The sequence below is a fragment of the Mus caroli genome, unplaced genomic scaffold (genome assembly GCF_978045245.1).
Source record: "Mus caroli unplaced genomic scaffold, Mus_caroli_1 scaffold_14, whole genome shotgun sequence".
NCBI classification, from domain to species: domain Eukaryota; kingdom Metazoa; phylum Chordata; class Mammalia; order Rodentia; family Muridae; genus Mus; species Mus caroli.
The window spans coordinates 86225313-86448667 of NW_028227269.1; the positions used below are offsets into that span (position 1 = coordinate 86225313).

The 223355-nt window shown below is 42.6% G+C and overlaps 6 protein-coding genes and 6 pseudogenes across 6 annotated transcripts; 8 read left to right on the forward strand and 4 right to left on the reverse strand.

Annotated features, from left to right (window-relative positions):
* Positions 1 to 4728: 4728 nt before the first annotated feature.
* LOC147001290 (mRNA export factor GLE1-like) lies at positions 4729 to 89466 on the forward strand (annotated as a pseudogene).
* On the forward strand, positions 38703 to 39137 carry LOC147001291 (eukaryotic translation initiation factor 1A-like). Its single transcript, XM_085830570.1, has one exon. It carries the CDS (start codon positions 38703 to 38705, stop codon positions 39135 to 39137), a length of 435 nt encoding a protein of 144 aa, XP_085686696.1.
* Positions 74778 to 75238, forward strand: LOC147001292 (eukaryotic translation initiation factor 1A-like). The gene has a single exon (XM_085830573.1). The coding sequence runs from the start codon at positions 74804 to 74806 to the stop codon at positions 75236 to 75238; it is 435 nt and encodes a 144-aa protein (XP_085686699.1). The 5' UTR covers positions 74778 to 74803.
* On the forward strand, positions 85493 to 85954 carry LOC147001293 (eukaryotic translation initiation factor 1A-like). The gene has a single exon (XM_085830571.1). It carries the CDS (start codon positions 85520 to 85522, stop codon positions 85952 to 85954), a length of 435 nt encoding a protein of 144 aa, XP_085686697.1. The 5' UTR covers positions 85493 to 85519.
* A 6865-nt stretch (positions 89467 to 96331) lies between the features above and the next one.
* On the forward strand, positions 96332 to 209214 carry LOC110306567 (mRNA export factor GLE1-like; annotated as a pseudogene).
* LOC147001294 (eukaryotic translation initiation factor 1A-like) lies at positions 108087 to 108734 on the forward strand. The gene has a single exon (XM_085830574.1). It carries the CDS (start codon positions 108300 to 108302, stop codon positions 108732 to 108734), a length of 435 nt encoding a protein of 144 aa, XP_085686700.1. The 5' UTR covers positions 108087 to 108299.
* Positions 170561 to 171055, forward strand: LOC147001295 (histone H3.3C-like). The gene has a single exon (XM_085830387.1). The coding sequence runs from the start codon at positions 170561 to 170563 to the stop codon at positions 171053 to 171055; it is 495 nt and encodes a 164-aa protein (XP_085686513.1).
* Positions 174976 to 175219, reverse strand: LOC147001296 (ubiquitin-like protein 5 pseudogene; annotated as a pseudogene).
* LOC147001297 (mRNA export factor GLE1 pseudogene) lies at positions 178127 to 180747 on the reverse strand (annotated as a pseudogene).
* On the reverse strand, positions 181903 to 182364 carry LOC147001298 (eukaryotic translation initiation factor 1A-like). Its single transcript, XM_085830572.1, has one exon. The coding sequence runs from the start codon at positions 182335 to 182337 to the stop codon at positions 181903 to 181905; it is 435 nt and encodes a 144-aa protein (XP_085686698.1). The 5' UTR covers positions 182338 to 182364.
* LOC110307496 (ubiquitin-like protein 5 pseudogene) lies at positions 207040 to 207261 on the forward strand (annotated as a pseudogene).
* Positions 209215 to 212098: 2884 nt separating the features above from the next.
* LOC147001299 (histone H3.3C-like) lies at positions 212099 to 212509 on the reverse strand (annotated as a pseudogene).
* Positions 212510 to 223355: the final 10846 nt, after the last annotated feature.

Here is a 223355-nt window from a genome sequence, read left to right on the forward strand (position 1 = left end):
GAATTGAAGACCCAGAAATGAACCCACACACCTACGGTCACTTGATCTTCCACAAGGGAACTAAAAACATCCAGTGGAAGAAAGACAGCATTTTCAACAAATGGTGTTGGCACAACTGGTTGTTAACATGTAGAAGAATGCGAATCGATCCATTCCTATCTCCTTGTACTAAGGTCAAGTCTAAGTGGATCAAGGAACTTCACATAAAACCAGAGACACTGAAACCTATAGAGGAGAAAGTGGGGAAAAGCCTTGAAGATATGGGCACAGGGGAAAAATTCTTGAATAGAACAGCAATGGCTTGTGCTGTAAGATCGAGAATTGACAAGTGGGACCTCATGAAACTGCAAAGCTTCTGCAAGGCTAAAGACACCATCAATAAGACAAAAAAACCACCAACAGATTGGGAAAGGATCTTTACCTATCCTAAATCAGATAAGGGACTAATATCCAATATATATAAGGAACTCAAGAAGGTGGACTCCAGAAAGTCAAATAACCCCATTAAAAAATGGGGCTCAGAACTGAACAAAGAATTCTCACCTGAAGAATACCGAATGGCAGAGAAGAACCTGAAAAAATGTTCAACATCCTTAATCATCAGGGAAATGCAAATCAAAACAACCCTGAGATTCCACCTCACACCAGTCAGAATGGCTAACATCAAAAATTCAGGTGACAGCAGATGCTGGCGAGGATGTGGAGAAAGAGGAACACTCCTCCATTGTTGGTGGGATTGCAAGCTTGTACAACCACTCTGGAAATCAGTCTGGCGGTTCCTCAGAAAATTGGACATAGTACTACCGGAGGATCCAGCAATACCTCTCATGGGCATATATCCAGAAGATGTCCCAACCGGTAAGAAGGACACATGCTCCACTATGTTCATAGCAGTCCTATTTATAATAGCCAGAAGCTGGAAAGAACCCAGATGTCCCTCAACAGAGGAATGGATACAGAAATTATGGTACATTTACACAATGGAGTACTACTTAGCTATTAAAAAGAATGAATTTATGAAATTCCTAGGCAAATGGATGGACCTGGAGGGCATCATCTTGAGTGTGGTAACACAATCACAAAGGAACTCACACAATAAGTATTCACTGATAAGTCGATATTAGCCCAAAACTTAGGATACCCAGGATATAAGATACAATTTGCTAAACGCATGAAACTCAAGAAGAATGAAGACCAAAATGTGGACACTGTGCCCCTTCTTAGAATTGGGAACAAAACACCCATGGAAGGAGTTACAGAGACAAAATTTGGAGCTGTGATGAAAGGATGGACCATCTAGAGACTGCCATATCCAGGGATCCATCCCATAATCAGCTTCTAAACGCTGACACCATTGCATACACTAGCAAGATTTTGCTGAAAGGACCCAAATATAGCTGTCCCTTGTGAGACGATGCCGGGGCCTAGCAAACACAGGAGTGGATCCTCACAGTCAGCTATTGGATGTATCACAGGGCTCCCAATGGAGGCGCTAGAGAAAGTACCCAAGGAGCTAAAGGGATCTGCAACCCTATAGTTGGAACAACATGATGAACTAACCATTACCCCAGAGCTCTTGTCTCTAGCTGCATATGTATCTAAAGATGGCCTAGTCGGCCATCACTGGAAAGAGAGGCCCATTGGACTTGCAAACTTTATATGCCCCAATATAGGGGAATGCCAGGTCCAAAAGAATGGGAATGGGTGGGTAGGGAAGTGAGGGGTGGTATGAGGGACTTTTGGGATAGCATTGGAAATGTAATTGAGGAAAATATGTAATAAAAATATTAAAAATTAAAAAAAAAAGAAAAAAAAAGAACTGGCCTTTCTAATTTTCACAAGTTACAAGGACTTGTAAAAAAGGGCACTTAGCACTTAGCTGCACCCTTTGTCTCTCCTTCTAGTTCTCAACATTTTAAGCTGTTTTCAAATTACCATCTCTAATTTAGATGTGCAACTGGTGGACTAAGTCCCACATTCTCAGGAATCTCATATGTGGACAACAATGAATAATTATCAGTAAGTGTAAGCCCATTTTTTCTGGTCCAATTAGTTTGTAGTCAGCTGTCCTCAATCATCTCTTATGACTCTGAGACATGGGCAAAAAGACCACCAACAGATTGGGAAAGGATCTTTACCTATCCTAAATCAGATAAGGGACTAATATCCAATATATATAAAGAAATCAAGAAGGTGGACTCCAGAAAATCAAATAACCCCATTAAAAAATGGGGCTCAGAACAGAACAATGCATTCTCACCTGAGGAATACCGAATGGCAGAGAAGCACCTGAAAAAATGTTCAACAACCTTAATCATCAGGGAAATGCAAATCAAAACAACCCTGAGATTCCACCTCACACCAGTCAGAATGGCTAAGATCAAAAATTCAGGTGAAAGCAGATGCTGGCGAGGATGTGGAGAAAGAGAAACACTCCTCCATTGTTGGTGGGATTGCAAGCTTGTACAACAACTCTGCAAATCAGTCTGGTGGTTCCTTAGAAAATTGGACATACTACTACTGGAAGATCCAGCAATACCTCTCCTGGGCATATATCCAGAAGATGTGCCAACCGGTAGGAAGGACACATGCTCCACTATGTTCATAGCAGCCTTATTTATAATAGCCAGAAGCTGGGAAGAACCCAGATGCCCCTCAACAGAGGAACGGATACAGAAATTATGGTACATTTACACAATGGAGTACTACTCAGCTATTAAAAAGAATGAATTTATGAAATTCCTAGGCAAATGGATGGACCTGGAGGGCATCATCCTGAGTGAGGTAACACAATCACAAAGGAACTCACACAATATGTACTCACTGATAAGTGGATATTAGCCCAAAACTTAGAATCTCCAAGATATAAGATACAATTTGCTAAACGCATGAAACTCAAGAAGAATGAAGACCAAAGTGTGGACACTGTGCCCCTTCTTAGAATTGGGAACAAAACACCCATGGAAGGAGTTACAGAGACAAAGTTTGGAGCTGTGAAGAAAGGATGGACCATCTAGAGACTGCCATATCCAGGGATCCACCCCATAATCAGCTTCCAAACGCTGACACCATTCCATACACTAGCAAGATTTGCTGAAAGGACCCAGATATAGCTGTCTCTTGTGAGACTATGCCGGGGCCTAGCAAACACAGAAGTGGATGCTCACAGTCAGCTAGTGGATGTATCACAGGGCTCCCAATGGAGGAGCTAGAGAAAGTACCCAAGGAGCTAAAGGGATCTGCAACCCTACAGGTGGAACAACATTATGAACTAACCAGTACCCCGGAGCTCTTTACTCTAGCTGCATATGTATGAAAAGATGGCCTAGTTGTCCATCACTGGAAAGAGAAGCCCATTGGGCACACAACCTTTATATGCCCCAGTATAGGGGAATGACAGGGCCAAAAAATGGGAATGGGTGGGTAGGGAAGTGGGGGGGAGAGTACAGGGGACTTTTGGGATAGCATTGGAAATGTAATTGAGGAAAATATGTAATAAAAATATTAAAAATTAAAAAAAAGAAAGAAAGTTACCTCAGCCTCTCCAGGAAGATCCAGCAATACCTCTCCGGGGCATATACCCAGAAGAAGTTCCTATTGGTAGTAATAACACATGGTCCACTATGTTTATAGCAGCCTCATTTATGATAGCCAGAAGCTGGAAAGAACCCAGATATTCCTCAACAGAAGAATGGATACAGAATATGTGGTACATTTACACAATGGATTACTACTCATCTATTAAAAACAATGGATTTACGAAATTCATTGACAAATGGTTGTATCAGGAGGATATTATCCTTAGTGAGATAACCCAGTCACAAAAGGAGTCATTAGATATGCACTCACTGATAAGTGGACATTAGCCCAGAAACATAGAACACCCAAGATACAATTTGCAAAACACAAGAAAATCAAAAAGAGGGAAGACCAATGGGTGGATACTTCATTCCTCCTTAGAATAGGGATCAAAATACCCATGAAAGGAGTTAGAGACAAGGTTTGGAGCTAAGACTAAAGGATGGACTATCCAGAGACTACCCCACCTGGGGATCCACCCCATAATCAACCCAGACACCCAGACACTATTGCATATGCCAGAAAGATTTTGCTGAAGGGACCCTGTTATAGCTGTTTCATATGAGGCTATGCAAGTGCCTGGCAAATACAGAAGTGGATGTTCACAGTCATCTATAAGTTGGAACACAGGGCCCCCGATGGAGAAGCTAGAGAAAGCACCCAAGGAGCTGAAGGGGTCTGCAACCCAATAGATGGAACAACAATATGAACTAACCAGTACCCCCAGAGCTCTTATCTCTAGCTGCATATGTAGCAGAAGATGGCCTAGGAGGCCATCACTGGGAAGAGAGGTGTTACCTCCTTCAAGCCTAGCTAAGCTGGCCTCATACCATCCACCTCTGAGGCAGAGCCACCTGCTGTGCTGCTTCTCATCACTCTCCTTTGATGTGCCACTACCTGCTACCTGCCTGAGACTGAACCACTTTTCCAAGATTTTCTGGAGTTAGCACAGAACTGTGATCTTGGAAAGTTCCTACTAAAAGACTGATCTGTCAACCTCAAAGGAACTTTGCATGACTGGGAATGGGTCTTCCCTCTTCTTTATAAAGCATCTTTGCCAACATTAAAGTTGAATCTTGATCAGAATACAGTCTTGACTCCGTTTTCCTCTTTACAAGCCTACATTCCCTCTCTACTTTCAGTTCCAAGATGCATCCCAGGCTGGAATCCAGACATGAGAGCAGCAGGTCAGCCCCAACAAGGAGGCTCCTTGGTATTGCAAACTTTATATGCCCTAGTACAGGGGAATGCCAGGGCCAAGAATTTGGAGAGGGTGGGTAGGGGAGCAGGGTGGTGGGGAGGGTATAGGGAACTTTCAGGATTGCATTTGAAATGTATATAAAGAAAATATCTAATAAAAGAAAGTCTCAATCAAAAAAAAAAAAAAAAAGGAAGGAAAGTCTTAAAGCTCACCCTCAATGACACACTTCTTCCAACAAGGCCATACCTCCTAATCCTTCCTAAACAATCTACCAACTGAAAACCAAACATTCCAATTGATGAGCCTATATGTGGGTAGGGAGTCCCTCTCATTCAAATCACCAGAGTAGCCCTGTTTTCCTAGCCCAGCATAAGTAAAGTAGGTACGAAGAACACCTGAACAGTAATCAGTCTTTGTCCCATTTCATAAAGCATGTGGTTAGACCTCACCCTATGTACACTGAACCAAATCAGCTGTAAGATTCCATCTGTGAATAAAATACTGGGTGATTATACTCAAAAGCTCAAGTTAGCAAATGTTTTTCTTTACCTACATCTCAAATGTACTCAGGCTTAAGAATAGTACAGGCATTCACTCCACTTTAGTATTCACTTGTTTATTGATAAATGCTGCTAGAGGAAGAAGCAGGTGGAAGCTAGATTGTTAGAACTTAATCAAAAGCCTAGCTTAATGGTTAAATCCATCTCCAACTCTCTAGGATGCCTATCAGGTCAAAGGTAGATTTTATGACCACTCCTATGATTTTAGTAAGAAATGCTCTCTTACAGGCTCATGTGTCAAACACCTGGGCCCCAGCTGCTGGCAATGTTTTGGGAGGTTCTAAAAAAAGTAAAGAGATGGGACATAGTTGGAAAAAGCAAGACTTTGAAGGTTGGACTAGTCCTGGCCAATCTCTCATTCTTACTTCCTGTCTACCAAGGAGGAGCAGCCTCTGCCACATGCTCCTCTGTCCATGATGCTGTTCAAGAGCTTAGGACAACAAATCACCCTGATGTGAAACTATGAGTAAAATAATTTCCTCCTCTTTTAGTTTATATCAAACAATATAACAATGAGAAAAAGAGCTATTATGATATAGCCTGTCATTGATTTAATATGAATGGTTCTATTGGCTCATATATTTGAATTAGAGGTCCTTAGATAGAAGTGCCACTTGAGAGAGACATTGGAGGTTTAGCCTTGTTGACGGAAGTATGTCTTTAGGGGTGGACTCTGGATTTCAAATGCTTAAGCTAGGCCCAGTGTCTCTCTCTTCCTGCTACCTTCCAATCTGAATGTACAACTCTCAGCTACCTCTCCAGCACCATGTCTGCCTCCATGCTGCCATGTTCCTTCCATGATGAAAATGGACTGGACCTCTGAACTGTAAGCCAGTCCCAGTTAAATATTTTCCTTTATAAAAGTTGCCGTGGACATGGCAGCATGGAACCATAAGATACAGTCATTCTTCTAAGACCTCAAGACCAAATCAGAGGTAAACACAATGACTCAACTATCAGAGTAATTCTCTCCCCCTGGTAGGTGCCTGGGTTGAGTGGCTGGTTGGTTGTTTAATCGTCTGTTTGGCTGACTAATTTCAGACAGAGTCTATGCAGCCCTAGCTGGCCTGGATCTCACTAGGTAGACAAGGTTGGCCCCAAACTCACCACGACCTTCAGGCTCCCTGAGTTGATTCATAATGTGGAAACTTAAATCCAACTATTTGCTTCTGTGCTCTCAGCTATCCAAAGATCTCAGCTCACTCATGAAGAGTCTTAACAGATCAGCCTTCCAGATATCCAAAAGACTTTTGGCCCTTCCTCCCTACCTTCTACTCACTCTATTCCAACATGCTAGTTTCCACCATACCAAAAGGTGCACACCCAGAGTAACTACTTGTAGCTTTGTGTGCTACCCTACCTCTGAGGCAACTATTGTCAACTCTATTCAAACCCCAGCATAGACTGGCTGGACTTAGACCCTTGCAGGATAGCTGGGGTGTGACGGTCAGGGTACTGTGGGAACCCAGTCCAAATGCTCCCTCAAGCCACTTGGAGGGGCTGCAAGTCCATGGCCAGAGTAGGTTCCATGGGTTATCCACATAGTGGGCATGCAGGGGCTATTCACATAGTCGGTATGCAGGGGCTATCCACATAGTGGGTATGCAGGGAGCTGCAAGGGCTAAGGGAGCTTCCTTGGCTAAGCCAGACAAGTACCCACAGGAGGTCCTTGTGTACTTGTCCGTTAGTCTACCTTCTGTAAATAAGTTTTTAATAACACAAATAAATGTATGATGCCAATGTATCCACAAAGCCAAAAAATCTTTCCAAAATAGATTACAAAGGAAAACTTATTTAAATTTTTATTTTTTAAAAGGTCAAGGCAGGGCTGGTGAGATGGCTCAGTGGTTAAGAGCACTGACTGCTCTTCCAAAGGTCCTGAGTTCAAATCCCAGCAACCACATCATAGCTCACAACCATATGTAATGAGATCTGATGCCCTCCTCTGGAGTGTCTGAAGACAGCTACAGTATGCTTAATCATAATAAATAATAATAATATAATAATAAAAGGTTAAGGCAGTCGGATGGTCTTTGCTGGGAAACCCTGAGGGCTCTCAGCAAATCCAGCAAAGACCACCTGCACAATAACCTGAAGTGGCTGCTGGGCTACCAGGATGGTTTGGAAAAATGCAGGTCTCGTCCCAAACTATCTTCATACTCTGGATGGGTGTGAGATCACATCCAAACAATACCTCACTCCACATGCAAGAGAACTTCCTTCCTTTGATAATTCACCATCCTCTGGATCTGCTTCAGGCCTGTCCCAATCCTCACTACACAATCTCCTCTAGGGAATATCCCACAATCCCCCTTAACCTCAACTCCAAATGGAACCCAGAGCACACATGAGGCCTCTTTCAAAGAACCTATTGTGCTTCAGTCCTCTCCGACAATCAAAGCAGAAATTTGCATTGAATGTTCGAATTGGCATCCAGAATAAGAGGAAGACAGGGCCTGACAAGTGGCAGGAGGAGCAAGAGAGGAAGGTGTGAGCCCTCTCAGAGATAGCATTTCAACAGCTAAAGAGGTTTGACAATCTGAAGGAGCTGAAGTTGCTTAAGGAGTTCTAGGACTTAGAGGAAGTGATGGAGAAGAGTACCAGAGAAGGCCTGGGCCATCAGGAGAAGCAGAAAGCTGAGCAATTTCACTCCACAGCCAAGACTTTCAACCTTAAGCTTGGATAGTGTGATGGATTGTATATTCTTGGACCTGGGAGTAGCACCATTTGGAGGTGTGGCCTTGTCGGAATAGGTGTGACCTGGTTGGAGTAGATGTGTCACTGTGGGTGTGAGCTTAAGACCCTCTACAGAGTTGCCTGGAAGTCACTCTTCCACTAGAAGCTTTTGGATGAAGATGTAGAACTCTCAGCTCTGCCTGGGCCTTGCCTGTCTGGATATTGCCATGCTCCCACCTTGATGATAATGGACTGAACCTCTGCACCTGTAAGCCAGCCCCAATTAAATGTTTTTATAAGACTTGCCTTGGTCGATGCCCCTCAACAGAGGAATGGATACAGAAATTATGGTACATTTACACAATGGAGTACTACTTAGCTATTAAAAAGAATGAATTTATGAAATTCCTAGGCAAATGGATGGACCTGGAGGGCATCATCTTGAGTGAGGTAACACAATCACAAAGGAACTCACACAATATGTATTCACTGATAAGTGGATATTAGCCCAAAACTTAGGATACCCAAGATATAAGATACAATTTGCTAAATGCATGAAACTCAAGAAGAATGAAGACCAAAGTGTGGACCCTATGCCCCTTCTTAGAATTGGGAACAAAACACCCATGGAAGGAGTTATACAGACAAAGTTTGGAGCTGTGATGAAAGGATGGACCATCTAGGGACTGCCATATTCAGGGATCCATCCCATAATCACCTTCAAAACGCTGACACCATTCCATACACTAGCAAGATTTTGCTGAAAGGACCCAGATATAGCTGTCTCTTGTGAGACTATGCCGGGGCCTAGCAAACACAGAAGTGGATGCTCACAGTCAGCTATTGGATGAATCACAGGGCTCCCAATGGAGAAGCTAGAGAAAGTACCCAAGGAGTTAAAGGGATATGCAACCGTATAGGGGGAACAACATGATGAAGTAACCAGTACCCCAGAGCTCTTGTCTCTAGCTGCATATGTATCAAACGATGGCCTAGTCGGCCATCACTGGTAAGAGAGGCCCATTGGACTTGCAAACTTTATATGCCCCAATACAGGGGAATGCCAGGGCCAAAAGAATGGGAATGGGTGGGTAGGGAAGTGGGGGAGGTATGGGGGACTTTTGGGATAGCATTGGAAATGTAATTGAGGAAAATACGTAATAAAAAAATATTAAAAATTAAAAAAAAGACTTGCCTTGTTCATGGCATCTCTTCATAGCAGTAAAACCCTGACTAAGAAAGAAGTTGGTACCAGGGACTGGGGTATTGCTGTGGTAGGCCTGACCATGCTTTTATTTGAAAGAATGTGGATTTTGGGACTTTGGATTTGGAAAGCAGTGGCATGCTTTAAATGGGGCTTAATGGGTCACCCTAGTAAAAATTTGGAAGACTTTGTTGCTGGGAGTAATTTGAACTGTGTTGTTCTGGCCCAAGTGATTTCAAAGGAGAAGAATTTTCAGAATGTGGCATAAAGACTGTTTTTATGGTATTTTCTGAAGAATGTGGCTACTTTAAGCCCTTGCCTGATAAATCTGTCTGAGGCTAAGGTGAAGAGACTCAGATTAATTGCACAGACAAAGGAATTTTCCAAAAAGCTCATCGGAGACTTTGTTCTCTGGTTAAATCTTATGAAGAGACGTTTGAACAAGCATAGCAAGCTTAGAAAGAAAAAATATAAATTTTATGGTTCGAGTATTAAAGGGGTACCAGGAAGTGAAATGGAGCAAAATCCTGGGTTCTAGGAGATAACAGATTAAGGGAGTAGGACCTTGGGACAAGAGCCTACCCAGCTAAATTTAGATCCAGGCATGGTGGTATACACCTTTCATCCCAGGAGACAGGTGTGGTTTTCCTTTTCCCACCTGTTTGAACCTGCTTGTTCAAGGGTGGAGTTTCCTGCTCATTCATCCTGCCACGCCCACTGCTCGACCCTGCCCCTTTGCTGCTTGGAGGCACACACGTGTTCATCCTGCTACTGGACCCCGAGTTACTTGGCGGGAAATCGGGTTCCCTCCCCCTTCCTTTATAACTGAGTGTCTGGAAATAGTAAAATTGAGCTTTGATCAGAATACTGTCTTAGCTACATTTCTTTCTCTTGCCGCCTAGCTCCTCTTCTCTTCCAGGTTTCCAAAATGCCTTTCCAGGCTAGAACCCAGGCTGTGATCTGCTGGCTGGACACAACATTTGGCGCCCAACGTGGGGCTGAGAAATGGCAAAGGATTTTTAAAAGAGACACTGCTGGTTTGGAGCTCCATAGACTAATTAAAGGATAAAGGAAACTCATACCAGAGAAGGTATATGCTAAGCTGAGACAGTGTTAAACCCGAGCGCTGGTTCACTTAGGTTCAGCAGTGAAGCTTAAGAAGAGCTAGGCACAGACGGTAGGCTGTGGCTCACAAAAGCTACATTGTTAGGTGTGAGAAAGGAAAGGGTTTATTAAAAGGAAAATAATCAGGCGGATTGCCGCAGTTATAAAAACTGCATCATGAGAGAGGAAATTGTCCCAAATAGCAGGAGTACTCTGCCCCCTTTTTGTGTCTTGTTTAATGTCTGGTGCACCAATCTGTTCTCGTGTTCAATTCATGTATGTTCGTGTCCAGTCTGTATAAATGATTGTTCTATGTTTTATGTTGGATAATAAAGATGGTATAAAAAACTTTATCTACAAAGCCAAGAGCTGCCACGTGTTTCAGCCAAGAACCAGACACGTGGCAGAAGGGCCCCTGCTGGAAAAATGTTCGTTTTAAGAAAAAGCAGCGAGTGCACAGCCTCTTAGTTTCAGAGTAAAAATTCTGATAAATGGTTCATGATTAATGTGTTTGACAATGGTAAAGTGCTTTTTTTTTTTTTTTTAGGTTTTTTCAGACAGGGTTTCTCTGTATAGCCCTGGCTGTCCTGGAACTCACTTTGTAGACCAGGCTGGCCTCGAACTCAGAAATCCACCTGCCTCTGCCTCCCAAATGCTGGGATTAAAGGCGTGCACCACCACTGCCCCGTAAAGTGTTTTTTATTCTATGATTGTAGCTACAAAAATTAATATTCTCTGATTGGTCTAAAATTAACTGTTTCATTTGTTTTTTTTTTTATTAAAAATGTGCTCTACATGTTTTCACATTCAGCTCATAAGTTGTTGGTTAAGATTAATAATTGTTACATTGCTACAGATGATTAATGTTAAATTTGATAACTCAAGTTTAGAGTCCTTCTGACACGTGGCCTAAGGCAGCCCTAGAGGCAGGGTCTCTAAAGATATTTCTAGTTTAGATAATGATTAATGTGGTTCCTATCCTAAATAGTAAAATTTAAGATAAGATTTAAAGCAATGCCTCTTTATTAAAGCGTTAAAGCTTGCTTTAATAGGTATTCATAGGTATTAATTGACATCTAAACTTCGTAATATGCTAGTAATGCTTCTAATATTGATTTTAACGGTGATAAATTGTTTTAAACTTAGGCTTTGCTTTCCCAATGTTGTAGGTATTATCCTAACCTTATACAAAAAACTTAAAAATTATGGTTAAAACTGCCATTGTTCCATTGACTGCAGCTTGCAGTTTAATTGCAAATTTAAGATTGATGCTCAGATTAAAAAGTATTTTACCTTTGAGTCAATACAGGGCTCTGGGTAGCCCCAGAGCGGCTTGTGGCCTTTCTTTGGTTTTGCAAACAATGCCTAAAAAAGTTTTTCCCTGTGTTCAAAAAAATTTCTTTTTAACAGTGTTACAGATCTATTCATATGTTTAAAATAATGCTTAAATTCAAAGATTTTTACTTCTAGTGAACTGGTAATCACTTAAAAAATTTTTCCTCTAGGTATGGCTAATATAGCTTTACATTATGTAAGAAAAATGTTTATTGTTTCTGCTTCTATACAAGAAGCCAAAAGTTTTAATCTTTCAGTATATATTGTTTCCCAAGTGGAATATATTTTATTAACTAATGCTTCTCAAGGATAGTTTACCTTAAATCCTTGCTCTCACCCAAAAGATTCAGAGACAGTATCCTTTTATTACTTAGTGTTTTAGTTTACTACAAAAGGTTTTACAAAAAGTAAAGAAAGCTTTTATAATTGTTGTTAATTGGTAATTAAAAATTAGTTGTGCCCAAGACAATTCTTTGGTCAGAAAAAACATTATTGTAGAGTCATTTTTCTCATCCTCCCAGCCGATCGTTGGCCCACGTGGGCCCAACTAGCTGCTGTGGGGCAAAGTCTTAAGACACACAGTTGCCCCTGTTCCCAGCACAAATAATCTGGTTGTGTGCTGTAGATGGTGTTTTAAAATGCTAAACAATCAAACCTTAATTTATATATTAATAGTCAATACTATATCTCTGAGCTCATAATTACTTAAAATTGTTCGTCCCTCAGATACTATTAATTCTCAAATTTACAATTGCTTATACATATTTCTAGTTAATAAATAAATAAATTATACACGTGTGACTCTTAATAACTTTTCAAGCTTTCTAGTTACAACCGTTCCTTAAAAAAATGATTAAAAGTGCAGTTAGTCACTGCCCCTTTACAGCCAAGTATATAAAATGTTTTGTCCAACAAGTTATTAGTTCAAAAGGTTAGATATTGTAAAATTTTAAACTTTAACCTCTTAAAAGACAAGAAAAAAATTGTATCCCCATATATACTATTTAGTGCATTTCCATGCACACTATTTAAAACATACCTTTATTTTCAAAATTTGAGATTAAAATGTCAAATTTAATAAATGCTTTTTAGTATCTTAAAAAGATCTACTTATTGGCTTATAGATTGATCCTAAAACAGCTACCTTATTAAAAAAGGAAAAAACAGGTTCTCTCCACAGAACACTACAGAAGCATATTAGTAATTCATGTGCCGAGCTGACAGGTAAGTTAACTCAGTGTCCTAATTAAAAAAACTAAAAGATTAAGTTCATGTTTTAGATCCATCCTTGCTTGTCATTTTTCCAGTTTAGACTAGCTTCTAGCCTTTTAACTTTATGACAATAGTAAATCAGAGACTGTATATTCAGACTTAGTAAAATTAGTCATTTAATAGAGTCATAATGATTTTTCACTTTTCTTCAGTGTAACCAGCCATTCTAACTCAATTTTAGACTGGTCTAATATTCAGTCCAATTATTAGAGATTCCTATATTCTAAATTACCTAACAAAGTTAATTCAGAACATATCCCCCAAGGTCACCAAAGGCTCATCTTGCCTTATTTGTCCTAAACTTTTTGCAAACTGATATTAAAGGTCAGTCTGCAGCGGATCGCCACTGGCATCCAGTTACTTCTAATTCTTATCGATTAATAAAATAAAAAGACCCCCTAACTAACGAATAAAAAGATCAGGTTCTAATCTGGGGAAGGGGCTCAGTTTGTGTTTTTTCAAGAGATAAAGATAGAGCACGACGGCTGCCAAAGAGATTAATTAGTCAGATGAACGCACATTCCAAATCTTCTTATAAGTATTACCTTGAGGACTAAAATTCCTCTTTTGCTTAAAATTCAGCTAAAAACTAAAGCTCCTAAAAAAGCTGTTTTCCTGCTACTCTCTGAGCCAGCTTCCCCACAAGAGGCCAGAGACTAGCCTAGCCTTACAATTTACAACTGAATAAAGTACCTAGACTTCTCCAAAAAGAAAATTTACATTACTACTTTCTCATTGTCTAGATCTCTTTCTTTTTTCAAATAGGTCAATCTACTTTCTCCAGCCAGAACTACAGGCGTGCCTACCCCTCCCCCAAGAGCACACAGGTGGCTACTGGTATCTCCCTTCCAAGGACATTCCAGCATGTGGCTTTCAGTCTGAGATAAAATTTAAATTTACCAAGAGAGCTAAAAAAGTAAAAATTTCTAATATTTACAGAGATTAGTTCTTATTTTGATAGACGGGCTTAGTCCCTTAGCTGGCCTCTGGCTTTTCACCCTTGCTGTTACTGCAAGGTGTCCTTAGTTCCTCAGGCTATTAAAAATAACAGGGATGAGGAGGAAAGACTTCCAGCTCCTATTTTAACCACAATTTGTGGTGTTAATAATGACATAATTCTTGTCTAGGCCTTGCTAAATCTGAGGTTGACAAGTCTCCTATAGAGACTGTGCAGGACTCAGACCTGCACGTACTGATTCGTCATCATACGAATACAGTATGGCTACCGCTTGGCGCAGAAGATTACTGCGGGGAAAGGTCCAGCTTGACCGTTTCTGAGTTCCCTGTATGACACACCTGATTTAAAGGAGGTTGGTATCTGATTCCAGCTAAAAACTAAAAATACCTAAGGCTCTGCCTCCCCTCCTGTACTGGCTGGTTTTGTGTGTCAACTTGACACAGCTGGAGTTATCACAGAGAAAGGAGATTCAGTTGAGGAAATGCCTCCATGAGATCCAACTGTAAGGCATTTTCTCAATTAGTGATCAAGGGGGAAAGGCCCCTTGTGGGTGGGACTGAAGAGTTCAGGTGGCCAGTAATTTTCCACCTTCATTCCCCACTCCTTTTAGTAAGTAGCTCTAATCTTAGAGCCAGTTTTCGGCCTCTTGGAGGACCCGATATTGTTGCCTTAGTACCATAACTTGCACTGCATTTATTCTTTCTCTAATAAAAGCTACTAACTTATTGAGGATGCAGGGGCCAAAAGTAAGCAAAAGCATAAGTGTAATTAAGGGTCCTGCTATGGTGGAAAGGAGAGTGGTGAGCCAAGGGGACTTATTAAACCAGCTTTCGAACCATCCTTGTTGGCTTTCTCTTTCTCTTTTACGTATATCTAGGCGTTCTCTAAGTTTGGCCATAGAATCTTTGATTACTCCTGAATGGTCAACATAAAAACAACATTCTTCTTTTAGGGCAGCACAGAGTCCTCCTTCTTTAAGGAATAATAAGTCTAATCCCCTCCTGTTTTGTAACACTACTTCGGACAGGGAAGTCAAAGATTCTTCTAATTTGGTTATAGACTGTTCTATAGTTCTAAGATCAACATCCATAGCTGTACGTAATTCTTCATAGTATTGGGGGGTCTTAATTAAGGCAGCGGTTCCTGTACCTACTCCTGCTGCTACTCCCAATCCTAAAAGTACTGCCAAAGTTAAGGTAACGGGTTCTCTTTTCCAGCGGACCCGGTGATCAAATTTGTCTAAAAAGGAGCTATCATCATGATACAGGAGTCTAGGAATAAGTTGAACTAAAATGCAGAAATCTTTGGAACTATTAAAAACAGACATAGACACACAAGGAGTGAGACCTGTATTGCAAGCCCATACTGTGTCTATGGGGGGCACTAGATACTGACCACCTTTGTTAGGCTGGATGTTCTGGGTCTGATTACAGAGGTGCCCTTTATCCTGAGGTACCTGGCCTAAACAAAGCCCACTTCCTGAAACCGCTGCCAGAGTCAACTTTCTGTTTTCTCCCCAAAGGCATTGAGAATGATCTGAAGTAGTATTATAAGTCCTGATCTGAGCAATTCCTTCATAATAAGGGGGCCTAGAGGCATAGCATAACCAACATGATTGAGTCATATTAGGATTAGTCCTATTTAAAACTAAAAAAGCTCCTTGGACTAGACTGACCAGACGGCTCTCTGTATCTAGGGGCGGTGGGGAAGCTAAGGTTGGCTTTATGAGGGGAGTATTAGTCCTTAGGGAGGGTCCCACTGTGTTGAGCTGTGGAGTTGGTGGAGCTGGTACGGCCGGGACTTTTGGGGGAGCCGGTGCGACTGGGGGGCCCTGTTCCATAAGGACTTTGTTGGGCCCTATGGGTGTTACCGCCAGGTCTCTCACCGTCAGTCTGATTGTAAAAATGAACCCAGGGTCTCTTGGTGGAACGTATACGCGCCAACCCCACCTATTTCCTTTAAGCCAACTCAAACGATTTTGTTTCCCTTTTTCGGTGAATTTTATAAGTAGGGGGTTGCAGTATTTACCTTTGCATGGTCCTGGGGGGGCTGTTTTTAAGAGTGCACCCACTCTCTGGATATTTATGGGGGTTTCTTTCTCCTTGGTTTGGCCTGTCATAACCACTACCTCGTTTTACCGTGATTAGGTCCCAGTCAGAGGAAGGCTTCCAGTAGGCTTCCCCTGTTGTTTCACATGTCCATTTACCACAAAAATAATCTGATGCCCCTCCACATTCTTGTTGAAGCCTTCCGCTCCGACCCTGACCGGGGCAAACATAAAAATGTGCAGCTCTAAGATTACCTCGGTAGAACTGCCCCGAACATCCATACGTGTTCCCTATCCCACTTGGAACACACCGCTGTTCAGGGGGTGGGTTACTAAGATCAGTATGATCGGGGAGGTCCCAATTGGGAGATCCTGCTGCTAACTTACAGATGTCAGGTGTGAGATCAGGCCACCAAGTCCAAGGGGGATGGACTGCAGTGACTGCCCATACAATGTTTCCCTCCTCATTAAGCACTTCCCAGGACTGTTGAATTGGAGCATGAGGGTTGTGGTTCCCTAGGCTCAGGGTGGCACCCGCGACGCAAGCGAAGTTTAAGAGGATTATCAGTAGCTGCCACCGTCCAGTTGTCTTCATGGTTGCCTCTTCCCTGGCTAGGAGCCTTCTTGACGTGGGAGGCGTGGATTCAGGCGGCGATTCCGTCTACCTTTACTGCCGTGGGAGTTGTTAACAGCACCAGATATGGTCCTTTCCACCGAGGCTCAAGAGTGCCAAGGACCGAATCTCCAACCTGGAACCCGTGGGGCACTGCTGTAGTCCCCGGTGCATAAGCTTCTTTGATCTGGTCCCAGATCTGTGTTCTGACAACTTCTAAGGCCTTTAAATGGGTAAACAGAGCAGAGGGTGAGGAAGAGTCAACACAGGGATCCAATATCCCGCCAGATTCGGTCAAGGGGGGCGGTCCCCCATGTAGAATTTCATAAGGGGTAATACCGAAACGTCCAGGTGTGTTTCGGACTCTAAGAAGCGCAAAGGGAAGGAGGGTCACCCAGTCTTTACCGCCGGTCTCAATAGCTAATTTAGTTAGGGTCTCTTTTAGAGTCCTGTTCATTCTTTCTACCTGCTCTGAGCTCTGGGCTCTATAAGCACAATGTAACTTCCAATCGGTCCCCAATTGTGAGGCCAATCCCTGACTTACCTGGGCAACAAAAGCGGGCCCGTTGTCTGAGCCAATTACCTTGGGGATCCCAAACCGGGGTAGGATTTCTTCAAGGATCTTCTTGGTTACCACCTGAGCAGTTTCAGACTTAGTGGGAAAAGCCTCTACCCATCCGGAAAAGGTGTCTATAAATACCAGCAGGTACTTGTTGCCATACATTCCTGGTTTAATTTCAGTGAAGTCCACTTCCCAGTAAACTCCGGGGCGATCTCCTCGTTGTCTCTTTCCTTGTTCTTTGTAAGGTCGGGCAGCATTGGTGAGAGCACAAGCCTGGCAGGAGTCAATTACCTGTTGTACTACCGAGTTGAGTTTTAAAATATAATAATCGGAACCCTTGATCAGCTGTAGGAGTTTATCAGATCCCAGATGAGTCAGTTGATGTAATTTTTGGACATAGTCTCTTCCTTCTTTTGTAGGTAAAATAATACGCCCATCTACAGTCCGCGCTAGCCCCCTAAAATTGAATTCCTGCGCCTGTTTGTGACAAACCCTGGAATCTAATAGTTTAAAATCTTCATCAGAGTAAGTATAATTAGGATTGGTTGCCGGTGAGGGCTCTGGCAGGGGCCTGCCTCTTTCTACCATGATTGTTACCTCCTGAGCTGCCTGCTTTGCTGCTACATCAGCCATTTGGTTTCCTCGGGCCACAGGATCCTGTCCTTTTAGGTGGCCCGGACAATGGATAATAGCCATTTTCTTTGGCATATGTATAGCCTCTAGGAGGGCCAGAATTTCTTCTTTGTTTTTAATGTCTTTACCTGCCGAGGTAAGTAGCCCCCTCTGTTGGTAGATGGCCCCATGGATATGGGCTGTAGCGAAAGCATAGCGGCTGTCAGTGTAAATGTTGATTGCCTTACCTTCAGCCAACCGCAGGGCTTGGGTTAGCGCCAGGAGTTCAGCCTTCTGAGCCGAAGTTCCTTCTGGAAGACCACTCGCCCAAATTACCTGTTTTCCATCTACCACTGCCACTCCTGCTCTTCTTCTTCCCTCCACCACAAAGCTGCTACCATCTGTGTACCAGGCAGGCACACCTGGCCAAGGCTGATCAGTCAGATCCCTCCTTGTTCCAGTTTCTTCAGCCAGGACATCAGCACATTGATGTACAGGAGTGGAGTCATCCGCCAAGGGGAGGAGGGTGGCAGGATTGAGGATGGCAGGTGGAGCAAAAGTTACTCGATCATTTAGCAACAAACTCTGGTAGTGGGTCATCCGGGCATTAGTCATCCACCGGTCAGGGGGCTGTCGTACAATACTCTCCAGAGCATGGGGGGCGATTATAGTCACATGCTGACCCAGAGTAAGCTTGTCAGCGTCTTTAACAAGCAGGGCTACTGCAGCAATGGCTTTCAGGCAGGAGGGCCAACCGCTGGCGACTGGGTCAAGCTTTTTAGATAGGTAGGCCACTGGCCGCTTCCAGGGCCCCAGAGTCTGAGTCAAGACCCCGCGAGCTACTCCAGCCCGCTCATCAACATATAGGGTAAAAGGCTTAGTCAAATCTGGCAAGGCCAGAGCGGGGGCTGCAAGCAGGGCTGCCTTTATGCTGTCAAAGGCTTTTTGGTGTTCCTCAGTCCAGGTGAATGGGACTTTTTCCTTAGTAAGTGGATATAGAGGGGCCGCCAGTGTTGCGAACCCTGGTATCCAGAGTCTGCAAAAGCCCGCCGTCCCCAGAAACTCACGTACTTGGCGTGGGGTGGTAGGGGTTGGGATCAGCATCACAGTCTTTTTTCTGGCCTCGGTGAGCCACCGCTTTCCTTCTCGGAGGGTGTATCCTAGGTAGGTCACCTCGGTGCGACATAGCTGAGCTTTCTTGGCCGATACCTGGTACCCCAACTCACCCAGTTCATTCAGGAGCTTCTTGGTTCCTTCAAGGCACAGTTCCTGAGTTGGGGCTGCAACCAGTAAGTCATCTACATACTGCAAGAGAGAAATCTGAGGGTTTTGCGCTCTAAAAGGCGCAAGGTCACGGTGGAGCGCTTCATCAAAAAGAGTAGGGGAGTTCTTGAATCCTTGGGGCAACCTCATCCAGGTTAGCTGGCCCGTATATCCTCCTTCTGGGTCCCTCCACTCAAAAGCGAATAGTGGCTGGCTATTAGGGTGTAATCGAAGGCGGAAAAAGGCATCTTTTAAGTCTAGGACAGTGTACCAAGTCCGCTCTGGCGGGAGGGAACTTAGTAGGTTGTAAGGATTTGGAACGGTAGGGTGAATGTCCTGCACCCTCTTGTTAACTTCTCTCAAATCTTGCACTGGTCGATAATCATTAGTCCCAGGCTTTCGTACTGGCAGGAGAGGTGTGTTCCAAGGGGATTGGCAAGGCACTAGAATTCCTTGCTCTATCAGTCTCTGAATATGTGGCCGGATGCCTTCTTTAGCTTCCTTACTCATAGGGTATTGTCTGACCGAGACAGGGGAGGCATCGGCTTTTAACTCTACCACGACCAGTGGTACTTGTTTAGCTAATCCCATCCCTGCCTGCTCAGCCCAGACTCCAGAAAAAGCGGATAGCCATTCAGGGTCTGGCAATTGTTTGGGACCCTGCTCATGGAGTCGATACTCTTCTTCTAAATTTAAAACCAAACACGCTATAGGGGTCTCTCCCCAGGTAACTTCTGGTCCTTTTGAGGTGAACTGAACTTGAGCTTTAAGTTTGGTCAACAAGTCTCGTCCCAGAAGGGGCGCAGGGCACTCAGGAATCACAAGAAAAGAGTGAGTTACTTGACTTTTTCCTATTTCTAAAACTCGCTTAGTGGTCCAGGGGTAAAATTTACTGCCAGTGGCTCCCGTCACCATAGTCTTCTTGTTTCCTAATCGTCCTAACGGTTTAGTCAAGACTGAATGCTCTGCTCCTATGTCTATTAAAAAATTAACAGGAGTCCCCTCCACAGAAAGTGTTACCCTAGGCTCAGGGAGGGGGTCCGAGCCCCGACTCCCCTAGTCTTCTTCCATAGTCAACACCTTGGGTCCTCTTGGCTTCTTTTTGGGGCAATTTCTGGCCCAATGTCCTTTCTCTTTACAGTATGCACACTGGTCTTTTTCAAGTGGAAGTTTCTGTTCTCCTGGAGGTCTTCTTGCCCTGTTGCCCAGGTACCCTGACTGTCCTTTTTCTGACCTTTTTTCACCTACTACTATGGCCAAAATTCTAGTTAAGTTTCTCTCCTGGCGGTGATCACGCCGATTCTCTCTCTCTTCGATCTCTTTCTTTTCTCTCTCTCGCTTCTCTTCCTCTGTCTCCCTCTTGTGATACACTTTTTCAGCTTCCTTCACTAGATCCTGTAAAGTATAATCTTGGAGCCCTTCTAGTCTCTGTAACCTTTTCTTGATATCAGAGGCGGACTGACCAATGAAAGCCATAGCCACGGCCGCTTTTTGACCCTCTGAAGAGGGATCAAACGGTGTATACCTCCTGTAAGCCTCCATTAGTCGTTCTAAGAAAACAGAGGGCGGCTCCACTGGACCCTGAAGGACCTCTCTTACCTTGGCCAAATTAGTAGGTCGCCGTGCGGCCCCTTTGAGCCCCGCCACTAGAGTCCGGCGGTAGACCGTGAGACGCTCCCTACCTTCCGCAGTGTTGTAGTCCCAATTAGGACGAGTCAAGGGGAAGGTTTCATTTATAAGATTGGGGAGATTAGTGGGAGTCCCATCTTGTCCCAGGACATTCTTTCTGGCTTCCAGCAGGATCCTTTCTCTCTCCTCCGTGGTGAAGAGGACCTGCAAAAGTTGCTGGCAATCATCCCAAGTGGGTTGATGGGAGAACATAAGTGATTCAAGGAGCCCAATAAGCCCAGAGGGGTTTTCTGAGAAAGGAGAGTGGTTAGTTTTCCAATTATATAAATCAGAAGAGGAAAAAGGCCAGTACTGTAAAGGAATGAGATCATTAGGTCCTGGCGCTGGCCCTCCCACATGTGCTCTAAGTGGCAAGGCGACTGTTGAATCCGGCCCCCCTTCCTCCCCAGGGCTTCGGCCTCGGCGACTCCTAGTCCCCCCCGCCGGTCCCTGAGCCCCTCTCGCTATTGGTCCCTGTGGCGGGGCGGCCGCAGGCGGCTGCTGGGGCACGGGGTAAGGAGGAGGTTGGGAGTCCATCCAGAGGAGGTCGTCAACCTCTGGATAAATCTTGGGGGGTGCTGAGGGACCGGATTTTCCGGCTGCATCGGACTGGACAATCGCGACCGTCAGTTTCGAAGGATTTGGAATCCAAGGCTTGACCCACGGAGGTGGGAACTGAACAAGATTCTGCCAAGTCACAATGTAGGGGATCTGATCAGGGTGACCTCCTTCTTCCTGAAAAACAATTTGCCTGACGGCGGCGATTAGTGACAAGTCAAAAGCACCTTCTGGTGGCCAGCCCACTCCAAATGTCGGCCACTTGGAGGTGCAGAAGGTCTGCCAAGGACCTTTTCTAACCTCCACCGACTGGTTGTGAGCTCTGACCTTCACCTCTCCCCAATGCTCCAGAGTTAGAGACAGGGGAGAGGAGGCAGATTGTCCCATTTCTAGAATAATAGCAGACACAACGAGAGTAGACACGAGACTGAGACAAAAAAGAAACCGAGTCCAGTCACGCGGGACCTGAGACTGCTCTGGTTGGGGAGAGAGAAATCCGGCCTACATAGGGCCACAAGCCTCTTCCGGTCAGAAAAGCACCTGGGTAGCGAGGGCACAGGGTCGGCTGACACTCGCCAGCTACCCACAACACCCGCCACAGGATCTTAAGACTTCTTGTGAGTGGAACACAGCTTCTGCTCCAAACCAATTGTGCGCGGGACCTGAGACTGCATTAGTTAGGGAAGCAGAAACCGGCCAGAGTAGGGCCACAGGCCTCATCCTGCCGGATCAGCACCTGGGTAGCAAGAGCGCAGGGTCGGCTGACACCCGCCAGCTACCCACGACCCCCGCCACAGGATTTTGAGACTGCTGGTGAGTGGAACACAGCTTCTGCTCCAATCTTTAAACAGTGACAACGACAACAACTAACCCCAGAGATTACCAGATGGCGAAAGGTAAATGTAATAATCTTACTAACAGAAACCAAGACCACTCACCATCATCAGAACCCAGCACTCCCACTTCGCCCAGTCCAGGGCACCCCAACACACCGGAAAAGATAGACACGGATCTAAAAGCATATCTCCTGATGATGGTAGAGGACTTCAAGAAGGACTTTAATAACACACTTAAAGAAATACAAAGGAACACTGGTAAACAGGTAGAAGACAATAAAGAGGAAGCACAAAAATTTTTTAAAGAATTGCAGGAGAACACTGCTAAAGAGTTATAAATCCTTAACGAAAAACAGGATAACCTAATCAAACAGGTAGAAGTCCTTACAGAAAAACAGGAAAACACATCCAAACAGATGATGGAAATGAACAAAACCATACTAGACCTAAAAAGGGAAGTAGACACAATAAAGAAAACCCAAAATGAGGCAACACTGGAGATAGAAACCCTAGGAAAGAAATCTGGAACCATAGATACGAGCATCAGCAACAGAATACAAGAGATGGAAGAGAGAATCTCAGGTGCAGAAGATTCCATAGAGAACATCGGCACAACAATCAAGGAAAATGTAAAATGCAAAAAGATCCTAACTCAAAACATCCAAGAAATACAGGACACAATGAGAAGGCCAAACCTACGGATAATAGGAGTGGATGAGAATGAAGATTTTCAACTCAAAGGACCAGCAAACATCTTCAACAAAATTATAGAAGAAAACTTCCCAAATCTAAAGAAAGAGATGCCCATGAACATACAAGAAGCCTATAGAACTCCAAATAGACTAGACCAGAAAAGAAATACCTCCCGACACATAATAATCAGAACAATAAATGCTCTAAATAAAGATAGAATACTAAAAGCAGTAAGAGAAAAAGGCCAAGTAACATATAAAGGCAAGCCTATCAGAATTACACCAGATTTTTCACCAGAGACTATGAAAGCCAGAAGATCCTGGACGGATGTTATACAGACACTAAAAGAACACAAATTCCAGCCCAGGCTACTATACCCAGCCAAACTCTCAATTAACATAGATGGAGAAACCAAAGTATTCCACGACAAAACCAAATTCACACATTATCTCTCCACGAATCCAGCCCTTCAAAGGATAATAACAGAAAAAAACCAATACAAGGACAGGAACCACGCCCTAGAAACAACAAGAAGGTAATCCCTCAACAAACCTAAAAGAAGACAGCCACAAGAACAGAATGCCAACTTTAACAACAAAAATAACAGGAAACAACAATTACTTTTCCTTAATATCTCTTAATATCAATGGACTCAACTCCCCGATAAAAAGACATAGACTAACAAACTGGCTACACAAACAAGACCCAACATTCTGCTGCTTACAGGAAACTCATCTCAGAGAAAAAGATAGACACTACCTCAGAATGAAAGGCTGGAAAACAATTTTCCAAGCAAATGGTATGAAGAAACAAGCTGGAGTAGCCATTCTAATATCTGATAAGATTGACTTCCAACCCAAAGTCATTAAAAAAGACAGGGAGGGACACTTCATACTCATCAAAGGTAAAATCCTCCAAGAGGAACTATCAATCCTGAATATCTATGCTCCAAATACAAAGGCAGCCACATTCATTAAAGAAACTTTAGTAAATCTCAAAGCACACATTGCACCTCATACAATAATAGTGGGAGACTTCAACACACCACTTTCACCAATGGACAGATCATGGAAACAGAAACTAAACAGGGACACAGAGAAACTAAGAGAAATTATGAATCAAATGGATCTGGCAGATATCTACAGAACATTCTATCCTAAAACAAAAGGATATACCTTCTTCTCAGCACCTCATGGTACCTTCTCCAAAATTGACCACATAATTGGTCACAAAACAGGCCTCAACAGATACAAAAATATTGAAATTGTCCCATGCATCCTATCAGATCACCATGGACTAAGGCTGATCTTCAATAACAAAATAAATAATAGAAAGCCAACCTTCACGTGGAAACTGAACAACACTCTTCTCAATGATACCTTGGTCAAGGAAGGAATAAAGAAAGAAATTAAGGACTTTTTAGAGTTCAATGAAAATGAAGCCACAACATAACCAAACTTATGGGACGCAATGAAAGCATTTCTAAGAGGAAAACTCATAGCTCTGAGTGCCTCCAAAAGGAAACTAGAGAGAGCACACATTAGCAGCTTGACAACATACCTAAAAGCACTAGAACAAAAGGAAGCAAATTCACCCAAGAGGAGTAGACGGCAGGAAATAATCAAACTCAGGGGCAAAATCAACCAAGTGGAAACAAGAAAAACTATTCAAAGAATCAACCAATCAAGGAGCTGGTTCTTTGAGAAAATCAACAAAATAGATAAACCCTTAGCCAGACTCACTAGAGGGCACAGGGAAAGCATCCTAATTAACAAAATCAGAAATGAAAAAGGAGACATAACAACAGATCCTGAAGACATCCAAAACACCATCAGATCCTTCTACCAAAGGCTATACTCAACAAAACTGGAGAACCTGGATGAAATGGAGAAGTTCCTAGACAGATACCAGGTACCAAAGTTGAATCAAGATCAGGTTAATGATCTAAACAGCCCTATATCCCCCAAAGAAATAGAAGCAGTCATTAATAGTCTCCCAACTAAAAAAAGCCCAGGACCAGATGGGTTTAGTGCAGAGTTCTATCAGACCTTCAAAGAAGATCTAATCCCAGTTCTTCACAAACTATTCCACAAAATAGAAACAGAAGGTACTCTACCGAACTCCTTCTATGAAGCCACAATTACTCTGATACCTAAACCACAAAAAGACCCAACAAAGATAGAAAACTTCAGACCAATATCCCTTATGAATATTGATGCAAAAATCCTCAATAAAGTTCTTGCTAACCGAATCCAAGAACACATCAAAACAATCATCCATCCTGACCAAGTAGGTTTCATCCCAGGGATGCAGGGATGGTTCAATATACGGAAATCCATCAACGTAATCCAGTATATAAACAAACTCAAAGACAAAAACCACATGGTCATCTCGTTAGATGCGGAAAAAGCATTTGACAAGATCCAACACCCATTCATGATAAAAGTCTTGGAAAGATCAGGAATTCAAGGCCCATACCTAAACATGATAAAAGCAATCTACAGCAAACCAGTAGCCAACATCAAAGTAAATGGTGAGAAGCTTGAAGCAATCCCTCTAAAATCAGGGACTAGACAAGGCTGTCCACTTTCTCCATACCTATTCAACATTGTACTTGAAGTCCTAGCCAGAGCAATTCGACAACAAAAGGAGATCAAAGGGATACAAATTGGAAAAGATGAAGTCAAAATATCACTCTTTGCAGATGATATGATAGTATATATAAGTGACCCTAAAAATTCCACCAGAGAACTCCTAAGCCTGATAAACAGCTTCGGTGAAGTAGCTGGATATAAAATTAACTCAAACAAATCAATGGCCTTTCTCTACACAAAGAATAAATAGGCTGAGAAAGAAATTAGGGAAACAACACCCTTCTCAATAGTCACAAATAATATTAAATATCTTGGCGTGACTCTAACTAAGGAAGTGAAAGATCTGTATAATAAGAACTTCAAGTCTCTGAAGAAAGAAATTATAGAAGATCTCAGAAGATGGAAAGATCTCCCATGCTCATGGATTGGCAGGATCAACATTGTAAAAATGGCTATCTTGCCAAAAGCAATCTACAGATTCAATGCAATCCCCATCAAAATTCCAACTCAATTCTTCAACGAATTAGAAAGTGCAATCTGCAAATTCATCTGGAATAACAAAAACCTAGGATAGCAAAAACTCTTCTCAAGGATAAAAGAACCTAGCCTAGCTTAATGGTTAAATCCATCTCCAACTCTCTTGCATGCCTATCAGGTCAAAGGTAGATTTTATGACCACTCCTATGATTTTAGTAAGAAATGCTCTCTTAGAGGCTCATGTGTCAAACACCTGGGCCCCAGCTGCTGGCAATGTTTTGGGAGGTTCTAAAAAAAGTAAAGTGATGGGACATAGTTGGAAAAAGCAAGACTTTGAAGGTTGGACTAGTCCTGGCCAATCTCTCATTCTTACTTCCTGTCTACCAAGGAGGAGCAGCCTCTGCCACATGCTCCTCTGTCCATGATGCTCTGTCCAAGAGCTTAGGACAACAAATCACCCTGATGTGAAACTATGAGTAAAATAATTTCCTCCTCTTTTAGTTTATATCAAACAATATAACAACGAGAAAAAGAGGTATTATGATATAGCCTGTCATTGATTTCATATGAATGGTTCTATTGGCTCATATATTTGAATAAGAGGTCCTTAGATAGTAGTGCCACTTGAGAGAGACATTGGAGGTTTAGCCTTGTTGACGGAAGTATGTCTTTGGAGGTGGACTCTGGATTTCAAATGCTTAAGCTAGGCCCAGTGTCTCTCTCTTCCTGCTACCTCCCAATCTGAATGTACAACTCTCAGCTACCTCTCCAGAACCATGTCTGCCTCCATGCTGCCATGTTCCTTCCATGATGAAAATGGACTGGACCTCTGAACTGTAAGCCAGTCCCAGTTAAATATTTTCCTTTATAAAAGTTGCCGTGGCCATGGCAGCATGGAACCATAAGATACAGTCATTCCTCTAAGACCTCAAGACCAAATCAGAGGTAAACACAATGATGCAACTATCAGAGTAATTCTCTCCCCTGGTATGTGCCTGGGTTGGGTGGCTGGTTGGTTGGTTAATCGTCTGTTTGGCTGACTAATTTCAGACAGAGTCTATGCAGCCCTAGCTGGCCTGGATCTCACTAGGTAGACAAGGTTGGCCCCAAACTCATCACCACCTTCAGGCTCCCTGAGTTGATTCATAATGTGGAAACTTAAATCCAACTATTTGCTTCTGTGCTCTCAGCTATCCAAAGATCTCAGCCCACTCATGAAGAGTCTTAACAGATAAGCCTTCCAGATACACAAAAGACTTTTGGCCCTTCCTCCCTACCTTCTACTCACTCTATTCCAACTTGCTAGTTTCCACCATACCAAAAGGTGCACACCCAGAGTAACTACTTGTAGCTTTGTGTGCTACCCTACCTCTGAGGTAACTATTGTCAACTCTATTCAAACCCCAGTGTAGACTGGCTGGAGTTAGACCCTTGCAGGATAGCTGGGGTGTGACGATTAGGGTCCTGTGGGAACCCAGTCCAAATGCTCCCTCAAGCCACTTGGAGGGGCTGCAAGTCCATGGCCAGAGTAGGTTCCATGGGTTATCCACATAGTGGGCATGCAGGGGCTATCCACATAGTGGGTATGCAGGGGCTATCCACATAGTGGGTATGCAGGGAGCTGCAAGGGCTAAGGGAGCTTCCTTGGCTAAGCCAGACAAGTACCCACAGGAGATTTCCTTGAGTACTTTGTCCGTTAGTCTACCTTCTGTAAATAAGTTTTTAATAACACAAATAAATGTATGATGCCAATGTATCCACAAAGCCAAAAAAAATCTTTCCAAAATAGATTACAATGGAAAAGTTATTTAAATTTTTATTTTTTAAAAGGTCAAGGCAGGGCTGGTGAGATGGCTCAGTGGTTAAGAGCACTGACTGCTCTTCCGAAGGTCCTGAGTTCAAATCCCAGCAACCACATCATAGCTCACAACCATATGTAATGAGATCTGATGCCCTGCTCTGGAGTGTCTGAAGACAGCTACAGTATGCTTAATCATAATAAATAATAATAATATAATAATAAAAGGTTAAGGCAGTCGGATGGTCTTTGCAGGGAAACCCTGAGGGCTCTCAGCAAATTCAGCAAAGACCACCTGCACAATAACCTGAAGTGGCTGCTGGGCTACCAGGATGGTTTGGAAAAATGCAGGTCTCCTCCCAAACTATCTTCATACTCTGGATGGGTGTGAGATCACATCCAAACAATACCTCACTCCACATGCAAGAGAATGTTCCTTCCTCTGATAATTCACCATCCTCTGGATCTGCTTCAGGCCTGTCCCAATCCTCACTACACAATCTCCTCTAGGGAATATCCCACAATCCCCCTTAACCTCAACTCCAAATGGAACCCAGAGCACACATGAGGCCTCTTTCAAAGAACCTATTGTGCTTCAGTCCTCTCCGACAATCAAAGCAGAAATTTGCATTGAATGTTCGAATTGGCATCCAGAATAAGAGGAAGACAGGGCCTGACAAGTGGCAGGAGGAGCAAGAGAGGAAGGTGTGAGCCCTCTCAGAGATAGCATTTCAACAGCTAAAGAGGTTTGACAATCTGAAGGAGCTGAAGTTGCTTAAGGAGTTCTAGGACTTAGAGGAAGTGATGGAGAAGAGTACCAGAGAAGGCCTGGGCCATCAGGAGAAGCAGAAAGCTGAGCAATTTCACTCCACAGCCAAGACTTTCAACCTTAAGCTTGGATAGTGTGATGGATTGTATATTCTTGGACCTGGGAGTAGCACCATTTGGAGGTGTGGCCTTGTCGGAATAGGTGTGACCTGGTTGGAGTAGATGTGTCACTGTGGGTGTGAGCTTAAGACCCTCTACAGAGTTGCCTGGAAGTCACTCTTCCACTAGAAGCTTTTGGATGAAGATGTAGAACTCTCAGCTCTGCCTGGGCCTTGCCTGTCTGGATATTGCCATGCTCCCACCTTGATGATAATGGACTGAACCTCTGCACCTGTAAGCCAGCCCCAATTAAATGTTTTTATAAGACTTGCCTTGGTCGATGCCCCTCAACAGAGGAATGGATACAGAAATTATGGTACATTTACACAATGGAGTACTACTCAGCTATTAAAAAGAATGAATTTATGAAATTCCTAGGCAAATGGATGGACCTGGAGGGCATCATCTTGAGTGAGGTAACACAATCACAAAGGAACTCACACAATATGTATTCACTGATAAGTGGATATTAGCCCAAAACTTAGGATACCCAAGATACAAGATACAATTTGCTAAATGCATGAAACTCAAGAAGAATGAAGACCAAAGTGTGGACACTGTGCCCCTTCTTAGAATTGGGAACAAAACACCCTTGGAAGGAGTTACACAGACAAATTTTGGAGCTGTGATGAAAGGATGGACCATCTAGAGACTGCCATATCCAGGGATCCATCCCATAATCAGCTTCCAAACGCTGACACCATTGCATACACTAGCAAGATTTTGCTGAAAGGACCCAGATATAGCTGTCTCTTGTGAGACTATGCCGGGGCCTAGCAAACACAGAAGTGGATGCTCACAGTCAGCTATTGGATGAATCACAGGGCTCCCAATGGAGAAGCTAGAGAAAGTACCCAAGGAGTTAAAGGGATATGCAATCGTATAGGGGGAACAACATGATGAACTAACCATTACCCCGGAGCTCTTGTCTCTAGCTGCATATGTATCAAACGATGGCCTAGTCGGCCATCACTGGAAAGAGAGGCCCATTGGACTTGCAAACTTTATATGCCCCAATATAGGGGAATGCCAGGGCCAAAAGAATGGGAATGGGTGGGTAGGGAAGTGGGAGGGTATGGGGGACTTTTGGGATAGCATTGGAAATGTAATTGAGGAAAATACGTAATAAAAAATATTAAAATTAAAAAAAAAAGACTTGCCTTGGTCATGGCATCTCTTCATAGCAGTAAAACCCTGACTAAGACAGAAGTTGGTACTAGGGACTGGGGTATTGCTGTGGTAGTTCTGACCATGCTTTTATTTGAAAGAATGTGGATTTTGGGACTTTGGATTTGGAAAGCAGTGGAATGCATTAAATGGGGCTTAATGGGTCACCCTAGTAAGAATATGGAAGACTTTGTTGCTGGGAGTAATTTGAACTGTGTTGTTCTGGCCCAAGAGATTTCAAAGGAGAAGAATTTTCAGAATGTGGCATAAAGACTGTTTTTATGGTATTTTCTGAAGAATGTGGCTACTTTAAGCCCTTGCCTGATAAGTTTGTCTGAGGCTAAGGTGAAGAGACTCAGATTAATTGCACAGACAAAGGAAATTTCCAAAAAGCTCATCAGAGACTTTGTTCTCTGGTTAAATCTTATGAAGAGAAGTTTGAACATGCATAGCAAGCTTAGAAAGAAAAATATAAATTTTATGGTTCGAGTATTAAAGGGGTACCAGGAAGTGTAATGGAGGAAAATCCTGGGTTCTAGGAGATAACAGATTAAGGGAGTAGGACCTTGGGGCAAGAGCCTACCCAGCTAAATTTAGATCCAGGCATGGTGGTACACACGTTTAATCCCAGGAGACAGGCATGCTGATCTCTGTGATCAAGGCCAATCTACAGAGCAAGATCTAGGACAGCCAAACTTAGGCAATGAAGGATTTGGAAAACAAAAAGCCATTCAGGAACATCTCTGGCCTTTCTAATTTTCTCAATTTACAAGGAGGGGTAAGAAAATAACACTCCTGGGCATATAATTAGACGTAGCTCCAACATGAAATAAGGACACATGCTTCAATATGCTCATAACAGCCTTATTTATAATAGCCAGAAGCTGGAATGAAGTCATATGTCCCTAAACGGAGGAATGGATACAGAAAATGTGGTACATTTACACAATGGAATACTACTCAGCCATTAAAAACAATGAATTTATAAAATTCATAGGCAAATAGATGAATCTGGAGTATATCATCCTGAGTGAGGTACCCCATCACAAAATAACACATATGATATGCACTCACTGATAAGTGGATATTAGTCCAGAAGCTGCGAATACCCAAGATGCAATTCACATGAAACTCAAGCACATGAAACTCAAGATGAAGGAAGACCAAAGTGTGGATACTTCTATCCATCTTAGAAGGGGGAAACAAAACACCCATGGAAGGAGTTACAGAGACAAAGTATGAAGTAGAGACTGAAGAAATGACCATCTAGGGACTGACTCACTAGGGGATCCACCCCATTTACAATCACCAATCCTAGACACTGTTGTGGATGCCAACAAGTTCTTGTTGCCAGGGACCTGATAAAGCTTGAAAGACCCCCGATGAAGGGAGACCCTCACTCAAGTCTCGGGATGACGTGAACCCCAAGTAGCTCATGGAAGACCATTTTTGCTGCAATAACACGAGGTTTATTGACAGGAACCAGCACGCTGGGGCCTACTTGTATCCAATGCAGGGGTAGAGGAGACCCAGAGAGGCTGGGAAAGTGGGTATTTAAAGGAAAAAAAACCATAACCCAAGAGGGTAGGGAGTGTGTTATTTGAAAATACCAGTGAAAAATCACAAGGTGGAACTAAAAATCACAAGGGGAAACTCCCTGATTCTCAAGATTGTTCTCAAGATTTTAATCCAATTTTTGTGGTCAACCAGGTCCTGGAACAAGGTCACTGAACAGGCTTGTGTAATTATGTGTTCTGTGGTCAGCCAGTTCTCAGAACAGGCTGCTTCAGAGCCCAACTATTTTTCTTTCTTGGCTACAACTTGGTCGAGGGGGTCAAACTTAAGTTTTCTCCCTTACAAGCTCTCTCCTGAGAGGATCTGTCAGTGCCTCACAAATACAGAGGTGGATGCTCACAGACATCCATTGGACTGAGAATAAGATCCACAATGAAGGAGCTAGAGAAAGGACCCAAGGAGCTGAAGAGGTTTGCAGACCCATAGGAGGAACTCATATGAAGTAGTCAGTATTCCCAGAGCTCCCAGGGATTAAACCACCAACCAAAGAACACACATTGGTAGGACTCCTGGCTCTAGCTGCATATGCAGCAAAGGATGGCCTAGACAGATATCAATGGGAGGACAGGCCCTATGTCCTAAGAAGGTTGTATACCCTAGTGTGGGGTAATGCCAGGGGCAGGAAGCAGGAGTGAGTGAGTTGGGGGGGGGCGGGAGAGGGGCAGAGGATAGAGGCGCACTTTTTTTTCCCTTGTATGAGAAACCCCAAAACAGGATGGGGATAACAGTTGAAATGTAAATAAAGGCAATTGGGAGGCAGAGGTAGGCAGATTTCTGAGTTCAAGGCCAGCCTGGTATACAAAGTGAGTTCCAGGACAGCTAGGGCTACACAGAAAAACCCTCTCTCGAAAAACCAAAAAACTGCCCCCCAAATAAAGAACAACAAAAAAGAAAGAAATAAAGAAAGAAAAGAAATGTAAATAAAGAAAATATCCAATAGAAGAAGAAGAAGGGGCACTTAGCTGTTCCCTTTGTCTCTTTCAGAAAATCGGTGATCAATTGCTCAGCTCATAGCTTGTATAAAGTCGAGGTGTGTCTGTAATCTGCAAGAACTCTGCCACATCCTCACTGCTTTCTTGTACTTAGCCCCAGACACTTTGGCTGAATAGCTGCTGATCCCCACCTACCCACTTTCACTTTCCTGCTTTTTTTTCCTTTAGATTGAAATTTACTACGTTCTTCCTCTCAGACATCTTGGGGATGTCACTCCATGCTTGAACTTTTGTGGGACTAGAGGGTGGGGTCATTTAAGTCAAGCTCCCAGAAGACAGTCCTTTTATGACCTTTTTTTTTTTCTCAAAACAAGTACCACCTGGGTGACTCTAATAAGTTACCAAGTCCAGCTGCAGCAGGGGGTACACATAACCTTGCCTGTCTCTGGAACACAGGTTCCTTATGTTCTCAGGAAACATTTCCCCGAAGATTTCACCTTAGCAATGCTGTTCTCCTCATAATCACCACTAATTCCTGACTCCAGCTAATCAGCACCAATTGTCCCAGTAGTCTCCATTTCTTCTTGGCTATAGAGCCAGAGCCACATGGCCAAAGCTGGTGAGTTCTGCTGCTTGCAGGAGCTGGAACAATGTCCCTTTTTTCTCTTACAACATCACCAGGTTCCTCTTTCCAACTCCTTCACTGCCTAAGCTTGATTGTCCTGGATCTTTCCCTGGAGATTGACCTTGACTCAGAGATCTGACTGCCTGTCTCCTGGGATTAAAGGTGTGTACCACTCTGCCTGGAATTAAGTTTATCTTCACCTAGAACTTGCTCTGTCTCTGGCTGACCTTGACTTCAGAGATCTGCTTGGCTTTTTCTTCTGGGATTAAAGGTGTGTACCACCACCCCTGTATTTAAGCTTTTCTTCACCTAGAACTGGCTCTGTCTCTGGCTGACCTTGACCTCAGAGATCTGCTTGGCTTTATCTCCTGGGATTAAAGCAATGCACCACCATACTGGATCTAAATTTCATTGTGTCCCATCTTGCCACAAGTATACAATTCCCTTAATTCAATTTAATATCCTTGAGCTCAGGATTCAGCCCCATTTCACTTCCTGGTGCCCCCCCCTTAATACTATATATTTTGTTCTTTTCATTTCTAAGCTAGCTATGCATATTCCAAATGTTCTTCATGAGATGTAAGCAGAGAAGAAAGTCTATGATGGGCATTTCTGAGATCTCCTTTGTCAATGCAATTAATCTGAGTTTCTAAATCTTAGCTTCATTCTTTTTCAGACTAGGATAAAGAGTAGCCATGCTGTTCACCAAAATACTACAAAAAAAAAAAAAAAAAAAAAAACAGTCTGTAGGCCACATATTGAAGTTCTTCTCCACTGAAATTTCTTGGGCCAGGACTGCACATTTCAGATCACTCTCAGTAACAGAGTCTTCCATATTCCTACTAAGATAGCCCAGTAAGGCCCAATTGAAGCATTCCACTGCTTTCCAAATCCAAAGTCCCCAAATCTACATTCTCCCAAAGAAAAGCATTTTCAGACCTGTCACAGCAATACCCCATTCCCTGGTACCAAGTTCTGTCTTATCTAGGGTTGACTGCCATGAGCAAACACCACAATCAGGGCAACTTCTATAAGGATAACATTTCATTGGGACTGGCTTCAACATTCAGAGGTTCAGTGCATTATTATTAAGGCAGGAATATAGTAGCATTTAGGCAGGGAAAGTATGTTAGGAACTGAGAGGTTTATATCTTCATCTGAAAGCTGCTAGCAGAATACTGACTTCTAGGCAGCTAGAATGAGGGTCTTAAAAAGTCCATGCCCATGGTTACACATCTACTGTAACAAGGCCAGAACTCCAAATACAACAAAACCCTGGACCAAGCATATTCAGGCCACGAAAGTTGCTGTTGGCTGCATCTTTGCAGGCAGAGAATCCAGTCTTTCCCTTTTGTGGATCTTTGTGGCCCCACCAGCCAACACCTACAACTCCCTCTAGCACATGTGGTGTTTGTTGTTCTGGGTGTCCTGTGTTGGTCAAACCTGCTTTTCCAAGAACCAATGCTAGTGAACTGATAAAAGCTCACTGAAGCTATCTGTTGGGGTTTGTTTATAATACATCCACCATTTTACAGAAATGAATTGCATCAAATTCAAGTCTTCTTGCTTGTGCAGTGAGTACTGCACAGAGTGAGCAACCCCCTCCTCAGCCATGTCAGCTCACTGCAACTTCCTTATAACTTTGAGTTTCTGGGTTTTAAATTGAGACAGAGAAAAGTTAGGTCTTCTGAAGTTTTGGTTTGTTCTTTGTATGTTTTGTAAGTTGCTGGGGAGAAGGGGCTGAAACACAGGTGACTTGCTAAGTTCTAGAGGCAGATGAACTAGGGCACTCATGAAAAGCTAGCACAAGGTACCAAACCCACATCCCACCTAATTAAAGGAAAGCATTGCTTGTAGTAAGTCATTTATAAATACTATATTTTTGGGTTTAAGAGACCAGTTAAGAGCAATAATTCCCACCACCCACATGGTGGCAGACAGGCCTGTGCTACTCTAGTACCCAGGGGGTTGAATGCCCTCTTTTAGCCTCCTTGGTCACCAAGCATGCATGTGGTTACAGATGAACATACACACAAAACACCTTTATATATATGATAAAAGTATAAAATAAGATTTTTTACATGTAGTGTATGAGTGTGTGGGTGTTTTTGTGTGTGAGTGTGTGTTTGTCAAAATACCTCAACACCCATCTTAAAGTCAGAGAACAACCTTAGAGATTCTGTTTTCTACATCTATCTGAGAATACTTGTGTAGTCAAGCATGGCAGCAAGAGCCTTTCCCCTCTGTGACAGCAAATCAGCTTTACAGATGTACTCTGTTAATTGTGTTTTAAGTAAAATTGCTGATCTCTATATAACCATAGTCCTATATGATATGCCTTTGTGGAAAATGAGCCTTGACAGTAAGAAAACATAGCCATCTTCACCCCGTCCTCCTTTTGTTCTGTTTTGTTTTCTTTTCTTTTTTTTCTCTTCTTTTCTTTTTTCTTTTTGGGTTTTTGAGACAGGGTTTCTCTGTATTGTCCTGGTTGTCCTAGAACTCACTTTGTAGACCAGGCTGGCCTTGAACTCAGAAATATGAGTGCTGAGATTGAAGACGTGCGCCATCAAACCTGGCTCCTTTTTTTTAAAAAAGATTAATTAAGTCATTTATTTTATGTATATGAGTACATATAGTTGTACTGATCATTTTGAGCCATCATGTAGTTGCTGGGATTTTAATTCAGGACCTCTGTTAGATCTCATAGGATTTGTTTATTGTTATATCTAATTACACTGTAACTGTCTTCAGATGTGCCAGAGGAGGCGTCAGATGTATTTATGGATGTTTGTGAGCATCCATGTGGTTTTTGGGATTTGAACTCAGGACCTTCGAAGGGCATTCGGTGCTAAAAACCACTGGGCCATCTCTCCAGCACCATCCCTTTCTTTCAACCCTACATCCCAGGTTTTGGTCTATGTGTTTCTGATTTCCTACATTCATTATTTTAACTTTGTCCTCAGTAGCCTGTTTTGTCTCTTATTATCATAGAAAACCAGTAGGCAGTAAGAAGTGTCCTCTTTTTTTTTTTTTTTTTTTTTTTTTTTGGTTTTTTGAAACAGGGTTTCTCTGTATAGCTCTGGCTGTCCTGGAACTCACTTTGTAGACCAGGCTGGCCTTGAACTCAGAAATCCACCTGCCTCTGCCTCCCGAGTGCTGGGATTAAAGGTGTGTACCACCACGCCTAGCTAAGAAGTGTCCTTTTGTTTGTTTGTGTGTTTGGTGTGGTGATTGAATTATGCTTGGAGCAAGGTGTGGTACTATTGGGAGGTGTGGCCTTTTTGGATTAGAGGTGTGTCATTGTAGAGGTGGGGCTTTGGGGCAATGTATATATACTCAAGCTCTGCCCAGGCTGAGACACAGTAGTCTCTCTTGCTGCCTTCACTTTGGGAGACATAGGCATAGGACATCTGACCTAGGCCAATTTGTTCTGTAGAAAGAGTTCCAGACAGCCTCGAGTACACAGAAAAACCCTATCTCAGGAAGAAAGAATCATCATCTAAAGTCTCTTAGTCGTCCGTCAAAGAAGATGGTACTCACCAGGTAGGTCACGGATTTGGGTTCTGATTATGGAAAGTTCTGGGAGGACATATATTTTCCATTTTTCTTTGAGGATTGTTTAAGCTAGGGAGCAGAGGTAACCTGGCCACAAACATAGCTAGAACCTCTTGTGGCCTTCCTTGGTGACTAGGTTGTTCAGAAGCTCGGGTCTTTCATGAGGTGCCTTGCCTACCTTCTTACCTCCCTCCTTCCTTCTCTGCAAGGAAGCAAGTCCCTCTTGCTTTGGAGTGTGTGTGGGATTTCACTAGCTGCCTTGACATCTCTTGGTGGGTTGTAACCTGGACTTTTAAACCAGACAAGTCCTTCGTCCTGAAATTGTGTTTTGCTGGAGTATTTTTAACAACAGCCACAGAAATGAAACTGGAACCAACAAATGATGTTTACTAGTGTGGTACTAGCCTTGGTCCAGAAAAATAAAGAGTGATTTATGCTAAGTGTTATAGGAAGCAAATATTCAAGTCTTCTTCAGGCACTATGATATAGGTTAATAGGACTATGAGGGGAAAGGTAGAATTTGAAATGGATGCACACAAGAAAAATACCAGGGGTGCAGTGTGTGTCTTGTGTTCACCATAGCAATTGCCAAAAGTAAAGTCTTAAAAAGCCTGGGCTTGGAGAACACAGAGCTTTCAGGTAGCTTTCATTTGTATGTTTTTAAATGTCATTTGTAAAAACTAGCAAATAGGGACTGGAGAAATAGCTCAGTTGTTCAGAGCATTGACTGTTCTTGCAGAGGACCTGGTTTGGTTCCAGACACTATCTCTAGTAACTGATCCCAAACGAAAAGTTGGTTTTCTCCAAGGGGGTCTCACTTAACCACTCTGAAGGGAAAGCCCCATACCCAGAAGTAGATGGCCACCACAAAATGAACTCAATAGTGTTTCTGGGGATGTTGTTGTTAATTTGTTTTGTACTATTCTGGCTGGTTGGTTTGTTACTAAGCCTTTGTCACTTCTTAAGGAGATGGAGATGAACATTCTGGTTGGCCTTTGCTTTTCTGTTTTCACTGGATGTACCAGGACTTCATGTGCTTGTCATATGTGCCTATGTTAACTGCTTTCATGTGTTATTTTATGTCCCAAAGTGGATCTAAGTAACACAACCTGTGGCTTTCTTCAATTTTTCATTCTTTTGTGAATTGAAAAAAAAATTTTAAGAGTAATTTATATCTATGACCATACTGTACCTGTCTTAGACACATGAACCAAAAGAGGGCATCAGTACCCATTACACATGGTTGTGAAACACTGGTTGTTGGAAAGAGAATGCATGATCTCTGAAAGAATAGTCGGTACTTTCATGCATTGGGCAATCTTTCCTGTGCTGAAATTGTTTTTATTATGCCCCAAGCATGTCCATTTAAATGCAGGGGTACAAATTTTGAGTGTTCTTGTGCTATATTAAAGGCCTGAACACCAACGAACTGGTAATCTTGGGTACTCAAAACTAGTTAAAAATGTATTAAAATGGTATCTGAGTCTAGTAAGCATTCTATCAAGTTTTAGACTGCTTTTTAAATATAGAACCACATTCCTCAGAATGATAGGTTCAATTTTTTATTAAGTTATACAATTCACCCACCTAGGAGGAACAGCAATGTGAACTAACCAGTAACCCCAGTGCTCTGTGAGAGTAAACTAAAAATTAAAGAAAACACATGGAAGGACTCATGGCTCTAGCTTCATATATAGTAGAGGATAGCCTAGTCAATCATCAATTGGAGGAGAGGCCCTTGGTCCTGTGAAGGTTCTATGCTCCAGTATAGGGGAATGCATTGGGCAGGTGTGGGTTGTTTAGGGAGCAGCAGGAGGGTAGAGAATAGCGGGTTTTTGAAGGGGAAAGTAGGAAAGGGGATAACATTTGAAATGTAAATAAAGAGAATATCTAATTTTTAAAAAGCTATACCATTCAATGTTGTATGCAGAAATTTTGATAATAAATTATTTTCCAAATAGATTTCCAACGAAAACTTATTTAAAATTTTTATTTTGTCGTTGTTAAAAGGTCAATGCATGAACTGCAAAGGTAAAGGCGTCCTGCTGCATTTTGTCACTACTGGGGAGACTACAACTTCCTGAGCACCAGGCCAGAAGCCGAAGGACTATTTTGTAACTATCAGGAGCCTGGACTCTGGGACATTTTGTGGCTTGTGGATCTTCTATACTTACATCAGTTGCTTTCAGATCTACCACTCTGAGATACTTCCTGGCACCCATCCTAAGACTGTAGTAGCTCTTGGAAGTGAATCACAGCCACTTTCAGCCACTGTCTGCCAGGAGTCCCTCACCCGACTGCCAATTCCATCATGCCAAAGAATAAAGGCAAAGGAGGCAAAAACAGGCGCAGAGGTAAAAATGAAAATGAATCTGAGAAAAGAGAGTTGGTGTTTAAAGAACATGGGCAAGAGTATGCTCAGGTGACCAAAATGCTGGGATGTGGACGGTTGGAAGCAATGTGTTTTGATGGTGTAAGGAGGCTGTGCCACATAAGAGGAAAGTTGAGAAAAAAGGTTTGGATAAATACCTCAGACATTATATTGATTGGTCTACGAGACTATCAAGATAACAAAGCTGATGTAATCTTAAAGTACAATCCAGATGAAGCAAGAAGTCTGAAGGCCTATGGAGAACTTCCAGAACATGCCAAAATCAATGAAACAGACATATTTGGTCCTGGGGATGATGATGAAATCGTGTTTGACGATATTGGAGATGATGATGAAGACATTGATGACATCTAATCTAATCTAAGCATGCTATATTCCAATGATGATATTGGAGATGATGATGAAGACATTGATGACATCTAACCTGACCTAAGCATGCTACCTTCTTAGTTCTCTGAAGATTGCTCTACACAATTGGCATCTTGACCTTCAGCTGTTAAGTAAAACTTCATTTGGCATGCGTGTGGCTTGTTAATGCAAACTGATATATTTTATGTTTTGAAGTATTATATTTCTTTGAAAACCTAAGACTTTGAGTTATCTATCTTAAGCGACAAGTTAACACTTTGTGCTTATGAGTATAATTGAACTTAAGGCACAGCAGTGTGCACTGTTAAAAGACTGGCATTCCATTTGTGACCTTTCATTTCTGGCCCTTGTTGTATACACTTGCTTGATCCTTTAAGTTGTCCACCCATAAGTTGTTGCATCCTACAGTGCCGTTTTTAAGTTAGATGGGTAGCAATTTTGGGTTTTAAAAAATAGGCATTGCAGAAATTAAATGCTTAGAGGAGATGATTTTTTTCTTGTGTTTAAAAATGTAATAGTTGACAATGTTTATAGACAATCTTACTTTTGTAAGGCATACTCAAAAATGAATGAAAATAAAAAAGAGTAGTAAATCTCTTCTGATTCTTGCATAGAGAAAAATTTAAAAGGAGGTAGTTGGTAAGTCCACATAGATTATTGTTTAGTTTGTAAAGTAGGTCGTTTGTGTTAAGCCGTTTTCAAGAAGTTAGCTTCTGTATTGAGGATTTGGAAAATGAATTACTGTGTATTGAGTAAAATTACTTTCATAATTGTACAAGCTAACTATTCCTTAAACTAAGCTTAGGCTAATGGAAAAGGAGGCACAGCTTAATGAATATAAGTTTCCTGTTTTCTGAATGGAGCAGTCCAGAAACAGAGATACATTAAAAACATGTTGTTATAATATCTCTTGTGAATAATGAAAATAAATGATTACATGATTTCTGAAAAACAAAAAGATCAATGCAATCTGATGGTCTCTGCTGGCAAACCAGGAGGGGACTCCCCAACACAAGCCTGCAAGCACTATGACCACAAGTGTCTGCTGTTCTACCAGGATGTTTTGGAAGAATGCAGGACTCTTCCCAAACCATCTTCTTACTCTGGATGGGTTGTACATCTCATCCTCCCCAATACCGCATGGTACTCACAAGAGAATGCTCCTTACTCTGATAATTCACCATCTGAAACTGTATCAGGCCTGTACCAATTCTCAATACTTATAGAGTTGACTTTCTAGAATTGAGTTCAATATAGCTCATGTATCCATGGAAATTTAACACCTTCTTTCAACCATTCCCATCTTTCCTAGCCCTTCTTTTTTGGGGTGGTGGGGTGGTTTGAGACAGGGTTTCTCTGTATAGCCCTGACTGTCCTGGAACTCACTTTGTAGACCAGGCTGGCCTTGAACTCAGAAATCTGCCTGCCTCTGGCTCCCAAGTGCTGGGATTAAAGGTGTGCACCACCATGCCCAGACTTTTTTTTAAAAATGTATTTAAAGATTTATTTATTTTATGTATATGAGTACCATAGCTGCCTTCAACACACCAGAAAAGGGCATCGGATCTTATAGGTGGTTATGAGCCACTATGTGTTTGCTGGCAAATGAACTCAGGACCTTTGGAAGAGCAGTCAGTGCTCTTAACCTCTGAGCCATCTTTCCAGCCCCCCTTCCTACTGTTCTACTTCATTCCTATCTTTTTGTCACGATTTATTTTTTTTATGTATATTTTTATGAGCTTTATGTATTCAGGTGCCTACAGAAGATGGAAGATATCACGAGCCCTAGAGCCATAGTAGCAGGCAATTCTGAGCTCTTTTAACGTGTCCAAAACTATGCATTAATTTAATTGAGTAATTAAACTAACCTGGAGTTACCATAGCTGAACAGTGAATTAAAATATTCAAAAAATTTTCTAGTACAAAAATTAAATACTTTAGTTATAAATGAGCTCTATCAATATACACAAACTATATACTTCAGACAGTCTCAAAAGTGGAGCAGAAGGCTTATCAAAAGACGTTTAATACAATTAGTTTTCAATAACCCCTTGGTCATCCATATCTAAAAAGATACTCAACCAAAACCCACCCAAATTCCACATCACATAAAAGCACATACTTACCAGAATTTTTAGCAAGTATGGTTTGGGAATTTGTTTGTTTGTTTGTTTTTTTGTTTTTTTTTTTAAAAAGTCCCCCAGGGCAAGTGATTTACAGTTTAACTGCCACTGTGAATTGATCTGGACATGGTCCATAATTGGAACCTCCTGTGATCTACAGATGCTAGAGATTTAGATCTCCTTGAAAACCATGTTTCTGGCTCTTCTCAGGCCAAGGAGACCTACTATCAGAAAGGATGTTGCTCAGGCTCTGGCTCCGACTCTGGTTCCGGCTCTGGCTCTGGCTATTTGATCGAGCAGCAAGCACTCTCACATGCAAATCCATCTCTCCAGTCCTTGTTACTATTCTAACACTGAGACACCATGACCAAGGCAACTTACAGATGAAGCATTTCATTAGGAGATTGCCTACGGTTTCAGAGGGTGAGTTCCTGATCATCTCTGTGGGAAGCAAAGCTCTAGGTAAATAGGCATGGCACTAAAAGAGTAACTGAGACTTACATCCTGATCTAAAAACCAGAGGCAGAGCGTGAGAGACTGGTCATGGATTGGGCTTTTGAAAGTAACCCCCACTTCTCCCGGAAGATCGAGCAATACCTCTCCTGGGCATATACCCAGAAGAAGTTCAAACTGGTACTAAGACCACATGCTCCACTATGTTCATAGCAGCCTTATTTATAATAGACAGAAGTTGGATAGAACCCAGATGTCCCTCAACAGAAGAATGGATACAGAAAATGTGGTACATTTACACAATGGAGTACTACTCAGCTATGAAAAACAATGGATTTATGAAACTCTTTGACAAATCGATATATCTGGAGAATATCATCCTTAGTGACATAACCCAATCACAAAAGAAGTCATTAGATATTCATTCACTGATAAGTGGATATTAGCCTAGAAACATAGAACACCCAAGATACAATTTGCAAAACACAAGAAAATAAAAAAGAGGGAAGACCAATGGGTGAATACTTCATTCCTCTTTAGAATAGGGAACAAAATACCCATGAAAGGAGTTCCAGAGACAAGGTTAGGAGCTAAGACTAAAGGATGGACTATGCAGAGACTACCCCACCTGGGGATCCACCTCATAATCAACCACCAAACCCAGACACTATTGCATATGCCAGAAAGATTTTGCTGAAGGGACCCTGTTATAGCTGTCTCATATGAGGCTATGCCAGTGCCAGGCAAATACTGAAATGGATGCTCACAGTCATCTATAAGATGGAACACAGGGCCCCCAATGGAGAAGCTAGAGAAAGCACCCAAGGAGCTGAAGGGGTCTGCAAGCCTATAGGTGGAACAACAATATGAACTAACCAGTACCCTCAGAGCTTGTATCTCTAGCTGCATATGTAGCAGAAGATGGCCTAGGTGGCCATCACTGGGATGAGAGGTTTTACCTCCTTCAAGCCTAGCTAGGCTGGCCTCAGACCATCCACCTCTGAGGCAGAGCCACCTGCTGTGCTGCTTTTCATCACTCTCCTTTGATGTGCCACTACCTGCTACCTGCCTGAGGCCAAACCAGTTCTCCAAGATTTTCTGCAGTTAGCTCTGAAGTGTGATCTTCACAAGTTCCTACTAAAAGGCTGATCTGACAACTTCAAAGGAACTTTGTGTGACTGGGAATGAACCTCCCCTCTTCTTTATAAAGCCTGTTCGCCAACATTAAAGTGGAGTCTTGATCAGAATACAGTCTTGACTCCATTTCTCTCTTTACCCGGCTAGATTCCACTCTTTCCTTTCAGTTCCAAGATGCATCACCCCGGCTCGAACGCAGACTTGAGAGCTGCAGGTCAGCCCCAAAAGAGAGGTCCCTTGGTATTGCAAACTTTATATTCCCTAGTACAGGGTAATGCCAGGTCAAGAAGTTGGAGTGGCTGGGTAGGGGAGCAGGGCGCGGGGGGAGGGGGGATGGTGTAGGGGACTTTTGGGATTGCATTTGAAATGTATATAAAGACAATATCTAATAAAAGAAAGTCTCAATCAAAAAAAAGAAAGTCTTAAAACTCACCCTCAGTGACACACTTATTCCAACAAGGTCATACCTCCTAATCCTTCCTAAACAATCTACCAACTGAAAACCAAACATTCAAGTTGATGAGCCTATAGTGGGGTAGGGAGGCCCTCTTATTCAAATCACCAGAGTAGCCCTGTTTTCCTAGCCTAGCATATGTAAAGTAAGGTCAGAAGAACACCTGAACAGTAATCAGTCTTTGTACCATTTCAAAAAGCATGTGGTTAGACCTCACCCTATGTACACTGAATCACCAAATCAGCTGTAAGATTCCTTCTGTGTATAAAATACTGGGTGATTTTACTCAAAAGCTCGTTAGCAAATGTTCTTCTTTACCTACATCCCAAATGTACTCAGACTTAAGAATAGTACAGGCATACACTCCACTTTAGTATTCACTTGTTTATTGATAAATGCTGCTAGAGGAAGAAGCAGGTGGAAGCTAGATTGTTAGAGCTTAATCAAAAGCCTAGCTTAATGATTATCATCCATCTCCAACTCTCTTGGATGCCTATCAGGTCAAAGGTAGATTTTATGACCCCTCTTATGATTTTAATAAGAAATTCTCTCTTACAGGCTCATGTGTCAATCACCTGGTCCCCAGCTGCTGGCAATGTTTTGGGAGGTTCTAAAAAAAGCAAAGAGATGGAACATAGTTGGAAAAAGCAAGCCTTTGAAGGTTGGACTGGTCCTGGACCATCTCTCATTCTCAATTCCTGTCCACCAAGAGAGGAGCAGCCTCTGCCTCATGCTCCTCTGTCCATGATGCTCTGTACAAGACCATAGGAGGACAAATGACCCTGATGTGAAACTATGATAAAATAAATTCCTCCTCATTTAGTTTATATCAAACAATATAACAATGAGCAGGCTCCCTGTCTTTTCTTTGGGTTGCAGCTGGCAGTGTGTGTGTGCTGCTGTCATGTAGTCTGCAGTGCAAGTAGTCAGTGAGATTGGGTCTGGCTGGCTGTCCCATGTTGGGAAGCAAGCATGGAAAGACTGTCAGGTGTAGATGGCCCAATCAGTTCACTATGTCTGCCAGAAAACTAATTCACAGACAGTTGTGCCCCAGGGTCCCAGGTCCATCCAAGGTAATCCTGTGGAGAGCCATGCCGCGAGCAATCACCATTATTAGAAGATGCCGGCCTCTGCTTTGCCTAACTAGTAAACAAGCCTTGTACCAGGTGCAAGAGTGAACTCACGCCTAGTCACTGCCCATCTCGGGGTATATAATGGGGTGATGGGCGAGCAACAAATCAGGAGCTGACACGCCTCATCAGGTGCTGAAACACCATGGCTGAGGGCTATATAAGCAATGCCATTTTCCGGTGTCTGGGTCTTCCCATTTGAAGAAGCAATAAAGCTTTTTGCTGTAGAAGTATCCGGTTGTCTGAGTGTGTTCTTGTGGGCGAGAACGACAGCTCGGGATAAGTGGCGCTGAGGAATCCGGGAACTTTATACCATCACACCAGCACAAGGGAGATCCCCCGTTCGCAGGGCGGAATCAGAACTGCAGGACATTAAGGCTCTGTAAGGTACGTACAGTCTTGAAATTTCTCCAGAGTTAGATGCCCTTTTGATTGTTTTCACGGAGATTGTTCCTTCGCTTTCCGTTTTGTTTTGCTTCCACCTCTGGAACTGCTGACTGGTTCTCAGTCTCAGTCAGGCCTGGACAGCGACCAGTATTGCTGACTGGTTCTCAGTTGTGGTCAGTCCTGGACAGCGACCAGTATGGGAATCTCCCACTCTGTAGTAACGGCCTTACGGTCGGTCATGAAGCAGTGTGGCCTTAAAATCGCCACTAAGACTATAGAGGGATTTGTCAGGGAGATAGACCGTGTGGCACCATGGTATGCTTGCTCACGGTCATTAACTGTCGCCTCATGGGACAAACTGAAAGGAGATCTAGTTAGGGAACAGCAGAACGGCAAACTTAAAGCAGGGACCACGCCATTGTGGAAACTGGTGAGATCGTGCTTAACAGATGAGGATTGTCAGCAAATGGTTGAAGTGGGGCGGAAAGTTTTGGACGAAATTCAAGACAGTCTATCAGAGACAGAGTGGGGAGAGGGAGTAAGAGTTGAAAGGAAACAGGATGCACTCAAGAATAAAGGCCTTTCCAGGGGGCTTGAGCCCAAGGAAATGAAATATAAGGGAAAAAATGCCCTGGGAGAGCTTAGAAAAAGGGATGGAAAGGGAGAGAAGAAGAGAGATCGAGCTGGGGAGGCACATAAGGAAAGGAGCCTCTACCCGCCATTAGATGAGTTCAAGGCACTAGCTGTCAGTAGCTCAGAATCGGATAAAGAACTTAGCTCCTCTAAGGAAACAGACTTAGAGGAAGAAGCAGCACTCTATGAGGGAGAAAGATACCAGACAGATGAAAGACGAGCTAATCAGTCACAGAATAACATAGAGAAAGCAAAAGCAGCTAGAGACAAATGTCAAATCAGTGCGTGGTCTTTGACCTCTGGACCTCTGGGTCCTAGTGCACCTCTACCTTCTGTGCAGAGGTATCATTCAGACTCATTCATTTCAAAAGAGGAACAGAGAAAAGTGCAGCAAGCATTCCCAGTCTTTGAAGGCTCCTATGGCAGACGCGTTCATGCTCCAGTGGAGTATATACAGATTAAAGAGGCCCCAAGTCTCATGGAAATGACTTGGCAGACAAAGCCACTAGAATCGTGGCTGCTGCTCTGTCCTCGCAGGCAGAGGCTGCAAGGGAGTTTCATAAACGCTTCCACGTGACGGCTGAAACATTACGCCGCCGTTTCACTTTAACCAGGAAGGAAGCTTGTGACATTGTCACCCAATGTCAAAACTGTTGTCAATTTCTGCCTACTCCTCATGTAGGGGTAAACCCCCGAGGCATCAGGCCATTACAGGTCTGGCAAATGGATGTCACTCATATTTCCTCCTTTGGAAGAAATCAATATCTACATGCTTCCATTGACACCTGCTCTGGTGTTATGTTTGCTATACCTTTAACAGGTGAGAAAGCCTCTCATGTTATACAGCACTGTTTATAAGCGTGGAGTGCTTGGGGCAAGCCCACAATTCTTAAAACTGATAATGGGCCAGCATATACCTCTACTAAATTTCAGCAATTTTGTCATCAAATGGATGTCACTCACCTGACTGGCCTTCCTTATAATCCTCAAGCACAAGGCATTGTGCAACGTGTCCATCGTACACTCAAGTCTTATTTTATAAAACAAAAGGGGGGAGTTGATGACACTCTGCCCTCAGTGCCAAGAGTAGCTGTATCTATGGCACTCTTTACACTTAATTTTTTGAATCTTGACGAGCAAGATCGCTCTGCAGCCAATTGACATAGCTCAGACCCTGATAGACCAAAAGAAATGGTGAAATGGAAGAATGTCTTATCTGGTCTGTGAAAAGGCCTGGATCCTATTTTGATAAGATCCAGGGGAGCTGTTTGTGTTTTTCCACAGAGTGAAGACAACCCATTTTGGCTGCTGGAACTACTCACCCGCAAGATAGTCATCAAGGATGGTGTGGAAGATGCTGACCTCCCGAGGACTGCTCCTGATTCTGACAATATTGAACTTGTCTCAGGTTCCTAGTATGATGGGCGAACAGAGATGGGCCATTCTCTTGACTTTCCCTAAACCAATGCCAGTTCGCCATGATGCTATAGTTTTTCCAAAATTCTTTACTACTAATAAAACATTAGATTTACCATATCTACCCTATGATCCTACCCGAGCACCATTAGGAGAAAATCGCTCTTTATTAGAACAGGGTTCTTTATGTTTTCAAATTAATGGACCAGGAAAATGTATTAACCTCACAGCTCGAGCTTTGGGGATGTTTAATGAGCACCGAGAAGGTTGGGTGAGCACAATCCAAGATACTCCAACGCAGATATAACCTTTACAAATCGAACCTTCTTGTAGGAGGCAATTTGGGGTAATGGTACATTTCTACCACCTAACTTTTCAGACAAAGAACGTCCCCCCCCCAACCAAAAATAGCCCCTCATTGTAGCTTGGAAGATGAAGGGCTGATCCTGCCTTGGTCTGATTGTCAATCCTCTATCACTAGTTGGGCAGATCAGTGTAAAACCTTTTCCTTTTCTCCCAACATGATGGCTGACCCAGAGAAGGAATTTGTTATGAAAAAGGGACTTTTCATACAGGACTTTAGAATGCATCCCTTTCACAAGTGGGTGCTTTGTGGAGTCAATGGCAGTTGTACAGAACTCAATCCTTTGATCTTTATCCAGGGAGGAACAGTTGGAAAGGCTTCTTTTACTGGCATCTCAAGATTTGCTCAGTATTGGGGAATACATGCTGCCTCCCTGGACTCTTATGGATATACTAATACCAGTGTAGAGATCACTGGGTTCAATAAAACTTTGGTAAACCAGATTAATTATCCACCTACCCCAGTCTGTGTTTACCCCCCTTTCTTGTTTATTCTTTCAAATGATTCATTTGAAGTCTGTTCCAATGATTCTTGTTGGATTTCTCAATGTTGGGGTGTAACAAAGGACACCTGTGCCATGGTGGCACGGATCTCACGTTGGATCCCTGTTCCGGTGGAAACACCCTCCACCTTATCCCTGTTTCAACAAAAAAGAGAGTTTGGCATTACTGCTGTCGTAATCATAGCAATTTCAGCCAGTGCAGCTGCTGCTACAGCTGCAGGGTATGCTATGGCTAGTACGGTTCAATCAGACACAAAATTAAATCAGCTTTCAGCAGATCTGACTGATGCCATCACTGTCCAAACTTCTGCTAGTACCAAATTAAAGGGAGGGCTGATGATTTTGAATCACCGCCTTGACCTGGTGGAGGAACAGATAGGCATCCTATACCAGATGGCCCAGTTGGGTTGTGAAAGAAAATTGGGCGCTCTGTGTATTACCAGTGTCCAATATGAAAATTTTACTCATGCAGCTAATCTGTCTAGACAGCTTTCCTTGTATCTTGCAGGAAATTTGTCCGAGGAATTCGGTGAGACTCTTGAGGCCCTGAGGGTGGCAGTTTTAAAAATCAACTCAACGCGAGTGGACCTGTCATTGACAGAGGGCCTCTCCTCCTGGATTTCATCTGCATTTTCTTATTTCAAGGAATGGGTGGGGGTAGGTTTATTTGGTGTTGACACCTGCTGTGGACTTGTGTTCATGCTCTGGTTGGTCTGCATGCTCAGAACCCAACAAACAAATGACAAGGTTGTGATAGCTCAAGCACTTGCTGCCATAGAGCAAGGGGCCTCCCCTGAAATTTGGCTATCTATGCTCAAGAATTAGTTTACATTGGCGGCTGGTCTCTTTTGTAGAATTCGCCCTAGGTCATTTAATAGTTACTGTCACATAGCACTGTGGTATCTAGTGATGGGCAACTTTCCTCATGCACAGATTAACCTAAGACATGGGGCCCTGTGGTGATTGGGTAACCCTATGACAGGAAAGGCTGTGACATTAGAGGAACGACCTAAGACAGGAGCCACAGCAGATGGACATAATTACACAGAACTAGTCCAGCCTCATTTTAATAAAATAAAAAGGGGGAGATGTGGAGAGCCGTGCCACGAGCAATTGCCATTATAAGATGTGCTGGCCTCTGCTGTGCCTAACCAGTAAACAAGCCTTGTATATGCAGGTGCGAGAGTGAACTCACACCTAGTCACTGTCCATCTCGGCGGCGCGTAGTAATGGGGTGATGGGTGAACAACAAATCAGGAGCTGACACGCCACATCAGGTGCTGAAACACCATGGCTGAGGGCTATATAAGCAATGCCATTTTCCGGGGTCTGGGTCTTCCTCTTGAAGAAGCAATAAAGCTTTTTGCTGCCGAAGAATCCAGTTGTCTGAGTGTGTTCTTGCCGGTGAGAATGATAGCTCAGGACATAATCCTACATTGGATCTGCCCAAGTCCAGCTCAGGGCTGAAGTGCTGCCCCTGACTGTAGATGTCTGTCTACCTGGGTCTTAGGGAGGGAGATTCCCTCCATCTCTCTGTAGTCCCTCTCAGACTCAATCAGCTTTCAATCCACACATTGCTGCTGCCTTCAATCATTGCTCCAGCTATTTATTCGGGGCAGTGGACTTTTATCTCATATTAGTTGGATTCTAATTGATGTGAAGGGCAGCAATTTTTTTTTTCAGTAAACTTCTGAACCTAATAAATCTATGCAAAGGCACACAATTACAATATTTATAAACCACATGCCTAGATTTGGCTGTGGAATGCTGCTGCTTGCACGAGTTGTTATAAGACTCCAACTGTTGGTCAGTGGTACTTACTGGGTATGGGACAGTGTAGAATCCAAAATAAATTGAAGTCCACCCAACCCCTTCCCCTTCTGAAGGGACATTCTAAGCTATATTAGCAGGCCAAGTTCAGAGCCAGATAAGGAAGCTGGCCGACTAAACAATGGTGAGAAAAAAAAAAAAAACATAAGGGCAGGCAGAGTGAGGGACTAGGCCAAAGGTAGTTACCCTATGCAAACCAACCAATGCCTTAAAGGGTTACTTGCTACACCAATTAGAATAAGCCAGTTACCCTTCTTGCCTAAATCTGCTCCTTACAAGGTTTAAAAGTGTGTTCTTTGTTCATTTAGGGTCTCTCCTCTTGCCTGCGAGCTGAGGGGGATCCCAAACCCGTCGGGTCAAAAACAAACAAACAAACAAACAAACAAACAAAAACCAACAAAACTCTTGCAGTTTGCAGTGAAATCGGTCTCTGTGGTGAGTGAGGGTCTTTTGGCAGACTCCAACATTTGGTTCCTTGGCTGGGAAGATCCTCCTCAAGACCCAGATGCTGTTCATCAGAGGACTGCTTGAGCAAGGTAAAGTGGGATCCCTTTCTGTATCAGTCTGTATGTCTGTCTATTTGTCTGTCTTGTCCTCCAATAGACTGCCGTCTGATTCTGTTTTGCTTTGGGTTTGTCTGATAGTTGCAAGAGTGGCAGGCCGATGTGCTGGAATGCCATAGCAAAGGGAGATGCAGAGGATGCTCTGGTCTCCTGCTGGCAGAAAGACCCTGAGAGGGTCTCTTTCCATCTGGGCAGGGGAAGTAATCGTCCCCAGCCATCTGATTTGGTTTTTATTCTGTGGCTGTCACATGGAAGATGGTGTCTGTTGTGTGTCTTGTGTGTCTTGATGTGTCTCTCTGTGTTCAGACTTGGACTGATGACTGTTTTGAGACTCATGAGACAGACACCATCTATTCCTCTGGGCCTGCCCTTTTCTTCCATCCACAGGTCCTCTACCAGTTGGTACTTATGCCCTCAGGGAAAAGCCTAAAAAATATCCTGTCAGACCCCAATGCTGACCTCTCAGATCCTCCCCTGCCGCCCTATCCCCCTATTCTCCAACCCCAGGGAGTAAGTGGCTGGGCACAGGCACCACCATCATCCTTGGATCAACAAGGTGGTGGACCTTTGGCCCTACCTGTGCACCCGGAGCCGAGGGAGTTCTGGCACATCCACCCAGCATGGCCCAGGAGGCAGGTGCTATGCTTCGGTGCCTCCTCTGGTGTCCCTGTATCCTTTCTCATACCCCTCAGGCTCACCTTTGGGCTGTGTTGCACACACAGGAGGCAGAGCAAGGTGGAGTGAGGCACTTACTGCAGGGATTTTGTGGGGCGAGTCTGACATCCTGAGCTGCTGCTGACCACCATGGGCTGTCAACACTCACCGGCCACGAGGCCCTGCTGTGCCGGACTGAAGTGCAGATCCTCTGTGGGGCATCTGCAGAGCAGTCCTCACCGAGACCACTGGAATACGGGCTTGACCCTGAGGTGTGCCATGCCCTTAGGATGGCAGCCTATGGGATGATTGTCAGCAATTGTTACAGGTTCTCTTCATCACAGAGAATTGTCTTAGAGGCTAGGCAGAATGTCCCAGATATGGATGGGAGGCCCTCTCAGCTGCCTATTGACATGGATGCTGGGTTCATGGAAGGAAGGGAGCACCTGAAAGTCTATTGCCAGGCTCTAATTGTGGGTCTCCACCAATCTGATCAAGGTAATAGGAAGTTACAGAAGTTAAAAGGATTGCAGGACAAGTTGGTAAGAGAGTTGTGCAGGATGATAGGAAAGTACAGAGGAGGAGAAATGAAGGAAAGAAGGAAGGAAAGCTCTGCTAAGACATGAGCTAAGAAGTGAAGGAAGAGAAAGACAAAGAGGATGAGGATAAGAAAGGAGATGTCAAGAGTAAGGAAGAACAAAGCTTCAGCAGACTCAGGAGAGATGGATGACAGTGGCAAATGGAGAGATTATCAGTGAGGAGAGGTGGAAGTAGAGATGTAGGGGATTAGAGAGGTGTCTGAGATGGGAGAGGCAGGCAAGAGGAAGGGTTGCTATATAGAATAGTAAGCATGATGGGAAAAGTACAAAGCACAAGTGGTGAGACACACGGACAGGCTGACAAAGACAGAGACCAGAGTCAGAACCAGAGATGTGCAGTGAGACAGAAGGATAAACCAGGGCAGAGGCCAACTTGGGGGAGGATGGGTGACAGGATGGGGACATGATAATTGAAAACATCCAAAGGAATCAAAGACAAGGAGGAGGAACAAAGGGATGGAGAGAGAGGAGAGAGAGAGAGAGAGAGAGAGAGAGAGAGAGAGAGAGAGAGAGAGAGAGAGAGAACATTGCATGAGATCTCCATTACAGTGAGGAAAACAGGAGCAAAGAGAGGTAAATAACAAAGAATAGAGCCTGCCAAGGTGGCACATGCTGATAATACTAGCACTTGGGAATGATAATCAGAAGGAACAGTAAGCCAGGGAATTAAAAAGGGATAAGAGACAAGAGAGAAACTTGCATAAAATACTGGCTACAGTAGTCAAGGGAACTAGAGAGCTTACTAAGACAGTACCAGGCAACCACAGAGAGTCTTTGGCTAAAGATTAATGTAATTACTATAAAGAAAAAATACACTGGCTGAGAGACTGCCAGAAGAAGAAGAAGAAGAAGAAGAAGAAGAAGAAGAAGAAGAAGAAGAAGAAGAAGAAGAAGAAGAGGAGGAGGAGGAGGAGGAGGAGGAGGAGGAGGAGGAGGAAGAAGAAGAAGAGGAGGAGGAGGAGGAGGAGGAAGAAGAAGAAGGCCCCCCTCATGACCAAACCCTTCCACCTGTTTGTGGCTGAGTATAAAGGGATAGCAAAAGGGGTGCTGACACAGAAGCTGAGTCCTTGGAAGAGGCCATTGGCCTACCTGTCAAAGAAGCTAGATACAGTAGCAGCAGGGTGGCCTGCCTGCTTGAGGACCAACTCTGTTGCTCAACTCTGATAGAGTCACTTTTGCCTGCCTCACCCCCACAAGTCTGAACCCAGCTACCGTGCTCCCAGACCCAGACTTAGAGCCCCCGTCCATGACTGTCAGCAAGTTCTTGCTGAGGCACATGGGTGGTATAAAGATCTGACAGACCAGCTACTAGAGGGTGCACATGTTACCTGATTCATAGATGGGAGCAGCTATCTAGAAGGGAGGAGATATGCTGGAGCAGCTGTGGCAGACGGACATCAAGTTATCTGGACACAGGTCCTGCCAGAGGACACGTCGGCTCAAAAGGTGGAACTGATTGCCCTCAGTAAGGCCTTGGAATTGGGAAAAGGAAAAGGACTCAACATCTACACAGATAGCAGGTACACCTGTGCTACAGCCCACATCCATGGCACCATATATCAGCAGAGGGGTCTACTGATGTTGGGAGGAATATAAATTAAGAACAAAGAGGAAATACTGGCTCTGCTGAGGTCCCTCCATGACCCTGCCAAGGTAAAAATCACCCACTGTCCTAGTTACCAAACGGGAGATACCGTGATAGAAAAGGGCAACACCATGGTGGACCGAGGGGCATAAGTGGTTACAGCCATGGCCCTGCTGATGCTCCTGGCAATGGAGCAAAACAAAACAAAACAAAACAAACAAACAAACAAACAAAAACAAAAAAAAAACCCAACCAACCAACCAAACAAACAAAAACCAAAAAAAAAAAAAAAAAAATCCCCAAGTTTACCTACATAGCAGAGGACTTAGCCCTCATTTCCAAAGATTCCAGTCACCAGTTCAACAAAAATAAGAGACTGTGGCATACCTCTGCGGGAAAGAAAATCCTGCCCCAAAGACAAGCAGAGGCTATGATCAAACAGATGAACCAGTGGACTCATTTAGCGGTAAGAAAGCTCATGGAGACATTTTCCAAGACTAAGTACTATGTACCAGGTTTAAAATACCTTGTGGAGCAGGTGGTGCACAAATGTGTGCCCTACTAAAAAGTCAATATCTGCTGCACTATGGTGGATCCAAGGAAGAGGTACTGGGGAGACAGACCTGGTGTCTCCTGGGAGGTAGACTTTACTGAGGTGAGACTGGGAAAATATGGGTATAAATACCTTCTAGTTTTTGTGGCTATGTTCTCCAGACGGGTAGAAGCTTTGCCTGTAAAAATGAGACTGCTCAGATGATCGTCAAGATTATTGAAGAATTTTTTCCAAGGTATGGAGTGCCAAAAGCAATAGGGTCAGATAATGGCCCTGCCTTTGTTGCCCAGGTAAGTCAGGAGTGGACAATTATTTAGAGGTTGAATGGAAATTACATTGTGTGTAAAGACATCAGAGCTCAGGACAGGCAGAAAGAATAAATAGAACCCTAAAAGAGACCTTGACAAAATTAACCATGGAGACTGGCACAGACTGGGTGGTGTTCCTCTCCCTTGTCCTATTTAGAACCAGAAATACTCTCTCTTGATTCAGTCTTACTCCTTTTGAGATCCCTTATGGGTCTCCTGTGCCTCTCACTATCTTAAATGATGTGACAGAACTCACATGTTGTAATTATGATCTGTATGCTAGGTAAATGGCTTGCAGGTGGTGCAGAAGGAAGTCTGGTCACACCTGGCTGCTGCATACAAGTCTGGCACCCCAAAGACATCTCAACAGTTCCAGCTTGGGGATCTGATCTACATGTGCTGGAATCGCACCCAGACCCTTGAGCCTCACTGGAAGGGTCCTTACCTAGTCCTGCTTACTACCCTTTCTTATCCTGTTTCTGCTCTTAACCTTCAGCCCATGCATCCTTAATCACATAAATACAGTACAAGTTTTGATGCTCAGACAATATCAGCAGCTGCAACTGAAAGATCCTGACAGAATGTAAAAGGTCACAGAAGCCCTGAAATTTTGCAAGATAGATTTCATTATTGGCAGAACTAGCTTCACTGATTTAGAAAAATAGAGGTGCACAATGCTCTGGCCACCTCTTCAATCCCTGTGTCTGCCAATGTTTTGACCATTCCTTGAACCCATGTGTGTGCCCACTGATGAAGCCCATTGCCAGGTGTTTGTGATATTGGTTGTTGGGAAAGAGTTGGAAAATCTCCCCAGCAACCATAGCCGGGCCAATCTGGAATTGCTACACCTGTATCAGATTCTTTCCTTGTACCCCTCCCATAACCATTTTTTGAGAATAGACATTGTTTAGATCTGGAAATCCCCTACTCCCCTCTTCTGCTTTCCCCCCTGAGGGCCTATAAAAACTGGGAATCCAAAGTAAATTCAAGACCACCTAGCCCCTTCCCCTCTTTCCAAACTATACTAGCAGGCCAAGTGTAGAACCAGATAAAGAAGCTGGCTGTCTAAATAATGGTGAGAGAAAAACATAAGGAGAGGCAGAGTGAGGGACTAGGCCTAAGGTAGTCACCCTATGCAAAGCAACCAATGCCTGAAAGGGTCACTTGCTACACCAATTAGAACAAGCCAACTAGCCCTGTTGCCTTAATCTGCCCCTTACAAGGTATAAAAAGGGTGTTCATTGTTTATTCAGGGTTTCTCCTCTTGCCTACATGCTGAGGGGCTCCCCAATGTGATGGATCATTTAAAAAAAAAAAAACCACCTCTTTTGGTTTGCAGCAATATCAGTCTCTGTGGTCTTTGTGAGTGATGGTCTTTTGGTGGACTCCAACAACAGCAAAAAGGTGTGAGGGTTCCTCACTGGAAAACACCCCCTTGTCCTAGAATATTATCTCCAGCTTCTTTTCCAACTCCTTCACTGCCTAAACTTGGCTGTTGTGGATCTTGCTCTGGAGACTGACCTTGATCTCAGAGATCTGCATGCCTGTCTCCTGGGATAAAAGGTGTATAGCACCATGCCTGGATTTAAGATTTTCAGCCGGGTGTGGTGGCCCACGCCTTTAATCCCAGCACTTGGGAGGCAGAGGCAGGTGGATTTCTGAGTTCGAGGTCAGCCTGGCCTACAGAGTGAGTTCCAGGACAGCCAGGGCTACACAAAGAAACCCTGTCTCAAGAAACAAACAAACAAATAAACAAACAAACAAGATTTTCTTCACCTAGAATTTGCTCTGTCCTGGGCTGGTCTTGAACTCAGAGGTCTGCTTGGCTTTATGTCCAGGGATTAAAGGTGTGCACCACTATGCCTGGATCTAAATTTAGCTGGGTAGGATCTTGCCTCAAAATGCCACTTCCTTATTTTGTTATATCCTTGAACACAGAATTCAGCTCCATTTTACTTCCTGATACCCTTTTAATACTCAAACCATGTATTTTATACTTTGATTTTCTCAGCTTGCTATGCTTGTTTAAAATGCTGTTCATGAGACCTTAAGCCGAGAAAAAAGTCTATGTTCGGCATTTCTGAGACTCCCTTTATCATTGCAATTAATATGAGTCTCTAAGCCTTCACCTCAGGCAGATTCTTTAGATGAGGGAAAAAGGTAGCCACATTTTTTTCACCCAAAGACCACAAAACAGTCTCTAGACAACATATTGAAATTCTCCACTGAAATCTCTTGGGCCAGGACTACACAATTCAGTTCACACTCAGGAACAAAGAGTTTCATATTCCTACTAAGATAGCCCGTCAAGCCCCATTTAAGCATTCCACCGCTTTTCATATCTAAAGTCCCAAAATCCACATTCTTCCAAACAAAAACATGGTCAGGACTATCACAGCAATAACACAGTCCCTGATAGCAACTTCTGTCTGAACTAGGGTTTCACTGCTGTAAGCAGAAACCATTAACAAGGCTCCTCTTATAAGGATAATATTTCACTGTGTTTGGCTTACACGTTGAGAGAGGTTCTGTAGAATCCAATATAAGTTCAAGACAACCTAGTCCCTTCCTTTCTGAAGGGAATTTTCAAACTAGTGGTCAAGATGACTAAGTCTACAGATGCCAAAACAAAATGAACTGTTCTCAGAAAAATAACCATAACAAGATTAGCAGTTCCCAGAAAAATTCTCCTACCCCACTCCATACTGAATTCTGAGAAAAACCATAAATTGCCCTGAACTTGTCTCTAGAATTCCCTGTGATGTTAATAGCTGTGACTTATAGCTGGGATTTTAATAGCTGACCCATAAGTTCAAAACATACTGACCAACCACAAGGGCAGTCAGAGTGAGGGACTAGACCAAAGGGTTACTTAGTCACTCTATACAAACCAACCAATGCCTGAAAGTGTTACTTGCTACACCAATGAGAATAAGCCAGCTAGCCCTGTTGCCTAAATCTGCCCCTTACAAGGTATAAAATGTGTGTTCTTTCTTTGTTCGGGGTCTCTCCTCTTGCCTGCATGCTGAGGGGGGGGCCCTAACATATTGGATAATTAAAAATTCTCTTGTGGTTTGCAGTGATGTTGATCTCTGTGGTCTTTGTGAATGAGGGTCTTTTGATGGACTCCAGCAGTTTAGTCTATCATCATTAAGGTAGGAAAATGACAACACCCTGGAAGGCATGGTGGAGGTGGAGCTGAGAGTTCTACATCTTCATCTGAAATCTGCTAGTAAAATACTGGCTTGCAGGCATCTAGGATGAGGGTCTTCAACCCAACACCCTCAGTGACAAACCTACTCCAAAAGGGCCACAGCTCCTAAAGATCCATTAATTTACTATTATATGTAATTACACTGTCACTGCCTTCAGACACCATAAGAGGGTTTCAGATCACATCATGCATGGTGGTGAACCACCATATGGTTGCTGGGATTTGAACTCAGGACCTTCAGAAGAACAGTCAGTGCTCTTAATTGTTGAGCTATCTCTTCATCCAGTCAACAGCTTCTAATAGTGCCACTCCCTGGTCTGAGAATATACAAACAATCACACCTCCCAACTGTAAATTATTTTCTTGCCACTTCATAACAGTAGTTTTGATACTACTATGAATCATAACATAAATATCTCATATGTAGGTTGTTTGATATGTGACCCCTTTGGGGTCACAGATTGGGAACCACTACTATAAACACAGAGTTGAGTCCAAGCCCCATGAGGCTGATTTCAAGGCTACCTTCTGAAATTGGAAGGTCCACCTGAACAAGTGATGAATTCAGAAGGAAAATATTTTCAGGCAACCATCTAAGGCTAAAGAAATTACACCCTAGGATCTTCAGGCTATTTTAATAAGAATTGAGAGAATGAAGAATGGTACACACTATAACTAACCAGTCGTTGACCACATATTCCAAATTAAGGGACAGGGGGAGATTTTAAAATTGGATTCCAACCCTCCCCACACTACTAATTGACCACTGGTTCTTGGGTCTTCTCATGTATAAGAAAAGGATTTCATGGGTGGAACTCTAGGGCTCTTCTAACCATCATAGTCCATGATTCTTCCATTGTATAGCAATGTCTGATCCCCTGTAGATTTCCACACACTGAAAATATGATGCTATTAAGCAGAACAGCACTGAGTAAGCCCCTGAACTGAATAGTCTCTGTGTTTATCCCAGATGCTTTCTCTATCCTTCCCTTTCATGTGTCCTAGAATGTAGGCTACATGCCCAGAGTTCAGCAGCTTTGTCCAAATACTTAAAAGGGTAGAGAAATGTTCATTTTTGTTCAAGCTCTTGTGATTTCTCTTCATAGTCAGCCAGCCCCCAGGGGAGTGGGCCTATGTGAAGAGATTCATGGTAACAGGAGCATGTGACAGAGAAAGTTGGTCATCTCAGGGATCAGGAAGTAGAGTAAGGCAGCCACCTTCCTTTTCCACTGGTGTTCAGTCTGGTGAATGGTACCATCCACATTTGAGTAGGTCTTTCTTAGTTCTCCCCACTTTAACTAACCTAATCTACAAAATTCCACAGACATGCCTAGATCTTTGTTTCTATGGGGAATCCCAAACTCCTTCAAGTTGGCAATAAAAGATAACCAACAGACTAATAGAGAAGTACTACAGGAGTTAGAGTGACTTCTCAAAATTGCCACACCATGTTCCTCTGTTCACACCGTGTTCCTCTGTTTATCATAAGAGCAGTGCATCTCTGGTGGGGCAGTGGATAAAGGGAGAAAAGAGGGGGGAGGAGGAGGGTCATAAAAAACTTCAGAAACCAGGCTTTCTCAGGAAATGTGGTGTTCACCTTTAATCCAAGCACTCTTGAGGTAGAGGCAGGTGGATCTCTGTTCCTTTGAAGTGTGCCTTTGTATAAAATACCTTCACCCTGGCCCCTTTCTGTTTGGTCCCTGCCTCTTGTCTACTGATAGGCAAACTACTTTCCCCTACCACTTGCTCTTTGCCACACTGCTTTGCATGGACCCAGTGCAGAGGAAGTGGGGGGGGGGCATGAACTAAACCATCTCAAACTGGGAATGAAATCTTCCCTCCTTTAAGTTGTGTGTAGCAGGTGCTTGGTCACAGTGATAAAAAAATTAACTACCAGTATGGCAAATACTTGGCATGAAAAGGGTTGGGTTTGATACTCATCACTACAGTAGAGGGCAGGAAGTTTGGAGATGCCAATCCATAGAGCACTTGTCTATTATGTATAATCCCTAAGTTGAATCACAAGTCACTGTAACAGAAAAGATCTATGTGTATGGGTTTTTTTTTTGTTTGTTTTTTTGTTTTTTTGGTTTTTTTGTTGTTTGTTTTTTGAGACAGGGTTTCTCTGTGTAGCCCTGGCTGTCCTGGAATTCACTCTGTAGACCATGCTGGCCTCTATTTCAGAAATCCACCTGCCTCTGCCTCCCAAGTGCTGGGATTGAAGGCGTGCACCACCATGCCCGGCTTCTATGTGTATATTTTATAGATCATACTTTACACATATAAATGTTGACTGTGGCTATTAACGAGAACCAACCATTTCCCGTTGTGTAGGGATAATGTTTGCAACCTACATTTTATAAATGTTCAACCTCTCCTTTAGCCCACCACCCAGCAAATAGGTAGTGGAAGAGAAAAGTTATGGGGAAAGTGGGCTTGTTCAGCAATAGTTCTTTGGGGACAAACTTAATCTTTATGGCAGGAGTTCGTTCACAGAGCAAACAGGAAATACGACTCCACAGCTGCAGACCTCTAGGCAGGTAGTCTCCAGGCACAAACCAACAGCTGTTGTTCAATCCTGAAAAAAAAACGCAGAGCTGCCCAAGAGGCCTGATTCAAGGCCAAAGAAACTTCACGGGCATTTCTTCGGTGAGTTTCATTCAGTGACTGTGTTATTACAAGTTGAGGTCAACAATGCTATATAAGGCAAACCAAAATGTACCTGTCTTTAGTGAAGAATAGAGAAGTGGAACAAACCAAACCAAGGCTCACTGCTAGTCTCCCATTGTCTGTGGGGTCATATTGATACTCCTTCCTCACAGATCCTTCACATGTTTGCTATTTCAAAACACCTGTTCACCTGTTTCTGACTTAGAAAAACTTTCTTTCACATGTTTGCTTTAGCAAGACATCCTTTTTTTTTTCCATCTGTGTGCCCCAGCAAAACATCATTTGACATAAGTAACTTCTCAAAGATAGAGAAGTTTGAACTTCACCTTTGTGCTAGTGCAGTAAAATAGTTCACGAAAGGAAAATTATGTGGGATTAATTCTTCTGATTGGTTGAGTGATTGTTGTTGGGTGTTTGTTTGTTTGATTGGTTGGTTGTTTTGAGACAGGGTGTCCCCTACTTAGGATTTTATAGATATAAAGAGACACCAGGACCAAGGTAACTTTTACTAGGACAGCATTTAATTGGGTCAGCCTTACAGGATCAGAGGTTCAGTCCATTATCATTGAGGTAGAAGCATGGTAGCATCTAAGTCCCATGGCAAGGGAGGAGCTGAGAGTTCTATATCTTGATCTAGAGGCTGCTAGGAGATGACTGACTTCCAGGTGGCTAGGAGGAAGGTCTCCATGCCCCCCCCCCACACAGTGACACAGTTCCTCCAACAAGGCAACACCTTCTAATAGTGCCACTACCTAGGCCAAGCATATTCAAGCCATGACAAAGTCTCCTGTAACCAAGGCTACTTAAACTCCTGGTCCTCCTTCCTATGTCTTTCTAGTGCTTGACTTTTATATATGTGACACTGTATCTCACTGAAATGTTCCCTTTAAAGAAGTATTCTTACAGAAAAACGAAAAAAAGGAAAAGAAAAAAACAAATGACAGCATTAAACCATAACCATCTTGCAATACTTTATAATAGAAAGGTGTAACATCAACCACTAGTGAAGGTAAGAAAGACATTTGATCTTTCAAATACACCCCCACTTTGTTTAGCCTTGTCCTACCTTTGTGCAAAAACAAGGCAAAGAGATGAATGTTATCAGCTCTCTGTATGAGAAGAAGCATCTATGTGAAACAAACAGAATTCTTTATAAAGTGTTGAATAATATTAAGATGTTAAATTACTGGCCAGCATAATGGCTCAGAGAATAAGGCCTCTCATGACCAAGCCTGACAACTGGAATTGGGTGCTGGAGATCCACATGGTGGAAGGATAGAAGGAATACCTTTGGCCTCCACATATGCTATATACATGTGTGAACACACACACACACAATAAATAAATAAATAAATAAATAAATAAATAAATGCCTACATAAATAAATAAATTAAAAAATCCTTTCTAAGTCAATGCTGTGGGAAAATTTATACATGACATGATCCAACTTCTTTGATAAAATAGTAAATGAAAATGAATGTGGGGGTGCTTGAAAGGTAACTCGGTGCTTTAGACTATTTACTGCTCTTACAGAGAACTGGAGTTTGATTCCCAGAACCCACATGGCAGCTCACAACCATCTGTAACTCCACTCCTAGAGGATCTGATGATTTCTTCTAATCTCCTCCTTCACTAGGTCCACATGTGGCACACAGACATACATGCAGGCAAAACAATCATTTCCATGAAAATAATGTTTCATTTTATTAGTATTGGTGATACATTCCAGTTTTCCTACTTTCAAGGATGTTTGAAGTTTTTCATATATCGAATATTCTACAGGTTCACGTTCAAAATGTTTAATTTTCCATTGAAGGGGGTGCACGCCATTAATCCCATCACTTGGGAGGCAGAGGCAGGCAGATCTCTGAGTTCAAGGCCATTCTGGTCTACAAATAAGGTTCCAGAACAGCCAGGGCTAGACACAGAACCCCTGCCACAAAAACCAAAAAAATAAAGCAAAAACAAAAACAAAACTTGAAGATGTTAATATTTTAGGATAGCCATAATTCTACTCATCAGAGATAATCATTACTATCCTTTTACAATACATCATATTACCTTTAAAATAACATCTATGGCAGGTATCCTGCTGGGAATATCAATTTGTAATCTGGTTTATTTGAGTAACATTTACTATCTCTTGTCATTAAATGTGCCAAAATACTATTCCTAACATATTTCTAATTCACAAAATTGATCAAATCAATCTTGTTCTTTTTCATCTATACATTTCGGTGAGTATATGCCATATTGGGGACGGGAGTGCTCCATTGGTTGTGAGTCACGTGATGTTGCTGATGTTGTGGATTATCTATGAGAAAACACTACTCAGACATTGCGTTACACCAATAGAACATCTTTAATAGCTGGTTGGTGTTCAAGATTCTAGTGTAGGCCTGAGCTTTCTTACATGAGCTTTTAAGCACAAAACAATATCCTGGGTTAACACACTTTAGTTAGTTAGTTAGCCAGAAGCCCAATGACAGATATCAAAAAGCAAGATTGGTACATTTAGAGACTTTCTCAGAAGTACAGACTTTGGTGGATTAGCTCTGGTTTCATTTTGGCAGGTGGTGCTGTCTTTGGGCAGTTATACATCCTCAATGATACTTTCATCATGGAGTCAGCTGTGCTAAGGTCTGTGGCCCTGTTACACTGGAAACAAAATATCTGGTCCTTGAGAAGTGCTGCAAGCCACCTTAGCCCCTGAGCCAATCTTTCCAGACCCTCACTCTCCTGTTGTGGCTACTAAAATGTTTGCTAAAATAGGCATCCTTGACATTCTTCATTAAACGCACCATTGATGGTTTGTTTGTTTGTTTGTTTTTATTTGAATTGATAGATGGCATACACCTGTAGTCCCCAAACTGTGGATGCTCAGGCAAGAGTACTTCTTAATCCCAGGCATTCAGGGCCAGCCTTGGCAACATAGTCAAGACCCCCTCTTAAAAAACAAGAGACTGTAACATTTAATTTCAACACTTGGGAGGTAGAGACAGGTGGATTTCTGTGAGTTCAAGGTCAGTGTGGTCTACAAAGATAGTTACAGGACAGCCAGACCTACATAGAAATATCTTGTCTTAAAAGAGAAGTCAGGGGGCTATAAATATTTTCAACTACTTAAATACTGCCAAACTCCTTTCCAAAACAAAGGTTCTATACCTATACTTCACTATTGGTAAGGAGAGTAATGAGGAAATTTTCTTTTTTCCTTGAAAGAATTTCATTTTGATGGTCTTATTATCTGCCTCTTGAGTGCTGCAATTAAAGGAGTGCAGCCACAAGCAATAAGAAATCTCTAACTGGTATAAGCAGTTACTTGTAGAAGAAACCACAGCACTCAGAACAACCTTCTCAACACTTTTAATTTGCCAAATTTATTAAAGAGTCTAAGTTATAAGAGCAACTGATAATTGTGTAGAAGCCAGACAAGCCTGTCTTTAATATCTCTAACCTCTGTGACATTGGGATAGTAATGACATTTCTCTGCCCCTGTCTCTTCATCTCTAAAACAGAAGGAAAGAAATAATATTTCTTGGATGGGATACTGTATTTCCAGCACTTGAGAGGCTAAATATGGAGTTTTGCCTCTAGATTAAGGCCAGGCTGGACTATATAGTGCATAGCACGAAAAAAAAAATCCAGAGTACAGAATGAGAGCCTGTGTCAAAACCACAAATCAACAAACAACACTCTTCATGGAGGTCATCGCCACTGAGGGAAATGGTTAAGTGATATTATCTATTCTTTTAGGTTATAGTTCTTATCTTGGTAAACATTTGCAATAACTGTCATTATTGTCTCTATTATAGCTTGACAACTGTCATTAATGTCTCTAGAGTAGCTTGCCTCCTTGCAGAACAAAATTTGTGGTTTTGTGATAGTGATTTATCTTTTCACTAGGGCATTGTTTTTCACTGAGCATTTACTCATGGATAAATTTAGATTTTTAGAGCAGCTGCAAGGAACAGAAACCCCAAGAAAATCTGATGTAGCTGTAGCACTTGAAGATAAATGAAGAACTCAGACTGAGCGACCTTAAGGTTCTCTGGACTCTGCTCTGAGAGATGTTTGAGCACCATGCTAATGTCATACCTGGTACAGTGCACATGGTCAAAAGCCTATAGCTGAGGAAGTCACAGGCCCTGGTGTGGAATCTGACCTAGTCAGCTCAGTCAACAGGGACTCCAGGGAGGTAGTGAGGACTGAAAAACAAAAGACAGTTAGGCAACACTATAACATGACTGAGTTCGAAGCAGGATTATTTTTTCCCAGTCTGCTTTTACACTATTCTGGGTACATGCGAAGAATAGGGTCAGTTCTTGGATCAAAGGCAAAGCAGTCTAATGAGGCAAAAACCAAAGTGATCAAACAAGACAATAAACAAAGACCTAGTCCTAGGATTTAATGATCAAGTCCCTAGGATCTAATCAGGAATGTCACATATTCCCCTGTTGGGTTTACCTTGAGCTTTGTTTGAGCCCAAATGTAAATATTATCTGAGCCTACTTTTTTTTTCTAGCTGGGTGGTCCAGTCAGTTGATGTTGTTCTTCTTATAGGGTTGCAATCCCCTCCACTCCTCCAGTACTTCCATCAGCTTCCCCAACAGGGTCCCTGAGCTCAGTCCAATGGCTGACTCCAGCATCCACATCTCTCTTTGTCTGTTGCTGGTTGAACTACCTATGAGCAGTCATTCCAGGTTCCTGGCACCAAGTGCCTCTTGGCACCTGCCACAGTGTGGGGTTTGGTGTCTGCAGACAGGATAGATCTCCAGGGCTGGGGGGCAATCTCCACATGGTGCTTCCTTCAGCCACTGATCCATTTTTTATTCCTGTTTGTTCTTTGGAAACGAACATTTCTGGGTTAAAATTTTTGAGATGGGTGTGCATTTGTTTGTTTGTTTATGAGCATCAATTTCTTTAGGTTAGGGAATATTTTTTGTATAATTTTCTTGAAGATGTTTGGCGGCCCTTTGGGTTGGGAATCATCATTCTCTTCTATACTTATTATTCTCAGGTACAGTCTTTCCATTGTGTCCTGGATTTCTTGGGTGTTTTGAGTTAGGATCTTTTGACTTTTTGTATTTTCCCTTATTGTTGTGTTGTTCTTTCCTATGTCTTCTACACCTGAGATTCTCTCTTCAATCTCTTGTATTCTGTTGGTGATGTTTGCATCTGTGACTTCTGCTCTCTTTCCTAGCTTTTACATCTCCAGAAAGGGGAAAGGGGTGGTCTCCTTTTATGTTTTGTTTAATGTTCCAATTTGCACTTTTCAGTCCTGGATAATTTTGTTCAATTCCTTCACCTGTTTATGTTTTCCTGTATTTCTTTGAGGAATTTATGTCTTTTCTCTCAAGGGCTTTTACTTGTTTACCTGTGTTCCCTTGTATTTCATTAAGGGAGTTATTTATGTCCTTCTTTATTTTTGTTGTTGGTATTTCGAAACAGGGTTTTTCTGTATAGCCCTGGCTGTCCTGGAACTCATCCTGTAGACCAGGCTGGCCTCAAACTCAGAGATCCACCTGCCTCTGCCTCCCAAGTGCTGGGATTAAAGATGTGTGCCACCACGTTCGACTTATTTTTGTTCTTCTTAAAGTCCTCTATCATCTTCATGACATGAGATTTGAGATCTGAGTCCTGCTTTCTAAGTGTGTTGTTGTATCCAGTGCTTCCTGTGATGAGAGAACTGAATTCTGAGGTTGCCAAGTAGTTTTCGTTGCATATATTATTGTGATTGCCTCTCACCATCTGGTTATCTCTGGTGTTACCTGACTGGTGCCTGCCCCTCCTATGATCCTGTGATCCTGGAAGAGTCAGAACCCCTAGGGAGTTGAGTTGCTACTGGAGTGTTGGATAAGTAGGGTGGGATCTAGAGAAGTTGCTCTATTCCAGGTAAAGGTGCCAAACAGAAGTAACTCTGGTCTCTGGCTGGGCAGGATCCTGGAGGTCCCAGTTAAGGCAGGCATTGTGTGTCTGTTTGGGGGGTGGGTGGTTAGGGTCTCACCTGTGATCCTGGAAGTGTCAGAATACCTGGAGAATCTAGCTGCAAATGGGGTGAGGGCTGATTGGGCTGGGATTCAGAGCAGAAGTTCTGCTCTCAGCACAGGACTTAGGATAAGGGTCTTAAATACCACTCCCACAGTGACACACTTACTCTAACAAGACCACATTTGTAGCCTGGCGTGGTGGCACAGGTCTTTAATCCCAGCACTTGGGAGGCAGAGGCAGGTGGATCTCTGAGTTTGAGGCCAGCCTGGTCTACAAAGTGAGTTCCAGGACAGCCAGGGCTATACAGAGAAACCCTGTGTCAAAAAAAAAAAAAAAAAGCCAAAAACTAAAAAAACAAACAAACAAAAAAACAAATGAAAAAAAACCAAGAACACATTTGCAAATAATGCCACTCCCTAGGCTAACCATATTCAGACCTTGACAGTTGCTGTCTGATGCTTCTTGGTAGGCAGACCATTCAGGCTTTAACTGCCTGTGGATCTTTGAGAGCCCACCAGTCAACACGAGCAACTCCCTCTAGCACAGACACACTGGGCATGTGGTATTTGTTGTTCTGGGTGCCCTCTATTGGGCAAGATTGCTTGTTCCAATAATCAATGCTAGTGAGCTGATTAGATAAAGCTCACCGAAGCTATGCTAGAGGGGTTTTCTTATCCATCTTTTTTTCTTACATGAATTGCATTGAACTCAAGTCTCCCTGCTTGAGCAGTGAGTACTACACGGAGTGAGCAACCTCTTCCTCAGCCCTGGTCAGCTCACTGCAACTTCCTCACAACTCTGAGTTTCCAGGGGGAAAGACTGAGACAGAGAGAAGTTAGGTCTTCTGGCTTTTTTTTTTTAAAAGGGTTTTTTGTTTGTTAGTTTTGTTTTTTTGTTTTTGTTTTTTTTTTGTTTTTGTTTTTTTGTTTTTGTAAATTGCTGGGGACCAGGGCTGACATACAAACAACTTAGGTAATGGCCATGAAAAACTTAGGCCCAGGCAAAGTAGTACAGGCCTTTAATCTGAGAACTTTGAATTCAATGTCAGCCTGGGACAAAGCAATTCCCAGTTCTGTATATAGGTTTACACACCTTTAATCTAGGCTACACCTTCTGCTAGAGACCTACATAGGGACATTGAAAGGAGGAAAATAAAATCCAGAACCAGATGAGTTATAGAAACTCATGAAAATCCAGCACAAGGGAACCAAACCCACACTGTACATACTTAAAGGAAAGCATTGACTACGGCAAGTCATTTAAAAATCAACTTTGTTGGATTGAAGAGACCAGTTAAGAGCACTGACTACTCTTCCAGAGAACCTTTGTTCAATTCCTAGCACCCACATGGTGGCTCACAAACTTCTGCTACTGTAGTACCCAGGGCATCCAATGCCATTTTCTGGCCGCCTCAGGCATCAGACATGCATGTGCTTACAGATGTACATGCAGACCAAAGCCAATATACATAAAATACAATTATAAAATAACTTTGGTTACTCTTAGTGTGTATGTTTGTGTGATAGTGTATGTGTTTGTGTGTGTAAACCTGACACAAAACCAGTGTGAATGTCAGAGAACCACCTGAGAGAGTCTGTTTTCTCCATCCATCTATCTATCTGAGACTGTACTTGGGTAGTCAAGCATGGCACCAAGAGTCTTTACCCACTGCGTCACCAAATCAGATTTAAGGAGCTACTTTCTTAACTTTGTTGTAGTAAAATTGCTGTTCTCTATCTAACCATAGGACTTTGTGTAACCATGATGGTACAAGCATCCCAAATGATATAGGCCTTCATAGAAAATGTGACTTGACTGTAAGAACACATATCCATCCTTTTCTTTCAATCCTACATCCCAGGTTTTGGTGTATAGCTTTTGGATTTCCCACACTATAATGGATATTTCTGGTTGTCAACTTGACTCTATCTGGAATGAACAACAATCCAGAATGGGAGGGCTCACCTGTGATCTAAATCTTCAGGCAAGAAGATACAACTTTCTGACCTGGATCTTGGCAGCCAGATCTTGAGGTGTAATGGGCTTGAAAAATTTAGGCCAAGGCAAAATAGTACAGGCCTTTAATCCGAGGACTCTGAAATCAATGCTAGCCTGGGACAAAGCAAGTCCCAGGTCCATGTATAGTGTGGTACACACCTTTAATCTAGGCCACAACTTCTTCTAGAGACCTACATAAGGACATTGTATGGAGGAAAACTAACTCTTGTTCCACTGCTTGTAAGCATCTACTTGTCAGCATATCTGTTTGAACCTCCTTCTACAGAAGTCCAGTTGAAACAACTAGCTCTGTGGAACTGAGAAACTACTGAATACTTGGGTTGACGTTTGCTGGGTTATTTGGACCACAGACCGTAAGTCATCACAATAAATTTCATCAATATAGAGTTACATCATTTCTGTGTCTAGAGAACCCTGACTAAGAGACACATTATTTTACCATTGTCCTCAGGAGTCTCTTTTGTCTTTCATTATCATAGAAAGAAGTTTATCTCAAGAGTTGTCCTCTTGTTTGTTTTGTTGGTGTGATGTGATTATTCTTGGTACAGGGAGTAGTACTATCTATCATGAAGTGTGGCCTTGTTGGAGGAGGTGTGTCACTGTGAATATGGGACTTTGAGGAAATCTATATATACAGAAGCTCTGCCCAGGGTGAGACACAGTAGTCTTCTTGCTGCCTTTGAACTGAGGTACAGAACTTTCAGCTCCTTCTCTGGCACCATGTCAGACTGGATGCTGCTATGATGATAATGAACTGAACCTCTGAAAGTGTAAGCTAGCTGCAACTAAATATTGTCCTTTATCAAAGTTGCCTTGGGGAGCCGGGAGCAAGCAGGCTCTGGGGAGTAAGTGGTGTCCTAAGTGAGCATGGCCTGGGAGCAAGCAGGGAGAGGAATGAGTGGGACCCAGAGTGAGCAAAGGCTGGAGTGAGGAGAAAAGAAGTGAAAAATAAAAGTAAAAGTTGGTTTGGTTGTGGTATCTCTTTTTTTTTCTTTTTTAATTTTTTTTTTCCTAGTTTACATTTCCAATGCTATCCCAAAAGTTCCCCATACCCACCCCCACAATCCCCTACCCACCCACTCCCCCTTTTTGGCCCCGGAGTTCCCCTGTACTGGGGCATATAAAGTTTGCAAGTCCAAAGGGCCTCTATTTCCAGTGATGGCAAACTAGGCCATCTTTTGATACATATGGAGCTAGAGACAAGAGCTCCGGGGTACTGGTTAGTTCATATTGTTGTTCCACCTATAGGGTTGCAGTTCCCTTAGCTCCTTGGGTACTTTCTCTAGCTCCTCCATTGGGGGCTTTGTGACCCATCCAATAGCTGGCTGTGAGCATCCACTCCTTTGTTTGCTAGACCCCCGGTATAGTCTCACAAGAGACAGCTATATCTGGGTCCTTACAGCAAAATCTTGCTAGTGTATGCAGTGGTGTCAGCGTTTGGAAGCTGATTATGGGATGGATCCCTGGATATGGCAATCACTAGATGGTCCATCCTTTCGTCACAGCTCCAAATTTTGTCTCTGTAACTCCTTCCATGGGTGTTTTGTTCCCATTTCTAGGAAGGGGTAAAGTGTCCACACTTTGGTCTTCATTCTTCTTGAGTCATGCGTTTAGCAAATTGTATCTTATATCTTGTGTATCCTAAGTTTCTGGGCTAATATCGACTTATCAGTGAGTACATATTGTGCGAGTTCCTTTGTGATTAGGTAACCTCACTCAGGATGATGCCCTCCAGGTCCATCCATTTGCCTAGGAATTTCATAAATTCATTCTTTTTAATAGATGAGTAGTACTCCATTGTGTAAATGTACCACATTTTCTGTATCCATTCCTCTGTTGAGGCGAATCTGTGTTCTTTCCAGCTTCTGGCTATTATAAATAAGGCTGCTATGAACATAGTGGAGCATGTGTCATTCTTACCAGTTGGCACATCTTCTGGATATATGCCCAGGAGAGGTATTGCGGGATCCTCTGGTAGTACTATGTCCAATTTTCTGAGGAACCACCAGACTGATTTCCAGAGTGGTTGTACAAGCTGGCAATCCCACCAACAATGGAGGAGTGTTCCTCTTTCTCCACATCCTTGCCAGCATCTGCTGTCACCTGAGTTTTTAATCTTAGCCATTCTGACTGGTGTGAAGTGGAATACAGGGTTGTTTTGATTTGCATTTCCCTGATGATTAAGGATTTGAACATTTTTTCAGGTTCTTCTCTGCCATTCGGTATTCCTCAGGTGAGAATTCTTTGTTCAGTTCCTAGCCCCATTTTTTAATGGGGTTATTTGATTTTCTGGAGTCCATCTTCTTGAGTTCTTTATATATATTGGATATTAGTCCCCTATCTGATTTAGGATAGGTAAAGATCCTTTCCCAATCTGTTGGTGGTCTTTTTGTCTTATTGACGGTCTCTTTTGCTTTGCAGAAGCTTTGCAATTTTATGAGGTCCCATTTATCGATTCTCGATCTTACAGCACAAGCCATTGCTGTTCTATTCAGGAATTTTCCCCCTGTACCCATATCTTTGAGGCTTTTCCTTACTTTCTCCTCTATAAGTTTCAGTGTCTCTGGTTTTATGTGAAGTTCCTTAATCCACTTAGATTTGACCTTAGTACAAGGAGATAGGAATGGATCAATTCTCATTCTTCTTCATGATAACCGCCAGTTGTGCCAGCACCATTTGTTGAAAATGCTGTCTTTTTTCCGCTGGATGGTTTTAGCTCCCTTGTCAAAGATCATGTGACCATAGGTGTGTGGGTTCATCTCTGGGTCTTCAATTCTGTTCCATTGGTCTACTTGTCTGTCACTATACCAGTACCATGCAGTTTTTATCACAAATGCTCTGTAGTAGAGCGTTAGGTCAGGCATGGTGATTCCACCAGAGGTTCTTTTATCCTTTAGAAGAGTTTTTGCTATCCTAGGTTTTTTGTTATTCCAGATGAATCTGCCGATTGCCCTTTCTAATTCGTTGAAGAATTGAGTTGGAATTTTGATGGGGATTGCATTGAATCTGTAGATTGCTTTTGTCAAGATAGCCATTTTTACTATATTGATACTATATTGGGTTTAAGAGACCAGTTAAGAGCAATAATTCCCACCACCCACATGGTTGCAGACAGGCCTGTGCTACTCTAGTACCCAGGGGGTCGAATGCCCTTTTTTAGCCTCCTTGGTCACCAAGCATGCATGTGGTTACAGATGAACATACACACAAAACACCTTTATATATATGATAAAAGTATAAAATAAGATTTTTTACATGTAGTGTATGAGTGTGTGGGTGTTTTTGTGTGTGAGTGTGTGTTTGTCAAAATACCTCAACACCCATCTTAAAGTCAGAGAACAAGCTTAAAGATTCTGTTTTCTACATCAATCTGAGAATACTCGTGTAGTCAAGCATGGCAGCAAGAGCCTTTCCCCTCTGTGACAGCAAATCAGCTTTACAGATGTATTCCGTTAATTGTGTTTTAAGTAAAATTGCTGATCTCTATATAACCATAGTCTTATATGATATGCCTTTGTGGAAAATGAGCCTTGACAGTAAGAAAACATAGCCATCTTCACCCCGTCCTCCTTTTGTTTTGTTTTGTTTTGTTTTGTTTTGTTTTCTTTTTTTTCTCTTGTTTTCTTTTTTTTTTTTTTTGGGTTTTTTGAGACAGGGTTTCTCTGTATTGTACTGGTTGTCCTAGAACTCACTTTGTAGACCAGGCTGGCTTTGAACTCATAAATATGCGTGCTACTGCCTCCTGAGTGCTGGGATTAAAGGCGTGCGCCATCACACCTGGCTCCTTTTTTAAAAAAAGATTAATTAATTCATTTATTTTATGTATATGAGTACATATAGTGGTACTGATCATTTTTAGCCATCATGTGGTTGCTGGGATTTTAATTCAGGACCTCTGTTAGATCTGATAGGATTTGTTTATTGTTATATCTAATTACACTGTAACTGTCTTCAGATGTGCCAGAAGGAGGCGTCAGATGTATTTATGGATGTTTGTGAGCATCCATGTGGTTTTTGGGATTTGAACTCAGGACCTTCGAAGGGCATTCGGTGCTAAAAACCACTGGGCCATCTCTCCAGCACCATCCCTTTCTTTCAACCCTATATCCCAGGTTTTGGTCTATGTGTTTCTGATTTCCTACATTCATTATTTTAACTTTGTCCTCAGTAGCCTGTTTTGTCTCTTATTACCATAGAAAACCAGTAGACAGTAGGAAGTGTCCTCTTTTTTTTTTTTGGTTTTTTGAAACAGGGTTTCTCTGTATAGCTCTGGCTGTCCTGGAACTCACTTTGTAGACCAGGCTGGCCTTGAACTCAGAAATCCACCTGCCTCTGCCTCCCGAGTGCTGGGATTAAAGGTGTGTACCACCACGCCTAGCTAAGAAGTGTCCTTTTGTTTGTTTGTGTGTTTGGTGTGGTGATTGAATTATGCTTGGAGCAAGGTGTGGTACTATTGGGAGGTGTGGCCTTTTTGGATTAGAGGTGTGTCATTGTAGAGGTGGGGCTTTGGGCAATGTATATATACTCAAGCTCTGCCCAGGCTGAGACACAGTAGTCTCTCTTGCTGCCTTCACTTTGGGAGACATAGGCATAGGACATCTGACCTAGGCCAATCTGTTCTGTAGAAAGAGTTCCAGGACAGCCTCGAGTACACATAAAAACCCTATCTCAGGAAGAAAGAATCATCAATCTAAAGTCTCTTAGTCATCCGTCAAAGAAGATGGTACTCACCAGGTAGGTCATGGATTTGGGTTCTGATTATGGAAAGTTCTGGGAGGACATATATTTTCCATTTTTCTTTGAGGATTGTTTAAGCTAGGGAGCAGAGGTAACCTGGCCACAACCATAGCTAGAACCTCTTGTGGCCTTCCTTGGTGACTAGGTTGTTCAGAAGCTCGGGTCTTTCATGAGGTGCCTTGCCTGCCTTCTTACCTCCCTCCTTCCTTCTCTGCAAGGAAGCAAGTCCCTCTTGCTTTGGAGTGTGTGTGGGATTTCACTAGCTGCCTTGACATCTCTTGGTGGGTTGTAACCTGGACTTTTAAACCAGACAAGTCCTTCGTCCTGAAATTGTGTTTTGCTGGAGTATTTTTAACAACAGCCACAGAAATGAAACTGGAACCAACAAATGATGTTTACTAGTGTGGTACTAGCCTTGGTCCAGAAAAATAAAGAGTGATTTATGCTAAGTGTTATAGGAAGCAAATATTCAAGTCTTCTTCAGGCACTAAGATATAGGTTAATAGGACTATGAGGGTAAAGGTAGAATTTGAAATGGATGCACACAAGAAAAATACCAGGGGTGCAGTGTGTGTCTTTTGTTCACCATAGCAATTGCCAAAAGTAAAGTCTCAAAAAGGCTGGGCTTGGAGAACACAGAGCTTTCAGTTAGCTTTCATTTTTATTTTTTTAAATGTCATATGTAAAAACTAGCAAATAGGGACTGGAGAAATAGCTCAGTTGTTCAGAGCATTGACTGTTCTTGCAGAGGACCTGGTTTGGTTCCAGACACTATCTCTAGTAACTGATCCCAAACGAAAAGTAGGTTTTCTCCAAGGGGGTCTCACTTAACCACTCTTAAGGGAAAGCCCCATACCCAGAAGTAGATGGCCACCACAAAATGAACTCAATAGTGTTTCTGGGGATGTTGTTGTTAATTTGTTTTGTAGTATTCTGGCTGGTTGGTTTGTTACTAAGCCTTTGTCACTTCTTAAGGAGATGGAGATGAACTTTCTGGTTGGCCTTTGCTTTTCTGTTTTCACTGGATGTACCAGGACTTCATGTGGTTGTCATATGTGCCTATGTTAACTGCTTTCATGTGTTATTTTGTGTCCCAAAGTGGATCTAAGTAACACAACATGTGGCTTTCTTCAATTTTTCATTCTTTTGTGAATTGAAAAAAAAATTTTAAGAGTAATTTATATCTATGACCATACTGTACCTGTCTTAGACACATGAACCAAAAGAGGGCATCAGTACCCATTACACATGGTTGTGAAACACTGGTTGTTGGAAAGAGAATGCATGATCTCTGAAAGAATAGTCAGTACTTTCAAGCATTGGGCAATCTTTCCAGTCCTGAAATTGTTTTTATTATGCCCCAAGCATGTCCATTTAAGTGCAGGGGTACAAATTTTGAGTGTTCTTGTGATATATTAAAGGCCTGAACACCAACGAACTGGTAATCTTGGGTACTCAAAACTAGTTAAAAATGTATTAAAATGGTATCTGAATCTACTAAGCATTCTATCAAGTTTTAGACTGCTTTTTAAATATAGAACCACATTCCTCAGAATGATAGGTTCAATTTTTTATTAAGCTATACAATTCATCCACCTAGGAGGAACAGCAATGTGAACTAACCAGTAACCCCAGTGCTCTGTGAGAGTAAACTAAAAATTAAAGAAAACACATGGAAGGACTCATGGCTCTAGCTGCATATATAGTAGAGGATAGCCTAGTCAATCATCAATTGGAGGAGAGGCCCTTGGTCCTGTGAAGGTTCTATGCTCCAGTATAGGGGAATGCATTGGGCAGGTGTGGGTTGTTTAGGGAGCAGCAGGAGGGTAGAGAATAGCGGGTTTTTGAAGGGGAAATTAGGAAAGGGGATAACATTTGAAATGTAAATAAAGAGAATATCTAATTTTTAAAAAGCTGTACAATTCAATGTTGTATGCAGAAATTTTGATAATAAATTATTTTCCAAATAGATTTCCAACGAAAACTTATTTAAAATTTTTATTTTGTCGTTGTTAAAAGGTCAATGCAGGAACTGCAAAGGTAAAGGAGTCCAGCTGCATTTTGTCACTACTGGGGAGACTACAACTCTCTGAGCACCAGGCCAGAAGCCGAAGTACTATTTTGTAACTATCAGAAGCCAGGACTCTGGGACATTTTGTGGCTTGTGGATCTCCTATACTTACATCAGTTGCTTTCAGATCTACCACTGTGAGATACTTCCTGGCACCCAACCTAAGAGTGTAGTAGCTCTTGGAACTGAGTCACAGCCACTGTCAGCCACTGTCTGCCAGGACTCCCTCACCCGACTGCTGTGGTTGCCTTTTCCATCATGCCAAAGAATAAAGGCAAAGGAGGCAAAAACAGGCGCAGAGGTAAAAATGAAAATGAATCTGAGAAAAGAGAGTTGGTATTTAAAGAACATGGGCAAGAGTATGCTCAGGTGACCAAAATGCTGGGATGTGGACGGTTGGAAGCAATGTGTTTTGATGGTGTAAGGAGGCTGTGCCACATAAGAGGAAAGTTGAGAAAAAAGGTTTGGATAAATACCTCAGACATTATATTGATTGGTCTACGAGACTATCAAGATAACAAAGCTGATGTAATCTTAAAGTACAATCCAGATGAAGCAAGAAGTCTGAAGGCCTATGGAGAACTTCCAGAACATGCCAAAATCAATGAAACAGACACATTTGGTCCTGGGGATGATGATGAAATCGTGTTTGATGATATTGGAGATGATGATGAAGACATTGATGACATCTAATCTAATCTAAGCATGCTATATTCCAATGATGATATTGGAGATGATGATGAAGACATTGATGACATCTAACCTGACCTAAGCATGCTACCTTCTAAGTTCGCTGAAGATTGCTCTACACAATTGGCATCTTGACCTTCAGCTGTTTAGTAAAACTTCATTTGGCATGCGTGTGGCTTGTTAATGCAAACTGATGTATTTTATGTTTTGAAGTATTATATTTCTTTGAAAACCTAAGACTTTGAGTTATCTATCTTAAGCGACAAGTTAACACTTTGTGCTTATGAGTATAATTGAACTTAAGGCACAGCAGTGTGCACTGTTAAAAGACTGCCATTCCATTTGTGATCTTTCATTTCTGGCCCTTGTTGTATACACTTGCTTGATCCTTTAAGTTGTCCACCCATAAGTTGTTGCATCCTACAGTGCCGTTTTTAAGTTAGATGGGTAGCAATTTTGGGTTTTAAAAAATAGGCATTGCAGAAATTAAATGCTTAGAGGAGATGATTTTTTTCTTGTGTTTAAAAATGTAATAGTTGACAATGTTTATAGACAATCTTACTTTTGTAAGGCATACTCAAAAAAGAATGAAAATAAAAAAGAGAAGTAAATCTCTTTTGATTCTTGCATAGAGAAAAATTTAAAAGGAGGTAGTTGGTAAGTCCACATAGATTATTGTTTAGTTTGTAAAGTAGGTCGTTTGTGTTAAGCCGTTTTCAAGAAGTTAGCTTCTGTATTGAGGATTTGGAAAATGAATTACTGTGTATTGAGTAAAATTACTTTCATAATTGTACAAGCTAAGTATTCCTTAAACTAAGCTTAGGCTAATGGAAAAGGAGGCACAACTTAATGAATATAAGTTTCCTGTTTTCTGAATGGAGCAGTCCAGAAACAGAGATACATTAAAAACATGTTGTTATAATATCTCTTGTGAATAATGAAAATAAATGATTACATGATTTCTGAAAAACAAAAAGATCAATGCAATCTGATGGTCTCTGCTGGCAAACCAGGAGGGGACTCCCCAACACAAGCCTGCAAGCACTATGACCACAAGTGTCTGCTGTTCTACCAGGATGTTTTGGAAGAATATAGGACTCTTCCCAAACCATCTTCTTACTCTGGATGGGTTGTAGATCTCATCCTCCCCAATACCACATGGTACTCACAAGAGAATGCTCCTTACTCTGATAATTCACCATCTGAAACTGTATCAGGCCTGTACCAATTCTCACTACTTATAGAGTTGACTTTCTAGAATTGAGTTCAATATAGCTCATGTATCCATGGAAATTTAACACCTTCTTTCAACCATTCCCATCTTTCCTAGCCCTTCTTTTTTGGGGTGGTGGGGTGGTTCAAGACAGGGTTTCTCTGTATAGCCCTGACTGTCCTGGCACTCACTTTGTAGACCAGGCTGGCCTTGAACTCAGAAATCTGCCTGCCTCTGGCTCCCAAGTGCTGGGATTAAAGGTGTGCACCACCATGCCCAGCCTTTTTTTTAAAAATGTATTTAAAGATTTATTTATTTTATGTATATGAGTACCATAGCTGCCTTCAACACACCAGAAAAGGGCATCGGATCTTATAGGTGGTTATGAGCCACTATGTGTTTGCTGGCAAATGAACTCAGGACCTTTGGAAGAGCAGTCAGTGCCCTTAACCTCTGAGCCATCTCTCCAGCCCCCTTTCCTACTGTTCTACTTCATTCCTATCTTTTTGTCACGATTTATTTTTTTATGTATATTTGTATGAGCTTTATGTATTCAGGTGCCTACAGAAGATGGAAGATATCACGAGCCCTAGAGCTATAGTAGCAGGCAATTCTGAGCTCTTTTAACGTGTCCAAAACTATGCATTAATTTAATTGAGTAATTAAACTAACCTGGAGTTACCATAGCTGAACAGTGAATTAAAATATTCAAAAATTTTTCTAGTACAAAAATTAAATACTTTAGTTATAAATGAGCTCTATCATATACACAAACTATATACTTCAGACAGTCTCAAAAGTGGAGCAGAAGGCTTATCAAAAGACATTTAATACAATTAGTTTTCAATAACCCCTTGGTCATCCATATCTAAAAAGATACTCAACCAAAACCCACCCAAATTTCACATCACATAAAAGCATATACTTACCAGAACTTTTAGCAAGTATGGTTTGGGAATTTGTTTGTTTGTTTGTTTGTTTGTTGTTTTTTTTAAAAGTCCTCCAGGGCAAGTGATTTACAGTTTAATTGCCACTGTGAATTGATCTGGACATGGTCCATAATTGGAACCTCCTGTGATCTACAGATGCTAGAGATTTAGATCTCCTTGAAAACCATGTTTCTGGCTCTTCTCAGGCCAAGGAGACCTACTATCAGAAAGGATGTTGCTCAGGCTCTGGCTCCGACTCTGGTTCCGGCTCTGGCTCTGGCTATTTGATCGAGCAGCAAGCACTCTCACATGCAAATCCATCTCTCCAGTCCTTGTTACTATTCTAACACTGAGACACCATGACCAAGGCAACTTACAGATGAAGCATTTCATTAGGAGATTGCCTACGGTTTCAGAGGGTGAGTTCCTGATCATCTCTGTGGGAAGCAAAGCTCTAGGTAAATAGGCATGGCACTAAAAGAGTAACTGAGACTTACATCCTGATCTAAAAACCAGAGGCAGAGCGTGAGAGACTGGTCATGGATTGGGCTTTTGAAAGTAACCCCCACTTCTCCCGGAAGATCGAGCAATACCTCTCCTGGGCATATACCCAGAAGAAGTTCAAACTGGTACTAAGACCACATGCTCCACTATGTTCATAGCAGCCATATTTATAATAGCCAGAAGTTGGATAGAACCCAGATGTCCCTCAACAGAAGAATGGATACAGAATATGTGGTACATTTACACCTTGGAGTACTACTCAGCTATGAAAAACAATGGATTTATGAAACTCTTTGACAAATCGATATATCTGGAGAATATCATCCTTAGTGACATAACCCAATCACAGAAGAAGTCATTAGATATGCACTCATTGATAAGTGGATATTAGCCCAGAAACATAGAACACCCAAGATACAATTTGCAAAACACAAGAAAATCAAAAAGAGGGAAGACCAATGGGTGAATACTTCATTCCTCTTTAGAATAGGGAACAAAATACCCATGAAAGGAGTTCCAGAGACAAGGTTAGGAGCTAAGACTAAAGGATGGACTATCCAGAGACTACCCCACCTGGGGATCCACCTCATAATCAACCACCAAACCCAGACACTATTGCATATGCCAGAAAGATTTTGCTGAAGGGACCCTGTTATAGCTGTCTCATATGAGGCTATGCCAGTGCCAGGCAAATACTGAAGTGGATGCTCACAGTCATCTATAAGATGGAACACAGGGCCCCCAATGGAGAAGATAGAGAAAGCACCCAAGGAACTGAAGGGGTCTGCAAGCCTATAGGTGGAACAACAATATGCACTAACCAGTACCCTCAGAGCTTGTATCTCTAGCTGCATATGTAGCAGAAGATGAGCTAGGTGGCCATCACTGGGATGAGAGGTTTTACCTCCTTCAAGCCTAGCTAGGCTGGCCTCAGACCATCCACCTCTGAGGCAGAGCCACCTGCTCTGCAGCTTCTCATCACTCTCCTTTGATGTGCTACTACCTGCTACCTGCCTGAGGCCAAACCAGTTCTCCAAGATTTTCTGCAGTTAGCTCTGAAGTGTGATCTTCACAAGTTCCTACTAAAAGGCTGATCTGACAACTTCAAAGGAACTTTGTGTGACTGGGAATGGACCTCCCCTCTTCTTTATAAAGCCTGTTCGCCAACATTAAAGTGGAGTCTTGATCAGAATACAGTCTTGACTCCATTTCTCTCTTTACCCAGCTAGATTCCACTCTTTCCTTTCAGTTCCAAGATGCATCACCCCAGCTCAAACACAGACTTGAGAGCTGCAGGTCAGCCCCAACAGAGAGGTCCCTTGGTATTGCAAACTTTATATTCCCTAGTACAGGGGAATGCCAGGTCAAGAAGTTGGAGTGGCTGGGTAGGGGAGCAGGGTGCGGGGGGAGGGGGGAGGGTGTAGGGGACTTTTGGGATTGCATTTGAAATGTATATAAAGACAATATCTAATAAAAGAAAGTCTCAATCAAAAAAAAGAAAGTCTTAAAACTCACCCTCAGTGACACACTTATTCCAACAAGGTCATACCTCCTAATCCTTCCTAAACAATCTACCAACTGAAAACCAAACATTCAAGAAGATGAGCCTATAGGGGGGTAGGGAGGCCCTCTCATTCAAATCACCAGAGTAGCCCTGTTTTCCTAGCCTAGCATATGTAAAGTAAGGTCAGAAGAACACCTGAACAGTAATCAGTCTTTGTGCCATTTCAAAAAGCATGTGGTTAGACCTCACCCTATGTACACTGAACCAAATCAGCTGTAAGATTCCTTCTGTGAATAAAATACTGGGTGATTTTACTCAAAAGCTGGTTAGCAAATATTCTTCTTTACCTACATCCCAAATGTACTCAGACTTAAGAATAGTACAGGCATACACTCCACTTTAGTATTCACTTGTTTATTGATAAATGCTGCTAGAGGAAGAAGCAGGTGGAAGCTAGATTGTTAGAGCTTAATCAAAAGTCTAGCTTAATGATTATCATCCATCTCCAACTCTCTTGGATGCCTATCAGGTCAAAGGTAGATTTTATGACCACTCCTATGATTTTAATAAGAAATTCTCTCTTACAGGCTCATGTGTCAATCACCTGGGCCCCAGCTGCTGGCAATGTTTTGGGAGGTTCTAAAAAAAGCAAAGAGATGGAACATAGTTGGAAAAAGCAAGACTTTGAAGGTTGGACTGGTCCTGGACAATCTCTCATTCTCAATTCCTGTCCACCAAGAGAGGAGCAGCCTCTGCCTCGTGCTCCTCTGTCCATGATGCTCTGTCCAAGACCATAGGAGGACAAATGACCCTGATGTGAAACTATGATAAAATAAATTCCTCCTCATTTAGTTTATATCAAACAATATAACAATGAGCAGGCTCCCTGTCTTTTCTTTGGGTTGCAGCTGGCAGTGTGTGTGTGCTGCTGTCATGTAGTCTGCAGTGCAAGTAGTCAGTGAGATTGGGTCTGGCTGGCTGTCCCATGTTGGGAAGCAAGCATGGAAAGACTGTCAGGTGTAGATGGCCCAATCAGTTCACTATGTCTGCCAGAAAACTAATTCACAGACAGTTGTGCCCCAGGGTCCCAGGTCCATCCAAGGTAATCCTGTGGAGAGCCATGCCAGGAGCAATCACCATTATTAGATGGTGCCGGCCTCTGCTTTGCCTAACTAGTAAACAAGCCTTGTACACAGGTGCAAGAGTGAACTCACGCCTAGTCACTGCCTATCTCGGGGCATATAATGGGGTGATGGGTGAGCAACAAATCAGGAGCTGACACGCCACATCAGGTGCTGAAACGCCATGGCTGAGGGCTATATAAGCAATGCCATTTTCCGGTGTCTGGGTCTTCCCTCTTGAAGGAGCAATAAAGCTTTTTGCTGCAGAAGAATCCGGTTGTCTGAGTGTGTTCTTGCGGGCGAGAACGACAGCTCGGGATAAGTGGCGCTGAGGAACCCGGGAACTTTATACCATCACACCAGCACAAGGGAGATCCCCTGTTCGCAGGGCGGAATCAGAGCTTCAGGACATTAAGGCTCTGTAAGGTACGTACAGTCTTGAAATTTCTCCAGATTTAGATGCCCTTTTGATTGTTTTCACGGAGATTGTTCCTTCGCTTTCCGTTTTGTTTTGCTTCCACTGGTGGAACTGCTGACTGGTTCTCAGTCGAGGTCAGGCCTGGACAGCTACCAGTATTGCTGACTGGTTCTCAGTTGCGGTCAGTCCTGGACAGCGACCAGTATGGGAATCTCCCACTCTGTAGTAAGGGCCTTACGGTCGGTCATGAAGCAGTGTGGCCTTAAAATCGCCACTGAGACTATAGAGGGCTTTGTCAGGGAGATAGACCCTGTGGCACCATGGTATGCTTGCTCAGGGTCATTAACTGTCGCCTCATGGGACAAACTGAAAGGAGATCTAGTTAGGGAACAGCAGAATGGCAAACGTAAAGCAGGGACCACGCCATTGTGGAAACTGGTGAGATCGTGCTTAACAGATGAGGATTGTCAGCAAATGGTTGAAGTGGGGCGGAAAGTTTTAGACGAAATTCAAGACAGTCTATCAGAGACAGAGTGGGGAGAGGGAGTAAGAGTTAAAAGGAAACAAGGTGCACTCAAGATTAAAGGCCTTTCCAGGGGGCTTGAGCCCAAGGAAATGAAATATAAGGGAAAAAATGCCCTGGGAGAGCTTAGAAAAAGGGATGGAAAGGGAGAGAAGGAGAGAGATCGAGCTGGGGAGGCACATAAGGAAAGGAGCCTCTACCCGCCATTAGATGAGTTCAAGGCACTAGCTGTCAGTAGCTCAGAATCGGATAAAGAACTTAGCTCCTCTAAGGAAACAGACTTAGAGGAATAAGCAGCACTCTATGAGGGAGAAAGATACCAGACAGATGAAAGACGAGCTAATCAGTCACAGAATAACATAGAGAAAGCAAAAGCAGCTAGAGACAAATGTCAAATCGCTGCGTGGTCTCTGACCCCTCGACCTCTGGGTCCTAGTGCACCTCTGCCTTATGTGCAGAGGTATCATTCAGACTCATTCATTTCAAAAGAGGAACAGAGAAAAGTGCAGCAAGCGTTCCCAGTCTTTGAAGGCTCCTATGGCGGACGCGTTCATGCCCCAGTGGAGTATATACAGATTAAAGAACTTGCCGAGTCAGTCCATAACTATGGAGTCAATGCCAACTTTACTGTAGCCCAAGTCGAAAGGCTTGTGACTCTGGCAATGACCCCTGGCAATTGGAGGACTGTAGTGAAAGCTGCATGTCAAGCTTTACAAGGTGTAGAAAAGGCCTTACAAGATGCTCAATTACAACGCATTGACGAGTCAAAGTCATTTAAATTGTGCATATTAAAAACTGCACAGTTACCAACAGCAGTCTTGTGGCAAAATGGACCCCTGTTGCGGGTCCATCCTAATGCTTCCCCTGAAAAAAATCATTGAGTGGTATCCTAATGCAGTTGCTGAACTCGCACTTCGGGGGATAATAGCAGCCATTACTCATTTCGGGAAAGAACCTCATATGCTAATTGTACCTTATACTTCTGCTCAAGTTCAAACCCTGGTAGCAACAACTAACGATTGGGCAGTCTTGGTTGCCTCCTATTCAGGACAAATTGATATTCATTATCCAAAACATCCAATTTTACAGTTCGCCTTAAGCCAAGCTATAGTGTTTCCAGTAATAACAGCCAAACACCCACTTCCGGATGGGGTGGTAGTGTATACAGATGGATCCAAATCTGGTATAGGTGCATATATAATAAATGGCCAAGTAACATCTAAACTATATAATGAGACATCACTCCAGGTTGTAGAGTGTTTGGTAGTTCTAGAGGTCCTTGAAACTTTTCCGGGACCGCTGAATATTGTATCTGATTCCTTATATGTGGTTAATGCAGTTAATACGCTTGGAGTTGCTGGCTTAGTTAGACCCTCTAGCAAGCTTGCTCACATTTTTCAGCAAATTCAGTCAGCCCTGTTACATAGAAGACATCTTGTGTATATTACTCATGTTAGGGCTCACTCTGGCCTTCCTGGCCCCAAGTCTCATGGAAATGACTTGGCAGACAAAGCCACTAGAATCGTGGCTGCTGCTCTGTCCTCGCAGGCAGAGGCTGCAAGGGAGTTTCATAAACGCTTCCACGTGATGGCTGAAACATTATGCCGCCGTTTCACTTTAACCAGGAAGGAAGCTTGTGACATTGTCACCCAATGTCAAAACTGTTGTCAATTTCTGCCTACTCCTCATGTAGGGGTAAACCCCCGAGGCATCAGGCCATTACAGGTCTGGCAAATGGATGTCACTCATATTTCCTCCTTTGGAAGAAATCAACATCTACATGCTTCCATTGACACCTGCTCTGGTGTTATGTTTGCTACACCTTTAACAGGTGAGAAAGCCTCTCATGTTATACAGCACTGTTTAGAAGCGTGGAGTGCTTGGGGCAAGCCCACAATTCTTAAAACTGATAATGGGCCAGCATATACCTCTTATAAATTTCAGCAATTTTGTCATCAAATGGATGTCACTCACCTGACTGGCCTTCCTTATAATCCTCAAGGACAAGGCATTGTGCAACGTGCCCATCGTACACTCAAGTCTTATTTTATAAAACAAAAGGGGGGAGTTGATGACACTCTGCCCTCAGTGCCAAGAGTAGCTGTATCTATGGCACTCTTTACACTTAATTTTTTGAATCTTGACGAGCAAGATCGCTCTGCAGCCAATTGACATAGCTCAGACCCTGATAGACCAAAAGAAATGGTGAAATGGAAGGATGTCTTATCTGGTCTGTGGAAAGGCCTGGATCCTATTTTGATAAGATCCAGGGGAGCTGTTTGTGTTTTTCCACAGAGTGAAGACAAAACCATTTTGACTGCTGGAACGACTCACCCGCAAGATAGTAATCAAGGATGGTGTGGAAGATGCTGACCTCCCGAGGCCTGCTCCTGATTCTGACAATATTGAACTTGTCTCAGGTTCCTAGTATGATTGGCGAACAGAGATGGGCCATTCTCTCGACTTTCCCTAAATGAATGCCAGTTCGCCATGATGCTATAGTTTTTCCAAAATTCTTTACTACTAATAAAACATTAGATTTACCATATCTACCCTATGATCCTACCCGACCACCATTAGGAGAAAATCGCTCTTTATTAGAACAGGGTTCTTTATGTTTTCAAATTAATAGACCAGGAAAATGTATTAACCTCACAGCTCGAGCTTTGGGGATGTTTAATGAGCACCGAGGAGGTTGGGTGTGCACAACCCAAGATACTCCAACGCAGATATAACCTTTACAAATCGAACCTTCTTGTAGGAGGCAATTTGGGTTAATGGTACATTTCTACCACCTAACTTTTCAGACAAAGAACGTCCCCCCCAACCAAAAATAGCCCCTCATTGTAGCTTGGAAGATGAAGGGCTGATCCTGCCTTGGTCTGATTGTCAATCCTCTATCATCGTTGGGCAGATCAGTGTAAAACCTTTTCCTTTTCTCCCAACATGATGGCTGACCCAGAGAAGGAATTTGTTATGAAAAAGGGACTTTTCATACAGGACTTTAGAATGCATCCCTTTCACAAGTGGGTGCTTTGTGGAGTCAATGGCAGTTGTACAGAACTCAATCCTTTGATCTTTATCCAGGGAGGAACAGTTGGAAAGGCTTCTTTTACTGGCATCTTAAGATTTGCTCAGTATCGGGGAATACATGCTGCCTCCCTGGACTCTTATGGATATACTAAACCAGTGTAGAGATCACTGGGTTCAATAAAACTTTGGTAAACCAGATTAATTATCCACCTACCCCAGTCTGTGTTTACCCCCCTTTCTTGTTTATTCTTTCAAATGATTCATTTGAAGTCTGTTCCAATGATTCTTGTTGGATTTCTCAATGTTGGGATGTAACAAAGGACACCCGTTACTAACCAGTAACCCCAGTGCTCTGTGAGAATAAACTAAAAATTAAAGAAAACACATTGAAGGACTCATGGCTCTAGCTGCATATATATTAGAGGATAGCCTAGTCAGTCATCAATTGGAGGAGATGCCCCCACTTGGTCCTGTGAAGGTTCTATGCTCCAGTATAGGGGAATGCATTGGGCAGTAAGCAAGAGTGGGTGGCTTAGGGAGCAGCAGGAGGATAGAGAATAGGGGGGTATTGGAGGGGAAACTAGGAAAGGGGATAACATTTGAAATGTAAATAGAGAAAATATCTAATTAAAAAAAGCTATACAATTCAATGTTGTGTGCAGAAATATTGATAAAAAAATTATTTCCCGAATAGTTATCCAAGGAAAACTTGTTTCATTTCTTTTTAATAGGTCAATGCAGGTACTGCAAAGATAAAGGAGTTCTGCTGCATTTTGTCCCTACTGGGGAGACTACACCTTCCTGAGCACCAGGCCAGAAGCTGAAGTACTATTTTGTAACTATCAGAATCCAGGACTCTGGAACATTTTGTGTCTTGTGGATCTTCTATTTAAATCAGTTGCTTTCAGATCTACCACTGTTAGATACTTCCTGGCACCCATCCTAAGACTGTAGTAGCTCTTGGAAGTGAATCACAGCCACTTTCAGCCACTGTCTGCCAGGAGTCCCTCACTCGACTGCTGTTTTTGCCTTTTCCATCATGCCAAAGAATAAAGGCAAAGGAGGCAAAAACAGGCGCAGAGGTAAAAATGAAAATGAATCTGAGAAAAGAGAGTTGGTGTTTAAAGAATATGGGCAAGAGTATGCTCAGGTCACCAAAATGCTGGGATGTGGACGGTTGGAAGCAATGTGTTTTGATGGTGTAAGGAGGCTGTGCCACATAAGAGGAAAGTTGAGAAAAAAGGTTTGGATAAATACCTCAGACATTATATTGATTGGTCTACGAGGCTATCAAGATAACAAAGCTGATGTAATCTTAAAGTACAATCCAGATGAAGCAAGAAGTCTGAGGGCCTATGGAGAACTTCCAGAACATGCCAAAATCAATGAAGCGGACACATTTGGTCCTGGGGATGATGATGAAATCGTGTTTGATGATATTAGAGATGATGATGAAGACACTGATGACATCTAACCTAATCTAAGCATGCTATATTCCAAGTTCCCTGAAGATAGTTCAACACAATTGGCATCTTGACCTTCAGCTGTTAAGTAAAACTTCATTTGGCATGAGTGTGGCTTGTTAATGCAAATTGATGGCTTTTATGTTTTGAAGTATTATATTTGTTTGAAAACCTAAGATGTTGAGTTATCTATTTTAAGTGACAAGTTAACACTTTGTGCTTATGGGTATAACTGAACTTAGGGCACAGCATTGCGCACTGTTAAGGGACTGGCATTCCATTTGTGACCTTTCATTTCTGGCCCTGGTTGTATACACTCCCTTGATCCTTTAAATTGTTTCCACCCACAAGTTGTCACATCTTACAGTGCATTTTTAAAGTTAGATGGGTAGCAATTTTGAGTTTTAAAAATTAGGCATTGCAGAAATTAAATGCTTAGAGGAGATGATCATTTTCTTGTGTTTAAAAATATAATAGTGGACAATGTTCATATATAATCTTGTAAGGCATACTCAAAAAAGAATGAAAATAAAGAGAAGTAAGTCTCTTCTGATTCTTGCATAGAGAAATTTTCAAAGCAGGTAGCTGTTAAGAGCACATGAAGTATTGTTTACTTTGTAAAGTAGGTAGGTCCTTTATGTTAAGACACTTTCAAGAAGTTAGCTTCTGTATTGAGGGCTTAGAAAATGAATTACTTAATCCTAGCACTTGGGAGGCAGAGGCAGGTGGATTTCTGAGTTCAAGGCCACCCTGGTCTACAGAGTGAGTTCCAGGACAGCCAGGGCTACACAGAGAAACCCTGTCTCGAAAAAACAAAACAAAACAAAAAAACAAACAAAGAAACAAAAAAGGAAAATGAATTACTGTGTATTGAGTAAAGTTAGTTACATAATTGTACAAGCTTACTTTTCCTTAAACTAAGCTTAGGTTAATGGAAAAGGAGCCACAGCTTAATGAAAATGAGGTTACTGTTTTCTGAATGGAGGAGTCCAGAAACAAGACACATTAACATCATGTTGTTATATAAAAATTTTTTTCCTTTTAATATGTTCATTATATCTCTGGTGTATAATGAAAATAAATGATTACATGATTTCTGAAAAAGAAAAAGATCAATGCAGTCTGATGGTCTCTGCTGGCAAACCAGGAGGGGACTCCCCAACACAAGCCTGCAAGTACTATGATCACCAGTGTCTGCTGTGCTACCAGGATATTTTAGAAGAATGCAGGACTCTTCCCAAACCATCTTCTTACTCTGGATGGGTTGTAGATCACATCCTCCCCAATACTGCATGGTACTCACAAGAGAATGCTGCTTACTCTGATAATTCACCCTCGTCTGCATCTGTATCAGGCTTGTACCAATTCTGAACATTCATAGAGTTGACTTTCTAGGATAGAGTTCAATATAGCTCATGTATCTGTATGGAAATTGACTACCTTCTTTCAACCTTTCTGATTTTTCCTAACTGTTCTTTTTTTTGGGAGAGGGGTGAGACAGGGTTTCTCTGTATAGCCATGGCTATCCTGGAACTCACTTTGTAGACCAGGCTGGCTTCGAACTCAGTAATCTGCCTGACTCTGCCTCTGGGAGTGCTGGGATTAAAGGTGTGTGCCACCACGCCTGGCCTTTTTTTTTTTTTTTTTTTAAGACTTATTTATTTTATGTATATGAGTACTATAGCTGCCTTAAGACACACCAGAAGAGGGCATTGGATCCTATTATAGGTGGTTATGAGCCACTATGTGTTTGCTGGAAATTGAACTCAGGACTCTGGAAGAGCAGCCAGTGCTCTTAACCACTGAGTCATCTTTCCAGCCCCCTTTCCTACCTGTTCTACTTCATTCCTTTCTTTTTGTCAAGATTTATTTTATTGATGTATATTTGTATGAGCTTTATGTATTCAGGTGCCTACTTGAGATGGAAGGTACCATGAGTCCTAGAGCCATAGTAGCAGGCATTTATGAGCTCTATTAACGTGTCCAAAACTATTCATTAATTTGAGTAATTAAACTAACCTTGAATTTTCATATCTGAATAGTGAATTAAAATATTCAAAAGTTTTTCTAGTACAAAAAAATTAAATGCTTTAGTTATAAATGATCTCTATCAATATACACAAACTATATACTTCAGACAGTTACAAAAGTGTGAGCAGAAGGCTTATCAAAAGACATTTAGTACAATTAGTTTTCAACAACCCCTTGGTCGTCCATATCTACAAGAAACTCAACCAAAACCCACCCAAATTCCACATCACATAAAAGCACATACTTACCAGAATTTTTAGCAAGTATGGCTTGGGAATTTGTTTTTGTTGTTGTTTTTGTTTGTTTGTTTTTAAAAAGTCCCCCAGGGCAAGTGATTTACAGTTTAACTGCCACTGTGAACTGATCTGGACATGGTCCAGAATTGGGACCTCTGGTGATCTACAGATGCTAATGATTTAGATCTACTTGAAGAATCATGTTTCTAGCACTTCTCAGGCACAGGAGACCTACTACCAGAAAGGGACTTTCTCCAGCTCTGGTTTTTAATAACACAAATAAATGTATGGTACCAATGGAGACCCTGCAGATCAACCAGCAGGTAGATATCTCCAGTCAGCACAAAGACCTCCTGAATGTGGACCTGGTTGCCTTCCAGCCTCTGGACAACCAGCTGTGTGGCCTCATTTCCAGAATCATTCACAGCACCTTTAAGAGTGGCTATTCCACAGCAGTGAACCAAGCTGAGGATGAGCTGGCCCTGCTGGAGATGCTGGACCTCATCTTGAGTTTGGAGCAGATGATCACTGGAGCCTCTGAAGTGAGGGAGCAGGAGGCCCTGGTTCAAGTGGAAGGAGTCACAGGTTCATTGGGGTACAAGGGCTCCTGCCCAGAGCTCTGTACCCAGCCCAAGTGCAGCAGAGACACAGATTGAAGACGTGCTGGTGAAGGTACAAGATAGTAAGATACAGTGGTACCAGCAACTTCAGGATGCTTCTGGCAAATGTGTGTTTCCCTTTGAAGACCTGGACAGTAACAAGGACAGTCAGACCAAAATGATAAAAGTGGACTTGCAGAAGGCAGTCACCACCCCACTGTGCCAGATCTCCAGCATCGCAAGTTCAAAGCTGAAGGAGGTCTTTGAGGAGATCCATACCTGCTCTCTGGAAAGCCTGTCCAATCGGGTGGACATTCGGTGCCTGTCACTCTTAGCCATGAAGGGCTGGACTTTGTCCAGTACAAACTGGCAGGGAAATTTGTGAAACAAGGGGAGGAATAAGTGGGCTCTCACCATGAAGCAGCATTCCCCATTGCAGTGGTGGCTTCTGGTATCTGGATGCTTCACCCCAAAGTGGGAGACCTCATTCTTGTTCATCTCCACAATAATTGTCCATATTCCATTCCTTTCTACCTACCTTTCAAGGAAGAGATAGATTTGGAGGATTCTCAACAGATGCTTGGCTACCAAGTGATGGATTCCAGAGTTGAGAAACAGGACAACTTTCTAAAACACATGTCTAGAACACCCTCATGAAGCAGTACCACATCCAGTTCTGAAACTTCTCACCCAATACTTCTCACCCAAGAGGACTACTTGCCCAGAGTTGAAGCCATCACAAGATCAGGACAGATTGGCTCTTTCAAATGTTTCAAGCTGTTCTTGGAGAAAACTCTTCAATACAGAGAGGTTCATGTCCACATAGGCTTTCTGACCACCTCCTTCTGGCACTCTCAATGTCCTTTGTAACACTGTGTGGCAGGAGGGGCAACAATATAAAGCTACTGACACAGCAGGTTTGGAAGAATCATGTCAGATGGAGAAATTCATCAGTGTGTTTTTATATATCTGTACAATTGAATGATGCTTTTAGGGCTGGAGAGATGGCTCAGCGGTTAACAGCACTAACTGTTCTTGCAGGAGTCCTGAGTTCAATTCCCAGCAACCACAGGGTGGCTCATAACCATCTGTAATGGGATACAATGCACTCTTCTTGTGTGTATCTGAAAACCGCTGTAGTGTAGTCATAGAAATAAAAATAAATAAACATATTTTAAATGAGGGGTTTATAATTCACAGCCTTATGTCAGTCCCTTGTCAGGTTTCATAGTTTTATAGGTGTTACAGACAGATACAGAACTGGCCTTTCTAATTTTCACAAGTTACAAGAACTTGTAAAAAAGTGCACTTAGCTCTTAGCTGCACCCTTTGTCTCTCCTTATATTTCTCAACAATTTAAGCTGTTTTCAAATTACCATCTCTAATTCAGATGTGCAACTGGTGGACTAAGTCCCACATTCTCAGGAATCCCATGTGTGGACAACAATAAATAATTATCAGTAAGTGTATGCCCATTTTTTCTGGTACAATTAGTTTGTAGTCAGCTGTCCTCAATCATCTCTTATACTCTGAGACATGGGCAAAAAGACCACCAACAGATTGGGAAAGGATCTCTACCTATCCTAAATCAGATAGGGGACTAATATCCAATATATATAAAGAACTCAAGAAGGTGGACTCCAGAAAATCAAATAACCCCATTAAAAAATGGGGCTCAGAACTGAACAAAGAATTCTCACCTGAGGAATACCGAATGGCAGAGAAGCACCTGAAAATATGTTCAACATCCTTTTTTTTATCATTTTAAATTTTTATTGTACTTTCCAAAATAAGTGTAAACCCTAAATTTACCAGTGACTACATATGAAAACTTGATCAAGCTATTGCTGTTTTATGGGTCTTTGTTGTCCCATGACACATACACCATACAGATAGAGAAAACCAAAGGCAATGTGTTTAAAAATTACTTAGTGTACAGGATTCAAAATTCAAGAGTTAATAAATAATGATACAGCAACAGCCTTTCCTCTTCCCACAGAATCTCTGACCCTCTGTCTTCCCCTCACCCTCCGCCAGCCGCTTCTCTCTCCCCCACTCTTCCAACTCTTTTTTTTTAATTTTTAATATTTTTATTACATATTTTCCTCAATTACATTTCCAATGCTATCCCAAAAGTCCCCCATTACCCCCCCCCCCCACTTCCCTAACCATCTATTACGATTCTTTTGGCCCTGGCATTCCCCTATATTGGGGCATATAAAGTTTGCAAGTCCAATGGGCCTCTCTTTCCATTGATGGCCGACTAGGCCATCTTTCGATACATATGCAGCTAGAGACAAGAGCTCCGGGGTACTGGTTAGTTCATCATGTTGTTCCAACTATAGGGTTGCAGATCCCTTTAGCTCCTTGGGTACTTTCTCTAGCTTCTCCATTGGGAGCCCTGTGATACATTCAATAGCTGACTGTGAGCATCCACTCCTGTGTTTGCTAGGCCCCTACATAGTCTCACAAGAGACAGCTATATTTGGGTCCTTTCAGCAAAATCTTGCTAGTGTATGCAATGGTGTCCGCGTTTAGAAGCTGATTATGGGATCGACCCATTCATGATAAAAGTCTTGGAAAGATCAGGAATTCAAGGCCCATACCTAAACATGATAAAAGCAATCTATAGCAAACCAGTAGCCAACATCAAAGTAAATGGTGAGAAGCTTGAAGCAATCTCTCTAAAATCAGGGACTAGACAAGGCTGTCCACTTTCCCCATACCTATTCAACATTGTACTTGAAGTCCTAGCCAGAGCAATTTGACAACAAAAGGAGATCAAAGGGATACAATTGGAAAAGATGAAGTCAAAATATCACTTTTTGCAGATGATATGATAGTATATATAAGTGACCCTAAAAATTTCACCAGAGAACTCCTAAACCTGATAAACAGCTTCGGTGAAGTAGCTGGATATAAAATTAACTCAAACAAATCAATGGCCTTTCTCTACACAAAGAATAAACAGGCTGAGAAAGAAATTAGGGAAACAACACCCTTCTCAATAGTCACAAATAATATAAAATATCTTGGCGTGACTCTAACTAAGGAAGTGAAAGATCTGTATAATAAAAACTTCAAGTCTCTGAAGAAAGAAATTATAGAAGATCTCAGAAGATGGAAAGATCTCCCATGCTCATGGATTGGCAGGATCAACATTGTAAAAATGGCTATCTTGCCGAAAGCAATCTACAGATTCAATGCAATCCTCATCAAAATTCCAACTCAATTCTTCAACAAATTGGAAAGTGCAATCTGCAAATTCATCTGGAATAACAAAAAACCTAGGATAGAAAAACTCTTCTCAAGGATAAAAGAACCTCTGGTGGAATCACCATGCCGGACCTAAAGCTTTACTACAGAGCAATTGTGATAAAAACTTCGTGGTACTGGTATAGTGACAGACAAATAGACCAATGGAATAGAATTGAAGACCCAGAAATGAACCCACACACCTACGGTCACTTGATCTTCGACAAGGGAGCTAAAACCATCCAGTGGAAGAAAGACAGCATTTTCAACAAATGTTCAACATCCTTAATCTTCAGGGAAATGCAAATCAAAACAACCCTGAGATTCCACCTCACACCAGCCAGAATGGCTAACATCAAAAATTCAGGTGACAGCAGATGCTGGCGAGGATGTGGAGAAAGAGGAACACTCCTCCATTTTTGGTGGGATTGCAAGCTTGTACAACCACTCTGGAAATCAGTCTGGTGGTTCCTTAGAAAATTGGACATAGTACTACTGGAAGATCCAGCAATACCTCTCCTGGGCATATATCCAGAAGATGTGCCAACCGCTAAGAAGGACACATGCTCCACTATGTTCATAGCAGCCTTATTTATAATAGCCAGAAGCTGGAAAGAACCCAGATGCCCCTCAACAGAGGAATGGATACAGAAAATGTGGTACATTTACACAATGGAGTACTACTCAGCTATTAAAAAGAATGAATTTATGAAATTCCTAGGCAAATGGATGGACCTGGAGGGCATCATCCTGAGTGAGGTAACACAATCACAAAGGAACTCACACAATATGTATTCACTGATAAGTGGATATTAGCCCAAAACTTAGAATCCCCAAGATATAAGACACAATTTGCTAAACGCATGAAACTCAAGAAGAATGAAGACCAAAGTGTGGACACTCTGCCCCTTCTTAGAATTGGGAACAAAACACCCATGGAAGTAGTTACAGAGACAAAGTTTGGAGCTGTGAAGAAAGGATGGACCATCTAGAGACTGCCATATCCAGGGATCCACCCCATAATCAGCTTCCAAACGCTGACACCATTGCATACACTAGCAAGATTTTGCTGAAAGGACCCAGATATAGCTGTCTCTTGTGAGACTATGCCGGGGCCTAGCAAACACAGAAGTGGATGCTCACAGTCAGCTAGTGGATGGATCACAGGGCTCCCAATTAAGGAGCTAGAGAAAGTACCCAAGGAGCTAAAGGGATCTGCAACCCTATAGGTGGAACAACCTTATGAACTAACCAGTACCCCAGAGCTCTTTACTCTAGCTGCATAGTTATCAAAAGATGGCCTAGTTGTCCATCACTGGAAAGAGAGGCCCATTGGGCACACAGACTTCATATGCCCCAGTACAGGGGAATGCCAGGGCCAAAAAAATGGGAATGGGTGGGTAGGGATGTGGGGGGGGGAGGGTACAGGGGACTTTTGGGATAGCATTGGAAATGTAATTGAGGAAAATATGTAATAAAAAATATTAAAAATTAAAAGAAAAGAAAGAAATTTACCTCAGCCTCTCCAGGAAGATCCAGCAATACCTCTCCGGGGCATATACCCAGAAGAAGTTCCAACTGGTACTAAGAACACATGCTCTCCTATGTTCATAGCAGCCTCATTTATGATATCCAGAAGCTGGAAAGAACCTAGATATTCCTCAACAGAAGAATGGATACAGAATATGTGGTACGTTTACACAATGGAGTACTACTCAGCTATTAAAAACAATGGATTTATGAAATTCATTGACAAATGGTTGTATCTGGAGGATATTATCCTTAGTGAGATATCCCAATCACAAAAGGAGTCATTAGATATGCACTCACTGATAAGTGGACATTAGCCCAGAAACATAGAACACCCAAGATACAATTTGTAAAACACAAGAAAATCAAAAAGAGGGAAGACCTATGGGTGGATACTTCATTCCTCCTTAGAATAGGGACCAAAATACCCATGAAAGGAGTTAGAGACAAGGTTTGGAGCTAAGACTGAAAGGATGGACTATCCAGAGACTACCCCACCCGGGGATCCACCCCATAATCAACCCCGACACCCAGACACTATTGCATATGCCAGAAAGATTTTGCTGAAGGGACCCTGTTATAGCTGTTTCATATGAGGCTATGCAAGTGCCTGGCAAATACAGAAGTGCATGTTCACAGTCATCTATAAGTTGGAACACAGGGCCCCCGATGGAGAAGGTAGAGAAAGCACCCAAGGAGCTGAAGGGGTCTGCAACCCTATAGATGGAACAACAATATGAACTAACCAGTACCCCCAGAGCTCTTATCTCTAGCTGCATATGTAGCAGAAGATGGCCTAGGAGGCCATCACTGGGAAGAGAGGTGTTACCTCCTTCAAGCCTAGCTAAGCTGGCCTCATACCATCCACCTCTGAGGCAGAGCCACCTGCTGTGCTGCTTCTCATCACTCTCCTTTGATGTGCTACTACCTGCTACCTGCCTGAGGCTGAACTACTTTTCCAAGATTTTCTGGAGTTAGCACAGAACTGTGATCTTGGAAAGTTCCTACTAAAAGACTGATCTGTCAACCTCAAAGGAACTTTGCATGACGGGGAATGGGTCTCCCCTCTTCTTTATAAAGCATCTTTGCCAACATTAAAGTTGAATCTTGATCAGAATACAGTCTTGACTCCATTTTTCTCTTTACAAGCCTTCATTCCCTCTCTTCTTTCAGTTCCAAGATGCATCCCAGGCTGGAACCCAGACATGAGAGCAGCAGGTCATCCCCAACAGAGAGGCTCCTTGGTATTGCAAACTTTATATGCCCTAGTACAGGGGAATACCAGGGCCAAGAATTTGGAGAGGGTGGGTAGGGGAGCAGGGTGGTGGGGAGGGTATAGGGAACTTTCAGGATTGCATTTGAAATGTATATAAAGAAAATATCTAATAAAAGAAAGTCTCAATCAAAAAAAAAAAAAAAAGGAAGGAAAGTCTCAAAGCTCACCCTCAATGACACACTTCTTCCAACAAGGCCATACCTCCTAATCCTTCCTAAAAAATCTACCAACTGAAAACCAAACATTCCAATTGATGAGCCTATATGTGAGTAGGGAGGCCCTCTCATTCAAATCACCAGAGTAGCCCTGTTTTCCTAGCCCAGCATATGTAAAGTAGGTCAGAAGAACACCTGAACAGTAATCAGTCTTTGTCCCATTTCAAAAAGCAGGTTGTTAGACCTTACCCTATGTACACTGAACCAAATCTGCTGTAAGATTCCATGTGTGAATAAAATACTGGGTGATTATACTCAAAAGCTCAAGTTAGCAAATGTTCTTCTTTACCTACATCCCAAATGTACTCAGACTTAAGAATAGTACAGGCATTCATTCCACTTTAGTATTCACTTGTATATTGATAAATGCTGCTAGACGAAGAAGCAGGTGGAAGCTAGATTGTTTGAGCTTAATCAAAAGCCTAGCTTAATGGTTAAATCCATCTCCAACTCTCTTGGATGCCTATCAGGTCAAAGGTAGATTTTATGACCACTCCTATGGTTTTAGTAAGAAATGCTCTCTTACAGGCTCATGTGTCAAACACCTGGGCCCCAGCTGCTGGCAATGTTTTGGGAGGTTCTAAAAAAAGTAAAGAGATGGGACATAGTTGGAAAAAGCAAGACTTTGAAGGTTGGACTAGTCCTGGCCAATCTCTCATTCTTACTTCCTGTCTACCAAGGAGGAGCATCCTCTGCCACATGCTCCTATGTTCATGATGCTCTGTCCAAGAGCTTAGGACAACAAATCACACTGATGTGAAACTATGAGTAAAATAATTTCCTCCTCTTTTAGTTTATATCAAACAATATAACAATGAGAAAAAGAGCTATTATGATATAGCCTGTCATTCATTTAATATGAACAGTTATATTGGCTCATATATTTGAATAAGAGGTCCTTAGATAGTAGTGCCACTTGAGAGAGACATTGGAGGTTTAGCCTTGTTGACGGAAGTATGTCTTTAGGGGTGGACTCTGGATTTCAAATGCTTAAGCTAGGCCCAGTGTCTCTCTCTTCCTGCTACCTCCCAATCTGAATGTACAACTCTCAGCTACCTCTCCAGCACCATGTCTGCCTCCATGCTGCCATGTTCCTTCCATGATGAAAATGGACTGGACCTCTGAACTGTAAGCCATTCTCAGTTAAATATTTTCTTTTATAAAAGTTGCCTTGGCCTTGGCAGCATGGAACCATAAGATACAGTCATTCTTCTAAGACCTCAAGACCAAATCAGAGGTAAACACAATGACTCAACTATCAGAGTAATTCTCTCCCCCTGGTAGGTGCCTGGGTTGAGTGGCTGGTTGGTTGGTTAATCGTCTGTTTGGCTGAATAATTTCAGACAGAGTCTATGCAGCCCTAGCTGGCCTGGATCTCACTAGGTAGACAAGGTTGGCCCCAAACTCACCACCACCTTCAGGCTCCCTGAGTTGATTCATAATGTGGAAACTTAAATCCAACTATTTGCTTCTGTGCTCTCAGCTATCCAAAGATCTCAGCTCACTCATGAAGAGTCTTAACAGATCAGCCTTCCAGATATCCAAAAGACTTTTGGCCCTTCCTCCCTACCTTCTACTCACTCTATTCCAACTTGCTAGTTTCCACCATACCAAAAGGTGCACACCCAGAGTAACTACTTGTAGCTTTGTGTGCTACCCTACCTCTGAGGCAACTATTGTCAACTCTATTCAAACCCCAGCAGAGACTGGCTGGAGTTAGACCCTTGCAGTATAGCTGGGGTGTGACAGTCAGGGTACTGTAGGAACCCAGTCCAAATGCTCCCTCAAGCCACTTGGAGGGGCTGCAAGTCCATGGCCAGAGTAGGTTCCATGGGTTATCCACATAGTGGGCATGCAGGGGCTATCCACATAGTGGGTATGCAGGGGCTATCCACATAGTGGGTATGCAGGGAGCTGCAAGGGCTAAGGGAGCTTCCTTGGCTAAGCCAGACAAGTACCCACAGGGGGTTTCCTTGAGTACTTTGTCCGTTAGTCTACCTTCTGTAAATAAGTTTTTAATAACACAAATAAATGTATGATGCCAATGTATCCACAAAGCCAAAACATCTTTCCAAAATAGATTACAAAGGAAAACTTATTTAAATTTTTATTTTTTAAAAGGTCAAGGCAGGGCTGGTGAGATGGCTCAGTGGTTAAGAGCACTGACTGCTCTTCTGAAGGTCCTGAGTTCAAATCCCAGCAACCACATCGTAGCTCACAACCATATGTAATGAGATCTGATGCCCTCCTCTGGAGTGTCTGAAGACAGCTACAGTATGCTTAATCATAATAAATAATAATAATATAATAATAAAAGATCAAGGCAGTCGGATGGTCTTTGCTGGGAAACCCTGAGGACTCTCAGCAAATCCAGCAAAGACCACCTGCACAATAACCTGAAGTGGCTGCTGGGCTACCAGGATGGTTTGGAAAAATGCAGGTCTCGTCCCAAACTATCTTCATACTCTGGATGGGTGTGAGATCACATCCAAACAACACCTCACTCCACATGCAAGAGAACTTCCTTCCTCTGATAATTCACCATCCTCTGGATCTGCTTCAGGCCTGTCCCAATCCTCACTACACAATCTCCTCTCCGGAATATCCCACAATCCCCCTTAACCTCAACTCCAAATGGAACCCAGAGCACACATGAGGCCTCTTTCAAAGAAGCTATTGTGCTTCAGTCCTCTCCGACAATCAAAGCAGAAGGTTGCATTGAATGTTCGAATTGGCATCCAGAATAAGAGGAACACAGGGCCTGACAAGTGGCAGGAGAAGCAAGAGAGGAAGGTGTGCGCCCTCTCAGAGATAGCATTTCAACAGCTAAAGAGGTTTGACAATCTGAAGGAGCTGAATTTGCATAAGGAGTTCTAGGATTTAGAGAAAGTGATGGAGAAGAGTACCAGAGAAGCCCTGGGCTATCAGGAGAAGCAGAAAGATGAGCAATTTCACTCCAGAGCCAAGACTCTCAACCTAAAGCTTGGATAGTGTGATGTATTGTATATTCTTGGACCTGGGAGTAGCACCATTTGGAGGTGTCGCCTTGTTGGAATACTTGTGACCTGGTTGGAGTAGATGTGTCACTGTGGGTGTGAGCTTAAGACCCTCAACCGAGTTGCCTGGAAGTCACTCTTCCACTAGAAGCTTTTGGATGAAGATGTAGAACTCTCAGCTCTGCCTGGGCCATGCCTGTCTGGATATTGCCATGCTCCCACCTTGATGATAATGGACTGAACCTCTGCACCTGTAAGCCAGTCCCAATTAAATGTTTTTATAAGACTTGCCTTGGTCGATGCCCCTCAACAGAAGAATGGATACAGAAATTATGGTACATTTACACAATGGAGTACTACTCAGCTATTAAAAAGAATGAATTTATGAAATTCCTAGGCAAATGGATGGACCTGGAGGGCATCATCTTGAGTGAGGTAACACAATCACAAAGGAACTCACACAATATGTATTCAGTGATAAGTGGATATTAGCCTAAAACTTAGGATACCCAAGATATAAGATACAATTTGCTAAATGCATGAAACTCAAGAAGAATGAAGACCAAAGTGTGGAAACTATGCCCCTTCTTAGAATTGGGAACAAAACACCCTTGGAAGGAGTTACACAGACAAAGTTTGGAGCTGTGATGAAAGGATGGACCATCTAGAGACTGCCATATCCAGGGATCCATCCCATAATCAGCTTCAAAACACTGACACCATTGCATACACTAGCAAGATTTTGCTGAAAGGACCCAGATATAGCTGTCTCTTGTGAGACTATGCCCGGGTCTAGCAAACACAGAAGTGGATGCTCACAGTCAGCTATTGGATGAATCACAGGGCTCCCAATGGAGAAGCTAGAGAAAGTACCCAAGGAGTTAAAGGGATATGCAACCATATAGGGGGAACAACATGATGAACTAACCAGTACCCCGGAGCTCTTGTCTCTAGCTGCATATGTATCGAAAGATGGCCTAGTCGGCCATCACTGGAAAGAGAGGCCCATTGGACTTGCAAACTTTATATGCCCCAATACAGGGGAATGCCAGGGCCAAAAGAATGGGAATGGGTGGGTAGGGAAGTGGGGGTGGGTATGGGGGACTTTTGGGATAGCATTGGAAATGTAATTGAGGAAAATATGTAATAAAAAATATTAAAAATTAAAAAAAAAAGACTTGCCTTGATCATGGCATCTCTTCATAGCAGTAAAATCCTGACTAAGACAGAAATTGGTACCAGGGATTGCTGTGGTAGGCCTGACCATGCTTTTATTTGAAAGAATGTGGATTTTGGGACTTTGGATTTGGAAAGCAGTGGAATGCTTTAAATGGGGCTTAATGGGCCACCCTAGTAAGAATATGGAAGAATTGTTGCTGGGAGTAATTTGAACTGTGTTGTTCTGGGCCAAGAGATTTCAAAGGAGAAGAATTTTCAGAATGTGGCATAAAGACTGGTTTTGTGGTATTTTTTGAAGAATGTGGCTACTTTAAGCCCTTGCCTGATAAGTCTGTCTGAGGCTAAGGTGAAGAGTCTCAGATTAATTGCACAGAGAAAGGAAATTTCCAAAAAGCTCATGAGAGACTTTGTTCTCTGGTTAAGTCTTATGAAGAGAAGTTTGAACATGCAGAGCAATCTTAGAAAGGAAACATATAAATTTTATGGTTCGAGTATTAAAGGGGTACCAGGAAGTGAAATGGAGCAAAATCCTGTGTTCTAGGAGATAACAGATTAAGGGAGTAGGACCTTGGGGCAAGAGCCTACCCAGCTAAATTTAGATCCAGGCATGGTGGTACACACCTTTAATCCCAGGAGACAGGCATGCTGATCTCTGTGATCAAGGCCAATCTACAGAGCAAGATCTAGGATAGCCAAACTTAGACAATGAAGGATTTGGAAAACAAAAAGCCAGTAAGGAACATCTCTGGCCTTTCTAATTTTCTCATGTTACAAGGAGGGGTAAGAAAATAACACTCCTGGGCATATAATTAGACATAGCTCCAACATGAAATAAGGACACATGCTTCAATATGCTCATAACAGCCTTATTTATAATAGCCAGAAGCTGGAATGAAGTCATATGTCCCTAAACAGAGGAATGGATACAGAAAATGTGGTACATTTACACAATGGAATACTATTCAGCCATTAAAAACAATGAATTTATAAAATTCATAGGCAAATAGATGAATCTGGAGTATATCATCCTGAGTGAGGTACCCCATCACAAAATAACACATATGATATGCACTCACTGATAAGTGGATATTAGTCCAGAAGCCCAGAAGCTGGAATACCCAAGATGCAATTCACATGAAACTCAAGCACATGAAACTCAAGATGAAGGAAGACCAAAGTGTGGATACTTCTATCCATCTTAGAAGGGGGGAACAAAAAACCCATGGAAGGAGTTACAGAGACAAGGCATGAAGTAGAGACTGAAGAAATGACTATCTAGGGACTGACTCACTAGGGGATCCACCCCATTTACAATCACCAATCCCAGACACTGTTGTGGATGCCAACAAGTTCTTGTTGCCAGGGACCTGATAAAGCTTGAAAGACCCCCGATGAAGGGAGACCCTCACTCAAGTCTCGGGATGACGTGAACCCCAAGTAGCTCATGGAAGACCATTTTTGCTGCAATAACACGAGGTTTATTGACAGGAACCAGCACTCTGAGGTCTACTTGTATCCAATGCAGGGGTAGAGGAGACCCAGAGAGGCTGGGAAAGCGGGTATTTAAAGGAAAAAACCATAACCCAAGAGGGTAGGGAGTGTGTTATTTGAAAATACCAGTGAAAAATCACAAGGTGGAACTAAAAATCACAAGGGGAAACTCCCTGATTCTCAAGATTGTTCTCAAGATTTTAATCCAATTTTTGTGATCAGCCAGGTCCTGGAACAAGGTCACTGAACTGGCTTGTGTAATTATGTGTTCTGTGGTCAGCCAGTTCTCAGAACAGGCTGCTTCAGAGCCCAACTATTTTTCTTTCTTGGCTACAACTTGGTCTAGGGGGTCAAACTTAAATTTTCTCCCTCTCTCCTGAGAGGATCTGTCAGTGCCTCACAAATACAGAGGTGGATGCTCACAGACATCCATTGGACTGAGAATAAGATCCACAATGAAGGAGCTAGAGAAAGGACCCAAGGAGCTGAAGAGGTTTGCAGCCCCATAGGAGGAACACATATGAAGTAGCCAGTATTCCCAGAGCTCCCAGCGATTAAACCACCAACCAAAGAACACACATTGGTAGGACTCCTGGCTCTAGCTGCATATGCAGCAAAGGATGGCCTAGACAGATATCAATTGGAGGAGAGGCCCTATGTCCTAAGAAGGTTGTATACCCTAGTGTGGAGGAATGCCAGGGGCAGGAAGCAGGAGTGAGTGAGTTGGGGGGGGGGGGCGGGAGAGGGGCAGAGGATAGGGGCGCACTTTTTTTTCCCTTGTAGGAGAATCCCCAAAACAGGATGGGGATAACAGTTGAAATGTAAATAAAGGCAATTGGGAGGCAGAGGCAGGCAGATTTCTGAGTTCAAGGCCAGCCTGGTCTACAAAGTGAGTTCCAGGACAGCTAGGGCTACACAGAGAAACCCTCTCTCGAAAAACCAAAAAACTGCCCCCCCAAAAAACAACAACAAAAAAGAAAGAAATAAAGAAAGAAAAGAAATGTAAATAAAGAAAATATCCAATAGAAGAAGAAGAAGAAGGGGCACTTAGCTGTTCCCTTTGTCTCTAGTGACTTTCAGAAAATCGGTGATCAATTGCTCAGCTCATAGCTTGTATAAAGTCGAGGTGTGTCTGTAATCTGCAAGAACTCTGCCACATCCTCACTGCTTTCTTGTACTTAGCCCGAGACACTTTGGCTGAATAGCTGCTGATCCCCACCTACCCACTTTCACTTTCCTGCTTTTTTTCCTTTAGATTGAAATTTACTACGTGCTTCCTCTCAGACATCTTGGGGATGTCACTCCATGCTTGAACTTTTGTGGGACTAGAGGGTGGGGTCATTTAAGTCAAGCTCCCAGAAGACAGTCCTTTTATGACTTTTTTTTTTCTCAAAACAAGTACCACCTGGGTGACTCTAATAAGTTACCAAGTCCAGCTGCAGCAGGAGGTACACATAACCTTGCCTGTCCCTGGAACGCAGGTTCCTTGTGTTCTCAGAAAACATTTCCCCGAAGATTTCACCTTAGCAATGCTGGTCTCCTCATAATCACCACTAATTTCCTGACTCCAGCTAATCAGCACCAATTATCCCAGTAGTCTCCATTTCTTCTTGGCTATAGAGCCAGAGCCACATGGCCAAAGCTGATGAGTTCTGCTGCTTGCAGGAGCTGAACAATGTCCCTTTTTTCTCTTACAACATCATTAGCTTCCTCTTTTCAACTCCTTCACTGCCTAAGCTTGACTGTCCTGGATCTTTCCCTGGAGATTGACCTTGACTCAGAGATCTGACTGCCTGTCTCCTGGGATTAAAGGTGTGTACCACTCTGCCTGGAATTAAGCTTATCTTCACCTAGAACTTGCTCTGTCTCTGGCTGACCTTGACTTCAGAGATCTGCTTGGCTTTTTCTTCTGGGATTAAAGGTGTGTACCACCACCCCTGTATTTAAGCTTTTCTTCACCTAGAACTGGCTCTGTCTCTGGCTGACCTTGACCTCAGAGATCTGCTTGGCTTTATCTCCTGGGATTAAAGCAATGCACCACCATACTGGATCTAAATTTCATTGTGTCCCATCTTGCCACAAGTATACAATTCCCTTAATTCAATTTAATATCCTTGAGCTCAGGATTCAGCTCCATTTCCCTTCCTGGTGCCCCCCCTTAATACTATATATTTTGTTCTTTTCATTTCTAAGCTAGCTATGCATATTCCAAATGTTCTTCATGAGATGTAAGCAGAGAAGTAAGTCTATGATGGGCATTTCTGAGACCTCCTTTGTGAATGCAATTAATCTGAGTTTCTAAATCTTAGCTTCATTCTGACTTTTCAGACTAGGATAAAGAGTAGCCATGCTGTTCACCAAAATACTACAAAAAAAAAAAAAAAAACCAGTCTGTAGGCCACATATTGAAGTTCTTCTCCACTGAAATTTCTTGGACCAGGACTGCATATTTCAGATCACTCTCAGTAACAGTGTCTTCCATATTCCTACTAAGATAGCCCAGTAAGCCCCATTTGAAGCATTCCACTGCTTTCCAAATCCAAAGTCCCCAAATCTACATTCTCCCAAAGTCAAGCATTTTCAGACCTGTCACAGCAATACCCCATTCCCTGGTACCAAGTTCTGTCTTATCTAGGGTTTGACTGCCATGAGCAAACACCACAATCAGGGCAACTTCTATAAGGATATCATTTCATTGGGACTGGCTTCAATATTCAGAGGTTCAGTGCATTATTATTAAGGCAGGAACATAGTAGCATCCAGGCAGGGAAAGTACGTTAGGAACTGAGAGGTTTATATCTTCATCTGAAAGCTGCTAGCAGAAAACTGACTTCTAGGCAGCTAGAATGAGGGTCTTAAAAAGTCCATTCCCATGGTGACACATCTACTGTAACAAGGCCAGAACTCCAAATACAACAAAACCCTGGACCAAGCATATTCAGGCCACGAAAGTTGCTGTTGGCTGCATCTTTGCAGGCGAGAATCCAGTCTTTCCCTTTTGTGGATCTTTGTGGCCCCACCAGCCAACACCTACAACTCCCTCTAGCACATGTGGTGTTTGTTGTTCTGGGTGTCCTGTGTTGGTCAAACCTGCTTTTCCAAGAACCAATGCTAGTGACCTGATAAAAGCTCACTGAAGCTATCTGTTGGGGTTTGTTTATAATACATCTACCAGTTTTACAGAAATGAATTGCATCGAATTCAAGTCTTCTTGCTTGTGCACTGAGTACTGCATGGAGTGAGCAACCTCCTCTTCAGCCCTGTCAGCTCACTGCAACTTCCTTATAACTTTGAGTTTCTGGGGATTAAATTGAGACAGAGAAAAGTTAGGTCTTCTGAAGTTTTGGTTTGTTCTTTGTATGTTTTGTAAGTTGCTGGGGAGGAGGGACTGAAACACAGGTGACTTGCTACGTTCTAGAGGCAGATGAACTAGGGCACTCATGAAAAGCTAGCACAAGGGTGTCAAACCCACATCCCACCTAATTAAAGGAAAGCATTGCTTGTAGTAAGTCATTTATAAATACTATATTTTTGGGTTTAAGAGACCAGTTAAGAGCAATAATTCCCACCACTCACATGGTGGCAGACAGGCCTGTGCTACTCTAGTACCCAGGGTTCGAATGCCCTTTTTTTAGCCTCCTTGGTCACCAAGCATGCATGTGGTTACAGATGAACATACACACAAAACTCCTTTATATATATGATAAAAGTATAAAATAAGATTTTTTACATGTAGTGTATGAGTTTGTGGGTGTTTTTGTGTGTGAGTGTGTGTTTGTCAAAATACCTCAACACCCATCTTAAAGTCAGAGAACAACCTTAGAGATTCTGTTTTCTACATCTATCTGAGAATACTCGTGTAGTCAAGCATGGCAGCAAGAGCCTTTCCCCTCTGTGACAGCAAATCAGCTTTACAGATGTACTCTGTTAATTGTGTTTTTAGCAAAATTGCTGATCTCTATATAACCATAGTCCTATATGATATGCCTTTGTGGAAAATGAGCCTTGACAGTAAGAAAACATAGCCATCTTCACCCGTCTTCCTTTTCTTTTTTTTCTCTTCTTTTCTTTTTTCTTTTTCTTTTTTGTTTTTTTTTGTTTTTTTGAGACAGGGTTTCTCTGTATTGTCCTGGTTGTCCTAGAACTCACTTTGTAGACCAGGCTGGCCTTGAACTCAGAAATATGCATGCCACTGCCTCCTGAGTGCTGGGATTAAAGACGTGCGCCATCACACCTGGCTCCTTTTTTAAAAAAAAAGATTAATTAATTCATTTATTTTATGTATATGAGTACATATACTTGTACTGATCATTTTGAGCCATCATGTAGTTGCTGGGATTGTAATTCAGGACCTCTGTTAGATCTGATAGGATTTGTTTATTGTTATATCTAATTACACTGTAACTGTCTTCAGATGTGCCAGAGGAGGCGTCAGATGTATTTATGGATGTTTGTGAGCATCCATGTGGTTTTGGGGATTTGAACTGAGGACCTTCGAAGGGCATTCAGTGCTAAAAACCACTTGGCCATCTCTCCAGCACCATCCCTTTCTTTCAACCCTACATCCCAGGTTTTGGTCTATGTGTCTCTGATTTCCTACATTCATTATTTTAACTTTGTCCTCAGTAGCCTGTTTTGTCTCTTATTACCATAGAAAACCAGTAGGCAGTAAGAAGTGTCCTCTTTTTTTTTTTTTTTTTTTTTTTTTTTTTTTTTGGTTTTTTGAAACAGGGTTTCTCTGTATAGCTCTGGCTGTCCTGGAACTCACTTTGTAGACCAGGCTGGCCTTGAACTCAGAAATCCACCTGCCTCTGCCTCCTGAGTGCTGGGATTAAAGGTGTGTACCACCACGCCTAGCTAAGAAGTGTCCTTTTGTTTGTTTGTGTGTTTGGTGTAGTGATTGAATTATGCTTGGAGCAAGGTGTGGTATTATTGGGAGGTGTGGCCTTGTTGGATTAGAGGTGTGTCATTTTGGAGGCAGGGCTTTGGGGAAATGTATATATACTCAAGCTCTGCCCAGGGTGAGACACAGTAGTCTCATCTTGCTGCCTTCACTTTGGGAGACATAGGCAAGAGGACATCTGACCTAGGCCAATCTGTTCTGTAGAAAGAGTTCCAGGACAGCCTCGAGTACACAGAAAAACCCTATCCCAGAAAGAAAGAATCATCAATCTAAAGTCTCTTAGTCGTCCGTCAAAGAAGATGGTACTCACCAGGTAGGTCACGGATTTGGGTTCTGATTATGGAAAGTTCTGGGAGGACATATATTTTCAATTTTTCTTTGAGGATTGTTTAAGCTAGGGAGCAGAGGTAACCTGGCTACAACCATAGCTAGAATCTCTTGTGGCCTTCCTTGGTGACTAGGTTGTTCAGAAGCTCGGGTCTTTCATGAGGTGCCTTGCCTACCTTCTTACCTCCCTCCTTCCTTCTCTGCAAGGAAGCAAGTCCCTCTTGCTTTGGAGTGTGTGTGGGATTTCACTAGCTGCCTTGACATCTCTTGGTGGGTTGTAACCTGGACTTTTAAACCAGACAAGTCCTTCGTCCTGAAATTGTGTTTTGCTGGAGTATTTTTAACAACAGCCACAGAAATGAAACTGGAACCAACAAATGATGTTTACTAGTGTGGTATTAGCCTTGGTCCAGAAAAATAAAGAGTGATTTATGCTAAGTGTTATAGGAAGCAAATATTCAAGTCTTCTTCAGGCACTATGATATAGGTTAATAGGACTATGAGGGTAAAGGTAGAATTTGAAATGGATGCACACAAGAAAAATACCAGGGGTGCAGTGTGTGTCTTTTGTTCACCATAGCAATTGCCAAAAGTAAAGTCTCAAAAAGCCTGGGCTTGGAGAACTCAGAGCTTTCAGTTAGCTTTCATTTTTATTTTTTTAAATGTCATATGTAAAAACTAGCAAATAGGGACTGGAGAAATAGCTCAGTTGTTCAGAGCATTGACTGTTCTTGCAGAGGACCTGGTTTGGTTCCAGACACTATCTCTAGTAACTGATCCCAAACGAAAAGTTGGTTTTCTCCAAGGGGGTCTCACTTAACCACTCTTAAGGGAAAGCCCCATACCCAGAAGTAGATGGCCACCACAAAATGAACTCAATAGTGTTTCTGGGGATGTTGTTGTTAATTTGTTTTGTAGTATTCTGGCTGGTTGGTTTGTTACTAAGCCTTTGTCACTTCTTAAGGAGATGGAGATGAACTTTCTGGTTGGCCTTTGCTTTTCTGTTTTCACTGGATGTACCAGGACTTCATGTGGTTGTCATATGTGCCTATGTTAACTGCTTTCATGTGTTATTTTGTGTCCCAAAGTGGATCTAAGTAACACAACATGTGGCTTTCTTCAATTTTTCATTCTTTTGTGAATTGAAAAAAAAATTTTAAGAGTAATTTATATCTATGACCATACTGTACCTGTCTTAGACACATGAACCAAAAGAGGGCATCAGTACCCATTACACATGGTTGTGAAACACTGGTTGTTGGAAAGAGAATGCATGATCTCTGAAAGAATAGTCGGTACTTTCAAGCATTGGGCAATCTTTCCAGTCCTGAAATTGTTTTTATTATGCCCCAAGCATGTCCATTTAAGTGCAGGGGTACAAATTTTGAGTGTTCTTGTGATATATTAAAGGCCTGAACACCAATGAATTGGTAATCTTGGGTACTCAAAACTAGTTAAAAATGTATTAAAATGGTATCTGAATCTACTAAGCGTTCTATCAAGTTTTAGACTGCTTTTTAAATATAGAACCACATTCCTCAGAATGATAGATTCAATTTTTTATTAAGCTATACAATTCATCCACCTAGGAGGAACAGCAATGTGAACTAACCAGTAACCCCAGTGCTCTGTGAGAGTAAACTAAAAATTAAAGAAAACACATGGAAGGACTCATGGCTCTAGCTGCATATATAGTAGAGGATAGCCTAGTCAATCATCAATTGGAGGAGAGGCCCTTGGTCCTGTGAAGGTTCTATGCTCCAGTATAGGGGAATGCATTGGGCAGGTGTGGGTTGTTTAGGGAGCAGCAGGAGGGTAGAGAATAGCGGGTTTTTGAAGGGGAAATTAGGAAAGGGGATAACATTTGAAATGTAAATAAAGAGAATATCTAATTTTTAAAAAGCTGTACAATTCAATGTTGTATGCAGAAATTTTGATAATAAATTATTTTCCAAATAGATTTCCAACGAAAACTTATTTAAAATTTTTATTTTGTCGTTGTTAAAAGGTCAATGCAGGAACTGCAAAGGTAAAGGAGTCCAGCTGCATTTTGTCACTACTGGGGAGACTACAACTCTCTGAGCACCAGGCCAGAAGCCGAAGTACTATTTTGTAACTATCAGAAGCCAGGACTCTGGGACATTTTGTGGCTTGTGGATCTCCTATACTTACATCAGTTGCTTTCAGATCTACCACTGTGAGATACTTCCTGGCACCCAACCTAAGAGTGTAGTAGCTCTTGGAACTGAGTCACAGCCACTGTCAGCCACTGTCTGCCAGGACTCCCTCACCCGACTGCTGTGGTTGCCTTTTCCATCATGCCAAAGAATAAAGGCAAAGGAGGCAAAAACAGGCGCAGAGGAAAAAATGAAAATGAATCTGAGAAAAGAGAGTTGGTATTTAAAGAACATGGGCAAGAGTATGCTCAGGTGACCAAAATGCTGGGATGTGGACGGTTGGAAGCAATGTGTTTTGATGGTGTAAGGAGGCTGTGCCACATAAGAGGAAAGTTGAGAAAAAAGGTTTGGATAAATACCTCAGACATTATATTGATTGGTCTACGAGACTATCAAGATAACAAAGCTGATGTAATCTTAAAGTACAATCCAGATGAAGCAAGAAGTCTGAAGGCCTATGGAGAACTTCCAGAACATGCCAAAATCAATGAAACAGACATATTTGGTCCTGGGGATGATGATGAAATCGTGTTTGATGATATTGGAGATGATGATGAAGACATTGATGACATCTAATCTAATCTAAGCATGCTATATTCCAATGATGATATTGGAGATGATGATGAAGACATTGATGACATCTAACCTGACCTAAGCATGCTACCTTCTAAGTTCTCTGAAGATTGCTCTACACAATTGGCATCTTGACCTTCAGCTGTTTAGTAAAACTTCATTTGGCATGCGTGTGGCTTGTTAATGCAAACTGATGTATTTTATGTTTTGAAGTATTATATTTCTTTGAAAACCTAAGACTTTGAGTTATCTATCTTAAGCGACAAGTTAACGCTTTGTGCTTATGAGTATAATTGAACTTAAGGCACAGCAGTGTGCATTGTTAAAAGACTGCCATTCCATTTGTGATCTTTCATTTCTGGCCCTTGTTGTATACACTTGCTTGATACTTTAAGTTGTCCACTCATAAGTTGTTGCATCCTACAGTGCCATTTTAAAGTTAGATGGGTAGCAATTTTGGGTTTTAAAAAATAGGCATTGCAGAAATTAAATGCTTAGAGGAGATGATTTTTTTCTTGTGTTTAAAAATGTAATAGTTGACAATGTTTATAGACAATCTTACTTTTGTAAGGCATACTCAAAAAAGAATGAAAATAAAAAAGAGAAGTAAATCTCTTCTGATTCTTGCATAGAGAAAAATTTAAAAGGAGGTAGTTGGTAAGTCCACATAGATTATTGTTTAGTTTGTAAAGTAGGTCGTTTGTGTTAAGCCGTTTTCAAGAAGTTAGCTTCTGTATTGAGGATTTGGAAAATGAATTACTGTGTATTGAGTAAAATTACTTTCATAATTGTACAAGCTAACTATTCCTTAAACTAAGCTTAGGCTAATGGAAAAGGAGGCACAGCTTAATGAATATAAGTTTCCTGTTTTCCAGAGACAAGATTAGGAGCTAAGACTAAAGGATGGACTATCCAGAGACTACCCCACCTGGGGGTCCACCTCATAATCAACCACCAAACCCAGACACTATTGCATATGCCAGAAAGATTTTGCTGAAGGGACCCTGTTATAGCTGTCTCATATGAGGCTATGCCAGTGCCAGGCAAATACTGAAGTGGATGCTCACAGTCATCTATAAGATGGAACACAGGGCCCCCAATGGAGAAGATAGAGAAAGCACCCAAGGAGCAGAAGGGGTCTGCAAGCCTATAGGTGGAACAACAATATGAACTAACTAGTACCCTCAGAGCTTGTATCTCTAGCTGCATATGTAGCAGAAGATGGCCTAGGTGGCCATCACTGGGATGAGAGGTTTTACCTCCTTCAAGCCTAGCTAGGCTGGCCTCAGACCATCCACCTCTGAGGCAGAGCCACCTGCTCTGCTGCTTCTCATCACTCTCCTTTGATGTGCCACTACCTGCTACCTGCCTGAGGCCAAACCAGTTCTCCAAGATTTTCTGCAGTTAGCTCTGAAGTGTGATCTTCACAAGTTCCTACTAAAAGGCTGATCTGACAACTTCAAAGGAACTTTGTGTGACTGGGAATGGACCTCCCCTCTTCTTTATAAAGCCTGTTCGCCAACATTAAAGTGGAGTCTTGATCAGAATACAGTCTTGACTCCATTTCTCTCTTTACCCGGCTAGATTCCACTCTTTCCTTTCAGTTCCAAGATGCATCACCCCGGCTCGAACGCAGACTTGAGAGCTGCAGGTCAGCCCCAACAGAGAGGTCCCTTGGTATTGCACACTTTATATTCCCTAGTACAGGGGAATGCCAGGTCAAGAAGTTGGAGTGGCTGGGTAGGGGAGCAGGGCTCGGGGGGAGGGGGGAGGGTGTAGGGGACTTTTGGGATTGCATTTGAAATGTATATAAAGACAATATCTAATAAAAGAAAGTCTCAATCAAAAAAAAAAAAAGGAAAGTCTTAAAACTCACCCTCAATGACACACTTATTCCAACAAGGTCATACCTCCTAATCCTTCCTAAACAATCTACCAACTGAAAACCAAACATTCAAGTTGATGAGCCTATAGGGGGGGTAGGGAGGTCCTCTTATTCAAATCACCAGAGTAGCCCTGTTTTCCTAGCCTAGCATATGTAAAGTAAGGTGAGAAGAACACCTGAACAGTAATCAGTCTTTGTACCATTTCAAAAAGCAGGTGGTTAGACCTCACCCTATGTACACTGAATCACCAAATCAGCTGTAAGATTCCATCTGTGAATAAAATACTGGGTGATTCTTCTCAAAAGGTCAAGTTAGCAAATGTTCTTCTTTACCTACATCCCAAATGTACTCAGACTTAAGAATAGTACAGGCATACACTCCACTTTAGTATTCACTGGTTTATTGATAAATGCTGCTAGAGGAAGAAGCAGGTGGAAGCTAGATTGTTAGAGCTCAATCAAAAGCCTAGCTTAATGATTATCTTCCATCTCCAACTCTCTTGGATGCCTATCAGGTCAAAGGTAGATTTTATGACCACTCCTATGATTTTAATAAGAACTTCTCTCTTACAGGCTCATGTGTCAAACACCTGGGCCCCAGCTGCTGGCAATGTTTTGGGAGGTTCTAAAAAAAGCAAAGAGATGGAACATAGTTGGAAAAAGCAAGACTTTGAAGGTTGGACTGGTCCTGGACAATCTCTCATTCTCAATTCCTGTCCACCAAGAGAGGAGCATCCTCTGCCTCATGCTCCTCTGTCCATGATGCTCTGTCCAAGACCATAGGAGGACAAATGACCCTGATGTGAAACTATGATAAAATAAATTCCTCCTCATTTAGTTTATATCAAACAATATAACAATGAGCAGGCTCCCTGTCTTTTCTTTGGGTTGCAGCTGGCAGTGTGTGTGTGCTGCTGTCATGTAGTCTGCAGTGCAAGTAGTCAGTGAGATTGGGTCTGGCTGGCTGTCCCATGTTGGGAAGCAAGCATGGAAAGACTGTCAGGTGTAGATGGCCCAATCAGTTCACTATGTCTGCCAGAAAACTAATTCACAGACAGTTGTGCCCCAGGGTCCCAGGTCCATCCAAGGTAATCCTGTGGAGAGCCATGCCAGGAGCAATCACCATTATTAGATGGTTCCGGCCTCTGCTTTGCCTAACTAGTAAACAAGCCTTGTACACAGGTGCAAGAGTGAACTCACGCCTAGTCACTGCCTATCTCGGGGCATATAATGGGGTGATGGGTGAGCAACAAATCAGGAGCTGACACGCCACAGCAGGTGCTGAAACGCCATGGCTGAGGGCTATATAAGCAATGCCATTTTCATGTGTCTGGGTCTTCCCTCTTGAAGGAGCAATAAAGATTTTTGCTGCAGAAGAATCCGGTTTTCCGAGTGTATTCTTGCGGGCGAGAACGACAGCTCAGGATAAGTGGCGCTGAGGAACCCGGGAACTTTATACCATCACACCAGCACAAGGGAGATCCCCTGTTCGCAGGGCGGAATCAGAGCTTCAGGACATTAAGGCTCTGTAAGGTACGTACAGTCTTGAAATTTCTCCAGAGTTAGATGCCCTTTTGATTGTTTTCACGGAGATTGTTCCTTCGCTTTCCGTTTTGTTTTGCTTCCACCGCTGGAACTGCTGACTGGTTCTCAGTCGCGGTCAGGCCTGAACAGTGACCAGTATTGCTGACTGGTTCTCAGTTGTGGTCAGTCCTGGACAGCGACCAGTATGGGAATCTCCCACTCTGTAGTAAGGGCCTTACGGTCGGTCATGAAGCAGTGTGGCCTTAAAATCGCCACTAACACTATAGAGGGATTTGTCAGGGAGATAGACCATGTGGCACCATGGTATGCTTGCTCAGGGTCATTAACTGTCGCCTCATGGGACAAACTGAAAGGAGATCTAGTTAGGGAACTGTTGCGGCCTGCCCGCAGTCCACAACACGAACGGTTCAACTGAAAATGGCAGTTCTCTGAAAAGAGAGGAATCTAGACGGGGCGGAAGAAAAGAATGGAGCCAGGACAACAAGTTCTGATCAAGGCTCAATTTTACTAATTTCAGACACTCAGTTAAAAAGGAAGGGGGAGGGAACCCAACTTCCCGCCAAGTAACTCAGGGTCCAGTAGCAGGACGAACACGTGTGTGCCTCCAGACGGCAAAGGCAGGTTCCAGCAGTGGTCGTGGCAGGACGAATGAGCCGGTAGCTCCACCCTTGAGCAGGCAGGTTCCAGGCTGGGGGAAGGGAGGCCACATTTCCCCCCATTAGATAACAAAACAAAAATAAAAAAGGGGGTGGCCTGAGGCAGAAAAATTATCTATGTTCAATAATTCTGCCTGAGTTCCTAGGGCTAAAGAAAAAAACCTGTTTCCGTGGGATTCCCTAACTTTTCTAATGGTAAACTGTATCTGGCTAAGACTGTCTTTAAAGCACTGACTGAATAGCAGCGCTGGGCTGTAGGCTCTGACTTTATAATGCTAATTAGTGCTGAATAGGTAGCTACCTGTTTGCATTTTAAGTAGGGCGTTGGAACCCTGGCTGAGTTTAACTAAACGATTTTAGAATAACACTGAGCTTATAAATTTCCGCAATTTTGGGTGACAGGCAGGGGAACAGGGAGAAGGGGTTAAGACCGGCTGGCTCCTAGTACAAGGCCAATTGGCTTTTTTATTTTTTGGGTGGGAGGCAGTGAAGGGCTTGCCCTTACGACAGCAAGGTCTCCAACCTCTCTCCCCCCTATTAATTAAGTTTAAATAGGCAATGCTTAACAGAGGTGATCAAACGATTCTTTTCATCCATAGATGAGTGGGCCTTTAACCTTGACTTGGGTGGACATTGACCTGATTCCTCCCGTGAGCATTGTAACAACTCACATCTGTGGCTCTTGGTATCTTTTGGGGAGGGGAGGCAGAGCCTTAAGTATTTTTGGATTTTAGCTGGAGTCAGATACCAACCTCTTTCAAATCAGGTGTGTCGCACAGGGAACTCAGAAACGGTCAAACTGGACCTTCCCTCCACAGTAATCTCCTGCACCAAGCGGTACCCATACTGTATTCATATGATTATGAATCAGTAGCGCAATTCTGAGTTATTGCGAGGTCTCTATATGAGACTTGTCAACCTCAGATTTAGCAAGGCCAAGATAAGAATTATGTCAGTATTAACACCATTAATTTTGGTTAAAATAGGAGCTGAAAGTCTTTCCTCTTCATCCCTGTTATTCCCAGTAGCCTGAGGAACTAAGGACACCTTGTAGTAACAGCAAGGGTGAAAAGCCAGAGGCCAGCTAAGGGACTAAGCCCATCTCTATCAAAATAAGAACTAATCTTTGTAAATATATATGAAATTTCTACTTCCCTAGCTCTCCTGTTAAATCTAAATCTTCTCTTAGACTGAAAAGCCACATGCTGGGATGTCCTTGGAAGGGAGATTAGCAGTATCACCTGTTTGCTCGTAGGGGCGGAGAACCGGAGAATGTAGATTGACCTGCTTGAGAGAAGGAAGAATTCTAAACAATGAGAGTGTAGCAATGTAAATTTTCTGTTCGGAGAAGTCAAGGTACTTTATTTAGATGCAAATTGTAAAGCTAAAGTTAATCTCCGGCCTCTTGTAGGGGAATTGGCTTAGAGGAAAACAGTGTTTTCTGAGAGCTTCCACTCCCAGCACAAGAGGAATTTTAGTCTTTAGAATGATACTTACGAGAAGAGACAGAATCTGTGTTTACCTGACGAATTAATCTCTCTGGTAGCCACCGTGCTTCATCTTTATCTCGTGAAAAAACACAAACCGAGCCTCTTCCCCAGATTAGAACTGGATCTGGACCCTTCCATTTATTAGTCAGGGCGTCCTTCCATTTTACCAATGCATAAGAATTAGAAGTAACTGGGTGCCAGTGGCGTTCAGCTGCAGACTGACCTTTAATGTCAGTTTGCAAAAAGTTTAGGACAAATAAGGTAAAGGCAAGATGAGCCTTTGGTGACCTTGGGGGATATGCTCTGAATTAACTTTGCTAGGTAAATTAGAATATAGGAATCTCTAATAATTGAACTGAATATTAGACCAGTCTAAGATTGAGTTAGAATGGCTGGTCACACTGAAGAAGAGTGAAAAATCATTATGACTCTATTAAATGACTAATTTTACTAAGTCTGAATATACAGTCTCTGATGTACTATTGTCATAAAGTTAAAAGGCTAGAAGCTAGTCTAAACTGGAAAAATGACAAGCAAGGATGGATCTAAAACATGAATTTAATCTTTTAGTCCTTTTAATCAGGACACTGAGTTAACTTACCTGTCAGCTCAGCACACGAATTACTAATATGCTTTTGTAGCGTTTTGTGGAGAGAACTTGTTTTTCCCTTTCCTAATAAGGTAGCTGTTTTAGGATCAATTTATAAGCCAATAAGTAGATCCTTTTAAGATACTAAAAAGCATTTATTAAATTTGACATTTTAATCTCAAATTTTGAAAATAAAGGTATGTTTTAAATAGTGTGCATGGAAATGCACTAAATAGTATATATGGGGATACAATTTCTCTCTTTTGTCTTTTAAGAGGTTAAAGTTTAAAATTTTACAATATCTAACCTTTTGAATTAATAACTTTTTGGACAAAACATTTTAAATATTTGACTGTAAAGGGGCAGTGACTGATTGCACTTTCAATCATTTTTCTTAAGGAACGGTTGTAACTAGAAAGCTTGAAAAGTTATTAAGAGTCACACGTGCATAATTTATTTATTTATTAACTAGAAATATGTATAAGCAATTGTAAATTTGAGAATTAATAGTATCTGAGGGACGAACAATTTTAAGTAATTATGAGCTCAGAGATATAGCATTGACTATTAATATATAAATTAAGGTTTGATTGTTCAGCATTTTAAAACACCATCTACAGCACACAACCAGATTATTTGTGCTGGAATAGGGGCAACTGTGTGTCTTAAGACTCCGCCCCACAGCAGCTAGTTGGGCCCACGTGGCCAACGATCGGCTGGGAGGATGAGAAAAATGACTTTACAATGTTTTTTCTGGCCAAAGAATTGTCTTGGGCACAACTAATTTTTATTTACCAATTAACAACAATTATAAAAGCTTTCTTTATTTTTTGTAAAACCTTTTGTAGTAAACTAAAACACTAAATAATAAAAGGATACTGTCTCTGAATCTTTTGGGTGAGAGCAAGGATTTAAGGTAAACTTCTCTTGAGAAGCATTAGTTAATAAAATACTTTCCACTTAGGAAACAATATATACTGAAAGATTAAAACTTTTGGCTTCTTGTAAAGAAGCAGAAACAATAAACATTTTTCTTACATAATGTAAAGCTATATTAGCCATACGTAGAGGCAAAATTTTCTAGTGATTACCAGTTTACTAGAAGCAAAAATCTTTGAATTTAAGCATTATTTTAAACATCTGAATAGATCTGTAACACTGTTAAAAAGAAATTTTCTTGAACACAGGGAAAAACTTTTTTAGGCATTGTTTGCAAAACAAAAGAAAGGGCCACAAGCCGCTCTGGGACTGCCCAGAGCCCTGTATTGACTCAAAGGTAAAATACTTTTTAATCTGAGCATTAATCTTAAATTTGCAATCAAACTGCAACCTGCAGTCAATGGAACAATGGCAGTTTTAACCATAATTTTTAAGTTTTTTTGCAAGGTTAGGATAATATCTACAACTTTGGGAAAGCAAAACCTATGTTTAAAACAATTTATCACTGTTAAAATCAATATTAGAAGCATTACTATCATATTACGAAGTTTGGATATCAATTAATACCTATGAATACCTATTCAAGCAAGCTTTAACGCTTTAATAAAGAGGCATTGCTTTATATCTTATCTTAAATTTTACTATTTAGGATAGGAACCACATTAATCATTATCTAAACTAGAAATATCTTAAGAGACTCAGCCTCTGAAGCTTAATCTCAAACTCTAACTCGCTTCAGGGCCTCACCAACTTTTTCCCAGGTTCCAGAATCTATCGTTTCTTCTTCTTTGAACCATGGACAACAGCTATCTATCTTATCTAAAAGATTTCTTACTAATTGTACTTCAAGCCTTACTCCTTTTTCCTTAAGCAACTCCTGAAAACTAAAAACAACCGCCTGATCCATGACTTTGAACCCTTCCTTCTTCCACCTAAGCAGTTTTCTAAAAAACTGCGGCACACCGCCTGTCTCCGTATCTAGTTCCGATTAACGAACTGCTGACCCCAAGCAGAAACAGTGTTGGGTCAGCACTGATTCAAACTTGCTTCATATCCTACCGCATCCTCAGCAACACTTTACAAAACTGAAATTTTTTAGGCTAGCGCTAGCATGTGTATCTGTCCGTTGCTCCGATGCTCCTCCGATATGAAGATCCTTTCCTTTCTTGTGGAGCTCCACACAGCAGTCGTTTCTCTTAGCATCTCTCTGCCATTCTTCAGGTCCCAGTTCTGGCGCCAACTGTTGCGGCCTGCCCGCAGTCCACAACACGAATGGTTCAACTGAAAATGGCAGTTCTCTGAAAAGAGAGGAATCTAGACGGGGCGGAAGAAAAGAATGGAGCCAGGACAACAAGTTCTGATCAAGGCTCAATTTTACTAATTCCAGACACTCAGTTAAAAAGGAAGGGGGAGGGAACCCAACTTCCCGCCAAGTAACTCAGGGTCCAGTAGCAGGACGAACACGAGTGTGCCTCCAGACGGCAAAGGCAGGTTCCAGCAGTGGGCGTGGCAGGACGAATGAGCCGGTAGCTCCACCCTTGAGCAGGCAGGTTCCAGGCTGGGGGAAGGGAGGCCACAGGGAACAGCAGAATGGCAAACTTAAAACAGGGACCACGCCATTGTGGAAACTGGTGAGATCGTGCTTATCAGATGAGGATTGTCAGCAAATGGTTGAAGTGGGGCGGAAAGTTTTAGACGAAATTCAAGACAGTCTATCAGAGACAGAGTGGAGAGAGGGAGTAAGAGTTAAAAGGAAACAAGGTGCACTCAAGAATAAAGGCCTTTCCAGGGGGCTTGAGCCCAAGGAAATGAAATATAAGGGAAAAATGCCCTGGGAGAGCTTAGAAAAAGGGATGGAAAGGGAGAGAAGAAGAGAGATCGAGCTGGGGAGGCACATAAGGAAAGGAGCCTCTACCTGCCATTAGATGAGTTCAAGGCACTAGCTGTCAGTAGCTCAGAATCGGATAAAGAACTTAGCTCCTCTAAGGAAACAGACTTAGAGGAAGAAGCAGCACTCTATGAGGGAGAAAGATACCAGACAGATGAAAGACGAGCTAATCAGTCACAGAATAACATAGAGAAAGCAAAAGCAGCTAGAGACAAATGTCAAATCGCTGTGTGGTCTCTGACCTCTCGACCTCTGGGTCCTAGTGCACCTCTGCCTTATGTTCAGAGGTATCATTCAGACTCATTCATTTCAAAAGAGGAACAGAGAAAAGTGCAGCAAGCGTTCCCAGTCTTTGAAGGCTCTTATGGCGGACGCGTTCATGCCCCAGTGGAGTATATACAGATTAAAGAACTTGCAGAGTCAGTCCATAACTATGGAGTCAATGCCAACTTTACTGTAGCCCAAGTTGAAAGGCTTGTGACTCTGGCAATGACCCCTGGCGATTGGAGGACTGTAGTGAAAGCTGCATGTCAAGCTTTACAAGCTGTAGAAAAGGCCTTACAAGATGCTCAATTACAACACATTGACGAGTCAAAGTCATTTAAATTGTGCATATTAAAAACTGCACAGTTACCAACAGCAGTCTTGTGGCACAATGGACCCTTGTTGCGGGTCCAACCTAATGCTTCCCCTGAAAAAATCATTGAGTGGTATCCTAATGCAGTTGCTCAACTCGCACTTTGGGGGATAATAGCAGCCATTACTCATTTTGGGAAAGAACCTCATATGCTAATTGTACCTTATACTTCTGCTCAAGTTCAAACCCTGGTAGCAACAACTAACGATTGGGCAGTCTTGGTTGCCTCCTATTCAGGACAAATTGATAATCATTATCCAAAACATCCAATTTTACAGTTCGCCTTAAGCCAAGCCATAGTGTTTCCAGTAATAACAGCCAAACACCCACTTCCGGATGGGGTGGTAGTGTATACAGATGGATCCAAATCTGGTATAGGTGCATATATAGTAAATGGCCAAGTAACATCTAAACAATATAATGAGACATCACTCCAGGTTGTAGAGTGTTTGGTAGTTCTAGAGGTCCTTGAAACTTTTCCGGGACCGCTGAATATTGTATCTGATTCCTTATATGTGGTTAATGCAGTTAATACACTTGAAGTTGCTGGCTTAGTTAGACCCTCTAGCAAGCTTGCTCACATTTTTCAGCAAATTCAGTCAGCCCTGTTACATAGAAGACATCTTGTGTATATTACTCATGTTAGGGCTCATTCTGGCCTTCCTGGCCCCAAGTCTCATGGAAATGACTTGGCAGACAAAGCCACTAGAATCATGGCTGCTGCTCTGTCCTCACAGGCAGAGGCTGCAAGGGAGTTTCATAAACGCTTCCACATGACAGCTGAAACATTACGCCGCCGTTTCACTTTAACCAGGAAGGAAGCTTGTGACATTGTCACCCAATGTCAAAACTGTTGTCAATTTCTGCCTACTCCTCATGTAGGGGTAAACCCCCGAGGCATCAGGCCATTACAGGTCTGGCAAATGGATGTCACTCATATTTCCTCCTTTGGAAGAAATCAATATCTACATGCTTCCATTGACACCTGCTCTGGTGTTATGTTTGCTACACCTTTAACAGGTGAGAAAGCCTCTCATGTTATACAGCACTGTTTAGAAGCGTGGAGTGCTTGGGGCAAGCCCACAATTCTTAAAACTGATAATGGGCCAGCATATACCTCTACTAAATTTCAGCAATTTTGTCATCAAATGGATGTCACTCACCTGACTGGCCTTCCTTATAATCCTCAAGGACAAGGCATTGTGCCCATCGTACACTCAAGTCTTATTTTATAAAACAAAAGGGGGGAGTTGATGACACTCTGCCCTCAGTGCCAAGAGTAGCTGTATCTATGGCACTCTTTACACTTAATTTTTTGAATCTTGACGAGCAATATCGCTCTGCAGCCAATTGACATAGCTCAGACCCTGATAACCAAAAGAAATGGTGAAATGGAAGAATGTCTTATCTGGTCTTTGGACAGGCCTGGATCCTATTTTGATAAGATCCAGGGGAGCTGTTTGTGTTTTTCCACAGAGTGAAGACAACCCATTTTGGTTACTGGAACGACTCACCCGCAAGATAGTAATCAAGGATGGTGTGGAAGATGCTGACCTCCCGAGGCCTGCTCCTGATTCTGACAATATTGAACTTGTCTCAGGTTCCTAGTATGATGGGCGAACAGAGATGGGCCATTCTCTCGACTTTCCCTAAACCAATGCCAGTTCGCCATGATGCTATAGTTTTTCCAAAATTCTTTACAGTAGTAAATAAAACATTAGATTTACCATATCTACCCTATGATCCTACCCGACCACCATTAGGAGAAAATCGCTCTTTATTAGAACAGAGTTCTTTATGTTTTCAAATTAATGGACCAGGAAAATGTATTAACCTCACAGCTCGAGGTTTGGGGATGTTTAATGAGCACCGAGGAGGTTGGGTGAGCACAACCCAAGATACTCCAACGCAGATATAACCTTTACAAATCGAACCTTCTTGTAGGAGGCAATTTGGGTTAATGGTACATTTCTACCACCTAACTTTTCAGACAAAGAACGTCCCCCCCCCAACCAAAAATAGCCCCTCATTGTAGCTTGGAAGATGAAGGGCTGATCCTGCCTTGGTCTGATTGTCAATCCTCTATCACTCGTTGGGCAGATCAGTGTAAAACCTTTTCCTTTTCTCCCAACATGATGGCTGACCCAGAGAAGGAATTTGTTATGAAAAAGGGACTTTTCATACAGGACTTTAGAATGCATCCCTTTCACAAGTGGGTGCTTTGTGGAGTCAATGGCAGTTGTACAGAACTCAATCCTTTGATCTTTATCCAGGGAGGAACAGTTGGAAAGGCTTCTTTTACTGGCATCTCAAGATTTGCTCAGTATCGGGGAATACATGCTGCCTCCCTGGACTCTTATGGATATACTAATACCAGTGTAGAGATCACTGGGTTCAATAAAACTTTGGTAAACCAGATTAATTATCCACCTACCCCAGTCTGTGTTTACCCCCCTTTCTTGTTTATTCTTTCAAATGATTCATTTGAAGTCTGTTCCAATGATTCTTGTTGGATTTCTCAATGTTGGGATGTAACAAAGGACACCCGTGCCATGGTGGCATGGATCCCACGTTGGACCCCTGTTCCGGTGGAAACACCCTCCACCTTATCCCTGTTTCGACAAAAAAGAGAGTTTGGCATTACTGTGCTGTAATCATAGCAATTTCAGCCAGTGCAGCTGCTGCTACAGCTGCAGGGTATGCTATGGCTAGTACGATTCAATCAGACACAAAATTAAATCAGCTTTCAGCAGATCTGACTGATGCCATCACTGTCCAAACTTCTGCTAGTACCAAGTTAAAGGGAGGGCTGATGATTTTGAATCACCGCCATGACCTGGTGGAGGAACAGATAGGCGTCCTATACCAGATGTCCCAGTTGGGTTGTGAAAGAAAATTGGGCGCTCTGTGTATTACCAGTGTCCAATATGAAAATTTTACTCATGCAGCTAATCTGTCTAGACAGCTTTCCTTGTATCTTGCAGGAAATTGGTCCGAGGAATTTGATGAGACTCTTGAGGTCCTGAGGGTGGCAGTTTTAAAGATCAACTCAACGCGAGTGGACCTGTCATTGACAGAGGGCCTCTCCTCCTGGATTTCATCTGCATTTTCTTATTTCAAGGAATGGGTGGGGGTAGGTTTATTTGGTGTTGCCACCTGCTGTGGACTTGTGTTCATGCTCTGGTTGGTTTGTAAGCTCAGAACCCAACAAACAAATGACAAGGTCGTGATAGCTCAAGCACTTGCTGCCATAGAGCAAGGGGCCTCCCCTGAAATTTGGCTATCTATGCTCAAGAATTAGTTGACATTGGTGGCTGGTCTCTTTTGTAGAATTTGCCCTAGGTCATTTAGTAGTTAATGTCACATAGCACTGTGGTATCTAGTGATGGGCAACTTTCCTCATGCACAGATTAACCTAAGACATGGGGCCCTGTGGCAATAGGGTAACCCTATGACAGGAAAGGCTGTGACATTAGAGGAACGACCTAAGACAGGAGCCACAGCAGATGGACATAATTACACAGAGCTAGTCCAGCCTCATTTTAATAAAATAAAAAGGGGGAGATGTGGAGAGCCGAGCTGCGAGCAATTGCCATTATAAGATGGCGCTGGCCTCTGCTGTGCCTAACCAGTAAACAAGCCTTGTATATGCAGGTGCGAGCGTGAACTCACACCTAGTCATTGCCCATCTCGGCGGCGAGTAGTAATGGGGTGATGGGTGAACAACAAATCAGGAGCTGACATGCCACATCAGGTGCTGAAACACCATGGCTGAGGGCTATATAAGCAATGCCATTTTCCGGGGTCTGGGTCTTCCTCTTGAAGAAGCAATAAAGCTTTTTGCTGCCGAAGAATCCGGTTGTCTGAGTGTGTTCTTGCCGGTGAGAATGATAGCTCAGGACATAATCCCACATTGGATCTGCCCAAGTCCAGCTCAGGGCTGAAGTGCTGCCCCTGACTGTAGATGTCTGTCTACCTGGGTCTTAGGGAGGGAGACTCCCTCCATCTCTCTGTAGTCCCTCTCAGACTCAATCAGCTTTCAATCCACACATTGCTGCTGACTTCAATCACTGCTCCAGCTATTTATTCGGGGCAGTGGACTTTTTTTTTTTTTAAATTTTATTACATATTTTCCTCAGTTACATTTCCAATGCTATCCCAAAAGTCCCCCATAGCGCCCCCCACTTCCCTACCCTCCCATTCCCATTCTTTTGGCCCTGGCATTCCCCTATATTGGGGCATATAAAGTTTGCAAGTCCAATGGGCCTCTCTTTCCAGTGATGGCCGATTAGGCCATCTTTCGATACATATGCAGCTAGAGACAAGAGCTCCAGGGTTCTGGTTAGTACATCCTGTTGTTCCAACAATAGGGTTGCAGATCCCTTTAGCTCCTTGGGTACTTTCTCTAGCTTCTCCATTGGGAGCCCTGTGATACATCCAATAGCTGACTGTGAACATCCACTCCTGTGTTTGCTAGGCCCCGGCATCCTCTCACAAGAGACAGCTATATTTGGGTCCTTTCAGCAAAATCTTGCTAGTGTATGCAATGGTGTCAGCGTTTAGAAGCTGATTATGGGATGGATCCCTGGATACGGCAGTCTCTAAATGGTACATCCTTTCATCACAGCTCCAAACTTTGATTCTGTAACTCCTTCCCTGGGTGTTTTGTTCCCAATTCTAAGAAGGGGCACAGTGTCCACACTTTGGTCTTCATTCTTCTTGAGTTTCATGCGTTTAGCAAATTGTATCTTATATCTTGGGTATCCTAAGTTTTGGGCTAATATCCACTTATCAGTGAATACATATTGTGTGAGTTCTGATTGTGTTACTTCACTCAAGATGATGCCCTCCAGGTCCATCCATTTGGCTAGGAATTTCATAAATTCATTCTTTTTAATAGCTGAGTAGTACTCCATTGTGTAAATGTACCATAATTTCTGTATCCATTCCTCTGTTGAGGGACATCTGGGTTCTTTCCAGCTCCTGGCTATTATAAATAGGGCTGCTATGAACATAGTGGAGCATGTGTCCTTCTTACCGGTTGGGATATCTTCTGGATATATGCCTAGAAGAGGTATTGCTGGATCCTCCGGTAGTACTATGTCCAATTTTCTACGGAACCGCCAGACTGATTTCCAGAGTGGTTGTACAAGCTTGCAATCCCACCAACAATGAAGGAGTGTTTCTCTATCTCCACATCCTCGCCAGCATCTGCTGTCACCTGAATTTTTGATCTTAGCCATTCTGACTGGTGTGAGGTGGAATCTCAGGGTTGTTTTGATTTGCATTTCCCTGATGATTAAGGATGTTGAACATTTTCTCAGGTGCTTCTCTGCCATTCGGTATTCCTCGGGTGAGAATAATTTGTTCAGTTCTGAGCCCCATTTTTTAATGGGGTTATTTGACTTTCTGGAGTCCACCTTCTTGAGTTCTTTATATATATTGGATATTAGTCCCTTATCTGATTTAGGATAGGTGAAGATCCTTTCCCAATCTGTTGGTGGTTTTTTTGTCTTATTGATGGTGTCTTTAGCCTTGCAGAAGCTTTGCAGTTTCATGAGGTCCCACTTGTCAAATCTCGATCTTACAGCACAAGCAATTACTGTTCTATTTAAGAATTTTTCCCCTGTGCCCATATCTTCAAGGCTTTTCCCCACTTTCTCCTCTATAAGTTTCAGTGTCTCTGGTTTTATGTGAAGTTCCTTGATCCACTTAGACTTGACCTTAGTACAAGGAGATAGGAATGGATCGATTCACATTCTTCTACATGTTAACAACCAGTCGTGCCAGCACCATTTGTTGAAAATGCTGTCTTTCTCCCACTGGATGTTTTTAGCTCCCTTGTCGAAGATCAAGTGACCGTAGGTGTGTGGGTTCATTTCTGGGTCTTCAATTCTATTCCATTGGTCTATTTGTCTGTCACTATACCATTACCATGCAGTTTTTAATCACAATTGCTCTGTAGTAAAGCTTTAGGTCCGGCATGGTGATTCCACCAGAGGTTCTTTTATCCTTGAGAAGAGTTTTTGCTATCCTAGGTTTTTTGTTATTCCAGATGAATTTGCAGATTGCACTTTCTAATTCGTTGAAGAATTGAGTTGGAATTTTGATGGGGATTGCATTGAATCTGTAGATTGCTTTTGGCAAGATAGCCATTTTTACAATGTTGATCCTGCCAATCCATGAGCATGGGAGATCTTTCCATCTTCTGAGATCTTCTATAATTTCTTTCTTCAGCGACTTGAAGTTTTTATTATACACATCTTTCACTTCCTTAGTTAGAGTCACGCCAAGATATTTTATATTATTTGTGACTATTGAGAAGGGTGTTGTTTCCCTAATTTCTTTCTCAGCCTGTTTATTCTTTGTGTAGAGAAAGGCCATTGATTTGTTTGAGTTAATTTTATATCCAGCTACTTCACCGAAGCTGTTTATCAGGCTTAGGAGTTCTCGGGTGGAATTTTTAGGGTCACTTATATATACTATCATATCATCTGCAAAGAGTGATATTTTGACTTCATCTTTTCCAATTTGTATCCCTTTGATCTCCTTTTGTTGTCGAATTGCTCTGGCTAGGACTTCAAGTACAATGTTGAATAGGTGTGGAGAAAGTGGACAGCCTTGTCTAGTCCCTGATTTTAGAGGGATTGCTTCAAGCTTCTCACCATTTACTTTGATGTTGGCTACTGGTTTGCTGTAGATTGCTTTTATCATGTTTAGGTATGGGCCTTGAATTCCTGATCTTTCCAAGACTTTTATCATGAATGGGTGTTGGATCTAGTCAAATGCTTTTTCCGCATCTAACGAGATGACCATGTGGTTTTTGTCTTTGAGTTTGTTTATATACTGGATTAGGTTGATGGATTTCCGTATATTGAACCATCCCTGCATCCCTGGGATGAAACCTACTTGGTCAGGGTGGATGATTGTTTTGATGTGTTCTTGGATTCGGTTAGCAAGAACTTTATTGAGGATTTTTGCATCAATATTCATAAGGGATATTGGTCTGAAGTTTTCTATCTTTGTTGGGTCTTTTTGCGGTTTAGGTATCAGAGTAATTGTGGCTTCACAGAATGAGTTGGGTAGAGTACCTTCTGTTTCTATTTTGTGGAATAGTTTGTGAAGAACTGGGATTAGATCATCTTTGAAGGTCTGATAGAACTCTGCACTAAACCCATCTGGTCCTGGGCTTTTTTTAGTTGGGAGACTATTAATGACTGCTTCTATTTCTTTGGGGGATATAGGGCTGTTTAGATCATTAACCTGATCTTGATTCAACTTTGGTACCTGGTATCTGTCTAGGAACTTCTCCATTTCATCCAGGTTCTCCAGTTTTGTTGAGTATAGCCTTTGGTAGAAGGATCTGATGGTGTTTTGGATGTCTTCAGGATCTGTTGTTATGTCTCCTTTTTCATTTCTGATTTTGTTAATTAGGATGCTTTCCCTTTGCCCTCTAGTGAGTCTGGCTAAGGGTTTATCTATCTTGTTGATTTTCTCAAAGAACCAGCTCCTTGATTGGTTGATTCTTTGAATAGTTCTTCTTGTTTCCACTTGGTTGATTTTGCCCCTGAGTTTGATTATTTCCTGCCGTCTACTCCTCTTGGGTGAATTGCTTCCTTTTGTTCTAGTGCTTTTAGGTATGTTGTCAAGCTGCTAATGTGTGCTCTCTCTAGTTTCCTTTTGGAGGCACTCAGAGCTATGAGTTTTCCTCTTAGAAATGCTTTCATTGCGTCCCATAAGTTTGGGTATGTTGTGGCTTCATTTTCATTGAACTCTAAAAAGTCCTTAATTTCTTTCTTTATTCCTTCCTTGACCAAGGTATCATTGAGAAGAGTGTTGTTCAGTTTCCACGTGAAGGTTGGCTTTCTAGTATTTATTTTGTTATTGAAGATCAGCCTTAGTCCATGGTGATCTGATAGGATGCATGGGACAATTTCAACAATTTTGTATCTGTTGAGGCCTGTTTTGTGACCAATTATGTGGTCAATTTTGGAGAAGGTACCATGAGGTGCTGAAAAGAATGTATATCCTTTTGTTTTAGGATAGAATGTTCTGTAGATATCTGCCAGATCCATTTGATTCATAATTTCTGTTAGTTTCACTGTGTCCCTGTTTAGTTTCTGTTTCCATGATCTGTCCATTGGTGAAAGTGGTGTGTTGAAGTCTCCCACTATTATTGTATGAGGTGCAATGTGTGCTTTGAGATTTACTAAAGTTTCTTTAATGAATGTGGCTGCCTTTGTATTTGGAGCATAGATATTCAGGATTGATAGTTACTCTTGGAAGATTTTACCTTTGATGAGTATGAAGTGTCCCTCTCTGTCTTTTCTAATGACTTTGGGTGGGAAGTCAATCTTATCAGATATTAGAATGGCTACTCCAGCTTGTTTCTTCATACCATTTGCTTGGAAAATTGTTTTCCAGCCTTTCATTCTGAGGTAGTGTCTATCTTTTTCTCTGAGATGAGTTTCCTGTAAGCAGCAAAATGTTGGGTCTTGTTTGTGTAGCCAGTTTGTTAGTCTTTGTCTTTTTATCGGGGGAGTTGAGTCCATTGATATTAAGAGATATTAAGGAAAAGTAATTGTTGTTTCCTGTTATTTTTGTTGTTAAAGTTGGCATTCTGTTCTTGTGGCTGTCTTCTTTTAGGTTTGTTGAGGGATTACCTTCTTGTTGTTTCTAGGGCGTGGTTCCTGTCCTTGTATTGTTTTTTTTCTGTTATTATCCTTTGAAGGGCTGGGTTCGTGGAGAGATAATGTGTGAATTTGGTTTTGTCGTGGAACACTTTGGTTTCTCCATCTATGGTAATTGAGAGTTTGGCTGGGTATAGTAGCCTGGGCTGGAGTTTGTGTTCTTTTAGTGTCTGTATAACATCCGTCCAGGATCTTCTGGCTTTCATAGTCTCTGGTGAAAAATCTGGTGTAATTCTGATAGGCTTGCCTTTATATGTTACTTGGCCTTTTTCTCTTACTGCTTTTAGTATTCTATCTTTATTTAGAGCATTTGTTGTTCTGATTATTATGTGTCGGGAGGTATTTCTTTTCTGGTCAAGTCTATTTGGAGTTCTGTAGGCTTCTTGTATGTTCATGGGCATCTCTTTCTTTAGATTTGGGAAGTTTTCTTCTATAATTTTGTTGAAGATGTTTGCTGGTCCTTTGAGTTGAAAATCTTCATTCTCATCCACTCCTATGATCCGTAGGTTTGGTCTTCTCATTGCGTCCTGTATTTCTTGGATGTTTTGAGTTAGGATCTTTTTGCATTTTACATTTTCCTTGATTGTTGTGCCGATGTTCTCTATGGAATCTTCTGCACCTGAGATTCTCTCTTCCATCTCTTGTATTCTGTTGCTGATGCTCGTATCTATGGTTCCAGATTTCTTTCCTAGGGTTTCTATCTCCAGTGTTGCCTCATTTTGGTTTTCTTTATTGTGTCTACTTCCCTTTTTAGGTCTAGTATGGTTTTGTTCATTTCCATCATCTGTTTGGATGTGTTTTCCTGTTTTTCTGTAAGGACTTCTACCTGTTTGATTATGTTATCCTGTTTTTCTTTAAGGATTTGTAACTCTTTAGCAGTGTTCTCCTGCAATTCTTTAAGGGATTTTTGTGCTTCCTCTTTACTGTCTTCTACCTGTTTACCAGTGTTCCTTTGTATTTCTTTAAGTGTGTTATTAAAGTCCTTCTTGAAGTCCTCTACCATCATCATGAGATATGCTTTTAGATCCGTGTCTAGCTTTTCCGGTGTGTTGGGGTACCCTGGACTGGGCGAAGTGGGAGTGTTGGGTTCTGATGATGGTGAGTGGTCTTGGTTTCTGTTAGTAAGATTATTACGTTTACCTTTCGCCATCTGGTAATCTCTGGGGTTAGTTGTTGTCGTTGTCACTGTTTAAAGATTGGAGCAGAAGCTGTGTTCCACTCACCAGCAGTCTCAAAATCCTGTGGCGCGGGTCGTGGGTAGCTGGCGGGTGTCAGCCGACCCTGCGCTCTAGCTACCCCGGTGCTGTTCCGGCCAGAAGAGGCCTGTGGTCCTACTCAGGCGGGTTTCCTGCTTCCCTAACTAATGCAGTCTCAGGTCCCGCGCGCAATTGGATTGGAGCAGAAGCTGTGTTCCACTCACCAGAAGTCTTAAGATCCTGTGGCGGGTGTTGTGGGTAGCTGGCGGGTGTCAGCCGACCCTGCGCTCTAGCTATCCTGGTGCTGGTCCGGCCGGAAGAGGCCTGTGGTCCTACTCAGGCCATTTTCCTGCTTCCCTAAATAATGCAGTCTCAGATCCCGCGCGCAATTGGATTGGAGCAGAAGCTGTGTTCCACTCACCAGAAGTCTTAAGATCCTGTGGCGGGTGTTGTGGGTAGCTGGCGAGTGTCAGCCGACCCTGCGCCCTAGCTACCCCAGCGCTTTTCTGACCGGAGAGGCTTGTGGCCCTATTCAGGCCGGATTTCTGCCTCCCCAACCAAAGCAGTCTCAGGTCCTGTGTGATTGGACTGGAGCAGAAGCTGTGTTCCACTCACCAGCAGTCTCAAAATCCTGTGGCGGGGGTCGTGGGTAGCTGGCGGATGTCAGCCGACCCTTCGCTCTAGCTACCCTGGTGCTGTTCCGGCCGGAAGAGGCCTGTGGTCCTACTCAGGCCGGTTTCCTGCTTCCCTAACTAATGCAGTCTCAGGTCCCACACGCAATTGGATTGGAGCAGAAGCTGTGTTCCACTCACCAGAAGTCTTAAGATCCTGTGGCGGGTGTTGTGGGTAGCTGGCGGATGTCAGCTGACCCTGTGCTCTAGCTACCCTGGTGCTGGTCTGGCCGGAAGAGGCCTGTGGTCCTACTCAGGCCGGTTTCCTGCTTCCCTAAATAATGCAGTTTCTGGTCCCGTGCGCAATTGGATTGGAGCAGAAGCTGTGTTCCACTCACCAGAAGTCTTAAGATCCTGTGGTGGGTGTTGTGGGTAGCTGGCGAGTGTCAGCCGACCCTGCGCCCTAGCTACCCCGGCGCTTTTCTGACTGGAGAGGCTTGTGGCCCTATTCAGGCCGGATTTCTGCCTCCCCAACCAAAGCAGTCTCAGGTCCCGCATGATTGGGCTGGAGCAGAAGCTGTGTTCCACTCACCAGCAGTCTCAAAATCCTGTGGCGGGGGTCGTGGGTAGCTGGCGGGTGTCAGCCTACCCTGCGCTCTAGCTACCCCGGTGCTGTTCCGGCAGGAAGAGGCCTGTCGGCAGTGGACTTTTATCTCATATTAGTTGGATTCTAATTGATGTGAAGGGCAGCAATTTTTTTTTTCAGTAAACTTCTGAACCTAATAAATCTATGCAAAAGGCACACAATTACAATATTTATAAACTGCATGCCTAGATTTGGCTGTGGAATGCTGCTGCTTGCACGAGTTGTTATAAGACTCCAACTGTTGGTCAGTGGTACTTACTGGGTATGGGACAGTGTAGAATCCAAAATAAATTGAAGTCCACCCAACCCCTTCCCCTTCTGAAGGGACATTCTAAGCTATATTAGCAGGCCAAGTTCAGAGCCAGATAAGGAAGCTGGCCGACTAAACAATGGTGAGAAAAAAAAAAAAAAAACATAAGGGCAGGCAGAGTGAGGGACTAGGCCAAAGGTAGTTACCATATGCAAACCAACCAATGCCTGAAAGGGTTACTTGCTACACCAATTAGAATAAGCCAGTTACCCTTCTTGCCTAAATCTGCTCCTTACAAGGTTTAAAAAGTGTGTTCTTTGTTCATTTAGGGTCTCTCCTCTTGCCTGTGAGCTGAAGGGGATCCCAAAACCGTCGGGTCAAAAAAAAAAAAAAAACCCAACAAAACTCTTGTAGTTTGCAGTGAAATCGGTCTCTGTGGTGAGTGAGGGTCTTTTGGCAGACTCCAACATTTGGTTCATTGGCTGGGAAGATCCTCCTCAAGACCCAGATGCTGTTCATCAGAGGACTGCTTGAGCAAGGTAAAGTGGGATCCCTTTCTGTGTCAGTCTGTATGTCTGTCTATTTGTCTGTCTTGTCCCCCAATAGACTGCTGTCTGATTCTGTTTTGCTTTGGGTTTGTCTGATAGTTGCAAGAGTGGCAGGCCGATGTGCTGGAATGCCATAGCAAAGGGAGATGCAGAGGATGCTCTGGTCTCCTGCTGGCTGAAAGACCCTGAGAGGGTCTCTTTCCATCTGGGCAGGGGAAGTAATCGTCCCCATCCATCTGATTTGGTTTTTATTCTGTGGCTGTCACATGGAAGATGGTGTCTGTTGTGTGTCTTGTGTGTCTTGATGTGTCTCTCTGTGTTCAGACTTGGACTGATGACTGTTTTGAGACTCATGAGACAGACACCATCCATTCCTCTGGGCCTGCCCTTTTCTTCCATCCACAGGTCCTCTACCAGTTGGTACTTATGCCCTCAGGGAAAAGCCTAAAAAATATCCTGTCAGACCCCAATGCTGACCTCTCAGATCCTCCCCTGCCGCCCTATCCCCCTATTCTCCAACCCCAGGGAGTAAGTGGCTGGGCACAGGCACCACCATCATCCTTGGATCAACAAGGTGGTGGACCTTTGGCCCTACCTGTGGACCCGGAGCCGAGGGAGTTCTGGCATGCCCACCCAGCATGGCCCAGGAGGCAGGTGCTATGCTTCGGTGCCTCCTCTGGTGTTCCTGTATCCTTTCTCATACCCCTCAGGCTCACCTTTGGGCTGTGTTGCACACACAGGAGGCAGAGCAAGGTGTAGTGAGGCACTTACTGCAGGGATTTTGTGGGGCGAGTCTGACCTCCTGAGCTGCTTCTGACCACCATGGGCTGTGAACACTCACCGGCCACGAGGCCCTGCTGTGCCGGACTGAGGTGCATTCCTCTGTGGGGCATCTGCAGAGCAGTCCTCACCGAGACCACTGGAATACGGGCTTGACCCTGAGGTGTGCCATGCCCTTAGGATGGCAGCCTATGGGATGATTGTCAGCAATTGTTACAGGTTCTCTTCATCACAGAGAATTGTCTTAGAGGCTAGGCAGAATGTCCCAGATATGGATGGGAGGCCCTCTCAGCTGCCTATCGACATGGATGCTGGGTTTATGGAAGGTAGGGATCACCTGAAAGTCTATTGCCAGGCTCTAATTGTGGGTCTCCACCAATTTGATCAAGGTAATAGGAAGTTACAGAAGTTAAAAGGATTGCAGGACAAGTTGGTAAGAGAGTTGTGCAGGATGATAGGAAAGTACAGAGGAGGAGAAATGAAAGAAAGAAGGAAGGAAAGCTATGCTAAGACATGAGCTAAGAAGTGAAGGAAGAGAAAGACTAAGAGGATGAGGATAAGAAAGGAGATGTCAAGAGTAAGGAAGAACAAAGCTTCAGCAGACTTAGGAGAGAAGGATGACAGTGGCAAATGGAGAGATTATCAGTGAGGAGAGGTGGAAGTAGAGATGAAGGGGATTAGAGAGGTGTCTGAGATGGGAGAGGCAGGCAAGAGGAAGGGTTGCTATATAGAATAGTAAGCGTGATGGGCAAAAGTACAAAGCACAAGAGGTGAGACACACGGACAGGTTGACAAAGACAGAGACCAGAGTCAGAACCAGAGATGTGCAGTGAGACAGAAGGATAAACCAGGGCAGAGGCCAACTTGGGGGAGGATGGGTGACAGGATGGGGACATAATAGTTGAAAACATCCAAAGGAATCAAAGACAAGGAGGAGGAACAAAGGGATGGAGAGAGAGAGAGAGAGGGAGAGAGAGAGAGAGAGTGAGAGAGAGAGAGAGAGAGAGAGAGAGAGAGAGAGAGAGAGAGAACATTGCATGAGATCTCCATTACAGTGAAAAACAGGAGCAAAGAGAGGTAAATAACAAAGAATAGAGCTTGCCAAGGTGGCACATGCTGATAATAGTAGCACTTGGGAATGATAAGCAGAAGGAACAGGAAGCCAGGGAATTAAAAAGGGATAATAGACAAGAGAGAAACTTGCATAAAATACTGGCTACAGTAGTCAGGGGAACTAGAGAGCTTACTAAGACAGTACCAGGCAACCACAGAGAGTCTTTGGCTAAAGATCAATGTAATTACTATAAAGAAAAAATACACTGGCTGAGAGACTGCCAGAAGAAGAAAAGGAGGAGGAGGAGGAGGAGGAGGAGGAGGAGGAGGAGGAATAGGAAGAAGAAGAAGAAGAAGAAGAAGAAGAAGAAGAAGAAGAAGAAGGCCCCCCTCATGACCAAACCCTTCCACCTGTTTGTGGCTGGGAATAAAGGGATAGCAAAAGGGGTGCTGACACAGAAGCTGAGTCCTTGGAAGAGGCCATTGGCCTACCTGTCAAAGAAGCTAGATACAGTAGCAGCAGGGTGGCCTGCCTGCTTGAGGACCAACTCTGTTGCTCAACTCTGATAGAGTCACTTTTGCCCGCCTCACCCCCACAAGTCTGAACCCAGCTACCATGCTCCCAGACCCAGACTTAGAGCCCCCGTCCATGACAGTCAGCAAGTTCTTGCTGAGGCACATGGGTGGTGTAAAGATCTGACAGACCAGCTACTAGAGGGTGCACATGTTACCTGATTCACAGATGGGAGCAGCTATCTAGAAGGGAGGAGATATGCTGGAGCAGCTGTGGCAGACGGACATCAAGTTATCTGGACACAGGTCCTGCCAGAGGACACGTCGGCCCAAAAGGTGGAACTGATTGCCCTCACTAAGGCCTTGGAATTGGGAAAAGGAAAAGGACTCAACATCTACACAGATAGCAGGTACACCTGTGCCACAGCCCACATCCATGGCACCATATATCAACAGAGGGGTCTACTGATGTTGGGAGGAATATAAATTAAGAACAAAGAGGAAATACTGGCTCTACTGAGGTCCCTCCATGACCCTGCCAAGGTAAAAATCACCCACTGTCCTAGTTACCAAACGGGAGATACCGTGATAGAAAAGGGCAACAACATGGTGGACCGAGGGGCACAAGTGGTTACAGCCATGGCCCTGCTGATGCTCCTGGCAATAGAGCAAAACAAAACAAAACAAACAAACAAACAAAAACAAAAAAACAAAAAACCAACCAACCAACCAAACAAACAAACAAAAAACAAAACAAAACAAAATCCCCAAGTTTACCTACATCGCAGAGGACTTAGTCCTCATTTCCAAAGATTCCAGTCACCAGTTCAACAAAAACAAGAGACTGTGGCACACCTCTGCGGGAAAGAAAATCCTGCCCCAAAGACAAGCAGAGGCTATGATCAAACAGATGAACCAGTGGACTCATTTAGTGGTAAGAAAGCTCATGGAGACATTTTCCAAGACTAAGTACTATGTACCAGGTTTAAAATACCTTGTGGAGCAGGTGGTGCAGAAATGTGTGCCCTACCAAAAAGTCAATATCTTCTGCACTATGGTGGATCCAAGGAAGAGGTACTGAGGAGACAGACCTGGTGTCTCCTGGGAGGTAGACTTTACTGAGGTGAGACTGGGAAAATATGGGTATAAATACCTTCTAGTTTTTGTGGCTATGTTCTCCAGACGGGTAGAAGGTTTCCCTGTACTAATGAGACTGCTCAGATGATCGTCAAGATTATTGAAGAATTTTTTCCAAGGTATGGAGTGCCAAAAGCAATAGGGTCAGATAATGGCCCTGCCTTTGTTGCCCAGGTAAGTCAGGAGTGGACAATTATTTAGAGGTTGAATGGAAATTACATTGTGTGTAAAGACATCAGAGCTCAGGACAGGCAGAAAGAATAAATAGAACTCTAAAAGAGACCTTGACAAAATTAACCAGGGAGACTGGCACAGACTGGGTGGTGTTCCTCTCCCTTGTCCTATTTAGAACCAGAAATACTCTCTCTTGAATCAGTCTTACTCCTTTTGAGATCCCTTATGGGTCTCCTGTGCCTCTCGCTATCTTAAATGAAGTGACAGAACTCACATGTTGTAATTATGATCTGTATGCTAGGTAAATGGCTTGCAGGTGGTGCAGAAGGAAGTCTGGTCACACCTGGCTGCTGCATACAAGTCTGGCACCCCAAAGACATCTTAACAGTTCCCGGTTGGGGATCTGATCTACATGTGCTGGAATCGCACCCAGACCCTTGAGCCTCACTGGAAGGGTCCTTACCTAGTCCTGCTTACTACCCTTTCTTATCCTGTTTCTGCTCTTAACCTTCAGCCCATGCATCCTTAATCACATAAATACAGTACAAGTTTTGATGCTCAGATAATATCAGCAGCTGCAACTGAAAGATCCTGACAGAATGTAAAACGTCACAGAAGCCCTGAAATTTTGCAAGATAGCTTTCATTATTGGCAGAACTAGCTTCACTGATTTAGAAAAATAGAGGTGCACAATGCTCTGGCCACCTCTTCAACCCCTGGGTCTGCCAATGTTTTGACCATTCCTTGAACCCATGTGTGTGCCCACTGATGAAGCCCATTGCCAGGTGTTTGTGATATTGGTTGCTGGGAAAGAGTTGGAAAATCTCCCCAGCAACCACAGCCGGGCCAATCTGGAGTTGCTACACCTGTATCAGATTCTTTCCTTGTACCCCTCCCATAACCATTTCTTGAGAATAGACATTGTTTAGATCTGGAAATCCCCTACTTCCCTCTTCTGCTTTCCCCCCTTAGGGCCTATAAAAACTGGGAATCCAAAATAAATTCAAGACCACCTAGCCCCTTCCCCTGTTTCCAAACTATACTAGCAGGCCAAGTGTCGAGCCAGATAAAGAAGCTGGCTGTCTAAATAATGGTGAGAAAAAAACATAAGGAGAAGCACAGTGAGGGACTAGGCCTAAGTTAGTCACCCTATGCAAAGCAACCAATGCCTGAAAGGGTCACTTGCTACACCAATTAGAACAAGCCAACTAGCCCTGTTGCCTTAATCTGCCCCTTACAAGGTATAAAAAGGGTGTTCATTGTTTATTCAGGGTTTCTCCTCTTGCCTACATGCTGAGGGGCTCCCCAATGTGATGGATCATTTAAAAAAAAAACACCTCTTTTGGTTTGCAGCAATATCAGTCTCTGTGGTCTTTGTGAGTGAGGGTCTTTTGGTGGACTCCAACAACAGCAAAAAGGTGTGAGGGTTCCTCACTGGAAAACACCCCCTTGTCCTAGAATATTATCTCCAGCTTCTTTTCCAACTCCTTCACTGCCTAAACTTGGCTGTTGTGGATCTTGCTCTGGAGACTGACCTTGATCTCAGAGATCTGCATGCCTGTCTCCTGGGATAAAAGGTGTATAGCACCATGCCTGGATTTAAGATTTTCAGCCGGGTGTGGTGGCCCACGCCTTTAATCCCAGCACTTGGGAGGCAGAGGCAGGTGGATTTCTGAGTTCGAAGTCAGCCTGGCCTACAGAGTGAGTTCCAGGACAGCCAGGGCTACACAGAGAAACCCTGTCTCAAGAAACAAACAAACAAATAAACAAACAAACAAGATTTTCTTCACCTAGAATTTGCTCTTTCCTGGGCTGGTCTTGAACTCAGAGGTCTGCTTGGCTTTATGTCCAGGGATTAAAGGTGTGCACCACTATGCCTGGATCTAAATTTAGCTGGGTAGGATCTTGCCTCAAAATGCCACTTCCTTATTTTGTTATATCCTTGAACACAGAATTCAGCTCCATTTTACTTCCTGATACCCTTTTAATACTTAAACCATGTATTTTATACTTTGATTTTCTCAGCTTGCTATGCTTGTTTAAAATGCTGTTCATGAGACTTAAGCCGAGAAAAAAGTCTATGTTGGGCATTTCTGAGACTCCCTTTGTCATTGCAATTAATATGAGTCTCTAAGCCTTCACCTCAGGCAGATTCTTTAGATGAGGGAAAAAGGTAGCCACATTTTTTTCACCCAAAGACCACAAAACAGTCTCTAGACAACATATTGAAATTCTCCACTAAAATCTCTTGGGCCAGGACTACACAATTCAGTTCACACTCAGGAACAAAGACTTTCATATTCCTACTAAGATAGCCCGTCAAGCCCCAATTAAGCATTCCACTGCTTTTCATATCTAAAGTCCCAAAATCCACATTCTTCCAAACAAAAACATGGTCAGGACTATCACAGCAATAACACAGTCCCTGATGGCAACTTCTGTCTGAACTAGGGTTTCACTGCTGTAAGCAGAAACCATTAACAAGGCTCCTCTTATAAGGATAATATTTCACTGTGTTTGGCTTACACGTTGAGAGAGGTTCTGTAGAATCCAATATAAGTTCAAGACAACCTAGTCCCTTCCTTTCTGAAGGGAATTTTCAAACTAGTGGTCAAGATGACTAAGTCTACAGATGCCAAAACAAAATGAACTGTTCTCAGAAAAATAACCATAACAAGATTAGCAGTTCCCAGAAAAATTCTCCTACCCCACTCCATACTGAATTCTGAGAAAAACCATAAATTGCCCTGAACTTGTCTCTAGAATTCCCTGTGATGTTAATAGCTGTGACTTATAGCTGTGATTTTAATAGCTGACCCATAAGTTCAAAACATACTGACCAACCACAAGGGCAGTCAGAGTGAGGGACTAGACCAAAGGGTTACTTAGTCACTCTATACAAACCAACCAATGTCTGAAAGTGTTACTTGCTACACCAATGAGAATAAGCCAGCTAGCCCTGTTGCCTAAATCTGCCCCTTACAAGGTATAAAATGTGTGTTCTTTCTTTGTTCGGGGTCTCTCCTCTTGCCTGCATGCTGAGGGGGGGGGCTAACATATTGGATAATTAAAAATTCTCTTGTGGTTTGCAGTGATGTTGATCTCTGTGGTCTTTGTGAATGAGGGTCTTTTGATGGACTCCAGCAGTTTAGTCTATCATCATTAAGGTAGGAAAATGACAACACCCTGGAAGGCATGGTGGAGGTGGAGCTGAGAGTTCTACATCTTCATCTGAAATCTGCTAGTAAAATACTGGCTTGCAGGCATCTAGGATGAGGGTCTTCAACCCAACACCCTCAGTGACAAACCTACTCCAAAAGGGCCACAGCTCCTAAAGATCCATTAATTTACTATTATATGTAATTACACTGTGTGATGGTTTGTATATCCTTGGACCAGGGAGTAGCACCATCTGAAGGTGTGGCCTTGTTGGAATAGGTGTGACCTGGTTGGAATGGGTGTGTCACTGTGGGTGTGGGTATAAGATCCTCACCCTAGTTGCCTGGAAGTCAGTCTTCCACTAGCAGCCTTTGGATAAAGACATAGAACTCTCAGCTCCTCCTGTGTCATGCCTGCCTGGATACTGCCATGCTCCCACCTTGATGATAATGGACTAAACCTCTGAACCTGTAAGCCAGCCCCAATTAAATGTTGTTTTTTATAAGACTTGCCTTGGTCATGGTGTCCGTTCACAGCAGTAAAACCCTGACTAAGACAAATTGGTACCAGCAGAGTGGGGTATTGCTGTGATAGGCCTGACCATGCTTTTATTTGACAGAATGTGGATTTTGGGACTTTGTATTTGGAAAGCAATGGAATGCTTTAAATGGGGCTTAATGGGTCATCCTAGTAAAAATATGGAAGACTTGGTTGCTGGGAGTAATTTGAACTGTGTTGACCTGGCCCAAGAGATTTCAAAGGAGAAGAATTTCAGAATGTGGCATAAAGACTGGTTTTGTGGTACTTTGGTGAAGAATGTGGCTACTTTTTGCCCTTGTCTGAAAAGTTTGCCTGAGGCTAAGGTGAAGAGACTTGGATTAATTGCATTGATAAAGGAAGTTTCAAAAAAGCCCAGCAGAGACTTTGTTCTCTGGTTAAGTCTTATGAAGAGAAGTTTGAACAAGCATAGCAAGCTTAGAAAGGAAAAATATAAAATATATGGTTTGAGTATTAAAGGGGTACCAGGAAGTGAAATGGAACAAATTCCTGTGTTCTAGGAGATAACAGATTAAGGGAGTGGGACCTTGGGGCAAGATCCTACTCAGCTAAATTAAATCCAGGCATGGTGGTACACACCTTTAATCTCAGGAGACAGGCATGCTGATCTCTGCATTCAAGGTCAATATACAGAGCAAGAACCAGGATAGCCAAGCTTACGCAGTGAAGGATTTAGAAAACATAAAGCTAGTGATAATGTAATAGGACAAGGGGATCATGTTCTAGTTCCTGTATGCAGCAGAACTCGGCAGCTTCAGCCATGTGGCTCTGGCTCTAGAGTTAAGAATGGAAGGAACTACTGGGAAAATTGATGCTGGTTAGCTGGAGCTAAGGAATTAGCAGTGATTAAGAAGAGACCAGCATCACTGAGGTGAAATCTTCTGGAAATTGTTTTCTGGGAGCACAAAGAGATAACCAAGGTTGCACCTCATGCTGCAGCTGGACTTGGTAATGTGTAAGAGTCACTCAGGTGGTACTGCTTGTGAAGGAATGAAGGGATAATGGAGAGAAGCTGAGGCTTAGCACTGTGAGAGGCCAGGGAAGGCCATTGGAAAAGGTGAAGCCTCAGCTGTAGTTGATGGCCCAGGACTGAAGGGGTCATGCAAAGGATTTGAGGCTTGGCACCCTGAAGAGAGCCTATGAGAGGCTATTGGTGAAGCCTACTTGGAGTGGAATACCCCAGTGTATTAGAGATGTCAGTACCATGGAGTGATCACCAAGAACTGCAGCCATAGTGGAGTGCATCAACCTGAGCTTAGAGTGCTACAGAGGGCAGAGCTGGAAAAGTGATGCCAGCCCTTAGGAGTAGTCCAAAAGATCAAGTGGAATCCCAGACACTGAAACAAGAAGCTGTAACATTGAAATTGCCTTGGAGACTCAAAGATGTTAAAGATGCCAGAGCCATGGGACACATGCTGAGGAAAGCTGCTAACAGGGAGTGGAACCAGCCCAGGAGAAAGCAGTTTGTTGCAGTCAACAAGGATGAAAAAGGAGTGGAGATCTGAAGACTGCTTTGACATCAGCCATGGAGATGCAGAGATTGGAGTTTGCCCAGCTGGTTTCCTGCCTTGCTTTGGGGATTACAGTTAATTAAGTAGAATGAATCTCAGAAGAGACCTTGAACTTTGGACTTTTAACATTGTTTCGAATGCTATAGACTATGAGGACTTTGAAAGTTGGACTAAATGCATTTTGCATTATGCTATGTTTAAGTATGCCCCCCATAGACTCATATTTTTGAACAAGTCTATGGGGACCAGGGAGTGGAATGTGATGGTTTGTATATCCTTGGACCAGGGAGTAGCACCATCTGAAGGTGTGGCCTTGTTGGAATAGGTGTGACCTGGTTGGAATGGGTGTGTCACTGTGGGTGTGGGTATAAGATCCTCACCCTAGTTGCCTGGAAGTCAGTCTTCCACTAGCAGCCTTTGGATAAAGACATAGAACTCTCAGCTCCTCCTGTGTCATGCCTGCCAGGATACTGCCATGCTCCCACCTTGATGATAATGGACTAAACCTCTGAACCTGTAAGCCAGCCCCAATTAAATGTTGTTTTTTATAAGACTTGCCTTGGTCATGGTGTCCGTTCACAGCAGTAAAACCCTAATTAAGACACACTGTCACTGCCTTCAGACACCATAAGAGGGTTTCAGATCACATCATGCATGGTGGTGAACCACCATATGGTTGCTGGGATTTGAACTCAGGACCTTCAGAAGAACAGTCAGTGCTCTTAATTGTTGAGCTATCTCTTCATCCAGTCAACAGCTTCTAATAGTGCCACTCCCTGGTCTGAGAATATACAAACAATCACACCTCCAAACTGTAAATTATTTTCTTGCCACTTCATAACAGTAGTTTTGATACTACTATGAATCATAACATAAATATCTCATATGCAGGTTGTTTGATATGTGACCCCTTTGGGGTCACAGATTGGGAACCACTACTATAAACACAGAGTTGAGTCCAAGCCCCATGAGGCTGATTTCAAGGCTACCTTATAAAATTGGAAGGTCCACCGGAACAAGTGATGAATTCAGAAGGAAAATATTTTCAGGCAACCATCTAAGGCTAAAGAAATTACACCCTAGGATCTTCAGGCTATTTTAATAAGAATTGAGAGAATGAAGAATGGTACACACTATAACTAACCAGTCGTTGACCACATCTTCCAAATTAAGGGACAGGGGGAGATTTTAAAATTGGATTCCAACCCTCCCCACATTACTAATTGACCACTGGGTCTTGGGTCTTCTCATGTATAACAAAAGTATTTCATGGGTGGAACTCTAGGGCTCTTCTAACCATCATAGTCCATGATTCTTCCATTGTATAGCAATGTCTGATCCCCTGTAGATTTCCACACACTGAAAATATGATGCTATTAAGCAGAACAGCACTGAGTAAGCCCCTGAACTGAATAGTCTCTGTGTTTATCCCAGATGCTTTCTCTATCCTTCCCTTTCATGTGTCCTAGAATGTAGGCTACATGCCCAGAGTTCAGCAGCTTTGTCCAAATACTTAAAAGGGTAGAGAAATGTTCATTTTTGTTCAAGCTCTTGTGATTTCTCTCCATAGTCAGCCAGCCCCCAGGGGAGTGGGCCTATGTGAAGAGATTCATGGTAACAGGAGCATGTGACAGAGAAAGTTGGTCATCTCAGGGATCAGGAAGTAGAGTAAGGCAGCCACCTTCCTTTTCCACTGGTGTTCAGTCTGGTGAATGGTACCATCCACATTTGAGTAGGTCTTTCTTAGTTCTCCCCACTTTAACTAACCTAATCTACAAAATCCCACAGACATGCCTAGATCTTTGTTTCTATGGGGAATCCCAAACTCCTTCAAGTTGGCAATGAAAGATAACCAACAGACTAATAGAGAAGTACTACAGGAGTTAGAGTGACTTCTCAAAATTGCCACACCATGTTCCTCTGTTCACACCGTGTTCCTCTGTTTATCATAAGAGCAGTGCATCTCTGGTGGGGCAGTGGATAAAGGGAGAAAAGAGGGGGGAGGAGGAGGGTCATAAAAAACTTCAGAAACCAGGCTTTCTCAGGAAATGTGGTGTTCACCTTTAATCCAAGCACTCTTGAGGTAGAGGCAGGTGGATCTCTGTTCCTTTGAAGTGTGCCTTTGTATAAAATACCTTCACCCTGGCCCCTTTCTGTTTGGTCCCTGCCTCTTGTCTACTGATAGGCAAACTACTTTCCCCTACCACTTGCTCTTTGCCACACTGCTTTGCATGGACCCAGTGCAGAGGAAGTGGGGGGGGGCATGAACTAAACCATCTCAAACTGGTTATGAAATCTTCCCTCCTTTAAGTTGTGTGTAGCAGGTGCTTGGTCACAGTGATAAAAAAATTAACTACCAGTATGGCAAATACTTGGCATGAAAAGGGTTGGGTTTGATACTCATCACTCCAGTACTGCAGGAAGTTTGGAGATGCCAATCCATAGAGCACTTGTCTATCAAGTATAATCCCTAAGTTGAATCACAAGTCACTGTAACAGAAAAGATCTATGTGTATGGTTTTTTTTTTTTGGTTGTTTTTTTTTTGTTTGTTTGTTTGTTTTTTTTTGTTTTTGTTTTTTGAGACAGGGTTTCTCTGTGTAGCCCTGGCTGTCCTGGAATTCACTCTGTAGACCATGCTGGCCTCTATTTCAGAAATCCACCTGCCTCTGCCTCCCAAGTGCTGGGATTGAAGGCGTGCACCACCATGCCCGGCTTCTATGTGTATATTTTATAGATCATACTTTACACATATAAATGTTGACTGTGGCTATTAACGAGAACCAACCATTTCCCGTTGTGTAGGGACAATGTTTGCAACCTACATTTTATAAATGTTCAACCTCTCCTTTAGCCCGCCACCCAGCAAAAAGGTAGTGGAAGAGAAAAGTTATGGGGAAAGTGGGCTTGTTCAGCAATAGTTCTTTGGGGACAAACTTAATCTTTATGGCAGGAGTTCGTTCACAGAGCAAACAGGAAATACGACTCCACAGCTGCAGACCTCTAGGCAGGTAGACTCCAGGCACAAACCAACAGCTGTTGTTCAATCCTGAAAAAAACGCAGAGCTGCCCAAGAGGCCTGATTCAAGGCCAAAGAAACTTCATGGGCATATCTTCGGTGAGTTTCATTCAGTGACTGTGTTATTACAAGTTGAGGTCAACAATGCTATATAAGGCAAACCAAAATGTACCTGTCTTTAGTGAAGAATAGAGAAGTGGAACAAACCAAACCAAGGCTCACTGCTAGTCTCCCATTGTCTGTGGGGTCATATTGATACTCCTTCCTCACAGATCCTTCACATGTTTGCTATTTCAAAACACCTGTTCACCTGTTTCTGACTTAGAAAAACTTTCTTTCACATGTTTGCTTTAACAAGACATCCTTTTTTTTTCCACCTGTGTGCCCCAGCAAAACATCATTTGACATAAGTAACTTCTCAAAGATAGAGAAGTTTGAACTTCACCTTTGTGCTAGAGCAGTAAAATAGTTTATGAAAGGAAAATTATGTGGGATTCATTCTTCTGATTGGTTGAGTGATTGTTGTTGGGTGTTTGTTTGTTTGATTGGTTGGTTGTTTTGAGACAGGGTGTCCCCTACTTAGGATTTTATAGATATAAAGAGACACCAGGACCAAGGTAACTTTTACTAGGACAGCATTTAATTGGGTCAGCCTTACAGGATCAGAGGTTCAGTCCATTATCATTGAGGTAGAAGCATGGTAGCATGTAAGTCCCATGGCAAGGGAGGAGCTGAGAGTTCTATATCTTGATCTAGAGGCTGCTAGGAGATGACTGACTTCCAGGTGGCTAGAAGGAAGGTCTCCATGCCCCCCCCCCCACACACACAGTGACACAGTTCCTCCAACAAGGCAACACCTTCTAATAGTGCCACTACCTAGGCCAAGCATATTCAAGCCATGACAAAGTCTCCTGTAACCAAGGCTACTTAAACTCCTGGTCCTCCTTCCTATGTCTTTCTAGTGCTTGACTTTTATATATGTGACACTGTATCTCACTGAAATGTTCCCTTTAAAGAAGTATTCTTACAGAAAAAAGAAAAAAAGGAAAAGAAAAAAACAAATGACAGCATTAAACCATAACCATCTTGCAATACTTTATAATAGAAAGGTGTAACATCAACCACTAGTGAAGGTAAGAAAGACATTTGATCTTTCAAATAGATGCAAACACCCCCACTTTGTTTAGCCTTGTCCTACCTTTGTGCAAAATCAAGGCAAAGAGATGAATGTTATCAGCTCTCTGTATGAGAAGAAGCATCTATGTGAAACAAACAGAATTCTTTATAAAGTGTTGAATAATATTAAGATGTTAAATTACTGGCCAGCATAATGGCTCAGAGAATAAGGCCTCTCATGACCAAACCTGACAACTGGAATTGGGTGCTGGAGATCCACATGGTGGAAGGATAGAAGGAATACCTTTGGCCTCCACATATGCTATATACATGTGTGAACACACACACACAATAAATAAATAAATAAATAAATAAATAAATAAATACCTACATAAATAAATAAATTAAAAAATCCTTTCTAAGTCAATGCTGTGGGAAAATTTATACATAACATGATCCAACTTCTTTGATAAAATAGTAAATGAAAATAAAGGTGGGGGTGCTGGAAAGGTAACTCAGTGCTTTAGAGTATTTACTGCTCTTACAGAGAACTGGAGTTTGATTCCCAGAACCCACATGGCAGCTCACAACCATCTGTAACTCCACTCCTAGAGGATCTGATGATTTCTTCTAATCTCCTCCTTCACTAGGTCCACATGTGGCACACAGACATACATGCAGGCAAAACAATCATTTCCATGAAAATAATGTTTCATTTTATTAGTATTGGTGATACATTCCAGTTTTCCTACTTTCAAGGATGTTTGAAGTTTTTCATATATCGAATATTCTACAGGTTCACGTTCAAAATGTTTAATTTTCCATTGAAGGGGGTGCACGCCATTAATCCCATCACTTGGGAGGCAGAGGCAGGCAGATCTCTGAGTTCAAGGCCATTCTGGTCTACAAATAACGTTCCAGAACAGCCAGGGCTAGACACAGAACCCCTGCCACAAAAACCAAAAAAATAAAGCAAAAACAAAAACAAAACTTGAAGATGTTTATATTTTAGGATAGCCATAATTCTACTCATCAGAGATAATCATTACTATCCTTTTACAATACATCATATTACCTTTAAAATAACATCTATGGCAGGTATCCTGATGGGAATATCAATTTGTAATCTGGTTTATTTGAGTAACATTTACTATCTCTTGTCATTAAATGTGCCAAAATACTATTCCTAACATATTTCTAATTCACAAAATTGATCAAATCAATCTTGTTCTTTTTCATCTATACATTTCGGTGAGTATATGCCATATTGGGGACGGGAGTGCTCCATTGGTTGTGAGTCACGTGATGTTGCTGATGTTGTGGATTATCTATGAGAAAACACTACTCAGACATTGCCTTACACCAATAGAACATCTTTAATAGCTGGTTGGTGTTCAAGATTCTAGTGTAGGCCTGAGCTTTCTTACATGAGCTTTTAAGCACAAAACAATATCCTGGGTTAACACACTTTAGTTAGTTAGTTAGCCAGAAGCCCAATGACAGATATCAAAAAGCAAGATTGGTACATTTAGAGACTTTCCCAGAAGTACAGACTTTGGTGGATTAGCTCTGGTTTCATTTTGGCAGGTGGTGCTGTCTTTGGGCAGTTATACATCCTCAATGATATTTTCATCATGGAGTCAGCTGTGCTAAGGTCTGTGGCCCTGTTACACTGGAAACAAAATATCTGGTCCTTGAGAAGTGCTGCAAGCCACCTTAGCCCCTGAGCCAATCTTTCCAGACCCTCACTCTCCTGTTGTGGCTACTAAAATGTTTGCTAAAATAGGCACCCTTGACATTCTTCATTAAAAGCACCATTGATGGTTTGTTTGTTTGTTTGTTTGTTTTTATTTGAATTGATATATGGCATACACCTGTAGTCCCCAAACTGTGGATGCTCAGGCAAGAGTACTTCTTAATCCCAGGCATTCAGGGCCAGCCTTGGCAACATAGTCAAGACCCCCTCTTAAAAAACAAGAGACTGTAACATTTAATTTCAACACTTGGGAGGTAGAGACAGGTGGATCTCTGTGAGTTCAAGGTCAGTGTGGTCTACAAAGAGAGTTACAGGACAGCCAGATCTACATAGAAATATCTTGTCTTAAAAGAGAAGTCAGGGGGCTATAAATATTTTCAACTACTTAAATACTGCCAAACTCCTTTCCAAAACAAAGGTTCTATACCTATACTTCACTATTGGTAATGAGAGTAATGAGGAAATTTTCTTTTTTCCTTAAAAGAATTTCATTTTGATGGTCTTATTATCTGCCTCTTGAGTGCTGCAATTAAAGGAGTGCAGTCACAACCAATAAGAAATCTCGCTGGAGAGATGGCTCTGTGGTTAAGAGCACCGACTGCTCTTCCGAAGGTCCTGAGTTCAAATCCCAGCAACCACCTGGTGGCTCACAACCATCTGTAATGAGATCTGATGCCCTCTTCTGGTGCATCTGAAGACAGCTACAGTGTACTTAGATATAATAATAAATAAATCTTAAAAAAAAAGAAAAACCAAAAATAAAAAATAAATAAAAAAAATTAAAAAAAAAAGAAATCTCTAACTGGTATAAGCAGTTACTTGTAGAAGAAACCACAGCACTCAGAACAACCTTCTCAACACTTTTAATTTGCCAAATTTATTAGTCTAAGTTATAAGAGCAACCGATAATTGTGTGGAAGCCAGACAAGCCTGTCTTTATATCTCTAACCTCTGTGACATTGGGATAGTAATGACATTTCTCTGCCCCTGTCTCCTCATCTCTAAAACAGAAGGAAAGAAATAATATTTCTTGGATGGGATACTGTATTTCCAGCACTTGAGAGGCTAAATATGGAGTTTTGCCACTAGATTAAGGCCAGGCTGGACTATATAGTGCATAGCACGAAAAAAAAAATCCAGAGTACGAAATGAGAGCCTGTCTCAAAACCACAAATCAACAAACAACACTCTGCTTGGAGGTCATCGCCACTGAGGGAAATGGTTAAACTATATTATCTATTCTTTTAGGTTATAGTTCTTATCTTGGTAAACATTTGCAATAACTGTCATTATTGACTCTATTATAGCTTGACAACTGTCATTAATGTCTCTAGAATAGCTTGCCTCCTTGCAGAACAAAATTTGTGGTTTTGTGATAGTGATTTATCTTTTCACTAGGTCATTGTTTTTCACTGAGCATTTTACTCATGGATAAATTTAGATTCTTAGAGCAGCTGCAAGGAACAGAAACCCCAAGACAATTTGATGTAACTGTAGCACTTGAAGATAAATGAAGAACTCAGACTGAGCGACCTTAAGGTTCTCTGGACTCTGCTCTGAGAGATGTTTGAGCATCATGCTAATGTCATACCTGGTACAGTGCACATGGTCAAAAGCCTATAGCTGGGGAGGTCACAGGCCCTGGTGTGGAATCTGACCTAGTCAGCTCAGTCAACAGGGACTCCAGGGAGGTAGTGAGGACTGAAAAACAAAAGACAGTTAGGCAACACTATAACATGACTGAGTTCAAAGCAGGATTATTTTTTCCCAGGCTGCTTTTACACTATTCTGGGTACATGCAAAGAATAGGGTCAGTTCTTGGATCAAAGGAAAAGCAGTCTAACGAGGCAAAAACCAAAGTGATCAAACAAGACAATAAACAAAGTCCTAGTACCTAGGATTTAATGATCAAGTCCCTAGGATCTAATCAGGAATGTCACATATTCCCCTGTTGGGTTTACCTTGAGCTTTGTTTGAGCCCAAATGTAAATATTCTTATCTGAGCCTACTTCTTTGTCTAGTTGTGTGGTCCAGCCAGTTGATGTTGTTCTTCTTATAGGGTTGCAATCCCCCTCCACTCCTCCAGTCCTTCCATCAGCTCCCCCAACAGGGTCCCTGATCTCAGTCCAATGGTTGACTCCAGCATCCACATCTCTCTTTGTCAGTTGCTGGTTGAACCTCCCTATGAGCAGTCATACCAGGTTCCTGACAGCAAGTGCCTCTTGGCACCTGCAACAGTGTGGGGTTTGGTGTCTGCAGACAGGATGGATCTCGGGGGGGGGGGCAATCTCCAATTGGTCCTTCCTTCAGCCACTGATCCATTTTTTATTCCTGTTTGTTCTTTGGACAGGAACATTTCTGGGTTAAAATTTTTGAGATGGCTGTTTGTTTGTTTGTTTGTTTGTTTATGAGCATCAATTTCTTTAGGTTAGGGAAGATTTTTCTATAATTTTCTTGAAGATGTTTGGCGGCCCTTTGGGTTGGGAATCATCATTCTCTTCTATACCTATTATTCTCAGGTACAGTCTTTCCATTGTGTCCTGGATTTCTTGGGTGTTTTGAGTTAGGATCTTTTGATTTTTGTATTTTCCTTTATTGTTGTGTTGTTTTTTTCCTATGTCTTCTACACTTGAGATTCTCTCTTCAATCTCTTGTATACTGTTGGTGATGCTTGCATCTGTGACTTCTGCTCTCTTTCCTAGGTTTTACATCTCCAGAAAGGGGAAAGGGGTGGTCTCCTTTTATGTTTTGTTTAATGTTCCAATTTCCACTTTTCAGTCCTGGATAATTTTGTTCAATTCCTTCACCTGTTTAAGTTTTCCTGTATTTCTTTGAAGGATTTATGTCTTTCCTCTTCAAGGGCTTTTACTTGTTTACCTGTGTTCTCTTGTATTTCATTAAGGGAGTTATTTATGTCCCTTTTTTTTTTTTGGTTGGTTTTTCCAGACAGGGTTTCTCTGTATAGCCCTGGCTGTCCTGGAATTCACCCTGTAGACCAGACTGGCCTTGAACTCAGGAATCTAATTGCCTCTGCCTCCCAAGTGTTGGGATTAATGGCGTGTGCCACCATGTCCAGCTTATTTATGTCCTTCTTAAAGTCCTCTATCATCTTCATGACATGAGATTTGAGATCTGAGTCCTGCTTTCTAAGTGTGTTGGGGTATCCAGTGCTTCCTGTGATGGGAGAACTGAATTCTGAGGTTGCCAAGTAATTTTTGTTGCATATATTATTGTGATTGCCTCTCACCATCTGGTTATCTCTGGTGTTACCTGACTGGTGCCTGCCCCTCCTATGATCCTGTGATCCTGGAAGAGTCAGAACCCCTGGGGAGTTGAGTTGCTACTGGAGTGTTGGAAAAGTAGGGTGGGATCCAGAGAAGTTGCTCTATTCCAGGTAAAGGTGCCAAACAGAAGTAACTCTGGTCTCTGGCTGGGCAGGATCCTGGAGGTCCCAGTTAATGCAGGCATTGTGTGTCTGTTTGGGGGGTGGGTGGTTAGGGTCTCACCTGTGATCCTGGATGTGTCAGAATACCTGGAGATTCTAGCTGCAAATGGGGTGAGGGCTGATTGGGTTGGGATTCAGAGCAGAAGTTCTGCTCTCAGCACAGGACTTAGGATAAGGGTCTTAAATACCACTCCCACAGTGACACACTTACTCTAACAAGACCACATTTGTAGCCTGGCGTGGTGGCACAGGTCTTTAATCCCAGCACTTGGGAGGCAGAGGCAGGTGGATCTCTAAGTTTGAGGCCAGCCTGGTCTACAAAGTGAGTTCCAGGACAGCCAGGGCTATACAGAGAAACCCTGTGTCAAAAAAAAAAAAAAAGCCAAAAACTAAAAAACCAAACAAACAAAAAAACAAATGAAAAAAAAAACCAAGAACACATTTGCAAATAATGCCACTCCCTAGGCTAACCATATTCAGACCTTGACAGTTGCTGTCTGATGCTTCTTGGTAGGCAGACCATTCAGGCTTTAACTGCCTGTGGATCTTTGAGAGCCCACCAGTCAACACCAGCAACTCCCTCTAGCACAGACACACTGGGCATGTGGTATTTGTTGTTCTGGGTGCCCTCTATTGGGCAAGATTGCTTGTTCCAATAATCAATGCTAGCGAGCTGATTAGATAAAGCTCACCGAAGCTATGCTAGAGGGGTTTTCTTATCCATCTTTTTTTCTTACATGAATTGCATTGAACACAAGTCTCCCTGCTTGAGCAGTGAGTACTGCACTGAGTGAGCAACCTCCTCCTCAGCCCTGGTAGCTCACTGCAACTGAAAGAGGAAAATTACTGGACACCTGAACTTTTCCTGAGCTCTCTTACCCCTCCCATCTAGAGATTGTTCCCAGAACACACCTGAACTTTTTACCTCAGAGTACATTCTTGAACTCTTCACCCCAGAGTCCGACCCCCTCCCAAATGAGAACGGTTCCAGGAGCATTTCTGAGATAAGGGTCTCCTGGAACGAACTCAGTCCAACCCCTCCCAACTAAAGACTATGCCAGGAACATTTTTGAGATAGGGGCCTCCTGGTACTACCCCAGAATGTTCCAATAGATCAAGTACATTGCCAAAATATAGGACACGACCCCTTGGTTATGTAAAGCCCCTTGGCAAAGCCCCTTGGTGACGTAAAACTTGTACTTTTCCCCTGGCTATTTCCTATAAAAGCCTGTGAAAAGTTTGGGCCAATTGCCGAATCTCCTCTGCACCTTGCTGGCTGCATGAGTTTCGACCCCAGATATCTGGTATATGTGCTTTTTATGTGCTTTCTTGTCGTTACTGTATTAAATCTTGCTCTCTATACATCTTAAGTTCGGTCTCAGTGTCTTCTTGGGTGCGCGGCTGTCCCGAGGCTTGAGTAAGTGCCTCCCTTTGGGAGTTTTGGAGTCTTTCATTTGGTGCATTGGCCGGGAATCAGCGCGACTACCCAGAAGTCCTGGACCCACTCAGAAGTAGGATTTACTGTTCTGCTTTGGTCTGGTGTCTGTGTTCTGTTAGTTTCTGAGAGGCCAGGTAGGCTATTCTGTATCTGGTGCGATCGCAGTTTCGGTTTTGCAGACGCTCAGTGTGCAATGTGCACAGTGAGACCGCGCTCCGGGTAGGAGCGCAAGGTGTGGATAAAGACAGACGTGTCCAGGTGTCCACCGTCTGTGCGCCCTGGGAGACGTCCCAGGAGGACAAGGGGAGGACTAAGGACGCTTAGTGGACCCCTCTGGAGACCGGGTGGGTTCGAGTCCCACCTCGTGCTTCAGGTTGCGAGATCGTGGGTTCGAGTCCCACCTCGTGCTTTGGTTTTTTCTTTTTGTCTCAAGTCTTGTGTCTGCTCTTGTTGTGTTTGCTATTATTCTAGAAATGGGACAATCTGTTGGGTGTGTAAGTGTGGAACTGCTGCATTTGTGTATTCTGAGATTGTGGGTTTATTCTGGCAGTGGCTGTGAGAGGACGGCTGTCTATGGCCTCACAGTCTGCACCCCAAAAAGATGTTCCAAGGGAGACCCTGGAAGGAGTGCCCAGGGTACAGAACAGTCAAAAAGACCTGGCTGTTGCCTGGCAGAGTGAAAGAGAGAGAGAGTGTTCTCTCTGCCAGAGCGGGAGTGGATGTGGAATCCCACCCCTATCAGGAAAAAGAGTCAATGTGGAATCCGACCCCGTCAGAAAGTGGCGTTTGGCTGGTTGTGTTTTGGTCACGTGACAAGACTGTGTGTGTGTGTGTGTGTGTGTGTGTGTGTGTGTTAACCCTTTGTCGACTGTAGACTTGGACTGACGTCAGGACAGAATTTGTCAGCAATGGTTTTAAAAAAAGGAAAAAGAACCATCAGGCCGGTCTTGCCCACCGCGCTCTCGGCGAGGCAGTGCCAGCGGCTCGCAGCGGGCGGGCAGCGCCGGCCGGCTTTGCTGCGGGGCCATCGTGGGGCGAGACCAGCTGCCACCGGCCGACAAAGGCAGCGCACGGTCCGCACTCGGCTGGGGAGCCCCAGGCTGTTCAAAAGAGAACCTAGATGCAGAGCCGGCTTTGGCGGCGCAGTTATGCTGGTAGCGAGTGCGGCGGCCTGCCGGTTCCGCCTGGCGCCCTGGAGTGGCCGTGAAGCTTGCCACAGCTGGGGAGGGGCCAACTGTGGCCGCCGTCCCTCCTTTGGCTTCCCCCTGGAGTCTGCCCGCACTCCCTTGTGTCTGCGCGCCTGCCGCGGGGCACACAGAGAAGTTCCCCCGCCCTGCCGCGCAGGCGCCTTGCATTTCCAAAGCTCGGGAGGCTGCCGTTGCCTCCGGCCAAGAGAGCTCCGTGGATGCCTGTGTGCGGGGTGGCGGGCCCCTTTCGCCGCCTCCGGGGGCTCAAGCCATGCCGGAAAACAAGTGGTTAAATTGGCCCTCATTTGGCTCCTCCCGGGGTCTGCGCACAGGTGCCCGCCCACACTCCCTCCCTTGTGTCCGCCACCAGCGCCGCCGCCGCTGCTGCCCCCACCGCAGCCGCTGCCGCCCCGACCGGCGGCGGGGCCGTTTCGCAGGAGGAGGCTGCTGTCTGCGCTCCGCCAGGCCCGCCGCCGCCTCCAGGCCATGCGGGAGGACAGTGCAGAGAGTACCGGATGTCTAACAAGTGGTTGAATTCCCCCTCCCTGCCAGTGTTTGTTTGCCACTCCCACATTTCCCGCGCCGTGGCGCGCGGCGGAGACTCGGCGCTTGGCTCCTCCCTGTCCATTCGCCGTTACTGAGAAAATCCTGGTTAGTTTCTTTCCCTCCGCTGACTAGTATGCTTGAGTTCAGCGGGTTGCCGCGTCTGATCTGAGGACGCCACAAGGTTCCCTGGTTGCTTCTCATTTCCCTGTCCCCTGTATCCTGTCTCTTGTTAACTGTTAACAGAAAAAATTGTGTTCATTTCGAAATATCAGTGGTCTGGTGTAGCTAGATGTGAGAACTGCACTCCCTTCTCTGCCCCATGTGTTTTCTCTTCTCAGGCACTGCCCTGAGTTGCTGGCAGTAAGTCTGTTCTGGGCTCCGGTGAGGGAGACATACAAGGTAAGGAGCACCTACGGGTCTAACTGCCAGGCTCTGATGAGGTCTTGTCTCTGTGGGACTAGAAAGTGCCCCGACAATCTGACCTAACAGTAAAAAGAGGTAAACTATGAAAAAAGTTAAGTGACAGAATATAGATGTAATAATTAGATAACATTCAAAGTAAGCAAAGACAAGAAAGAGATATATATATAGATAGAGAGAGAGACATTATATGAGATCTCCATTGCAGTTAAGAAACAGGAGCAAAGAGAGATAAATGACAAAGACTAGAACCTAGCAAAGTGACACTTGCTAATAATACCAGCACTTAGAGATGATCTGTAAGAAATAAAGAGCCAGAAAATTTTCTAAAAAAGATAAGAGAAATGAAATGTTGGCCACAAAAGTCAGGGAAACTAGAAAACTTAGTACCTGGCAACAAAAAAAGAAAGCTTTTGGCTAAAGATCAGAGTGTTTGCTGTTGAAAAAGAAGAGCACTGGGTGAGAGACTGTCCTAACAAAAAGAAGAAGAGCCCCCCTCATGACCAAACCCTTCACCTGCTCGTGGCTAAAAGTAAGGAAATAGCAGAAGGGGTGCTAACACAGAAGCCGAGTCCTTAAAAGAGACCGGTGGTTTACCTGTTGATGCAGCTAAAAAGAGACTGTGTTTTCATATTCCTCCACTGACCAATGCAAAGCAAGTTTAAAAGGTCCCTGGACACTACAGGTCTTTGCAAACTGTGGATTCCAGGTTTTGCTGAATTAAAAAGATAAACAGCCCCTCGTATAAGAAATAAAGAACAACCTTGGAAAAATTAGACCTGGTGACTGAGAGATGGCCTGCTTGTCTGCACATAATGGCTTTTGGTCAGGGACACATGATCCAATTGTTTCCCTGACTGATGGACACATTATCAGAGTTTTTGTTGACAGAACAAGTGACCTTCGCTTCCCCTGCTAACCTGCTGAGTCTTCACCTACTCATCACTGCTCTGACATTCTGGCAGAAGGAACTTTGGCTCAGAAGGCTGAACTCTTGGCGCTAACCCAAGCCCTGCGGTTGGCTGAAGGCAGAGACATTAAAACAAAGAAAGAATTCTGGCCCTCCTAGAAGCTCCTGGATGAACTGGGTGAGTTGGGGTACCGGGTATCGGCTAAGAAAGCCCAGCTATGTCGCACCGAGGTGACCTACCTAGGGTACACCCTCCGGGAAGGAAAGCGGTGGCTCACCGAAGCCAAGAAAAAGACTGTGATGCTGATCCCAACCCCCACCACCCCGCGCCAAGTACGTGAGTTTCTGGGGACGGTGGGCTTTTGCAGACTCTGGATACCAGGGTTCGCGACACTGGCGGCCCCTCTATATCCACTTACTAAAGAAAAAGTCCCATTCACCTGGACTGAGGAACACTAAAAAGCCTTTGACAGCATAAAGGCAGCCTTGCTTGCAGCCCCCGCCCTGGCCTTGCCAGATTTGACTGAGCCTTGTTGATGAGCGGGCTGGAGTAGCCCGCGGAGTTTTGACTCAGACTCTGGGGCCCTGACAAGCTTACTCTGGGTCAGCATGTGACTATACCCACTACCAGAATTTGTTGCTGAATGATTGAGTGACTTTTGCTCCACCTGCCATCCTCAATCCTGCCACCTCCCCTTGGCGGACGACTCCACTCCTGTACATCAATGTGCTGATGTCCTGGCTGAAAAAACTGGAACAAGGAGAGATCTGACTGATCAGCCTTGGCCAGGTGTGCCTGCCTGGTACACAGATGGCAGCAGCTTTGTCACAGGAGCAGCAGTAGTAGATGGAAAGCAGCTCATATCCATGGGACCATCTACCAACAGAGGGGGCTACTTACCTCGGCAGGTAAAGATCAAATCAGCCTTGGCCTGAAAGTTTAAACTGGTACACGGATGGCAGTAGCCTCATGGTTAAAGGTAAGCGGAAGGCGGGGACAGCAGTGCAGCAGTGGACAAAAAGCAAGTGATCTAGGCCAGCAGCCTCCCTAAAGGGACTTCAGCCCAGAAAGTTGACAACAAGAAAAGTCTACACTGACAGCAGGTATGCTTTTGCCACTGTATGGAACAATATACAGACAAAGAAAGCTGTTGACATTTGCAGAAAAAGACCTAAGATGCTGTGAACAAAAGAAATCAGATGGCAGATCTAATCGCCAAACAGGCATCCCAAAGAGCAATAATCAATTGGAAAATAGACTTTGCTGAGAAAAAACGTTCTCAATATGGATAAATGAGACTGCTCACATAGTCATCAAGAAGATTATTAAAGAAAATTCTTCCAAGAGTGCCAAAAGCAATAGTGTCAGATAATGGCCCTGCTTTGTTGCCCAGGTAAGTCAGGGTGTGGCCAAGTATTCAGAGGTCAAAAATTACATTGTGTGTATAGACCTCAGAGCTCAGGATAGATAAAAATTAGTTTAAAACTCTAAGACAGACCTTGACAAAATTAATCGTGGAGACTGGCACGGACTTGGTGTTCCTTCCCTATGCCCTATTTCTTGATTCAGTTTTACTCTGTTTAAAATCCTTTATGAAACTCCTATGCCCATCATAGTCTCAAATGATGTGTTTAAACCTATGTTGTTATAATAATGATCTGTATGCTAAGTTAAAAGGCTTGTAGGTGGTCTGGTCACAACTGAAAAGGATTGGACTGAGTACGCGGACGACATCGCGCCAGGGATCCCAACAGCCGAGACAGTAAACGAGCTGGGTACCCCAAGGACATCTCACCAGTTCCAGCCAGAGATCTGATCTACGTGCACCTGCATCATGCCCAGACCCTCAAGCCTCGCTAAAAGGGCCCCTGCCTAGTTCTGTTTACTAATGCTTCTTATTCTGTTTTTGTTCCCATGTTAAAATAGGGTAAATGCAGTATTCTCCGCATAAAAATATAGACTTCTGAAATTCTAAGATTAGAATTATTTACTAAAAGAAGGGGGGAATGAAAGAGGAAAATTACTGGACACCTGAACTTTTCCTGAGCTCTCTTACCCCTCCCATCTAGAGATTGTTCCCAGAACACACCTGAACTTTTTACCTCAGAGTACATTCTTGAACTCTTCACCCCAGAGTCCGACCCCCTCCCAAATGAGAACGGTTCCAGGAGCATTTCTGAGATAAGGGTCTCCTGGAACGAACTCAGTCCAACCCCTCCCAACTAAAGACTATGCCAGGAACATTTTTGAGATAGGGGCCTCCTGGTACTACCCCAGAATGTTCCAATAGATCAAGTACATTGCCAAAATATAGGACACGACCCCTTGGTTATGTAAAGCCCCTTGGCAAAGCCCCTTGGTGACGTAAAACTTGTACTTTTCCCCTGGCTATTTCCTATAAAAGCCTGTGAAAAGTTTGGGCCAATTGCCGAATCTCCTCTGCACCTTGCTGGCTGCATGAGTTTCGACCCCAGATATCTGGTATATGTGCTTTTTATGTGCTTTCTTGTCGTTGCTGTATTAAATCTTACTCTCTATACATCTTAAGTTCGGTCTCAGTGTCTTCTTGGGTGCGCGGCTGACCCGAGGCTTGAGTAAGTGCCTCCCTTTGGGAGTCTTGGAGTTTTTCACAACTTCCTCACAACTCTGAGTTTCCAGGGGGAAAGACTGAGACAGAGAGAAGTTAGGTCTTCTGGCTTTTTTTTTTTTAAAGGGTTTTTTGTTTGTTAGTTTTGTTTTTTTGTTTTTTTTTTTTGTTTTTTGTTTTTTTGTTTTTGTAAATTGCTGGGGATCAGGGCTGACATACAAACAACTTAGGTAATGGCCATGAAAAACTTAGGCCCAGGCAAAGTAGTACAGGCCTTTAATCTGAGAACTTTGAATTCAATGTCAGCCTGGGACAAAGCAAGTCCCAGGTCCATATATAGGTGTACACACCTTTAATCTAGGCCACACCTTCTGCTAGAGACCTACATAGGGACATTGGAAGGAGGAAAATAAAATCCAGAACCAGATGAGTTATAGAAACTCATGAAAACCCAGCACAAGGGAACCAAACCCACAGTGTACATACTTAAAGGAAAGCATTGACTATGGCAAGTCATTTAAAAATCAACTTTGTTGGATTGAAGAGACCAGTTAAGAGCACTGACTACTCTTCCAGAGAACCTTTGTTCAATTCCTAGCACCCACATGGTGGCTCACAAACTTCTGCTACTATAGTACCCAGGGCATCCAATGCCATTTTCTGGCCTCCTCAGGCATCAGACATGCCTGTGCTTACAGATGTACATGCAGACCAAAGCCAATATACATAAAATACAATTATAAAATAAGTTTGATTACACGGAGTGTGTATGTTTGTGTGATATTGTGTGTGTTTGTGTGTGTAAACCTGACACAAAACCAGTGTGAAGGTCAGGGAACCACCTGAGAGAGTCTGTTTTTTCCATCCATCTATCTATCTGAGACTGTACTTGGGTAGTCAACATGGCACCAAGAGTCTTTACCCACTGTGTCACCAAATCAGATTTACAGAGCTACTTTCTTAACTTTGTAGTAGTAAAATTGCTGTTCTCTATATAACCATAGGACATTGTGGAACCATGATGGTACAAGAATCCCAAATGATATAGGCCTTCATAGAAAATGTGACTTGACTGTAAGAAGACATATCCATCCTATTCTTTCAATCCTACATCCCAGGTTTTGGTGTATAGCTTTCTGATTTCCCACACTATAATGGGTATTTCTGGTTGTCAACTTGATTCTATCTGGAATGAACTACAATCCAGAATGAGAGGGCTCACCTGTTATCTAAATCTTCAGGCGAGAAGATACAACTTTCTGACCTGGATTTTGGCAGGCAGATCTTGAGGTGTAATGGCCATGAAAAATTTAGACCCAGGCAAGGTGGTATAGGCCTTTAATTCGAGGACTCTGAATTCAATGTCATCCTGGGACAAAGAAAGTCCCAGGTCCATGTATAGTGGTACACACCTTTAATCTAGGCCACACCTTCTGCTAGAGACCTACATAAGGACATTGGAAGGAGGAAAACTAACTCTTCTTCCACTGCTTGTAAGCATCTACTTGCCAGCATATCTGTTGGAACCTCCTTCTACAGAAGTCCAGTTGAAACAATTAGCCTCGTGGAACTGAGAAACTACTGAATACTTGGCTTGACGTTTGCTGGGTTATTTGGACCATAGACCGTAAGTCATCACAATAAATTTCATCAATATAGAGTTACATCATTTCTGTGTCTAGAGAACCCTGACTAAGAGACACATTATTTAACCATTGTCCTCAGGAGTCTCTTTTGTCTTTCATTATCATAGAAAGAAGTCTATCTCAAGAGTTGTCCTTTTGTTTGTTTTGTTGGTGTGATGTGATTATTCTTGGTACAGGGAGTAGTACTATCTATCATGAAGTGTGGCCTTGTTGGAGGAGGTGTGTCACTGTGAATATGGGACTTTGAGGAAATCTATATATACAGAAGCTCTGCCCAGGGTGAGACACAGTAGTCTCCTTGCTGCCTTTGAACTGAGGTACAGAACTCTCAGCTCCTTCTCTGGCACCATGTCAGACTGGATGCTGCTATGATGATAATGAACTGAACCTCTGAAAGTGTAAGCTAGCTGCAACTAAATATTGTCCTTTATCAAAGTTGCCTTGGGGGGCCGGGAGCAAGCAGGCTCTGGGGAGTAAGTGGTGACCTAAGTGAGCATGGCCTGGGAGCAAGTAGGGAGAGGAATGAGTGGGACCCAGAGTGAGCAAAGGCTGGAGTGAGGAGAAAAGAAGTGAAAAATAAAAGTAAAAGTTGGTTTGGTTGTGGTATCTCTTATAGTAATTGAAACCCTAACTAAGATAGCTGGTTTTGGGTTTTCCAGACAGGATTTCTTTGTGTAGCCTTGGCCATCCTAGACCTAGCTCTGTAGACAAGATTGGCCTTGAACTCACAGTGATCTGCCTCTGAGATTAAAGGTATAAACCACAACTGCCAGGATAAGAATTGTCTAACTTGAGCCCCATGTGGCACCACATGCCTTTGATCCTAACACTTGAGAGGCAGACACAAGTCTATATCTGATCAGGGCCAGCCTGGTCTATAGAGAGAGTTCCAGGGCAGCCAGGGCTACACCAAAAAACCGTAACTCAGAAATTAAGAATTGTCTTTCTAATTTGTCTCAATACTTCTTGGGCTCGAAATCTTCTGCAGAATTAAATCTAAGCTCCTTGGTCTTAATTTCTAGCATCTTCTCTATTTGCCCTACTCTCACACTGAATTTTAAATAATTTATTCCGGAAGCAAAGTTTAAGTAGAGGACTGTTAACAGAAATATTAACTGTAAGCATGGAGGGTGGCTTATAGAGGGGGATCAGCCAGACTTTCACCCTATTCAATTCTCTTAGGCAGTACTAGGTTTAGCAGCCTTAAAGTGGGGTTGGATAATAGTATTAGCTTCCCAAATTAAGGCTTTATTTTGCATTATCTCTACTGATATTGAGGGTCCCGAAGGTCTTTTTCTAATCCTATACCCTTCTGACAGCTTCCCATACTGGCATGGGGTCGAGGCTATACCAAGTTCCTTTCTCCACTCACAGGAACATTCTTGAGTAAAAAATTCTCAGAAGAAAACCACAGAATGTACTGACTGATAGTCACCTGACCCTCTGGAATGTCCCAGGTAGAGTAAAAGTAGGTGTCATTCTGGGTAGCCAATAGATTTAAAGGTCAACATGCTTAGCCAATAAGAAAAGTATTTTTGCTTATGTAACCTGTGCTCCTGAAATCTTTAAAAAGATTTATTCATTATATGTAAATACACTGTAGTTGTCTTCAGATGCATCAGAGGAGGGTGTCAGATTTCTTTACAGATGATTTGAACTACCATTTGGTTGCTGGAATTTGAACTCGGGACCTTCAGAACAGCAGTCAGTGCTCATAACTACTGATCCATCTCTCGAGCCCAAACCTCTTGTTTTGCATCCATCTGTGTTTCACTCAGGGGTGTCTTTAAGTACCACTGACCGAGGTTTGGGGTCTTACAATATGGTAAAATCAGAGACCCTGTCTCCTGTAAAAATCACAGATGTGAGTAATTTACTATGTTAAGGGAGTTGAAGACTCAGCTAACCTACTTTCTCTCCCAAGCCCTTAATATGCAGTCAGCGCTCTTTTATCCAGCACAATCACCTTCTTTTAGTCCTACATGCCAGGTTTTTGGTCTACTATGTCTTTTTGATTTCTTTTTTTTTTTTTAAGGATTTATTTATTTATTATATGTAAGTACACTGTAGCTGTCTTCAGACACTCCAGAAGAGGGCACCAGATCTCGTTACAGATAGTTGTGAGCCACCATGTGGTTGCTGGGATTTGAACTCTGGACCTTTGGAAGAGCAGTCGGGTGCTCTTACCCACTGAGCCATCTCACCAGCCCTGATTTCTTTTTAATGAATGATTTGAATTCATTATTTTAACATTGTCCTCAGTAGCCTCTTTTGTCTCTCATTACCATAGAAAACCAGAATGCAGTAAAAGGGTCCATTTGTTTGTTTGTTTGGTGTGGTGATTGAATTATGCTTGGATCAGGGTGTGGTACTATCTGGAAGTATGGCCTTGTTGGATTACAGTTGCATCACTGTGGAGGCAGGGCTTTGGGGGAAATGTATATATACTCAAGCTCTGCCCAGGCTGAGTCATAGTAGTCTCATCTTGCTGCCTTCAACTTGTGAGGGAGAGTCAAGAGGTTGAGTTCCAGGGCAGCCTTGAGAATACAGAAAAGCCCTATCTCAGGAAGAAGTAATCATCTTTCTGACTTGTGTCTTAGTCCTCCTTCAAAGAAGATGGTACTCACCAGGTAGGTTGTTGATTCAGGTTCTGGTTATGGAATGGTCTGGGAGTATATATAGTTTCCATTTTTCTACCAGGATTGCTCAAGCTCGGAAGCAGAGGTATTCTGGCCACAACCATGGCTAGAACCTCTTCTTGGCTTCCTTGGCAACTCGGATGCTCAGAAGCTGGGTTCTTTTTTTTTTAATTTTTAATATTTTTTTATTACATATTTTCCTCAATTACATTTCCAATGCTATCCCAAAAGTCCCCCATAACCCCCCTCCCACTTCCCTACCCACCCATTCCCATTCTTTTGGCCCTGGCATTCCCCTATATTGGGGCATATAAAGTTTGCAAGTCCAATGGGCCTCTCTTTCCAGTGATGGCCGACTAGGCCATCTTTCGATACATATGCAGCTAGAGACAAGAGCTCCGGGGTACTGGTTAGTACAACGTGTTGTTCCAACAATAGGGTTGCAGATCCCTTTAGCTCCTTGGGTACTTTCTCTAGCTTCTCCATTGGGAGCCCTGTGATACATCCAATAGCTGACTGTGAGCATCCACTCCTGTGTTTGCTAGGCCCCGGCATCGTCTCACAAGAGACAGCTATATTTGGGTCCTTTCAGCAAAATCTTGCTAGTGTATGCAATGGTGTCAGCGTTTAGAAGCTGATTATGGGATGGATCCCTAGATACAGTAGTCTCTAAATGGTCCATCCTTTCATCACAGCTCCGAACTTTGTCTCTGTAACTCCTTCCCTGGGTGTTTTGTTCCCAATTCTAAGAAGGGGCACAGTGTCCACACTTTGGTCTTCATTCTTCTTGAGTTTCATGCGTTTAGCAAATTGTATCTTATATCTTGGGTATCCTAAGTTTTGGGCTAATATCCACTTATCAGTGAATACATATTGTGTGAGTTCTTTTGTGATTGTGTTACCTCACTCAAGATGATGCCCTCCAGGTCCATCTGTTTGGATAGGAATTTCATAAATTCATTCTTTTTAATAGCTGAGTAGTACTCCATTGTGTAAATGTACCACATTTTCTGTATCCATTCCTCTGTTGAGGGACATCTGGGTTCTTTCCAGCTTCTGGCTATTATAAATAGGGCTGCTATGAACATAGTGGAGCATGTGTCCTTTTTACCGGTTGGGACATCTTCTGGATATATGCCCAGGAGAGGTATTGCTGGATTCTCCGGTAGTACTATGTCCAATTTTCTGAGGAACCGCCAGACTGATTTCCAGAGTGGTTGTACAAGCTTGCAATCCCACCAACAATGGAGAAGTGTTCCTCTTTCTCCACATCCTCGCCAGCATCTGCTGTCACCTGAATTTTTGATCTTAGCCATTCTGTCTGGTGTGAGGCGGAATCTCAGGGTTGTTTTGATTTGCATTTCCCTGATGATTAAGGATGTTGAACATTTTTTCAGGTGCTTCTCTGCCATTCGGTATTCCTCAGGTGAGAATTCTTAGTTCAGTTCTGAGCCCCATTTTTTAATGGGGTTATTTGACTTTCTGGAGTCCACCTTCTTGAGTTCTTTATATATATTGGATATTAGTCCCTTATCTGATTTAGGATAGGTGAAGATCCTTTCCCAATCTGTTGGTGGTTTTTTTGTCTTATTGATGGTGTCTTTTGCCTTGCAGAAGCTTTGCAGTTTCATGAGGTACCACTTGTCAATTCTCGATCTTACAGCACAAGCCATTGCTGTTCTATTCAAGAATTTTTCCCCTGTGCCCATATCTTCAAGGCTTTTCCCCACTTTCTCCTCTATAAGTTTCAGTGTCTCTGGTTTTATGTGAAGTTCCTTGATCCACTTAGACTTGACCTTAGTACAAGGAGATAGGAATGGATCGATTCGCATTCTTCTACATGTTAACAACCAGTTGTGCCAGCACCATTTGTTGAAAATGCTGTCTTTCTTCCACTGGATGTTTTTAGCTCCCTTGTCGAAGATCAAGTGACCATAGGTGTGTGGGTTCATTTCTGGGTCTTCAATTCTATTCCATTGGTCTATTTGTCTGTCACTATACCAGTACCATGCAGTTTTTATCACAATTGCTCTGTAGTAGAGCTTTAGGTCCGGCATGGTGATTCCACCAGAGGTTCTTTTATCCTTGAGAAGAGTTTTTGCTATCCTAGGTTTTTTGTTATTCCAGATGAATTTGCAGATTGCACTTTCTAATTCGTTGAAGAATTGATTTGGAATTTTGATGGGGATTGCATTGAATCTGTAGATTGCTTTTGGCAAGATAGCCATTTTTACAATGTTGATCCTGCCAATCCATGAGCATGGGAGATCTTTCCATCTTCTGAGATCTTCTATAATTTCTTTCTTCAGAGACTTGAAGTTTTTATTATACACATCTTTCACTTCCTTAGTTAGAGTCACGCCAAGATATTCTATATTATTTGTGACTATTGAGAAGGGTGTTGTTTCCCTAATTTCATTCTCAGCCTGTTTATTCTTTGTGTAGAGAAAGGCCATTGATTTGTTTGAGTTAATTTTATATCCAGCTACTTCACCGAAGCTGTTTATCAGGCTTAGGAGTTCTCTGGTGGAATTTTTAGGGTCACTTATATATACTATCATATCATCTGCAAAGAGTGATAATTTGACTTCATCTTTTCCAATTTGTAACCCTTTGATCTCCTTTTGTTGTCGAATTGCTCTGGCTAGGACTTCAAGTACAATGTTGAATAGGTATGGAGAAAGTGGACAGCCTTGTCTAGTCCCTGATTTTAGAGGGATTGCTTCAAGCTTCTCACCATTTACTTTGATGTTGGCTACTGGTTTGCTGTAGATTGCTTTTATCATGTTTAGGTATGTGCCTTGAATTCCTGATCTTTCCAAGACTTTTATCATGAATGGGTGTTGGATCTTGTCAAATGCTTTTTCCGCATCTAACGAGATGACCATGTGGTTTTTGTCTTTGAGTTTGTTTATATACTGGATTACGTTGATGGATTTCCGTATATTGAACCATCCCTGCATCCCTGGGATGAAACCTACTTGGTCAGGGTGGATGATATTTTTGATGTGTTCTTGGATTCGGTTAGCAAGAACTTTATTGAGGATTTTTGCATCAATATTCATAAGGGATATTGGTCTGAAGTTTTCTATCTTTGTTGGGTCTTTTTGCGGTTTAGGTATCAGAGTAATTGTGGCTTCACAGAATGAGTTGGGTAGAGTACCTTCTGTTTCTATTTTGTGGAATAGTTTGTGAATAACTGGGATTAGATCTTCTTTGAAGGTCTGATAGAACTCTGCACTAAACCCATCTGGTCCTGGGCTTTTTTTAGTTGGGAGACTATTAATGACTGCTTCTATTTCTTTGGGGGATATAGGGCTGTTTAGATCATTAACCTGATCTTGATTCAACTTTGGTACCTGTTATCTGTTTAGGAACTTCTCCATTTCATCCAGGTTCTCCAGTTTTGTTGAGTATAGCCTTTGGTAGAAGGATCTGATGGTGTTTTGGATGTCTTCAGGATCTGTTGTTATGTCTCCTTTTTCATTTCTGATTTTGTTAATTAGGATGCTTTCCCTTTGCCCTCTAGTGAGTCTGGCTAAGGGTTTATCTATCTTGTTGATTTTCTCAAAGAACCAGCTCCTTGATTGGTTGATTCTTTGAATAGTTCTTCTTGTTTCCACTTGGTTGATTTCGCCCCTGAGTTTGATTATTTCCTGCCGTCTACTCCTCTTGGGTGAATTTGCTTCCTTTTGTTCTAGTGCTTTTAGGTATGTTGTCAAGCTGCTAATGTGTGCTCTCTCTAGTTTCCTTTTGGAGGCACTCAGAGCTATGAGTTTTCCTCTTAGAAATGCTTTCATTGCGTCCCATAAGTTTGGGTATGTTGTGGCTTCATTTTCATTGAACTCTAAAAAGTCCTTAATTTCTTTCTTTATTCCTTCCTTGACCAAGGTATCATTGAGAAGAGTGTTGTTCAGTTTCCACGTGAAGGTTGGCTTTCTAGTATTTATTTTGTTATTGAAGATCAGCCTTAGTCCATGGTGATCTGATAGGATGCATGGGACAATTTCAACAATTTTGTATCTTTTGAGGCCTGTTTTGTGACCAATTATGTGGTCAATTTTGGAGAAGGTACCATGAGGTGCTGAAAAGAATGTATATCCTTTTGTTTTAGGATAGAATGTTCTGTAGATATCTGCCAGATCCATTTGATTCATAATTTCTGTTAGTTTCACTGTGTCCCTGTTTAGTTTCTGTTTCCATGATCTGTCCATTGGTGAAAGTGGTGTGTTGAAGTCTCCCACTATTATTGTATGAGGTGCAATGTGTGCTTTGAGATTTACTAAAGTTTCTTTAATGAATGTGGCTGCCTTTGTATTTGGAGCATAGATATTCAGGATTGATAGTTACTCTTGGAAGATTTTACCTTTGATGAGTATGAAGTGTCCCTCTCTGTCTTTTCTAATGACTTTGGGTGGGAAGTCAATCTTATCAGATATTAGAATGGCTACTCCAGCTTGTTTCTTCATACCATTTGCTTGGAAAATTGTTTTCCAGCCTTTCATTCTGAGGTAGTGTCTATCTTTTTCTCTGAGATGAGTTTCCTGTAAGCAGCAAAATGTTGGGTCTTGTTTGTGTAGCCAGTTTGTTAGTCTTTGTCTTTTTATCGGGGGAGTTGAGTCCATTGATATTAAGAGATATTAAGGAAAAGTAATTGTTGTTTCCTGTTATTTTTGTTGTTAAAGTTGGCATTCTGTTCTTGTGGCTGTCTTCTTTTAGGTTTGTTGAGGGATTACCTTCTTGTTGTTTCTAGGGCGTGGTTCCTGTCCTTGTATTGTTTTTTTTCTGTTATTATCCTTTGAAGGGCTGGGTTCGTGGAGAGATAATGTGTGAATTTGGTTTTGTCGTGGAACACTTTGGTTTCTCCATCTATGGTAATTGAGAGTTTGGCTGGGTATAGTAGCCTGGGCTGGAGTTTGTGTTCTTTTAGTGTCTGTATAACATCCGTCCAGGATCTTCTGGCTTTCATAGTCTCTGGTGAAAAATCTGGTGTAATTCTGATAGGCTTGCCTTTATATGTTACTTGGCCTTTTTCTCTTACTGCTTTTAGTATTCTATCTTTATTTAGAGCATTTGTTGTTCTGATTATTATGTGTCGGGAGGTATTTCTTTTCTGGTCAAGTCTATTTGGAGTTCTGTAGGCTTCTTGTATGTTCATGGGCATCTCTTTCTTTAGATTTGGGAAGTTTTCTTCTATAATTTTGTTGAAGATGTTTGCTGGTCCTTTGAGTTGAAAATCTTCATTCTCATCCACTCCTATGATCCGTAGGTTTGGTCTTCTCATTGTGTCCTGTATTTCTTGGATGTTTTGAGTTAGGATCTTTTTGCATTTTACATTTTCCTTGATTGTTGTGCCGATGTTCTCTATGGAATCTTCTGCACCTGAGATTCTCTCTTCCATCTCTTGTATTCTGTTGCTGATGCTCGTATCTATGGTTCCAGATTTCTTTCCTAGGGTTTCTATCTCCAGTGTTGCCTCATTTTGGTTTTCTTTATTGTGTCTACTTCCCTTTTTAGGTCTAGTATGGTTTTGTTCATTTCCATCATCTGTTTGGATGTGTTTTCCTGTTTTTCTGTAAGGACTTCTACCTGTTTGATTATGTTATCCTGTTTTTCTTTAAGGATTTGTAACTCTTTAGCAGTGTTCTCCTGCAATTCTTTAAGGGATTTTTGTGCTTCCTCTTTACTGTCTTCTACCTGTTTACCAGTGTTCCTTTGTATTTCTTTAAGTGTCTTATTAAAGTCCTTCTTGATGTCCTCTACCATCATCATGAGATATGTTTTTAGATCCGTGTCTAGCTTTTCCGGTGTGTTGGGGTGCCCTGGACTGGGCGAAGTGGGAGTGCTGGGTTCTGATGATGGTGAGTGGTCTTGGTTTCTGTTAGTAAGATTATTACGTTTACCTTTCGCCATCTGGTAATCTCTGGGGTTAGTTGTTGTCGTTGTCACTGTTTAAAGATTGGAGCAGAAGCTGTGTTCCACTCACCAGAAGTCTCAAAATCCTGTGGCCGGGGTTGTGGGTAGCTGGTGGTACCCCGGTGCTGGTCCAGCCGTTAGAGGCCTGTGGTCCTATCCAATATATATAAAGAACTGAAGAAGGTGGACTCCAGAAAGTCAAATAACCCCATTTAAAAATGGGGCTCAGAACTGAACAAAGAATTCTCACCTGAGGAATACCGAATGGCAGAGAAGCACCTGAAAAAATGTTCAACATCCTTAATCATCAGGGAAATGCAAATCAAAACAACCCTGAGATTCCACCTCACACCAGTCAGAATGGCTAAGATCAAAAATTCAGGTGACAGCAGATGCTGGCGAGGATGTGGAGAAAGAGGAACACTCCTCCATTGTTGGTGGGATTGCAAGCTTGTACAACCACTCTGGAAATCAGTCTGGCAGTTCCTCAGAAAATTGGGCATAGTACTACCGAAGGATCCAGCAATACCTCTCCTGGGCATATATCCAGAAGATGTCCCAACCGGTAAAAAGGACACATGCTCCACTATGTTCATAGCAGCCCTATTTATAATAGCCAGAAGCTGGAAAGAACCCAGATGTCCCTCAACAGAGGAATGGATACAGAAAATGTGGTACATTTACACAATGGAGTACTACTCAGCTATTAAAAAGAATGAATTTATGAAATTCCTATCCAAACAGATGGACCTGGAGGGCATCATCTTGAGTGAAGTAACACAATCACAAAAGAACTCACACAATATGTATTCACTGATAAGTGGATATTAGCCCAAAACTTAGGATACCCAAGATATAAGATACAATTTGCTAAACGCATGAAACTCAAGAAGAATGAAGACTGAAGTGTGGACACTGTGCCCCTTCTTAGAATTGGGAACAAAACACCCAGGGAGGGAGTTACAGAGACAAAGTTCGGAGCTGTGATGAAAGGATGGACGATTTAGAGACTGCCGTATCCAGGGATCCATCCCATAAGCAGCTTCTAAACGCTGACACCATTGCATACACTAGCAAGATTTTGCTGAAAGGACCCAAATATAGCTGTCTCTTGTGAGACGATGCCGGGGCCTAGCAAACACAGGAGTGGATGTTCACAGTCAGCTATTGGATGTATCACAGGGCTCCCAATGGAGAAGCTAGAGAAAGTACCCAAGGAGCTAAAGGGATCTGCAACCCTATTGTTGGAACAACATGATGTACTAACCAGAACCCAGGAGCTCTTGTCTCTAGCTGCATATGTATCGAAAGATGACCTAGTCGGCCATCACTGGAAAGAGAGGCCCATTGGACTTGCAAACTTTATATTCCCCAATATAGGGGAATGCCAGGGCCAAAAGAATGGGAATGGGTGGGTAGGGAAGTGGGGGGCGCTATGGAGGACTTTTGGGATAGCATTGGAAATGTAATTGAGGAAAATATGTAATAAAAATATTAAAAATTAAAAAAAAAGACACTGTGGCCTTTAACATAATTGGCTGATGCTGGCAGTCATATCATAAACTTAATTTCTGCATCACTCTGCATTAGTGGTCGTTGAGCTGGCAGTGGGCTTATAACCTGGTGGTGGAGGATTGTTGTAAGATTAACCTGGAGATGCTGGTCATTTGGGTGTAAACTGAAGAAACTGGTCTGGTTGGGGATTAGCCTAGAGAGTGTAGCTAGGCTCAGGTTTTGTTGAGGAGTGTACTGGCTAGTTTTGTGTCAACTTTACACACCTGGAGTTATCACAGTGAAAGGAGTTTTAGTTGAGGAAATGCCTACATGAGATCCTGCTGTAAGGCATTTTCTCAAAAAGTAATCAAGGGGGAAAGGCCCCTTGTGGGTGGGGCCATCCGTGGACTGGGACTCTTGGGATCTATAAGAAAGCAAGCTGAGCAACCCAAGGGGTGCAAGCCAGTAAAAAACATCCCTCCATGGCTTCTGCATAAGTTCCTGCTTCCTGACCTACTTCAGTTACAGTCCTGACTTCCTTGGAAATGAACAGCAGTATGAAAGTATAAGCTGAATAAAACCTTTCCTCCCCAACTTGCTTCTTGGTCATGATGTTTGTGCAGGAATAGAAACTCTGATTAAGACAGGGAGCAACTTGGAAACTAATGCTAGGTAACAGCCTGTTAGTTTACCTAACTTCAATCTTAAGTCAGGTTCTTTAAAATAGAGTCTGAACTCAAAAGATTTGGTATCTCAAAATCTTCTGGGAAGTATTTTCTGAGTGCAAAAAGAAGCTGTGTTCCAGAGATAAGCAATGTTTTACCTTGTAATGCAGCTGTACTTGGTAATGAGCAATAGTCACCCAGGTGATACTGGTTTTGAGGTCATGAAGAGCAGCTGAGCCTTGGGACCGTGTGAGATCATGGAAGGACATTGGTGAAAGTGCATCCTCAGTTACAGTTGATGTCTCAGGACTTATGGGGTCATGCAAAGGATTTGAGACTTGGTACCTAGAATACAGCCTATGAGAGATTATTTGTGAAGCCTTGTTGCTGCTGAAGACCCCAGTGCATTGAAGATGCCATTACTATGGTATGATCACCATTAACAGCAGCAGTGATGTGTGGAGTGAATCAACCTGAGCTTGGGATGCTAGAACAGGCAGAGTTGGTGAAGTGATACCAGCCCTTTGGAGTTGCCCAGATCATGTGTGGATCTCAGTCATTGAAACAAGGTATAACATTGAAATTGCATTGGAGACCCTAAGATGTTCATGATGCCAGAGCCATGGGGTATCTGCTTAGGAAAACTGCTAACAGGGTGTAGAACCAGCCCAGGGGAAAGAAGTTTGATGCAGTCAATAAAGCCAATACAGGAGTAGATCTGAGCGCAGCTTTAACATTAGACATGGAGATGCAGAGTTTCGAGTTTGCCCAGCTGATTTCCTGTTTTGCTTTGAGGATTACAGTTATGTGATTGAATGAAACTGAGAAGAGACCTTGAACTTTGGACTTTTAACATTGTTAAGACTGCTATAGGCTGTGGGCTTAGGAAGTTAGAGTAAATGTACTTTTTTATTATGCTATGATTAGATATGGCCATGGTTAATAGGTAGTGGCACTTTTAGGCATTGTAGCCTTGTTGGAATAGGTGTGTCACTGTGAACTTAGGCTTTAATTCCCTCATTCTAACTGCCTGAAAGTGAGTCTTCTGCTAACTGCATTCAGAACAAGATGTAGAACTCTCAGCTCCTCCAGCCCCAATTCTGGTTGGACACTGCCATTCTCCTGCCTTGATGATAATGGACTGAACTGCTGAAGCTATGAGCCAGCTCCAATTAAATGTCATCTTTGTAAGTGTTGACTTGGCCCTGATATCTGTTCAAGGCAGTATAACCCTAACTAAGATACTTACAAAGCATTACACAAATTTTTATTATTAAGTTAACCAAAAGTATTCTGAAATGTCAAATATCAAGTTTTGACTACCCAAGGCTTTGAGATTTGATCCTGCAGCTCCTTTGGACTGAGCTGTTCTTTGTGAGGGGAAATAGGAGAGAAGCATTGCTATTGGCTGGCTGCTTCCTTGCTAACACTGATATTTCCTATTAAAATGTCTGTGGGAACTCCAGACCCCATTCCTTCCCAGATTTCATTATTCCTTTGGAACACTGGCAATTAACCCCTTGCTCTGAGCACTGCCATTTACTTTGATAATCTTCCTTACTACCTAGTATTTTCTGGCTCAGAAGGCAGCCTTCTGATATCTGAGGCCACTCCTTTACAGTCTGTCTTAGCTATGGATTCTATTGCTGTAAAGAGACACTATGACCAGGACAACTCTTTTTATTATTATTAAAATATTTTCTTCATTTACCTTTCAAATGCTATCCCAAAAGTCCCCTATACTCTCCCCAAGCCCTGCCCCCCAATCCACCCACTCCCAATTCTTGGCCTTGTCATTTCCCTGTACTGGGGCATATAATCTTCACAAGGCCTAGGGCTTCCCCTCCCATTGATGGCCGACTAGGCCATCCTCTGCTACATATGCAACTAGAGACACAAGGTCTGGGGGGTACTGGTTAGTTTGTATTGTTGATCCTCCTATAGGGTTGCAGATCCCTTTAGCTCCTTGGATACTTTCTCTAGCTCCTTCATTGGGGGCCCTGTGTTCCTTCCAATAGATGACAGTGAGGATCCACTTCTATATTTGTCAGGCATTGGTAGAGCCTCTCAGGTGACAGCTATATCAGGGTCCTGTCAGCAAAAGCTTGCCGGCATATGCAATAGTGTCTGGGTTTGGTGGTTGTTTATGGGATGGATCCACCGGTGGGGCAGTCTCTTGATGGTCCTTTCTTCAGTCTCAGCTCCAAACTTTGTCTCTGTAACTCCTTCCATGGATATTTTGTTTCTCATTCTAACAAGGAACAAAGTATTCACACTTTGATCTTTGCAATGTGTGCTTTGAGCTTTACTAACGTTTCTGTAATGAATGTGTATGCCCTTGCATTTGGAGCACAGATATTCAGAATTGAGAGTTCCTCTTGGAAGACTTTACCTTTGATGAGTATGAAGTGCCCCTCCTTGTGTTTTTGATAACTTTGGGTTGGAAATCAATTTTATTCAATATTAGAATGGCTACTCCAGGTGTTCGCAGCCTTCACTGTGCCACTGACACTCTCCAATGCCATTGCTGCCTCTTACTTGCCCAGCTCCAGCCAAAGGAAAAGGGGGGTAAGTAAGGAGGTGTCCATACCATGGCTCATACAAAGGAGACTGCCCGCAAATCCACCAGTGTTAAAGCACCCAGGAAACAACTGGCTACAAAAGTCACTCGCAAGAGTGCGCCCTCTACTGGAGGGGTGAAGAAACCTCATCATTACAGGCCTGGTACTGTGGCACTCCGTGAAATCAGATGCTATCAGAAATCCACTGAACTTTTGATCCACAAGCTCCCCTTTCAGCGTCTGGTGCAAGAAATTGCTCAGGACTTCAAAACAGATCTGCACTTCAAGAGTGCAGCTATTGGTGCTTTGCAGGAGGCAAGTGAGGCCTATCTGGTTGGCCTTTTTGAAGATACCAATCTGTGTGCTATCCATGCCAAACGTGTAACAATTATGCCAAAAGATATCCAGCTAGCATGCCACATACGGGGAGAACGTGCTTATGAGTCCACCATGAGGGGAAACATTTCATTCTCAAAAAATAAAAATAAAAAAAAACTTTTTTCCTCTCGTTCCTGTTATCAGTAGTTCTGAATGTTAGATATTTTTTCCATGGGGTCAAAGGTACCTAAGTATATGATTGCGAGTGGAAACAGAGGGGACAGAATCAGGTATTGGCAGTTTCTCCAGGTTCATTTGTGTGTGAATATTTAATATAATGCAAGCAAAATGTTTCAGTGAACACATTTCAACAGTTCAACTTTATAACAATTATAAATAAACCTGTTAAAATTTTCTGGACAATGCCAGCATTTGGATTTTTTAAAAATAAGTAAATTTCTTATTGACGGCAAAAAAAAAAAAAAAAAAAAAAAAAGGAATGGCTACTCCAGCTTGTTTTTTCAGACCATTTGCTTGGAAAGTTGTTTTCCAGCCTTTTACTCTGAAGTAGTGTCTGTCTTTTTCCCTGAAGGGGGTTTCCTGTATGCAGTAAAATGTTGGGTCCTGTTTATGTAGCCAGTCTGTTAGTCTATATCTTTTTATTGGAGAATTGAGTCCATTAATATTCAGAGATATTAAGAAAAAGTAATTGTTGGTTCCTGTTGTTTTTGTTGTTAGAAATGGGATTCTTTTCTTGTGGCTATCTTCTTTTAGGTTTGTTGAAGGATTACTTTCTTGCTTTTTTCTAGGGAGTAATTTCCCTCCTTGTGTTGGAGTTTTCCCTTTATTATCCTTTGAAGGGCTGGATTCCTGGAAAGATAGTGTGTGAATTTGGTTTTGTCATGGAATACTTTGGTTGCTCCATCTATGGTGAGAATTTTGCCAAGAGACATTCTGAGTTTCAGTTTAATTGGGCATGACTCAGGAAGTTGAGGCATCCACCTGTGTAGGAACAAGGCCTTGATTTTGTATCTGTGGCCAATTGCAGTTAGAGGTATCCATGGCTACATTGGGGCCAGGAGATACCCTGAGTCCTTTTCTGAGGTGGGTGTGGTCTCAGGGGAGACGAGAGATGGCCACCAATCTGGTTCTTTTCTTGTGTGTGTGGACCACTTTTAGTTATTTCTCATTTCTACCTGATAGGGAGGAATGACTGGAATTGTGTTTTGGGTGTCATAGAGAGTTCCTTTTCATGAATACACTTTATGGTTGTTTCTTGTTTCTGCTCCATGACAGCAAAGGTTTTATATGTGTATTTGTGTCCCTCATTATGAGATGACTTTGACAGATGACTTCCTGCATGAGCAATAAGTACTATTTGAAGTAAGCAACATCCTCCTCCGCCCTTGTCATCTCACTTCAACTTCCTAATAACTTCACGTTTCCACGGTTTAAAGATGAGATAGAAAGAAGTTATCTTCTGGTGTTTTTTTTTTGTTTGTTTATTTGTATTTTTCTGCAAATTTTGGGGGTAGGGGGCTGAAACATAGACAACTTAGGTAACTTGCTATGTTCCAGAACCAGATAACATAGAGAAACAAATGAAAATCCAACAAAATAGATCCAAACCCACAACCCAAATAACTAAACAAAATCATTGCCTGTCGTAAGTCATTTAAAAATAAATTTCATTAGGTTGAAGAGACCACTTAAGAGCACTAATTCCTGACACACACATGGTGTCTCAAATATCTGCTACTCTAGTTCCCAGTGGGTCCAATGCCCTCTTCTCGCCTCCTTGGTACCAGGGATACATGTTGTTACAGATGTACTGGAAAACAAAACACCTTCATATATATGTAATAAAATTGTAAACTACATTTTGTTACATTTAGTCCATGAGTGTATGGGTAACATGTCTGTGTGTTTGTATAAAACAACAACAGCTGTGTGAATGTCAGAGAATAATCTGAGTGATTCCATTTCTCTGAGACAGTACTCAAGGTAGTCAAGTTCAGCAGCAAGAGTCTTTAACCACTGTGACACTCAATCAGACACAGCTAGAGTGTGTATCTGAATGTAATTTGTCAAATCAAGCATCAAATTTTAATACAGAAGAAAATAGGGAAGTTAGGTGACACATTGGCAAGGTACAATGAGGTTACCGGATGCTTAATGACTCTTACACAAAACAGAGGAATGCAAACATAAAGGCTGTCAGGAACTGGGCAATAAAACAACTGAGACAAAGTCAGCTCTATCTAAGGTCAGCTATATTCTTAGAAGCCAGGTGTGAGATCTTTACTCTCCCAGGCCAAGGGCTTTCATGCCCAAGCCATAGTTCTAATAGGGAATTCCACTCTAGCTAACTTTCTCATGAATAATGCAATACTCTAGTTCCTCCTCAAACCACAGCCTACTACTACTTCCTAAACCATTGTAAATTCCTGTATATGATAGTGATTCAGCTTTCATTCTAAGTGATTGTGTGGGGAGACTTTCTACTAATAAGTAATGTAGTCTGGCATACATACTACAATAAGAATTCTAAACTTACATTGCTAAGCTTGCCCTGAGATTTCTAACTCTATGTAGTAGATAGTGAGGCCTGATTCCTCTCACTATCTCTCTTAAAATACTAGAGGCAATTTTGAATGTTACTGAATAGGTAATATACTTACTGAATTCCAAGCCCAGGGTCTGCTCAAGGAATACCTAGGGCATTGGTGAAGGCCAGGAAGCAAAGTTTGATTTTGCTTAGGTATTTGGAAAGTCATTGCTTGGAGACACCTATATTATAACAATCCTGAAAGAGAGCACACAGATCCATTCTCAAGGACAAGTTTGGAGCATTCATTATTCGGGATGCCATGGTTCCAGAAAACTATGTTTCCATGAACTTTTCACCTCGGGACTGTGTCCAGGTTTCTAGGACTGTCATGCAAGTCACTACTGGAGTGGGTGTACCAGGGGTGGAACATCCAGATACCAGATGCCACCACTGCAATGGAGAATGCTGCTTCATGGTGAGAGCCCCCTTCCTCCTCCCCTTGTTTCACAAATTTCTCTTCCATTTTGTACTGGACAAAATCAAATTCCTTAGAGCTAAGGGTGCCAGACACAGAATGCCCACATGATTGGACAGGCTTTCCAGTGAGCAGGCTATGGATCTTTTCAAAGATCTCCTTTACCTTGAACCTGTGATGCTAGAGATATGGCTCACTGGGATGGTGGATGCTTCTGCAAGTCCATCTTTATCTTTTTGGTCTGATATTCCTTACTGATATTCAAGTCGGCAAAGACCAACAAACATTTGGCAGAAACATCCTAAAGTTGTTGATAAAACTTCATCTTATAATCTTGTACCTTCCCCTGTATTTCTTCTCTGCTGGGCTTGGACTGGGTACAGAGGTGGCCCGGAGCCCCTGTCCCATGCTGCACCTGTAATTCCTGGGCTGCCTCCTCCTCTTGCTCCTCCTCCTCTTCCTCCTCCTTCTCCTCCTCCTCCTCCTCTTCCACAACCACCTCCTTCTCCTCCTCCATTTCAGAGATTCTGGTGATCTCCTGCTCCAAATTCAACAGGAGATCCTACAGGAGATCAACAGGATTCCTACAGGGCCAGCCCATCCTCAGCTTGGTTCTCTGCTGGGGATAGCAACTCTCTAAGGTGTTGCTAATGATTCTTGAGACGAGGCCACACAGCTAGTTACTCTGGGTCTGCAAGGTAGCCAGGTCCACATTCCTCAGGTCTTTGTGCTGACTGCAGGTATCAAAGGGCAGAGCTACAAAGGGCAGAGCTGGAGAGGTTAGCCAAGCTCTTGGAGGAGCCTACAAGATCCTATGTGAATCACAGTCATTAGATGGTTGGAGTTTGATTTTGCTTTTGATGGTGATTGTGCCCTGACCTGTTTCCCTCTTGAAGTAAGAAGGCATTTTAGTGGAGCCCACAGTTAAGAGACTCTGAATTTTAAGAGATATTGGATATTTTAAAGGGATGGAACTTTTTTTGACAGCATCAAAGTTTTTATTCATGTGAACTATTAAAAATGACCATCTATACCAATGTCAAATGAGGGTGGGATAGGAAGGCAGGGTAGAGTGGGGCAAGGAGGATAAAGAATTCTGCTCTACTGGTAATAAAGCTCCAGGTTCATCCCATCATGGATTTCATAGTCTCCCAGAGACACGTGGTCCTTATAAATCGTGTACCACTTTTTAAGGATGATCTTATTCCAGCGGGTGCCAGTTTGAGCCGCTATCAGTTTCTTCAAGTCACCAATGGTATCATCGGTGTTGAACTTCACTCGGACTTTCTTTCCTAGACGGTCGTTGCAAACCACCTCAATCATTGTGGCTGGAGCTCCAATGTCCTCGAACTTATGGATGGAACAACTTGCAGCTCCAATGCCGAACCCCAATTGAACTTTAATATGTAAAGACTGTGGGACTTTTAAAGGACTTCAAGGACTTTAAAGGACTTTTAGAGGACTTCAAGAAGGACTTTAATAACACACTTAAAGAAATACAAAGGAACACTGGTAAACAGGTAGAAGACATTAAAGAGGAAGCACAAAAATCCCTTAAAGAATTGCAGGAGAACACTGCTAAAGAGTTACAAATTACCCAAAAAGGTAAGGGGGCATGTGATAAGAGGTTTGGAGAGGGGAAGCTGAGAAAGGGGATAATATTTGAAATGCAAATAAATGAAATATCCAATAAAAAATTCCTCCACTAAGAAAGCCTTACTCTGCCAACTATGGGTGACCTCCCTAGACCCATGGCATGCATACTTGGACTCTGGGCCCTGGCATTAGTAAATGGCCAATGTGTCACCAATGTGGCAGAAGCTGGCCCCCACCCTGTTTACACATCAGTGCAGCAATGGACTTCTGGTTAAAGACGATGCCAGAATGACTCATTGTCAGGCTCTCTTCTTGAATGCCCTCAGGATGACTTTTCAGCTGCCCTCCTACCTGACCCTGAGCTTGATTAATGGGTCCCTGCTTTACTGCTCTGATGGATGCATGGGTAACATGGTTGGACAGAGGTATGCTGGGGCAGTGGTTATTACAAACACCAAGATAATATGGGCAGAGTCACTCTTGAAAGGAATATTAGCCCAGAAAGCTGAACTGGCAACTCTGACCAAGGCATTAGAGCTGAGAAAAGACAAGAGATACAGATGGCTGAAATGCCTTTGCTACTGCTCATATCTATGGGACTATTTGTATATGGAGAGGCCTTCTGACAACAGAAGGAAGAAAGAAACTCCAACTCAGAGGGCAACAAGATAGCCCAGTGTGTGACCCTAGAACTTGGTTCCCCATGTTCTTGATTACCCTAGACTCAGGATATCTCACCCTCTCAGAAATACAGAAAATGTTCAAATCAAAACAACCCTGAGACTCCACCTCACACCAATCAGTATGGCCAAGATAAAAAATTCAGGTGACAGCAGATGCTGGTGAGGATGTGGAGAAAGAGAAACACTCCTCCATTGTTGGTGGGATTGTAAGCTTATACAACCACTCTGGAAATCAGTCTGGTGGTTCCTCAGAATATTGCACATAGTATTACCGGAGGATCCCGCAATACCTTTCCTGGGCATATATCCAGAAGTTGTTCCAACAGGTAAGAAGGACATATGCTCCACTATGTTCATAGCAGCCTTATTTATAATAGCTAGAAGCTGGAAAGAACCCAGATTCCCCTCAACAGAGGAATGTATACAGAAAATATGGTACATTTACACAATGGAGTACTATTCAGCTATTAAAAAGAATGAATTTATGAAATTCCTAGGCAAATGGATGGACATGGAGGGCATCATCCTGAGTGAGGTAACACAATCACAAAAGAACTCACATGATAAGTACTCACTGATAAGTGGATATTAGCCCAGAAACTTAGAATACCAAAGATATACAATACAATTTGCCACATGAGACTTAGGAGGAAAGAAGACAAGAGTGTGGATGCTTTGCCCCTTCTTAGAATTGGGAGTGGAATGCCCATGGAGGGAGTTGCAGAGACGAAATTTGGAGCTGAGATGAAAGGATGGACCATCTAGAGACTGCCATATCCGGGGATCCATCCTATAATCAGCCTCCATATGCTGACACCATTGCATACACTAGCGGGATTTTGCTGAAAGAACCCTGATATAGCTGTCTCTTTTGAGACTATGGTGGGGCCTGGCAAAAACAGAAGTGGATGCTCACAGTCAGCTATTGGTTGGATCACAGGGCCCCCAATGGAGGAGCTAGATAGAGTACCCAAGGAGCTGAAGGGAACTGTAACCCTATGGGTGGAACAACAATATGAATAACCAGTGCCCCCCCCCCCAGCTCGTGTCTCTAGCTGCATATGTATCAGAGGATGGCCTGGTCGGCCATCAGTTTAAAGAGAGGCCCATTGGTCGTGCAGACTTTATATGCCTCAGTGCAGGGGAACGCCAGGGCTGGGAAGTGGGAATGGGTGGGGGGTGAATAGAGGGGGAGGGTGTGGGGGACTTTTGGGATAGCACTGGGGATGTGAATGAAGAAAGATTCTAATTTTTAAAAAGAAGGAAAAAAAAAAAAGAAAATCTGATCTGGGCCAAAAACCTGCCCATGTCTGAGTCATAAGAGATGATTGAGGACAGCTGACTACAAACTAATTGTACCAGAGAAAATGGGCATACACTTACTGATAATTATTCATTGTTCTTCACACATGGGATTACTGAGAATGCAGGACTTAGTCCACTAGTTGCACATCTGAATTAGAGATGGTAATTTGAAAACAGCTTAAATTGTTGAGAACTATAAGGAGAGACATAGGGTGCAGCTAAGTGCTAAGTGCCCTTTCTTACCAGTCCTTGTAATTTGTGAAAATTAGAAAGGCCAGTTCTGTATCTGTCTGTAACACCTATAAAACTATGAAACCTGACAAGGGACTGACATAAGGCTGTGAATTATAAACCCCTCATTTAAAATATGTTTATTTATTTTTATTTCTATGACTACACTACAGTGGTCTTCAGATACACACAAGAAGAGTGCATTGTATCCCATTACAGATGGTTATGAGCCACCCTGTGGTTGCTGGGAATTGAACTGAGGACACCTGCAAGAACAGTCAGTGCTGTTAACCGCTGAGCCATCTCTCCAGCCCTAAAAGCCTCATTCAATGGTACAGATATATAAAAACACACTGATGAATTTCTCCATCTGACATGATTCTTCCAAACCTGCTGTGTCAGTAGCTTTATATTGTTGCCCCTCCTGCCACACAGTGTTACAAAGGACATTGAGAGTGCCAGAAGGAGGTGGTCAGAAAGCCTATGTGGACATGAACCTCTCTGTATTGAAGAGATTTCTCCAAGAACAGCTTGAAACATTTGAAAGAGCCCATCTGTCCTGATCTTGTGATGGCTTCAACTCTGGGCAAGTAGTTCTCTTGGGTGAGAAGTATCATCTTTCAGAATTGGATCTGGTACTGCTTCATGAGGGTGTTCTAGACATGTGTTTTAGAAAGTTGTTCTGTTTCTCAACTCTGGAATCCATCACTTGGTAGCCAAGCATCTGTTGAGAATCCTCCAAATCTATCTCTTCCTTGAAAGGTAGGTAGAAAGGAATGGAGTATGGACAATTATTGTGGAGATGAGCAAGAATGAGGTCTCCCACTTTGGGGTGAAGCATCCAGATACCAGAAGACACCACTGCAATGGGGAATGCTGCTTCATGGTGAGAGCCCTCTTATTCCTCCCCTTGTTTCACAAATTTCTCTGCCAGTTTGTACTGGACAAAGTCCAGGCCCTCAGGGTTAAGAGTGACAGGCAACAGATACCCACCCAATTGTACATGCTTTCCAGAGAGCAGGCTATGGATCTTGTCAAAGACCTCCTTCAGCTTTGAACGTGTGATGCTAGAGATCTGGCTCAGTGGGATGGTGGCTGCCTTCTGCAAGTCCAGTCTTATCGATTTGGTCTGACTGTCCTTGCTGGTTAGGTCTTCAAAGGAAAACACAATTGGCAGAAGCATCCTGAAGTTGCTGGTACCACTGCATCTTACTATCCTGTATCTTCCCCTGCAGGTCTTTATTCTGTGTCCCTGCTGCGCTTGGGCTGGGTACAGAGCTCTGGGCAGGAGCCCTTGGCCCCCAGTGAACCTGTGACTCCTTCCACTTGAACCAGGGCCTCCTCCTCCCTCACTTCAGAGGCTCCAGTGATCTTCTGCTCCAAACTCTAGATGAGGTCCAGCATCTCAAGCAGGGCCAGCTCAGCCTCAGCTTGGTTCTCTGCTGTGGGATAGCCACTCTTCAAGATGCTGTGAATGATTCTGGAAATGAGGCCACACAGCTGGTTGTCCAGGGGCTGGAAGGCAGCCAGGTCCACATTCAGCAGGTCTTTGTGCTGACTGTAGATATCTACCTGCTGGTTGATCTGCTGGGTCTACATTGGCACCATGCATGTATTTGTGTTATTAAAAACCAGAGCAGGAGAAAGTCCCTTTCTGGCAGTAGGTCTCCTGTGCCTGAGAAGTGCCAGAAACATGATTCTTCAAATAGATCTAAATCTCTAGCATCTGTAGATCGCCAGAGGTCCCAATTCTGGACCATGTCCAGATCAGTTCACAGTGGCAGTTAAACTGTAAATCACTTGCCTTGGGGGCCTTTTTAAAAACAAACAAACAAACAAAAACAACAAGAAAAACAAATTCCCAAACTGTACTTGCTAAAAATACTGGTAAGTATGTGCTTTTATGTGATGTGGAATTTGGGTGGGTTTTGGTTGAGTTTCTTTGTAGATATGGATGACCAAGGAGTTGTTGAAAACTAATTGTATTAAATGTCTTTTGCTAAGCCTTCTGCTCACACTTTTGTGACTGTCTGAAGTAAATAGTTTGTGTATATTGATAGAGATCACTTATAATTAAAGCATTTAATTTTTTGTACTAGAAAAACTTTTGAATATTTTAATTCAATTTTCAGATATGGAAACTGGAGGTTAGTTTAATTACTCAATTAAATTAATGAATAGTTTTGGACACTTTAAAAGAGCGCATAATTGCCTGCTATTATGGCTCTAGGGTTCATGATATCTCTGATCTTTTGTAGGCACCTGAATACATAAAGCTAAAACATATATACATCAATAAAATAAATGTTGACAAAAAGAAAAAAATGAAGTAGAACAGGTAGGAAAGGGGGCTGGAGAGATGGCTCAGGGTTTAAGAGCACTGGCTGCTCTTCCAAATGTCCTGAGTTCAATTGCCAGCAAACACATAGTGGCTCATAACCACCTATAATAGTGCCCAATGCCCTCTTCTGGTGTGTCTGAAGGCAGCTATAGTACTCATATAAATAAAATAAATAAGTCTTTAAAAAGAAAAAAGCCCGGCATGGTGATGCACACCTTTAATCCCAGCATTCGGGAGGCAGAGGCAGCCGGATTTTTGAGTTAGAGGCCAGCCTGGTCTACAAAGTGAGTTCCAGGACAGCCAGGGCTCTACAGAGAAACCCTTTCTCACTGCCCCCCCCCCAGACAAAAAAGAACAGGTAGGAAAAATCAGAATGGTTGAAAGAAGGTAGTCAATTTCTCACTCCCCCCCCCCCAGACAAAAAAGAACAGGTAGGAAAAATCAGAATGGTTGAAAGAAGGTAGTCAATTTCCATACAGATACATGAGCTATATTGAACTCAATTCTAGAAAGTCAACTCTCATAGTGAGAATTGGTACAGGCCTGATACAGATGCAGACGAGGGTGAATTATCAGAGTAAGAAGCATTCTCTTGTGAGTGCCATGCGGTATTGGGGAGGATGTGATCTACAATCTAATCAGAGTAAGAAGATGGTTTGGTACCAGACATGCATTCTTCCAAAACATCCTGGTAGCACAGCAGACACTTGTGGTCATAGTACTTGCAGGCTTGTGTTGGGGAGTCCCCTCCTGGTTTGCCAGCAGAGACCATCAGACTGCACTGATCTTTTTCTTTTTCAGAAATCATGTAATCATTTATTTTCATTATACACCAGAAATATAATGAACATATGAAAGGAAAAAAATGTTTATATACCAACATGTTTTTAATGTGTCTCTGTTACTGGATTCCTCCATTCAGAAAACAGTAACATCATTTTCATTAAGCTGTGGCTCCTTTTTCATTAACCTAAGCTTAGTTTAAAGAAATCTTAGCTTGTACAATTATGTAACTAACTTTACTCAATACACAGTAATTAGTTTTACTTTTTTTTGTTTACTTGTTTTGGTTTTTTGAGACAGGGTTTCTCTGTGTAGCCCTGGCTGTGCTGGAACTCACTATGTAGACCAGGCTGGTCTTGAACTCATAAATCCATCTACCTCTGCCTCCCAACTTCTAGGATTAAGAAATTTATTTTCCAAGCCCTCAATACAGAAGCTAACTTCATGAAAGTGGCTTAACATAAAGGACCTACCTACTTTACAAAGTAAACAATACTTTATGTGCTCTTAACAGCTACCTGCTTTGTAAATTTTTCTATGCAAGAATCAGAAGAGATTTACTTCTCTTTTTTATTTTCGTTCTTTTTTTCAGTATGCCTTACAAGATTATATATAAACATTGTCAACTATTATATTTTTAAACACAAGAAAATGATATCTCCTCTAAGCATTTAATTTCTGCAATGCCTAATTTTTAAAACTCAAAATTGCTACCCATCTAACTTTAAAACTGCACTGTAAGATGCGACAACTTGTGAGTGGAAAAAACTTAAAGGACCAAGCAAGTGTATACAACCAGGGCCAGAAATGAAAGGTCACAAATGGAATGGCAGTCCCTTAACAGTGCACACTGCTGTGTCCTAAGTTCAATTATACCCATAAGCACAAAGTGTTAACTTGTCACTTAAGATAGATAACGTCTTAGGTTTTCAAGGAAATATAATACTTCAAAACATAAAATACATCAGTTTGCATTAACAAGCCACACACATGCCAAATGAAGTTTTACTTAACAGCTGAAGGTCAAGATGCCAATTGTGTTGAGCAATCTTGTGTTGAGAACTTAGAAGGTAGCATGCTTAGGTCAGGTTAGATGTCATCAATGTCTTCAGCATCATCTCCAATATCATCAAACACGATTTCATCATCATCCCCAGGACCAAATGTGTCCGCTTCATTGATTTTGGCATGTTCCGGAAGTTCTCCATAGGCCTTCAGACTTCTTGCTTCATCTGGATTGTACTTTAAGATTACATCAGCTTTGTTATCTTGATAGTCTTGTAGACCAATCAATATAATGTCTGAGGTATTTATCCAAACCTTTTTTCTCAACTTCCCTCTTATGTGGCACAGCCTCCTTACACCATCAAAACACATTGCTTCCAACCGTCCACATCCCAGCATTTTGGTCACCTGAGCATACTCTTGCCCATGTTCTTTAAACACCAACTCTCTTTTCTCAGATTCATTTTCATTTTTACCTCTGCGCCTGTTTTTGCCTCCTTTGCCTTTATTCTTTGGCATGATGGAAAAGGCAACCACAGCAGTCGGGTGAGGGACTCCTGGCAGACAGTGACTGACAGTGGTTGTGACTCAGTTCAAGAGCTACTACACTCTTAGGATGGGTGCCAGGAAGTATCTAACAGTGGTATATCTGAAAGTAATTGATGTAAGTATAGAAGATCCACAAGCCACAAAATGTCCCAGAGTCCTGGCTTCTGATAGTTACAAAATAGTACTTCGGCTTCTGGCCTGGTGCTCAGGGAGTTGTAGTCTCCTAGTAGTGACAAAATGCAGCAGGACGGCTTTACCTTTGCAGTTCATGCATTGACCTTTTAACAACGACAAAATAAAAATTTTAAATAAGTTTTCGTTGGAAATCTATTTGGGAAATAATTTTTTTATCAAAATTTCTGTACACAACATTGAATTGTATAACTTTTTCAAAATTAGATATTTTCTTTATTTACATTTCAAATGTTATCTGCTTTCCTAGTTTCCCCTCAGAAAACCCCCTATTCTTCCCCTCCTCATCCTGCTGCTCCCTAAGCCTCCCACTCCTGCTTACTGACCAATGCATTCCCTTATACTGGAGCATAGAACCTTCACAGGACCAATGGCCTCTCCTCCAATTGATGACTGACTATGCTATCCTCTACTACATATGCAGTTAAAGCCATGAGTCCTTCCATGTGTTTTCTTTAATTTGTAATTTAGTACCAGGGAGCTCTGGGGTTACTGGTTAGTTCATATTTCTGTTCCTCCTAGGTGGCTGAATTGTATACCTTAATAAAAAATTGAAACTATCATTCTGAGGAATGTGGTTCTATATTAAAAAAGCAGTCCAAGACTTCATAGAACACTTAGTAGATTCAGATACCGTTTTAATATATTTTTAAAGAAGTTTAGTGTACCCAAAATTACAAGTTCATTGGTGTTCAGGCCTTTAATATATCACAAGAACCCTCAAAATATGTATCCCTGCACTTTAAATGGACTTGCTCGGGGCATAATAAAAACAATTTCAGGACTGGAAAGATTGCTCAATGCTTGAAAGCACTGACTAGTCTTTCAGAGGTCATGCATTCAATTCCTAAAAACCAAACAGTTGTTCACAACCATGTGTAATGGGTACCAACACCCTCATTTGGTTCTTGTGTCTAAGACAGTTACAGTATGGTCATAGATATAAATTAGTCTTAAAAATATTTTTTTCTCAGTTCACAGAAGAATGAAAAATTGAAGAAAGTCACAGGTTGTGTTACTTAGATCCACTTTGGGACACAAAATAACACATGAAAGCAGTTGACATAGGCACATATGATAATTATTTGAAGTCATGGTGCATCCAGTGAAAACAGAAAAGCACAGGCCAACTAGAAAGTTCATCTCCATCTCCTTAAGATGTGAGAAAGGCTTAGTAACAAACCAACCAGCCAGAATAGTACAAAACAAATTAACAACAACAACATCCCCAGAAACACTATTGAATTCATTTTCTGTTGGCCATCTCCTTCTGGGTATGGGGCTTTCCCTTAAGAGTGGTTTCGTACATAGTAAGACACCCTTGTAGAAAACCAACTTTTCCTTTGGGAGCAGTTACTAGAGATAGTGTCTGGAACCAAACCAGGTCCTCTGCAAGAACAGCCAATGCTCTGAACAACTGAGCTATTTCTCCAGTCCCTATTTGCTAGTTTTTACAAATGACATTTAAAAGCATACAAATGAAAGCTAACTGAAATCTTTGTGTTCTCCAAGCCCAGCCTTTTTGAGACTTTACTTTTGGCCATTGCTATGGTGAGCACAAGACACACTGTGTAACCCTGGTATTTTTCTTGTGTGCATCCATTTCAAATTCTACCTTTCCCCTCATAGTCTTATTTACCTATATCATAGTGCCTGAAGAAGCCTTGAATATTTGCTACCCTTAACACTTAGCATAACTCACTCTTACTTTTCTGGACCAAAGTTAGGACCACACTAGTAAACATCATCTTTTGTTTCTAGTTTTATTTCTGTGGCTGTTGTTAAAATACTCCAGCCAAACACAATTTCCAGGAGGAAGGACTTCTCTGGTTTACAATTCCAGGTTACAACCCACCAAGAGATGTCAAGGCAGCTAGTGAAATCCCACACACACTCCAAAGCAAGAGGGACTTGCTTCCTTGCAGAGAAGGAAGGAGGGAGGTAAGAAGGCAGGCAAGGAACTTCATGAAAGACCCCAGTTTCTGAGCAGTCTAGTCACCAAGGAAGGCCACAAGAGGTTCTAGACATGGTTGTGGCCAGGTTTCCTCTGCTCCCTAGCTTAAATAATCCTTAAAGAAAAATGGAAAATATATGTTCTCCCAGAACTTTCCATAACCAGAACACAAATCCATGACCTACCTGGTGAGTACCATCTTCTTTGACAGATGACTAAGAGACTTTAGATTGATGATTCTTTCTTCCTGAGATAGGGTTTATCTGTGTACTCCAGGCTGTCCTGGAACTCTTTGTACAGAACAGATTGGCCTAGATCAGATGTCCTCTTGCCTGTGTCTCCCAATGTGAAGGCAGCAAGATGAGACTACTGTGTCTCAGCCTGCGCAAAGCTTGAGTATATATACATTGCCCCAAAGCCCCACCTCTACAATGTCACACCTCTAATCCAAAAAGGCCACACCTACCAATAATACCACACCTAGCTCCAAGAATAATTCAATCCCCACACCAAACAAACAAACAAACAAACAAACAAACAAACAAACAGACACTTCTTAGCCAGGCGTGGTAGCCCACGCCTTTAATCCCAGCACTCTGGAAGTGGAGGCAGGTGGATTTCTGAGTTCGAGGCCAGCCTGGTCTACAAAGTGAGTTCTAGGACAAACAGGGCTATACAGAGAAACTCTGTCTCAACAAAACAAAACAAAACAAAACAAAACAAAACAAAACAAAACAAAGTGGGGGGCGGAGATGGCTATGTTTTCTTATGTCAAGGCTCATTTTCCACAAAGGCATATCATATGGGATCCTTGTATCATGATGATCCCTCATTGTCCTCATAAGACTATGGTTATATAGAGATCAGCAATTTTACTTACAACACAATTAACAGAGTAGATTTGTAAAGCTGATTTGCTGTCACAGTTGGGAAAGGCTCTTGCTGCCATGCTTGACTACCAGAGTATTCTCAGATAGATGGATGAAACATAATCTCTCAGGTTGTTCTCTGACCTTCACACGGGTGTTTTGGTACTTTGACAAACACACACAAAAACAAACACCCACACACTCATACACTACATGCAACAAATCTTATTTTATACTTTTATTATATATATAAAGGTGTTTTGTGTGTATGTCCATCTGTAACCACATGCATGCTTGTTGACCATGGAGGTTAAAAGAGGGCATTGGACCTCTGGTTACTGGAGTAGCACATGCTTGCCTGCCATCATGTGGGTGGTGGCAATTATTTCTCTTAACTGGTCTCTTAAACCCAAAAATATAGTATTTATAAATGACTTACTACAAGCAATGCTTTCCTTTAATTAGGTGGGATGTGGGTTTGGTACCTTGTGCTAGCTTTTCTTTTTTTTTTTTTTTTTTTTTTTTTTTATACAATTATAATAGCATATTTTACTTTTTTATGTATTTATTTATTTATTTATTTATTTGGTTTTTCTTTTTTTTTTTTTTTTTTTTTTTATATTTTTATTACATAATTTCCTCAATTACATTTCCAATACTATCCCAAAAGTCCCCCATAGCGCCCCCCACTTCCCTACCCACCCATTCCCATTCTTTTGGCCCTGGCATTCCCCTATATTGGGGCATATAAAGTTTGCAAGTCCACTGGGCCTCTCTTTCCATTGATGGCCGACTAGGCCATCTTTCGATACATATGCAGCTAGAGACAAGAGCTCCAGGGTTCCGGTTAGTACATCATGTTGTTCCAACAATAGGGTTGCAGATCCCTTTAGCTCCTTGGGTACTTTCTCTAGCTTCTCCATTGGGAGCCCTGTGATACATCCAATAGCTGACTGTGAACATCCACTCCTGTGTTTGCTAGGCCCCGGCATCATCTCACAAGAGACAGCTATATTTGGGTCCTTTCAGCAAGATCTTGCTAGTGTATGCAATGGTGTCAGCGTTTAGAAGCTGATTATGGGACGGATCCCTGGATACAGCAGTCTCTAAATGGTCCATCCTTTCATCACAGCTACGAACTTTGTCTCTGTAGCTCCTTCCCTGGGTGTTTTGTTCCCAATTCTAGGAAGGTGCACAGTGTCCACACGTTGGTCTTCATTCTTCTTGAGTTTCATGCGTTTAGCAAATTGTATCTTATATCTTGGGTATCCTAAGTTTTGGGCTAATATCCACTTATCAATGAATACATATTGTGTGAGTTCTTTTGTGATTGTGTTACTTCACTCAAGATGATGCCCTCCAGGTCCATCCATTTGGCTAGGAATTTCATAAATTCATTCTTTTTAATAGCTGAGTAGTACTCCATTGTGTAAATGTACCATAATTTCTGTATCCATTCCTCTGTTGAGGGACATCTGGGTTCTTTCCAGCTTCTGGCTATTATAAATAGGGCTGCTATGAACATAGTGGAGCATGTGTCCTTTTTACCGGTTGGGACATCTTCTGGATATATGCCCAGGAGAGGTATTGCTGGATCCTCCGGTAGTACTATGTCCAATTTTCTGAGGAACCGCCAGACTGATTTCCAGAGTGGTTGTACAAGCTTGCAATCCCACCAACAATGGAGGAGTGTTCCTCTTTCTCCACATCCTCGCCAGCATCTGCTGTCACCTGAATTTTTGATCTTAGCCATTCTGACTGGTGTGAGGTGGAATCTCAGGGTTGTTTTGATTTGCATTTCCCTGATGATTAAGGATGTTGAACATTTTTTCAGGTGCTTCTCTGCCATTCGGTATTCCTCAGGTGAGAATTCTTTGTTCAGTTCTGAGCCCCATTTTTTAATGGGGTTATTTGACTTTCTGGAGTCCACCTTCTTGAGTTCTTTATATATATTGGATATTAGTCCCTTATCTGATTTAGGATAGGTGAAGATCCTTTCCCAATCTGTTGGTGGTTTTTTTGTCTTATTGATGGTGTCTTTAGCCTTGCAGAAGCTTTGTAGTTTCATGAGGTCCCACTTGTCAATTCTCGATCTTACAGCACAAGCCATTACTGTTCTATTCAGGAATTTTTCCCCTGTGCCCATATCTTCAAGGCTTTTCCCCACTTTCTCCTCTATAAGTTTCAGTGTCTCTGGTTTTATGTGAAGTTCCTTGATCCACTTAGACTTGACCTTAGTACAAGGAGATAGGAATGGATCGATTCGCATTCTTCTACATGTTAACAACCAGTTGTGCCAGCACCATTTGTTGAAAATGCTGTCTTTCTTCCACTGGATGTTTTTAGCTCCCTTGTCGAAGATCAAGTGACCCTAGGTGTGTGGGTTCATTTCTGGGTCTTCAATTCTATTCCATTGGTCTATTTGTCTGTCACTATACCAGTACCATGCAGTTTTTATCACAATTGCTCTGTAGTAGAGCTTTAGGTCCGGCATGGTGATTCCACCAGAGGTTCTTTTATCCTTGAGAAGAGTTTTTGCTATCCTAGGTTTTTTGTTATTCCAGATGAATTTGCAGATTGCACTTTCTAATTCGTTGAAGAATTGATTTGGAATTTTGATGGGGATTGCATTGAATCTGTAGATTGCTTTTGGCAAGATAGCCATTTTTACAATGTTGATCCTGCCAATCCATGAGCATGGGAGATCTTTCCATCTTCTGAGATCTTCTATAATTTCTTTCTTCAGAGACTTGAAGTTTTTATTATACAGATCTTTCACTTCCTTAGTTAGAGTCACGCCAAGATATTTTATATTATTTGTGACTATTGAGAAGGGTGTTGTTTCCCTAATTTCTTTCTCAGCCTGTTTATTCTTTGTGTAGAGAAAGGCCATTGATTTGTTTGAGTTAATTTTATATCCAGCTACTTCACCGAAGCTGTTTATCAGGCTTAGGAGTTCTCTGGTGGAATTTTTAGGGTCACTTATATATACTATCATATCATCTGCAAAAAGTGATATTTTGACTTCCTCTTTTCCAATTTGTATCCCTTTGATCTCCTTTTGTTGTCGAATTGCTCTGGCTAGGACTTCAAGTACAATGTTGAATAGGTATGGAGAAAGTGGACAGCCTTGTCTAGTCCCTGATTTTAGAGGGATTGCTTCAAGCTTCTCACCATTTACTTTGATGTTGGCTACTGGTTTGCTGTAGATTGCTTTTATCATGTTTAGGTATGGGCCTTGAATTCCTGATCTTTCCAAGACTTTTATCATGAATGGGTGTTGGATCTTGTCAAATGCTTTTTCCGCATCTAAGGAGATGACCATGTGGTTTTTATCTTTGAGTTTGTTTATATACTGGATTACGTTGATGGATTTCCGTATATTGAACCATCCCTGCATCCCTGGGATGAAACCTACTTGGTCAGGATGGATGATTGTTTTGATGTGTTCTTGGATTCGGTTAGCAAGAACTTTATTGAGGATTTTTGCATCAATATTCATAAGGGATATTGGTCTGAAGTTTTCTATCTTTGTTGGGTCTTTTTGTGGTTTAGGTATCAGAGTAATTGTGGCTTCATAGAATGAGTTGGGTAGAGTACCTTCTGTTTCTATTTTGTGGAATAGTTTGTGAAGAACTGGGATTAGATCTTCTTTGAAGGTCTGATAGAACTCTGCACTAAACCCATCTGGTCCTGGGCTTTTTTTAGTTGGGAGACTATTAATGACTGCTTCTATTTCTTTGGGGGATATAGGGCTGTTTAGATCATTAACCTGATCTTGATTCAACTTTGGTACCTGGTATCTGTCTAGGAACTTGTCCATTTCATCCAGGTTCTCCAGTTTTGTTGAGTATAGCCTTTGGTAGAAGGATCTGATGGTGTTTTGGATGTCTTCAGGATCTGTTGTTATGTCTCCTTTTTCATTTCTGATTTTGTTAATTAGGATGCTTTCCCTGTGCCCTCTAGTGAGTCTGGCTAAGGGTTTATCTATCTTGTTGATTTTCTCAAAGAACCAGCTCCTTGATTGGTTGATTCTTTGAATAGTTTTTCTTGTTTCCACTTGGTTGATTTCACCCCTGAGTTTGATTATTTCCTGCCGTCTACTCCTCTTGGGTGAATTTGCTTCCTTTTGTTCTAGTGCTTTTAGGTGTGTTGTCAAGCTGCTAATGTGTGCTCTCTCTAGTTTCCTTTTGGAGGCACTCAGAGCTATGAGTTTTCCTCTTAAAAATGCTTTCATTGCGTCCCATAAGTTTGGGTATGTTGTGGCTTCATTTTCATTGAACTCTAAAAAGTCCTTAATTTCTTTCTTTATTCCTTCCTTGACCAAGGTATCATTGAGAAGAGTGTTGTTCAGTTTCCACGTGAAGGTGGGCTTTCTATTATTTATTTTGTTATTGAAGATCAGCCTTAGTCCATGGTGATCTGATAGGATGCATGGGACAATTTCAATATTTTTATATCTGTTGAGGCCTGTTTTGTGACCAATTATGTGGTCAATTTTGGAGAAGGTACCATGAGGTGCTGAGAAGAAGGTATATCCTTTTGTTTTAGGATAGAATGTTCTGTAGATATCTGCCAGATCCATTTGATTCATAATTTCTCTTAGTTTCACTGTGTCCCTGTTTAGTTTCTGTTTCCATGATCTGTCCATTGGTGAAAGTGGTGTGTTGAAGTCTCCCACTATTATTGTATGAGGTGCAATGTGTGCTTTGAGATTTACTAAAGTTTCTTTAATGAATGTGGCTGCCTTTGTATTTGGAGCATAGATATTCAGGATTGATAGTTCCTCTTGGAGGATTTTACCTTTGATGAGTATGAAGTGTCCCTCCCTGTCTTTTTTAATGACTTTGGGTTGGAAGTCAATCTTATCAGATATTAGAATGGCTACTCCAGCTTGTTTCTTCATGCCATTTGCTTGGAGAATTGTTTTCCAGCCTTTCATTCTGAGGTAGTGTCTATCCTTTTCTCTGAGATGAGTTTCCTGTAAGCAGCAAAATGTTGGGTCTTGTTTGTGTAGCCAGTTTGTTAGTCTATGTCTTTTTATCGGGGAGTTGAGTCCATTGATATTAAGAGATATTAAGGAAAAGAAATTGGTGTTTCCTGTTATTTTTGATGTTAAAGTTGGCATTTTGTTCTTGTGGCTGTCTTCTTTTAGGTTTGTTGAGGGATTACCTTCTTGTTGTTTCTAGGGTGTGGTTCCTGTCCTTGTATTGGTTTTTTTCTGTTATTATCCTTTGAAGGGCTGGATTCGTGGAGAGATAATGTGTGAATTTGGTTTTGTCGTGGAATACTTTGGTTTCTCCATCTATGTTAATTGAGAGTTTGGCTGGGTATAGTAGCCTGGGCTGGAATTTGTGTTCTTTTAGTGTCTGTATAACATCTGTCCAGGATCTTCTGGCTTTCATAGTCTCTGGTGAAAAATCTGGTGTAATTCTGATAGGCTTGCCTTTATATGTTACTTGGCCTTTTTCTCTTACTGCTTTTAGTATTCTATCTTTATTTAGAGCATTTGTTGCTCTGATTATTATGTGTCGGGAGGTATTTCTTTTCTGATCCAGTCTATTTGGAGTTCTGTAGGCTTCTTGTATGTTCATGGGCATCTCTTTCTTTAGATTTGGGAAGTTTTCTTCTATAATTTTGTTGAAGATGTTCGCTGGTCCTTTGAGTTGAGAATCTTCATTCTCATCCACTCCTATTATCCGTAGGTTTGGTCTTCTCATTGCGTCCTGGATTTCTTGGATGTTTTGAGTTAGGATCTTTTTGCATTTTACATTTTCCTTGATTGTTGTGCCGATGTTCTCTATGGAATCTTCTGCACCTGAGATTCTCTCTTCCATCTCTTGTATTCTGTTGCTGATGCTTGCATCTATGGTTCCAGATTTCTTTCCTAGGGTTTCTATCTCCAGTGTTGCCTCATTTTGGGTTTTCTTTATTGTGTCTACTTCCCTTTTTAGGTCTAGTATGGTTTTGTTCATTTCCATCATCTGTTTGGATGTGTTTTCCTGTTTTTCTGTAAGGACTTCTACCTGTTTGATTATGTTATCCTGTTTTTCTTTAAGGATTTGTAACTCTTTAGCAGTGTTCTCCTGCAATTCTTTAAGGGATTTTTGTGCTTCCTCTTTATTGTCTTCTTCCTTTTTAGCAGTGTTCTCCTGCATTTCTTTAAGTGTGTTATTAACGTCCTTCTTGAAGTCCTCTATCATCATCAGGAGATATGCTTTTAAATCCGTGTCTAGCTTTTCCGGTGTGTTGGGGTGCCCTGGACTGGGTGAAGTGGGGGTGCTGGGTTCTGATGATGGTGAGTGGTCTTGGTTTCTGTTAGTAAGATTATTACGTTTACCTTTCGCCATCTGGTAATCTCTGGGGTTAGTTGTTATCGTTGTCACTATTTAAAGATTGGAGCAGAAGCTGTGTTCCACTCACCAGCAGTCCCAAAATCCTGCGGCGGGGGTCGTGGGTAGCTGGCGGGTGTCAGGCAACCCTGCGCTCCTGCTACCCTGGCGCTGATCCGGCCGGGTGAGGCCTGTGGCCCTACTCAGGCTGGTTTCTGCTTCCCTAACTAATGCAGTCTCAGGTCCCGCGCAATTGGATTGGAGCAGAAGCTGTGCTCCCCTCACCAGAAGTCTTAAGATCCTGTGGCGGGTGTTGTGGGCAGTTGGCGAGTGTCAGCAGACCCTGCGCCCCAGCTGCTCAGGTGCTTTTCTGACCGGAAGAGGCTTGTGGCCCTGTGTGGGCCGGATTTCTCTCTCCCCAACCAGAGCAGTCTCAGGTCCCGCGTGATTGGACTGGAGCAGAAGCTGTGTTCCACTCACCAGCAGTCCCAAAATCCTGCGGCGGGGGTCGTGGGTAGCTGGCGGGTGTCAGGCAACCCTGCGCTCCCGCTACCCCGGCGCTGATCCAGCCGGATGAGGCCTGTGGTCCTACTCAGGCCGGTTTCTGCTTCCCTAACTAATGCAGTCTCAGGTCCCGCGCAATTGGATTGGAGCAGAAGCTGTGTTCCACTCACCAGCAGTCCCAAAATCCTGCGGCGGGGGTCGTGGGTAGCTGGCGGGTGTCAGGCAACCCTGCGCTCCCGCTACCCCGGCGCTGATCCAGCCGGATGAGGCCTGTGGTCCTACTCAGGCCGGTTTCTGCTTCCCTAACTAATGCAGTCTCAGGTCCCGCGCAATTGGATTGGAGCAGAAGCTGTGCTCCCCTCACCAGAAGTCTTAAGATCCTGTGGCGGGTGTTGTGGGCAGTTGGCGAGTGTCAGCAGACCCTGCGCCCCAGCTGCTCAGGTGCTTTTCTGACCGGAAGAGGCTTGTGGCCCTGTGTGGGCCGGATTTCTCTCTCCCCAACCAGAGCAGTCTCAGGTCCCGCGCAATTGGACTGGAGCAGAAGCTGTGTTCCACTCACCAGCAGTCCCAAAATCCTGCGGCGGGGGTCGTGGGTAGCTGGCGGGTGTCAGGCAACCCTGCGCTCCTGCTACCCTGGCGCTGATCCGGCCGGGTGAGGCCTGTGGCCCTACTCAGGCTGGTTTCTGCTTCCCTAACTAATGCAGTCTCAGGTCCCGCACAATTGGATTGGAGCAGAAGCTGTGCTCCCCTCACCAGAAGTCTTAAGATCCTGTGGCGGGTGTTGTGGGCAGTTGGCGAGTGTCAGCAGACCCTGCGCCCCAGCTGCTCAGGTGCTTTTCTGACCGGAAGAGCTTGTGCTAGCTTTTCATGAGTGCCCTAGTTCATCTGCCTCTAGAACTTAGTATGTCACCTGAGTTTCAGCCCCTCCTCCCCAGCAACTTACAAAACATACAAAGAACAAACCAAAACTTCAGAAGACCTAACTTCTCTCTGTCTCAGTTTAAACCCCAGAAACTCAAAGTTATAAGGAAGTTGCAGTGAGCTGACAGGGCTGAGGAGGAGGTTGCTCACTCCCTGCAGTACTCACTAAACTAGCAAGAAGACTTGAATTCGATGCAATTCATTTCTGTAAAATGGTGGATGTATTATAAACAAACCCCAACAGATAGCTTCAGTGAGCTTTTATCAGTTCACTAGCATTGGTTCTTGGAAAAGCAGGTTTGACCAACACAGGACACCCAGAACAACAAACACCACATGTGCTAGAGGGAGTTGTAGGTGTTGGCTGGTGGGGCCACAAAGATCCACAAAAAGGGAAAGACTGGATTCTCTGCCTGCAAAGATGCAGCCAACAGCAACTTTTGTGGTCTAAATATGCTTGGCCCAGGGTGTTGTAGTATTCGGGAATTCTGGCCTTGTTACAGTAGATGTGTCACCATGGTCTTGGACTTTTTAAGACCCTCATTGTAGCTGCCTGGAAGTCAGTATTCTGCTAGCAGCTTTCAGATGAAGATATAAAACTCTCAGCTAGTCCTGCACTTTGTCTGCCTGGATGCTACTATGTTCCTGCCTTAATAATAATGTACTGAACCTCTGAACATTGAAGCCAGTCCCAATGAAATGTTATCCTTATAGAAGTTGCCCTGATTGTGGTGTTTGCTCATGGCAGTCAAACCCCAGCCAAGTCAGAAGTTGGTACCAGGGAATGGGGTATTGCTGTAACAGGTCTGAAAATGCTTCTCTTTGGGAGAATGTAGATTTGGGGACTTTGGATTTAGAAAGCAGTGGAATGCTTCAAATGGGACTTACTGGGCTATCTTAGTAGGAATATGGAAGACAATGTTACTGAGAGTGATCTGAAATGTGCAGTCCTGGCCCAAGAGATTTCAGTGGAGAAGAACTTCAGTATGTGGCCTAGAGACTTTTTTTTTTTTTTGTAGTATTTTGGTGAACAGTATGGCTACTTTCTATCATAGTCTGAAAAGCCAGAATGAGACTAAAATTCAGAAATTCAGATTAATTGCATTGGTAAAGGAGGTCTCAGAAATGCCCGTCATAGACTTTATTCTCTGCTTACATCTCACGAAGAACATTTGGAATATGCATAACTAGCTTACAAAGGAAAAGTACAAAATAAATAGTATTAACGGGGGGGGGCACCAGGAAGTGAAATGGTGCTGAATTCTGAGTTCAAGGATATTAAATTGAATTAAGGGAGTTGTAACCTTGTGGCAAGATTTGACACAATGAAATTTAGATCCATTATGCTGGTGCATTGCTTCAATCCCAGGAGATAAAGCCAAGCAGATTTCTGAGGTCAAGGTCAGCCAGAGAAAAAGCAAGTTTTAGGTGAAGAAAAGCTTAAATCCAGGCATGGTGGTACACACCTTTAATCCCAGGAGACAGGCATCCAGATCTCTGAGTCAAGGTCAGTCTCCAGGCCAAGATCCTGGACAGTCAAGCTTAGGCAGTGAAGGAGTTGGAAAAGAGGAAGCTGGTGATGTTGTAAGAGAACAAAGTGACCGTGATCCAGCCCCTGCAAGCAGCAGAACTTGTCAGCTTTGGACATGTGGCTCTGGCTCTATAGCCTAGAATAGGAGACTTGAGACAATTGGTGGTGGAGTTAGGAAATTAGTGGTGATTATGTAGAGACCAGCATTGCTAAGGTGAAATCTTCAGGGAAATGTTTTCTGAGAACATAAGGAACCTGTGTTCCAGAGATAGGCAAGGTTGTGTGTACCTCCTGCTGCAGCTGGACTTGGTAATGTGTTAGAGTCACCCAGGTGGTACTGGATTTGAGAAAAAAAAAAAAGGTCATAAAAGGACTGTCTTCTGTGAGCTTGACTTAAGTGACCCCACTCTCTGGTCTCACAAAAGTTCAAGCATGGAGTGACATCCCCAAGGTGTCTAAGGGGAAGCACTTAGTCAATTTCAATGTATAGGAAAAAAAGCAGGAAAGTGAAAGTGGGTTCCTGGGAATAAGCAGCTATTCTGCTAAAGTGCCTGGGGCTAAGTCCTGGAAAGCAGTGAGGATGTGGCAGAGTTCTTGCAGAATACAGACACATCTTGTCTTTATACAAGCTATGAGCTGAGCAATTAATCACAGATTTTCTGAAAGACTCTAGAGACAAAAGTTGCAGCTAAGTGCCTCTTCTTCTTCTTCTTCTTTATTATTATTATTATTGGATATTTTCTTTATTAACATTTGTTTTCCTTCCTTCCTTCCTTCCTTCCTTCCTTCCTTCCTTCCTTCCTTCCTTCCTTCCTTCTTTCTTTCTTTCTTTCTTTCTTTCTTTCTTTCTTTCTTTCTTTCTTTCTTTCTTTCTTTCTTTCTTTCTCTCTTTCTCTCTTTCTCTTTTTCTTTTTTTGTTTTTTGAGACAGGGTTTCTCTGTTTAGCCCTAGCTGTTCTGGAACTCACTTTGTAGAGCAGGCTGGCCTGGAACTCTGAAATCTGACTGCCTCTGCCTCTCAAGTTCCTTTATTTACATTCATCTATAACCCCTTTCTGTTTTTTGGGTTTCTACTTAAAAAAAACCTGCCCTCCCCCTATCCACTGCCCCCCCCATCTCACTCACTTTTTCTTCCTGCCCCTGGTATTCCCCCACACTAGGGTATACAACCTTCATAGGACAAAGGGCCTCTCCTCCCATTAATATCTGTCTAGGACATCCTTTGCTGCATATGTAGTTCGAACCAGGAGTCCCACTATGTGTGCTCTTTGGTTGGTGGTTCAATCCCTGGGAGCCCTTGGAAACTGGCTAGTTCATACTTGTTCCTCCTATGGGACTGCAAACCCCTTCAGCTCCTTGGGTCCTTTCTCTAGCTCCTTCATTGTGGATCCTATTCTCAGTCCAATGGATGGCTGTGAGCATCCACCTCTGTATTTGTGAGGCACTGGCAGATCCACTCAGGAGAGAGCTTGTAAGGTAGAAAATTTAAGTTTGACCTCCCTAGACCAAGTTGGAGCCAAGAAAAAAAAATAGTTGGGCCCTGAAGCACCCTGTTCTGAGAACTGGCTGACCATGAAGAGATAATTACTCAAGCCGGTTCAGATATCTTTTTCCAAGACCTGGCTGATCACAAAAGTTGAATTAAAATCTTGAGAACAATCTGGAGTATCAGGGAGTTTCCTCTTGTGATTTTTATATCCCCCTTGTGATTTTTCACTGGTATTTTCAAATGACGCACTCCCTACCCTCTTGAGTTATGGTTTTTCCTTTAAATACCCGCTTTCCCAGCTACTAGGGGTCGAACTCCTCTACCCCTGCATTGGAACAAGTAGGCCCCAGCGCACTGGTTCCTGTCCATAAACTTCGTGCAATTGCAGCACGAATGGTTTCCCATGAGTTACTGGGGGGCGGGGGTGTCATGACATCCTGAGACTTACGTGAGGGCCCATTCATGATAAAAGTCTTGGAAAGATCAGGAATTCAAGGCCCATACCTAAACATGATAAAAGCAATCTACAGCAAACCAGTAGCCAACATCAAAGTAAATGGTCAGAAGCTTGAAGCAATCCCTCTAAAATCAGGGACTAGACAAGGCTGTCCACTTTCTCCATACCTATTCAACATTGTACTTGAAGTCCTAGCCAGAGCAATTCGACAACAAAAGGAGATCAAAGGGATACAAATTGGAAAAGATGAAGTCAAAATATCACTTTTTGCAGATGATATGATAGTATATATAAGTGACCGTAAAAATTCCACCAGAGAACTCCTAAACCTGATAAACAGCTTCGCTGAAGTAGCTGGATATAAAATTAACTCAAACAAATCAATGGCCTTTCTCTACACAAAGAATAAACAGGCTGAGAAAGAAATTAGGGAAACAACACCCTTCTCAATAGTCACAAATAATATAAAATATCTTGGCGTGACTCTAACTAAGGAAGTGAAAAATCTGAATAGTAAAAACTTCAAGTCCCTGAAGAAAGAAATTATAGAAGATCTCAGAAGATGGAAAGATCTCCCATGCTCATGGATTGGCAGGATCAACATTGTAAAAATGGCTATCTTGCCAAAAGCAATCTACAGATTCAATGCAATCCCCATCAAAATTCCAACTCAATTCTTCAACGAATTAGAAAGTGCAATCTGCAATTTCATCTGGAATAAGAAAAAAACTAGGATAGCAAAAACACTCCTCAAGGATAAAAGAACCTCTGGTGGAATCACCATGCCGAACCTAAAGCTTTACTACAGAGCAATTGGGATAAAAACTGCGTGGTACTGGTATAGTAACAGACAAATAGACCAATTTAATAGAATTGAAGACCCAGAAATGAACCCACACACCTACGGTCACTTGATGTTCCACAAGGGAGCTAAAAACATCCAGTGGAAGAAAGACAGCATTTTCAACAAATGGTGCTGGCACAACTGGTTGTTAACATGTAGAAGAATGCGAATCGATCCATTCCTATCTCCTTGTACTAAGGTCAAGTCTAAGTGGATCAAGGAACTTCACATAAAACCAGAGACACTGAAACTTATAGAGGAGAAAGTGGGGAAAAGCCTTGAAGATATGGGCACAGGGGAAAAATTCTTGAATAGAACAGCAATGGCTTGTGCTGTAAGATCGAGAATTGACAAGTGGGACCTCATGAAACTGCAAAGCTTCTGCAAGGCTAAAGACACCATCAATAAGACAAAAAAACCACCAACAGATTGGGAAAGGATCTTCACCTATCCTAAATCAGATAAGGGACTAATATCCAATATATAGAAAGAACTCAAAAAGGTGGACTCCAGAAAGTCAAATAACCCCATTAAAAAATGGGGCTCAGAACTGAACAAAGAATTCTCACCTGAGGAATACCGAATGGCAGAGAAGCACCTGTAAAAATATTCAACATCCTTAATCATCAGGGTAATGCAAATCAAAACAATCCTGAGATTCCACCTCACACCAGTCAGAATGGCTAAGATCAAAAATTCAGGTGACAGCAGATGCTGGCGAGGATGTGGAGAAAGAGGAACACTCCTCCATTGTTGGTGGGATTGCAAGCTTGTACAACCACTCTGGAAATCAGTCTGGCGGTTCCTCAGAAAATTGGACATAGTACTACCAGAGGATCCAGCAATACCTCTCCTGGGCATATATCCAGAAGATGTCCCAACCGGTAAGAAGGACACATGCTCCACTATGTTCATAGCAGCCCTATTTATAATAGCCAGAAGCTGGAAAGAACCCAGATGTCCGTCAACAGTGGAATGGACACAGAAATTATGGTACATTTACACAATGGAGTACTACTCAGCTATTAAAAAGAATGAATTTATGAAATTCCTAGCCAAATGGATGGACCTGGAGGGCATCATCTTGAGTGAGGTAACACAATCACAAAAGAACTCACACAATATGTATTCACTGATAAGTGGATATTAGCCCAAAACTTAGGATACCCAAGATATAAGATACAATTTGCTAAACGCATGAAACTCAAGAAGAATGAAGACCAACGTGTGGACACTGTGCCCCTTCTTAGAATTGGGAACAAAACACCCAGGGAAGGAGTTACAGAGACAAAGTTCGTAGCCGTGATGAAAGGATGGACCATTTAGAGACTGCCGTATCCAGGGATCCATCCCATAATCAGCTTCTAAACACTGACACCATTGCATACACTAGCAAGATTTTGCTGAAAGGACCCAAATATAGCTGTCTCTTGTGAGAACATGCCGGGGCCTAGCAAACACAGGAGTGGATGCTCACAGTCAGCTATTGGATGGATCACAGGGCTCCCAATGGAGAAGCTAGAGAAAGTACCCAAGGAGTTAAAGGGATCTGCAACCCTATAGTTGGAACAACATGATGAACTAACCAGTACCCCGGAGCTCTTGTCTCTAGCTGCATATGTATGGAAAGATGGCCTAGTCGGCCATCAATGGAAAGAGAGGCCCATTGGACTTGCAAACTTTATATGCCCTAATATAGGGGAATGCCAGGGCCAAAAGAATGGGAATGGGTGGGCAGGGAAGTGGGGGGCGCTATGGGGGACTTTTGGGATAGCATTGGAAATGTAATTGAGGAAAACATGTAATAAAATATATTAAAATTAAAAAAAAAAGAAGATGTTTGGTGGCCCTTTGGGTTGGGAATCATCATTCTCTTCTATACCTATTATTCTCAGGTACAGTCTTTCCATTGTGTCCTGGATTTCTGGGGTGTTTTGAGTTAGGATCTTTTGACTTTTTGTATTTTCCTTTATTGTTGTGTTGTTTTTTCCTATGTCTTCTACACCTGAGATTCTCTCTTCAATCTCTTGTATTCTGTTGGTTATGCTTGCATCTGTGACTTCTGCTCTCTTTCCTAGCTTTTACATCTCCAGAAAGGGGAAAGGGGTGGTCTCCTTTTATGTTTTGTTTAATGTTCCAATTTCCACTTTTCAGTCCTGGATAATTTTGTTCAATTCCTTCACCTGTTTATGTTTTCCTGTATTTCTTTGAGGGATTTATGTCTTTTCTCTCAAGGGCTTTTACTTGTTTACCTGTGTTCCCTTGTATTTCATTAAGGGAGTTATGTCCTTGTTTATTTTTGTTGTTGGTATTTCGAAACAGGGTTTTTCTGTATAGCCCTGGCTGTCCTGGAACTCATCCTGTAGATCAGGCTGGCCTCAAACTCAGAGATCCACCTGCCTCTGCCTCCCAAGTGCTGGGATTAAAGACGTGTGCCACCACGTTCGACTTATTTATGTCCTTCTTAAAGTCCTCTATCATCTTCATGACATGAGATTTGAGATCTGAGTCCTGCTTTCTAAGTGTGTTGTTGTATCCAGTGCTTCCAGTGATGAGAGAACTGAATTCTGAGGTTGCCAAGTAGTTTTTGTTGCATATATTTTTGTGATTGCCTCTCACGATCTGGTTATCTCTGGTGTTACCTGACTGGTGCCTGCCCCTCCTATGATCCTGTGATCCTGGAAGAGTCAGAACCCCTAGGGAGTTGAGTTGCTACTGGAGTGTTGGATAAGTAGGGTGGGATCCAGAATAGTTGCTCTATTCCAGGTAAAGGTGCCAAACAGAAGTAACTCTGGTCTCTGGCTGGGCAGGATCCTGGAGGTCCCAGTTAAGGCAGGCATTGTGTGTCTGTTTTGGGGGTGGGTGGTTAGCGTCTCACCTGTGATCCTGGAAGTGTCAGAATAGCTGGAGAATCTAGCTGCAAATGGGGTGAGGGCTGATTGGGTTGGAATTCAGAGCAGAAGTTCTGCTCTCAGCACAGGACTTAGGATAAAGGTCTTAAATACCACTCCCACAGTGACACACTTACTCTAACAAGACCACATTTGTAGCCCGGCGTGGTGGCACACGTCTTTAATTCCAGCACTTGGGAGGCAGAGGCAGGTGGATCTCTGAGTTTGAGGCCAGCCTGGTCTACAGAGTTCCAGGACAGCCAGGGCTATACAGAGAAACCCTGTCTAAAAAAAAAAAAAAAAAAAAAAAAAAAAGCCAAAAACTAAAAAAACCACCACCACCACCACAACAACAACAACAACAAAAAAACAACAAACGAAAAAAACCAAGACCACATTTGCAAATAATGCCACTCCCTAGGCTAACCATATTCAGACCTTGCCAGTTGCTGTCTGATGCTTCTTGGTAGGCAGACCATTCAGGCTTTAACTGCCTGTGGATCTTTGAGAGCCCACCAGTCAACACCAGCAACTCCCTCTAGCACAGACACACTGGGCATGTGGTATTTGTTGTTCTGGGTGCCCTCTATTGGGCAAGATTGCTTGTTCCAATAATCAATGCTAGCGAGCTGATTAGATAAAGCTCACCGAAGCTATGCTAGAGGGGTTTTCTTATCCATCTTTTTTTCTTACATGAATTGCATTGAACACAAGTCTCCCTGCTTAAGCAGTGAGTACTGCACTGAGTGAGCAACCTCCTCCTCAGCCCTGTCAGCTCACTGCAACTTCCTCACAACTCTGAGTTTCCAGGGAGAAAGACTGAGACAGAGAGAAGTTAGGTCTTCTGGCTTTTTTTAAAAGGGTTTTTTATTTGTTTGTTTTTGTTTTTTGTTTTTTTGTTTTTGTAAATTGCTGGGGACCTGGGTTGACATACAAACAACTTAGGTAATGGCCATGAAAACCTTAGGCCCAGGCAAAGTAGTACAGGCCTTTAATCTGAGAACTTTGAATTCAATGTCAGTCTGGGACAAAGCAAGTCCCAGTTATGTATATAGGTATACACACCTTTAATCTAGGCCACACCTTCTGCTAGAGACCTACATAGGGACATTGGAAGGAGGAAAATAAAATCCAGAACCAGATGAGTTATAGAAACTCATGAAAACCCAGCACAAGGGAACCAAACCCACAGTGTACATACTTAAAGGAAAGCATTGACTATGGCAAGTCATTTAAAAATAAACTTTGTTGGATTGAAGAGACCCGTTAAGAGCACTGGTTACTCTTCCAGAGAACCTTTGTTCAATTCCTAGCACCCACATGTTGGCTCACAAACTTCTGCTACTGTAGTACCCAGGGCATCCAATGCCATTTTCTGGCCTCCTCAGGCATCAGACATGCCTGTGCTTACAGATGTACATGCAGACCAAAGCCAATATACATAAAATACAATTATAAAATAAGTTTGGTTACACGAAGTGTGTATGTTTGTGTGATAGTGTGTGTGTTTGTTTGTGTAAACCTGACACAAAACCAGTGTGAAGGTCAGGGAACCACCTGAGAGAGTCTGTTTTTTCCATCCATCCATCTATCTGAGACTGTACTTGGGTAGTCAACATGGCACCAAGAGTCTTTACCCACTGTGTCACCAAATCAGATTTACAGAGCTACTTTCTTAACTTTGTTGTAGTAAAATTGCTGTTCTCTATATAACCATAGGACATTGTGGAACCATCATGGTACAAGCATCCCAAATGATATAGGCCTTCATAGAAAATGTGACTTGACTGTAAGAAGACATATCCATCCTATTCTTTCAATCCTACATCCCAAGTTTTGGTGTATAGCTTTTTGATTTCCCACACTATAATGGGTATTTCTGGTTGTCAACTTGATTCTATCTGGAATGAACTACAATCCAGAATGAGAGGGCTCACCTGTTATCTAAATCTTCAGGCGAGAAGATACAACTTTCTGACCTGGATCTTGGCAGGCAGATCTTGAGGTGTAATGGCCATGAAAAATTTAGACCCAGGCAAGGTGGTATAGGCCTTTAATTCGAGGACTCTGAATTCAATGTCATCCTGGGACAAAGCAAGTCCCAGGTCCATGTATAGTGGTACACACCTTTAATCTAGGCCACACCTTCTGCTAGAGACCCACATAAGGACATTGGAAGGAGGAAAACTAACTCTTCTTTCCACTGCTTGCAAGCATCGACTTGCCAGCATATCTGTTGGAACCTCCTTCTACAGAAGTCCAGTTGAAACAACTAGCCTCGTGGGACTAAGAAACTACTGAATACTTGGGTTGACGTTTGCTGGGTTATTTGGACCATAGACCGTAAGTCATCACAATAAATTTCATCAATATAGAGTTACATCATTTCTGTGTCTAGAGAACCCTGACTAAGAGACACATTATTTTACCATTGTCCTCAGGAGTCTCTTTTGTCTTTCATTATCATAGAAAGAAGTCTATCTCAAGAGTTGTCCTTTTGTTTGTTTTGTTGGTGTGATGTGATTATTCTTGGTACAGGGAGTAGTACTATCTATCATGAAGTGTGGCCTTGTTGGAGGAGGTGTGCCACTGTGAATATGGGACTTTGAGGAAATCTATATATACAGAAGCTCTGCCCAGGGTGAGACACAGTAGTCTCCTTGCTGCCTTTGAACTGAGGTACAGAACTCTCAGATCCTTCTCTGGCACCATGTCAGACTGGATGCTGCTATGATGATAATGAACTGAACCTCTGAAAGTGTAAGCTAGCTGCAACTAAATATTGTCCTTTATCAAAGTTGCCTTGGGGGGCCGGGAGCAAGCAGGCTCTGGGGAGTAAGTGGTGTCCTAAGTGAGCATGGCCTGGGAGCAAGCAGGGAGAGGAATGAGTGGGTCCCAGAGTGAGCAAAGGCTGGAGTGAGGAGAAAAGAAGTGAAAAATAAAAGTACAAGTTGGTTTGCTTGTGGTATCTCTTATAGTATGAAACCCTAACTAAGACAGCTGATTTTGGGTTTTCCAGACAGGATTTCTTTGTGTAGCCTTGGCCATCCTAGAACTAGCTCTGTAGACCAGATTGGCCTTGAACTCACAGTGATCTTCATCTGAGATTAAAGGTGTAAACCACAACTGCCAGGATAAGAATTGTCTAACTTGAGCCCCATGTGGCACCACATGCCTTTGATCCTAACACTTGAGAGTCAGACACAAGTCTGATCAGGGCCAGCCTGGTCTATAGAGAGAGTTCCAGGGCAGCCAGGGCTACACCAAAAAACCCCAACTCAGAAATTAAGAATTATCTTTCTAATTTGTCTCAATCCTTCTTGGGCTCGAAATCTTCTGCAGAATTAAATCTAAGTTCCTTGGTCTTAATTTCTAGCATTTTCTCTATTTGCCCTACCCCCACACTGAATTTTAAATAATTCATTCCTGAAGCAAAGTTTAAGTAGAGGAATGTTAACAGAAATATTAACTGTAAGCATGGAAGGTGGCTTAATGGGGGATCAGCCAGTCTTTCATCCTATTCAATTCTTTTAGGCAGTACTAGGTTTAGTACCCTTAAAGTGGAGTTGGATAATAGTATTAGCTTCCCAAATTAAGGCTTTATTTTGCATTATCTCTACTGATATTGAGGGTACCTAATGTCTTTTTCCAGTCCTATACCCTTCTTACAGCTTCCCATACTGGCATGGGGTCAAGGCTATGCTAAGTTCCTTTCGCCACGCACAGGAACATTCCTGAGTAAAAATTTCTCAGAAGAAAACCACAAAATGTACTGACTGATAGTCACCTGACCCTCTGGAATGTCCCAGGTAGATTTCAAGTGAGTGTTATTCTTGGTATCCAATAGATTTAAATTCAACATGCTTAGCCAATAAGAACTGTATTTTTGCTTATGTAACCTGTGCTACTGAAATGTTTAAAAAAGATTTATTCATTACATGTAAGTACACTGTAGCTGCCTTCAGATGCATCAGAGTAGGGTGACAGATCTCTTTACAGATGCTTTGAGCTACCATTTGGTTGCTGGAATTTGAACTCGGGACCTTCAGAAGAGCAGTCAGTGCTCATAGCCACTGATCCATCTCTCTTGAGCCCAAACCTCTTGTTTTGCATTGATCTGTGTTTCACTCGGGGGTGTCTTTAATTACCACAGACCGAGGATTGTGGTCTTACAATATGGTAAACTCAGAGACCCTGTCTCCTGTAAAAATCTACAGATGCGATTAATTTACTATGTTAAGGGAGTTGTTGATGACTCAGCTAACCTACTTTCTCTCCCAAGCCCTTAATATACAGTCAGCTCTTCTATCCAGCACCATCACTATCTTTCAGTCCTACATGCCATGTTTTTGGTCTATGTCTTTTTGATTTCTTTTTAATGAATGATTTGAATTCATTATTTTAACATTGTCCTCTGTAGCCTCTTTTTTCTCTCATTACCATAGAAAACTAGAATGCAGTAAAAGGGTTCATTTGTTTGTTTGGTGTGGTGATTGAATTATGATTGGAGCAGGGTGTGGTACTATCTGGAAGTGTGGCCTTGTTGGATTACAATTGCATCACTGTGGAGGCAGTGCTTTGGGGAAATGTATATGTACTCAAACTCTGCCAAGGGTGAGACACAGTAGTCTCACCCTGCTGCCTTCAACTTTCGAGGGCGAGGCAAGTGGTTATCTGATCTGATCTAGGAAAACCTAGTCTGTAGAAAGAGGTCCAGGGCAGCCTTGAGTATACAGAAGAGCCCTATCTCAGAAAATAATATTTCTTACTTGTGTCTTAGTCCTCCTTCAAAGAAGATGGTACTCACCAGGTAGGTTGTTGATTCAGGTTCTAGTTATGGAATGGTCTGGGAGTACATATAGTTTCCATTTTTCTACCAGGATTGTTCAAGTCGGAAGCAGAGATAATCTGGCCGCAACCATGGGTAGAACCTCTTCTGGGCTTCCTTGGCAACTAGGATGCTCAGAAGCTGGGTTCTTTAATGAGGTGCCTTGCCTGTCTACTTACCTCCCTCCTCACTTCTATGCCAGAAAGGAAGTCTCTCTTTCTTTTGATTGTGTGTGGGATTTCACTAGCTGCCTTTAAATCTCTTGGGGGGTTGTAACCTGGAATTGTAAGTCCATTAGGCTCCTCCTCCTGTAAATTCTGTTTTATCAGAATATTTTAACAGCTCGGAAATGAAACTAGAACCAACAGGTAATGATTACTAGTGTGGTACTTGCCTTGATACAGAAAAATAAGAGTGAGTTGTGCTGACTATGTGTTAGAGGTAGCAAGTATTCGAGTCTACTTAAAGCACTATGATATAGATTAGTAGGACTATGAGGGGAATGGTAGAATTTGAAATGGATGCACACAAGAAGAACATCAGGAGTGCAGTGTATATTGTATGTGGTAATCATAGCAATGTGGAAAAGTGAAGTCTCAAAATGTCCAGGCACGGCAAATACAACACTTTCATTTCTATGATTTTCAATGTTATTCATAAAAACTAGCAAATATGGGCTGGACCGAGATCAGTACCACAGTCTCCCAAGCCCTTAATATCCTAAGAATATTTGGATCATGGGAATTAGGAATTGTTGTCCTGCCTTGTATGTCTGTCTGTCTGTCTGTCTCTCTCTCTCTCTTTAGAGGAGGTTAGGGGGTGGGTGGTAGGGAAGTAGGGGAGTACTATTTTTTTTTTGTTATTAGAAAGATGGACAAGTAGGACGAAAGTGGTTTCCTCTTTTAATTGTGGGCTTTCTCTAGCTGCCCTGACATCCCTTGGTGGCTTGTTACCTTAAATTGTAAGCCAAATAAGTCCCTACTCCTTTAAATCTTTTTTTTTTTTTTTTTTTGGTTCGAGTATTTTAACTGCAGCAATGGAAGTGTAACTAGAACCAACAGATGACGCTTACTTGTGTGGTACTGGTCTTGGTACAGAAAAATTAGTGAGTTATGCTGACTAATGGTTCCAGGTAACAAACATTCAAGACTTCTTCAGACACTATGATATAGATTAGTAGGACCATAAGGGGAAAGGATGAACTTGAAATGAATGCACACTAGGAAAACACCAGGGTGTTGTGTGTATTGTGTGCTTATTGTAGCAATGGGGGAAAGTGGACTCAAAATGGCCAGGCTTGGGGACTATAATGCATTCAGTTAGCTTTCATTTATATGTTTTAAAATATCCTTTATAAAACTAGCAACTATGGCCTGGAGAAATAGCTCAGTAGTTCAGATTATTGGCTGCTTTTGCAGAGGAACTTGTTTCTTTCCCAGCCCCCACATGGCAGCTCCCAACCATCGGTGACTACAATTTAGGAATCTGACACCCTCTTCCAGTCTCTGAAGGCAGCAGGCATGTATGTGGTACACAGACATACATCCAGACAAAGCACTCATACACATAAAGATGAAATGAGCCTACTTTTATTTAAAACTGTAAACAAAGAATGAAAGTATTTGTTTGATGTTTATTTGTTTTTGTCTCATTTTGCTTTGCCTTTTAGGTTCATGAACTGTCCTAGCAAATGAATCTACCCTAAAGAGGGGAGGAAGGTGATCCTTCCCAGTGGCTGCACCTCTATAAGAGGGTTTAAATGTCCCACAGTCTTTACATATTAAAAGTTCAATTGGGGTTCGGCATTTGACCTGCAAGTTGTTCCATCCATAAGTTCGAGGACATCGGAGCTCCAGCCACAATGATTGAGGTGGTTTGCAACGACCGTCTAGGAAAGAAAGTCTGAGTGAAGTGCAACACCAATGATACCATTGGTGACTTGAAGAAACTGATCGCGGCTCAAACTGGCACCTGCTGGAATAAGATCATTCTTAAAAAGTGGTACACGATTTATAAGGACCACGTGTCTCTGGGAGACTATGAAATCCATGATGGGATGAACCTGGAGCTTTATTACCAGTAGAGCAGAATTCTTCCTCTTCCTTGTCCCACTCTACCCTGCCTTCCTATCCCACCTTCATTTGACACTGGTATAGATGGTCATTTTTAATAGTTCACATGAATAAAAACTTTGATGCTGTCAAAAAAGTTCCATCCCTTTAAAATATCCAATATCTTTTAAAATTCAGAGTCTCTTAACTGTGGGTTCCACTAAAATGCCTTCTTACTTCAAGAGGGAAACATACCAGGGCACAGTCACAATCAATAGAAAAATCAAACTCCAACCATCCAATGACTTCGATTCACTCAGGATCTTGTAGGCTCCTCCAAGAGCTTGGGTCACCTCTCCAGCTCTGCCCTTTGTAGCTTTGCCCTTTGATACCTCCAGTCAGCACAAAGACCTGCTTAATGTGGACCTGGCTACCTTGCAGACCCAGAGTAACTAGCTGTGTGGCCTCATCTCAAGAATCATTCACAACTTCTAGGCTCTAGCTGCCTGTCCTCCACTGCTGCTGCTGTTCTTGGTGTTCATCTCATGTACAAACACAGGAGATGTGGAAGAGTCCAACATGTTTATCAAAGGGGAAGAACTCTAAGTGTTCTACAATACCTTACAATACCACTGCATATATGGCTGGCTTCTGATGAAAGACTTCACATGGGTCATATCTTGACAAACGGGATGAAGCACTTTCCATTGCTGATCAGAAGGTTGGTCTTTTACAGTTTGCTGAATGTTCTTGCATCTGTGTGTCCACATCAATTTACCTCAGGCCCAGAGGGACACTGACATGTGCATGTATGGTGATGGCAGAATGGTCTAGCAGCTAAAGAGGTGTGAGGATATGAAGCCGTTGAAGCTGCATAAGGAGTTCCAGGGCTTAGAGGAAGTGATGGAGAAGAATACCAGAGAAGCTCTGGGCCATCAGATTGTGAAAGCTGAGCATGGGGTGAGGGCCCAGATTCTCAGCCTAAAGCTAGGAGAGGCAGAGCAGCAGGGAGTGAAGCAGGAAGAGCATGAGCAAATTCAGAAGGAGGAAGGCCAGGTCCATCTGCACAGCCTCTACCCCCTGCAAGAGGAGGCTCCACAGTTCACCAGCAGGTGGATACCTCCAGTCAGCACAAAGACCTGCTGAATGTGGACCTGGCTACCTTGCAGACCCAGAGTAACTAGCTGTGTGGCCTCGTCTCAAGAATCATTAGCAACACCTTAGAGAGTTGCTATCCCCAGCAGAGAACCAAGCTGAGGATGGGCTGGCCCTGTAGGAATCCTGTTGATCTCCTGTAGGATCTCCTGTAGAATTTGGAGGAGGAGATCACCAGAATCTCTGAAATGGAGGAGGAGAAGGAGGTGGTTGTGGAAGAGGAGGAGGAGGAGGAGAAGGAGGAGGAAGAGAAGGAGGAGCAAGAGGAGGAGGCAGCCCAGGAATTACAGGTGCAGCATGGGACAGGGGCTCCGGGCCAGACCTCTGTACCCAGTCCAAGCCCAGCAGAGAAGACCTACAGGGGAAGGTTCAAGATTATAAGATGAAGTTGTATCAACAACTTTAGGATGTTTCTGCCAAATGTTTGTTGGTCTTTGCCGACTTGAATATCAGTAAGAAATATCAGACCAAAAGGATAAAGATGGACTTGCAGAAGCATCCACCATCCCAGTGAGCCATATCTCCAGCATCACAGGTTCAAGGTAATGGAGGTCTTTGACAAGATCCATTGCCTGCTCACTGGAAAGCCTGTCCAATCATGTGGGCATTCTGTGTCTGTCACCCTTAGCTCTAAGGAATTTGATTTTGTCCATTACAAACTGGCAGAGAAATTTGTGAAACAAGGAGAGGAGGAAGTGGGCTCTCACCATGAAGCAGTATTCTCCATTGCAGTGGTGGCATCTGGTATCTGGATGTTCCACCCTTGGTACACCCACTCCAGTAGTGACTTGCATGACAGTCCTAGAAACCTGGACACAGTCCCGAGGTGAAAAATTCATGGAAACATAGTTTTCTGGAACCATGGCATCCCGAATAACGAATGCTCTAAACTTGTCCTTCGGAATGGATCTGTGTGCTCTCTTTCAGGATTGTTATATTATAGGTGTCTCCAAGCAATGACTTGCCAAGTACCAAAGCAAAATCAAACTTTGCTTCCTGGCATTCACCAATGCCCTAGGTAGTCCTTGAGCTGACCCTGGGCTTGGAATTCAGTAAGAATATTACCTATTCAGTAACATTCAAAATTGCCTCTAGTATTTTAAGAGAGATAGTGAGAGGAATCAGGCCTCACTATCTACTACATAGAGTTAGAAATCTCAGGGCAAGCTTAGCAATATAAGTTTAGAGTCTTATTGTAGTATGTATGCCAGCCTACATTACTTATTAGTAGAAAGTCTCCCCACACAATCACTTAGAATAAAAGCTGAATCACTATCATATACATGAATTTACAATGGTTTAGGAATTAGTAGTAGGCTGTGGTTTGAGGAGGAACTAGAGTATTGCATTATTCATGAGAAGGTTAGCTAGAGTGGAATTCCCTAATTAGAACTATGGCTTGGGCATGAAAGCCCTTGGCCTGGGAGAGTAAAGATCTCACACCTGGCTTCTAAGAATATAGCTGACCTTAGATAGAGCTGACTTTGTCTCAGTTGTTCTATTGCCCAGTTCCTGACAGCCTTTATGTTTGCATTCCCCTGTTTTGTGTAAGAGTCATTAAGCATCCGGTAACCTCATTGTACCTTGCCAATGTGTCACCTAACTTCCCTATTTTCTTCTGTATTAAAATTTGATGCTTGATTTGACAAATTACATTCAGATACACACTCTTTCTGTGTCTGATTGAGTGTCACAGTCGTTAAAGACTCTTACTGCCAAACTTGACTACCTTGAGTACTGTCTCAGAGAAATGGAATCTCTCAGGTTATTCTCTGACATTCACACAGCTGTTGTTGTTTTATACAAACACACAAACATGTTACCCATACACTCATGTACTAAATGTAACAAAATGTAATTTACAATTTTATTATATATATATATATATGAAGGTGTTTTGTCTTCCAGTACATCTGTAACAACATGTATCCCTGGTACCAAGGAGGTGAGAAGAGGGCATTGGACCCACTGGGAAGTAGAGTAGCAGATATTTGAGACACCATGTGTGTGTCAGGAATTAGTGCTCTTAAGTGGTCTCTTCAACCTAATGAAATTTTTTTTTTTTTTTTTTTGGTTTTTCGAGACAGGGTTTCTCTTTATAGCTCTGGCTGTCCTGGAGCTCACGGAAATTTATTTTTAAATGACTTACCACAGGCAATGATTTCGTTTAGTTATTCGGGGTGTGGGTTTGGTTCTATTTTGTTGGATTTTCATTTGTTTCCCTATGTTATCTGGTTCTGGAACATAGCAAGTTACCTAAGTTGTCTATGTTTCAGCCCCCCTACCCCCAAAATTTGCAGAAAAATACAAACAAACAAACATCAGAAGATAACTTCTTTCTATCTCATCTTTAAACCCTGGAAACGTGAAGTTATTAGGAAGTTGAAGTGAGATGATAAGGGCTGAGAAGTTTGTTACTTACTTCATATAGTACTTATTGCTCATGCAGGAAGTCATCTGTCAAAGTCATCTCATAATGAGGGACACAAATACACATATAAAACCTTTGCTGTCATGGAGCAGAAACAAGAAACAACCAGAAAGTGGTATTCATGAAAAGGAACTCTCTATGACACCCAAAACACAATTCCAGTCATTCCTCCCTATCAGGTAGAAATGAGAAACAACTAAAAGTGGTGCACACGCACAAGAAAAGAACCAGATTGGTGGCCATCACTCGGCTCCCCTGGGACCACACGCACCTCAGAAAAGGACTCAGGATATCTCCTGGCCCCAATGTAGCCATGGATACCTCTAACTGCAATTGGCCACAGATACAAAATCAAGGCCTTGTTCCTACACAGGTGGATGCCTCAACTTCCTGAGTCATGCCCACTTAAACTGAAACTCAGAATGTCTCTTGGCAAAATTCTCACCATAGATGGAGCAACCAAAGTATTCCATGACAAAACCAAATTCACACACTATCTTTCCAGGAATCCAGCCCTTCAAAGGATAATAAAGGGAAAACTCCAACACAAGGAGGGAAATTACTCCCTAGAAAAAAGCAAGAAAGTAACCCTTCAACAAACCTAAAAGAAGATAGCCACAAGAACAGAATCCCATTTCTAACAACAAAAACAACAGGAACCAACAATTACTTTTTCTTAATATCTCTGAATATTAATGGACTCAATTCTCCAATAAAAGACATAGACTAAGAGACTGACTACATAAACAGGACCCAACATTTTGCTGCATACAGGTAACCCCCTTCAGGGAAAAAGACAGACACTACTTCAGAGTAAAAGGCTGGAAAACAACTTTCCAAGCAAATGGTCTGAAAAAACAAGCTGGAGTAGCCATTCTTCTTTTTTTTTTTTTTTTTTTTGCCGTCAATAAGAAATTTACTTATTTTTAAAAAATCCAAATGCTGGCATTGTCCAGAAAATTTTAACAGGTTTATTTATAATTGTTATAAAGTTGAACTGTTGAAATGTGTTCACTGAAACATTTTGCTTGCATTAATGCTTTACATCTTGCATTTATATTAAAAATTCACACACAAATGAACCTGGAGAAACTGCCAATACCTGATTCTGTCCCCTCTGTTTCCACTCGCAATCATATACTTAGGTACCTTTGACCCCATGGAAAAAATATCTAACATTCAGAACTAATGATAACAGGAAGGAGAGGAAAAAAAGTTTTTTTTTTTTTTTTTTGTTTTTTGTTTTTTTTTGAGAATGAAATGTTTCCCCTCATAGTGGACTCTTAAGCACATTCTCCCTGTATGTGGCATGCTAGCTGGATATCTTTTGGCATAATTGTTACACGTTTGGCATGGATAGCACAGAGATTGGTATCTTCAAAAAGGCCAACCAGATAGGCCTCACTTGCCTCCTGCAAAGCACCAATAACTGCACTCTGGAAGCGCAGATCTGTTTTGAAGTCCTAAGCAATTTCTCGCACCAGATGCTGAAAGGGGAGCTTGCAGATCAGAAGTTCAGTGGATTTCTGATAGCATCTGATTTCACGGAGTGCCACAGTACCAGGCCTGTAATGATGAGGTTTCTTCACCCCTCCAGTAGAGGGCGCACTCTTGCGAGTGGCTTTTGTAGCCAGTTGTTTCCTGGGTGCTTTAACACTGGTGTATTTGCGGACAGTCTGCTTTGTATGAGCCATGGTATGGACACCTCCTTACTTACCCCCCTTCTCCTTTGGCTGGAGTTCGGCAAGTGAGAGGCGGCAATGGCATTGGAGAGTGTTGGTGGCACAGCGAATGCTGCGAACTCCTGGAGTAGCCATTCTAATATCGAATAAAATTGATTTCCAACCCAAAGTTATCAAAATGACAAGGAGGGGCACTTCATACTCATCAAAGGTCAAATCTTCCAAGAGGAACTCTCAATTCTGAATATCTGTGCTCCAAATGCAAGGGCATACACATTCATTAAAGAAACATTAGTAAAGCTCAAAGCACACATTGCAAAGACCAAAGAGTGAATACTTTGTTCCTTGTTAGAATGAGAAACAAAATACCCATGGAAGGAGTTACAGAGACAAAGTTTGGAGCTGAGTCTGAAGAAAGGACCATCAAGAGACTGCCCCACCCGGGGATCCATCCCATAAACAACCACCAAACCCAGACACTATTGCATATGCCGGCAAGATTTTGCTGACAGGACCCTGATATAGCTGTCACCTGAGAGGCTCTGCCAATGCCTGACAAATATAGAAGTGGATGCTCACTGTCATCTATTGGAAGGAACACAGGGCCCCCAATGAAGGAGCTAGAGAAAGTATCCAAGGAGCTAAAGGTGTCTGCAACCCTATAGGAGGATCAACAATATGAATTAACCAGTACCCCCCAGACCTTGTGTCTCTAGTTGCATATGTAGCAGAGGATGGCCTAGTCGGCCATCAATGGAAGGAGAAGCCCTTGGCCTTGCGAAGATTATATGCCCCAGTACAGGGAAATGCCAGGGCCAAGAATTGGGAGTGGGTGGGCTGGGGGGCATGGCGTGGGGAGAGTATAGGGGACTTTTGGGATAGCATTTGAAAGGTAAATGAAGAAAATATTTAATAATAATAAAAAGAGTTGTCCTGGTCATAGTGTCTCTTTACAGCAATAGAATCCATAGCTAAGACAGACTGTAAAGGAGTGGCCTCAGATATCAGAAGGCTGCCTTCTGAACCACAAACTACTAGGTAGTTGTCTTAGTTAGGGTTTTACTGCTGTGAACAGACACCATGACCAAGGCAACTCTTATAAAAATCAACATTTAATTGGGGCTGGCTTACAGGTTCAGAGGTTCAGTCCATTATCACCAAGGTGAGAGCATGGCAGTATCCAGGCAGGCATGGCACAGGAGGAGCTGAGAGTTCTGTCTTCATCCAAAGGCTGCTAGTGGAAGACTGACTTCCAGGCAACTAGGGTGAGGATTTTATACCCACACCCACAGTGACACAGCCATTCCAACCAGGTCACACCTATTCCAACAAGGCCACACCTTCAGATGGTGCCACTCCCTGGTCCAAGGATATACAAACCATCACATTCCACTCCCTGGTCCCCATAGACTTGTTCAAACACATGAGTCTATGGGGGCCACACTTAAACATAGCATAATGCAAAATGCATTTAGTCCAACTTTCAAAGTCCTCATAGTCTATAGCAGTCACAACAATGTTAAAAGTCCAAAGTTCAAGGTCTCTTCTGAGATTCATCCAACTTAATTAACTGTAATCTCCAGAGCAAGGCAGGAAACCAGCTGGGCAAACTCCAAACTCTGCATCTCCATGGCTGATGTCAAAGTGGTCTTCAGATCTCCACTCCTTTATCATCTTTGTTGACTGCAACAAACTGCTTTCTCTTAGGCTGGTTCCACTCCCTGTTAGCAGCTTTCCTCAGCATGTGTCCCATGGCTCTGGCATCTTTAACACCTTTGAGTCTCCAAGGCAATTTCAATGTTACAGCTTCTTGTTTCAGTGTCTGGGATTCCACTTGATCTTTTGGACTCCTCCTAAGAGCTGGCATCACTTTTCCAGCTCTGCCCTCTGTAGCACTCTAAGCTCAGGTTGATCCACTCCACTACGGCTGCTGTTCTTGGTGATCACTCCATGGTACTGACATTTCCAATACACTGGGGTATTCCACACCAACTAGGCTTCACCAATAGCCTCTCATAGGCTCTCTTCAGGGTGCCAAGCCTCAAATCCTTTGCATGACCCCTTCAGTCCTGGACCATCAACTACAGCTGAGGCTTCACCTTCTCCAATGGCCTTCCCTGGCCTCTCACAGTGCTAAACCTCAGCTTCTCTCGATTATCCCTTCATTCCTTCACAAGCAGTACCACCTGAGTGACTCTTACACATTACCAAGTCCAGCCGCAGCATGAGGTACAACCTTGGTTATCTCTGAAACACAGCTTCTTTGTGCTCCCAGCAAACAATTTCCAGAAGATTTCACCTCAGTGATGCTGGTCTCTTCTTAATCACTGCTAATTCCTTAGCTACAGCTAACCAGCATCAATTTTCCCAGTAGTTCTTCCATTCTTAACTCTAGAGCCAGAGCCACGTGACTGAAGCTGCCGAGTTCTGCTGCTTACAGGAACTAGAACATGATCCCCTTGTCCTATTACATTATCACTAGCTTTATGTTTTCTAAATCCTTCACTGCCTTGGCTATCCTGGTTCGTGCTCTGTAGATTGACCTTGAATGCAGAGATCAGCATGCCTGTCTCCTGAGATTAAAGGTGTGTACTACCATGCCTGGATTTAATTTAGCTGGGTAGGATCTTGCCCCAAGGTCCCACTCCCTTAATCTGTTATCTCCTAGAACACAGGAATTTGTTCCATTTCACTTCCTGGTACTCCTTTAATACTCAAACCATATATTTTATATTTTTCCTTTCTAAGCTTGCTATGCTTGTTCAAACTTTTCTTCATAAGACTTAACCAGAGAACAAAATCTCTGCTGGGCTTTTTTGAAACTTCTTTTGTCAATGCAATTAATCCAAGTCTCTTCACCTTAGCCTCAGGCAATCTTTTCAGACAAGGGCAAAAAGTAGCCACATTCTTCACCAAAATACCACAAAACCAGTCTTTATGCCACATTCTGAAATTCTTCTCCGTTGAAATCTCTTGGGCCAGGTCAACACAGTTCAAATTACTCCCAGCAACAAAGTCTTCCATATTCCTACTAGGATGACCCATTAAGCCCCATTTAAAGCATTCCACTGCTTTCCAAATCCAAAGTCCCAAAATCCACATTCTTTCAAATAAAAGCATGGTCAGGCCTATCACAGCAATACCCCACTCCTGGTACCAACTTCTGTCTTAGTTAGGGTTTTACTGCTGTGAACAGACACCATGACCAAGGCAAGTCTTATAAAAATCAACATTTAATTGGGGCTGGCTTACAGGTTCAGAGGTTCAGTCCATTATCACCAAGGTGAGAGCATGGCAGTATCCAGGCAGGCATGGCACAGGAGGAGCTGAGAGTTCTGTCTTCATCCAAAGGCTGCTAGTGGAAGACTGACTTCCAGGCAACTAGGGTGAGGATTTTATACCCACACCCACAGTGACACAGCCATTCCAACCAGGTCACACCTATTCCAACAAGGCCACACCTTCAGATGGTGCCACTCCCTGGTCCAAGGATATACAAACCATCACAGTAGTAATGAAGATTATCAAAGTAAATGTCAGGGCTCAGAGCAAGGGGTTAATTGCCTGTGTTCCAAGGGAATAATGAAATCTGGGAAGGAATGGGGTCTCGAGTTCCCACAGACATTTTTAATAGGAAATATCAGTGTTAGCAAGGAAGCAGCCAGCCAATAGCAATGCTTCTCTCCTATTTCCCCTCACAAAGAACAGCTCAGTCCAAAGGAGCTGCAGGATCAAATCTCAAAGCCTTGGGTAGTCAAAACTTGATATTTGACATTTCAGAATACTTTTGGCTAACTTAATAATAAAAATTTGTGTAATGCTTTGTAAGTATCTTAGGGTTATACTGCCTTGAACATATATCAGGGCCAAGTCAACACTTACAAAGATGACATTTAATTGGGGCTGGCTCATAGGTTCAGCAGTTCAGTCCATTATCATCAAGGCAGGAGAATGGCAGTGTCCAAGCAGAAATGGGGCTGCAGGAGCTGAGAGTTCTACATCTTGTTCTGAATGCAGTTAGCAGAAGACTCACTTTCAGGCAGTTAGAATGAGGGAATTAAAGCCTAAGCTCACAGTGACACACCTATTCCAACAAGGCTACAATGCCTAAAAGTGCCACTACCTATTAACCATGGCCATATCTAATCATAGCATAATAAAAAAGTACATTTACTCTAACTTCCTAAGCCCACATAGCCTATAGCAGTCTTAACAATGTTAAAAGTCCAAAGTTCAAGGTCTCTTCTCAGTTTCATCCAAACACATAACTGTAATCCTCAAAGCAAAACAGGAAATCAGCTGGGCAAACTCGAAACTCTGCATCTCCATGTCTAATGTCAAAGCTGCGCTCAGATCTACTCCTGTATTGGCTTTATTGACTGCATCAAACTTCTTTCCCCTGGGCTGGTTCTACACCCTGTTAGCAGTTTTCCTAAGCAGATACCTCATGGCTCTGGCATCATGAACATCTTAGGGTCTCCAATGCAATTTCAATGTTATACCTTGTTTCAGTGACTGAGATCCACACATGATCTTCTGGGCAACTACAAAGGGCTGGTATCACTTCACCAACTCTGCCTGTTATAGCATCCTAAGCTCAGGTTGATTCACTCCATCAGTGCTGCTGTTAATGGTGATCATACCATAGTAATGGCATCTCCAATACACTGGGGTCTTCAGCAGCAACAAGGCTTCACAAATAATCTCTCATAGGCTGTATTCAAGGTACCATGTCTCAAATCCTTTGCATGACCCCATAAGTCCTGAGACATCAACTGTAACTGAGGATGCACTTTCACCAATGTCCTTCCATGATCTCACACAGTCCCAAGGCTCAGCTGCTCTTCATGACCTCAAAACCAGTATCATCTGGGTGACTATTGCTCATTACCAAGTACAGCTGCATTACAAGGTAAAACATTGCTTATCTCTGGAACACAGCTTCTTTTTGCACTCAGAAAATACTTCCCAGAAGATTTTGAGATACCAAATCTTTTGAGTTCAGACTCTATTTTAAAGAACCTGACTTAAGATTGAAGTTAGGTAAACTAACAGGCTGTTACCTAGCATTAGTTTCCAAGTTGCTCCCTGTCTTAATCAGAGTTTCTATTCCTGCACAAACATCATGACCAAGAAGCAAGTTGGGGAGGAAAGGTTTTATTCAGCTTATACTTTCATACTGCTGTTCATTTCCAAGGAAGTCAGGACTGTAACTGAAGTAGGTCAGGAAGCAGGAACTTATGCAGAAGCCATGGAGGGATGTTCTTTACTGGCTTGCATCCCTTGGGTTGCTCAGCTTGCTTTCTTATAGAACCCAAGAGTCCCAGTCCAGGGATGGCCCCACCCACAAGGGGCCTTTCCCCCTTGATTACTTTTTGAGAAAATGCCTTACAGCAGGATCTCATGTAGGCATTTCCTCAACTGAAACGCCTTTCTCTGTGATAACTCCAGGTGTGTAAAGTTGACACAAAACTAGCCAGTACACTCCTCAACAAAACCTGAGCCTAGCTACACTCTCTAGGCTAATCCCCAACCAGACCAGTTTCTTCAGTTTACACCCAAATGACCAGCATCTCCAGGTTAATCCTACAACAATCCTCCACCGCCAGGTTATAAGCCCACTGCCAGCTCAACGACCACTAATGCAGAGTGATGCAGAAATTAAGTTTATGATATGACTGCTAGCATCAGCCAATTATGTTAAAGGCCACAGTGTCTTTGTAATACGATTCTTGAACATGTATGCTCAGCTTGCTTAATTCAAAGCCTTGCCCAGATAGACTTTTGATTCTCCCCCCATCCCCACCATATCATTCTGTGTGACAGTTGTGTTATTGGGGTATGGGTGAGCTAGCTCAAATAGAATAAAGACCCTGCTGTTAGTTGCATCAGATCAGGTCCCAAAAGTGTTTTTTGGGCCACTAACAATTCCCTGGCATTATATTTTGTTACATTGTCTGGGAAGTTGCACATGATACACAGGACTACTTATCTGGAGGGTCTTGAAGGCGGCAAAACTAGTCTAGGTATTTGTGTTTTTATGTTTGTAACATTGTGTAAAACTTTCTGCTTCTTGCTTATCTGATCCCCGAATTTATCTAAGCTTTCTGTGAGATCTGCAGAGCAGAACAGAAGCAAGCTTGTGTAAAGATAAATGTGGAACTCTTCCAGCTGTGTTGAGATGATTTATTTTTGTGGAACCTGGTGGCTTGTGTTGCCGAGGTAATTCTTCTAGGTTTGAAGCCATGCTGAGGAATTTGTCTGAGTGCCAGAAGTTTTCTATGTGATCTGAACAGGTGAGTACTTGTGCAGTGATTTGTGTGGTGCCTAATTTGTCTGAGTGTTAGAAACTTTCTATGAGATCTACTGAGCAGAACAAAACTTGTGTAAAGAGAAATGACTTATGTTGCTATGATACTTTTCCCAGGTCTGAGTAAACATTAGTACTGCAGGTTGTCTCATGTGCAGCACCACCTTCTGGTTGTTCTTATTGCTGCATCTTTTTTTTTTTTTTTTCCCCATTTCTGAGTGGTTCTACATCCATCTTCTGTGAGCACCAACTTCTGGTTGATTCGTGTTAGTTCAGGCAATATCTTTTAATGGTTTTGTTGCAGTTGCAGGTTGTCTCTGTTCAAAGATTCTGAGTGGCACCACATCTGTCTTCTGTGAGCATCACCTTCTGGTTTGTTCTTGTTACTTCAGGCTACATCTTTAAAGGTTTTGGTTAGTTTTTGTTTCTGGTTGTGCCTTTTTCTGTTCACTAATTTGAAATGTTGCCACATCTTTCTTGGAACAAGGCCTTGAATTTGTTCTGTGGTTGATTTGAGGTTAGGACAGATGTGTCTAGGAGCCTTGGAAATGGTGGAGCCAGGAGACATCATTAGTCTCAGTTTGCGTGGGCATGACTCTGAACTAAAAGGTCCACCGTTCTAGAAACAATTCCTTGATTTTGTACCTGTGGCCAGTTGTAGTTAGAGATAGATGTATCTGTGAGCTGTGGCTACAGCAGATAGAGGAAAAGTCCTCAGTCTTGGTCTGGGCAGGACTTGTTTTCATGGGAACAACAGAGAGATGCCCACCAATCTGGTTCTTTTCTTTTGTTTGTTCACCACTTTTGGCTGTTTCTCATTTCTACCTGATAGAGAGAAATGGTTGGACTTGTGTTTTGGGTGTCATCGAGAGGTCTGTTTCATGAGCAACATTTTCTGATTGTTTCATGTTCCTGCTCCACAGACAGGGAAGGTTTTATTTGTATTTTTGTGTTCCTTGTTGTGAGATGTCTTTGACAAGATAACTTTGAGGAGATGACTTTGGCAGATGACTCTGATGATGTAACCTTCATGAGGTGAATTTGATGAGATGACTTTGATGATGTAACTTTGAGTTTGTCAGACTTATTAACAGGCTATGTCTACCACATTCTACAGGTTCGCTTAAACATATAGTGCACACACACCCCCTGCTCACCTACCTCTGACTCACCCTGACTGGCATTTTAACCCTGTTGAAGGAAAGAGGAGACATTTGGTCTAACATCAGGCTCTGCTGGCAGGTCTCAAGGCAGCCACAAGACAGACCATACATTTGGACAAAGTATATGACATTAGGCAGCGAGAAAATAAATGCCCTACAGCCTTTTTTTAGAGAGGGCCATAGAGACATGTCAACAACACAGCCCCATGGACCCTGAATCACTGGAAGTAAAAGTAGCAGTCACTCTAGCTTTTATTATCCAGACAGCAAAAGATATTAAGAAAAATCTCCAGACAGTTGAGAGGTTAAGGAAAAAGAGTCTGAGGGACTTAGTGATAGTGGCAGAGAGAGTATTTAATAGAAGAGAGACTATACAAGAGAAGTAGATAAAAGGACAAAAAGCAACAGACTTGAGACCACACACAGATTCTGTTGGCAGTCATAGACAAACCAAAAGACTCTAAGAGAAGGCTAAAATAGACACCTTGAGAAGAAACAGATAAGCGGGGGAGGGGGTTAAAGATGAAAATGCCCCCTCTGTAATCCTTGTGTAACTCTGAAAGTAAAAGGGAAATCAACCAGCTTCTTTGTTGGTAATTAATACAGTTCAACATTCTGTATTGCTAAAACCTAAAGATAATGTCTCTTCATCAGTTGATAATTGATTTCCCAGTGGCAACAGGATCAAAATAAAAGCACAAGGCCTCTTTGAGCCCTAAAATAAAAGTTGGATGAATCTCAAGAAGAAGGAAGACCAAAGAGTACATGCTTCAGTCATATTTAGAATGGGGATCAAAACAGTCATGGGAGGTAGAGGGTAGCAGTGACTCTGGAGGAAGAGAGAAGGGCAAGGGAGAAAAGGTTGGGCAGGATCCGGTATGAGAGTAGACAAATGAGATGTACAGAGGGTCTGCAAATTGAACTGAGGTGTGTAGCAATGAGGGAAGGAGAACTGGGAGTAGCCAACAAAAAGTCCCAGATTCCAGGAAAGCAGTAGTCTCCCAGGAACCCATGGGGATGACATTAGCTAAATTACCCCCAAAGGGGGAGGGAGAACCTATAGAGACCATATCCAGTGGTTAGGCATGGACCCTCAGTTGAGGGATGGTGCCACCACCCATATCCAAAATTTTAACCCAGAATTACTGTAGTGTAAAGGAAATACAGGGACAAAGAATGGAGCAGAGACAGAAGGAGAGGCCATCCAGAGACTGCTCCACCTAGGGACCCATCCCACATGCAGACACCAAATCCCAGACACTATTGCTGATGCAAAGAAGTGCTTGCTGACAAGAGGCTGATAGAGCTGTCTCCTGTGAGGCTCTGATAGAGCTCGACTAATACCAGTGCAGATTCATGCAGCCAACTCTCAGACTGAGCAGAGGGACCATAATGGAGGAGTTAGGGGAAGGAGTGGAGGAGCTGAAGGGGCCATATCTGGCATCAATGGTAGGGAGGCCCTTGGTACTGTGAAGGCTTGATGGCCTAGTGTAGGGGAATGAAAGGGTGGTGAGGCAGGAGTGGTTGTGTGGTTGGGGGAGCACCCTCGTAGAAATAGTTGTGTAGCATTGAGGGAAGGAGAACTAGGAGTATCCAACAAAAAGTCCCAGATGCCAGGAAAGCAGTAGTCTCCCAGGAACCCATGGGGATGACATTAGCTAAATTACCCAAAAAGGTAAGGGGGAATGTGATAAGAGGTTTAGAGAGGGGAATCTGAGAAAGGGGATAATATTTGAAATGCAAATAAATGAAATATCCGATAAAAAATTCCTCCACTAAGAAAGCCTTACTCTGCCAACTATGGGTGACCTCCCTAGATCCATGGCATGCATACTAGGACTCTGGGCCCTGGCATTAGTAAATGGCCAATGTGTCACCAAGTGGCAGAAGCTGGCCCCCACCCTGTTTACGCATCAGTGCAGCAATGGACTTCTGGTTAAAGACAATGCCAGAATGACTCATTGTCAGCCTCTCTTCTTGAATGCCCTCAGGATGACTTTTCAGCTGCCCCCCTACCTGACCCTGAGCTTGATTAATGGGTCCCTGCTTTACTGCTCTGATGGATGCATGGGTAACATGGTTCACCAATGACAACAGCCTCAATTCAGGATGGACAGAGGTATGCTGGGGCAGTGGTTATTACAAACACCAAGATAATATGGGCAGAGTCACTCTTGACAGGAATATTAGCCCAGAAATCTGAACTGGCAGCTCTGACCAAGGCATTAGAGCTGAGAAAAGACAAGAGATACAGATGGCTGAAATGCCTTTGCTACTGCTCATATCTATGGGACTATTTGTATATAAAGAGACCTTCTGACAACAGAAGGAAGAAAGAAACTCCAACTCAGAGGGCAACAAGATAGCCCAGTGTGTGACCCTAGAACTTGGTTCCCCATGTTCTTGATTACCCTAGACTCAGGATATCTCACCCTCTCAGAAATACAGAAAATGTTCAAATCAAAACAACCCTGAGACTCCACCTCACACTAGTCAGTATGGCCAAGATAAAAAATTCAGGTGACAGCAGATGCTGGTGAGGATGTGGAGAAAGAGAAACACTCCTCCATTGTTGGTGGGATTGTAAGCTTGTACAACCACTCTGGAAATCAGTCTGGTGGTTCCTCAGAATATTGCACATAATATTACCGGAGGATCCCGCAATACCTCTCCTGGGCATATATCCAGAAGTTGTTCCAACAGGTAAGAAGGACATATGCTCCACTATGTTCATAGCAGCCTTATTTATAATAGCCAGAAGCTGGAAAGAACCCAGATTCCCCTCAACAGAGGAATGTATACAGAAAATATGGTACATTTACACAATGGAGTACTACTCAGCTATTAAAAAGAATGAATTTATGAAATTCCTAGGCAAATGGATGAACATGGAGGGCATCATCCTGAGTGAGGTAACACAATCACAAAAGAACTCACATGATAAGTACTCACTGATAAGTGGATATTAGCCCAGAAACTTAGAATACCAAAGATATACAATACAATTTGCCACATGAGACTTAGGAGGAAAGAAGACAAGAGTGTGGATGCTTTGCCCCTTCTTAGAATTGGGAGTGGAATGCCCATGGAGGGAGTTGCAGAGACGAAATTTGGAGCTGAGATGAAAGGATGGACCATCTAGAGACTGCCATATCCGGGGATCCATCCTATAATCAGCCTCCATATGCTGACACCATTGCATACACTAGCGGGATTTTGCTGAAAGAACCCTGATATAGCTGTCTCTTTTGAGACTATGGTGGGGCCTGGCAAAAACAGAAGTGGATGCTCACAGTCAGCTATTGGTTGGATCACAGGGCCCCCAATGGAGGAGCTAGATAGAGTACCCAAGGAGCTGAAGGGAACTGTAACCCTATGGGTGGAA

Bases quoted from the DNA above. Each gene is read 5' to 3' on its own strand.
- LOC147001291 (XM_085830570.1), top strand. From the start codon at position 38,703: ATGCCAAAGAATAAAGGCAAAGGAGGCAAAAACAGGCGCAGAGGTAAA.
- LOC147001292 (XM_085830573.1), top strand. From the start codon at position 74,804: ATGCCAAAGAATAAAGGCAAAGGAGGCAAAAACAGGCGCAGAGGTAAA.
- LOC147001293 (XM_085830571.1), top strand. From the start codon at position 85,520: ATGCCAAAGAATAAAGGCAAAGGAGGCAAAAACAGGCGCAGAGGTAAA.
- LOC147001294 (XM_085830574.1), top strand. From the start codon at position 108,300: ATGCCAAAGAATAAAGGCAAAGGAGGCAAAAACAGGCGCAGAGGAAAA.
- LOC147001295 (XM_085830387.1), top strand. From the start codon at position 170,561: ATGGCTCATACAAAGGAGACTGCCCGCAAATCCACCAGTGTTAAAGCA.
- LOC147001298 (XM_085830572.1), bottom strand. From the start codon at position 182,337: ATGCCAAAGAATAAAGGCAAAGGAGGCAAAAACAGGCGCAGAGGTAAA.